At 40.4% G+C, this 279870-nt stretch overlaps 7 protein-coding genes and 3 long non-coding RNA genes across 20 annotated transcripts; 7 read left to right on the plus strand and 3 right to left on the minus strand.

The window, feature by feature from the left end:
- Window positions 1-6257: 6257 nt before the first annotated feature.
- LACTB (lactamase beta) lies at window positions 6258-14610 on the plus strand. The gene is made up of 6 exons (XM_057399415.1): window positions 6258-6512; window positions 6768-6834; window positions 8874-9064; window positions 9401-9746; window positions 11924-12089; window positions 13386-14610. The coding sequence occupies exons 1-6, from the start codon at window positions 6258-6260 to the stop codon at window positions 13927-13929; spliced, it is 1569 nt and encodes a 522-aa protein (XP_057255398.1). The 3' UTR covers window positions 13930-14610.
- Window positions 14611-18163: 3553 nt separating this feature from the next.
- RPS27L (ribosomal protein S27 like) lies at window positions 18164-21621 on the minus strand. Its single transcript, XM_057399624.1, has 4 exons — window positions 21495-21621; window positions 21214-21322; window positions 18768-18878; window positions 18164-18350 (listed from the first exon to the last, which is right to left on the minus strand). Exons 1-4 carry the CDS (start codon window positions 21498-21500, stop codon window positions 18322-18324), a joined length of 255 nt encoding a protein of 84 aa, XP_057255607.1. The 5' UTR covers window positions 21501-21621; the 3' UTR covers window positions 18164-18321.
- Window positions 21622-27374: 5753 nt separating this feature from the next.
- On the plus strand, window positions 27375-51705 carry RAB8B (RAB8B, member RAS oncogene family). Its single transcript, XM_057399610.1, has 8 exons — window positions 27375-27531; window positions 43524-43584; window positions 44726-44786; window positions 46184-46261; window positions 47357-47446; window positions 48230-48295; window positions 50332-50382; window positions 50870-51705. The coding sequence occupies exons 1-8, from the start codon at window positions 27408-27410 to the stop codon at window positions 50960-50962; spliced, it is 624 nt and encodes a 207-aa protein (XP_057255593.1). The 5' UTR covers window positions 27375-27407; the 3' UTR covers window positions 50963-51705.
- An 879-nt stretch (window positions 51706-52584) lies between these two features.
- Window positions 52585-55108, plus strand: LOC130594025 (uncharacterized). Its single transcript, XR_008970955.1, has 2 exons — window positions 52585-53392; window positions 53888-55108. It is a non-coding gene; the product is annotated as an uncharacterized LOC130594025 (long non-coding RNA).
- An 11752-nt stretch (window positions 55109-66860) lies between these two features.
- On the minus strand, window positions 66861-89638 carry CA12 (carbonic anhydrase 12). The gene is made up of 10 exons (XM_057399749.1): window positions 89387-89638; window positions 86222-86242; window positions 80883-81062; window positions 79480-79622; window positions 77968-78063; window positions 76310-76373; window positions 75674-75831; window positions 73938-74064; window positions 67907-67991; window positions 66861-66942 (listed from the first exon to the last, which is right to left on the minus strand). Exons 1-10 carry the CDS (start codon window positions 89574-89576, stop codon window positions 66861-66863), a joined length of 1146 nt encoding a protein of 381 aa, XP_057255732.1. The 5' UTR covers window positions 89577-89638.
- Window positions 67798-104324, plus strand: LOC130594082 (uncharacterized). 2 transcript variants are annotated; one of them, XR_008970973.1, is made up of 3 exons: window positions 67798-68445; window positions 96961-97085; window positions 102741-104324. It is a non-coding gene; the product is annotated as an uncharacterized LOC130594082 (long non-coding RNA). The 2 variants fall into 2 exon arrangements; XR_008970972.1 differs by lacking the exon at window positions 102741-104324 and adding an exon at window positions 101115-101329 and having other exon boundaries at window positions 67799-68445.
- Window positions 104325-105889: 1565 nt separating this feature from the next.
- Window positions 105890-148117, plus strand: USP3 (ubiquitin specific peptidase 3). Its single transcript, XM_057413975.1, has 16 exons — window positions 105890-105932; window positions 106341-106637; window positions 120233-120293; window positions 122583-122714; window positions 129612-129695; window positions 131304-131385; window positions 133466-133548; window positions 134568-134681; window positions 135376-135489; window positions 139606-139752; window positions 141397-141503; window positions 141664-141744; window positions 142664-142782; window positions 142946-143059; window positions 143173-143240; window positions 144788-148117. The coding sequence occupies exons 1-16, from the start codon at window positions 105890-105892 to the stop codon at window positions 144951-144953; spliced, it is 1812 nt and encodes a 603-aa protein (XP_057269958.1). The 3' UTR covers window positions 144954-148117.
- Window positions 148118-152998: 4881 nt separating this feature from the next.
- Window positions 152999-155806, plus strand: FBXL22 (F-box and leucine rich repeat protein 22). Its single transcript, XM_057399736.1, has 2 exons — window positions 152999-153655; window positions 155461-155806. Exons 1-2 carry the CDS (start codon window positions 153138-153140, stop codon window positions 155804-155806), a joined length of 864 nt encoding a protein of 287 aa, XP_057255719.1. The 5' UTR covers window positions 152999-153137.
- Window positions 155807-162820: 7014 nt separating this feature from the next.
- HERC1 (HECT and RLD domain containing E3 ubiquitin protein ligase family member 1) lies at window positions 162821-258812 on the minus strand. 10 transcript variants are annotated; one of them, XM_057399653.1, is made up of 78 exons: window positions 258743-258812; window positions 238376-239331; window positions 237043-237138; window positions 236550-236744; window positions 234724-235035; window positions 233938-234034; window positions 232229-232372; window positions 230639-230766; window positions 229263-229407; window positions 229004-229175; window positions 227805-227939; window positions 227189-227354; window positions 226490-226615; window positions 224977-225198; window positions 224364-224516; window positions 224057-224189; window positions 223455-223646; window positions 222793-223014; window positions 221728-221901; window positions 219909-220023; window positions 219702-219822; window positions 219085-219256; window positions 217094-217400; window positions 215574-215694; window positions 215250-215301; window positions 208979-209250; window positions 208474-208689; window positions 208267-208387; window positions 207110-207347; window positions 205897-206087; window positions 204345-204500; window positions 204013-204119; window positions 203661-203771; window positions 203403-203579; window positions 202278-202517; window positions 201995-202078; window positions 200394-200914; window positions 197556-198331; window positions 195783-195981; window positions 194683-194843; window positions 193691-193807; window positions 193285-193516; window positions 191996-192117; window positions 191499-191719; window positions 190080-190348; window positions 189528-189580; window positions 188160-188360; window positions 187359-187533; window positions 186214-186484; window positions 185172-185385; window positions 184166-184425; window positions 183477-183604; window positions 181638-181765; window positions 180572-180772; window positions 179449-179579; window positions 179041-179240; window positions 178442-178556; window positions 178050-178196; window positions 177438-177539; window positions 176311-176484; window positions 175702-175995; window positions 174905-174970; window positions 174667-174792; window positions 173952-174090; window positions 173121-173302; window positions 172221-172376; window positions 171588-171710; window positions 170905-171007; window positions 170027-170196; window positions 168656-168794; window positions 168203-168372; window positions 167697-167866; window positions 167411-167576; window positions 166800-166876; window positions 166125-166377; window positions 165754-165906; window positions 164452-164757; window positions 162821-163495 (listed from the first exon to the last, which is right to left on the minus strand). In XM_057399653.1, the coding sequence occupies exons 2-78, from the start codon at window positions 239303-239305 to the stop codon at window positions 163310-163312; spliced, it is 14640 nt and encodes a 4879-aa protein (XP_057255636.1). In that variant the 5' UTR covers window positions 239306-239331; window positions 258743-258812; the 3' UTR covers window positions 162821-163309. The 10 variants fall into 10 exon arrangements, with proteins under 10 accessions (XP_057255636.1, XP_057255645.1, XP_057255691.1 ...); XM_057399662.1 differs by lacking the exon at window positions 258743-258812 and adding an exon at window positions 257325-257342; XM_057399708.1 differs by lacking the exon at window positions 258743-258812 and adding an exon at window positions 247928-248196 and having other exon boundaries at window positions 217094-217376.
- Window positions 257749-261323, plus strand: LOC130594078 (uncharacterized). The gene is made up of 2 exons (XR_008970971.1): window positions 257749-257874; window positions 260909-261323. It is a non-coding gene; the product is annotated as an uncharacterized LOC130594078 (long non-coding RNA).
- Window positions 261324-279870: the final 18547 nt, after the last annotated feature.

The raw sequence follows: 279870 nt of genomic DNA on the forward strand, positions 1-279870 counted from the left end.
GAAGCAAAGGAATGGAGTTTGTAGTATGCATGGACTCACTCCCATAAGAATACCCAAGCCCAGTGCCAAATGCCTCCACCCAAATACCCGAGATGTTACTAATTTGATAAGAGGCCTTTTCCTGTTTTTCACTAGCCTGTACAGTTTCACAAGCTATCTGTGCTCAGTTCTCACAAGGAGCATTTTTAGTGGCTCTGAATGTGTCTGCAGAGCAAAATGAAGGTGTAATTGCAGCATAGGTAGGTGAGATCACACTAGAATAGCAGTGAATGTGTGGGAAACGGGGCTGGCACCCAGCATGTGCATGTAGCTGAGTATTTGGTGTGAACTGCAGAGAATCATTTGCTTGTGACAATAGTTATCAGTAAAAACATGTGTTAGGAGCTTCAAATAATGTTGAATGGTTTGGAAAAAAAGAATAGATACTGAGAAGGGTCTAGAGACTTGTTATCTAGAAGAGCAGATACAGACAGTAAATGCAAATCAGGGTTGTGTTTTTTACACAGAAATGTGCCTGGACATTCACATACAAAACCTGGGAAAACATTTTTCCTCCTGCTGCTGAATCTGTCAAAGCAAACATGCCTGTTTATTTTCTTCCTGGCTTGTAGACTCCTACAGTGGAGGTGGCCCTTGACCTCGGCACTTCAGGATGACTGAAAGCAGTTGCTTGGTCTGCTGCTCTCCAGAGTAAGTCAGCATGTCCGTGTTTCAGCTCGGATAGTTAATTTTCCTCCTGGTAGCTGTGGTTTAGCTTTAGTCTGAGCATAATGCTCATAACACACCAGTGTCAGACTGTCAAGAGTTCTCACTACCACACTGAGCTTTATATATGTGGGAGGAAGGGTGCAAAGAGAAGCAGTTGTCGCCCAGTTGTGAGGAGCTCTTCCTAAAGTACACCAGAAAGCTTTCCCATGTGCCTGCACTTCCAAATTCTATCTTTGGGCATATGAGCTTCAGAATGATACCTTATGGTTAATAGTTTTAATCTTTTAGGTGTTTTACACCTTCTGTGATTTGTTACTTTGCTTTGAAACAACATATATAAGTGTGAAATGATAGACTTGGAAACGTCAAAGACACTGGTGCTGTCTGGAACCTGTTGCATTGTGTGTAGTGCTTATGTGAGCCATCATTTTCCATGGTATATTGTACCTCTATCCACTGAGCGGGGAGAAAAGCTGGAGAGGGCAAAAATGTTACGCACAGCAACTGAATTTTAATGATAGATGTGAAGCCAATTTTCAGGGTAAAAATTGTCCAGTCCTCTGTCTGCTCAGTTTTTCTACAAGAAGAGATTGTTGCTTGGGGAATAACTTTAGGAAAAACAGGAAATAATTCTTTATGTGGTTTTTTTTTGTTGGTTATGGGCTTTGGGGTGTTTTGGGGGGGGGGAGGGGATTGGTGTGTGCTTTTTTTGCACTGATGTATTTCACAAATGTTCCTTCACTACTTACCTTCAGCTGGTGACAATTATCTTCCCTCTGAGTCCAAGAGGTTTAGAGTAGGCCCTGCATTAAAAGTATGAGGAAATCACCACTGAGAAACAAGTTTCAAAACTAATGTTTTTGCAGAGAAGAAAAAGCAATGTGTGCGCCCTTTGTCTGGTCTGTAACCACAGCATGGTCTTCCCAGCATTCTTTCCTCTGGCATGCAAAATATTTCCCAAACTCTCATCCTGTTGTTTCTAGGAACTGTGTCAGACTGCATGCAACTTGTAAAGCTAAGGCAGTAACAATGTGGCACTGTAAAACTCTTTCATATTCTAGTTTACTGGAAGTATACGATTCCCAGTGACATATCCTAAGTACACAGGAAAAGGGAGTGAATTCAGGAGAGTTTTGTCCCATTTATGGTGTGTTTGTTGCAGGGGGGAACTAACAGGTGACTAACTTGTGCTGCGCAAGCCTCCAGGTCTGCGCTGTTGCTTGGAGGACAGGACCAGGCTGCTAGTTGAGCTTGAGGACCACCACTGGTGCTCTGTCTGTTAACTGGTAATGGGGACACGGGCACGGTGTGACCACAACAGGATCAGCGTTTCCATGTAATGTAGAAAAAGTCCCATGATGTTTAACTAAATCCCTCAGGAAGTTTAACAGGTATCGGAATCATAATTCAAGCAGAGCTGATCTCAGTGTCTAAAGACCCACAGTTTTTAATGCTACTTTTTCTCCTGGTCCAGACATCTTACGTGTTTGCAGATTTATTCTTGATTAATGTTTCTCACCTAAGATGTTGGAGGGATGTTTAGGAGGGGAATGGTACATTTACTGTAATCACTCAGGTTGTATCTTATTTGATAAACAGATAATAATACTGAGAGCTGCTATATTGACCAAGGCCAAGCCAAAAGTGTACATGGGTGAGGAATCTGTCGTATCAACTCCATTCAGTGAGACTGTGATAACCGAGAGAGATTCCACTGCTGGAACCACCCTTTTTGCTAACAGCTGGCTGCACTGATGAGGTTTCCTACTGCCATCTACTGCTTGCTTCTGAAAAGAGAGAGAGAAAGCAGACCTTGGTTCATCTCCATCTCTAACATTCCCTTTGTCTTCTTTTCAAATTCAGAAAGAATTTGTGTTTTCAAAAATCTTTCCTCTACTGAAAGTAGAAACCTCGAGTGTGATCAAGGGAACCATTATCGCTTTATTCCGCATTTTCCATCAACAGGAGCTTCCCCTATGCCAATGTATGCAAACATAGTATTTTTTTAATCACTGCTTTCCTGTTTTTCTTCATTTTATCTAGTGCAAATATAAACAACAGACCTTTTTGACAACCTTATCTTTTAGCTCTTAATTATTTTACATTAGATTCAACATTTTTAGATCCAGAAGTCTTTGCAGAAGTTACAGTCTTTAATTATTGGAATTCAGTTGGAATAATTGGAGTCCTTTGGATTAATGGGACTTTTCATTGTTTCACAATAAATTCAAACAAATAAAACAAAGGAGTGTCCTTATACTGCTACTTCCTACATTTTTCTAAAGCCCCTTCCTACAAACCTAACCCCCAAGCTTCACTCTGGGTCTGTAGCAGTTACATAGGTAATTAGTAGGTATTTAATAGGATGAAAGAGCAGAGCTGGACTTGTGATTTCAGAACTCAGCAGCTTTTTATCAGGGGAATACTAACAGTTGTCATTTGTTTCCTATCATTCAAATCTCAGATGTTGTTTGCTAAAAACATTGCCCATCTTTTCAGTTTCAATGGAAATGTTAAATTTTCATGCATGTCGCCATAGATTTTGTCATTTCTCATGTCAGTGAGTCAGAAAAGCAGATTAGATGAGCATCTGAAAAATACTGAGATCAGAGACCAGGCCTACAAGCAGAAGCAACCATAATAACATCTGTTAAACCTTGCTGAGACATCAGGATCCACAGAAGGACTTGCAGAAATGGAGGAGGACTGTCAGAAGTGATGGCATTGTTTGTACAGAGTCAGGTTTTAGGAAATACTGATGAAGCCTCAAGATTTGCCTGATGTTCCCACATCCTGCTGACCACCAGCAGCAGAATGAGCATGTTGCACCTTTTGACAATGAGCTACACCACTGCAAATGAGTATAAAAGCTACTGACCACCTTGTCATTCCCCAGCTCACACAGTCACCCTGTTATGAAAAAGCCTGTGAACACAGTAGCCTACAAGAGCAAGATGACTAGGAAGATACATGAGGACTTTGTTTAAAGGTCTCGTGTTATTGAGTCTTATCTTACTCGAAGTTTACAAAGCCTTAAAGATTTTTTGATAATGAAACTCTCAGGCTGTCCCACGTTGAGGTGAGCACAGCCCTGCTTTGCTGAGAGACCCATTGTGTCATGCCATCCTTTATTGTCTGAATAGGGCATATCTCCCCACACAGGCTTTTCAAATCCAGTAAGAACAACTTGGCAAGGAGGCAGAGGAGAGGAAAAGTCAGCTGGTTCAGTGCTGAACCATGCCAAGTCTTTTCACCATGCCAGAAGGGTCTCCAGATGGACTTTATTGGCTGTGCTACTTAAGGAAGATGAATTACAGCTGAGAGTCTGTGCCTGTACCTCTGAGTGACTGATAAATGAGGATAGAGGAAAAAACATTGGGTTGTTTTGTTAAATTCAGAATTGTGCTTGCTCTCCTCATTTTCTGTTGCTGTCAGGTGGAGTAGAAAAATCTCCAAATCTTATAAGCCTGATAACTGAAAGTTAACACCACCAGCAGCTTAAAGGAAGTCATAACAGGTAACAGCAGGTGATGTTGTGCTGCTGGATTTTACACAAAGCTCTTCATTAAGGCAATCAGATAAAAATGCCAAGATGAGTTTCTGCCTTCAGCCTGTTCAAAAGTGTGATGTCAAAAAGTGTTCCTACCGAGCAGGTTAATGTAAGAATGCGGAGAATCCTGCTGCAAAACACTTCCAGAAGCTGTTTAACAGAGTGAAAATGAGTTATGAGAAATTAAATACAGCATCTTGTACCAGTTGGGTATGAAGTAGTACTGCAATAAGCAATGGAGTTTTATTGAGAAAATACTAATGAGAAATAAATGGTTGCAGTGAAAAGTGCACCATCTGGTCTGCATTTGACTTCATGTATGAAAGCTATTTGGCCTGGCCTCCTGCCAGATCCTGCAGGTTTTAAGGTCATGGGACATGAAGGAGACTGAACTTCCTATGTTAGCATCCCAGAGTTTTCTCCTAGCAGAGCATAGGCAGTGTTCTGAAAGGACAGGACAGAAGCAATGACTCTCCAATTTGGCTTACAGGTATGGCTCTTTTTTTTTTTTTTTTGCAATTTTAATCTGTTGTGTTCTCTCCCAACATCTATAACATTTATGGAGTGGCCATTATTAAAGGTTGTTAGCTGTTGTTCAGGAATCCTTCAACATGCGTACGTGGGGTTTAAAGTCATTGTCTAACTACCCCTGTGATTTGCAGGGTTTAAGGTCCTTAGAACAGTCCAGTCTGAGGCATTCCCTTGAGAGGGCTGACTATGAGCATCTCTCAGCTGTTTGGACTATGTTGTATTCTCCACGGTATGCCAAGGGCTCTGCTGGTTTTGGTATCACCTCTACAGTTTTCTGCTCATGGACCATGGTGTGCTTAGCTCAAATAAACTAGTCCTTCCCTGTCCTCCCCTCTTGCACTTGGACTATGGAACTAGGTAGTCTGAAGTCCAAAAGAAGAGCAGTAAGAGTGCTAGAAAAAGACTGAAGCAAACTGCTAATGAGGGCTTTTTTTAACCGTCTTTGGACCTAACATCATCTGCTCTTGCATCGTTGCAGTTAGTAACTTCACAGCAATGACATATAGGAAAGGGATAGTAATGAAAATACTTTAATCATAATGAAGAAATTTAATGCTCTAGTTAGCCGTTTGGACTAACAATGCTGCTGATGGTATTGAGGGCTTCTGGATTTGCCTTTGCATTAGGCATATGCGATCTCTTTAATTGTCATGAAGGGCTGATGTAAGGATCCCAAATCTGCAGACCCATCTGGTTGGCAAACTTCACAAGAGTCCTGGTTGTCGGACTTGGATTTGGTTGACATGCTACCTACCTGTCAATCTGAATCTTGTGATGCAGTGAAAATCCTTTCGTTCTGCCTTCTTGAGTAATGATATCACTGTCTGGTGCCTCTTCTGTCTCTCTAGCTTGCTGCTCAGTCAACAAATCATTAGAGAAGACCTACTGGAAACCAAGTACATGGAAGGTCTTGAGATAGTTTAAACACATCAGTTGGAGGCATCGTCATGGCTCTGCAGGCGCTGTCTAAAGAGAACAACTACATGGAAAAAACATTTCTGTGAGCGAACACTTGCTATGCCATCAGCGCTGCTCTGCGCAGAAACTTAACTCTAAACAAGCCTTGGGCATTTCCTCACTAATCAAATATGCGCACCTTGCAGTTATAAAAGGTTTTGTCTGGGTGTTAGCCTATCTTGCCCTGCTTTACCTCTGCCTGGCATATGTTTCACAGCAGGCTTTTTCATTTGATTCTGCAATCCTTTGCTATGGAGGGCAGAGTGAAGATTAGCTGTTATGTCATGGTTTGACCTATCCTTCGTCTTCTTTCTGCCCTGTTCCCATGCGTCAGTGCAATGACGGCCTTGGTTAAACCAGCTTGTTCAGCGAGAGCCCCGTTAGTGCGGGCGGCCCGGGCCCGATGCGCCGGGAGAGCCCGGCCGCTGCCCTCGCTCGATGCGCTCGGTGCTCGGCCGAGCGAGCTCTCGGGAGCGGCTGTGGCTGCCTGGCGGGCAGCGCTGGGGCGGCCATGAACGGGCTGGCGCGCGTCCTGTGGCGGGCCGCGGCCCCGGGGCGGCTGTCGCTGTCCCGGGCAGGGGGGGCCGGGGCCGGAGCCGGAGCGCGGCCCTGGGGCTGGGGGCTGGCGCTGGGGCTGGCGCTGGGGGTGAAGGTGCCGGCGGGCTGCGAGGCTGACGAGGCGGAGCCGAACCCGAACTCGCTGCCGTCCCCTCGGGGCTTCGGCGCTGCCATCGAGAGGGGCAGGGATCTGGTGCGGAGGATTAAGGTGCGGAGCGAGGGGGGCTGCGGGGACCCGAGGGTCGTGTCTGTTGCTGTGCGAGCCGGCTCTCACCCGTGAGGGGGGAGCTTTCGGAGGCGGTTCACACCAGTTCAGCCCAACTAGTGCTTAACTAAACGTCAGTTAAGGTAACAGTAACGTGCAGGTGTATTTGTGGGATTGCTTTTGTATTTGTAGGGATTGCGAGATGGTGTTTTTAACTGTAAAGGTTCCCCTTAATATCTTCTGTGCGTTTTTTGACAGGATGAAGCAGGAATCCCAGGTATACTAGTTGGAGTTTCAGTAGATGGACAGGAAGTCTGGTCAGAAGGTCAGTATATGGGAGTAGCAGTTGTGCATGCTGTTAGGAAGCAATGGAAGTTTTAGGAATGAGCAGTTCAGACAAAGGGTTTTAATGCACTTCATGTCCTATCTCTGAGCAGGGGGCAGAAACAGGAGCCTTGGGAGCATAAAGAGATAATTTTTTTAGTAAACTTCAGTAATTGCCAGGAGTTGGTAATTTATTAGCTTCCTGATTGTGCTAGTATATATCAAATGGTTCTGTTTAAGTACCTTTCTCTAGTTGTTTGTCAGATGAGTCTTTTCATATACTCCAGGCATAGAGCTGTACAGTGCTCTGGTAGAATTGTGAATAGGAGGTAATGAACTGTTCTCCCTGCAGGACCTTACTTAAAGTAATAATGACTTTCTGACAGCTGTTGTATTAACTTTTATATATGTATAAAACAGATTACAGGTTTTCATTTCTCTTTCATGCCTGAAGTGAGTTGGAGAGCTTCTAGTACCTTTTGTACTGTGGCCTAATAAGAAAATTATACTAGAAACTTAATCCCAAACTTTCTCAACTCAGGTGGCTTTTCTGGTCTCAAATTATGTGGCAATGATTACAGAAGTTTTCCTATTACTTCTGCACAATCCCTTCCTTGACATGCAGGAAAGTGCTGGAGAGAACTAGTGCCAGGTTTGTGGTTTATCACCACGACTGCCAGATCCAGTAGCAAGACAGCTACTTGTGGGAGGATAAGCCTTGGCAGAGCTTTCTGTACCCTGCTGCCTATGGATACAGAGAACAATGCTGCCTTGAGTAAGGCAGCTGGGAGGTGGGCAACATTGCTCTAACACAGCTCATTTTGTTGCCCTCCTTTCTTCATGGGGGAAAAACAGGAGGAGGTTTAAGGTGCATGTGTTCTGTGACCATGACACTGAACCTGCTTTCTTGCTAAACTGATGGGAGAAATTTCAGATTTGGAAGCTATTTTCACTGAGGCATGCAGTATCTGCATTCACAAGCACCATGCAAGCACTTGAGTGTCAGCTTTGCATAAAAGGGTCTCTTGCAATTGACATGTCATTTGTTTTATTTCTTGTATTTTGGCAAGGTGTTTTTTTGCATGAGTTGTTCATTATTACACTACACTTTGATGTAGACAGACACAGAATCAGAGAATCACAGAATGTTTTAGGTTGGAATGGACCTTAAACCTCCTCCGGCTCCAACCCCCTGCCATGGGCAGGCACACCTTACACTAGAGCAGGTTGCTCCAAGTCCCACCCAGCCTGGCCTTGAACACTGCCAAGGAGGGGGCATCCACATGAACTGCAGTATGAGCAGGCCTTGCTCATGTTGTTACTGCATTTCATTGCTTTTTATGCTGCAACATCCCTCGCACAGTTTCTTCAAACCTAGCTCAAACTGAAAACTAGTATGGGAGCTTATTAATTCCAGTTCTTGCTACTAGACTTGTGGGTTGGTTACACAGGAAAACACTGGTATGGAGACTCTTAAGCTGTCATGTAATTGAAGTCATGCTGAGTGATGTTGAAACAAAGTGCATTACATGACTGTTTTGTGAAGCTTTACAGCATAGGTAACTGCTGGGAGTTTGTGAGTGATTTCCTTTCTCAATATCCATATTGATAAAATAAGACCCTTTACTGTTTTAACCATTACATCAGAACAATAGGAGGAATATTTATGATTTTCAGTTATTGTACAGTCTATATTTTGGTCTCTAGTTTTTCTACATTGAATATTTGACCTCAGGGAGTATAAATTTTGGCTTGCTCTTCAATTTCATTTATCATTAGGTTGTTCTGTAATCTTAGATCAGTAATTTGGGATGCCCATTGGCCGATACAGTGGGTTTTGATTAACCTACTACATTAAGATGTTCCTACTACATTAAAATGTTGTTAATGTCATTGAAGCAGGAGCAGGGATAATCCAATTCATGTCCCAGTTTAGCTAGAGAAAAAACACGGTAAGAAGCCAGTAAATCTATTCATTACAAGCAATTAATTCAGCATGTCTCTGTGCAAAATATTTGCAGTGTTTTTATTTTCTTAAAGGTTTGGGTTATGCTGATGTAGAGAATCGTGTAGTATGTAAGCCAGAGACCATCATGCGGATTGCTAGCATTAGCAAGTGTCTTACAATGATGGCTGTTGCTAAACTGTGGGAAGAGGGGAAACTGGATTTAGATGCTCCAGTGCAGAAATACGTCCCTGAATTTCCAGAAAAAGTCTACGAGGGTGAAAAGGTATGTGACTGTTCATTGGTAACACTGGTTTGGGTTTCTGTTCCTGTCACTGCACAGCCATATGTGTACAGATGCCTGTATCTGGACCCATTCCCACAAAACAGATGTTTGCTGCTTGAAAAAACAATGCTGGAAATTGGGATCTTCAGTTCTATATGACGTGTAGTGTGTGCATATATATGTATCTATTTTAACTGGGTTTAATACATGATATTTGAAAGTCCTTCCACCTTTGTCTGTTGATCATCATGCTGAATTTTACTTTTCTGGTGATTTAGTGTGCATCATGCCTTTAATGAAGAGAGCTCACATTTAAATGCTGTCTTTTCTACCTAGGTCACTATTACTACAAGACTGTTAGTCTCGCACTTGAGTGGGATTCGTCATTATGAAAAAGATATTACAAAAGTAAAGGAAGAAAAGGAAAAGGCAAACAGAGCATTGAAACCAACAAAACCGTGTCAGGATAAAGAACAAAAAGAAAAAGAAGGCAAAGGGGTTGAAAGGACTGATTCTGTCAAACCAAGGAAAGAACACGAGGGTGAGGTAAAAAGCCGAAATTCAAAACCTGGCAGGAGAGACAGGGAATTTGAGCAAGAAGAGTATTATTTGAAGGAAAAATTTGAAAGTGTGATTGAATCACTGAAGATATTTAAAAATGATCCTTTATTCTTTAAACCAGGTGAGTTTCTATTAATTTAGACCAAAACGTGCTCAGGATTTTATCAATTCAACTTTAGGTAACACTGTTATAAAGATACCTTTACCAGTCTACTGACTTGAAGAATTACGCTTACATAGATTCAGATACCGGAGAGGGACTCTTCATCAGGGACTGTAGCAACAGGACAAGGGGTGATAGGTTTAAACTTCAACAGGGAATGTTCAGGTTATATATAAGAAAGAAGTTCTTTACTGTGAGGGTGGGGAGGCCCTGGCACAGGTTACCCAGAGAAGTGGTAAATTCTCCATCCCTGGCAGTGTTCAAGGCCAGGTTGGAGAGAGCCTTGGGCAACATGGTCTAGTGTGAGGTGTCCCTGCCCATGGCAGGGGGTTGGAACTGGATGATCTTAAGGTTCTTTCCAACCCTGACCATTCTAGGATTCTATGATAGAACCTTCTAATGGTGTATCTGCACCATAATCCAGCCAGTCATGTAGCCAAGACTTAAAAGGTATTACAAGAGGGTCCTAGATAAGAAGAGAAAGCGGGACCTCAGGTAGAGCTCCTGGGAGAAAAGTCTTATTTCTAAATAATGCAGTAAGTGCCATGAAACATACCAGTTATTGAATTTGTCAATTCTAAAGCAAACATTTTAGTGAGGTGTCCTGGGTTCAGCAGTAGCAGTCATGTTTTTTCCTTCATGGTAGCTGGTGCAGTGCTGTGTTTTGACTTCCAGCCTGAGAACAGTGTTGGTGAAGCCGATGTTTTCGGTTGTTGCTAAGTGATGTCTACCCTGACCAAGGACTTTGTGAGGCTCATGCTCTGCCAGGGAGGAGGGGAAGCTGTGAGGAAGCAGGGACGGGGTGCCTGACCCGGGCTAGCCGGGGAGGTATTCCATACCACAGCACATCATGGCCGGGGTGAGGGGTAACTGGGAGTTACCCGGAAGGACAGGGGCTTCCGGGTGGAATTCGCTTTCTTGGCCGGTGGTATCGTATTCTCTTCCCTTGTTATTTTCCCTTATCATTGTTTTAGCTGATAGTAGCGGTGGTGATTTGTTGCTGGACTGTTCTTGTCTCAACCCGCAGGAGTTGCACTCTCTCGATCCTCCTCCCCGTTCCTCTGGGAGCGGGGAAGGGGAGAGCCCCGGTGCGGGTGGGGGACACACACGGACCTCGATTGTTGTCAGCTCGGCACCACCCACTGGGAGTGAGTGAACAACTTACCTGACTGCGTTTAAACCACGACATGAGGCACTAATCCAGAGCTAAAAAATTCTACAGAAAGATCACAGAATCTCAGAATTGTTGAGGTTATTTATTGTTGGAACTAGTTCTAGAGAGAACTTTGAGGAGTTTCAGTTGTAAGTTCTAAAGGTTAAAAGGCAAAGGATATGCACTGCCAATAAACAGCAAATGTGCATTTAAGGGGAAGGGAGTATGAAGGGGGAGAAGTTAACCTTATAACCATCTTGGAGAGTTCTAGGAAACCCTTCAGGTAAGAGATCTGTCTGGACTGTAGGCAGTTTGGCAGCTTGGTGCCAAACATTTCTTAGTGCAAGAATGAAGTAAAAAACATTGTTTTGTAAATAAAATATATTATCTTAAATAATACACGTTAGTGTTCATATAATCTTACAGGATATTCTTGAACTAGAAAACCAGAACTAAAAACACTTGTTAAAAGTTATCAAAAGCTTTGAAAACCTTGAGCGAGTTCTACTCCTGTCTTTTCATCTCTAGGGTGTAGACATGCAAATAAGTCACAGTAGGTGAGCATCTTCTAAGAAGTAATTTTACGGTTTGCTCCAGCTTTCCAAATCCAGATGTCCTTATTAGCAGGGGCATGGTAAATCTTGTGGAAAGGATGTTAAATGTCAGTCTTCACATCTTGGCATGAAACCTGGCTGTACGTGCAGGTCCCTGGAGAGACTTTAGCTCTGTTCTCAGAGCTACCTGCACTTAGCAAGCATCTGTGTCTGCTGCTGTACAGAAATTCCTGAGAGCCAGTATCATAAACTTGTGATTCACATCCTATTAAAATGGGGGTGCAGGGGGACTCTGTCAGTTGATTATTCATTGCTATACATAGTTTTATTTGCACGTGATTACATACATTTTATCCTTCAGATTACATCTGAGCATCATGCATCTAACTTCTTTTTTTCACCCCCTTTCTCATTGTGTTTTTTTCAAGGTAGTCAGTTCTTGTATTCAACTTACGGCTTTACTCTGTTAAGTGCTGTTGTGGAGAGAGTTTCAGGACAAAAATTTACAGATTATATGTTAAAAATGTTTCGTGATTTGGATATGCTGTCAACTGTACTAGATGACAACGAAGCAATGATATATAACAGAGCAAGGTAAGCAAGGGTGAACCTCTTTTTTCCACAATTGTTGCTCTATCTTTATTAAACCAACTGAATTAAGAATGTGGGATTTATCCCTCCTCCCTGTTTTGTAAATGAAGTGGCTTATGTTATTTCAAAGTTAGTCATGTAACTGATTTTGTGTGACCATTATAGCATTGTTTCTGTAATTAGCAGGTACAATTACAGAATAGGAAATAGGTATTTCCTGTTAGAAGGGTGTATATGTGGGGAGTGGGAGGGGTGACTGTGAAGTCTGCATTCATTTTGGGTAAGTGGATAATAGAGTAAACTAGAGGAGTAACTAGGAGATTATGTTAGAATATGTAGTTACCTTGGGGTTTTTAATATACTGACTTTTTAAGAGTTCCATGGAATTGTAATGGTCTCACAGTAACATGAGGTTTTCGTAAAGCGTAGTATCAATTTTAACCAGAACTGAAGTTCTGATTAGCGCCGAACATGCTTTACCAATTGATCTGTTCTTATTAACTTAAACCACACAAAACCCCACCCAGATAAATTTATGTATCTGGATAATGCATATAGTGCATCCAATATAGTGGATAAGGGTAGAGTTTCTTGCCCTTCTCTCCAGTCATGTTTTATCAATCTGCCTGACCTGGCTCTGAAATGGATTTATTGAGTGACCTTTTAAATTTTGGTGGGGGAGAAAAACTCTGATTAAATCACAAAAGCAGGTTACAGAAAAAGTCTCATAAAAATGAGACTCAGACTTACTGAAAGTTTGTCTTCTAAAATGCTCTCAAAGAAATCAATCACAAATGGAAGCTACTGTCTTCAAGCAGTCACTTGAGACTTCGGCTCAGTGTCTGATAATCATTGGCTAGTGGTAGGATTCCTCTTTCTTAAAACACTTTAAATCCAGTATAGGGATTTAAGAAAAGTCTTGTGCTGGCTGACCTATAGATTTCTGTCGCACCTTTTATTTGTATATTGCCTTTAGGCTTAGTAAAATCAAAGAGTTAGTAGAAGGATTAGTACTTTTGACAGTAAGATTCTAACATAATAACTTTCTAACAAAAGCTTGACAGTACTTTATTGACAGTAAGCTTCTAACATAATAATAATGATGGTGATGATGTCACCTTAATTTTTATGTTCCCATCTGAATTTCTTGTTGCTTTTTCTGCAGGAAAAATGTATTAAGTTCTCAAGTTCCACAAGCACAAGCTGATACATGCGCAGTTTGCTCTTTTAAGGTAGAGCAGCTTAAAATAGCTGTGCATAGTGTCAGAGAATGACGAGTTGAATTTTCTTGAATTCCAGGTGTTACGTTTACAACAAAAAGGGACGGCTGGTGAATGCACCGTATGTGGACAACTCTTACAAGTGGGCTGGTGGTGGCTTTCTCTCATCAGTAGGTGACCTGCTGAAATTTGGGAATGCCTTGTTGTACAGTTATCAAGCCGGACAATTTAAAAACACTAAAGGCAGACTTCTTCCTGGGTACCTCAAACCAGAAACAGTCACAATGATGTGGACCCCAGTGCCAAAAACAGAAGTATCATGGGACAGGGATGGTAAATATGCAATGGCTTGGGCTGTAGTAGAGAAAAAACAGCAGTGTGGCTGTTGCAGACAGCAGAGACACTATGCATCTCATACGGGTGGTGCAGTGGGGGCAAGTAGCGTCCTCCTCATTCTTCCTGAAGAGCTGGACTCTGAAGCTACAGATACTGGGCTAGTGGCACCACCTAGAGGAGTAATTGTTACTATTATCTGTAATATGCAATCGGTTTCACTCAACAGCACGGCCTTAAAGATTGCAAGGGAATTTGATAAAGAAAAACGGGCACAGTATACAGGTTAAAAAAAGGAAAAAGGTAATGTGTAACTGGACTCACTGCACAGAAACGGGAAAAACAAACGGAGAAGGGTGTAATTTGACTCTAAGATCACTAAGAATACATGAAGCAAAAGCATCAACAGTTCGCTTAATTAACTTCTGCTAGTGGTGCTAAACTTATCTCTAGCTGGAATTAATCTCTCAGGGAAGTTCCTGACTTACAGAAAGGAGAATGTAACAGTCAGCTTTGACTTCTGTAGTATCTGTGTAAATCATCATCATGTTAGCAGGTTTTTTTCTCATCAGTCAAGCACTTGATCAAGATTAAAACCAACAGCACTGGTTTCTCACACTGAGAAGTACAATGACAGATGATCTACCTTAAATGTTAAACTTTTGAAAGATTTCGCGTCTTGATTTGAGCACACAAAGATGTAGTCTGTTCTTTCTCAATGTTCCAGTCTGCCAAAACTGGTCAGTATTACTTTTGAAAGAAAACTGGGTTTACTGTGGTTTTTTTTTTTTATTTTGTATTTGATCAAAAAGGAAAAAAAAAAACACAAACAACAACCCCCAAATCTTGAAGCTACCTCCAGAATGCAGATTTACACCAGAAGTGTGCTTCTGACAGAGCTTGTGCATTGCTTAGAATTAGGAAAGAATAAGGATAGAGTAATGTAAGTAAAAAAGTCTTTTTGGTATTTAGATGTCTTCTCTTCCACTTTCATTGGAGACGGGGAATGTGTGAAACTAGTTTAACATGAAATAAGGGTATTGTTTCCACAGTCAGAGGTACCTGAATAGCACAACATGGTGAGCTGTCAAACTCTCATTGTTTTTGAACAATACACATGCTGACTTGGGTAGCCAGAAATGACACTGTATTCTATAATGTAGATATTCCTTGAGATACAGGAATCGGGAACTCAACAAAATTTAAAGCCCATTCTTAGAATCACAGAATCAACCAGGTTGAAAAAGACCTTTAAAGTCATTGAGTCCAACCCCAGCACTGCCAAGGCCACCACTAAACCATGTCACTGAGTGCCTCATCTACACAGCTTTTTAACACTTCTAGGGAGAGTGATTCCTCCACTGCCCTGGGCAGCCTGTGCCAATGCCTGAGCACCCTCTTTATGAAGAAATTTTCCCTAATATCCAATCTAAACTTCCCCTGGCACAGCTGGAGGCTGTTTCCTGTTGTCCTATTGCTTGTTACTGGGGAGAAGAGACTGACGCCCACCTCACTACCACCTCCTTTCAGGTAGTTGTAGAGAGTGAAACTTTGAGAGGTTTTGTAGATGTGCCTCACTTTTGCACAAGGTTGAAGAAGAAATTGTGATGAAGTTCCAAAGAAGCATTTTCCAATCTTCAATTTTACTATAGGAATATAACAACATCTGATTATATTTTTATATATTCCAAAACAGCATGGAAAATTTCTACTATCTCAAGATTTGCCCCTACCCCACTTTCCCTGCAGTTACATCAGACAGTATTTCCAGGCTGAGACAGAACAAAATAGCCTTTGGGAAATGTTTGAATACTTTCTTCCCTGTGCTGTTCAGGAGCTCTGCTGCTCTGACTTTAATGAGCAAGGTGTCTTAGCTAACAGCCACCAGAAGCTAGCCTTACCTGCCTCTGTCCCAAGTTAGCACTTTTAATATTGACTTCATAGTTGCTATCTGCCCTATGATGAAACAACATGCTGTCATCTCTCTTCCCAGTATGCCTGTGATACCATTTATTACCCAAGACTGAAAAAACATGAAATTTAATCTTTTGAGGTGTCAGTGTTTTACCTACATTTTTAATTGAAGGTAGTAAGGCTGGTTTAGTACTCTTAAGTATTATCGTTCTTGTGCCTTAAAACAATAAAAGGTAAACTATTTGCTTGGGTTTTCTGGCCCACTCACCAAAACTTCACTTTTTTATTTGTTAATAATGAGTTGTCTTTATCTCTAGAATATCAGATCAGTAGGGACAACAGAGAGAACCTTTCTGAACAAACTTTCATTTGGTCAGGCAATAAATCAGCTGCTTTTTCACTGAAGTTACTGATACTGTTTGACAATTCCAATACAGAAGTACTGGAGGTGAGTACCTTCAATAGCAACTTTTTTTCCCAATCTTTAGTACCTTCTAGCTCGGTAAACCTGCAGTGGCAGAAGTCACTGCCCATTTTACATGGGGAACAAGAGTAAGTAGTTCTGAGTTGTTTTCATTTTGAAAGAATACATGAATAGAATGGACCAAATACAACGTTTTAAATGTAAAAAATCTGCAAAAGTAGTTTCTGTACTTGTTTTAGGATTTAGAACATCTTTTCTTGTATGATACATCTGTTTTGCAAATGTCATTTTGCATACTTGAGAGAAAACAAGTTTCCCTCACTGACCGTTGTGTTTGGGTATAGAGACTGAGAACCTAGAAAGCACAGGTTTACTGTTATACTTGTCTGCATATGACCAAACACTAATATATATATATATAGGTACGGGTTAGATATAAGGAAGTTCTTCACTATGAGGGTGGTGAGGCACTGGAACAGGTTGTCCAGAGAAGTAGTAAATGCCCCATCCCTGGCAGTGTTCAAGGCCAGGCTGGACAGAGCCTTGGGTGACATGGTCTAGTGTGAGGCATCCCTGCCCATGGCAGGGAGTTGGATGATCTTAAGGTCCTTTCCAACCCAAGCCATTTTATGTACAAAAGTGAATAAAGGTAAGAAGTGTCTAAGGCACTTCTAACACCAAGATATTAATGACAGTGCCTCACTCCCCTGATGGAATTTGTTTAGCCACCAACTTTTTAAATACATATCATGTTCTTCATATTGTAGCTTAAAAACCTTCTGGTTTTAAAAAACCTTCTGACACATACACAGTATTAGAGATGCTATGATGTCTGAATTTCATCTTCCAGTACCTGGAACAAAATGTGTCATGGACTTTTTCTGATTTGGTATTTACTCAATCATGAATTCTTACCTTTTGGATGTAGAGGAAGAGACGGCAGAGGTACAGGAGACTAAGATTCAATCTGGCCTTAGCATACATATTGAGGTCACAAGTGAATTAATATTACTGTTTTGATCTTTAGTCTGAAAGCAGTTATTTGATGGACTGGCATTAAGTGTGGGAAACTGGTCAGTTAAGAGCAGCTTTCATGACAAACTTGCACTTAAATTAACCTTTATTTAGAAAACACGGTATGGCACTAACATAAAACTCTGCTTTTCTTAAAAGGCATGTATATTAAATTGGTGCATCTGTTTCTGTATCAAACACCTATTTTTTTGCATCTGGTAATTATGTGTTCACTGCTGTTTGAATTAAATTAAATAAAACTTAATACAATGAATTGCAATACCAGGTTTAGGGTTTAGTTTTTTTTATTTACTAGAAACATATTTTTGTAAGTCATAAAAAGGATGCATGCTAAATAGAAATTCCCAAAAATAATTAGCTCACAAGACACTAGATACTTTGAAAGAGATGTTGAGCCATTATCTAGTAAAGTAAGATACATGTAAAACTTAGTTTGAATGTTTTCTCATGGTTTAAAAAAGAAAATGTGCCTTTTATCAGCCATTTAGAAAGTAATGGCTTTTAAAAACCTTGCTGCAAAAAGGTAATCATTTAATGTCAGTATTTAATACTAAAAGTGTACATGTGTTTGCTGTACTAGTTTGGGGTTTTTTTAATGATGATACCATTCACAGTTGTTAACGTACTTTGTGTCAGCAGTAACAACAATAAGTCATTATTGTTGGTTATACACCATATGCCTTCTCTATACTAAATGCTTTCCGTGTTTTGCAAAAGACTCCTTTTTTTCTCTTGTATAGAAATCTCTGCACAGAATACCAAATGCAGTTTCAAGACCAGATTAGAGGGAAGGGGAAAAAAATCCCCAAACAAAACAGAAAAGCAGCTGAACATAAGTAAGTTTGTATTTTCATTTATCACCACATTACTTATGTGGTGATAGAGGGACTAATGTAATGCTGAAAGCAAGCGAGCCATTTTAAATCTATCTAGCCTTTGCAACCCTTGCAGTAGTGAAGTATACAAAATGCACTCTTACAGCAGTTTTCTGTCACCATATGCATCACACTGCTGGAGTTGATAAATGAGGGCAAGGAAGCTGCAAGCCCGAGGTTTTCATATTAAATGACACCTCCCAATTAACAATATACTGTTTAAAAATAAAACTATAAAAATAGAGCTCAGTTGAATGCAAACCTGCAGGAAAAATATTGCACTTCAAATTATTTATTGAAAAAGAGATTGCAGCTCATTAGTCACTAGTGCATGTAATCTTTACAAAATCAATTGTAATTACATTGTATTAACAGGCATTTTTAAACTGGTAAGGCTTTCAGGAGCACAGATCCAAACCCACATGCTCAAGTGTTTAGTGTTGCTTTCTTCTAAATGAACAGCCTGTGAACAAATCAAATGAGTATAGGGATGAATAGTCCTTGCATTGTCAGGCTGCCTTGCAAAACTGCCCACCCAACCTAAGTAGGAAAATTCATGCGATAAATTTAAACCTCAGGTACCATAATAGGTGAAGATTTAGTACTTCAAGTCTTCTCTGACTCAACCAGGCAACACAGCCGTTGTATAATTCTTACTAAAATAAGGGCAAGGAATACTATTTCTTTTCTTCCAGATGCCTTTTAAAACTTCATTCTGCTGTTCCACCCCTTTAGTCATACAAACCCCAACTCTAAGCAATTTGCAAGATAAGTGTTCCAGTACCATTTTCAAAATCAAAGCTAAAATGTTTGCAAGCTCTAGATACATAAATGCATTTACATAAGTGGAAGTTTTAGGCTACTGAACATTGCCTCTTACCTTCTGTTAGTCTGGCTTTACCCCCAGTAGGCTGACACAGGACAGTTGAGCACCCTACGCACAGAACAACTGTCTGAGCATGGCTGAATACAGTGGTGATCTTGTAGCATCCTGGAAAACAGCACGATTAAAATTTCCATTGACCATTTCTAGCATGATTTTTTGTATGTGTAATTGAACCAGGTACTTGAAATACACTTGTCCAAAAAGGCATCTCTATTTCATTCCACAGCAAACCAAATAAAACAAAGCAAAACGTGGTTACCGTGATATGAACTAGTTGCTTTTACTGGCATGCGTATGAAAGCTAGTTAGTTAACTGAACCCAGGATGAAAATCAACATAGCCTGATAGCTGTAAAGCCCTAATTAGCCTGTGATATGTCTCCTGCAAAAGAGTCAAGGAGAACTAGACTAGCCTTCTCTGTTGATTAGAACCACCCATCTACCTAGGGAAATATTTAACTTGTAATAATAGAACATTGCTGTTGGCAAAGTCTGGTAGCTGTGAATATAAACACTGATGTTTGAATCCATGTTTGCTTTCTGTTAATAATCGGTGCCCATAAGGCATGTGCTTAGTTGCATTCTATAAAGCTAGCATCATATCCGAGTAAGACTTGCACAGAATAACTTCACTAATTCCAGATGCAAGAAGAGGCATCAGCAGCACTTTGTCTACAACTTCTAAATTATATGACTTATAAAAGAATGAAATCACTGTCACACATGGCTTAGACAAGCAAATTTCACTGCTTTCATTCTTTTCCCTAAAAAGTGTTTTTAATTACCCACAAGGAATTTTTGGAGGGAGAAAATTTGTAAAAGATTTTGTCTAGATGTGGATGTACAGAATAGACAGATAAAGGTGAGCACAGATTCCATTTTCAGCATGCTCGGACCCCAAAAATAAGATAGAATGTATGTTGTGAGGAAGGGCCTTAGAAAGCTCTTGGCGCCTCTTGCTTAAGGCTCCTGTCAATATCGAAGTTCTCCTGCTTTGCTCTGTATGCCCCTCAAACTCAGTAACCAATTAATCCAACAATAATGAAAATAAGCAATGACCTATGGGCCTGTGTTGACATTAACTGTATTGTAGTATGTGTGTGCATGCACACTGGTTTGAAGAAAGTTGAAAAAAAGAAGCAGTATCAGTAGCTTAGCCTTCAACCATGTTTTTTTAAAAGTAACCACACTGTACTTTCAATCTGTTTTAATGGATTCACATCACTTTTAGATGGAAAACAATGTCTCAGAGCTCCTTAGGAATCTAAGCTACTAAGAAAAGATAAGATAATTAGAAAACCTGACTACAGCAACAGTTCCCTTCTTCTAGTCGGGATGATCACTCCTGTAAGTAAGTCTATGCATTTTCTGACTGCTACAGTAGTAAACAGTAAATAAGTTAAGCACACTTGACAGTTTCTGTGCCTACACATGGATGTAGCTGTGCTGACAGAAGAAGGTGTTTGCTGGTAGAACATCCTCCATTGATTGTGCTGGAAAACCCCAGGTTTTAGTTTATAAAAGAGAAGATGGTTATACTGATGTTTCTGAGCCAAACTGGTGAAAATCTTTGCAAAGCAGAAGCAAACCCCTGTATGTGTGTGCTAGATGTCACCTTGCTTCTTGACAGCAGCATGTGATAAAGGCAGTTGTAGATGTTTCACTTTCTATGTAAAATTACAGTTGCCGGCATATATCCCTGTGAAAAGTTTTTCTGGGTGCTCTTCCAGAATCAATCAGCTTGCAGAAGGAGGAAAACAATGTTGTCTTCCATTTGAAACTTGAGCCACGGATGCTTTAAAGCAAGAAAAAAGACTACAAGAAACCTGGAGAGGGACTTTTTACAAGGACATTTAAGCACATGTCCTTGTAAAGGTCAAGGGGGAACGGTTTTAAACTGAGAGGGAAGAATTAGATTAAACATTAGGCAGACGTTCTTCCCTGCGAGGGTGCTGAGGGGCTGGCACAGGGTGCCCAGAGAAGCTGTGGCTGCCCCATCCCTGGCAGTGTTCAAGGCCAGGTTGGACACAGGGGCTTGGAGCAAGGTGCTTTAGTGGAAGGTGTCCCTGCCCGTGGCAGGGGGTCGGAGCTGGATGAGCTTTAAGGCCTGTTCCAACCCAAACCAGGCTGGGATTCTGTAATTTCATCTCCATACATGTAAATCTGAAGGGAGGTGCGTGTGTGTGTGTGTGCCTACTTGGTCGGAAACGCACCAGACCTCCGGAAAGAAAAATAAAAACCCTGTTGTTTACATTCACTTTTGAAAAAGGGTGAAAACACTCGTTGTTAAACAAACAGAGCAATATATGGACTGATTTTTTCTGTACAGAACAGATAAACGACATTTATATTGGAAAAAAGAAAATCAGACCTTTAATGGAGATGACCCGTGTACAGAATTAGTTCTGATCCTTTCTGTAAGATATAATTTAGATACTTACCTGGGCATTTTACATCCATGAAGTAGGAGTTGGGGCTCTGCACAAGCCGTTTCTTCTTGTGCTTTCTCCTCTCATCCTCCGCGGAGGGGTGCACCAGGTCCTTGGCCAGCTGGGGAGGGCAGAGCACAGAAGTGTTGGGCTCAACGCACAGGCTGGACGCCGCGAAGCCGCCTCCAGCCTGTGCCCGAGCACGGCCGCAGCACTGGGAGCAACGGCCCCGGCCCCGGCGGCCTCGGGGCGCGGTATCGCGGTGGCTCCGGCCGTGGCTCGGAACAACTTACGGGCATCTCGGCCTGCAGCGGCGCCGGACCCGGACCCGGACCCGCACCCCGACCCCGACCAGAGCTGCTCCTGCCGCTGCCGCCCCTGCTTCCGGCGGGCGGGGCCCCCCGGCTCTCCCGCAGGAGGAGGAGCGGGAGCAGGAGAGATTGCGGGGGGCGATGGGGCGAAGGGGTCCGCTGCGTCCTCTTGGGGATGTGGTGTGCGGGACTGCCACACTGCGAGCGGGTCACTGCCCTGCGTGTCACCCGTGTCCCTTTAGTTGACCAGGAAATCAGTGCAGCTTGTGTGCACGGTGCACTGGCTTCCTGCAGAGCACCTCTGTACGAGCGCCCGCTGCTTCCGCGCCGACAAAATGGCACAAAATCACAGGAAAAGACAGCGGGAGACCTTTTGGGATGGCCATGGCAGTTTGTGGTGGGGCAGTGCCGCAGTGCTCGCTCTACCTGCAAGTCAGAAACTGGTTAAGCACAGAGAATGATAGTCCTAATGTGCTTCCAGTTCTCTTTTCAAAAAGTCTGCTCATTTTCCCCTCTAACAAAGGTATAATTAGGAACAATTCCTTCCCCAAAGGCTGCTTACGCATTGAAACAGGCTGCCCAGGGCAGTGCTGGAGTCACCGTCCCTGGAAGTGTTCACAAACCTTGTAGACAAGGCTCTCAGTGACATGAGTTAGTAGTGGCCTTGGTGGTGCTGGGGAACGGTTGGACTTGATCTCAAAGGCCTTTTCCAACCTGGCTGATTCTGTAATTCTATGATTCTATGATCTAGAAGTCCCATCTACTTTTATATTAGATGCTGACTACATTGTCACTTGTGGTGTTTCGCAGTAAAAGACACGTTGGGTGAAGCTGTGCTCATGTGCAGGGGTGGGGGGTTTTTTCTCAGTTTGCCACCCCAATCGAAAAGCAAAATGCGTAAGAAATTCTCTACTTCCCATTTATGGGCTCCGGTCAACTTGGAGACCCTCATGGAAATCAAAATGTTGGAGATAGTGGGAAGGAAAAAAAACAACAGAATTTTCATCAATCTTTTTAGTAAGAGCCTGAGTGGTTTTTTTTTCCATAAGTCAAATTGTGAAAATAATCACAAATATCATCTGTAAAGACTCTCGGATCTCAAGTCCCAACATTTAAAGGTGTAATTCACTACAAGCCCGGTAAGTGGCACCAATAGGCCTGGGACGCATGAAAGTGGGCGGTATGGAAAGTCTTCTAAAATGTACAAGAGGCAGCGTGCTGAGCTCTCCTCCTCCTCCTCCTTTTTCTCCATCTGGGGGAGAGAACTGATGCGTTTAGCAGGCAGTATTTTAAAAGTCTGCCATGAGCACAGGTGGAGATGGAAGTTTATAGAAACATATCTTTGTGACAACAATACTCCCAAAGCTGGAATGGCCTCTGCAGTGCTGACACTGTACGTGACTTTCACAACGCTTTCTTCCCATCCCAAAACCCAAGAGCAGACCACCGTGTTGTAGTGCTCCAAGCCATTACATTGGTTTCCCTTTTCTCATCATCGCAACCATTGTCTTGTAACGTTGTAATGCTATGTTAGCATACCTTCCTTATGGGCTGGAGTGGTGATGACACACAAATAGTGGTATTTTGGAATTATTTTTTGTTATATCATGGGGAATTTAGTATGAAAGGCTCTGACTCATATTTTCCTCTGCATGCTGTCATGTGACGCGAGGAACACGAACCAGCTGTCAGTGCAGTCAGTTCTCGAGTTTTGGTTGTTCCTACTACCTTTCAGTCTTCTTCAAATGCATGTAATTTATCTGCGAGCAGAAGGAAAGGGGAATCATCTGTTTAAGCCTCTTAATTCAGAATCTGAAGGAGAAAAACATTTTTCCTTTAAGAAAATAACCTTTGCAATGTATGAAGCACCACCAACAAAAAAAGACAACTTCTAAAGTGCCGCCCTTCTTCCCCTCTTCCTCCCAGCTTTCTCTTCTTAACATCTTTCCTGCAAGGAGCCTCTGGTGCGTGAGGAAGACTTTAGAGTCACAGTTTACATTAAAAATTGGTTTCTGTGGAAGGAGGGGCACACAGGATGATCTGAAAACAGGATGTGTTTTGGACACATTCCTCTGGTTCTCTATTTTGGTTGTACTGGAGATTCATTTCCTTTTCATAACTGCTTGTAGTTCAGTGACCTGCTGGACGAGTCAGTTGTAATGCATTACCTTCAATCGTAATGACTGAAGCTTTTTTGAAGTATACTCTTTAGAAAACAGAAACACAGCAGAGTTTAAGTTGCAAGTTAAGGAGGAGAGAAATGCTGTCTCTACCACAGAGTATTGTCATTAAGACCTTTTAGATCTGCATGCACTAGCCAGCTCTAAGCTGCACTCAGAATAAGTAGGTTCACTTCAAGTGGTATGTTTGATGTGCAGCACAGTCTCCCTGTGGTTTTGCCTATACTGCAGCATTAAGTATTACAATTTTAATGGATTATAAATTAATGGTGTAAACCGTGGCATTAATGGTGTAAACCATTCATTTGGTTTAAATATGCTTATGCTGAGATAGTTTAGATGAGCTCTGGAACTTAAAGAAGGTCAACTTTTAGCACTACTACAGCAAACCTTGAAGTTAAGGGAACTTACAGATAGCAGCCTTCCAGTATCTGAAGGGGGTCTATAAGAATGCTGGGGAGGGACTCTTCATTAGGGACTGTAGTGACAGGACAAGGGGTAACAGGTTAAAACTTAAACAGGGGAAGTTTAGATTGGATATAAGGAGGAAGTTCTTTACTGTTAGGGTGGTGAGGCACTGGAATTGGTTGCCCAGGGAAGTTGTGAATGCTCCATCCCTGGCAGTGTTCAAGGTCAGGTGGGACAGAGCCTTGGGTGACATGGTTTAGTGTGAGGTGTCCCTGCCCATTGCAGGGGGGTTGGAACTGGATGATCTTAAGGTCCTTTCCAACCCTAACTATTCTATGATTCTCTAAGAGTCTTACGGTGCTTTTCCTTTCTGAACTGAACTAAACATATTTTAAGAAATTTTTCTTCACCTGATAATTACTTGATTTAACCGCTCCTATATAAAGTTCTACAGCATATACATCTGGAAAATTCAGACATTTAGATCACGAGAGTAAGGGAGAGTACTATTCTTTGTAAAGACCACAAGACTTGAACCTATGTGTTCATCTTTCCTAAACTGGGACTTAAAAGCGGGACATATGGACATACCAAATGCAGTAAGACAAAGTGTAGAATGAGCACAGAAGTATCCACCTGCAGTGAAAAACTTATTTACTGCAACTGGGGAATAAGTTAACATTATTTTTAAAGGGGTGTCACATGATGGTCATCAAACAGTAATAAATTGCAGAGGCATCTGCCAAAACCAGAGTTGTTATAGATATACATCAAAAATATTATGATATTAGTTAGCAGAGTCCAAAAGCTAAAGAGCAAAGCTCGTGATAATGATTTGCAGTGAGGTGGCATTTGGGACAAACATGCCTTATAAGATTAACTTTTGTAGGACTTGGACCTGTGGATTCCAGTTAACGTCAAAATAACACGGTTCTGGTTCTACCCACAGGTTTTAAACACGACTGTTTTTTTTGAAACCTTGTACTTAAGCAATTAAGATGTAGATTTTCCTACAATTTTGTATGCATTGAACAGAAGGGCTTGATCAAAGACATCTTTCCACACAGTTCTCTTTACTTAACCAGTCTCACCTTTGAACTGAGGGGAAAAGAGGTTTTTAAAAGCTCAAGGTAATGACATCTATCATCTGAGAGAGTGAAAATGAGAGTGGGAATGAAGTAGCAGTGGAATCTTTTGGTTTGTTTTTTTTCCTTAAAAATGTAGGTGTTGGTAAAATAGTCACAAGTTTTCATGATGAGGTATCATAGTGCCTTGGTTACTGAGCCTTAACAGCTTTGATAGTACTCCTCAGGGTTTTACTAGGATATTCAAAGTGTACATTGTACAATTCTGGGTTTTCCATGTTCTAAAAGATAAAAAAATGTAACTCTTAATTTTTATATCTTGTTTTTAAAGTTCATGGCTAAGTAAACATCTGTCCCTTGAATCTGGAAGACTGGCACTTTCCCAAACCCGGCGCAGTATTGCAAAGCCCTCATGTAATTGAAGAGGGAAGTAATTTGCATTATTTTTCTATAAAACTCCTCTTGTGTAACAGATGGTGATCGCAAACATATTGCTCCAGAGACATATGGAAGCCTGTTTGTTCCATAAAACTCAAGAGTGAATATTAACCCCAAAATTACTCTCTTCAATGCTGACATACGATTGTGGAGTAATCTTAAGTATGGGCGTTACAATATGTAGCAACTCATGTCTCTGAAAATACAGATACAGGGAAGTGTTTCAGAGATTAGTTTTTTATTTGCCATTTCCTATAATATGATGATCCATGCCAGTCTGAAAGAATTAACCGATTTGGTTTAACTGCTACAGTGCCAGGTTGCCATTATCGTGTATAAGATTTAGTCTTGTAATGAGTACCTTAACAACCCATCTTAACATCTGAACAGCCCCGCTGCTAATTATACAATACAAAAATGAACCAAGCAGCCACATTTCCAAAGCCTTGAGCTCAGCAGAGGTCTCAAAGTGTGTAAAAAAAAAAGAACTGGCAATTCCCCCTATCCTTGTTTTGTTGCCTTGATCCTGCTCTGTCAGATGATATTCTGGTCTCCAGAGGTCTCAAACAATGAAATTTGTACTTGAATCACAACACAGCCTCTGTCATGTAAAATTAGATCTTGATACAGTTAACTGAAAGCTTGGTTATCATTCATGATATTCGTCTTCTGCAGAGATTTACACCAGCTCCGTCATTGGATATTTGATGGTTTGTTATGACAAACATGTATTGGCCAGGAACACCACCAAACTGAGACCCTTAACAAGAAAGGTTTGGAATAACTGATAACTAGGAGCAGAATAGCTTTTGAGTTTTCAAGGTTTATAATGGCTAAAATATTTTCCTTTTTTTTTTTTTTTTTGTGATTCCTTGGAATACTTTGCACAAATACAGCTGTAGCCAGGCGCTGGAATAGTTTAGCCCTGTTTCACCCCATCAAATTGTAGGTTAATGACATAGACTGATTTTTTTGTGTGTTTGGAATGTGCAGGCTAACCATGTATGACAGCTTTGAACCTGCTTGGGTGAGCTCAGAGGAGGCCACGGAGGTGCTATGGGGGCTGGAGCAGCTCTGCTCTGCAGCCAGGCTGAGAGAGCTGGGCTGGGTCAGCCTGGAGAAGAGAAGGCTCCAGAAGGGGAGACCTTAGAGCAGCTCCAGTGGCTAAAGGGGCTGCAGGAAAGCTGGAGAGGGGCTTGGGACAAGGGCCTGTAGGGACAGGCCAAGGGGAATGGCTTGAACCTGCCAGAGGGGAGACTGAGATGAGCTCTTAGGCAGAAGCTCTTCCCTGTGAGGGTGCTGAGGCGCTGGCACAGGGTGCCCAGAGAAGCTGTGGCTGCCCCATCCCTGGCAGTGTTCAAGGCCAGGTTGGACACAGGGGCTTGGAGCAAGGTGCTTTAGTGGAAGGGGTCCCTGCCCGTGGCAGGGGTTGGAGCTGGGTGAGCTTTAAGGTCCCTTCCAACACAAGGCAGGCTGCGGTTCTGTGATTATTTGCTGTGTCACTTGAGCAGATAAATGTGTGACCGCTTACAAATCCAGCTGGGTTCCCCGGGAGGCCCGGCCAGCAACGGAAGAAGGAACGCGCTAAGGAAAGCAAAGCCACGCCTCCCGCAGCCGTGCCCTCTGCCCGCCGGGGCGGGCACTTCCGCAGCGCCGTGACGTGCGGCGGCGGTGCCGCGCTGAGTGGGCGCTGGGCTGGCGGGGCGGGGCGCGGCGCGGTGCCTCGCCTCTCCTCTCCTCGCTCGCGCGGTGCCCCCTCCCGCTGCGGCGCGGGCCGAGGCAAGATGGCGAAGACGTACGATTATCTGTTCAAGCTGCTGCTCATCGGCGACTCGGGCGTGGGCAAGACCTGCCTGCTCTTCCGCTTCAGCGAGGACGCCTTCAACACCACCTTCATCTCCACCATCGGTGAGGCGCCGCGGCTGCGCCGCCATCCCAGGGGCAAGGGGGGCTCCTGGCCGGGGCCCTCCCGCCGGGAGAGGAATGGCCGGGATGGCGGGACGGGGAGCGGAGCGGGCAGCGCCGCAGATGTCGCCGCCCGGTCCCGGGCCGCGCTTGGCGGCTTGTGCGTGGCCGCTGCGGGCCGTGTGCGGGAGGAAGCGCCGCCGCCGTGTCCCGGTCTGGCCGTGCTCGGGAGCGCCGCTCCCGCCGGCGCCGTGCGGCGGGCTGCGGTGCGGGACAGGGTTTGTCCCTCGAGGGCGCGGCCCCTGCCGGGGAGCCGCAGGGTGCGGACCGGGCCCGGCGGCAGCAACAGTTGGCCCAGGCTCGGCGGCTGAGCCACTGGGCCGCTCGCCTGTTGGTCGTGCTGTTCGTGGGAACGGTGTTTCCGTTGGGCGGCCTGGGCGATGGCGTGTGCGGGGCTGCAGCAGCGGCCAGCCCTGACCCACGTCCCGAACAACGCGCTAGGTGAGCTGCGGGGTGATCGTTGTGTCGGTTTTCTTGCGCTTTCGTTATGGGTCCTTTCCTAGATGTGCCTTCTCAGAAGGTGGCAGAAGGCTCGGGCAGCTCATGTTAGCTGTGGGTCGTGCGCAGCTGCGCAGTGACAGGGACCACACGGCTCTCGGCAGGTCGTTTAACCATCTCTTCTCAACTGTTATAAACTCATGCGTGTACGTGTAGCTCATGGGTTTGAGATCTGGAGTAGTTCTGTTCAAGCTCTTGAGTGAACTGGAGTTAGAAGCTCCTTAGTGACTAGATAGAGGAACCTCCTCGATGAAAGTTGAGTTTGGTCACAAGTTTGGTGGTGAAAAGGAGTTTCTAAAGCACAGCTGATTTCTGTTAATGATGGCAGGATGCTGTGTATTGAAACAGACTGCTGTGTCTTGTGTTTCTGTGAGATTTATGAGCTTTAAAGTGTTTTCCACTGAACTAAACACAAGCAAAATTTTGAAGTTCTTCACTGTCCCCGGCTTAGGCCACAACATTCACTGAGATAGTAATTCACTGAAACTGCCCTGTCCCTGGCAGTGTTCAAGGCCAGGTTGGACACAGGGGCTCGGAGCAACCTGCTCTAGTGGAAGCTGTCCCTGCCTGTGGCAGGGGTTGGAACTGGATGAGCTGTAAGGTCCCTTCTAACGCAGATCAGTCTGTGATTCTGTGTCTGGCAAGACTTGAGATTTATGGTTAGCCCCTTGTAGTTGAGGTCACTTAAAATAGAGTACACTATTTTCTGGATGAAGGGGTAAACTGCACTGGAGGTTGCTAGTGTTTAGGAAGACAAAAGTAATGCTGGCTTTGGAAAATAACACTGAAAAGATGAGTAGACTCTTTATTGGAAGGAAATTGGTTTAAAGATGGGGTGGAATAACATGTGACTTGTTTTATGTTGCCCAAATGCCATATTCTCTTTAAACACTTTATTATGCTGAACTTGGTGCACGGGGAGGAAACAAATTTTGATGGAGGCAAATGCTGTTGACTCCATGAGGTATGGCTGGCATTTCCAGCACTTTGAGAACAGATTTCCTGCATTGCAACAAAATATTTCTGAAGAATTAAAATGGCATGTTCCTCTTCTCTCTGCAACCATTTTCAAAGTGCTGTATCAGCAACGCTGGCTAATCAAAACCTGAATAACATTGCCCCTACAAAGTTATTCTGCTGTATGTGTGGTAGAATGAAAGACTTAATAAACATTAATAAATGCTGTATAGTTAAAGAAAAGAAATACCCTACATTGGTAGTGTGCTAAATATAAAATACCTCTTCATACTTTTGAGGAGATAGCGGACATAAATGGGTGTGTCTGACTCCCAGCCCTTTTCTTATGTTTCCTAAACTGCATAGCCCCTTGATATTTCTTGTTCTCACTGGTTCACTTTGAAGTCTTGAGGATTTTGAATGTGATGCTGGTTCTTTTCTTGCCTTACTCAGTAAGATTTTCTGCCATTTCCTTCCTTTACACTTGCTTTCACAAGGGTAGTATTTTCAACCCTGTTCAACCTGAAGAGGCTTACTAATAACTGAGGCATGTTTCTGATTCTATAGGCACTATTTGTGATTTTACAGTTCAGTTTTCCATCTTAGAATTTGTTTCTTCCAGTCCCTTTCATTTATCAGCAAAGAATCTACAAACAGTGAAGTTGACAATGCAGGAAATGGTGAAACTGTTCATAAAGTGCTGATGTGTGCTTCAATAAAAGTACTTGGGGGTTTTCAGTCTCTTTTGTATATTGCTTGTATTACTTTTAGGTCAGTCATGTAGATCTAATCTGTTCTCTCTCTGTGAGTGCATGGTGGCTGCTCAGTACTAGTCGGTTTTAGAATCGTCACTAATACAGTTGTGTTGTCACATCTGATGAGCAAGGGGGCATTCCACTTATAACAGTTCTGATTTTTTCCCTTGTCCGATAAAGCAAAACCAACCCTACTGTGGAAGGAGACAGAGGGATGCCATGCTTTCCCAAACAGGCCCACCTGCCAGTTGAAGTTTTAATGTCTCCAGATTAGCATTCCTAATTGAGTGCACTGAGTCTTCCTGAAGTATAAGCTGCCAGGCTGTTTTGTGTATACATTCTCCAAAAAGGGGATTTTGCAGTATGATGGTACTTCCTGTTACAATGTGTGTTCAGTCCACAATGATTTTACTTAGAACACATGATATTATGTGCCCTTAGTGGTACCCTCATCCTCTAGTCTGTTTCCTAACAAGATATCTGAGAAGGCATATATTTGAGATGTGTTAAAGTAAAATTTTATTCTTTAATTTTATGTATGCAAATGCAGCTTATGAGTGAAGTCATTTATAGGTTTTTCTTAAATACATGGGGTTAAGCCTCTATTTCAACTTTTTTCCTTTGCTTCTACATCCAGAAATTAAAACAGACTTTGTTGCCATGAGGTAGGGGTGCACATTATGTCTAAGCACCAGCTATCTTTCTTATACTTTCCTACTTCTGTTGTTGTTTAGTAGTTTAACTGGGGCTAAACCACAACACTGCAGTTACTAGAGCAATGGAAGCACTTCCCCCCCCCCCAAAAAAAAAAGGAAATTAGGAGGGGGATGTTGAGACATTGCTCTATTATAGAAATCAGTTAATTAATTGGAGTTACTCTGTCATCTTGCACGATATACTTGTGTTATACTTGGCAGATTTCTGCTGTCATGCAAAACATGCCTGTAAGGCTGCATCCTTGTGGATTGCTTGGAGGTTTGCCAATGGTCCCTTGACTTTTCTCCTGAAGACTTTTGGTCATGCTCTAATGATGGTTGTACTGATGCAGACAGTAAGGTCTTCCAGCCTGGTGTCTTGTGGGCAGCAGTTGCATGAGTAGCGGGAGAAAGGGCAGTGCATATGTGTTTATAACTTACTGTGCTTTTAATTCTGTTTTGGGTGACTCTTGGTACAAGAGTTTTTCTGTCTTTGTCTTGACTACCTGGTGCAACTCATACCTTCAGCAAACTTTGCTGCCCGTTGTGAGAAGTGAACCAGCAATCTTTCTCTCGGATGATCCCCTTGGTTATTCAAGGTGATGTGTTTTCAGTCTGAAAGCACAGATGGGATTTCATCAGCTCTAGGCAAGGCAGGTCTTGGCCTTCAGTAACTTGAAAGTTTTTACACGGAGCTCCGTATTTGTGCTTGGAAAACTTCTCACAGAGTGGGCAAGTCCTGATGCTGCTGTGGTCCCTTGTGGGGATCAGCTTTTCACTGCTAATGTAGGATAAAGCTTTTACAGCAGGAATGTGTTACGTAAGGTTATGTTGTTTAGTTTGCTTCCTGAGTGGAAACTTCTGCTTTTGCACAGTTGTACATGGAAAGGAAAATGCAGTTGAGTCAGCTCATTTTCACACTTCAACAGCTCCTAAAGCAAAACTTATCTCGGAGTATCTCATGTGCATTTTGCTAGTCATTTCAGTGGTGTACGAGAATAAGAAGCGTTAATTTAGCAGTCTCCAAGTACCGTAACTTGCTGTTCAAGTAGTGCTGTCTGGTAAAACTGGATTGGGTTTATCATTGCAAGTAAGAAGGTATATTCTTTGCATTCCTTTCAACTTTCTGTTTAAACTGGTTTCTATGAGAGCAAACTCTGATCTTCTAGCCGGCAGCATTTCTGACCTGGTACAACGGCTGCTGACTCTGACACAAAGTTTGTTGTATTTATTCTTTTGAATCCAAGATGATATCAGCGTTTGGCAGAAAGCTGCCCGCACGAGAGAGTCCTGGATCCCAGAGCTCAAACACTTTGTTGATTTTACAGAAGTAACTTTTCCTTAGCCTACATCTTGCAAAATAGGTCATGACTGGCAATCAAGCACGTGGATGCTGACCCCTGAACACTCTAAAGAAAATCCTTGACAAGCAAAATTATCAACTTCCCTTTTGGAGTGAAATTTCCATGCCTATAACATGTAATGGAAATTGGTTTGGTTTACTCAAGTTAAATTATGGCTCACTGAATGTTTCTATTCTTCTTCCCCATGGTTACTTGTTAGATAAGACAAAAGACAGGTTGTTGTGGTTTTTTCCACCTTCTCATTAAGCTTCAGCATTCCTTACTGTCCTTCAATCCATTTCTTCTGGCCTTCTCCAGATGACAGGAGCTGTAGAGGAAAACACACATCAATGACAGATGAGCAAAGGGAGGAGAGAGTCAGGAAGGCGTTGTCTTTATTAATGGTCATTATAATAAATGAATTGTAAGTGTTCTCTGCCATGCATAAAATGACTGAGGCTAGTTTGTGTCTCAGGTGGCACCATTATTCGTATCTGCAGAATGGAAGTGAATGTTCAAGGTTTGTAGGATCTGGGGCTTGGGTATTTATTCAGTCCAGTGTGAGAAGGACATCAAGGGTTTACATGGGAATAGGGGCAGCCAGCGTTATGGAGACAAATGTGAAGGTGGAAGAATGACTCCGCAGTCAGGGTGCGTGATGGGTGGTCAGCAAGATGTTACCGCATGTTGATCAGAAAGCGTTAGTTGGAGACATTGTAGCTTAAAAACATTAAAGTTTGTATCTCTTGTGACCTTAAACTTGATTCGAACACCTGGCTGGTAACAAAAGACATCTTAGACTTTGATTTTCGTCTGCCCATGAGGTTGTGTTACCTTCCTGTATTCAGCAACAGGCCAGCAACGTAAGTGAAGTTGTTTGGCTTTTCTTAAAAATGCTGTTGCAGCTGTGTTGCTGCGTGTTAGTCTGAAACGGTGTGACAGATGTCTGACTATGCCTATTCCTAGTTGGCAGATGGAGGTCTATCTCGGTTGTGTCTTACCTGGTTATTTGAGTGACAGGAGGGCAGCTCAGACCTGCTTTTGTGACTTGGATCGAATGCAAAGTTAAGAATGCAGGCTGACCCTGAATGAATGTAAGAACAAACATATTGATTGATACAGGCTTTGAGAGAGGTGCTGAACACTTGGCCTTTAGGAATTCATTATTTACTTTTTTTGGAAGGATCTACTAGTCCTTCTGCAGTAGCATATCCTTTTACTAGAAATGCATCTTGGACTGACTTATTTTGGCATTTAACTGAAATTCGTAACAGGTGATTAAGAATCCATTCGGTATTTATAGTGATGCTTTATTGCATGTTTTGTGATAGGAATCAGGTGTTTGTAATGCAAGGGATATGATACTACTGTTTATCTTTAATCGGATGTTATGGTAGTTTGAGTGCCCAGACCGTCAAGCTGACTGTAGCTATATAAAGTAGATCTGATCCTTTTCTAATGTGAATAAGCAATGAATAGTAGTAACTTCAACAGAGTCTCACTGTGTAAGACTCTTGTACAAGTAGAATTGATCCAGAAGCTTTTAGTTGCTGGACTTGCAACTCAAAACTTAAGTCAACAAAAGGGGTTGTGTTTTAGTGCCTCTTAAAGGGTGTTTGACCAGAAATTGCATGTAGTTTCAGTTTAATCTTGTGGTTTACTATAAACTTTCATCTTAAATGTAAACCATGACACTTCTGATTAAACTGTTCAAAGTTTTAAAGGCAACTGAAGCACTGCATGTTTCAGAAGACTTCTGATAGGGAGGACCAAGTTTAAGATGATCTGTATTAGCTTTGCAGCTACTGTGCAGACTGTACTGCTTTGGGCATCAGAGAAAAAAGCCTGATGCTGAATGTCAGTGGCATTCTCTTACGTGTATGACAGCATCTAAGAGCACTTAAAGCAGACTGTTCGCTAACAGGAGTCTGGCAACAAATCTGGAACTCGGGAAGAACAGGTTGAGTATCAGAAATTGGACAAAGCTAACGTGGCTGCCAGCCAGGGAACACGTACACTGCTTCCCCACCCCCAGTAAGATCCTCCTTTCCTTATCTGCTAGAGAGAAAGAGCTTCCCTTTACTGAAGCAGAATGTCTTGTCTGCATGGTGTGACTTCTGATGGGATTAAAGATGAAGTAAGGTATCTGTGTCAACCCAAGCGTGGAAGGAAGGAGGAAGATACAGTAAGTCAGAGGAACTGCTGACTGGAAGAACTTGTGGCTTAGCAGAAGTGACGAGAGAAGAGTACTTTGAATATGCAATGCAGGAAAAGGAGATGAAATGGCCATTAAAAGAACTTTGCATAATGTAGGAAAAGAAAACTGTTAATGTTTGCTAGAAAGACATAAGTATGGCCCTCGTTAATAAGTTATGTGGGTTTGCCTGTTAATTTAAGTGGTAAAATCTTTCAAAAAAGGCCTAATTTGTCATTTATATAAGAAGCTAAATAAAGCAGCCCTTCTTCCCTCGTGTCCTTTGCTTCTCAGACACCCCTCCCCCTTACCCCCATGTGAGAACATGGGTTTAAAGAACCTCTGATAAAATGATGTTCCCAAGGGCTGTTGAGAGTGCCATCTTTAAAAATAACTCTAGTGACTTCAAACTTTCAGCTTTGATTTTTGGCCTGATCTTCAGCATTTTCCAATGTTTTTAATTTTTTTTTCTCTTCTGCTTCTGATCCTGTCGTGATATCCCTGAATCTCTCAAGGAGGTGCTTGGCAGTCCAAGTTGTTGGCCCATAGCAGTGTTTAACCGTACATACTAACTGTATGTAGTCTTTCTTATCTGTCTTAAATCTGTAGCTGGAAGGATATGTGTACCTATCACGGGTACTGTTGGAATAGAAGATGCAAAGTGCATTGGTTGTACCATGCAAGGGTGTTTTACCTCCAAGTGATCAATGACTTACCAATTCTTCCCTTCCTTTATGAATTCTGGGACACACTGTATGCTTGCTTTTCAGGTAACATCTCTTCTCTTATAATCAGACAGTGGTATGGCCCACAAAAGTCACTCTGAGTAACCAGTTCAGTATAGACAACCCTAACCTTTTTGGCCTGTTCTCCTCATCTCAACTGAAGTGTAGTATATGAATAGAATAGGACAATATATGAATAGAATATTTACTGGGTTGCCCAGGGAAGTTGTGAATGCTCCATCCCTGGCAGTGTTCAAGGCCAGGTTGGACAGAGCCTTGGGTGACATGGTTTGGTGTGAGGTGTCCCTGCCCATGGCAGGGGGGTTGGAACTTGATGATCTTAAGGTCCTTTCCAACCCTAACTATTCTGTGATTCTGTAATAGTGAACAATGAACTTTAAATCATGGTGTCAAGTAGTCTTGATTATAGAAGATTTTTTTAAATGGCATTTCCTTGACATTTTGGGTGCTTAAGATGCTAGATTTTGGATGAAGTGGGCCTTTTTCTTTCTTTTTTTTTTTTTTTCTTCTTTCCCTGACAGCAATACTCCGTTAGCGTAACTTTGGTTAAAGACTGCATTTTCTGTGCTTTCTACATTTACAAGCATATCTGAATTGCAGGTTCCACTTTCTTTTTTTTTTTCCCCTCATTCCTATTAAATTATGCTTTTGGTAAGGACTCATCCCATGTCCTCTCTTCTGAAAGAATAATCCAATATTTGTATTCCTAAGGCATCTCCTAAATGTGAAAATCTGGTGTTCTTGCCCATTAAAACATGTGCCAAACTTGTTTTGTCTTGTGCAGTAGAAAGCCATGTGCTGCACATCCCAGAGACCTGAGGAAAAGAAGAACTTCAAAGTAGGTAACAGATCCTCCAATCTCACATTGCTGAATTACAGCTTCAGTGAGTGTGGGGCTGGCTCCCTGGGAGATGGCTGCAGCCATTTCTGTTCCATATCTAGCTGTAGTTGGAGGGTGAAACACAGAGCAATTCCTGTACTAGCATGGACCTGCAGCTAGTCAGGTGATATCCTGGTGTAGGATCCATACTGGAGCTGCTTGCAAGTTACTCATGGGCCACCTTGGTCTGTATTAACCAGGGCTTCAGTTTAATAATTGGTTCAATGGAGTCTGTGGTCTTCACTCAGAGGAGACCTGTGACTGTGTGTACCTGTCCTCTAAGTTGTGCCATCACGGATGATGATAAGCTGAAACATGGAACTCGCCCAGAGGAAACCTAACCTGATCAAAAGAGAAAAGGATTTGGTCATGACTCTTCAGTGGCAGCACCTACCCTAGTTTCAGTTAGCTGTGAAACCGTAGCCTCAGCTCAAGTCTGTGGCCAATTTTAACATTTGCTGCTCTCCATTTGCACATTGGCCTGCAAGGAATATGTTCTCGGAGCAGCTAAGTTAGTGCATTCCTCTTGGAGGCACTTGGTCTATAAATAGTCCTTACAATAAACAAACTTTGCTGTCTGTATTAGTAGTGTAGTTTAATCTCTTCCGAAATTATTTTAGAGGAAACTGAGTTACCACCAAGTGTAGCTTATTTCAAATTCAAATAGAACAAGAGGTAAACATAGATTTATTTCTGTGCACATTCAAAGAGCTGTAGTACTCGTGTTGTAAACCCTGTAAGACGTTCTGCAGGGACCCAGCTCTTTTTAAAGTTGGTCTATTGTGACAGTTGGTAATTTTACTCATGTCAAACAGTTGTAAGTTTCTATTCCTGTGTTGTTTTATAGTCTTAAGATTTGGATTGAGTATTTTTGGTATTTAAAGTCATGCAATTCAGAGGCTGCTCAAAGCAGTCTGTAAATTCTGAATTTAAGATGTGGGAGGATAATTTCACTTTGCAGGATGTTCTAGTGTTCACACTGAAGCACTGCAATGCACATTTGGGGTGGCAGAACTCATAGGAACGCTCTTAGGAGCAAGTGGCTGAAGAGTACTGGATTCAGATCTGATAACTAGATTACACAATAGGTTATTGAGCTGCCAGAAACCTGAATGTTTCAATGTGTAGGGTGGTCTAATTCTGATGACTGTAAGTTGTATTCTGAATCCCTTATTCTCTTGTAGATAAAAAGTAGCTTGTCTTAAGAAAGGAAGCTTAAAGTGGTAGCTGTACCGTGGGCGAGGGGACACATGCTGAAGGAAGTGGCAGTTTGCTTAGGATCATGAGCATTGAGCTGATCTTGGTAGTAAGTTTCAAGGTCTTACAAGCAGGAAACCACCTTATGTTACATATATCTTTATTGCCTTACCTATTTGACCTCTTTGGGTGTATTTAGTTTGCCAGTGTAGTGTATTTAAATTTTGAGAATGTTATTAATATCTTTCAAGGTGCAGGACACTCCTCTGGGAATCATTGTGTAGGACACTGGTATTAGGTTCTTTGTATTGGTGAACAGTAAGATGAAGAAAGAAAGGCTAGTTAACCTGAAGAAGCCTATTCAGTCCACTCTGAATTTAGAAACGTTTTGTGGATTCTTATGGGCTTTCCTGAAGGAATAGAATAGGGCTTTGTCCCTTCAAGTTGGGAAAGGATGACTAAAACTGGTTGCACTTGTGTGGACTCTAAAATAAATTTATTTTTCAACTTTCAAACACCATTGACCTTCACCTTGGTGCATTGCTTCGTGTTAATCTGCTGCATTTTTGAATGGTCCCAATAAAAGACTACTATGTCTTTAATTTGCATAGTGATACAAGACATTGCTGAGATCATCTGAAAATGCACTGCAGATGTTACTGGGGACTAAAGCCAAATGGTCAAGTTCAAAATGATTAGACTTTGTTCTTTTGCATGAGGCTGTATGACACACTCCTGTGTTGCAAGTGTTCCCCACCCTGCCTTTTACACTGTTCATGTTTCCTACTTGGTCATTTCTTACGTTTACTGAAATCCTTCAAGAAAGATCTAATATAAAAGCAGATTTCTGAGGGTTTATTCATCTGCTTTTACAGATGAGGCAATATACTGATGTAGTGCAAGAAAATATTCCCTTAAAAACTCTTCAGTTCTGTTCACGTGTCCACATGAAACTCAAATGTGTGATCAGTGCTGGTATCTGCATGCCTGTCACCTTGTGGGGAGCAATGTGTGTGAGTGAGGGCTTCAGTGTCCTCAGTACCAGTTGCTTACAACTCTTTGAAAGTATAATGAAAAGCAAATGCAGTGGCAGCAGCTGATTGCGAAGCATGTCTTGCTGCAGTGTGTGGGGCCGACAGGCTTGTGACAGCCCTCCCAAATTCAAACCCATCCTTTGGAGAGCCAGCGGAACAATACCAGCTGTTACAGCTGTGCTACAGAATTACTACTGCTCACTGGGTTCGATGTTCACCTGTGCAACTCAGTTGCTTGCTGTTCACAAGATGCAAAGCCGATGGGGGGGGAGCATTTTCCAAGTAATTCTCTCCCAGACTTCAGCCAACTGAAGGTGAAGCGTACCAATTTTCAGTCACTTCTTTGTTTTTTGAAGGTAGGTTACAAATCTGCTTGTCATTTCCAAGTTGCTTTTAATTGAGCCTTAACTCTGAGTGACTGCAGAAAAATATCTTCCTCTCCTTTTGTATATCTTGAAGGCTCTCATGTGTTGTGTCTTGCAGTAAAGAAGTTGTAAACTTTTCTCCCTCTCCAGTTTTGCCCATTCAAAAAAACAAAACCAAACAACCCCCCCAACTTCACATAAAAACGCAACGGGATAGAAGGACCAGTGCCGTGAAGGTGGAGAAGGCCCAGCTTGAAAGTTGATGTGTAAATTTCAGTTGTTCTGACACTGTATTGCTCAAAAGGGTAACGAGACTTTGAACCTTGACTCCTTTCCCCATCTTGTAATGAGTTCCTTTTTATTGTGATCTATGTCCAGTGGTGATAAGTGCCATAAAGTTTCTGTTTATCAGGGAATCCCACTGGAAAAAAGAAATTTCCATTCAATTTTCTTCTTCTGTTCTTCAAAAGAGTAAGGTGAGGTTTGATAAGTAGGAGGATAACTTCTTTGGGAGGGTGGGGGTTTGCTTTTTGCAGGTCATGCAAAACAGATCTCTCAGGTTTTAGTTTGATAAACAAGATCTGATCCTGTGGTGCCTCTTGTACATTCCTTGATAGATGGGTCTAAAACGAGACTCTTCCTAGCAAGCGAACCAGGTATTAATTTGTTTTCACGGCTTTGCCAGTTTTTAGTGTTTAATCACTTTTTAAAATCCCCTTGGCTGGTATATTTTAAAACCAAACAAAGAACAACTGAACCATTCAAAATGCTGGTACATGGAGTGCTACGTTTTGGTTTTTTTTTTAAATGAAGTATTGCTTTGCCAGAGGTGGAGAAATAATCTACTGTGGTTAGATACAGAGGCCAGTGTACTCTATCAGTCATTGACATTTATTTGCATCCTGAATGGTGTTGATTTCCTGGCTGATCTTTTGCTTCAGCTGCACCAGAGAAATGTTATTAATATACAGATTCTGTGAGCTCAGTGATGGGAAACCTGTTAAATCACCTGGAGTTAAAATCAGCAGGAGTTGTCACCTGATCATACAGCTTTCTCAAATGTAAGGTCCAGCTGCCGCAAACTGATGTTGAGCCCCATGAAAGATTAACTTAAAATCCTGGTTGACAACTGTGTAATTTAGCTAAATGTTAACAATTGCAATATTTGTTTGCCAGTAGCGACTAAGGGAATTTTTTCTTCTTTAGTTTTATGTGTTTCTTTTCTGTCTTTCACTGCTTGTATTATTGAAGAACATGGCCCTTCTAGTAGTACCTTTTTGCTGAGGAGGATGAAGGCCAGAGAAACCTTTACCTTCAGGAAGTATTTTCTGGAACTGTTGTTAACAGTTGATTTGTTCCAGACAATACTTTGGTTTGGTTTCTTTGTGCTGTAGCATCTTTTGCAACAGAAATGTTGTTTAAAAGGAGAAACAAGATCTGTAAGTCCAAACAGTGGACTATGTAGGAAAAAGTTGTAGTGGAGACCTGTCTGAAACCAGTACTGTAGCACTGAAAAACCTGAGGTACTAGCTCTGGTGACTACAGGGTTAAAATCCGAGATGAGGTGAGAACAAAAGAGTAACAGTGATGCCATGAGAGTAAGATACTGTTCTAAGAACTCAAGTAGCAAAATGAACTGTTTCAGCATCTCTGCTTGGTTTGTCCTTGCATTCCAGTGAGAATTGTGTCAGAGTAGTTTTCTGGAGGTCCGTAGTAGAAAACCATTGGTACTAAAGCTGGAAAAGGAACCTCTCAATATGTGCTGCTGGGCAGTCCTGTATATTTAGTGTTGTAAAGTACCTCTTTGGAACACTTCCCAATGTCTCTCTAAAATGATTGCATTACTGAGTAATTACAGGTTAAATCTGCCTAGGTTGGCTGGAATAAGAAGGAATGTCTAACTCAGGAGTGGAGTGGTGGAAGAAGAAGTAGTAGCAGCAGAAGAGCTCTTGCTGTACAAGATGAACATAACTTCTTGGCTTAAACTAAAAGAGGCCTAGGTGAGGCTGGTCTCCCTGGCTTCTAATATTTGGCTGTGTGGTGTTGGGCAGTTACAGACCCTAGCTGGCAAGTTTATTTAGCTTTGTGTAGCAATGCAAGGCAGATACGGCAACATGCAACTCATGGCTTTCTGTGTATATGGCTCTGTGGCACTAAGGACACTGACATCCTTAGTGTGCAGATTTCTCTGCTCGGTGTGTTCTTTGTCATTGTTGGAAGCTATGGCAGAAAATACTCTCAGGTGAGAGGGTGCATCCCTGGCCTATAGGATCTGCAAAGGATTTTGAAGAATAATCCCTCAGCTGCATTTACTGTGCTGCAAGGGGAATCCAGCAGTTACACTCCTAACCAAGGCACAAGTGAGGTCCCAGCTTGGACTTCATCCTTGCAGACTGTAAGCTTGTGGTTTTTGCAAGAGATGCTCTTGCATCTGTATCTAATACATAACAGACTTGCTAGATTGACACTGGTGTGTCAGACTTGTGTGGCAACTCCACTTTAGGGGTTGAGAATAATTACCCTGTTAGCGTTTGCATTCTGAGAATTAGTCTAGGTCTGTGCTTTCTAAAAGCTTCTGAAATTTAACTTAAGATGGACATCCAGATGTTTCTGGTCTGTTTCTCCCTGCTGGGGAGAACAACTTTGCACATTGCATTTTAAAGCTGTGAAAGCTGTGTGATCCTTTGCAGTGAAACCTTCTGATTCACAAATGACTCTTTATTAGCCCCAGCTATCTTTTTAAAGTTTTGTATTTTGCAGTGTGTGACTGCAAAATAAGAATTCATTGATAAAGGAAACTCTCTATCAGTAATTACTTTTGCAATGATGTAGTCATGGGAGTGTTTTACATGGTGTAATTAAAGTTAACTGTAGCAGGACATTGCTTGTACTGAGCCTGCAAGTGCACTTGGCAGGAAGTGGTAGCACATGTCACCAGGCTTGCTCTGCGAATGTTTGCAGCTCACCACTTCCTGTTACTGAAGTGAAAGAACAAAAGAAACACTCGTTTCTAGTTCATTTTAGCCTCTAAAAAGTTGCAGTTGCATTTGTTAAACTTTTTAGTATTGTAACAGGGGTATTTATGGCTTTCCTTTTTATAGTCTTCTTTGAGCTTTGAAATTCTTTTTTGAGAATTTCGGTGGAGGTTCCTACTAGAAATGTGAAGTTCCAAGAAGGTATCTTTTGATGCAGATCTGGAGGTTTAGCAGTAATCAAAGGGGTGGTTGTACAAATCATTTTAGTGCTGCAAGGGAAACGACTAACCACAAGAAACCAGCCTGTGCAAGGCATGGGTTGGTGCACATAGATACCTGACTGCAACTCCGAAAAACATTCCTACAGGAATCTTTCACTGTTGCTGCTGCTGTGTCTTAGCTTCAGCAGCTGACAGTGCATACAGAATTATCTTTAAACCACAGTAGTCTCTGAACCCCGTTTTCCCAATAGTTGTGGACTTAATTCCAAGGCTTCAAGCCTAGCCACAGAGGAGCTTTTAAAACAGATATAACTTGCTGTTGTCTGTGATGCAATACCCTTCCCAGAAGAACCTTTAATTTGTGCTTTATAGCCTTTGGGGCCAAAAGAAAATCTATTCAGAGCAAAGGTCGTTGGTGATTTCAGCAAGTGTTGCACCTAGTTAGGAGAAAAATCTTTACAATGAGGGAGACACGAAATCCTATTGAGTGTGAAATGGAAATGCTACCAAACTCCTGATACACATAATAGGGAGGGGTTTTAAAGTACACGTCATTCTTATGTCATTTTTAGAAGAATGTGAATTAATGAGAGGATCTTTTTGCCTGTAAATCTGCTCGTGAGTCCTGGGAAACTGCAATCGTAGCAGTAGTCATAGCAGTTTAAATTAATGCAGTTAATTTCATATGCTGTTAAAAGTGCTGAGGTGATATTTCTGTGTGTAATTTGTATTCTAACTAATGGGTTGAATGACGCACCCATAACGCATCAAGATTAAGTGGCTGAAACTTGGTATTTTCAGTGTTTTAAAATGTTAATATCACATGTGAGAATGAAACCCTAATAGTTAGTGAATGTCCATATTTCATATTCAAATGTTACTGTAGTATATTAATAAAGTCCCTTGGCTTCCTGTTTAAGTGATGGATGAATTCATAAAGCTAGAAATGGCATTTTCCCAACTGAGATACTCTTGATAATTGTCACTTAAATTACACATGAAGGAATAAAACCCCAACCCCTACCCCACCCACCCAAATCTTGCAAACTGTGACTAAATATCAAGTAACTATTTAACATTCAGTGAAGCAAAAAAACGGGCCATTAGTTTCAAGACAGATTAATTGGAGGGTACATCAGGGTGGCTGTCCTGGGACACACAAATCTGGCAGTCACGGTGGGACTTGAGCAGTCTCAGTTTGTTATAGTGTAGGTTATATGTCACTATATGTAGGTAACTGTGTTATAGTGTAGGTTAGAGACACTGAAGTTGAAACAGTCCAGGGTAAAGGCTAGTTTGTTCGGAAATCTTGGCTTTGCTTCATGGAGTCGTTTGGTCCCTCTAAACCTTAAAAGATATTAAGCCCTTCTGAATTATAATTTTTTTCCACCCATGGCTTAAAATCTGTCTTCAAAACCAGTCTTGGAACTGCTGGGTGCCATGTGGACGTGTAAGGGGTGGGGAGGAAGGAGAGAAGTGTTTCCTGGATACCTTTTGGAGCTTCCTAGGAAAGTTACTCCTAGACCGGTGTTCTTGAAAAAGTCCCATGTGTGGTGTGCTTCAGCAGCTATGTCTATAGCTTTTATCTCCTGGTGCTTTACCATTTACTGTGATGTCTGATTAGACTGTATGAAACACAAGTTTTCAGAAGTAGATGACAGCTTTGAAAAGGAACTAAGGGGTCATAGTACGTGTTTTTAACTTGGAGCCAGCTGAGGGAATTGACTTAAACTGCAGGGGCTTGTCAAAAGTGGAGAAAAATGTACATTCAAGCTCCTGACCTGATTTGATGTAAAATGGAAGAATTCTGATGTTAAATCTTCCTTTTTTAATTTTGACTAACCCTAATAGTGAGTCTGACTTTGGTCTATTTCATTGTTCAGATTAATTTATCCTTGACACTTCGGGTGCAGCTGCAAATCTTTGTGCATCCTCAGCCCTTCCCTGCTTTTGGAAGAAATGACAACCTCAGAATAATTCTTTTGCCCAAGTTTGCTCATACCAAATTGTCAAAACAAAACTGAACACTTCCTTTTCATTTATTGCAAAACTCAGACTATTGCTTTCTCTGGCAGGAATCGACTTTAAGATCAGAACTATAGAATTAGATGGAAAGAAAATCAAGCTACAGATATGGTAAGTATTGCCAAGTAATTTTAAGATTTTGGTGAGCACCGAGTTAATCCTTGATCAGGAATAAATACTTCATAGCTTTTGAGCCTGCTGCACTAAAGTTTTATACCTTTTATTCACTGATTGTCCATGAGGTTTATGCTTTCTTCTAGCTTGATCTTGGAGTGGTTCTGCTTCAGTAGCACAGGAAATAGCCTGTTCACATGCGAACGTTACAGCCACTTCCCATTTTGTCGAAACCTGTCCTCTTAAACGTTGTCTTAGCTATTCCCTGTGGAAAGGAAGCATTAACACAGTATGTGTAAACTAAAACACGCAACCTAACAAAACATAATCTTCTCTGCTACTTTGATAGCTAATTGTACTTAGAGGCACAGAGTAGTGATAATGCTCCTATTCCTTACATGGTGTGTTAGTAGACACCAAGCCTCCTGATAGCAGCAGAGTATTTCTGGAGTAGCATTATTACCTGTGCCAAACTCTTTAAAATGCTATTGGTGAATGTAGGGCTTCTCCTGATTTTTCAGGTTCTAACAAAGATGTAAGATTTGCATGCATGCCAGCATTCTTGTGACTAAGGAAGTGCCAGAAGTGGCTGGTGCAAGTTTGCCATCTGTAATACAAGTCAAAAAGCTGTTTTCTGTCAGGCCTTTGGGGTTCAGCTCCCCCTAGGTGTGACTAGTAGCCAAACACTCTGGTCCTCTTGTTCACTCACAGACACTGCTTTGAAGTCATCTAGGATAAAATGTCAGCACACTAAGGTATAGTGGCTGATTTTCATAGCTAACTGTATGTGAAAATGCACTATCCTAAAGTATTGTACTGCTGCATGTTTTAATTTTTGTTTAATGCAGGACTTGGGTGCATCAGAGCTGCCTTTTTGAATTATTGTAGGGGAGGCTGTGTAGTGCTGAGTTCTGATGCTTGCATGCATATTTAAATGCTTTTGTGCCATATTTATGGTGCTGCTATAACCACGGATGTATGTAGGATAGCTTGGGAATGAGAAAGATGTTGAGGGCTGAAAAAAACTGTGCAAACAGCTTCTTAATGGTATTTTTTTCTCAGTGAGTATCTTGTATTGTTAGGTACAGAAGAGTGTAAAGATCTCCTCAAACAAATGCTTGTTTTCACTGCATTTTAGGGATACAGCAGGCCAGGAGAGGTTCCGCACAATCACAACAGCTTACTACAGAGGAGCCATGGTGAGTCTTCTCAATTCAAAACAATTAGGCACAACTAGTGTAACTGGTTTGCTGTTCTGAAGGTTTTATCATGTAAGTCTTCAACTGGAGGATAGGATAATTGTGGCTTGAGATGCAAGGAATTAAGTTTGTGGTTTGGTTGAAGTTTTTTGTTTTGTGCTTCCTTTTGGTTTTCATTTTTTAAACCTGTTGGTACTTTGTCTAGTCCTGTTCTCGTGATGAAACTTGAAGTCCTACTGTCTCTTGAAACATAATTAAAACTTCTGCAGATTATAATAAAAGGTGAAGTTCCCAAGCTCTAATGGGACACGGCTTGTTTACTGCAGTCAACCCCTTCCAACATTTGAAATGTTTGAAAAATAGCTAATGGATTATTTTAATATTCAAAGTGCATTTCACTGAATTGATTTCCTTCAACCAGTAGAGAATACAACATCTGGGCTAGAAACGTAATCACGTACAAAAGCTACTGTTACTTTGTCCGCCATTGAGAATGACTTGGGGTCAAATAACTGACTTGGAGCCTGCACTCTTTGTGTTGCAACTGCTCGTAATGGTTCTTTTAATTAATGCTATGATTTGAGATACTTTGTGTTGGAACACTGTTAATTTCAACTTGCTGATTACTAGCTGCTGCTGCTACATATTTTCATCACTTTGTATGAACAGATCCATTCCATTCATGGGCTGGCTTTGGGTCCAGATAATGCCACTGTTAGGGAATACAGATGGGGAGAAACAGTAATGGTTGTGGCTCTGTGTTAGAGCTTTCTAGTACTTAAAAAGGTTATGGCAGTGACATGGTCTTCTCCCCACCTCCCAGTCCATGCAAGGACTTTTCTTTGTCCTATGAGGAATGGTCGGAAAGACAATAAGGAATGGAAATGAACCTGGCAATCTGACCTTAATGCAGCTGTTGCGTGTTTTCCCATGCTTTGCTCATTGTTGAGAGCCCACTCTAGTACATGTACATAACTGTCTGAAAGGGCTAAAGCTTCTGGGAGAGTACCTAGTGCCAGCTCTGCTGTAAGGATCTACTGGCCCCAGCAGACTGGATCACACAGGTTTGCCATCTTCAACTGCTTAAAGCTGCTGCTTCTAAACTTGACTAACCATAGAGTCGTGGTTACTGTTGTAGAATTTGTACGCTTTTCCTGACTCTAGGCTAATAATTTAGAAGTTCACATAGGTGGTGTGTTTTACCTCTGATGGTGGCGAAAGGTGACAAAGGGTAATATTTTGGGTAAATTCTCAGCAATGCCATAACGTTTTGAGAAAAGATTGTAGGTCTGTAAGTTCTGTTGAACTTCTTGCAAGTATAATCAAACCAACAGCATACATCAAAAGCCACCCAATAGTGCTAGCTCATCTAACTGGATTTTCTTAACGTTGTTTAGGGAATTATGCTGGTGTATGACATCACAAATGAAAAGTCTTTTGACAACATAAAAAACTGGATAAGAAACATAGAGGAGGTAGGTGCTTTGGGAAGTATTTCTTAACTCTTTCATCTTAGGATTTTCCTGGGACCAATAATAACCAAGTAATGATTCACTTTTGTTATAGTAGCTAAAACATATGGTCAAGTTAGATTGTACAGTGAATGCAACAGTGGTTATTAATGGGGAGATGATTTTCTTATTCAGCTAGAGGTAGAAGGTAGAAAACTTAAGTTCAAAAAGTAACCGTAAAGTGTTTCAAAGCTGCTTTTACTATGTGGCTCTCATTGGTCTTTTTTACTTATGGGTGTGTCTGAGGAATGGGAAGAAGCAAGATCTTAGGGTGTCTGCCTTTTGCTGAGGTGATGACAGATCTGTCTAATTTTGGTTGTTACTGTGCTGTGTGTTTGTCTGATTAGAGATTTTTGACCTTTTCATTTGGTCTTGGTTAAACTTCCTTCCTACTAACTTACTATAAATCATTTAGAGGGACATGCTGTCCAGTAGGAAGAGGACATTATGAAGTGAGAGGAGAAACCTTAATTTTAGTGAAGCTATAGTTAGGCAACATAATCTTGCTGGTTTAGGTTTTTTTCCTTAAACATAAAACCCATGGACTTTTCTTAAGTATTATTACTTGGCTCTTAAGCCGAATTCCTGTATATCAAATTATAGTTTGATACTATATTGATAGGGCTGGAAAAGTTCTCTTGCTGAAGTGATTATTAAAGTATTGTATTAACAATCTGTTTAAAAAGTGCAATTGTATTGCATAATTATTCTGCAACCAAATAGCTCAGATGTCCGTGCACTGCTTTGAAGTGAGTGCTGTTGTATTTCCAGAACAGCCAAATGCCTGTGCATGTGTGCAGCCTGGTACAGAGCTTGTGGCACTGTATTTGGTCTGTTTTAATACTCAGGCAAATTTAATCTAGGAGGATTTATTCCAACCAGTTTTATCATGTAAGTATTAATTTGGCTGGTTGAGAAGTCAGTCTCTTCCTCAGCAATGCCTTCACATTAGATAACTTCTGAAAAATAAAATAGTCACTGGTGCATGAGCATGGCACGTTGGTTTCTTTTAAGCAGTGATGTACTTTGTTTCTGAGAGATTATGGTTTCTTCTTTCAGCATGCCTCTTCAGATGTAGAAAGAATGATCCTGGGTAACAAATGTGATATGAATGAAAAAAGACAAGTGTCCAAGGAAAAAGGGGAGAAGGTGAGCTTTTGGTGACTTACCTGATCTAGAAGCCTCCTTTTCTTGGGACATTGGCTGCTGGATATTTTGGGACGTTTTAGGCATATGAGAGATAATGGGCCTCAAACCTCTTGTTCCAGAAACTTCTATATATTATGGGATGCCAGGTTTGGGAGGGTTTGTTTTTAAATAGCACTTGACAGTCTTAAAGTCTGAATAAACTTAATGATACTGTTGTCTTGAGAGGAAGATCCTGTGAAGGATGTTGACCTTTGCTATAGCATGAAGTATTCTAAATCTCAGTCTGAAGCTTTGTATATAGTCTAATCAATTCACCATGGTAATTACTTACTCCTGCTATTAAAATTTAAGTAATCAGCAGTTCTTCAGAACAAATGAACAAGTAAGAATACTATATAATCTATTATGTACACAGCTAAAGCAGTGTAGTTGCTAGTAATACTGCTTATGGGATGATTGTATGTAGTTATCTGGTCCATAAATCCACATTAATGAAGATTTTATCTTGATGGGGTTTTTTAGGTGCTAAATAAGTCTTTTTGTGAGCAGTTCATCTCTTTGTTGTTTTGAATTTACATGAGGGTATGGTCTGTTCTAATATTTCTGTCTAATTGTCCAGTAACTGTAATCTTTTTGCAAGAGAAAAGCAGAAATGGAGCTTGTTTGGTTTCGTTTTTTAAGCTTGCTGCTGTATACAGCATCTATTGTATTATGAACTCATATGAAACACTGGTTTTACAAAGGAACTTCAATAACACTGAAAGATTTTAACCTCTCTTCCAGTTAGCAATTGATTATGGAATCAAATTTTTGGAGACGAGTGCGAAATCCAGCATAAATGTGGAAGAGGTAAGAGATGGGTGTTACACTTGGGTGTGTTTGTTGAACTACTGCTATGGAGACATGTTTCATGATCTATTGGGCTTTCTGACCTGATCTGGGACCTAAAGTTCCTACTGTGCTCCAGGGTCAGCAGTCTTGTTATATTTAGAGTTGCTGTAAAATCCAGCATTTCTTGTTTTCTGGTAATGTCTGGAATTGGTTGTTAAGTGGGCGTTAACAGTGGTTTATTATCATGGTAGGAAACAGTCCCTTTAGACTTCTGTGCCTTGCTGCTAAATTTCAAGTAGGAAATTTCAAGGCTGGGAATGGATGTAATGGGTGTAATTGTAGAACAATGCTTTGTGAAGGAAATCGGATTCAAGATTTGAGAATAACTTGCTGTTGTGTCAACGAGCCTTCAAGTTACTACTAGATGTGTGCTGTGCAGATGAGACTGAAGTTAACCTGGAACATCAGCATAGACTGTCATAAGCTGATGTTAGAAGAGGAAGTCTCTAGACTTGAAACTTGTTTTCCTGCAAGTGAATTTTATTCTAAAAGCCTAAGACCCCTATTTATGAGCGCATAAGGAAATAAATTGGATGAAAGAGTGGCTCAGCTCCAGTCTGTCTTGCCATGAATCACTCTTGTCATGTCGGGGTGGGTGGGGGGAGGATCTTACTCCATGAAAAGCGTGAACAAGAATATAATGTGATATCAAAAATCAGCTATATCAGGATTCATTCATTCAGAAAAGGGGTAGACTTATTCTTAAATGTTGTTCCTATATCTAACAGTCTGAAAGCTTTTCCATGTGCATTGACTGGATATCTTTTAGAGGTCCTCCAAACGTACTTAGTACAGATCATGCAGCTAACAAATTAACTGGAAACTAAAGAGATTGTTACTTTAAAATAACATGAGCGGTGCCATGCCACTCAAGCATTTTTTCTAATTGCAGGATGATTGTTATACAATATATTTAGTTTTAACCTATTTGCATCTGGAAAAGTGCTTGACCTGATTTTCACAGTGTCATTGTGATTCTTACAACAGACAATAGAAGTGTGAACTTAACAGCTAATACCACTGTGCATAGCAATAGTCTCCTAATAAAAAGTACCAACAGTCATCTTCATTAGTTCCTTCAGATGATTGACTTGCTTTTTCGTGACATGTCTTGCAATTTCATTTTAACTCCTGTAGGTCACTAAATTAAGCATTACTTTGTGCTTACGCTGAACAACATGGCTATTTGTCACATGAATAATGAAGAAAGCATTTAAAAAATGCAGCTGATGCAGGCATTGAGCAAGTAATGATTTAGTCGTCATTCCACCAAATACTTAACGTGTGGGAAATGACACACTGTGATAATCTTGTGATCAGAAGGGAATTAATTTCTATTACTTTTTGTGATTTATTTGCATTAAATCAGTCTCTGTCTTTGGATATATTCTGAACACAGTGAAAGGGGAAATACTTAGTTTTTTACGTTCTGGAACTGTCCTTGGATTGTTGGTAACTCCAGATAGGGAAAATCAAGATTTTAGGTTGCTTCTGGAGAACTGGAGAATGTCAGAATTTTTTTGCTACAGAAGTTTCTTTGTTCCTTTGTACATTGAGGTCTGAGATGCTGAGTTTTGCCAGAGTGTGGTTTTATTTTTTGTTTGTGGGGTTTTGGTTGTTCTGGTTTGTTCTGATACGGGTATTGGAAGTGTAACTAACTTTATACGTACATAGTGTATGTAGCCTTGTCTTCAGCAGATCATGTTTTTTTAATGCCCAAGAGATACACAACGGGCAAGTCTGTTCACCTGCTGCAAAGATTTGAGGAATGGAGACTAAAAAGAAATAGTTTTTTCCTTCTAAAGCGTGCGGACTGCAATTTAAGTAAACACCTGTTAGTACACAGAGCGAGTGCCTTGCAACTCCAAGTGCTACCGGTGGCCTACAGCATACTGTATTGTTAATGTGTCTGGCTATTTCGGATCTATCTTGTCTTTCATGTCCTGTGAGTAACTCTTTTTTTCATTTTGTTTTTCATTTCTGCTCCCCACCAGGCATTTTTCACACTTGCACGGGACATTATGACAAAGCTCAACAGAAAAATGGTTTGTATTTCAAATTGCCATGCAAACTACTTAGGTTGCAGTGACTGCTATAATCATTGGCTGAATAGTAGCCCTACCACGATACTCCTGGGGATTACAGTGGGGATGATAGATCAAAATTGAGCAAGCAGTGCTTTATCACACTTTGTTACACATCAGTGTGTAACCTCTTTATTTTGCATTGACATTAACACTGGGCAGGCTGGAACTGATGTGTTCTTTTCAAATGTTGCCAGTGTGATCCTTGCTTTATTAAACATCAAATCATGTAGTCACTCCTTCAGCTAATCCTTGAGATCTGGATTGTTAAATGTTTCTTTTTAAAGAAGGCAGTTTTACTGAGTGATTAAGAGTGGATAATTGTGGGTTGCAACAAGCCTCTGCTTTGGTTGTTGCTTTGAAAGAAGGGAAAGTGGGGAGGGAGACTAGGAAAGCCAGACTTACTTTTTTCTGCATATCCTGATGTTGATGCTCTTGTGTCTTTCAGAATGACAACAGTTCATCAGGGGCAGGTGGGCCAGTAAAAATAACAGAAAATCGATCTAAGAAGAGCAGCTTCTTTCGATGCACGCTACTTTGATGAACTTCTAATGATAGACTGCAGCACACTTAGAACCTTTTCTGCTTCTTTGAAAGCACAGGGTCACAAAGCCTCAGAAATAATACCACCAAGCTGCTGCTGAGAGCTCCATTGAACGTAGACTGCGATACACAAAATACCAAGTGGATTTTGCTCACTAAGCCTATTGACCTGTCAGGCTCTTCTTTCTCAGATATGGAAGCTATGAAGTGGAGACACAAATGCAAGAGTTAATCTGTTTTCTTTTTTACTTTCTGTTTTATTGCCTGTTGCAAAAGCTGCTATGTTTCTTTTAACTTTGCACATCCATATTGGCCTCTTACTGCCTGTTACAGCACAATCTTACATTTGTATTTGCACAGTTTGACTTGTAAGATTCTTAACAGATTTGTGCAGGTTTTTCTCTTTTTAAACAAATTTATTTTCAAGCAGTAGAGCCAGGGGTAAAATTATCTCACTTCCATTATTTCCTATGCTGTATACCTGTGGCCATGACTGCAGTATGGATGTCAACACTCTAGTAATTAGAATTACCAGAACAATTGGCATTTAACAGTTTGTATGCATTTTGTCTTAGATGCACAAATCTGTTCATGCAGAAGCGATGACATTCTATTTTGAATGTAGTATGTTGCTTTTCTTTCTTTACCAGACTTAGCAAAGTTGTGTTCTGAATTGCCAGTCACTGTTTGATTCACAGATGCACCTTTCAGTTATTTGAATAAACACAGTGTCTTTCCTCACTTAGCTTCCCTTTGTTAGCTCAAACCATCTGCACCTTTTTTGTTTTTGATGAGGAAGTGCACTCTGGAGCTGAAATCATGGTCACTAATTAGCCTCATCACTATCACTTAAGTGGCTTGTGGAAGCTGAATGCATGAGTTTTGAGTAACCTCTGTGGATTCATTTGTTCAGAAATGACTGCTTCTAAAGGTGACTTCCATTTCTACTGTAATTCTAAGCATAGTTCGTTAATGTGTGTGAGCATCAACCCTTGATGCGGTGTCCAAAAACTAGCTTCCTGTGCAGTTACTAGAGTATATCAAGTTGTGGCACTAAGGAAATGGTCACATTAGGGCTGTAATGTACTCTTAGTTGTGCAGTTAATGGTGAATGTGTGAAGCCCTCCTTGGTCTGCTCAAGCAGTTATTTTTCTCATCAAAAACTGGTACAGTGACCTAGACTGTTAGAGGCAGAGTTCAAACATAGTTGCCTTTTTTTACTCAACTGAGCATTGTATAACCTAGTCTTTGTTCTACTACTTTTTTATTGTCTTCTGAAAAAAATTCCTCAATGAGCAATTAAAACAGGTGCTTTAGTTCTGTTGATGTGCCAAACTTGGACCATTGTAAGCTTTAACTACAAGTTTGTGTCCAGCATGTTTGTTACTAGGGGATAGGTGCATTCTGTCGTTGTCTAAGTTCATGTCTGATGTGCTTGCTTTTGCTTCACTTACATGGTCTGGGGTTGTAAACAGTGAGCTGGTTGTTAGCACAGATAACTGCTTCCTTTTGTGGTGTCAGGTACTGAACTTGTCATCTCTGGGTCTGTTGTAAATATCTTGAAAGTGAAATGGCCAATAGCGTTAAGACTTAAACCTTTTAAAATCAAAAGTCTTTACTATTAGTAGCTGGTTCCATAAAGTTTTAAGTGGTTATCGACCTGTCCCCGCGTGTGGTTTAATAGAAATAGTTATTGTAACTAGGTGGTGAATCTCATAAACTGCTGTTGCTGCACTAAACCAGAAAGATCTTCATGGCAACAAGGTTCAGTGAAAAAACAAAGCAACCCTAACTGCTGTGTTGTCTACCCTTGATGTTTTTCTTGGACGGGCTAAAGCAGTTATGTTTTCTGTATGGTTAAAAAAGTGCTTCTATACAGAAAGTGTTGTGACACCAATTATGAATGTTGTTTATTTTCAGTAATTTACCTCTGACTTATTTGGTGTCGTAATACTTTGATTTTTATCTCAGGGGTTGTCTGCAAACCAAAACTGACATGTTCTGTGTTTGGCACCGTTTACAGAATGCTTTGTATTGTTTTTCCTGTCTTCGCTGTGTGGTTAAAATGTTCATTCAATATTAGTCTCCATGAACTTCCCTTTGAAAGAGCCTGTAAGTAGTAGAGTCTATGAAATGCTTCTTGAAGCAGCAGCGAATTGGGGTATCTGCTTTGTTGGGGGGGGGGTGGGAGTGGGGAGAAAAAAACCTTGCTATTTTCTTACATTTAGCTGTGCTAAACTGTACATAAATGTGAGGTAAGACCATAGGAAACTCACTTTATGCATGATAAAATAATGCAGTAAATATTTCACGTTGCTTAATGTTCATGTAAAGTTCATCTTTTTCTATTTGTAGAAGAATTTAATGCAATTTTGTTGTCCCCTGCTGAAACTGAAGAATTCTAATTTCATGTGGTCTTATGGATAAGGTAAAATGCAGATTTCTCTCTCTGTTTTTGCTGTTTTGCCCTCACCCCTTTTCTCCAGCAGTATTAAATGGCTGAGTGGCTGCACTTTATCCGTGTGCTAACTTTTGGTCAGTAGACCTTTCTGTGTACAGTCTGACTTGTCAGACATTGAGAAACGTGCTGTATCCTAGCGTGCAGATCAGCTGTATGTTTTACTGGGAGTTTTTTTAGCTGTATTTTCCTTTAGACAGGCGGGTGATGATAAATGGTATGTTCTGCCTACGCATCAGATGCTGGGTACTACGGGCTTTTCTAATATCACTATGATTGTTTTGTGCAGCCTCTGTTGCTACTTCGCTCAAGACTATATAATCTCAACTTTGAAGGACTCTTAACTATACCTCAGTGTCCTGGGTTCAGCAGTAGCAGTCAAGTAGTTAGTATTCTAATGGCCATTAGAATGAAAGTCATATAATGATTATTCATTAAGCAGTAAATGTGTTTGTTTTGTTCCAGAAACTGCCATTAACCTTTCAGGAAAGGCAGACGTTTTGTGGTGGATTTCGCTAAAACAAAACTGCTGCTTGTGCTATGGAGTTGTAGGCACTCTTTCCTCCGCCCCATGTCTGTGCACTATTACCTTGACCAGTGTTTTTCTAAATGGTTTAAGGGAAAAAAAAAAAAAAAAAGAGAAAAATCACCAAACCAACTCCAAACTGCTCTCAGTGCTCTGCAGTTCTAGCTTTCAGTCTACGCTCAGCAAAATGTGCACAAGGAGGTTTTGTTGAGCGTGTACAGAATACCCGATTTACTTACTGCCTGGAAGTTCTATTATTGCTAAAGCTTAAACCACTCGCGAAACTTAACGCACTCACTTTTCTACTGGGGGGACAGTCTTAAAATGCTCATTGACTTTTCAGACCTGTAGTTCTTTTTACAGAAATTATTTCTTATCGTAAGTACCTTTCCCGTACGAGTCTGCTGAAGTCAAGTGAATTAAGTTGATCATTCTCACAAGTGAATAAAGGAGTCTTCAGTATACATATCACGTTAAAATATTGTGAATGGATAATGATTTGAAAGTACATGAATAATGTGTAAAATGCATAAATGTGTTATTTGTGAAAATGCATCTGTTATTTGGTTACCTGTTAATGTAACTGAAATTTTGCAATGTTAACCTTAAGGATTGGTCTGTAGGTGATAATAGGTCTTTTTTCTCCTCCATTCACTGAACTGCTTATGTCATTTTCATTCTTACAAATAAAACTTGTATTTCTTTCTTCCATAAAAGCAGGTTTTCCATTGATTTGATTTTTCTTGTTTCTGGTGAATTTAACTATTTTAGTGCATTCCTATGGCCTTACAGACGTTTTTGCAAATAAAACTTCAATTACAGTTATTTTAATGCTATATAGCTACTAAATTCAGAATAAAAACTATAGTCCTTGAGAAAATGCTTAATTTTGAAATAGAAGTGTTCTACTCTGTATGTTCAAACACATTTTATCTCTGATATAAAGGTGTAATGTGAAAAGCTCCTGCGGATAAAAGTGAACTTGTCATGTGGTTAACTTGTAAACCTGATCAGTAATTGTGTATTGATGTGTATAGACAAAAAACCAAACCCAACCCCTAAGAAAACCCCAAACCTTCACACTCCAGTGGTTTTATTATTCCATGTGAACTTTTTTACAACAATGTGTGTCTCAAATAAAAGTTACATAATGAAAAGTATTTGGAGTATTTTGCATGAAATATTCCACGTAGTTTTTATACTGTTGGCATTTCCCATCTGTTTTCCATACATCTGTTGTGGAAAGGTGTCCACCTGAGTTGCGTGTGTAAAGGTTTGCTTAGCTTCAGTGGAAAACCACAAAGGTTTTTGTAAGGCTTTGGTTGTTCCTAAACTTGACTGTTGTTTAGGTTGCTCCTGAAATACCCTCTCTTCCTGCAGTGATTGCTTAAAGCTAAGCATTATTTCAGTGACCTTCAGCTTCATAAGGAACCATTTCTCCAGACATCAAGTGTCATGAAATACCTTTCCAAAATAACTTCTGAGTAATGCCAGTAAAGGTAATAGAAGACACAACTCACTTAAGCTGTTGACATTTTCTTTTTCGTTGTTGTTTTAAATCAGCATTATGTGAAAGGACCTCAATAACCCGAGGCACAAATACCGTGAATTAATACAGCAAATATTGATTATCCAGCTTCATCACTGAATATTGCTGGATTGAACAGAAATATTTGTTGGCTATTTAATCAGCAATAGTGCTTCATTTTCCAATTCATGTGCTTTGGCAGTAACTCACAACTGATATGAAAGTTAGTGAATCTAAGGAAAGAATGGTTCTGTCTCCCCAAGACAAAAGCAGATTAATAATTGAGGCACCCAAGTGGGCACCTTAAGGAATGAACAGGAAATGCATGGATGACAAGTACTTTCTAAAGTCTGTGCTTTTTACCTGTTCATGTAATAAAACTTTCAGCTGTATTTCGCTGAAAGGATATATTGTGTCTTTACCTTAACTAACAAAAAGCTAGAGTCACATTCTTCTCATGTAACCCAACTTGATGTGTGCGTTTGGGTTTTGTTGTTTTGTTTCAGACTGCTTCTGGCAGACAAGCTTGCTGCTTCAGGACCAGCTGTTTAAACATTATCTTGCAGATCCCCTTGATCTTAACTGATTGTAGGTGCACAATGGTTCTAAAATCACTTCTGCAAGTCCTTCAGTTCCCACAGAAGTTAGTGGCATGTATCTACATCCCAATAACATTTTAAATACATTTGCATTCTCCATTTGTTAAAAGGAAATAGCAGGCATCCTTATGTTACTTTTTTAACAGTTCCTGGCTCTGTTTCTGCTTGTAGACTAACAATTGCTATAAGAGTGCACACTTGTAGACCAGAAGCGAGTTGTTGGTACCCATGTAGAATGTATCCAGCTTTTATAACCTGTTAAATTGCATTTTTCCTAAATCATCCTTTATCCAACTTGGTTGACCAAAGTAATTGATATAATTTAGGACTTCAAAGTGTTTTTTCTTTAGAAATATTCTAATCTTCAAGAGATAGACAAATGAAGCTTTTGTGTCACGTAATGTCATGTAATGTCGTTCTTGCCGGCTAGAGGTTTAAAGAAAGGGCAGGGAATGGAATGCAAAGCATACTGAAGAGGATTTTTAGTGCTCTAGAATGGTTTGTAGTTGCAACAAATATTTCTTACTGTCTTCAGCAGAGCACATGAGCAGTAAGCTTGCGGTGTGAAAACTGTTACATAAATTCAGTACATACTCAGTACTCTTTGTGAAGGTCTGAGCAGGACACAAGCATTTTCCTCATCTGAGGAATTAACATTTAATGAATTGTGGAAAGCATGTGTAGCTTGAACGGTGCTACTGAATACATTGTACAGATTGAAGGATTCTATAAGCATTCAGTAAGTGTTGAGAATTTCACCTCAATAGTCTCCAGTACCTTCCTTGCATAGGTGACTGAGATGCCTTAGTGCAGTTGTGACTTTTCCTTTTATGCCACTACCTTTGCAGAGCAGCATAAGGAGACGATGCTAGTGTGGACGTACTTGGGACAGGAAAGGGAAGGCTCCAGAACACACACTCACAGTTTGTGACACTTGCAGCAGTAGACTCCATCTATTTGCATGTTGTGTTGGATCACTGGCAATGTGCCCGTCCCTAAGGACAAGTGCAGTAATGGTAAATCAGCTCAGTGAAGCGCAAATTCTGATGTCGGCACTGCTTTTTTAAGCACTTGAGTGTTAAACTTTTGTCAAAAGCTGTTTGCAAATCTTTATTGTTACTTTACTGGGTTTCTGTTTTCTGCAGGCACCATGGCACTAACTCGCTCTGGTCTGCGTTCCAGGTGAAGAATGGAAGCCTGAGGAAGTTCTGTCCATGAGATGGATGTCTGATGGTGCCGAACAGCGCTTCTGAACTTCCCCACCGGGAACGCAATGGTTTTGTACCACGTTCATGCTGTGAACAAAGCACAGGGCCCAGGCACCCGCAGCTGTGCAGCGCACCACCGCTAAGCGTAGGCCGAGCACATCGCTCTGCGGCGCACGTCGCCGGACGGGCACCGCTCAGGGCCTGTTCCGGGCTGCGGCGGCGCCGCCATCGCCCCTCGCGTGCAGGTGCGCGAGACCACGCTCCCGGCCGCGCGCTGCCTCAGGGGACCGGCGCCGTCCGGCGGGGCGGCGGCTCCCTTCCCCTCACGACCCGGAGCCCGCCGCGGTGGCAGGTGGGTGCCGGGTGCGGGGAGACCTCCCGGGCGGCGGGGACAGGGGCAGAGGCGCCGGGCACCCTCCCGGGACCGGGCAGGACCGAGCCTGTCCCTCGCCTCAGCGCAGCGAAGGCCCGGGGCGGGGCGGGCGCCTCGCCATGACAGGGCCCGCCTTCCCGGGCGCGGTGCCTCGGCCCGCCGCTCTGCCTTCCTTCCTCGGCGGGCGCAGGCGGTGGAGGGGCGAGCCCGCAGCAGCAGTGAGGGGTGGGGAGACCCCAGCGGCTCCGAGTTACGCTCCCCCTCAGCCCGGGCCGCTGCAGCCCCGCGGGCAGCCGGCGCCAGGCCGCGGCCTCGCCTCGCCTAGCCGGGTCCTCCCTGCGCTTTCCCGAGATGGCGGCGGCCGCTCACCCGCGGTCCCTTTGCTCTCTGCCGCTCGTGTGCGGCCGCGCACTCGCGGTACCGCACGATCCGCGGGGATCCGCCGGGGCTTCCAGCGAGCTCTGCCGGGGATGGGCCCGGGCATGGGGGCCGGGCACAGGGGCCACAGAAAGCGGCCCTCGCTTGGTCTGGCCGTGGCCTCGCAGGCCCGGGCGGCGCCCGCTTCACACAGTCTGTAATTAGTTTCAAGCTACTGTTGTTTAAGTTTTGGCGCTTAGCGGGTATTCCCAGGAGGGGGACCTGCGTTAGGGAACAGACTTCGTCAGAAGTGGCCTTAGAAGCTGGTCCTACTTTTTTGTATTTTCTCACGCAGTGTAGTTAAGTTCTTCAGCAGTTGAGATTTGCATAAATGGGTGGAGTTATTTAACTTTTAAACCACCCCGGCCTCTTCAGAGATGGAATTTCTGGTTTAGTTTTTCTCAACATTAAAAAAGAGTTTCTTGACATGCGCAATGCACTCCTTCAGAACCTGTTTCTTCTGTGGTGGTTACGCTGCAGCTCTAACCAATTCATTTGCTTCCCCACTGGCTTTGATCCAAGAGCTTTCATGTGGCCGGTCTCCCTGCTGCTTTGTTCCCCTGTGTGCTTTGCTGCTGTGCAGATTGGTGGTAGCCATTAAGCATCAGTATGGAAAAACGCGCTCATCTTTGGAGTGGTGTTTTCTGTTCCGCTCCAGGGACCATTCCGATGTACCTGTGGCAGACTTTACCAGAAAGTCATGTGGTAATTCCCGTTCACTGGAGGTTCCCTAAGGATGGCATCATGCTGGACAAAGAGCTGGCAGTATTCGGTATCAGTAGTTCTCTAGCGGTAACATACTTTCTTAAAAGTTAGGTTTAATAATAGAAAGTAAAATGATTGCGGCCTTTAAACAAATAATAAAACTTGGGAATGTTAATTTTGAAATTAGAGTCTTTGATGCAAATTGGAGATCAAACACAGCTAATGTGGTTAACCCTCTTCATTAACCCTTGAACTTGCTTCCTTAGGAAGGGCCACCTCTTGGAAAGAAAGTGCATTTAAAACAAAGATTATATTTCATTTATCACTGCTCTTCATTAACAGTATTAGTTAGAGCAAGCTCCCTTTCAACCAGAGATTTGGGATTTTTCACAAGTTACGTTATTGCTGCCTGCGAGTTTTCTTCAGCTTGTGACACTGCAGCTCTTTATGTAAAGATCAAAGTGATTAAACAATAATAAACTTTCCAAACTGTGTCTTGCTTAGGGACATAGCATGAAATATTTAATTTCACCTTCTAAGGTTTTTTTTTTTTTTCCCTTTATTTAAATTCCACCCAGATGAGAACACAAAATTAATGGAGTCAGGTAAGTTTTCTGGGAAGTGGGTTGCAGTGTTGTATGGTAGCCTTTGATATCATGATATCAAAGTCTTGTGACTGCTATATAAAATGCCAGAGGAGTGACTGTGGTTGAGTGCAAAAGCAACAGCTTGTTTCACTGACCTGGAACTGCATGCATAGCATTCTGTGATACTTACCTTAGCCCGTAATTACCATTTTATGACTGAAATGTAATCTTTAATAGCCCAAACAGTAAATGTCTTTTATGGAAAGCTTCTTATAATTCAGGTAATAAGTGCAAAATGTTATTGAGGTAGTTTTTTTCCAGTTATCATTCAGAAGACAGATTGCTGATGTTAAGTAAAAGAAAAAAATACTATTTTAATTTTTCTATTCAGTTTCCAAACAACAAGTGAAAACGTTTGATGTGTGTTCCATAAATCTTTCCAAAATTTTCTTTCTTTGGGTAAAAGGTGAGGAACACCGATTTTGATTAGCATGTGCTTCTCCATAAGGTGAATTCAGTACCTGATTTCATTGGACTTTTGGTGCCTGGCAGATATGTGTGCCTGTATATGTGTGCATATATTGTGTGGAGACATGATTGTGTCTATAGCATGCAAAGAAGTATGAAGCCAGTCAGAGTGCCTTAAGCACTGAATCAGTGGTTTCCAACAAGTGAGCTCAGTCCTGCCTGCAGAGGTTCACCTACATCAAAAGTGAGGGTTAGAGTGCAAGCAGGAAGTTTTCTGCTACTTTTGAGATGTGCAGGGTCCTAACATTTAAATGGTAGTGAAGTCCCATATAAGACTTTGAGTAATAGAAATTACACTTTTTTCCTTTTAGGGAGCAGCTCAGTGTACCTCTTTTTAATTATGCAACTAATTCAGTGGGTGAACAGTAGCTTATCAGAAGTTTAGTGCAACCAGCTTAAAGACAAAATACAGTAACAGTATCAAAAGTTTAGTGCAACCAGCTTAAAGACAAAATACAGTAACAGCTAGTCCTAAAAAGGCATATTTTTTTCATATATTCTCTTTGAATTATTTGCATGCCTTTTCCTTCAGGGTTTTCATATAAAATTTTAGAATCAGAAGATACTGTAACATGTGTTTTCCTTATTTTACTCCCTTTTATGGACAGAATTATTTGCTGGTTTACTCCCATGACTGTATCTGTAGCTGAGATAGGCTGGAAAAATGATGATTTCAAATGTGAGTCTGTGGACTTCTACTGTGTTTGTCTCCATGATGGCTAAACCAAGTGACAGTTAACTTTTGCAAGTAATACCCCCACATATTTGCAAATGTGATTTCTTTTTTAAACCTTATTTTGAGAATCATACATGTTTTCATTGAAGTGGCCTCTGCAGGTGTTCTTAAATGTCTCATTACAAGAGGCCCATTTTTACTGTGTGTCAGCTGAAAACTATTCTTGCAGGCAGACATTTCAGCTTGAAGTGAAGTCAGATTTGAAAGAGGAAGGGTAGTCTGTTAAAATACATGTTTCCGTGCTTTGCTAAAGCTAAAATAGGCATATGTGTGATGGAGTGGTTCTTAGAAATAGAAAAATAATGTGATCTGGGCCAGCTGCATACGTTGAAGTTAGTGAATAAGATTATGTTGTTTGACCCAGTTCTTGGTCTAACCAGAAAGTTTTTTACTAGAATCCAGGAGTGGTTTGGCTTGGAAAGGACCTTAAGATCATCCAGTTCCAGCTCTCTACCATGGGCAGGGATGCCTCACAGTAGACCATGTTGCCCAGGGCTCTGTCCAACCTGGCCTTGAACACTGCCAGAGATGGAGCATTTACCACTTCTCTGGGCAACCTGTGCTAGTGCCTCACCACCCTCATAGTAAAGAACTTCTTCATTATCTCTAATCTCAACTTCCCTTGTTTAAGTTTGAGCCCATCACCCCTTGTCCTATTGCTACAGTCTGTGGTGAAGAGTCCCCCTCTGGCATCCTTTTATTCTTGAAATATGGTCCATACCTGTAGTAGCTTATTGTTCTGTGATCTCCCTGAAGAGTACTTTTTAATTGTTCTTGGTGAAGACTGCAGCAGTATGGAGCAATGCCAGCTTTCCTGTCTGTTGCTTGTCTTAATGGCTTTTGACCCTGTTGTAATAAACAGTTAATCTTATTTATTTTATTAGGAGGAGATTGTATTCTTTGCCCTGCCATAGAGCTGTAGATAAGCAAGAAGGCAGCAGAGTTAGAGATCACTGTGATGTTCTTCACAACGTATTTTCAGTCTCTCAGTGTGTGAAAAACAGTAATTCTCTGATGCTGTAATTCCCACCTGTCCCCCATTTTAGGGTGGGACACCCTGAAACTTGAGAGTGTGCATTTTGGTGGGGCTTTTTGAGTCACTAGAGACTTAATCTTTCTAGCAAAGCAAGAAGCTGTTCTTTGTGTGATGTACAGAAAGAAAGAACAAAAGGGGGCACAAGGGTGAAAGATGTCTGAAGATTACAGAATCTCCACTGTGCAACCTCCTTCACTTTTCTTGTGTAGCAATTCCTAAAGGAAAAGCCCTCCTGCATCGTCCTCTAAAGGCATAATGCTTCTTGTTGAGAAAATGTGAAAAAGTTGTTTTTCAATATATTCTTTCAAGAAAAGCCCAGAGGAAAAACTATAAAAAGCAGCAAACGTTCTGCTTTTGCCTTTGTTCTTCTAGTGGGTGAATTCCTAGAAGGAGTTATAAAATAAAGGCAGTTTGTACAGGAGGAGTAAAGTTTAGTTCTGTAAAACTAGCTTAGAAATGTTCTGTGCTGGCAGCTTTGAGGTGATCTGCTGGAAGTGTGAATCAGTGAACGTCTACACATAGGATCGTGGTGCCTGTGCAAATATGATGTGTTGTTATTAACTGAAGAGAAGGGGCTGCTGCCTCACTTGATTTTATCAGTGAAGAGTTTGATGCATTTAAAGTTGCTTGATTTTTATTTATAAATGACTGTGTGTTATCATCAGTTGATGATGACTCCTTAATAAGCTGAAGTGGTCATTGCTTTAAAAGCACTGGCTTTCCTGGGAAGATACTGGAGTCAGTAGTATGCGACTATTAAATTTATATCATAAACATTTCCAAAAACATTTTAATAAACTAACAATTGTAGGTACCGAGTTTGGTAGAAAAATAATCATTGAGTAATATTATTTGACTTTAAAATTCCATGTTCCATAGAGGTGTTCCAGCATTCATGTTTATTTTCACATTTCCTTTTGCTATTGTTTCCAAACTTGAATGGATGTGAGGGAGCAAAAGTGACTGCTTTCCTGACTTGATTGTTTCATCTCTCAGTCACTAGATGGTGCCATTTCACTTCTCTGGAAACTCTTACAAAGGTTAAGAGTTGTTGATCATGTTTCTAAAAGAAAGCAAAATAATTGGACTTTTGAGTCCTTTTTTGGAATTACTGCTTTTTTCCATGACCATGGAGTATGTGTATTTTGCTCAACTAAAACTGATGTATTAATGAGAATGTGCAAAATTTCCAAGTTCTTTCAAGTTGTCATAAACTTTTAGTTTGACATTTGTTTACATCTTTTTTACTGACTTCTATAATGATTTGATAAAAACACATTTTAAATGTAGAATTGTTTGAGGGTCTTTTTACCTTTTCTTCCATGAGGTCTAGGTAGGCACTTGCACCTAATGGGAATTATCATCTGGATTACTTCAGTTGAGGTGTAGTGGTTTTTATCCATGGAGATTTGCTTTATATTTCTTTATGACTTACTCAGATACATTTATGTATATTACTGTAGTCCCAGGATACCACAAAAATAACTTTGTGCAGTTTCATGTAACAGGCTACAAGTTGTCCGGGGAGCTTTTATTTCGTAATTTCATCCTAAAAATCTACGTGGTAATTTAATGCACTGTCACAAGTTGTGTACTGTAGTGGTAGGACAAGAGCTGATGGGTTTAAACTTCAGCTGGGGAAGTTGAGGTTAGATATAAGGAAGAAGTTCTTTACCAGGAGGGTGGTGAGCCACTGGCACAGGCTGCCCAGAGAAGTGGTAAGTGCTCCATTCCTGGCAGTGTTCAAGGCCAAGTTGAACAGAGCCTTGGGTGACATAGTCTGGTGTGAGGCATCCCTGCCCATAGCAGGGGGTTGGAACAGGATGATCTTAAGGTCCTTTCCAACCCAAACCATTCTATGAGTCAGTAATATTCCACCCAGCAGGTGTCCAATTCTGGATATCCAGCTGCGGGATATAATTAGTTTTCCCATGTATCATTGTAGTTTGCTGTGTTCCTTCAGATTGGTATCAATATTTGTTTACTTGATAACCTGGCTTCTGTCAGGCAGCTGTTTGAAGCAAACATCCTCATGGATACTACACCTCTGAGAACTTAATAGTTCAGTTGTAGCTTACTGCAATAAGACAAATGAATCAATATTAAATTTATATGTTTATCTATGGGTAACATTTCAAGTTCCAGGAGTAGGTTTTAAATGAGAATTAATGTATTGATCTTGCTACAGAATTAATGAAAACACCATTTTACTTCAACACTGTAAGCTTTGCAATAGCAAACCAGCTTCATTTTCTTCTACCATTTTAGCTGAAGTCAAAAAGCCTTTTTTTTTTTTTTTTTAAGGTATATTTAATATGGGTTTTTGGAAGTTAAAATTTGGAGTTTGTTTTCCTACACTGGGTATGATACTTGCAGAAGTTTTTGTATCTCAGTGTTTCCTGAGCGAATTTTGAAATACACTTAGTTATGCAAGATGTGGTTTTGTACAGTGTTCACTATGGAGAAAATGTAAACCTAAGGTATTGGTCGTGATCCCACTGTACACATCTTTTAGCAGAATAGTCATGTAACTGATCAACCAGCTTGGAAGAAATTGTACCAGGTTGAATTCAAACTTTGTTAGATAAACTATGATAGGATGTCCTGAAGTCAGTTCTCTCCTTTCTGAAGAAAGAAAGAAAACCTGGTAGCTGCTATTTTGACAACCTCTTCCTGAGAGGAAAAATTCTTTACTAAACCAGGAAGTAAGACAGTCAGTGAAGCACCTCTGTGAGGATATTCATATTTGCTTACAGGAAGTGAATACTTTTGAGTTTGGACTTGAGATTTATATAGTCACACTATAGGTGCATTGTAACACAAAGGAATGGGTTTCCTCCTATCACCAGGCAGTGGAAGGAGAGCTCTACATCCCCTGTGGCATCTGACTTTCACTTCTTTTCTGGCTTAAGTGATTGAGGCTTCATTTCTGCGATTTTAGCCTCAGAAATGGGTAATTTTATTTAAAAAGAAGGGAATTGTGATTTTCTTCAGTTTATTTTGGTAGAGTGTTAACTACTTGTGCTTGATTTTCCCAGACATCTGAAATGTTGGGCATGTAAGAATGACAACAGAAACAGCCTGGAAAGTATTAAAAAAGCATGGTACTTCAGTAGGTTTATGAAATGATGGTGGCTGAAGATCCCAGAAGACGTATTGGGTTTAGATTCTTTCAGCTCGGGGACCACTGGCTGTGCAAACTGGTAATACAGTATTAAGGAGAAACAAAAATCTCCATGTGCTTGTGTTTTCAAAGGAAGCATAAATTTCATTGGAGGGCTCCATGCAATTAGAGAGTATTACAAGCAGGAGCAGCAGGAATATGATTTGTGTGAATCCCTCTTCAGTTTATTCTTTTGCTTAAGAAAAAGATCTGAGGGAGAATTTTTTGTTTGATGTGTAATGTGTTTTCTTTGCTGGTAATGACAGACTTTTTCTCACAGTTAGCATCCAGTACTTGGCCGAGGTTTGTATGCTTCTTGTTACAGATACCCAGGATGTTGCATGCAAAAGAGAGTGATTGATCCATGTTTGCAGTCAGCTGAGCTGAATGAAAATGTTGCTCTTCTAGAAGAAATAAGAAAATCCAAAGAAACACCATAAAAATTTATTATCGTTTCTTGACTTTAAACACCTGCATTCAAAGAATAAGTGTTTCCCAGAGCACATAAATGATGCTTTTTAAGTAAATTTCAAACATTTCAACAAGATGATCTTTATGTGCTTGTTTGTGCAAGATAAAAATCGTGGCAATTGCAGTGTAATTAGTTGTAAGGTAAATCGCTTCTTCTGAATTTCTTGCTTCTAAATTTCATGTACAGTAAGTAGTAATAAGTTATTTCTCCTTTCACTCAAAAGCTTGCTTTTGACATGAAACAGTTTTCTCAGATGTGGAAGGGGGAGAATCTAAAACCTAAGTGTGCATCTACCATTGATAAAAGAGAAAACACATAAGTATCAACTTATTTATTTTAAATCACATATATGCTGGTGCTACTCAATGTAGAACAGATCTAAGTGTAAAATTTGGCTTAGAACTTCCCAGGTGGTGGTTAGCAGCATTCAGACCTGAAGTTATTTTAGGTATAATCCTGTGCTCAATTCCTTGCCTGTGTACTGAAGTACAAGCATGACAGATGCTCACTTCATATGTCAAATTCAAGAGGAATTCTGTATGCGTCTGAGGCTAGGTTGGCTAAACACTATTCTTCCTGAAGTCAATGACATTTCACATTGTCTTCAGTGGAAACAGAAGGTTTATGCTTTTCACTTTCAAAAATAAGACTCAAGAGCTTATGAGATTTGGAAAAATAATTTTGATTACTTTCTAACACTCAATTCAGAGAAATAAATCAGCAAAATTATCTACTGTATAATTGCAGTTGTAATATATATATTCTAAAGTCAGTAGATATTTCATGATTAAATGGCTTGTCTACTTAGAAGTGACAGCAGCTGCATTATCTCTGCATCATTCATACCCACACTATAAATAAGAGCAGAATAAGACATCAACATGCTTCTCTAATTCCAGTGGCTGACCTCCATAGCAGGTTTGTGAGCTGTAGAATAACTGGAAAGTGAGCTGTTCCTCTGGCAGTAGTGTTTTTTCAGCACTGAGTTCCTGGGTTTAAGTGCCATTAACAATCCATGTGGCTCTCATTGCATTTACACTTGTCTTTTCCTCTAGTATTTGTTACAAAGCCACCGGTGAATGTACTAACATCATTTGCTGTGATTTTAAAAACTGTATCCACTGAGTTCAAAGTCTGATCTCCAATACACGTTGTCCTTTATCTTGGTTTATATTCATGATGCTAAAGCCAGTACCTGATTCAGCAGGGAAGAGTGCTTGTAGCTGGGTAAGTGTCTTAAGATTTGAACACCTGTGAGAAAATCTGTGCTGAACAAACCATAACATTGAAGTTTAGGATTAACTGTGAAATCAGTTAGAAGAGCAGGACTCAGTAAGCAGCAAATGTAAAAAGTATGTTGTGAGGAATTCAGCTCAGGAGTATTCACTGATCCTGTCTCCCTGGAAAACAAGAGCTCAAGGGATACAGAAAACTTGTGGCCAGTACATTTTTAGAACACTCTTGGGTACTGTCATTAGCCAAGAACAAGAGAGATGTTCCAACACCACAAAATAAGTCAGTGCTATGAATGAAAAGGGTCTTCTGGGACAGAGCAAGGCATCAAAGTTTGGAGATATCTTCCTCCTTGTGTGTGCCTGGTTTGTAGATGACCCCTCTGTTGTCTTTGCCTTCCTTTTTGCAGCTAAAATAAAACAAATATATTCAATACTTGTAATTCCTGTGAAAGAAAAGCACCATTAGTTACTTAAAATGGCCCATCATAAGTGCATGAGATTTTTTTCTTCTGTACTGGTGCAAATGTAACTTGTTGTTACAAATATTTCAGGAGAATGCATTCTGTGAGGCAGAGTCAGTGCTGATCACAAAGGGATCAGGCTATAGGAATGTTTGTAATCTTAGTCTTTTTCCTCAGAGTTTGGCTTTGGTGGCACTCTGCTAAATGATCTCTTGTCAGTACAGATTTCTTCTCCTCAAATGATGTGACCTTTGGGAGAGGTGTTTTTTTTTCCTAAAACTCCATTCCCCTCTTGTTTCACTGACTGTTCTAGGAAGAAATGAAAGGATTCAAAAAGCAAGTAGAAGCAGCAGTGCTAGCAAAGAGAACAAGAAAAATAACAAATGGCAATTGAGAAACAGAAAAACAGGGTAAGTTTGTTACCGACCCAGCATGCTTGTTCTGCTCTGTCTGGAAGGGGAGTCTCATTTCCTAACTTGTGGGAGCAGTCAGTACTTAGACTGGAAAGTCATTTTGTGTTCTCCACAGTGCTCACATAGAGCACTGTTTCCTGACCTTGTATCTTTAAGGGTTTACATAAGCACTGTTCCAGTAATTATTATTTTGTGGAAAAAAGGCCTTATATGGTTGCTTTTCACAAAAAAAACAGTGTTCCTACAATGGCAGAATGGTGACCACTGTGGCATATAAAAATATTTTGATGGCAATCAAATAGAGTTACTCTGGAGTATCTGATACAGGAGAAATAAAAAACAAATCAAAGCTCGTAGGAAGGGATTGTATCTTATAAAACATCAACCTTTACCACTATAAAAAATGTGCAAGGTTTTGAACACACAAGCACTTCTTTGTGTCAGAAACAAAATTTGGTTTGATTCTGTTCCTGTGATGTGACAGCCAGACATCTTACCTTTTCCTCTTCAATAGGCATAAGACTACTGCAAGAATGATGAGCACTCCCAGAACACAGGCTATCACAACAGAAACAACAAAACCTAGGAAAGGAGGGAAAGCATACAAACCTGTTAACTTTATTCACTTGTGAGGTTAGTTTCTGATTTGTCATAACATTTGCATTCTGCATCTGCAACTTCCCTGCAGCCTGCTCATACCACTTTGCAATTATGGAATGGATAACTTTGCATAGATGCGTATTGGAAAGTTCTGAGCCCACAGCTGTATCCACAGTTCACAATGCTGTGAATTTAGATACCCACCAAAGGCACAAAGCCAGCATGCAGGCACAGGCATAGCAGATCAGAAACTCTGTGGATTTCACTGCTCTCATGTAGAAGAGAGCATAAGCAAAACTGAAGAACTAAATCTGAGCCACAGAGAATGTTAAATTTGATGCCTTTTGTTTTTTTTCAAGGCAGAACACTTGAATGTGGACAGCTGGAGAGTGATACGCTTTGCTGTTGAGAGCATTGCTTGAAGGCATCTAAGAAGGTAAGAATGAATTCAGCTATTAGCACAAAGAGCTGAGTGATCTTATGTCTGCCTTGACACTTTAAGGTTTATCATAGGAATGCTGTCTTTGATAATGACCTTCATACGTATTTTTGGCAATACTGATTTTGGCCTTCCCAAAGATCCTGAAGGTGAGCACTCTTTTCTTAACTGCCTTTTCATAATTCCTTCACCCGCTGTTTGTATATTTTATCAAATGCCTGTTTTTTTCTAAGCACCATCAGCTTCAGAGTGAAGCTGAGAGGTTTCATGTATACCATGTAAATATTTCCACTTACTAAATCAGCTGTTGAGGAAACAGAAATGTAATACCTGGAGTTTAACCTTATCCCATTTTACACATTAGATGCTTTATTAATTTTAAGTACAACTGCATAGAAGAAACTTGCAAACCGTACAGGTGAAGAAAAAACTGTGTTTTAAAGAAGGGTAGGTTCTTTAATAGTAAAGGTGGGGTCAAATGGGCAATGAAATAAATCACCAAATAGGTAATTGTAGAAAAAAGCTTTTAGTTTGAAGAGGAAGGATAGGGGGCATTTCTTTTTGATGAGAAGACCTTCTTGTAAAATGTAGTTAGATAGTATTTCAGCATGGTGCTGTAATCAAAACGAGACACCAGTTCCCATTTAACTTGTGGGCAGTGGAAGGTTTGAACATCCTAATAAATTTCAGCTGCACACATGTGAAGCTGATTTTATTGGAATAGACTGCTGACAGGCAAGAGACATTATAAACACATGTAAGTTTTGCTGAGTAATCCTTTAAGATTAGAGACATTTCAAAATGTGGTACTTGTTAATAGTGAGCGTGAATTTAGATTTTAGTCAACATCAAAGTGTGGATGTCCGGACGCTTCGGTTGCGTTTTTGACACACAGCCCAGCTCAGTGTCCCCATCTCGTGGCGGCTGTGCTGGGGTGAAGATGGCAGCTCTCAGTCTTAAAACTAAAAAGGCACGAAAGTTGTGCTGAGAACTTGCGTTAGCAGGGGCCTAGCATGTGCACGACAGGATTTCGTTCACAAATGTCTGGTTGCATGGTCCAAGCCATGATTCTAGGTATGGCCTCTCCTTCCCTTCTGCTCTGTTCCTGCCTGCAGTTGCATCAGCCTGTGCATTTTCAGCAGCAACCAGGTGCACTTTAATTGTGCTTTGACAGGACCCTTAGTTTTCTCATTTTTGTTCTTGTTTTGGTTGTTTCCCCTTGGGGCGAGGGGCTGCACCTGTGACGGAGCCTTTGTGACCCAGGCTGGTGGAATGTGAGATTACAGGGGTGATGAATACGTTTTTTGAAGTGGGTAGAGCATTTTTCTATGGTTCACTGATAGAGTCAATGAGCTTTTGTAATTAAATGTACTTAGATTGAATGAGGTTTCTAGTAAAGTAGCACTGAGCAATGCCTTTTGTAGCCACCAAGGCCAGTTCTTGGGTGAGAACAGCAGGATGGGCAATAACCCAGATAATACAACTCTGGTAAGGCATGCCAGCTTTAAAGATAACATTGAAAATGTCTTTGTAGCTGGTGTAACCTCTGCATGGGAGCCAAATAATGTGGCTTAGCAGAGGGAGAGCCAAATAGTATTCTTGGGTTTGGCACTGGTTGACAGCACCAGTTTTGAGAAAGTCACATCTGGGTCAAATTTTCCACCATAGATGGAAATAATAATGCTGATACTATTTCTGTGAAGTGTTTAGAGATTCCTGGATGAAAAGCACAGTATCTGATTTTCAGTTACTGGGATCATGGATTCTAACTCTCTACCTTTTAAGTATTGAGTGTGATTTATGGAGAGAGAGTAGTCAGGTGCTGAAAGGTCAGCATAAGAAACAGATGGAAAATGGCATTTCTCACTTCTGATTGACCAGAAAATCACTAGCTCATAGGTGTCATTAGCAATCAGCAACAGACCCTTGCCAAGTCCACCAGGTATTGATTCTTGATAAATTGAGAGGGTAAAAAGGTATAAGTTGGGTCTCTGGGACTTCATGGTGAACTGGTCTTAAACATAAGGGAGCTGCTCACCCCAGAACTTCTGTTACTTCCGTAAGTGTTTCTATAGCATCATTGCTATGCTGGATTGTTTGCGCATAGATTTAAGAAGGACCCTACAGAGGAAGCCTTGTAGTCTCAGAAACTCAGCAGCCATATTGCAGATCCCAGTTCTGCTGTTTAAAATCATTGTACATAATCTGACTTGAGCAGAGATTTGAAGGAGGTTACTAAAATTGCTGTTCTGGACCCAACTAATTGTCTAGGTGGCAGCCAGTATTTGAGATGGAGGGGCTTGAGGGAAAAGTTTTAACCCTATTCCTGGCTATATGCCATGGGGGAGAGGGGTATTTCTAGTTGTCCAGTTCACAAAAGCTGAAGGACTGACATACTCTGGTTCTTCCCCTTTTTCACTCTTTACCCAGCTTTTAGTTTATTCAGAATACCTTTTCTGCAACTAATACTTCCAGTTTGTCATGGAACTATTAAAGGTTGTTGATGATTTGGTAGACTTGCAGTTTTCTTATATATTTGGTTAGGATCAGCAACAAGAGAACTACTAGCGTAGTTCTCATTTAAAAATGACATTAAATTGAGGCATTGTTCTATAACCATTATTCTCTGCAAGTGGCAGCCTTGGGACTTGGTAAGAGGCATGAAGACAGAATAGAAAAGTAAAATTATGGCGTTATATAGTATACAATGAGAAATCAAGAAACAGAGCCAGCAAAATCCCAAGTGTGATGTGTATAGTCAGAGAATTAACTTCTGTCCAATGCAGTCATATTACAGTCAAGAAACAAGGTTTTCTCTTGTTACCAGCGTAATACAAACTTCTTGGGCTCCAAACATTAAACAAATTAAAATGAGAAAAGAGGTGGCTGATGAGAGTAACTTCTCTCAGCAGTAATTCAAGAGCAGAAATGATAGCTTTAAATAGGAGACAGATATAACTAAACTAAACTAGTTTAGACTTAAATATTTACCTATCTGCTGTTAGTAATGGGAAAGATGGTAAGATACCTTTGGAGGCAAGAACTAAATGGAGAAATTACAATGAAAGCAGAAAAATGCTTCAGCTGCTTGACTGGAAAGACCTAGTGTGGATGTTTACAAAGCACTGGAGTCTCAACAGGCTTGGGGCCCTTTTTTTGAGGTGTCTGGAATTAATTCATTCCTAGCTTCCAGAATGAGGATTACAGATGAAAACTGCTCTGCTATTTTGAGGGAAAGTTGGTTTTCTAGGCCTGTGTTTACAAACTGTGTACAGACAGGAGGGTCCTTGAGAACCTGAGCACTTTTCAAGATGCTCAGTAAAAACGAAGTCATATAGTGAGGACTTCACTCATAAAGCATAACATCTTCTGCTTCTGAATCTTATGTTAAAGGTGTGGTCTAGTGGAAGGTGTCCCTGCCCATGGCAGGGAACTAGATGAGCTTTAAGGTCCCTTCCAGCCCAAACTATTCTACGATTATGCTGTTTCTCTGCACCTCACAACTGGGAAGTATCCCATGTCTTCTTAAATTCTTAAATCATTGTTCCTGCTCCTTACTGCAAGTTAAAATAGTTGTTTTTCTATTCAGTAGCTTTCTGCTGAGTGTACAGAAGTGAGAAACTGAGGTATTTTGGATCCCTGAATTTGGATCCCTGAAAGGCAATATAACTGTGCATTGCCTTTAGCAGCACTGTAGCCTGCTCTTTATACATCTGGTCCATAATGCTTCTCCTGTGGACCCACCATGTTGTCTGCAGACAGAATGGTTTATAAAACAAAAGTCAGGAGATGCAGCAGTTAATGGGGTGTAGCCTTTGTCACTGGAGCTCTGGAGATAATGGAATATACAGAGATTATACAGAGATTTAATGCAGAGCTGGAGAATGGGAATTCATGGCTTGTGGTTCAAGCCACATAGTCAATCAGCTCTGAACTGTTAACTATTTTTCACTCCAGTAAAAAGACAGAGAAATGAAGATCTAAAACATTACAACTCAGTGAGAGAAGCACACTTAAGTATCAAGGGCAGTAGCATCATCGTACCTACTGATGTGCAGTAGTTCCGGAGAAGGCACTCAAAATAAACTTCATGGTAAAATTATGTTCCTCTTACGGGAATCTTGAAAAAATGTTTCCATGCGAACTGAAATGGCCCCAGCCACAGAATGAAATTGTCTCTGGGTTTTATCTCGAATTTGCTTCAGAGAGAGTTGCTTCAAATAACGGCCCAGTGCTTCTGAAGCCCCACACTGCTCTGCTTGGGAGTTCTGTAGCAGCTAATCAGGCAAAGAGACCAGGCAACTTTTGGTGACAGATCTAAATCATCTCTGATTTCAGAGAAGTGGTTTGTCTGGGATTTGTTTTGGCTGATCTCTAATTTTCACTTTTCTCCTTTATAGCTTTGTATTAGAAAAGATGTATTATGAAAGGGACTGTGTTTTCTGTTCTTTCATCTAAACAGTAAAGAACCTAGCAGGCAAAGTTGAGCTGATGTGCTAACACATTGTATTAATTTGGAAGTTTACTGCTTGGCCAATCATTTTTATAAAGTCTGCTTTTTCTTTTAAAAATCTTTTATTCTGTGTTTCAAATAGCTTAGTGGCTTGCCTAAATCCATGTGCCTTAGAGTATGTGCCAGCTTCACAACTGCTTAAGAGTATTTGTTTGCAAGGCAACACAGAAATTGGAACAATACATTTGGCACAGACAATATGCTCAGATGCCTTACTGTGGAGCACAGCTGAGCTTCTCGCCACAGATGCAGGATTTTTTGCACACACCCCGCCCCCCAGAAAAGCCCCTATGCATTGTCATTGTGTCACACTGCATAATTAAGCCTTTAAATCAGTTTTCCTTGTAAGATGGCAAATCTTTTTTCATTTGTAACACTAGAACATACAATCCAGTGTTACAAATTGTTTTAATTTGTCAAGTTTTAATTCCTCACTGGCCTCTTCTGATTCTGTGTGATTTCCCCAAAACATAGTCTCCCTGAAAGGCGAAGTTGTGATTCCCTTTGAATCTGCATAAAAACAATCCTGAAGTTGCTGAGAACCAGCAAATGTCACTGGTGAGACAAGGTCAGCTCAAGCACTTCCACTGACTGAAACAGCTCAGTGAAGTTCTGTCTCACTGAATGGAGAACTGTTCAGTGTTTGAAGTGACAGCAGATATTTCTGCTAAGTGTGACAAGGCCAAACAGGTCTTCGGTCTTTTATCTCCTCACCTTTGATCAGAAGGGTTGCAGGGCTTGCCTGATACCATTGGGGAAAAAAACCCTTTTTATATACTCTGAATACCTAATTCTTGTGCAGTCAGCCATGCAATATTGCAGTAAGAGAAGAAAAGTAAACCAAGTGAACTGTGGAGAAATGAGATTGCTGTGATTTTGTACTGATATGGTGCAACAGGACTGCCACTTCAGTGTTTCAGGTTTACACAAACTACTGTGCACTGTTTCTTTTCATAGAAGCATTCATACAACTCACCTTCATGGAATGAGATAAACACCAGTCTTTCTTGGAATTCCTGAACTTTCCGGAAGTTATCGACCATTTCCAGGGGTTCTGGGTCATCACTCTCTGTGCAGTACATGGCTGTTTCCAATGCCAGTAACTAAAAAGAGAAACACCCTGTTCAGCTCCCAGAATACAGAAAAAGCAATGCTAGTGTATGATCACTGAGAGTATGTGTTTGAAATCAAAGGGGTAATCAAAGGGAAGAGGATACAATAAGTAATACTTAAGCCATGTGTGGACTGTGAGGCCAAATACAGAATGATGTGTAAACAGTGTAATATCTCCAAACTCATACCTGGTAATCCTGCTTAGTAATTATCTGCCAGGAAAACTGCATGGGGGGAAACATGCAACAATGTTCTCCCTAGCACAGTCTAACTCCTTAGCAGTCCTAGAAGCTACTTTATGAAGGAATTCTCTACTTTGGTAAAGACATGACCTGGTAGAGTGGTGTCCTGGGTTCAGCAGTAGCAGTCATTTTTCTCCTTCTCAGTAGCTGGTGCAGTGCTGTGTTTTTGACTTGCAGCCTGGGAACGGCGCTGATAACACCGATGGTTTTGATTGTTGCTCAGTAATGTTTGCTCTCATCAAGGACTTTGTGAGTCTTATGCTCTGCCAGGGAGGAGGGGAAGCCGGGAGGAAGCAGAGACAAGACACCTGACCCAAACTAGCCAGAGGTATTCCATACCACAGCACGTCATGCCCAGTATATAAACTGGGGGCAGTTACCCAGAAGGACTAGATCACTGCTCGTGTCAGGCTGGTGGTATTGGGTGGCAGGTGGTAAGCGGTTATATTCTCTTCCCTTGTTATTTCCCTTATCATTATTATTATTGGTGGCAGCAGTAGTGGTTTGTGTTATACCTTAGTTACTGGACTACTCTTGTCTTAACCAGTGGGGAGTTACATTCTTTTAATTCTCCTCCCCATCTATCCAAGAATGGGGGTTGAGGAAGAAATGGGAGTGAGTGAGCAGCTGCATGGTTCTGAGTTACTGGCTGGGCTTAAACCACGACAAGTGGACATAGTTAGAATGGACTTTCGTAACAAGGAGCATGCATTAATTTAACCAGAAATTTTAATCATAACATGTTCTTCCTTTGTTTATTATGAGGGGAATCAGAAGATAATGATTGGCAATTTATAGTCTATGGAAGTGGCTACCTAAGAACAAAAGAAGTTAATCGGGAGAGCACAAAAAAGTAAGTTGGAGAAAAGTTAGGAGATTCAAAATTGACAAATGACTTATCACATGCCTTTGAGAAACTTAACATCTAGCCAGTCATGCCTATGTTAGTCAAGATAAAAGCAGCACTGAAATACCTTGTGAATAGGGTTCAGACTTGAAACCTGGATAAAAATCCGTAAGTGATTTACGGAAAGACTAAAAGCGGGGAATAAGGACATGGTGAAAACAAATTAATCTCACTTGACTGTGATTTTTTCAAGCTGATACTATACTATTGTATACTATATGCAGTTGTCTGTCCTTTTATTTATTCTGGTCAACTGAGAAGTGCTAACTGCGAACAGAACAGGATAGTGATTTATGTCAGTTCTGTGCTACTCTTCTTACTTAAAGGATTTTAGCAATGGACATATTTCAGTTTTACAGGAATGTAAGAGAAATCCAGGAAATGGGAATGTGTGTTGACTGTTGTTGGGCAGACACTGCTCAGGAGAACATGTGCTGGGTTTAAACTTGCCTGCTCATGTGAAATTTTAACGGGGTGTCGGAAAACTGTCCAGAGAACGCTAGGATAGCAGGGAGGAGTTGTCAGGGATCCTTCATAGCGATAGTACTCATCCAGTCTGTCAGGAAGCAGTTCTCGGATATTGAAACCAGGGACTTGGACCAGCTGATCTAAAATAGGGGATTCATGTTAAAAGCTGCATTGTTACTACACAGGTAGTGCACCAGTGAAGTGAATTTGCTTTTCAATAAGTAGGATACTTTCAGACATATCAGTAGGAAAAGAAAAATATATTTTAACAGAGATGATCCCAGTTTAAATCAGGATTACAGCTTTTTAGGTTTCCTCTGTACAAATCATGTCTTAGATTCCAAATCAGAATTCTGTAAGATAAAGAGTGGCCATTTTAACCAAATAACACCATGTGCAAGAAATAAGACCCAGTCAGAAACACGTGGTTGTTATGTGTATGTTAGCCCTACACTCTTCACAGAAATCCACTGTGTTTTTAAGTCTTTCACAGTCTGTGGCAGGTTGGCCTGGAATTTTGTTTTTCTGGGCTGCTTCTTCAGGTGGTTCAGTCCCTCTCAGGGTGACCTCTGATACTCTTGGCCATTCTAAATCCATTGCAGGCTATTAGCCACTCACCCTTGTATTTCACATTCCGGAAGTGCCTGAAGATCTTTTCATAGGATGGGTTGAAGGGTCCAATCTGTAATGAACAGACTATTAACAGCTGTGCAAATCACTGCAGGCTGAATATGAGTCTTTGCTTCTGCACACAGCAGGCAGCAGTATTTCACAGCCTCTATCGTAAGGCAGGTGTCTCAACTATCCAGGTACTCATAAACTAGAATGGCCTAAGTACTTTTCTTATGCAAAACATTAACACTACCCTCAGAACCCCAATAATTCTCTTACTCCAGAGAGCTATTAGAGCTTCTTTGTTATAATACTATCTTAGGTGCACTGTAGACCTCTTGTGTGTGCTTGAAAGGCCTTAGTGCCCTCGCCTGTTCAGCATGCAATGCAAATGAGGAGAAACCAGTTCCTCTGAGAACATTGCAGGCATAAGTTCTCAACTGACAGATTTCTTGGATCATCTAGTGGTTTCTAGTCAAAGCCACATTTTTCCACCCACAAACATTTTTTAGTCTGCTGCTCCTCATAGTGAGTAAGATAAAGAATGACACTGTTGGTTTTTGCAGGGCCACTGGCAAGGGCTGTAAGTCAACTACCAAACAAGACCACGCTTTTCAACTGCTACCAGCAGCTTTTCAGTCTAATAATCAATGCCTTTTTTTATTAATCCTTTAGAGCTGGTGCTTAGCAGTTTCTCTGATGACATAGTATACTGGTGTCCTTAGATCAACTGTAATGGACACCAGCTGTCTGAAAGCTTTTCAAAGATCTAATCTCCATTGTTCCCCTATTTGATTTTTAAACGCTATTACTTAGCAATAAGCAGAATCCCAGTATTATTCACTAGCATAATACACAATACTCTGACACTTTTCACAGCTGCAACTTCCAAATGAGCTGAAATTTAACAGAAAATAGGCCAAAGTCTTAGAGCTGCTAGGAGGTGAGCTTGGATAATAGTAAGAATTGGAGAATTAGAGCTTTGTCTGCTAACTAGACACTTTCATGGTTTTGATGAAAAGTATGAAATCTTAGTTCTTAGTTATCTTATTGAGAAGCTTTAATCCTCAAGAAAAAGAATTATATATGTACAAGCTTCTAAAAGTTTTTCTTTAAGATCATTATTCGCTTTAATTGGAGAAAATTAGAAAGCTGTCCTTCCATGATCTGAAAAAGGGCACTGCATGTTCTTGTTTACTGTAATATGTGATTCAAAGAATCTGGGAAGTTTGCAACCTGAAGACTGTGGTCAAATCCTAATTACATATAGTGGCCAAAGCCTGGGTTGTGTCTGCCTGTGTCTCTGCTGTCTTAAAACTGCTTTGTGCTACAATAGGCAACTTTTCAGTAATTGAAATCCACTGTTGTTTGACAAACTCTACTAATCCTTAATTTGTAAGTGAATGCAAAGATGGATTCAACATAGCTGAAGATAATTTACTGAAAAACATGAGGAAATATTCAGAATCCCTCTTTTCTTAAAATTTATTCCTGTTTATGTATGTGCTGCTGGAATCTGGCCCTTTTCTGAAAGCGAAAAGGAAGAGGCTTGATTTAGCTACAGCACTGTTAAATAATCTAGGAAATTTGTACATAAGAGGTCTCTGATGGTTTAATGATTGAAAGTATATTCTAAGCCAAATAAAAAAAGGTCCTGATCCTACCTCAAAAAGAATAGCCAAAACCGCCAGTCCGTCTGCTTTGTCCATTGCTGCTGTTACATCTGGATATTTCTCAGAGTTATAATGTACAATATGCAGCTACAAGGAAGGAGATGGTATGTTATGGTGACATCTGGGGCATGCTCACATTTCTGTTTCACAGCTAAAAAGGACCAGTGCAGCCATCTCAGGCTAAGACAATACAATGGGATCCTTCACTGCTTTCTTGGTGTCGCGGTAAGATCTTTTTAGAGAAAGGCAGAAGGTCCTGGAACTCCCACTCCCAGCCCTGCTGCAGCTGAGTTACACCCTCCCTCCTCTACATACTGGGCAGGGGGAGGAAGAGGATCAGTCACTTCAGTTTCAAGGCGTCTTGACTGCAGTACTAGGGAATTTTTCTGAACAAGTAACATCTTGGCACTCTTGGGGTTCTGCAGTGTTTAGAATGCAAAACCTGGGATTAAATGTAACTAGAGAAGAAATGGATTATTCAAAATAAGCAAATTATTCACTTGGAGTATTGTGTTCAGTTCTGGTGTCCTCAACATAAAAAGGACATGGGACTGTTGGAACAAGTCCAGAGGAGGCCACGAGGATGATGGGGGACTGGAGCACCTCCCATATGAAGACAGGCTGAGGAAGTGGGGGCTGTTCAGCCTGGAGAAGAGAAGGCTGCGTGGAGACCTCATAGCAGCCTTCCAGTATCTGAAGGGGGCCTACAGGGATGCTGGAGAGGGACTCTTCATTAGGGACTGTAGTGATAGGACAAGGGGTAACGGGTTAAAACTTAAACAGGGGAAGTTTAGATTGGATATAAGGAACAAGTTCTTTCGTGTTAGGGTGATGAGGCACTGGAATTGGTTGCCAAGGGAAGTTGCGAATGCTCCATCCCTGGCGGTGTTCATGGCCAGGTTGGACAGAGCCTTGGGTGGCCTGGTTTAGTGTGAGGTGTCCCTGCCCATGGCAGGGGGGTTGGAAGTAGATGATCTTAAGGTCCTTTCCAACCCTAACTATTCTGTGATTCTATGAAATTATTCTGATTTCTCTTTTAATAATTTTGGGGTAAATAGCTGATGGGTATGGCTTTTCAAAATCTCTTCACAAATCCATAATTTAGGATTGAAAAGATAACAAATAGTTCTTCACTGAATAGAAGGCAAGTAAAAGCAGAAGCAATGTCATGCAGCTAAAAGATACACATGGTTTATAGAGAAGAACCAAGGTGCTGAGTATCTAGCAATTTGCTTGAAATTACTCAAGTGACCCAGTGCTGGTCCTGAGTTCAGAACCTGAATTCTAACTCCCTGACTTTTGGCATATTCAGGAAAGTATGTCAGGGTCCATACTTTTTTGCAATGCAAAATGTGTTTTCTTTGTATATACCCAGGTCATAAATACTTGGATTAGAACCTTGCAGCCTTTTACAGTCATATGCCCAAGATATAGTTCCCACTTTGGGACAGTGGGACCTGCCCAGCTGCCTTTGTTTCTGTCCCTGTTCTGAGCCTGGCTTACCTCTGCTGCAAAGTGCTTCCCACTGACTGTGTGCTCTGAGCCTTCTGACTTGTTTCTGTTTCCCCAGTGGAGGTGAAGTTGAGATGCTGTATATTCAAACGGGAGGTTTCTGATGTACATAGTAGGCAACAGGTACATTTTCACTGTAAGCAGACCAAAACCAAATGGAAACAAATGATACCACAGCTTTCAAGCACAGGGCAAATGTATGTTTGTCTAAGTATATTACATATGGAACATGAACAAAGCAGATTCTTAACTCGTATCCATCTCAGTCTGTGGTAGGAGATAAACACTTCAAGTTGTCTTTAACCCTTTCTAGGTAATTCAGAAGAATTTATAACCTTTTTCTGTTTTCTTATAACTAGGAATCGAATGTGGTATCACCACAGTACTAAGCATCTTACTGATTTATTCTCCAGCCATAAGAGAATATAGCAGCAGATGTGGCAATGATCACTTAGAGGCTAATTTTTCATTACTCGGGGCAATTCAGGTTTGTATCTGATTGAGGTTACTAGCATGGGTCACATGTCCCCTGCTTTCTAGGAGGGCACTGACCTTAGAAGCGAATTCCCCTTTTTACTGAGGGGGGCGATGTATTTTAGTTTTGGCTTACATTAGGAAACTGTTGAACTTCTTAGGGGCAAGATCTAACAGTGTTAGTGATTTATGAGAGGGCTCTATGAGGAATATGCTTATACCTGTGTGACTGTGAGGGACAGCCTCTCAGTGTTCTTTTGTCTCCACTTGTTACCTGGCACAGCCGAAGTCCACAATGAGAATGTTTCCTTCTCTGCCTATTCCCTGTCACATCAGCCTAATGCATTCAGCTGTGACAGTCCAATCTTTTACTCAGGACTGAGAAAAGCTCTTAGGAAAAGATGGTTCACAAGGAAAGGGTGTTCCAGCCATTCCTAGTCTAGAGCAACCTAGTTTTGATGGAGAAATTGATCAAGAGGAAATCCAGTAAGTGTGCCCTAAGAGGTTGGCCCATACTGAAGAATGGGTTTATGGTGGTGTACAGAGCAGGTTTACCCCACTGAAGGAGTGAGAAAAAAAGCAATGTTTGTGTGCTGTATCTTTTAACCAAGTGTGCCAGAGAAGAGCAGAGGCAGAGGCCATTTTATAACACACGTTCTTTTGGTGCTTATGCAGTAGAGGAGGATACAAAGAAGGAGGGTCTTATAACTGTTCTTATTTCTATGTCTTCAAATGTTTCAGGAAAGAAGAAAAAAATGTTCTGTAGATGTAGGTATGCTGATGTAAAGCCTTCATCATTACAGCTTAATTTCATCTGATAATCAAAGTAGTTCACCCATGAAATAAAAAAAATCACAAGCTTCAGCAACAATTTTTCCCTCTTTCTTTCACAATCACATGCTGTCATTGAGCTTCCTTACCTGAATGACCATTATTGATCAATGTAAACTGGTCAGTGGAGGACACATTATAGCCTATGAATTCTAAAGGTAAGAGATTAGAATCATACTGGAGAATATCTTTGTGAAAATCTATCGGTGACTGGAATATTCCTCCACAAAATGGGTATTTCTTTGGCCAGGCCTTCTCTCCATCAGGACCTGTATAAATTAACAAAAAGACACATTTGTCAAGCCTTAACCATGCAATTAATATAAAAACTCCCCCATTTCAGCCTTCACCCAAAATTCGGAAAAGCAGCCTTTTCTGAATTGTTTAGGCACAAGCCTGACAAGTAGAGTTTGGATCTGTGACAGTATTTGTATTATTTACTGACATGAATTACTTTTCCCCGTGGAAGTAACAGGCATATGCAGCAATGCCAGCCTTTGAAAGAGCATTGCTGAAAGAAGTGACTTGATGTTGACAGAAGGAAGTTTCCATCTTTTTCATTGCACAGAAAACCAGACCAGAATGGACTTTTCCTTATCATACAAGCTGTCTGGCTCCATCTAGCAACACTGAATAACATGCAGTGAAAAGCTAACATGCAAAAATGAAAGGTGTTACAATAATTTGACCTGCAATAACTTGCTCGAGCTCTGGTGAAATCTTTCATCACAGTCCTTTGCCCTAGGTAGGATCTACAAAGAATAGATAATATCAAGAGGTTTTTAATTGTGCCTTATATTTACTTACACATTAATTGCTAGCGGCTGTTCATCAGTTCTAAGTTGAGACCATTTGGATTTAAATACAAAAAGAGATACTTGCAACTCATGATTCTTTCTAAAGCAGGAAGGTCTTTTGGGATCACCCAGCCTGATCTGTATAACACAGGCCATTGGACCCCCCTGGGTTAGTTTCTGCTTCACTGAGGTCATATTCTTCTGAGGGGAAAAGACATCTACTCTTCTTTAAGCATTGCAGGTAAAAGATATTTCATTAGTGCCCAGTGGATAATTACTTGCTTTTCACTGTGAGTTGTCTAGGTTTGACTTCATTTAGATAGTGATTGCTTTTAATCCTTTGCTTAGAAATTGAAGAGCCTCCTGTTAACATACTTTTGTTTCTCATTGAAGTACTTATAGAGGACATAGTTTCTCACTTCTCTTCAACTAAACAGATTGAGTTCCTTGAGTCTGGTTAGAAGGCTTCTTTTCCAAACCTATAATATTTCTTGTGGCTTCCTTGAAGTATGACATCTTGCATGAATCATGGCTGCTAGAATCTGTGTTAGATTGGGCCATCAGTAGCAAAGCAAGTTGAGATCTTTTCTGAAGGAAAATTACCAGTCAGGAGAATGTTGTTAGAGCTTCATTTTTTACATGAAAGACAGTTTCCAAGGATATAGATAGTGGAGGTGAATCTGACTTAGGGCATGTCACAGAATTGGCAAGTTAAGTTCAATGGCAGACTTACTTCCTTGTTAAAGCTGTTTAAAATTATTCAAGACATAGGTGAGTACTCAGACTCAGTTGGTGCTTTTCAGTGTAAACAGGCCTTGACACTTGGACTCCATTTTGCTGCCAATCACATTCATTTCTCTCCTCTTAGATCTTCATGGTGCTATCTTAAAGTTACGGAAATTCTTTTTAAAAGCTAATAAATGTTATGCTGCTGTTGTAGAAGATGGTGTTCTATCCTTTCCATATGTTTTGGCAAATAACAGATCCATTTAGAGGAGCATAAATTCTGTACTATGGGATATACATGCTTGAGAATATTTCCCAGGAAAATACGTATCAGGTTATACGAGAAAATGATGGTTTCTTGAGGTTGAAATGTGATGTATAAGACAATGACACCGAAATATAACATTTTCCAAGAAGCCAAGGCCACAGCAGGATCAGAAAAATTGATGAGAAGCCTTTGTTATAGAAAGACTTCAGAAATTTTAAAGTGCTTGAGGTTTCTGTGCACTGCTAAGATAGTGAGTTTGCAAGAAGATGTGTATTACATATCGTAGGTCTGGAGACTTGATAATTAAATAGGTAATTTTTAACTGATGCGTAAAATAGAAGTCTAGTCCCAGCCAGTGGAAACCCTGTCATGAAGTACCCCTCACTTTTGCTGAATTGAATGCCCTTAGGGGTTGGCAGCAGAGTGTGGGAACTTCCACACCGACATCAGCAGTCCAGAGGGGAAAATTCTGTCTTTTCTATGAAATGCTATAGTTACTGAAGTCTTTAGGTACCTTGATCCTTCCTATCAGTTACCCTTTCCTTGGCATAAATCTTCTGCTCCATTCACAGGCCTCTAGGCTACAGCAGTTTTTGCTTGTTTCTCACTCCTGCTCCATTGAAAAAAAAAACAAACAAACCCCAACAACCAATCCAAACAGAAAAAAAAACCTTTTTTGGTACAAACCAGTTTTTCTAGAAATTCTGCCTTTTGTCATGTAGTATTCCTAATTTCAGTGCCACAAAATTCCTGTCTCAAAGAGCTGAGCTCACTGCAGCTTGGATTTGCATATGTGAAATTGAGATTTCCATGGTAGATAAACCACACAGCTGGAAGGCATTTCTCAGCTGGCTCTGTTGAAAATGAATGATTGATTGTGAACCAGATTTTCCTTTTTCTGTGCCAGCACATTCAGATAAATCCAGTGGAAATCACATTGTGTTTACAAAGACTGTCTGATCACTGTGAATAAAGAATAGCATGTGAGTGTATTAAGACTGGCCTGTACTACAAGTCTCAAAAGGTATTAACATAAGAAGTACTGCAAAAATATCTTAGTAGTTAATTTCCTCCTTTTGTGATCACAGTTGTGACAAAGGGAAAGACCCAGGCAGCTCAGGTGATGTCTGCTGCTGAGGATCCCATGCCCCTGCCATGCTGTAAATAGCCCTGACCCTGGCTGTGCCCTCATGGCTGTTCTGTAAGAGATGTCTGTCAATAAATCAGTGGTAGTTTTTGGATAGTCTTGCTGCCCAGCTGCAGTAAACTGAGCAAAATACTCTCAGCGCCATGGCTGCGTGTACCCATTGTGTCACCTCCCTTCATAGCTTTTAGCTTCCCATGCCTAAGCCTGAAGCCAGCCCCACAGCCCTAGAGCTGCTGGGTGATGCAGGACAGATGTTCCTCTAAGAACAACAGTGGTGTCCGCTCCCTGGATGTGTACATTGGCTGATTTAAGAAGGAAGCAGGCCTATGAGACACCAGTGTTACCAGCAGACTTTGCTTAAGCAGAAGAATATTCATGTTGCTCATGCTTCTCACTTGAGTATCCGAGTTCTTTAAACTAATGTAGTAAAATGCATTGGGTCAGTAACACAGGGAACGAATGTCAGTGGTATTTTTGCAGCCAGGCAGAGCGCTCTGCCCTGTTCTCAGCCAGCTGGAAGCTGTATAGCTGCTGTTAGCCCAGGGCTGAGTTAGCAGAGAAGGCTGGGGGTCCATGTTCCCTGCCACAGTAACATGGCTGCATGTTCTTCATTTTGCTCAGAGCACAGGCAGAGCTCAGTTATATCATTCTGTGTACTCATAGCCACTGCGTGTATATCCTCCATGTGCTTGTCCAGAGGGAAGCTTGTGAAGTAGAAGGCTTGCCAAGGGCTGTAGCTGTGTCTGCTACTCCATTCAAGTGCTGCATGGGAAATTTTGGGCATGTTCTGGTATGTTCGCTAAAGCTGGCATTTCCTAAGGGGAAGTGGAGGGGTCTTAGCACAGGTTCTCAGCACCTCACTGAATTGGAGCATTTGGCAACAGTAAAACTAAAGAGTTTGCATGTTCAATTAGCCTGACATCTGGTACCAACAATTCTTGTGTTTGTGCTGTAGCACGAAGTTCTTCCCTCGTGTGCATGTTAGTAATTCCTTTGGCGCTATTACTTTGAACTTGGCTGTAAAGCTAGTTTTCTCCATTGTAGCTGCTTGTCCACTCTCAATGAGTGATTCTGGCTCTTTGATTTCATTCCAGCCCTCTTACATTACAGAACCAGAAAGCCAGAATCCAAAGAATTGAAGCCCACGTCTCCCATTCTCCCAATTCGCTTCAGGCCTGCACTTCCCAGCCACACAGCAGCATTGCCAAAAGCTGCATGCATGTGCTCTCCTGAGCTGTCGGGTGTCAGGACAATTCTTTTAGTTCTTTAACTAAGATAATATTTTTTCTGATGATACACTTCATACAGTTTGTCCGTTGTACAAAAGGTGAAGCAGCCCCTCAGAGGACACAGAGCAAGCCTGTGCCAGAGCAGGAACTGAGGAAGTTGGGCACTGAGAATAGCATACTCTGAAATAAACACTGGTACCCAAAGTCCTGGAAAGGGAGAAGTAACTAATTTAAAATAAGTGTTACCCTAGGAGGGAGGACAAAACTTCCACTTTGATGGTAGTAAAGCAAGTTTTGCTTTCCTTACTACCCAGCAGGGTTAGGTTCATCTGGTGGCTGCTGGCAGGGTGGAAAACCATGGCTTTTGTTATTCAGACTGTGTCAAGGTTTCTTTTTTCCTAATGAGAACGTGAAGTGTATGCATGCATACTGGCAGTTAGATTAATACCTATAGACAGGCAGCTGACAGTTTTCCTTTTGCTTATGTGAAGCAAGTCAGGTAAACTGGAGCACAGCCAAAGGGAGTAGTTATTAGCAGCAAGTTGAACCTCAGAGGTTCTTTGTGTTGTCTTGGAGCAGCACCAAAGGCTTAAGAACAAGAATTTTTTGCTGAGATTCTCAGTGCTGCCCACTTTTCTGTGGGCATGTGGCATGTAAAACACTACTCTGAATGAGGAATGGCCAGATGATTTGATCACTTGAAAGAAAATCTCTAAATAATTCTTCCTGAGCAGCCGTCAGACCCTTCTGGGTTAGTAGCTGACTGAAAGGACTATTGTACAATATAGCACTGCTTTCCTGAGCATGATTTATTCTACTTGTGAGTGCTGGGGTTTTCAGGGTGCTGAGTCTCCAGTAATGCAATACAGGTGATTTGCTGAACTCTGATGCTACTTAAAAATTAAGACCCATCTGGGTAGGGAGAGGTATGTTCTCTGCAGAACCAGGCTGAAATGTGCTGCCAGTCTGTGACTGCTGGGGATAGAGAGGCCTTTGGGGAGCTGCTGCAGTTGTGGAGCCAATCTTTTCCTGCTGCAGTTCCTGTTGCTTTGTAAGGCAATTCAGAACCCTCTAACTGACTCTCAATCATCCAGATACGAAACCTGATGGCCGAATAACAGATTTCAAGACTATGGGACAGATCCAAACCTGGGTGAAGGTAGTGAACCGAGTATGTTCTCACCAGAATACATTTGGCATGTTGTCATTAAAACACAGAGCAAAGCCATTACTTACTATGTACAAATTAGTTTGTACTTACCAATATAAGACCATTTTGACCCTGTTTAAAGACAAAGAAAATATTACTGTGAATATTTGAAATTGATCTTAGTCTACAGAGAAACAAATTGCCACTTAAACCCATGTACTGAATTTTGCAATACTTTGAACTGTCCCCAAATGTTGAGCAAAAACGCAGACACTTTCAAAGATCATGAACACTTCTCGCCCAAGTTATAATTATCGCTGTGTTCCTGCCCATAGGGGTGACTTTCTTGTGGTTACTTAGACGCTGGAGTGAAACTTTTGTTGGCTTTCTGGTGATGTGGGTTTTGGTGTTTTTTTTTGTGTGTGTGGAATAGCCACAGGCTGGGTATGTAGGCACATCCCTGGTATTTTTCCAGTCAGGAAACTTAAGAAATATAAATGGGGTGTAGCTATAATGAGCCCCCTCATGCCTAGTTGGGGAGTTTGAAAACCATCAGTGGGTTGCCAGTTGCTACAGCCATTTCTGTACAGGGGCTCTGGGACTGGCCAACTGAAACAGAAATAGATGGACTTGAAAGAAAGGGAATATGATCCATGAACCCATACAACTCAGAGAATCCTGGGAGGTGGAGTGACCAGTACCCATCCATGGTTTAAGGAAGTGAACTTGGGACGGTGTCTTTGCTTGTCTTTGGAAATGTCTTGACTTATTAAATGCTCCTTTTATTTTTTTCTGGTCCTGAAACCTACCTAGTCATTCAGCTTGCTGGGTAATTGCAGGTGCTTGTCCTGACAGACCTGCACAGTTTTGGCTGTCAGGATAATGGATATCTTTACTCTCTGCAAATTCTGTTTAATTTCTGCTTAGAAAACAGTCCTGAATTACAGGTCTTGCAAACACTCAGAGTGCCCATGTGTGCATGCAGGTAGGCAGGTATCTATCCTTACATGCACGTGTCTGCTCAGTACGTGATCCTTGGCTGCATTTCTTGTACTCTGGAGTGTGGTCACAGATACAGTTCTTCTCCAGAGAATGTTGTGTGAAATATTTGGGATTAATTCATAGGGATGTGCAAAATATCTGCTCTTAGCTCTTTTGTAGTGATATGTGCTGGGGACACTGAGCTCTCTGATTCCAGTTCATTAGGACCAGTGTGTCTTGTTCTTTTACACTGGAATTCTCAAAATGAGGTCTCTGTAATCATCCTGGCTCACATCCCCATGTTCCTCATGTAGAAGAATTCATGCACTGTCTTATATTTCAGGATGAGAAACCTCCTTCTCCTCTCCCCTTCTCTCTGATTTGTTTTTGGGGTGTTTGTGCCCACTGGTCAGAATGTTCTGTAGGTAAAACTTGCATGGAGAAAGCAACTGACCATCAGCAGGTTTTAGAAATTGCCACATCCTCAGCTGAACCAGGTTTGAAAAAATAGTGGCTTAACTACAGCAGCTACTCTCTGCTCATGATCCTGCTTCCCATTAAAATGTGTGTAAAGTGTCAAAACTATGATTTTTTTTATTCTACAGCAACCTTTAAACAGTCAATTTCAAATATTTTCAATATTTTGGCATTTATGGCAATTGAAATAAAAATGAAAGCTTCAAGTCTTCTGCCAAGTGAAATTTTCCTTAGCTTGAGAGCATTTTGATGCTCTGCAGTTCACTACCATTGAGACTTCACTGATGAGCACAGTAACAGCAACAAGTGTAGGTAGGGCTGAGGCTCATTTAATGCTTATTTCATCCCCCTTAGATCAGGAGATGAATAGATGAGCAGATGTCAGAATCTTCTTGATTTTGCCTGAATAAACATGTAGAGCTGCTATCCTCAGACTCTGAACAAGGTTGCATTACCCTTATTCTTCTTGATAATGAAATGAGGATGAGGCAGAGGCAGACTGTCACACAGGCTCACAGATTTGGAGGAGAGCCAATAGATGTCTGATTCACGTCTAGAAGGGATCACAACTATCAACAGCTCTGTACCTGTGAGCACTCTCCTGCCTCATGTTAGGGTGAGTGCTGGTGAGTAACACAGTTACATGTCTCTGCCTGGCAGAAGAGATTCCTGGAGACAGTGTATTTGTGTTCCACCGGTCAACCTGCAAGGAACCAGTGCACTTCCAATGTCACTGGGGAGCTGGGAAAGTGATGTTAGTTTAGTTGTGATAATCTATGTTAGTTGTTTTTCTGACTTGGGAAGATGTCAGGGACAGGCAAATGCTACAGCTCTTGCCATTTCTTGGTACTGGGGTTCTTAATTCTAAAATAGGGGTTCTCCAGCATTCCCCTCAACATGTATTGTAAGATGTATCTTTTCAACACATCTTTCCCTTCTGAGTCTTGAGTTGTCAGGGAAAGCCCCTGGAAAGCATGGAGCTTTATTTGTTATTCTGGAGAGCTCCAAGGTGTAGGAACCTCTGCCCTTCAGGTGGGAGATTCTGCTGGGGAATGTAGCCATTTTTCAGAGGATATATGCCCACAGTAAGAAGGGGTTCTTGAAAGTCTGAATCGCACCTCTCTTGTAGCTCATGTGAAAACCCTGGTGAAGTCTTGTCTTGGCAGAGCTCTGCATGAAGCTGACAGCTCTGGATTACACTTGAGCCTTCAGGATTTTTGTCACGTAAGTGCACATGCTGAGTAAGTCTTCTCACACAACCTTTTACAATGATTCTCCCTTATAGCCTGTTATCAAACTAGGTGGATTCTAATTAGCTTGAATGGATTTAAAACTATTATAATTGCTTGAATAAATGAACATTAGCTCTTAAAAAGAGAGCGAGGAATGCTAACTTTGTGAAACTGTTCTGTTAGATATAAGAGAATGAGGTCTACTATATGGGGTGCTTCACAGGGATTGCATTCTTTTCCCTCTGAGGGCAGAGGGAAAGGTGTGATACTTCCACTACTCTGAGAAGGGCCAGTCTGCTTCATTCTGTGAGAAACAGAAAGATCACAAAGCAAGGCACACTGAGCATGCAAGAGGTCTGTAACACAAACTACATCAGAGGACAAATTGCTTTTTCCTGTATATATCAGAATACCTGTTATGAGAAATTGAAACAAGGATACCAACTCCAAACAACTGCAGTCTACAACAGTATACAACTTTAAGCATGCTATTGAAATAGTAATAGTTAGTAGATGCCAGTTTTCTGCATACATTAGCTGCCCTAAGTTACAAGCGACAATAAAAAAGAAAGCTGAAAGACTTTACCATTCAACGGAGCTTGCATTGAGACTGGTGTCTTTAGGAAGAAAATAAGCACAGAAGCAACTGTGACTACACTGAAGCTCTTGGCTGACATCTCAAGGAAAGACTTATAATATTCTGACAGTTCACAAGTTCCTCTGCAGTCTGAAGAAACTCCCTTGTAGATATGTGGCAAGTAGCAGAATGCATACATACAGAGGTGCTGCTGAAGAAGAGCTTCTGCTCTTCTCTCCTCTTGTGTCTCCTCTTGCTTTTAGGACTGCCTTTTATAAAGCTCCTGAGACTCAACCCAAAACAAATGATGTAATCAGACCTCTCTGGGTCACAGCACCCTCTGAAAATTGATCATACCCTTCACTACTTCAGCTGTAGTGACCTCCTCACAGGGCAGACTAGCTCTTAGAGAGAGCATTTAAATGTGGAACTGCAAAAATTATTTAGCAGAGACACAAATGCTTAAAAAAGCTGTCTTCTTACAGGCCATACCACAGCAGAGGTTTTCCAGCCTATTTCAGAGTGTCTCCCTCAATTCCCATTTTTGGATCAGTGTCATTTAGCATAATGGGCTCTGTGAGGACTGGAGGGAAGAGACTTGGGGCTGTGTGTGGGATTAGTAATAACTGAGCAACCATGGACACTTCAGACAAAACCCATCCAACTTGTTGAGAAGGGGTATTTTTTTTTAAGCTCTTGGAACTGGGAGAACACGTGAAGCTGAGAGGAGGGAAAACTCATCACGAAACAGCCCAGAGTCTAATGTTGTGTTCAGGACATGCATGGAGAAGGGTAGAGGAGCACAGGGTATAAGTTAATGTCCTCTTCTGAAAGTGATTGAGGAAGAACTTCTAAAACTGAGTACACCATGGGTAGCTGAGGAGCAGAAGGTGGGACTGGAGAGCCTGTTAGGTTTAGATGAGTACTTTATTATTTATAATTGTTACTAACTGCTTACTGCATCTTGGTAACAGCTTTGAAGCATGCATTAATTTTGTTTGGTCAAGCTTTATTTTCAGCATCTTTATTTATCACCTGCTTTATTGTTGCTCCATGTTATCCGACTTGCTTATTTTTTCCTACCATAATTGATGAGGATAATAAAGGGAAGTTGACTGAAGCATGGCTCACTTCTGTACAGATCCCAGGCAGGGACCTGCTGTAGAGGTTGATTCTGGCCTACTGCTGCAACTCATCTGTAGCTCCATCCTCTCAAGTTAGGCTGCAGAGAGCAGCAGCAACTAATACATGTCTTGTAGCTTTTGGGAAGCAGCTGTGGTTGAGCACAGGTCCTCGCTCATACTTCTCCTTAGTATTTTGTAAACCTAGATTGTAATTCTGCTTGTTTCGGTTCAGCCAGATGTAATCTAGCATGAGCTATAGTGAAAATATTTTTAACATGGCTTTTTAATTGCCATTGTCTAAAAAACAAGGATGCTGTCTGCCACGTTTGTACAGAGAGGCATGCTGAGTGTGTGGAAGCATTTGATCTATCAGCACATGGTTGCTGCTGCATGCAGGATCTTCTGTAACCTGCTGAAGTTTTGGGAATAGAATTTTGTAGGTTGCTGTAGAAGAAATTGTTCTGTCAGCAGCCTTCACGTAACTGGCAACCTCTCTGACAAGCTGCTGAATTCCAGACAGTGCTTGTGCTTTCAAGGCTGGCTGGATAGAAAGCTGTTTGCTTGCAAAACGCAAGCCTCAGAAAAAGTCCAGTTCCCTGACACAGTTACCTGCCTGTATTCTGCACACACCACACAAGGGCTTGCCATTTTATTCTATCTTCAAAACATTTTAGGTTGCTAGCAGTTGGGTTTCATCTCAGCATCAGTCCAAGGCAGAGACAAAGCAAGGTTTTCATAGGGTTCATGAGAAGCAGTTGATTTGGATCCCCAGTGTGAAAGGTCAGGTTGAAATTTCGTGGTGTGGGATTTATCAATCATTAACTTGCACTGTCTCCTAACATACAGTTAGTAGTAGTCATAAGGCAGTAGGAACATACAGACTAATGTGATAGTCATCTTGAAAAGGGCATGGGACAAGTTTAATGCAACTCATTATGCTCAAAAATGTCTTTCCTGAATGTGGGTGTTAGCCACGTTAAAATACATGTTTATAATGTTGCATGAAGTAAGTAGAACTAAGAACAGATCATGTGGATAATGGAGAAAAAAACAAAACACAACCGCCCAGCAGGACCACAGGCTTCAGATGGCCTCCATGTTGCCTTGAGATTCCCTGTTGAATGGAAGTGCAATTGGACTGTAGTATAAGATGATTCCATGTGCTGTTTCTTCCTAGTTGTGATTTCACATTTTAAAGCTGAGGCAAAGGAATGCAAGGGATGTATAATAGATTGCCTAATGTCCCAATGTTGGGGAAAAATAGAGTTCCCAGAGTTTGAGGCCCTGACCCAGTTATCAGGCAGCACTCCCCACCTGATTCAATTAAGGATCAGGAATCCTTTATAAAAGCAAGAGCAAGTGCAGGGTGCTGTCTGGCCTGATTATAGATTTGCGTGCTGTTTGTTTCTGTTCCTGTTTTTTTCTACCTTGTTTTCTCCAGAGCAGATGACTGCAAAGCTTTCACTTTTGCTGGTCTCAGTTGAGACAGTGGTGGAGCTTGGCTGATTTATGCTACAAGAGTTCCCTGTAGCAAAGGTACCGAAATATTATCCCCATCCAACTGCAATGCAGCTAACCTGGAGTTTGCAGTACAGGCTGATTTTCTCCAGATTACACTGAAACTTAGGCTTCTGAGGCACCTCAACATGACAGACACAAAGTAGTAAACACTACCTCAGCCTCACAGTGTACAAACAGAACTGCTTTAAAAAAAGATCATTCCCTCTATTAAGGTACACTTCAAAGGGCAGAAGGTGCACTGCTACCAGCACAGTTATTTTCAGTCAAGTTACTCTGTACCAGTTTTTCCTCCCACTCTCAGTGTAGAATTGGGAACAGAAAAATAGGTGGGACATTGCTTCCCGGGGCATAGTGCTGTAGAAATTAGACAATGATAGGGTAAATGGTCATTAGGTAAGGAAAATTAGAGAATGACACACTTTCATGGAGACATTTATGATTAGACCTGGGCAGTGCTATAACCAAGTCCATAACCAAGACAACCCTCTATGACACCTGTTTCAAGAGCTCTGTGTTTCTTTTCAGGGCATATGAAGTGATCTCGCTGCAGACCACCTTTTTGAGTAACTTAGGTCAGCAAAATACTGATTTAGTTTGAAAATTTACTCGTTGTTTTCCATGGTACACCTGAACATGTGCTTTCGTTCAGGAGATACACAAGCTCCCTTGAATGTAGTACACTGGGGGTGCTATGACCACCAGCCAAGATGATCACTGCTGCTTTCTGCAGTGCTCAGGCTTAGCTATGCTAAATAGAGCACATAGCTACTTGAAAAGAGAATTTCAGCTGCTGCTGACCTTGTGGGCCTCGTGGATTTGCTTACCCTGCTGACCTAGGGGATGATAACCCCTATATCAGCATAGTTATTAACACCTGCAATTTTTCCACACTGTATGGAAAAAGCTAAATGAGCTCTGCAGTTGAGATTCCAGCTGCCAGGAATATTTCTGACATGCACATTTTTATATTTACTTACTAAATCAAACTGCCTTTGTCAAACAGACACATTCCACAGCGGTGGGCTCAGGAATTTTGGAAAAAGGAAATGAAGCTGATACTTCCAGCAATTCCAGGTTGCAAGAAATTATAAATACTCCCAAAAATGGTATACCCTTGTAGAAGAAATTTCTGCTGCAGGGCTATAATGAATAGCCCCAGTGAAGTCCAGTTCAAGGGTTCTTGCATGTTCTGAAGTGTATGCTAAATGGGCTGGGAACTGGCCGATTGAGCAGAGCAGCATTCCAGGATTTCCTCTGTGAGGAGGCCAGGCATTACTGTGTGTGGCCACCTGCACAAATTCACATCCATTTCTGCAACCTTTCTTTCTGTTCAAAGTAGTGAAACATGACTGCAAAGCAGCTTGGCCTTGGGTCCCAGCTGCTGGGAAAACTCAACTTGTGTTTAAACAGGAGACTAAACTGTGATGCTTAGAATAGGTTAAGCAGCACCAATGAAGGCAGTAGAGTGAATGCTGTATTTACAGTGGCTGTAACTATAACCAGTTAGAAATATTTCTAATCATGGCATGTGAGTCAGAAATCCAAATATATTGCCTCTTAATTTCAAGGCATGGTGTTCACTTTCTGAGAAAAAGATCATGCACTGGGTTGCATGTGGGAAATATATGTGATGAATAACAATCTGGGTATATACAAAGCTTAACATTAACCTTTTTGATGCTAATAGGTAACATGACTTAACAGAGCTTCTTAGTCACAGGGGTGAAGTAGGGATTATACATTATAAATTATGTTATAAAGCAGGTATGATGCTGCTTTATAATCAACTGTGGGTGTAGGGACTGGCCATGGTTGCAGTGTGCTCTGCAAGGGCATGGTTTATGCTATGTAACTTTTAAGGTATGAGAATAACCTCATAGGTGAGTGGAGCCCACTCAGGGCAGTGCCTGACACTGGTCCTGTGTGTGTCAGTCCCTGGGACAGCAGCATTCTGCAGTGGGGCTGTGGGAATTTTCCAAAAGATTGTGGAAAACCGCTGGCTCTCTGTTTGCAGTAAACAATATTGGGGATTATTTTTTGCTTGAAAAATAGGGAATAATTATAATAGCCTCTCTAGACTTCTGTAGTCAAGGTATTCCTTTTTGAATACACTATTGATTCCTAAACCCATTCAACCTTCTAGGAACTGTGAACTGCAGGGGTAGAGGTATCTGGCAGGAGGAGTATGAGCTCTGCAGACAGGCCATTAAGCCTGAGTCATTACTATTGAAATCTGTGTTTTAATATTCTGCTACACCCTGCAGTGTTGCCTTTTTAGGGTCTGGCAAAGAAAACAGGAAGATGAGAGATTTGCTGAAAGCCTGGATGTAGATGGGGAACACTAAGGTGGAACTGGTCAGCTTAAACCAAATGCAGGTCATCTGTAAAGCACAGGCATCTTGTTTTGGTCTTTGGCTCAGAGCACTGCCTCTTCTGAGATGCTGTACAGTGGTATTGGCTGAGGAATAATGATGGGGTATATAAAGTTGGGAGCGTTTTTCTTTGATTGTGTTCTGAAGCACACTAAAATGGGGTTTGTAAGGCAAGTAGAGGTGAAGCTTTAAATGCTAGCTCTCTTTACCTCTTGCGTTTATCTGAATAGTGGCATTACTCCTCTAGAGAAAGATCCCTCACCTTGTTTCATTACAATCTTTGGTTTCTCAGCCTGTCTTAGGTTCCACTGTATCAGGGGCTCAGGTCTTTCCGCACCATTAGAGTGGAGCTGAGGACCTAAGTCACTGAGTGGGGGAGTGGAGGAGAAGTGGCAACTGTATGAATGATGTGCAACAAGAATTGGTGTCTAAAATAGGCTCCAGAAAATTTCCGTGTCACCTGCCAGGATGGTGACCCCTGCCACCACAAGAAAAGCACAAATGGTATCCTGAGTTATAAAAGGTTACCTAGTGAAGCTGCATGAAATAATAAAAGAATCCCAAAGGCAAAACTTTTTCTGTGGTCACTGCTGTGACTAACATGGTTTCTCTTTACTCATTTAAAAACATGTTGAGGATATACTTGTGGGGGGGTGATGAGAAAGGATCCCTGTAAGGTGGCCACAGACCATAACAGAGTTCTAGCCAAGGTTTCCAGCAGACCTAAACTGTGAATTCATGGTGCTCTCAGGTGAGCTTTATATAACAACTAAATAATAGGTATACACTTGCAAGTCACTATATTTGTCCTGTCTGCACACACTGGAAAGCCCAAAAGTGGGGTTAAAAAAAGGCTCAAGCAAACAAGTCAAGAAGCAGAGTACAGCAAACAGGCATTCTGCTAAAGATGGAACACAGCTTTCTCCTCATTGCCTTGCACTCCTGGATCCTGACAGAAATACTCCTCAGAATAACAGGATCATTTTTGTTGCTGGCCTCTGTTCTGCTTTATTCACCACACACATTCATGATGTTGGCTTAAGAGCTTATTTGTGGGACACTGGAAAAGTAACCAGACAAAAGTCTTGCTATAGGGAAGAAAGGCATTCAGATACATCAGTTCTGGCCTCATCTAGAACTGTTGAAGCTGGTAGGGTAGAAGGGAGTGATCAGGACAGGGTACCAGAAGTCCCTGTGCTGGATTTCAGTTATTGTCTGTGTGACTGACTAACTTCTGCTTAATTTCTGTCTCTCTGCCTTTATAAATACCTGTAGATGCTGCATACTTTCCACATGGCAGCCAGCCAACCCCATAAAGCAGTATGAACCAGGGAGGCTTGAAAACACAGTGAAACTGCTTAGTATTCTGCTTCCACTGGTGCAGTTGTGCTCTTTGCTCTGAGCAGCTGATGCAGCTGCATAGAGGATGAACGCAAAGGCCCCTTGTCACCACCCCACTTGCTTCATCAACACAGGATGGCTGGCTAGAGTCAGACCAGAAGTCCTTTCGTGTCTGTGTGGCTGAGAAATGTTACGTGCTCATAAACTTCTATGCAACTGTAATTCTCCTTCTGTTACAAAACAAAACCAAATAGCAAAGCCAAGGCTGCTTATGATGGAACAAAAAAGAAAAGAAAAACAAAGCCAAAATCTCACTTTACAGCTCTTTTCCAAAATATCTTTAAGCTGTCTGGAGTGACTCACTAATGTCTGCTACACATTGGAAGATCTAAAGGTATATTTTAAAATAAAACTAAAGAGATGAGTTAACTCTTCTTCAGCCTCAGCTCCAGATGTATTTATGGCTTAGTGTTCTGAGTTAAGACTGTTTTAAATCAACAGGAGAGCCTATGCTTAACCAACTATGGGACGATTAAAATAGCTGTCTCCTCATGTTGGCCTTGCAGAATGAGCTCTGCTCTGAAGAAACGCAAGGCAAGCTGTGCTCCAAGCAGTATTTTATTAGCTTTGGAGGCATAAAAAAGCTTGCTTGGTTTGTCTTGCTGGTAAACACTTTGCCAGTCAGATGTTGGTTTTAAAAGCCAATGTGAAAGAAGTCAGTGTTGTAGTTTTCCAGAAATGTAAATCTCTTAATAGTGACTGTAAAAGCCAGGGAACTAGGGCTGGGGAAAGAGGGTGAGGGAAATGTGGGCTAGTTCTTCATAGGAAGGCATGAAAAAATGGTGTGTATGAAATGAAATGTTTTCTGCTTATATTTTAAAAATATCTTGTAAAATTCTGAAAAAATCTTAGCTGTCATCCAGGAATGCAGGGAGTCCACATCTTGTGGCCTGTACTCCTTTGGGAAGGCAGTGCTCCAGTGGTGCAGCTGCTGGTTTGGAACCTCCCCACAAGGGGATTTTTCATGCAGCCTCTGGGACATGGAGCTATGGGAGTTCTCCCACCAGCTTGTTAACTGCAGCAGTCTTGTGTCTAGAGCTGCAACATGATGTTTCATATAGAGCAATAAACACGTTATAATAGCAAATGATGAGGGTAAAAGGAGACCAGCATCACACAGCACTGTAAATTGTGAGCATTCCTGAAGAATATTCTTTTATTACAGAACCGTGAACTGCTGCAGACCATTTGCTTCCAGAGGTGCTGCTGGAAATGGGAATGACTTCTTCACTGACAGGCAACACATGAAAAGTTTTTCCACATTATCTGCATAGATCTGCCTAGATGATGGTAAGTCAAATGGATTTTTAATTTCACTTGTAATTTAAGCACTTCATTTCAGCCCTTAGTGATGCATCTGCACAATCCCTCATGACTTGCAACAAGCTAAGTAAATAGAACCTCAAACTGCTATAACCCTGCAATGTTTGTCAGTCTGAGAGCAGAATACTTTCTGAACAGTATAAGCAGCATGTGCCAACAACACATAGAAAAAACACACAGTGCACATACTTGTAGGAAGATATAAACTCTGTAGGTAGTGCTAGTTCTTAATTTTCTTGTACATAGGTATATTGTGTTTGCATATGGCTCATGGTTTTGCAGCACCAACAGTATCTGCTCATTTTCCCACATGGCAAGGTGAAAGAGAACTGGCCTTTTATCCTAGAAATGGCAAAATGCAGCATTGTCAAGGCAGATGAGAAGCTTTAATGACAAGTCAGGCTTGTTAGCCTCTGTTTCCTCAGAGAAGAACTGCAATGAGAAGCTTTACTTTCATGCAGGAATACTGATAGCTTAAGACCTGAACCTGGGAGCAAGGCTCATTATTACATGCCATGTTTATGAGTACCTAAATGCTCTGGCTATTTAGCTCAGCCTTTTGATCTACTACAGCTCTTACATCAAAAGAAAATTATCCTATGGTTGGCAAGCATGTCTTGGTTAATCTGTACTTCAGAGTTTTGTCCCTTACATACCTGGAAGATGTTGAGCCTGCCATTTTCCCTTGTTCTTGCATGAAGTGGCATTAAGTGAGACAAAGGAGAACTGGGTATCCTGAATTAAAAGCTCTTTTTGTGTTTTTAAACTACTCTACACACCACACAGTCATTTTTACAAAAGTCAATACTCATTATGCTCTAAATGCAGGCCTGGCAATCTCTACCTACTTCAAATACCATGCTTAAGATAGAGACAATACAGCAATGAAGTCTGTCTCACATTTCTAGGACATGGTGGAACATTCAAAGTGATCTTCTACTGAAACAATAATAATTTAATGAGAGAATCACTGTGATGAGATCTCTCTATAATTTTTCCAGCTGTTTGCTACTTTACAAAACTGTGCTAACGTGCAATAGGGGTAGATGGTGATCAGTTATCCTGTTAGTTAGCTTGTTTTATATTGCTTATATGTTTGAACCATGGTTCAAATGAAACATGGAATGATGTTGATAGGGATTTGTGAATCAGTGAAGACAGCAGAATGTAGTTATGCAGTTGCTGCTTAACTATCTTTCAGTGACTATTGATGGGGCAAGGAAGGACCACAAAATGCAGCAAGTCTTACCAAGCTTACTCATTTGCTGACTGGAATATCTATTCTGGTCCCTGCTGTTAGAGAACCCTTTTAACAAAAGGGAATCTTAGAAATGAAAGGGTTTACTGCAATTATGTGTTATCTTAGATTCTTTTAGACACACAGATCTCAGAACATAGAGAAATGCCTGTTAATGTGGTACACAGTGAATTGGGGATGGTTGCATTATAAGAGAATGGATGAGTTACTAAGCACTTCCCGTGGGAATGCCAATAAATCATTTTTCATGGTGCCCTATAAATTCCACAAATGCCCCACAGGCATTACAGAAACCAGCCTGGGTAAACTCTAGAGCCAGCAGGTAGAGAAGTAGTAATGTAGCCCTGTAGATGTTTTTAAATATCTGCATTGGTTATATTGGGTCTAATTGTGTGAGGCTCTAAGTGAAAGAAGTAACAGGCATTGCAGATTTGAAATTCTGTAAGGGGTCTTCAGGTAGTTTGCTTGAATATAAATTGTATCATGCTCCATATTAACTTCCTGATCCTCCCCATCTACAGAATGCCATGCATTTTAATGAGTAAATATATACTGAGTGTTGACCTCTACTGTGAAGCAAATCAGCATCGCAGAAAACTGAGCTACATCTCTGATCTTCAAAATTCAGGGCTACCCGTGTCAGCAGTTCATAGAAGCTCTTTGATTATGGCACATTTGTCTTTTGCTCTAATGAGTAAAGCATTTGGTGTTTCCAGCTTAGCAAGACTGCTTTGAAAGAAGTAGTAGTGCTCACAGGGTGTCCAGGTGGCTTCCTATTTCAGAACAAGCTCTCTGTATTTTACCATCTCAGTTTCAAATTCCAGCAAGAGTTGAAAAATCTCAGAGGGCCTTGTTGAGTCCTTGAATTAGCAGATGTTAAACAAAGGGAGTGGGGAAAGGAAATCTGAACCAGTGGTCGCCTTTCTCACAATTCTACTCAACATTGTGAATAACAGAGCCTGAAGAATAACATAATAACAAATACTGTAATCTAGTGACATGGCAAGAAAATTCCTGTTTCCCTGGTAATGAACTGATCTCCAAACAGGATAAAATGCACCCATTTGTGAGCTAACACTGGTCTCGTTCAACTCTGCTATCACTGTAGTGTGTATACTGTCTTTGTGTACAATGGCAGGTTTTTCCCCAGGACGCTTTGCTTTGGAGTCAGAACACTTCAGAATCAAAATGTTCTGGACATTAGCAGCTTTTGGGTTAATATTTACAGTACTTTGTGGTCAGTAAAGTAGAACCAAGATCCAGTATGTGTGTAGTACAGTACAGAATTCTTTGTACAAAACTAGAAGCAAATACGTGCCACAGAGTCAGGTGGGATGCCTTTGCAGCTTACACCAAACAAAGAAGCAAAACCAGGTTGTAGCGTATTTTGACTATCAACAGTCTTGTTTAATGTAAAGGGAAGAGTGATACTGTTTGTGTACAGTGGACAGATACATATGATACTTTCACTGTAGTAATATTCTACAGATATAATAGGTATATACATATAATAACAGATGTTAGAGGTGAAAAAAGTCATATTAATTCACCCAGTTTGTCCTGGGACTTTCCCATCATAACATTTTAAAATGTTTGGAATGGGATTTTAGAAATGGATTTAAACACTTGCAGTATTTTCTGTACATGTTCTTTTTACAGGAAAATTGATTTCACATTCTGATTCCTGAGTTTTATCTGAAATAGTAAAATTCTGTGCCATCTCATTCTCTTCTCAGCCCTCCCAGACTGTTAGAAGAGTAATTCTTCTTTTAATTTTTGTGACTAGATTCTTGTCTATTTTCCTTAAATTTGTTACCAAGCTAATCATAGCAGGGAAATGGAAACCCTGCATGTCATTTAAACATGCCGTGTTTGTGGCTTAGAAATGTCTGTGGTTTTGCCCCACGTGATGTTAAGAAATAGTGAGTTTTAAGATCTGTAATTACTCAAGTGCTTTGGAACAATTTTCCTTTCCTTGATGAAGCGGGTAGGCGGATAGGCTGGTCCCAGCTATCACATATTCCAGGCAATAGGTAGTACGAAGCCTTCTTTAAACAGGAGGCTTGGGAGTTCTTTGTGCTCTGAGACAGTATCTAAACTGAGCTGCCTAATTTAATTTTATTTTTTAATATAGTTCTTTTGTTTGCCAAAAATCAGTGAATAAGCCTTGTTCAGTTGTGATGAAGAGAAATTAGTAGTGTTGGCTGTAAGATGTTCTATTTTGAATAAGATAAGATAAAGCCTGCTGATCTTAAGAGTAGCTTAAACACAAGTACAGAATCATTATTATATTCTCAAGACTGCATTTGGAAATAATATAAAATTTACATACCTGAATACAGTCAAAGCTAAGTGCTGTGACATGAAATAATACTGCTGGATGTCACCCTGCTGCACTTGCATTATTGAACAGACTCCAGTTGACAGTGTAACAATTGATAAATCTGGTGGGAAAGCTGCCAGACGTGAGAACTTTGAGGCATTTGTTGAAAGTACGAATTAAAAATAACCTTTTGTCTGTACAGATAACACCCTAAGAAAACGATGTGGAAAATTTTAAAACCATTCAGTTTTATCATTTATTTTTCACATCTCACTTGGTTTGCTCAAAAAAAAACCCACAACCAGAAACCGCAGAATAGTCACATTCACCCTTATTTATACCTTGCATTGTGACCAAGCTGTGATAGTGCAGACAAGGCAAAGTTTGCATCAGAGTGTTGCCTTTGTCCTATAAGATGTTTCTGGAATCCTTGGAGAAGTGATGTAAAATTAGCAGAGGCCCTCAGAAATCACATCACTGGAAGATCATATGTAAAAGCAATCTTCTGTTCTGATGGTACCTGTGTCAGCCCAATACAATTGTACTGCCATAGTCAATGTTATTCTCTACAAGAAGCAACTCATTAAGAAATGAGGGATCCCTCCTTAGCACTGGGGAGAACCATTAATCCTGTGGAAGTGGAAGTTCAGGTAATTTCTTAGTGATGATGTAAGCAGGAGGGAATGGAGAGTATTCTGTCCTTTGGCACGACCTGGTTCCTTTGCACAATACCTGGTGTCACACCGCCCCCTCAAGGTGTGTGTGCAGAAGTGTCGTGGACATGCTTTGAAGAGTCATGCTTATTTACACAATCTTATATTCTAAATACTGTCAAAGATGCTTGCTCTGGGCATTTGCCTAGTTTTACACTTCTGTCTCTTCTGTCTTTCATCCTGGGCGTCTTGCCTTTTAGAGAAGAATCTTGAGCCTTGTAACGGAACTGCGCGACCTTAATTTTCAGGGGCTGTGCAGGAAATGGAAATAGATTTGTTAATGAGACAATGTGCTGCCGGAAATGGGCTTGTGGTATTTCATGTGCTGTAGCGAGCTTTCATACGTGCCACTAAGCTTCTGTCTGCCGCAGAGGTGGCATATAACCCACAGGGCTGCTAGGCCAGCCTCTGGTTGAGGTGTTATTATGCCAAGACCCTGTATTAAAACTTAACTGTATTATGATGCTTTCTGTTAATATTTTCCATGCCAGTTGTCTGCTTCAGAGTTGCATCTACACTGAATAGAGAATTCATTTCCTTATGGTGGGTTTCTGTGTAGTCTCCATTGCTCTTATCAACATATCTGAATGTTTCATTTTTACACCTTTGGGAGGTAAGAGGTGAAAGCCCAGTCTGTCAGCTTTCTACTACATCTGGATTGGCATGTAGTATTTTCAGAGTGTTTACTGCTTTTTGTGTTCAGTGCAAAAGGCTTGCTATTATCCTTTCTGAGTTGAGTGTTCAGTGCATCTGCCAATCTCATTCCACATATTCTGAGTTCACCACTTAGTAAAGAAGAAATGTGCTGTGGGAGGAGATATTCTAGTTCTTCAGGGTAGCATTCATTCCACTCCTGCAGCATCCTCCCTTCTTTATTCCATGCGTTCCAATTTGTACAGCAAATGAGGAAGTCACCTAAGGCAACAGTCTGCTTCACTTGATACACTGGGTGATGTTCATCTGGTGATTTTGAAGGAAGCCAAAGTCACATGAAAGATTTTGCTACTGCATTATTAGACCATGTCATAATACATACATAAGGGAGGCAAGTTGATGCTTTTCAGGTATGTAAGACTACAGATTTTATTTTTGAGAAATACAGCAGAACTAAAGAACCCTCCAGGCAAACTTCCCTGCTGTAAATTGTTAGTATATGTGCAAAATACCAATTGAGTGCCAAATTTTAACTCTCATAATCTCAGATAGAGCCTATATGGATGACTACAAACAGCCCACAAGAGGATGTTGTGTAGAATATCTCTGTTGTAGTAGAGATGATTATGCAGTATATTAAATAGAAATTTCTAATTTATAACGCTAATTCACAGGCTCCTGTTCAGCACTGATTGCACCCAGAATGAGCATGCTTGTAGGATTAATGTTAGTTATCATCTAAATCACTCTGCTCTGAGGAAGGATGGGAGCAAGAAATGGGACTCCAGTTCCAAATTAAGTGATTTGTACTCAAGAAATCTTACTGAAAAAGCAATCTGAAAGGGAAAATTATACCCAGAGCTTCTACTACAGTTTTCCTCTGCATTCAACACGTAGGCCTCACTGCAAGCCACGTAAAACTGCCTCTGTAGTGGTGCCTTTGAGATACAAGTGCTCATAGTGCATTATTAACTATTTTTCCGTAGGCAAAGAGGCTGCATTACAGATATCCTTTTTTACACTGTGTTTGTGCACCCTCACACATGTGATAACTGCTTTGCATCATGACTCCCTAACAGATTGAATCATCCTTACTTAAGTATTTATCTTGGCAACCAGAGGTAAAAAATGTAAAGGCTACCACATTTGCTGTGGGCATGGCAACTAAAATGAAGAAACATGCAAAAAAAGTGTCATTTGGGCAAAATAACACTGTTTAAAAAGTTTTGCTGAATGGTTGTCAACCTAACCATGAAAGGAGGAATAAAACTCTGTTATCATCTTGCAAAGGAATAAGGTATCACAGTGTGGATGGTTTTGACTTCTAAACATGCAACATCCGGGATGGTAAATGAAGGGCCTACCTTGGCAAGCTGACACCTTTTTATTTAGTAGTTTCTCACACCTAAATGCTGCCCAGTGTTGTAACTGGTGTCTGTCATTCTGGGAAATGCTGTACTTGGCAGAGTTGTGCAGTCACTCCCAACCTCCTTGCAATCCCAAGCACCTTTTGTTCTTTTGTTATGGGGATCTTAATAACTCCATAGCAGGAGTGAAAGAACATTTTTGTTTGTGTGTAATATTGCAAGTTCAGTAGTCCCAGCTTGAAATAAAGATGGTAGATGATGGTCAAAAGCCTCTTAAATTAAACCAAAGTCATGGGGTTTCTTTGTTTAGAAGTCTGCAAGTTTGCAGACTTCTGGACTAAAAAGGGGACCTCATAAGACAAAGCAGTACATAGGCTTTGTATTGCTAATGTCTGCAGATGTCTTTCTTCCATAAGCCACTATGTTCATTGCAGTTTTGCTGCAATGCATCATGCCTTTTCATCTTCCTCTTCCCTTAAAGACACTACTCCCACACCAGTAGTCCTCGTTCCTATCTGCTACCCTATTCAGACTGTTACTCTGTTAAGTCCATGAGGTGCTTGGGGAAACAAGATGGCATCACCCATTGACTCTTACCTCATAATTGGGTCTAGTCCTGTCTTGCCAGAAGATACTCTTACAACATGGCTATGCTTAGAAAAACTGGTCTAATAGTAGGTATCATAGCTCTAATGAGTTCAGAACATTGCTTTTGGTAGAGATGTAGTTTGTGCAGGCAGGGGTTCAATTCCAGTGATTGCTCTTTTGAGACAGATCCTGGTTTACTTAGGAAAATAATTGGTTTTCCTCTCCATGTATATTGTATCAACTGTAAAGTCATGAATGGGAGTGCTAAATTTAAAGTAGATAATTAGAAGGATTTAAACATGTTTATTTACCATATTTAACCAGCTCTTTACTTTTAAAAAACTAAATGTACTGCTAACATAATGCATACAGTGAGATAAGAACTGACTGTTTTGGTTAAATTCTGGTTGCAAAATGCTACTGCGAGAAGGCCAAGTGACGCTGGTAGGGAGGGGAGAATGAGAAGTACAGATCCAGTTGAGGTTTCTTTCTCATTGTTTGTGTGTAAGGATGGGTGGGGAATGACAAGAAAATTAAACATCTGCATTGGTTAGAAAAGACAGCAACTGCAGTCAAACTGCTGCTTTATTGTAATGTATGTCTTCTTTATACATTGTGGCAGAGTGAAGAAGAAACAAGGGAGCCCCATGTCTAATATATAAACCTGCTAACACAACCACGTTTTTGCTCCTTAAACTTGTACAAGTAATTCCTAGATGTATGTCAAAGTAGTGATGTTAAGACTTGTTTGTTCTTTTGTTTTAAAACAGTGAAAACATTTCATTGTTTTAAAATTCTGTCCTCCAAATTAATTTTTGCTCTATTTGCATATTTGTTAGAAAATGATACAAATACATACTTTGTGTAGAACCTGTAAAGTACATGCTGGGACTGTTACTTACGTGACAGATCAAATACAACAGGTTTGTAAGGAAGCTCCATGGTTTTGTGTCAGGATAACATTTGCAACCATTTAATTCACAGTTTTGTAATGATAAAGTGATTTTGCTTTTAACTACACAGCTGCACATACAAACTAACTCCAGTGAGTATAGTTGGTTTCTGGTGCTGTGGAGAATTGGATAGAAAATGTTCGGAATTTCCTCCCTTGTGTAAATAGTGCGAAAAAAGAACAGTGTTCTACCAAGGAGATTTGTCACACCGAGCCATCTTTCATATGAATATTTCAAGTAGCTCATCAGAAAATCCATATAGACTTGTCAGTTTCTAAAATAATCTTCTGTGAAATAGTGCTGTGCCATGTGAAGTACATTGAGATAGATGCTTTTTGTGTCAACGTGCTGGTCACAGGCAAAACCAGTGGCAAAACTGTATTTCTCACAGTAGTTGCAGTAAGGGAAAAGGCCTAACACTCCTAATATGCAGGAGTAGTCACAGTTCCTTAGGTTTAAAAAAATCCCCTCTTTTTCAGGTATTATCAGGAATTTCTGGTATTATGATCCCAACATTAAGCATGCACATTTCTGAGATATAGAATTGTAATTCTGTGTCGTCTGGAAAACCTGTAATACAACATCTGTCCTTGTACTGCCACTTCACACAAAGGTTATGGTCACAGGGTGGGAAGTCCAGTAACAGGCTGAATTTGAGGCCAGGTAACTCTTTAAAGGCAAAGGCATTTGCAAGTAACCATCAGAGACCCAAGGTTACTACGACATCCTGTTGTCTCTAGGAAGAAGTTAGACCACGGAGCTTTCTAAAACTGGGAGTGAACAAATGCCATAGACCGTGCCTCTTCAGGAACAGATTGCTTGAGTACAGCATCTGCCTCGCCACAAACACAGTTTATGTGGTCTCTCAGAGGCACAAAGCTGCCTGAGCTGCCGCCCGCGGTGGGACGGGACGGGATGGGACAGGACGTGCCTGCTCCGGGCAGCACCCGGCTCTGCGGTTCGTGCCCGCAGTTAACTGAGGCAGAGTTTGGGCCTGGCACTGCATTTCGCGGCAGTCCCCAGCACAACTACAGGCCGGGCACAGCAGTCCTGAGGAGGACGGGAGCATTGGGACACTCCCGGTGACCTGGCCGTGTGCGCTCGCAGCCAGACATCCACCCCCGTGTGCTGGGCTGCAACCCTAGAGCGTGACCGGCAGGTCGAGGAAGGGGATTCTCCCCCTCTGCTGCGCTCCGGGGAGACCCCCCCTGCAGTCCTGATCCAGCTCTGGGGCAGCAGCACAAGAGGGATGTGGAGCTGTTGGAGAGAGGCCAGAGGAGGCCATGGAGATGCTGCGAGGGCTGGAGCAGCTCTGCTCTGGAGCCAGGCTGAGAGCGCTGGGCTGGGTCGGGTCACCCCGCCGCAGGCCTCCTCTGGGCGGCCGCCCCTGAGGTGGCCCCGCGGCCCTCGCGCGGCGGGCGGGCGCTTCTCCGCTCGGCCGCTCCTTTGTTTCCTGTGGCCGGTGAGGACCTCGAGGGGGACCGCTGCCCGTCGGCGGGAGAGCGCCCTGCGGCCGGGGTGGGCCTGGGGCCTCGGGAGGGGGAGAGGCTCCTCGGCTCGCCGCGGGCCGCCCCGCGGGACCCCTCTGCCGGGCGGTGCGGGAGGACCGCGGCTGCGCCGCGCACCTCTCCTGCTCCTCGCGGAGCCGCCGCTACATGTCCCGGTGAGGGGGGTAGCCCGGGGGCATCAGCCCTGGTCCCTGTCCCAGCCTTGCTACGCAGTTTGGCCGTCGCGGGAGCGCGGCCGGCCGGCGTGAGCCGCAGACTTTGTCTCCGCCGGGGACCGGCGCCCCCCGCCCCGCCGGGCGCGGAGGAATGCGGGATCGTGGCTCCCGGCTCCTTTTGTCTGCCGGAGGAGCTGCGCGCTGAGCCCTGTCCTGGGGAAGCCTGGCTGCTGGGACGGGGAGGAGAGGAGCCGGTGGCTGCTGTGGGGTCCGTGTGTTTTGTAAATCGGTCTGAGATTACTTTGGTTTTTATAATGGGCATTTTTGAAAGGACTTTAGAGAGTGTAGTTGTGATTGGACTGCTGAGGCGGAAGGCGACGCTTGGGCCCCCCTTGGGGCCAAGGAGCAGCTCAGTGAAGGTGGTCTAGCTCACCCACTCTGCGCTCTGGCTCGGGAGGAGTGTAGGGGCCATCTGGTTTTGGTACTTTGCTCGCTGATTTAATACCAATGTAAATGACAGTCTTCGAAATGTAGTTTCAAATGTGTTCAGTAGTGCCCCTCATATGGTGCGTGGTCTGGTCTGTTAGAGGGCTTTCCCTTTAAAGGTGCTGTTCTTCTGTGCAGACAACCGCCGATGGTTGCTGTAATTTTTGTTGCGTCTTTTTGATGGCTGTAGCTTGTTATGAAAGTAGATGCAACTTAAGGAAGTAGTCCCCACTTACAGAAGCAGCGTGACTTGTGCCCTGGAGAGAAAGGCTCATTTGGAAATGAGTGATCAGGGAGCACTGAAACGCTGGATATTGTAAGGTGTTCCTTTTTTTAAAGGAAAGATGGTTGTCTTTTGTCTCGCGGTGTCCGTGCTTTTGTGTAGGAAGGCTGCTGCTTACTTGAGTCCTTCCCTGATTGCAGTTTCCTGGAGCCAAGGTGTGGTAGTGCTACTGCTTCCTTTGGCAAAACCAGTTATTTTACTCTGTAATGCTTTTGATTTTAGAGGGAGTACACTTTACAGTGGAATAATGTGGAGAAATTATTAGAAGGAAAGGAGCATTACAGGAAAATTTGTTGTCCCTAATGTTTCTTACTCAATTTCAAGAAGTCTTAACTCTTGTTATCTTCAGAATATCAGTGGTAAGCAAAGTTGTCAACCAGAAGCATATGGTAGCTGGGAACCACCCTTCAGGGAGCTTTAAAAAGATAAAGGTGCCAAAACAAAATATATGCTCTGGTATTATAACTTTCCAACTTCAAGAACTAGCCAGAATGCAGCTCCAGGACCCTGTTAGGGGTGCTGGCTCTCAGCAAGTTCAGCTAGTAGAGCGAATTTTTCTTTGTTGTTCAGAGCTGTTTCTCGCAAACCGACACTTATCAGAAGAGCCAATTGCTGGGCAGGCAACTGATTTATTACAGCTGGAGGCAGGACGACGGTGCTGGACACTTTGGGGAACTGCACAGATTGATCGCAGCACTGTGTCTAGGGGAGCGCAGCTGTCTGTCTGCTGTGCTTTTTAGGAAATCCAAGCTAATAAGTCAGACAGTACTCACATAACCGTTGAAATCTTAACAAGTAGCTAGAGAAGAAGGTAGGTACATTGAATTTAAAACGTTCCAATGAACAGCCAGCAATTTCTTGTTGATTTAAAGCAAATGAAAACTGTTCTTTTTAAAGATAAATTTTGCATTTCTACTAGTCTAGTAAGAGTGCATCCCTTTTCAGATCCAGCTAGCAGTATGTGAGTATTGTTACATGTACTCCCTAATGGTGTATAGACTACTGTCTCTTGTTGGTGTTCATTTTAATGAGACTGATTTTTTAAAGATAAGTGATAGTGTTTTCTTTCAATTCACAATAAATACCATTTCTTATTTACTGGTTTTGCTGTAACTCGGTAACGTAAAATTAAAAGGAGAAAATTTCCCATGTATGAATTAATATATCTTAAAATTTAATGCATTTCCTATTCCTTTTGGTCCTGTTTTCTAAGGTTCTAAGTTATTTTTCTTGTTGGTGTTGCCTCAGTTGGAGAAAAACATTTAGAAGGTAATTTTCTGTAGTCTGTAATTATAAGGCACCTCTTGTCAAGCACGTTGTCTTACAGTGACTCACAACTTGTCAGTCCTGCTCAGAGTTGCTGCTGACCTTTCCAGAAAAGGAGAGTAAGTGAAGATACTGATACAGGAAGCTTTCTGGCAGCCACCTGGTGTGCCAGTGAGAGCAAAACATCGCTGCAGAGTAGGGAGTTCTTAGTTCAGACTGCCAGGGGCTATTTTTGTCATTATCCTGCGATTTGAGGAGCTGGAGTTGTTACACTGCCTGAGTAATGCATGGTGGCTAAGTACCTTTTCCTTCTCTCCACAAAACCTCGTGGTTGTGCCAGTAACTTCACAAGGTATATATGGAGGCACTTCTGAATATTGTTAATTGATATTGAATATTGTGCCATTATAAAGTGGAGTGTTGTGTTTGATGCTGATACTTAGAAGCTAAGTTTACTGAAGCTCAGGAGCTGATTAGAGAAGCGTGTGCACCAGCCTGAATTGCTCTTTTGGCCTATGTAAGTTACCCTTGAAGCTACCTAGCAGAGTTGTTACAGAGGTCTGGTGATGAAGGAAGACTCTTTAAAAAAAAAAAGGCAGTAAGAGGAAGCAGTGAACAGTATGTTGATCCAACTGTGAATGGGTTTGCTTCAAATTAAAGAGTAATGGTGTGCTCATTTTTATGTGTCTCTAGAACTTCTGTTTCTGTTGTGTAGTTCAGAAGTCTGTGAGTTTAAGGACCCCTGTTTAGAAAATGGCATGCTTCCCTCTGGTTATTTTATGCGGTCAAGTGTGCTCTGTACAGTAAGCAAGGCAGAAACTAGCATGCATTTGTTTTGAGGAGATTTAAGACTATCAAAAGCGAGCGCAGAATGTCTTTTGGCAGATCCAGAGGCAGGCGGTGGTTGTTGTTACTGGGTATTTAAAAGGAGGGGAGACAAATGTATAAAGTAGAAGTTGTGCAGGAACTGAAAATGGTTTTTAATCAGTGCTGTCACATGAAACGCTGCATGCAGATGTCTGCGAACTCTGATTAGAGTGCAGTCTTCTCATGCACTCCAGTTTCTGAAAGTTCTGCTGAAGTTGGAAGCAGAGTAGTTGGAGGCACTGGGAAGACTGGAGTGTCACAGGCTGCATCAGTTGATGTGTGTGATGTGCCACACCTTCAGCACTGTTGTGCAAATCATGTAATTATGAAAAGCACCCTGGAACAGCTCAGATGTGGTATTTCTCAACAACTTGTCATAGTCTCGTCAAACCACAAGGAGCCAGGCCTCACCTCAGAGAGATTGCAATCTTCCAAGCACACCTGAGCAAGTCTGGAGAGTTTTCCCAGCTTTTTTAGTGCATGGTTAAGGATTCATTGGTTGTTCTCAATGGGTGCATTGATTGTTCGATGTAGAATTTGAATTTACTTTTTTAGAAGAACAGCTGCAGGCAGGTAGGATTGTGTCTGCTGAAAGGAGGATTTGGTGGTTTGGGTTTGTTTTTTTAAGGGGAATTAACTTCTGAGGTATATTTCAAGCTTGCTTTTCAGATCACTGTCAGTTGAATACTATTTCTTAAATAATGTAATGTTGTTAAATATTGAAGAGCAGCTCTGGCTGAGGATGGGTATTTCCTGCAGAAGCTAAATGTGTTTGGCTGGCATCTGTTTCTTGCATTCTAGCTGCTGTTGAGTAAGGTCTGTAACTTCACTGTTGGTCAGAAACATGTATCGTGGCATCTGCACATGACGTAGGGACCATAGGAAGTACAGAGGAGAGCTCGCACCAGGAAGCTGTCTGAGGCCTAGTGAACCATGATTATGGTAGAGATCCACATGCTGAATTAATGCCTTTTTTTCTGTGTTTAAAGTAATTTAGTAAATTACTTGGGAAACTCGGTTCAGAATAACCCTGAACATCACCAAATGCTTTATTTATATGCGAGAGCAAATGTTTTCAGCTGAGTAGGAGAACTTTGACGAACATGACTGTACTGATAAGACTGCTTTCGATGTTTTTTCACTTTTTGGTTGTGTTTTCTCAGTTAAATCAGTCACGCTGTTCTCTTTTCGCTGGGGTAGGGAACAGCTTCTGCCAAAATTTTTTGGCACTGGACTCTTGCAGTCAGTGCCAGAACAAACATACTGTAAAAGCTCAGGTACACAAACTTCGACCCTCTTTGCTTTCCCTTTAATCTCTCCTTGGTAGTTTCTTCATCTCTGTGACTGTTTGTCTCTCCATTTGCTTTCTCTTTTTTATTAATAGAGGTCCTAATTTTCTCTTGTATAGTTGATACGATAAGGAGGCATTGTGGAAGTGGGAAGCAAACACAAATGGTGTGTGAAAGAGGCTCATGTGTACATGGCAGACTCTTGATTTATCCAGATTAGTGCAAATCTCATTACAGCTGGTTTAAATGTAATCAGGCTGATTCTCACCTGCCTTTCCCAAGACCTTGAAGATGTGCAGGTGTTAAAGGCACTATTCTTTAGTTTACTGATTGCTGCAAGGTGCTGAGGCCCACAGAGCTAGACCAGTTATGTTTTTGTCACACCTGTGTTTGGGATTCCTAAAGTTTCAGACCCAGCTGGGAATGAAATTAAGCTTTGAGCCACTTCTCATTTGATCAGTGCTACTTGTGTCATTTAGTAACTGCTTCATTTTTTAACAAACACTCACTGCCTAGGTAAAATGTGGTTAAAGGCCATTAATTAAAATACTCCATGGAGGTTAGAAATCAGAAATCTACTTTTGAAAACTAGTTAAGGCTTTTCTGATTTGTATTTTGAGATGATTAAAGGAAACAGTTTTTATTGTAGAGTGAATTAGAATTATAGCTGGTAAAATATTTACTGCTTTACTGTGTCCTTGTTATGGTGGGGGTAGTGTAAGGTTTTGTATCCATAATGATTTGTTTCCTTAATTGTAAGAGGGTGTTTTAAACTGTACGTGACATTTAACCATTAAGCAGTCTGAACTGCCAGCTCACCTCCCAGTCCTGCAAGCAGACAGCTTTTCAGCTTCCAAGTGGCATGTTACAGTCAGGCTTGGGGTGGGTGTAGGAGGTCCTTACCAACACCAAACAGACAGATACTGATTTTTCAAGGTAGTTTATAGGTCCATCATTTAGGATTCTGTGCGAATGTGAGCGTCTGACTGTCCATGGCCAAATACAAGTGCATTTTCTCAAGATAGCCATGGCCCTTTTTGAAGGTTTTTTTTCCACCTTCGTTTCAGAAGTTTTTTCATTTGATAATGTTCTTGTCCACTGAACGCTTGATTTCTTTCTTCTTCTCAGGGATGCTTATTAATGTGTCTTTGCTAGTATTGGGGAAGTAGGAAGGAAATAGTGGGAACTGCAAATAGATGGATTAATTACTAGGTTATATAAAGAAAGCAAGAAGTCGTCTTGCTGTCTTTCCCCTCTTCTCTCTCGCATTTCTAGCTTGAATATTTTGACCTGCAACTGACCACTGACTCGTAAGGATTCCTTTCTTTAAGGGTTTAAAATCTACATTACACTGCTGGCTTTGCTGTGTTTTTTCTGGCTGCTGCTTGAAAATGAGTTTTTGCATGTCTCACTCTAACATAAAGATTCAGTAATGGATTTTTCTTGGCATGCTACCACTGTAATGAGGAACAATATCTGTTTTCTTCTGAGGGCTAAACCCATGTAATTTTTAAATATATAAACATGTGTATGGGTGTATTTAATTTTGGTTGTTAATCAGTTATCAAAGTGCCAAACAACTAGAAATTGGTTTTGGAATGTAAAGGAGAATTAATTTTTTTTAAAAATGCTTTTTGGCCATGATTGTTTAGTAAAATAATGCAAGTGCTCTTACTGTTGCTGTCCGGTAAGATGTGATTTATGTAGGATGTGCAGGAAGGTCAATGGCTGACATTTCTTAACCTGAAGTTTGAGTTGGTGTGTAGAAAGGCTAAATTACCAAAAAATATGGCAGTATTGTAGCCTGAAAGCTGACACCTGTGTGTGTGGTTGGAATGCTAAGTGACCACCTTCTTTACCGTAAAAAAGCAGCAGCACAGCATGCTCTGGTGTCTTTGTGTATGGCTGCTGTAGGTGATCTTTTTGCACCTTCTCCCCCACCCCCCGTCGTTCGTTTAACCACTTCCTAGGGAGCTAATGGGTCTGTTGACGCTGGTTGAAAGAAGTTTTTCTTACCTCCTTGTCTGCTTTTCCACTACTGGATTAAGAATATAGGCAAATAGAAAACACATGCATTTTCAACTTCAGAGTTTTCAGTGTGGAATTCTGGTTGCATAATCCAAATACCAAACTGTAAACCAGTGTGGCTGAGTGTAAGTGGGGAGGTGAATTACATGCAGATGAAGCTAATCACATTGTTCTCTGACAAACATTCTTCAGTGTTAGGAATGTGCTGGGGACTTCACTGACCTATTTGTTCTGTGAAAAACTGTTCACTTACCCGTGTTTTATATTCTTACTCAGTTGTTGTTCAGTATGTCTGAATTATATATGATTCTCTCTTGAAATAGAGGGGTTCATTGTAACCATCTGTGAAATTTCTTATGTGAGACTGTGCAGTACTTTTATTTAGCGACAAAGAGGAGGAAACCACATGTACCATTACGCAAGAGTGCATATATTAGTTGATTTCATAAGTTCGCTCACTATCACAAAATGACTTGTTTGTTTTCTCAATAAAAGCTGAATCTTTCTGGTTTTGGCTGAAAGATAATAGCAGAAGAAATAACTTGGTTTTTTTTTCTGTAGCTCTGAGTGAGGGTTGCTTGTTTGTTTCTTTAAATGTTCTTCAGAGTCTATTTGAATTCTCGTACATTTGAATGTGTTTTGAGTCAGGCTAAGACTGATACCGTTGAGACTTCTATTCATTGTGCGGCTCTTTGTTACGAGGGTATGAAACACCGAAAGAATGGTTAACATTTTTGCATTGTTAGTAATGCTTACTAGGAAACTTGCTTCCTTGTGAATTCTCTTGCTTTGATTTAAATGTAATTTAAATTTGATCTTTTCTTTTTCCTCTAGTGCATGGGTGTTAGCTGATTTTAAAACAACATTTGAAATAGTGTAATTAAACCCTGTTTCCCTTTCTGTCTGGTTTCATTTTGACTAGGATGCTGTTTTTCTAGAAGAGGCAATAGGATGTCTAACAAAAGAAGCTCATGTGAAATACTGTTAAATAGAATATTTAGTTTTCTAATATCAAACACTTTAGAACAAATATGGTCTATTTATGAACCTTTTGTAATGGGCTTTCCAGTAGGATAGAAAGGAGAGCTTTATGTGACATGAAGTTTGAAAACAAATTGGAATACTCTTTAAAACCTACAGAGTAAACCAGCTGGCTTGTACATAAGGTGAAGAACATGTTTCTAGTTTTCAAAGCCTGTAATGTTCTTTTTTTCCTGTGTTCTCTGTCTAGAATGGGGCTTTAGCCCACTTGAAGGTTTAAAAAAATTACTCTTGTAACATTTGCTTCCCTTTCCAGTCACCTGGTTTTCATTATAGTTACTCATCTGGAATTGACTAGCCTTAAGTTCCTAAAACGCAGAGCAGATCCTTTTACCACATGTGTATGCAGTTTAAACACACCACTCCCCACCCCTCCCTGCCCAAAATAAAACCCCAAACAAAAAAAAAACCAAACTAAACCAAGAAAACCCCAAGCAGTCAACAACCACAGATGTTTAACGCAGTATGTAAGTTCTGGAACCTACTCCTAGATCGTAAAATAATGTTAGCATTCTGCTTTGACTTAGTGCACTTCTGTGGATGTGAATGCTGGCTCTGGCTTGTGATTTTACCCACATGTTTAGTTGAGATGCTCATTTCAGTATTTTTGGTTCCTCCTGACTGTAAACAGACATTACAGTCAGTTAATACCAAAGCTTGCATGTATACTTGCGGCAACTGCCTTTTTTAAATACACAATTGAATGTGCAGTCAAAAACTGGGAACACGATCAGTTGTGTTATTAGTACATGAATGCTTAGTATTAAGTAACTTGTATGGCAGTTAGGAAATTTTACGTGCTGCCTGGGAAAGTACCGACTTACGTTAGAGGACGCCTATTATTTTTTTAGGCAAATAAAGTGGGTTTTTTTCAGTGCCAGAGTGTCCAATTATGCATATATCCGGATGTCCTGCAGTCTTGACTGCTCTATGATGAGGAAGACTTCTGATTTTTGGCCTGATAAGCTGTTATATTGTAGATGCTGGTTTAAAACTGAGTTTATGGGCCAGAAGGAGAGTGCACATGGTTCTGTAATGTTGTGATTTGGACAGTTCGTTTGAATTGGGAAATCCTTGGTTTCAGTCTCAATTCTGATGACTGAATGTTTCATCTGGTAGATTTTGAATATAGAATATCAATATTCATTGCTGTGGAGACTACAGCTTAGGTAAAAGCTGTAAATGCCAGGCTTGCTGGAAGTCACGCTCTATCTTGCGTTGTCTCACTGTTCCCCTGGATAACTACTTATTCATGGGAAGTGCCATATTTAACAGAAGGAATAGTCAGTCCTCCCTCAGCAGTAGTCTAGCTGGAAGGTCTTTCAAGGGTAGGAGGTGTGTGCATTAAATCTGAGGCATTCACATTATCTTGAACAAAAGGGGCTTGAACGGAGAAAACTCCTCAGCTGATTCATTCAGTCTTCAAATTGACTTTGTGTCTGCTATATGTGCTATGTGCTATATGTGCCCTGTACTATATGTGGCATGTATGTGTTTGTCAACACGTACTTCTGTTTGTGGGACAATTTGCTCAGCACAGTATCAGTGCTGTACACCAGTGCAGCCACAACTATGTAAATCTCACTCCTCGTGCAGACGCCAAGTACAGTTACAATGGCATTTTTCAGTTTAGCTCAGTATAGCTGGCCTGCTGTGTCAACAGGAATAGAACTGAAAAAATGGTCGCTTAGTCCAAAGATGTGTCTGTGCCGGTCATTATGTCATTGTAATTTAACCATATAATTACACAGGGAAGATAGTTGTGTTGGTACAGCTCCTTTTGAGAACAAAGTCCAGGTAATTTATAAAGGCTGTAAAGACTATTGGAACTACATTAATGACACTAACCTTGTTTCCATCCAGTGTGCTCTTAACAGAAAGACTGAAGTATTGCTGTTATTGTGCTGATATTTTGTGGTCTTTGGTGATGTAATAAAGGACTATTTTAAAACTTGGATGTAAGCACAGTTTTGTAGCAGCTATGGCCTTAGGTCACCCGTGCTGCTGTGACAGTTGTTGCCAGTTTGCATTGATTACACAGCTGCATACTGCCAGATCTCTGGTGGGCACTGGAGCTTGCAGGTTTCTTAACTTGGCTGCCTTACAGAGACTGCTTCCCGTTTGTCCCTTCTTCTTCCTGCTGCTTTTTTCTTCTGCCAGTATCTAAATTATGAAGTGTGCTATCTAAACAAAACTATTGGTTTCACAGGTTGTTTGTATACTGTTATGTAGCTGTAACTTTCCTGCAGTGGAAATCTGCAGCTTTGTTCTGTAGGGAATACAGTGTTTGCCAGGAACAGTCATACTTCACAAGACTGCGCTTGGAGTCAGTTTTCAATAAGAAAATAAAAGGTCAAGATTCAGAAATATTATTTGAGTGATCATGAGGGTGGGGTGGTTGGGGCCCCCGTGATGTTAGTGCCAAACTGATTAGCCATATCTTGCTCATTCTACTTGGCATAACTTGATGAACATCATCAGGATGATTTACAGAAAGTGGAAGCTGGAGGGACATCTCTGTATGATCCCATAGTTACGTGTGAGTCTGTACATAGAATCATAGAATAGTTATGGTTGAGTGTTTAATTGTTTGCTCTCTTGGGGATGGATTGGTACACCTCTTAATTTACAGAGAGCTTTGTAGGATGTATAACAAATGAGTGTTCAGATTTCACTTAGATAAATCATTCTGTAAAATACAGTATTTTCCCTTCATATTACATGATGCAAAATGATGTTTCTAAGTTTCTGAATGAGCTGATATTGATGTAAAATGGCAAATAACTTACTGCTTCAGATACCATTGCAGATTTGCTTTCCTTTTTTCTTATGACATGTTAGTATCATTTTTGCCTGACCAGCTATTCTAAAAATAAAGCAAACTGGCAGTTGGTAACTGTTGCAGTAGATACTTCAGTTCAAGCTGAGAAAGCAGCCTGTATACCACTAAATAAGGTGTAACAGACAGATTAATATTATTTTTTAATGTGGTTAAGAAGTCTGTTGAATGTAATCTTATTCCAAAGTAGGGGATACTAACGTAGTGCAACACTTCTCTTTTTATAATAACACTAACAAAAAACCAAACCCAAACCCCCCAAATCCCAGTTGGAATGTCAGTTATTGAGGGATGGCATAGGTACCTTTATAGATGGGTTTGAGAGTTTTTCCTCACGATTCAGTGTTAACTGTCTGACCTGAAAGTCCTCAACACTCAAATCTGTTTGAAGGGCCAGGTTCCAGTGCTGTGTATTGTGCTTTGAATTGAGAAGGGGTTTGGTATGGATCTGTCTCTTGTTTCTGGTCTACTTTTAAGCCTAGTGTTTTCATGTCAGTACCACATCTGAAAGGACTAACGTGCACTTTCTTTACAGGTGAAGCCAAACTGTCTACGTTTAATTTAGATTATAAGCAGTTCAGGGCAGTGACTGAATTTTGGCTGTACATTCCACGGTGCCTGTCCTTGTTAAAGTCCTGAGTAATGCCTGAAGTTCCTGGCCTAATTTAATGTATTAATAGTAAGGAACAGACAGTAACTGCTTCAAGACCTGAATTGAGGAATGCTTAGAGAGCTAAGCTTTGATGCAAGTATCTACTGAGCCAGCCTCAGAGAAATACAGAAAGCAATCTTCAGCAACCTTTAAAAAAAAAATCAATTGTGTAATCTCTTGGAACAGAGCAACTGCAGGTCAGAAATTTAATACTGGCTTCTGTGTTTAATCTTAGTGGGAGTCACTTCCGTGTTATTTGAGTTCTTTGTGGGAGGAGATGTTTGTGCAGAAGATAAACTACACATTGCTAATGTGATGCAATTGGAGCAAAGTTTTTCCTAAAAGTTAAAGCAAACAAATGAGCCATCTTTTCCTATTCCCTGATAGGAAAGATGGAAAATTTTAGTGGATGCTATTTTTTTTGGCATTGTGCAGAGCTGGTGGAATTGTTTGTTGCTTTGTGCAGACCTCTGCAGAATGAGCACTACTTGAGTATCATTTCACACTTGACAAGCAAGCAGTGCAGGTATTTAAAATGCTTGAATGTGAAATTGTAATAGCTTGGTACGTGGTGGAAAGGAAGAGTCTGCATTGTAATGCTTTGACCTCCTGGTTGTGAACCAGTTCTGCTCACAGATGATAACATAGTGAAAGCAAAAACATTATTTCAGAGTGGGAGATTTCTGCTGGGATTTTAATGCTAGAAAGACCATTTTGTGTTCCTGGCAAGGAAAGTGTAGAGTAGTGGTTTGTTCATGCAGCACTTAATCTGTGTTTAAGTGCATGAATGATTTTGGTTTCTGTTTCCTCTTTGTTAGTTTTTTTGTAATGCAGGAAAGTAAAATTGTATCAGGGTAGATGGGTGGTCTATATAGCCACCATAAGTGAAACATGGGCTATTTAGGGTCTTCCCCTCTTCTGTTTGCCAGTGCCAAATGTTGGTTTTCTCAATAGCATTTTGGTCAAATCAGACAAACTTCTTCCACTTTTCTAACTTGAAATGGAAGCCAGAACAGCTCTACCTAGCTGCCCTCCTGTCTGTCGCAAGAATATGGTCACAACAGTGGGAACTCACCAACTTTAGACGTAGGAACATTTGGGTTTGGAAAACCAAACCCAGAAAACTGAGACGTGAGAAAATGTGTTTCTCAAGTAAAATAATAATTGTAGCAGTTGAAGAAAACGGTTCTGGAGTCTTTAGTAAAGAGTTTCAAGTAATTTCTTCAAATAATATTTCTGTGGAATGTGCTTTTTTTTCAGTGAACATAGCAAAATTCTTAGCTTAAAACATTCCTTGGATTGGGCCTGTGAATTGGAGTACAACAACTCTATGTAATAATGAATTCAGATCCAAACCCCAGTTCCTCCAGAAGCAGTACTAGCTAGTTCTGATTTTCTGTCTTATTTTTTTAAAAAAGGCAAAATCTAATGGTGAAGTGTATTAGCTCTTCCAAGCAGCTAAGCCAGTCTCTTCTCTTTGCCCCTTCTTCCCCCTGGCCTCACAGACCCTCATGGTTCTGAGGTCTTATTTTAACTCTTTGACTCTCTGACTGCTCCAAGAAGCAGTTAGTTGTAGTGTCTAGGAAAAATAGGTGGCATCATACGCTCTGTATTTTTTTTTTTTTGATAATTGAAGTAATCTTTTCATGGTTTTCTGCCCTTGCAGAAGTGCATTTAGCATTTAATTTGTCTTTTCTCATATCAGTGGAGTATTTGAAAGTGCAATGCTATTTCTGTAAAATCTGTGTTAATGGATAGTTAACAATTTTACTTTGTTCAAATCTAAGCATTGTCTATCTCAGCATCCCTCATTCAATGACATCATCCAGATTGCAATTCCTCTTAAAATTTGAGGTTTCAATATCAATTTAGCTGTAGCTCCAAAATTGTGATTGTTTATGAAGACGCATATAATTTTTATTGACTTGACTAATGGGAATTTTGCTCTACTTGCCTGTTTTACTGTGTTTGGTCTACGTGGGGTATATTGAGATTTTTGTTTCTAATCTGAATTTGCAGACTTTGCTGCCAGGTTGGGATAGGAGCTGGCCTCTGGCTTGGGATGGTGTCTCATCATTTTTTAGTATCTGTTGGGTTTTTTTTTCACTTTAAGCCCTTTAGATTCAAAACAACCATATTGAAGTTTTCTAGTCTTAGGAGATAGCTAAAAACCATAGGTAACATCTTCTGATGTCTTGAGTGGATTGTGAAGCGCAGCACTGTGTTAGCATTATAGCCTCTCAGCTTCTTGTGCATGACTGAAAGGGCAAAATCTTTATGGATAAAGCCTTTACCAGCACTGCAGCGTAGGAATACGTATTGTATAAATGGTGTGTATTAGCATGCATTGCACAGTAATTTATTCTGTGTGCATCTCATCAGATTGACAGGCTTTCTAGCAATGCCTCTTTCAAATGCCTTCTTGTAGAACAAGTTTTATGAAAAGAAGTGCTGTGGCCTTATTAAAACATAAAGGGTTTTGTACTTTACCAGTGGTTTTGCTATTTGTGCTTCTGATATTTGTGTTGTATTTCAAACTCAAGCATAGCTCTCGTGGATGCAATGCTAACAAAATGACATTTTTTGCATGGAAAGTTAACAGGTAAATGTATCGCCTGCAACTAGAACCTGAGCCAGGAGAAGGCTCATGTGCTTTCCTGTCAATAGCTCTGCAGTCTGTTAGTTTAGTCCCTAATAGAGGTTAATGAACATGGCTGACTATTTTATATAACTGTGCTGCTAAGATGGAGTCAGCAAAGCTATTGATAGCACTCAGCATGCATTATACAACTGTAGTATTGGAGCCAATTCATTTGACACTCTTTTTTTTTTAATCTTTTACAGTGTGCCGGTCAAATAAAAGCCCGTGGGTCTGTCTGACATGCTCCAGTGTCCATTGTGGAAGGTGGGTACAAAGTGTTAGTGTGCAGATCTTTTAACCAGACCTTTATCTTTTTCCTTTGTTGTTTGACTCTGAGGGCCTTCATTCAGAATTTTCCTGAATGCCGTATAATTCCCTGAAATAAACCTTTTATGATCTCATGTAACGTTATGTTTATACTAATCACACTTCTTTGTTACCTTATGAGAGTCCAGTGGTGATAATCAACATGATTTTTTTCCCCAGAAGAAAAGTGGATGGTGAATGTGATTGTTCAGCTCAAAAAGCACCTGGAGAACTGCTACTGCAGTGTGTTATTGTCTAGCTCCATTCTGTAAAAGGTATTTCTATTGTAATAAGATAAAACCAGTGAGAATACTTGGAAGCCCACAAACGCAGAGCTGGCACATCTTATTTTTGGGAAAACAACAACTATCCAGCTTAGACAGAAAATGCCTTAAATGTACTGTAGTGTAGTTTTGGCACAAAGTTACTGCCATACCATAAATGGAGTAGCTACTCTCCAAGTTCCTTCAGAGTACTCTTGTGTTTTGTCTGTATTAGTTGAAGTACAATGGAAGAATTTGTAGAGAACTGATACAGTCAGTTCTGTTATTTCTGTGTCAGGATAATTGTAGAAAATTGGCTGCTACGTACCTGTGAATGAGAATGCAGCTAATGCTGATGTTCAGCCAGAAGCTGAGATGTGAACTTTTCGTCTGTGCTGGTGCGCTATTAATCTGGAAAAGCAGCATTAAGTTTAGAGAAGTTGTCTTTTAAAGGAGATTGAATAAACTCCAGGTTTTGTTTCTCTTATCACAACTCCCCCTTTCCTTGATCGCAACTTCCCCTCTTTTTTCATTTTTCCAGCACAGACAATGATTTTCTCTTAATTTCTTTTCTAAATCTGCACTTAGACCTAAGAGAGGGGATGCTGCTTCATGGTATGTGACGTATGAAGTGAATAGTTTGGAATGTTTTACTTTTTACTAACTAAAAAAGAAACAACATCACTGACCACTTACAACCTTTCTGCTGTGCAATTAGACTTTGAGTCAGTTATTGGTGCTGTTTGTTTTGGCTTTTCAAGCTGCTCCCGTCCTTACAATGGAAAATAAGGAATGACACGCACCTTGTAATGGGATCCCTTTTGATCGTGAAATCACATGGAATATTCTTCTGTTCAGATAATGTTTGAGATCAAAGGAAGAAGAATAGGGCTTTTTAGGTCTTCGCTTGAAGTACCTCCTCTGGGTTAGTTATTTGGGAGAGTTATCGACCATGTTACAGCAGCAGAGCATTTCTGGTGGGAGCATAGCTTTCTAAACCTGGCATTTGCACTGATAGGCAGAAAAGCCAACTCCTGCAGCGCAACTGTCTCATCTGGGTTATGACATAGAGGCTGTGGGATTCTGCCAGCACAGCAGTGTTGGTAGCCCTGTGGCTTCAGTGCCTTAATCAGCACAGGTGCATTAGCAGAGCTGTTTACACCTGCATGTGAGAACAAGTGTAGAACACAAAGACCTTCGTCTGGAGCATGTACAGAGTTCCTGTCCATTAGTATTACTGAGTTCAACAAGAAAGAAATGAGGGAGAAGAGAATTGCCTGAAGTATGGCCATGCACTCCTGTGTGTCTGTGATTTTTGGCTGATTCTTGGGGTTATTGCATCTCTATTTACACTTTTTTTATTAAAGATGCTTAATTTTCTGGATCTCAGTTTTTGAGCATGACAGTGCTCACTGTGTCAGCAGAAGAGTTGTAGGATTTTAGATTTCCTTTTCAGTTAATGTGACCTTTCAAATTCTTGAACTTCATAAAATACAGAATGCTCTAATATTAAATTGTGCTGTAGAATGGGAAAGCTTAAAATAGATGTGATTTCATACAGGGGTCAGCAGACTGTATAGGGATCTCAAGCATGATGAGTGCTGTGTGGAAAATAAAGTAGAACCATAAGAAAGGTAGATGGGAAAGCAATATGGAGAACTAACCGCATTAAAGCTATGGAAAAAGGGATTGTGAAGTTGCATCAGTTTGTTAAGGGTCCAGATCCCAGGGTTTGGTACAAGGATGCCAGACTGTGGTTGCTGTGAAGGAGCTGGAAAGATTAATTTTGACATTGTGGGAGAGTAAAGGGGTAAAAAGCTAGAAAATGTAACCAGAGTTTTCACACAGGTGAATTGCCTGTTTTAATGTCTGTGTAAATATTGGGTGTTTATTAGGCTGCTTATTTTCTCCTTATTTTCTATGAATGTCGGTTAAGTAACTGTTTAAAAGTACAAGACTTATGTTTGGTTTTCATTTATTTTAGATATGTGAATGGCCATGCAAAAAAGCATTATGAAGATGCACAGATTCCTATGACCCATCATAAGAAAACAGAAAAACAAGAGAAAGTTCAGCATACTGTGTGTATGGATTGCAGTAGTTACAGTACATACTGGTAAGGGTTTAAACACTGTGATTTGACAACATTTTTACATCCTGAAGGTGAAAACTGCTGTGAAGTATATGGCATTACACACATTTTTGAGCACTTCATTTCTTGATTTCCAGACCTGGTTGTTTAAAAACGGTTATGAAATAACCTTCTGCTTTTGCAAGTGTGTTGTAGCACTGGTTACAGCTAAACCCCTGCATTTCAAATGGTTTAGCAGAAGGTTTTTGAAATAAATGCTATTTATGTGGTTTGGAGTTGCTTCTGTTTGCTTTTGGGCATATTTAATTGCAAAAGCTGCTGCTTGGTTGTAGTTAACTCTTTCCATCAAATGGGTGAGCCTTTTATATATCCTTTATTTGTCAGAATGTCAGCAAGTAATACTCTGTAGTTCCTCCCCAAGAGATGTGACCTTGAGGTGTGTATGGGTGTGTTGTGTTTGTTGTTTTTTTTTTTTTCTGGTATTGTTTTCTGTCTTCACTCCAGAAAAAAAGGCTTCTTTCTATTGGAGATTTAATGCAACCTGTATGAGTTTAAGAAAGTGATGGATCGTGTTGGGAAGCAACATCAAATCTCTGGCAAGATTAAGTAGCAGAATCACAGAAGTGGTTCATTCTAGCAGTTTCTTAGATTGTGGTATGAGCACTATTTATGGAGATTTAATAGTTAGACTGGTAATATTCGGTTCCTTATCTTCCTTGTTCCTTGGAAAGCAAAGGCTGGAAGACTGTTGGAATCAATGCTTTTATGCATTCATCATCTTCCATCCTCTTCATCCCATAGCAAAACTGTTGACAGCTACTTCCCCATTTCCTGTTAGCTTCATGGTTTCCAATGTATGTCATTACTTGTGTGGTGTAGCAGTGCAGGATTGGAGCAGGGCGAACCTTGGTGGTAAGCGTGTTATGGTCTTGTACAATTACGGAGTGTGTAGCTCCGCTGATGGGTATCTTTTGTGTACTTCATCAGGAAAGAATCTGTTTGCTGAAGTTTGGGAATCTAGATTTATCAGGAATATTTCTTTAAAGTGTTTTTAGCCCCTTCAAGTAAAATCACAGTTAAGTGGTCTCACCTGAAGACATTTTGTTTGGAGCAACTCGGGAATTACTCAGATGGTGCACTCAGCTTTGTGATGTATGGGGATTTTGCTTCTATTTGTATTTTATTTAGATGACCATCACTTTTATCTGCTCCTATGTGAAAACATAAGATTCTTTCCAAGTGATGTATATGCGCAGTTTAACAGCATTGAAGCAGCTGTGGGAAGCTAATTCCACTTTCTAATGCTGTTAACAACTGAGTTCTGTGCTGTGGGTTTTTGTTTTGTTTGAAGTATGACCTATCTTCTAGTCACTCTGAAGGTAGTAATGTGTGGAGGAGTTTTAGCAGGGTATTTGAAGTCTTGATTGCATCTCCATTTACTATGACAAATAGTATGGCCAACTTGCTGAGGCTTGATGAGTTACACTAGCAGGTCAGAGTACCCAGCCAGTCGTATCCCAAACATGACACGGGTATTGCAGAATGACAGCCAAACTAAGAACTACAGGATCTGTTACTGAAAGAAACTATGCTTGTGAAGAAAGGTAGGCGCACATTTAGGAAGCCCACTGATGTTTCACGGCATATCTGTGGTAGGGCGGATGAGAAGTAGTTTAGCATGTGATGTCTTTTCTGCTGTAATCTAAGTAGAAGGCTGAGTCATCTATGGATGAACTGGAACTAATTGTAGAGAGCTTTGCCTTGGGGAATTCCTGTTGTGTATAATTCACTATCAAATTATAACTCTCCTGTGAAGCTGAACAGGTTTTAAAAGCAGTGTATGTTTGCTTACAATTAGGCTTTTTAAAATTATTTTTTATTTTTTTCCCTAGCTGGTCATCAGAAAAAGATACCTGGATTTGTCATTGCACCCAGTTTGTTCAGTGGAAGTGAGCTTGAATGCGTAAAGATGAAGCAGAAAGGATTCTGACCAACTTCTGCCCCTTTATTTCAGACAGTACAGTGTGGGCTGCTATCAAACAGTGCTTGCCAGTTAAAGCAAATAGTTGGGTGAATTCAGGTAGTGACTTGCTACTGTGGAGATTGAATTTTGAGATGTTACTTGGTAGCTGCTTCATTTTCTATAGGAATCCAGTAGGTGGTATGTTTATGCAATGACGTTTCTTTGGAGTAAACTTTTAAAAGATTAGTGTTTTATGCTAGCATTTACAATAATTTGGACATTCAAGTAAATACTATTCTAACACTTAATTGAATTTTACTTCTACTGTAAAAACAAGGGAGGTATTTTGATGTAGTGCTGGCTTTTACGCTTTTCTTTGCAGTTTTGTTAACCACACAGAGTTGAGTAGAATGCCCTTGTTAATTGCCCGTGTTCCTTAGCTTGCATGATAGTAGCAGTGAACAGGCCTTTTGGGCTGTTTTTTAAGCAGAAGGCATTTAATCCTTAGATTTTTATTTGGCCGTGTCATAAACTTTCATGCAGTCATGATAACACAGCCCGGGGTTTGCCTTAGCTGTTCTTGTCAGTCCAAGGGGAAGAAATACTATGTGACTGTTAAAGCTACTGAGGTTTATTGAATATTGTTTCTAGTTCGCATGCAATCTTGCTGTAAACCAAAGCCAGATAAAGCCATCTGCTGTAACTCTATTTCAGCCTGGAAGGCTAGGTGTGTAGGGCTAGGTGCATATGTTTTCTTTGAAGACAAGCTTTCAACATAGCTTTGCAAGGAAAATGTTTCGGTTCCGGTTAAGACGTGGTTAATTTCTGTATTGTTAATCTGAGATAAGGTATTTATTGTATTTATGAATTTGGTAATGTTTTGAAAAATAGAGTCATGCTTGAGATACCATTGAGTACTGGGAAACTAGGGATTTGCTTTCCAGAGTGTTTTGGTCTTTCTTCTGTGTCCTTATTTGCCTGTTGAGTCTTTAGAGTGGCAAAGTTGAGAGAAGGTTAATCTCTATTGTAAGAATACAACTCTCTTCTTGATTCTTTGATTACTTTTGAGACAGTAGATGCAATACTCAATCTTCAGCCTGAATTATGTTTGGTACCCTAAGCACTGACAAAGAGACTCTCAAATTCCACTTTTTGGAGATAATCAGCCTTTCAGTTAGTTCTAAGCACAAAGAGTTTACAAGAAGTACAAATCTGTTTTATCTTCAAGCTATCCTATGGTGCTTTCTCCTGCTGTGTTAGTGGTGGTTTTTCAGTGTGCAAGAGGTAAAACTATATGTGTAAGAAATCTGCTTTCAGAAATACCTTTACTGAAAGAGAACTCTTGTGAATTGGTTTTCTCTGTGCTAGTGCACAGACAGCTGGTTAGCACAGAAGAAGAAAGGCTGCCTTCTTTATGTATTTGCATAATATGTTTCCTGTGTTCATTTAATCCCAGACCCAATTTGCAGGTCAGATTTCTGACCCATTAACCCCCTTGTTATCTCTTAAAGGGACATGGTTGTGCTTGTGTGTGTGTTCCTGTGTTTGTCCATCCATGTCCTGTGTCGTGTCATACCCCCCCCCCCCCCAAGCTGATATAAAAATAACTAAGTGCCAAGGACTTAAAAGGATTTCTTTATTAGTCGTTGTTTGTGATGGTGGTTCTATGTAGAAAACATTTACTGGGCTAGTGCATGGGCATCTGAAAACTAAATTGCTTGGAACCATTATTTTGTGTTTTATAGTCAGTGGAAATTAAAGAACATAAAAAGCCTTTTATCAAGACAGTAAACTTGAGTTAGTTCACTCATATATAGTGTTAGCACAATGAAGGAAACTTGGATTTTCTTATTTTTTCCTGTTCTGTAATTCTTCAAATCCGATGAGGACTTTAAAACATAGCATGGAGTTCTGTAGCCTACTGAAACAGCCAGCACCAGCACTAAGCTGAAGTGTTCCCCAGAGCAACGCATACATTCATTGGCTTGCTGCCATTTTAGCAGCAAAGGAGGCCAGAAAAGACCAGGCCTTGGAGGTAGCAGAGGTGCTAAAAATAGAAGATGTATAGAAAAGAAAATATTGTGTTAACCCATACCAGGGACCCTTCCTGAAACAGAGGATTTGTTCCATACAGTTGCTGTTAAAAGCGTATTGTAGAACTGCTGTATGCAAAAAGGTGTTTTGTTAATTTGTGATAATCTTGAGGATCACAAATAAACATGTTTTGAATGTCAGCTTCACATACAGGAGGTCATCTCTCAGCAGTTTACCTTTAAGGTGTGTGGGCTTTGCAAATTTTAAGCTATTGAAGCATAAACTACTTCCTGAGCTGATTACTTCTGTTACCCAGAAGAGATTGGTTGTAGTGCTGTTATTACTAGTAGTAGTGGTGACTCCTCAGTGTTGCAAGGGAAGTGGTTTAAAAAAACCTGCCCATTAAAAAGAAAAATAGGAAAATGTTGTCTTATTTAAAATGAGTCTTTAAATCACTTTTCCGCTGTTCCAAGGACCCTGACATTTAATGATTTGTTTGGTTTTATTCCCCCATCTTGGGGAAAGTGGTAACTCGCAATTGTATGTACATGTGAAACTGGTATGTGAGATCAGACTAAAACCGATGTTAGCATGATCTTTAGGACATGGGAGCAAGTATTAAATAATCTTTCAGGAATGAGTTGGTTTAGAGGCTTTTGGTGAACTTGCATCTGCTTTCATTTCCTCTTTATAAGCGTTTATAAATGTAATTGTGCTGGTATACCTGGGGTTGTGGGCAGGCTTGGTATTAAAGTGGGGTTGGACTACTGTATGTACCTGCACCATATTTACCTCTCAGCAGAGCTGGCCTGGACAGTTTGCTCTGATGATTGTCCTTGAGGTGTGGTGTCCTGTGAGAGTGGCAAAAGCAGGAACACTTCATTAGGTAATTGTAGGTGGCTGATAAAGCTGAACAGGACTACTTAAAGCATGGCTGAAAAATAAGTACATTTACAGACTTGTTCGTTCTTCCAGACTTACTAGGTCTGTGGCAATCTTTAACAAAATAATAATATAATCTGATACTGGCAGTAGCTGTCTGAATAATTTCGAGATGTTATGTAAGGGCTGCGGTCAGTGTTTGGAAATCTGGAGAGCTGTATTAATTTCTCCTCTTGGAGGCAAAAATCAGTAGTGATCCTGGACACATTGGTCTGACAGACTCCTTTCGGTGGCAAGGGCCTTTTCCCAGGAATTCAGTGTTTGAATTAACAGTAGCATTAATGCCTTTGAAATGTATTGCAGGTTTGTGCAACAAAGCATGTTGTAAATACCAGTTGTGCCTGAAGTCGATAGCTTCATTAACTTCCAAAGCATGGATCTGCTCCAGCAGAAGAGTAACTTGAGATGATGCGGATGTATTCCACATTTGAACCTGTCCTGTGCCAAAGGGAAAGGGGAGAAATTAGCTGCAGTTCTGTTATTAAATATATCCAGAGTGAGTTAATTTTCTTCACAGGAAGTGTTAAGTTACCTGCCACAATTTTAAGCTGCAGTTTGATCAGGCAAGAAATGCAAGGGATTTAGAATACAGCAAGGCAGCAGAAGTTAATGCCACCTTGCAGCAGTGTTTTCCTTGTGACAGTTTTCTTTACTACTGTCCACAAGCTGTCATGCACCGTGGATTTACATGTACTCTGGAAAATAGTGAAAAAAGGTGTGGTTTTTTTTTCAGCATTCCCTTAAAGATCCTACTCCCCCCTTTAGCAATAATCTGCTTTTGTGCACTGTATGAGGCCTTACAAGCCCACAGTTTTAATATTAAATCATAATGAACATCTTTGTTTCTTAGGAAACGCAAGATGTTCGTAGAACATTGTTGGATTGTAGACTTTTGTAATCCTTGGTTCTGCTGAGAGGACGTTTTGATTTGGCTTTACATTTGCTTTGATGCTTTGGGGGAATCAGCTTTGTTTTTCAGCTCAGTTACTTCCTTTTGCACTTACCCTGAAAAAGCTCAATGTACTACCTTAAGTTGCAGGAGAGTTTCTGTATATATAAAGACTGTGTGAGAGATTGAGCGATATTTGTGGTTAAAGCATGAGGTGCGAATTGCCACAGACTCCGGTGTGAGTTTTGACAAACCGCGTAATCTTTTAGTTCATCTTCCCTGGTCTTATTTCTGTAGCAGAAACTTACATTATGTATGTATCTGTTCAGCACCTCAAGCTTTAATGATAGCTTTGTGGTATTATAATAAATAGATTTATGCTCTGCGTTAATAAAACCTTTGCTGTCAGCTGATCTATTCTGATAAATCTTCCATAGATTGTATCCTGACGCTGCTTTTGGTTACACCCTGTGTTTGAATTTTTGCTGAACTGCAGTTCTGCATTGTGACAAGCAGTACATGATGCTTCTGATTTCTGATAAAGAATTGAGCTAGAAGAAAAAGCATCTCATAAGACAGTGCCTGTACTTTACCTTGCTATAGGGTACTTTTCAGAGGGAACCAAGCTGAGTAGGTGTTGTGCTCCCCTCTTCCACAGAATCACTTCAGTGCTTCCTGCACAAAGGCTTGCATGGCTGTTCTGGAGTACTTCACTGAAGCAGCCTTCCAGTATCTGAAGGTGGCTTATAAGGATGCTGGAGAGGGACTCTTCATTAGGGACTGTAGTGACAGAACAAGGGGTAATGGGTTAAAACTTAAACAGGGGAAGTTTCGATTGGATATAAGGAAGAAGTTCTTTCCTGTTAGGGTGGTGAGGCACTGGAATGGGTTGCCCAGGGAAGCTGTGAATGCTCCATCCCTGGTGGTGTTCAAGGCCAGGTTGGACAGAGTCTTGGGTGGCATGGTTTAGTGGGAGGTGTCCCTGCCCATGGCAGGGGGGTTGGAACTGGATGATCTTAAGGTCCTTCCAGCTTTAACTATTCTACGATTCTCTGAAATCCTTTACATGTTCTGATAAAAGTTTTTATTGCAGTTACCGCTGTGATGATTTTGTAGTCAATGACACCAAGCTGGGTCTGGTACAGAAGGTCAGAGAGCACCTACAGAACTTGGAAAAGTAAGTAGTTTGTTTACATCCAGACTGCATTCAGTGGCCTTGTAATATCGCATCATTTAAGTGGTATTTCTGGTTTATGGGTATGTATGTTATTTAATACAGATATTCTGGTCTTTCTGTGTATGTATGTATGTTTAAATATCCTTTTCATCCCTGAACAAATGGGTTTGTTCTTGTTGCTTCTTTTTCTTATACAGTAAATCTTACAGAAGCAGTGTATGGTGATGCAGAAATTTAGATTTGTTGCTAACTAGCCAATAGTTACTGACTTTCTCCATCTAAAAGGGAGAGAATTTCCAGGACAGAATCATAGTTTTTTTTCAAAATGAGTAAGTTTTTGGAGCAGAGAAATGGAAGCAAATATCCAGGTACAAGCAGTCTTCCTATTAATTGTGTAATTTTGTTTCCAAACCAAAAAGTGAAGAAGGCTTATGAACTTGAAATCGTGCAGAAGAGATGTGTTTTTCCTCTGCCTTTATCTGGTGCTGTTCCACTGAAAAGCAGGTATTACAATATGTGGGGCAGATGCTGTGGCCAGTGCTAGGCTAGATAGCAAGTAGTCTTTTCATAGTTTGGTTGGAAATCTTATGTAAGACTAGGGAGAAGTACATGTGCATGCAGTGCTTGCAAATAGGTTTGAATGCCCCAGAGTTCAAACAGGACTCCTGTGAAGAAATTGCTGTGATTTTGGGGGAAATTTCTGGATCCTCCTTGAGTTAAGCATGCCACTTACTCTCTAGGTAATGTTAATACCTACTCTGCAGGTAATATTTTCATTGTTTTCCATTCTCTTTTTACTGGGCCTCTCAGGTACATGTAAGGAGGTATAAAGATGTTTTAAGTGTAATGAGAAGTGCTCAGTAGTATTTTGGAAATGTAACTGGGATATACATGGTGCTGTGGAGGCTTTTGTTGGGTGTAACAACGTGGAGGATGTTGAATGTTTGGAGGGCTTTTTAATTAACAAAAAGAAACAAAACCCAAACCTGAAATCTGGACCAAGTTTAGGATTTTGCTGTTGGATTAGAGAGCAGCCACAAAGGGGTAGAATTGAGGGGGCAGTAATTTCCAGTGATGCGGAAAAGAATTACTAATTGTAAATTTGTATTAACGTTACAGAAACATCACGTATTTCTACTGAAGTAAGAGAAGTCAGCTATAAAACCGAAGTGCTAGCACTTGGGATATTTCTGATTTTTTGTAACTTTTTCCTGATCTTTCGAAGTTTCGATTCTTCTGATAAAAGTATTTTCTGGAAAATTCTGTATTAAGTATTCCTTTGATTAAGGAAAAGTATTCATGTTTTAGAGGAAAAATAGCATGCTAATAAGGCCGCTCTTGAGGGTTCCTACTGTAGCATGCATAACTTAAGGCAATTAACTTGGACATTGGTGTTGAAAACAGGATGTGCGTCTGTACTCCGAGGGAGATGCAGTCTGTTTTACAGCTGTGAAAAACATGTTGCAATCAGGAAACTCTTTGCTGTCTTAATGACAGCTAATGGCAGATGTAATCACTGTGTTAAGCATTATGATGATTATCTGTTGTCTTTTTCACACCGTATTTGGTTTTTATAGTAAGTAACCTCTTTTAATTACTTTCCACCAGTTCAGCCTTTACATCAGACAGACATAGGAAAAGAAAACTCTTGGAAAACTCATCTCTGAACAGCAAGTTATTAAAAGTAAATGTAAGTATGACAGGTTGGTTACAGTGAGTGTAAGAGGTTTATTTTTAAACCTGTTGAGGCTAATAGTTAGCCTGGACTTGAAATCGATACGATCAGTTACCTGAATTCTGCTTGTGAACTTTATCTTTCTCATTTCCTGACCATGCTGCTAGGAGAGCCCCTTCTCACAAAAGGACATTTGATAGTTTGCTGCATTTATGTTGACCTATACTTTGAACTTCTCTGTGCTTAAGGAGTGTTTCATGTCAGGGTGGAGCTTCAGGGCAGTTTGAACTTGGTGAGATCATTGAAATCGGAAGGGGCTAGACATAAGACTTTCCTGAGCAGACAAGGGGCTGCTTCTTTACCTTCTGCACTGTTAAAAAAAATAACAATCAGGTGCAGTTTTTTGAGGGGATAGGAGAGTAGATGTTGGGGGGAAAGTGAGAAATAAACCCCAATGGTTTTTTTTTAGGAGCTTCTTAAAACTTGCTTTCAAAAGGAACTGTGGACTATTCTGAAAGCTTTTCACTCTCGTCTTCCTGCTCTAACTCCAGATCTGCAGAATACCACCCAGGGGAGAATGAACCACCCTTGCTAGGTAGCTGAAGGGCTGCACAGTTTCTTCCAGACAAAGAATGTCCCCAACTAAATGTCTGTTATCCACAGGCTGGGATGAGGGAGTGTCAAGTCTTCATGATTTCCCTCAGACTGTAGGAGGGGAAGAGGGGAGATCCTGTGTGTAACTGCTTCCTTTCACCCCCCAGCTGGGAGGAGTGGTAGGACAGCAACATAGTTACAAAGGGTAAAGCTGTAATAATGGCTGTCTTCAGCTATGAGAAACGGGTACCTAATTACAAAGAAAAGTTCTTGAGAGGAGTATAAATGGAAAGAAGAGTGGTGGGAACAAAGCAGTCGCTGGTTTTCGAAGCTGGGGGAGAGAGAGATTAGTCACTTTAAAATGCACTTCCTCCAGTCAATTTGGGGTGCTGTGACTGTGCTGTGTATGCTTTCTGTACTGCCCCAATCTTAGGGTGATTGAGGAAGCCCAGGAAAAATAGTGGAGTGTTTTTGCTATGACAACACACAGCATCACTGTGTAGAAAACTCAAAGCCAGTAAAAGCCAGAAGGAAAATTCTAGCAACATTTGCGTAAGAAGACAGAACTAGAACGCATGAACTTAATGTTGCTTTTAATTCCTCTTAGTCTGTGCTGTTTTCTTAGTTTTATTATTACTTGAATATTACCCACTGCAGCAGAGAATCTTCTTATTGTTGGCACCCTGGATCCTTCTGTAGACAAAACTTTGCCCAAAACTTTGAACTTCCAATGTAATAATTTTGTAGACAACAAAATGCATCCAAGTGTTGTGCATTCTAGAAATCATAAGTGCAATGCTGTCCAGATATCTCTTCCCTCTCCTCCCAGCCCACCCTGAAGATTATTTGGCAAAAAGGAAGCTCATCTGAGCGTAATGTTGCTCTAACCTATTGAAACTCCTAGGCTGTAAATGGTGTGTCTTTTGCTTCTCTTTAACACCTTGCTGTTTTCCTTGAGCAGTCTAACTTGACTGTTTCTTTCCCAAATAAATTCTGTTGCTTGTCTTTCCCAAACCCTTCTGGCCATGACAAAACTCAACCAAGACAGCTGGTGACTTAAAAACATCCTGCAGGCTGCCATACTGTGCATATTAGGCATGAGATCAGGTGGATAAGGACTGGTATTTTCATTTTGCAAAGGCACTTCTGGGAAATTGCTGTCCAGTTCTCACTGAACATTACTGGAGTGTAAATGTGTAACATACACAAATACTTACCATAAAAAGTCTCTTTTGTCCTAATCTTGATTTATTTGCGTAAGAAAAGATGCAGTATAGTTTTGTGTTGACAGGAGTGAGTAAGGAACAGGTTTCACATCAAGATGGAGCTTCAAGGCTGTTTGAGCTGGTGAGGTGATTGCTTTGGCTTTGAAACTGAACTTCTCAAACAGTGTAGTTTATTATTGTTGAAATCTGTGCTGATGTAACAGCAATAGTTCTGTGAGGAGAAAGTGAGGGAGCAGTGCTAAGTCTTTCTTTAACTTCACTGTTCTCCTTTCCAGGGAAGCACCACTGCCCTTTGTGCCACAGGCCTTCGGAACCTGGGGAATACGTGTTTCATGAACGCAATCCTTCAGTCACTCAGGTACCTGCAAAGCTTTCACCACACCTCTGTGAGAGTGCTTGTGTGCTGCAGCATTGAGCCAGTGAATTTGGCACGTTACCACTGTATGAAAGTGTACCTGGATTTGCAGGAGCGGGTGGGTGCAGGTACCATAAAACTGTGTTTTGCAGTGTGAAGGGGTTCCAGAGGAAGCCTGCCATATCCTCAGTGGAAAAAGAGGCTGCTGTTTAATTGCTGAGGCTGATGAAACATGTTGATGGTTATGGTCACTGAAAGCAGAGACAGTGCTTTGAGGGACAGGGTCTTCATGGAAGTGTGCAGGAGAACAGTTTCTGCAGTGCTGAGATGTGAGACTTCATTTTGCTGTTGGCAAGACCACTGCTGCTCTTTAGTTGTCCTTTTGCACTTCTGAGTTTGCCTACTTCACTGGGAGGCTACTGGTCGGGCTGTAGCAAGACTAGTTGGTCTCAGTTTTCTTTTCCATCATTCAGGATTCCTTCTTGGGAGTTGGAACCATAGAATCATAGAATCGTTAGGGCTGGAAAGGATCATCCAGTTCCAACCCCCCTGCCATGGGCAGGGGCACCTAACAACAAACCCTGAGAGACACCACTCGTTACTTACTGATCTTCAGTTGGACATTGAGCCATTAACCACAGTGTGTTCAATGTGTTCAGGCACTTGCTTCTTATGTTATGTTATGGGGACTGGTGGCAGAGATTAAAAGTGGTAGGTGGAGGTAGACACAGACTCAGAAGATGCAGTCTGGTTTGTTAGGGGAAACCTTCTGATACCTCAGTCTGTCGTGGTATCTCTTAGTCAAAGCAGAGCCAAAATGTAATTATTTCAGGTAGTTGGGACAATAATGGTATTTATAGAAGCTGAATATTAGCTTCTTGTATTTCTTGAATTGATTGCATTGTCTTTACCATTGCACGAGGTTGTGTTTATGCATTTCAAAGAACAGACTCCAGAATCCTTAATATTCTCTTTATTCTCTGCCCTTTAAGGGTTTAATTAATTTTTTTCTTTTTCTGTAGTAACATTCAACAGTTTTGCTGTTACTTCAAAGAGTTGCCTGCTGTGGAGCTGAGGAATGGGAAGACTGCAGGCAGACGAACTTACCACACCAGGAGCCAGGGGGATAACAATGTGTAAGCTTCACGTTCCTTTTAGCACGGAGCTTGAATGGAAAACAGCAAATGCTTGGGCAGCAGAGTCACTATAGGCTTTCAGTGTTGCAGAGTCATAGAAAAATGATTCATGGGGGAACAGAGTCACAGAAAAACAGTTGACTGTGCCAACAAAGAAACCTGTATCACTTGCAGTTTGCTTTTATGTAAGTCTGCTGCTGCCGAGGGCAACAGTCTGAGGCATCAGAAAGCAATGGTGCGTAACTGCATTTAAAGTACAGTTAAGAAGCGCTAGTTATACGTACTCCAGGCATGATGTTACTTAATTCCAGCTAAAATAGTCATGGGGATGTGTCTGCATGTGAACATACTACCAAAAAAATAAATACAATAAAATGAAAATCAGAGTAAGTGATTCACAAGCGTAGCTTTTTTGAGCATGTGTTGAAGGGACAACGTTAGCAGTCTCCAGTAAAATGGCAAAAGGTGGATAGATTTCCAGGTGAGTCCTCAAGATGTGAAATGTAATTTTCCTGACCTGTGTCTCTCCTCAACTTTATGGGTAGGATTTTAGACGTAGTATTTTTGAAGTACCTGAAAGTATATTTACCCAATCGTTACAATCTTAACCAAAGTAATGTAGTGTTGAGCTAGTACACCTTTAAGCATTGTAACAGAAACGCATATTAATCACAAGCTTTTACTTTCTTTCAAGTTCATTGGTGGAAGAATTCAGAAAGACGCTCTGTGCTTTATGGCAAGGAAGCCAAACTGCATTTAGTCCAGAATCTTTATTCTACGTTGTTTGGAAAATCATGCCAAATTTTAGGTAAGTTTTGTAAAGAGCAGCAATGTTCTTGATTGCATCCTTGCATTGCTGGTGTCCTACTCTAAAATGTGCTGAGTCTGCAGGATGCACTTTGCAGCTTTCCCGTAGGCCCACAAACATGCTTTGAAAAGGATCTTCATTTTGATCTACAGTTTTGTGCTTTTTCCCCCCTGCCCTTCTACCACATGCTACATTGTTGGAGAGGACAAACTTCTCAAGTACTGAAATAATAGTAGTTGTACCTTGGAGCCACTGCTTCAAAGGGCAGAGAAATCAACATAATGACTTGCCAAGTGGATGGTGCTGACAGAATGCAGGCTTGGTTGCAGTAAGAAGGTGGTGTAGTGTCATGCCCAGGACATGTAGTTATATTTAGTTACAGCACTTACAGGCCTAGATATAAACATACTGGCTGAAACTTCCTTGATTCTCTCAAAATATTGTAGTCACCAGCTGGACATGAAATAAGGGCTATAAGAGAAAAAAAGTCCTATGGATAATAGACGTTTTGTGCCCTTACTGACAAACAAGACGATAAAAAGAAAGGGAACAAGGCGGTTACCCAAGTAAATCGAAGTATCGTTCCTCTCCAAGGTCTCCCTGTCCTGGCCCCTGAACCTCTTTCAAAGGAGCACTGAAACCTGTTAGGATATATTGTGATGAAGGTAAGTTGCTCCGTGTTCTCAGGTAGTAAAGATGTTCTGTTATCTGTTACATCTCCAGCAGTGCTGAAAAGATGCTGTGAAAACATCTGCTCATTAAGTAACCCAAATAACACAAACCTATTCATCCTCTCTTCCACACGGCCAAATGTGTTTCACTTGGCTTACGAGAATCAAGGAAGTTTAATACCAGTAGTTGTAAGTAGCGACCAAAACATTACAGGCAAATGAACATCATCCATAATGTCCTTGACCAGTCTCCCTATTACAGTCTTCACTGTAATTCTTGTTAGACTAAATGAGAAACCAGTTCATTAAAGTTCCTCGAGCAAATTTTCAGCACTGTGGGTTCTGTCACAGCTTTTAAAATAAAAAATTGGGGTTTTCCCCTTCCCTTTTTATTCCCAGTTATCTCGGAGCGCATCCATGATTAATTGTTAAGAGAACTCATTTAATCACGTGGAAAATAGACTCTGCTGCTCAATAGATCCCTGTTCCCACATGATCCAGGGAGAAAATTTGAATTTGTTGAGTGCTTAATTTTACCTTGTAAAGCTAATGATGTTACAGTATATAAATAGTTCTACTGTGAGTGCCTCATGTGAGACTGGGAGGAGAAGATGGTGGCCAGAGCGAGTACTGTGTTAACAGCAAACCAGCCATGTTGGCTTGTATTTATGAAGCCTGAAGTGATGGGTCAGGAGGAGGAAACATGGCTGGAAATGTCGTTTAATTGTGTTAGCCTGAGGAGTTTTCAGTTATTAAAGGCAGGTCACACCTGCCTCCAAGGACTGCAAGTGCTGCTCTTCTTTCAGCTTGTAGAAATGGCCCTCTGCCTTGTGTTGCACACAGGGAGCAGTGTATGAGGTATAGTTATGGTAAGCACAGTTTGAGTGCCTCTGAGCTCTAATGCTGCTGTGGAAGTCCTGCTCCTTCACTGTTGGCCAGAGTCTCCTGCTGTCATCTGCTGCATGCCAAGATAGTTCTGTAGGCTCTTGCAGAGCTGCAAGATGTGTATTTTGCAGATTTACTGCTGTATAAACAGTATGCTCTATTTTCATAGTAACTCTTCCTGTTTATATCCTATCATGTTACTACTAGGAAAAGGAATGTCAGAGGTGGGCTTAAATTGAGTTGCTTCAGGTGGATGGAGATCAGTTTTATTGCACAAGCTGACTGTCAGAGAAACGATGCTTTTTGCTGAAGGGCTTTTAAGATCATAGTTTATTTTAAACAGTGCCTTGTCCCTATCTTCATGTTCTTTTAAAGATCTGTATCTATACTTAGGCTTTTTAACAAATCCAAAGAATTTTTTCATCTACAATTAACATACTTGTATGCAAGTATAAACTCATGCACCAGGAGTACAGCCAACAACATGGAATGATTCCAGAGGTTAATTCATTAAATTTGTTGCAGAGCCAGCGTGCCATGTACTTCAGAGCTCTTTTATGAAGAGTTTAATGTTGAGAAGGTATCTGAAGCAAAGACTTCCCATGAATTTAATCTTCAGCTGTTGTGATTGTTTCTGTGCTTATTAAATAGAAGATACCTGTCTTATATTGAGTAAATAATCCTGTGTTACCTCAGCAACTTCAAAATGATCTTACAGGGTGCGCAGTTAACATGCAGCTTTGAAGTTGAATTCTGTTTTACTACTTTGTTTCATAATACTGTATAATTATTGTGTGACTGGGAGACTAAGTCAGTCCTGGGTTTGGCTGTTCAGGACTCTGGCCTGTTGAAGCACAGCAGTGTTTCTGTCTAAAAGGTAGGTAGTGCTGCTGGTATTTTTCAGGTTTCTGTCAGACCTACATACAAACTCAATGCGTTCTTTTAATGCTGCTGGCTTGGAAGAAAACGTTAATTTGACAAGAGGAAAAGGCTTCATTTCATTTTTATTTTGTTACCTCTTAGCAATACTGTTGCAGGACTTAGCTGTGTTCTTCCCTATGCATGTCAGCCTCAGGTTGCATACTTCTGTTGCACTGAGTCTATTCTCATTTCTGTCCAAGCACTGTGCCATAAGTGTTATGGACACTTTGCATTAAAAAAGTTTCTGATGCTCTTTCCCAGGCATTCCTAGGTGACAGTTATTGCCAGTACTGAAATGGAGTAGTGAGGAGGGAAAGGGGTAGGAGAAGCATGGTAAAACAGCTTAAAAGATTGGATAATGGGAAGTGGGGAAAGCCAGCTCTACTATGCAGGGATTTTTTTTGAAACTAGGCCTACAACGACTTGCACATCTTTACATCGGTGTTTCGTAAACCTTCCACTGTTTCACTGTGTATGCTTTTCTGCTTCAGCTCAGTATACATCTTAGAGCTGTTGGTTGGTAAATTTGATGCATGATTTAGCTTAAATAACTTTGAAGGCATATTTTACCCTGACAGGTTCTCTGTTCCCTTTGATTAGGTTAGATAGTGGTGAAATAATAATGGTGACTCTTTGAGCAGCATTGCTGCTGATAGTATGACACATCTGAGAGTGAATGCCTATCCCACCTGATCCAAATGCTCAAGAGGTGCTCTGGGTACCCCCCCCCCCCCCCCCCCCCCCCCCCCCCAACAAATAGTGTGTGGGTTATGCAGGGGAGGTGCAGTTCTGAGCACAATTGTAGATCTCACCCTAGAAGAGGAAAGAAAACTCTCCTCCTAATTATTTCATACTTCAGTTGTTGCTGAGAGATGCCTGTGGAAAACAAACCCAAAGATTAAATTCTAGGCTTCGATGGGGAGGGAACAAACAGGCAAGTAAGCATCTGGAGCTGCAGAGAGAGTGGGATCAGTAACTGAGTGCAAACCACTCTGCAATACTGACTCTCAGTCCCAGGTGAAAATTATGTTCTGTGGTGTCTTTGCTTTGAATCTTGCCAGGTTGGAGATTTCAATCTATTAACCATACTTCATAGAAGTTTCAAAATAGGGATGAATACTGTGCTGTCTGAATTGTGATTGCAGAGGTTACTCATCAAATATAGTCAATAACAAAAGGAGAAATGCTTTATGTGAGTGAGGGGGAGGTTCCTACTGTGTACTTCTAACTCACATGTACATGCGACTTCGGATGTTACTAGTGCAGGCTGAGTTTGGTGGGGCCAGTTAATATGGCAGCTACATTAAGCAAACGTGAGCAGTTGTTACATCTCTGCTGTTCCCTGTTGTTTTCTAACCAGTCTCTTGCTAGCTAAAATGTATATTCTTAAATGCTTCTCCATCCTCCCAAAGAGGCACGCAGAGGGTAAGTGAGCTGCAAAGGACCAAAACTGTGTCATGTAGACGTTGCTGTACCTTTCCAAAGGCTTCCTGGAGAACTGTTCTTGGTACAAAATAAGTCTGTCTGTATAAAGTCTGGTCGGTATTATCAAACCAGCAAAGGCTCTTGTTGGTGACCCTGATGTTCTCACTAAAGCAACTTTCTGATTGTGGTGCTGTTGTTTCCTTTTTCTCTTAAGAGGATACCAGCAACAGGATGCCCACGAGTTCATGCGTTACCTTTTGGACCATCTACACCTGGAACTTCAGGGTGGCTTCAATGGCGTCTCACGTTCAGTAATTCTGCAAGAGAACTCCAGCCTGGCTGCCAGCAACAAATGTTGCATGTAAGAAGTGTTACGGTTTTTCTGATCTTCCAAACCATAATGCCTTTGTATGGTCTGTGTGCAGAGGAGCTCAGATCTCAAATTCGGGCTTCCTTGATAAGTTTTCTTCAGTGTCTGTCATATTACCAGTTATGAAGCTGCAGCTTCTAAAGGATTAGCGTCCTAATCACTTTCCAAGGGAAGTGTCTTAGAGCAGCTTTTGCCAGGTGTGAGTGATCATACAGGCTAAGCTGTAAACACCTTTTAATTCATTAGCAATGGTAATTTGGATTTTCAGGTTACTGTGTCTTAAAACAGAGGTAATCCATGTGTTTCACTCTTTCTGTGCTTCTCAAAATCTTGTTTGTTAATTCTGTCCCAGGTGTGTGTTCTCTCAGATTAAAACTGTCATAGAGAGAAGACCGTTTGTTTCAGGGAGGAACATAAAGTCAGTTCAGCCTGCACACTAGGTCCCTAAATCCTTGGGTTCCCTGTGTAAAAGCTGAGTGAGTTTCCCCTCCCTACACCAATCAGGACACAGTAAGCCGCTCTGAGATGCAGGATTTTATAGATGCTTCATTAGGAAAAGCCTAGAGTACAGCTTGTGCTCTTCACCACACGCATGTTGCTGTGCTGATGTTTGAAAATCCTACAAAGTAATCTTAAGATGTTCTTAGTATTGAAGTGTATTTGGAAACAAAACCAATTGTTTTGTCAAAATTAACCCAAGGAGAATGTAAGCTTTGTTCAAGTACCTACTGTAAGTTTGTCTTGAGAACATCTGTTGAAATGCATGGTGGGGTGGAGTTAGCTGCCTTCTGTGGAGGGCAAATGAAGGTCATGTACGCTTAAATGCCTACAGTAAAGTAATAAATCCACTGTGAATCCTCTCCCTGATTTGTTTGGGTAGCCAGGTCCTTCAGCTCAACTGCAGCATTTGAATTAACTGTAAAGGAGTACCAGGCGTGCAGATAAGGACCGTGCGTTGTAGCAAGCTTGTGTCAGAGCTGCAAGTGCAAACTAGCATGTTTAGGAGATGGGTAATATGTAACTTAAAACTTACTTGTTTTAATTGGACTGTGAGAAGCCAGTCAGTTACGTAACCTGCTAAAAATATTAAGAGAGTAGTGAAAGCATAGAGAACAATGTTGGTGATGATGCATGATGTGTATCATTTGTTAATGCCCCTTAAGCTGTCTGTGGGAGTGAAGTGCAGAAATACACTTCAGGAAATCAAAGTTACTTGTAACAAAGGGTGTAGAATTAAAACTAAAACATTTTTGGCCTACCTAAGAGGGAAGACTCTTGTTCCATAAACAGCCATAGTGAGTGTCCCCCTGCGAGCAGCTCTCCTCTGTAGGAATGCAGTTGACCCAGGTACCTCAAACACTGAAATTTTAAGCATGTGCTTAGCATGAGCATGAGCAGCTCACACTTTTGTTAGGTACCAGGTAAAGCAAAAGCATTGATGCAGCTAAATACTTGCACAGTGCAGCTGTGGGGTGAATGAAATGCCGAGTGGATGAACTCAGTCTCTTTGTTATACACATGGAAAAAATGGCTCTGCCTAGCGGTGGCGAGTTGTAAGAGTAAATGTGAAGCAGGTACTGGAACTGAAGCTCAGACATTCTGACTGACTTCCTCTCCCTGATGTGGTTTGTCTAGAAATGGAGCATCTACTGTTGTCACAGCGATTTTTGGAGGCATTCTTCAAAATGAAGTCAACTGCCTAATCTGTGGGACTGAATCTAGAAAGTTTGATCCATTCCTAGGTAAGGTGCCTCTTGCTTTCAGAATTCTGGTTGACTTGAAGCAGAAAAACAAATCTGAAGTTTCATGTATTTAGATACATTTCACATATTTAGTCACATGACTGAACCAGAATTTGGTCTGAAACAAGTAGGCTCTAATGTTTAATCTTTGTTTTTCTAGACCTTTCGCTAGATATTCCAAGTCAGTTCAGAAATAAACGTACTAAAAATCAAGAAGGCGGACCAATGTGCACACTACGAGGTAAGAGTGCTTGGATGATGAAATCAGGACTAAAGAGTATCTGCTCTTCAGAGCACGTGTTCCCAAGGAGCCAGGCTTTCACTGGGGGTGGGACTTGGTGGCACGTGCCACCTTGTTTTATGAGATGCTGTGGCAGAAGGTGGGAAGAGAACTTTCCATGCAGGTTCTACCCCAGTCACTGTGTACTGACGTGTGACTGTGATGAACTGGGGATGAGAAGTGCTTCAGGAGGTCAGCTGAGCGTCAAGGAGGCTTCCAGCAGAGGGGGGTTATGTGGCCAAGAGTGTTTCTAAGTCCTATATTCAAGTCCTCCCTCATCTGCCTTGTCGCCTACTGGCGCTTGCTATGGCTCTGTGCTTAGAAGTACGTGCACTTGAGAGTCATCGTAAGGATGACCCTTGGCTGTTGTGCTTGTTAAACAATATAATCCCCAAAAGCTGGGCAGTAGTGCTGTTACTGACCTTGGTTTCAAAGATGTTAATTTCTACAGATGTGTGAATATATGTGCTGCAGATCGTGGCGTATTAATCAAAACCCTGTGATTTTCTGTTCACTCTGTACCTAAACCCAAATCACCTTTACAGTTGAGTACTTGTTGTTAGAAAGTCATTTATTGTGCTGAATGTTGGATGGAATCTTTTTTGAAAGAGAGAGGTTTTGTGGATGCCTTTTTTACTTGAACTGCTTATAGCTGTTTTCAGGACAGGGAATGCAGCATGTTACAACATGTTAATGTATTAAAGCATTATTGCACAGCTTTTTGCTACACAGACATATAATCACTAGAATGACTGCAGCAGACAGGCACACCTTTTCTGTATTGCTCTAATTGTATTTCACATTACAAAAATCACGTGATGTCATCTTGAATCATGTTTCTGATTTCTGTGGGTGTTTTGTGAATCTTGTTTGGTTTTAGATTGTCTTCGCAGTTTTACAGACCTGGAAGAACTTGATGAGACAGAGCTGTACATGTGTCACAAATGCAAAAAGAAACAGAAGTCCACCAAAAAATTCTGGATTCAGAAACTACCAAAGGTTTGTATAAGTATGAAAAGTAACAGTGTGACGGGATGTCAAAGGTAATAAAAACTCAGCTGTTAGTATTACTAATGCCTAACCCTCTCGCGGGCTAGTGCAGATGTTGAGCGCCGAGTTCAACTTCTTCCTCTAACGTGTCCTTTTTTCTTTGATCCTGTAGGTGCTATGCTTACACTTGAAAAGATTTCACTGGACAGCGTATCTGAGAAACAAGGTTGATACATATGTTGAGTTTCCCTTACGAGGCCTAGACATGAAATGCTACTTGTTAGAGGTACGAAAACTCACTGATACTTTTTGTTGAAAGTTGTTACACAGCACATCTGTATTACAAATTATAGGAGGTGCTAGTGAGATTTGAAGAGCTTTCTGTCTTTTTAACCACAGCCTGAAAACAGTGGTCCAGAAAGCTGCCTGTATGACCTTGTGGCTGTTGTTGTGCATCATGGTTCAGGGTGAGTACATGGAGTAAGCCTGCTTCTTGGCCAGACATTCTCCCCACTTGAAGTACACACAGTTAGTGAAGGTTTTTCTGTCCCTGGTGAAGGTCTGCATTTTTACTGGTGGAAAAAGCAGTAATTTATAGACTTACATGGCCCTAAGGTGAACTAACTTCAGCGAGGTCTATGTAACTATTCCCATGAATGCCCACAGGCAGTCTTGGGGGGAATGACTAGAAGTGTGAGACAGCATGAAAACAGTCCAATTCCTCTAGGAGTGGAAAGCCCTAAACCAACAGAGGGAAGCAAGGGGCCTTCCAGAACTTAGTACCTCATTTTGAAATTCTTAGTACAAAGCAGAAATACCTTTTCCTCTTCTGTTCACTTTGGAACAACTGTAGCCTTAATGATTGGCACAGTGAAAGTGATTATCCTGTATGACTTCTGCCCTACAGGAGTGTACACCAACAGGCATGTCCCTTGGCTGGCTAGTGAAGTTACTTGGTGTGGTTGGTTTGGGTTTTCTTTTCCTTCTCCCAGCCCTGGGCAGATCTGCTGAGATTGACAGTAATAGAGACAAGAGAACTGTTTATCCTGACAGAAATGTGTTCTTTTTGTTCCGGAAGTGATTTAGGGGTGTGAGCGGTGAAAGGAGTTCTCTTAAGGAAACTAAACTCCATTATTCAAAACCTTGCTGATACCTGAATTTAATTCAAAGGTACTAACCCAAAAGTTCTGCCCAGGAAGCCCTTCCTTCTGCTTCTCTAGAGGAATGATCTCAACTCTTAGGAAGTTTTGACTACTAAAGGCAGCCTCTGTAGCACCATTGTGCCATCTGACTGGTGCTTCCAAGTCCTAGGAGAAGTACATGGACAGTAAAGAAGAGTGGGGTGTGATAAGAATGGAATTGGAATGAGTAACATTGAGCATGTGTTATAACCTGTAAGCCAGTGAAAGCAGGCCTTATGCTGGGGTGGCAGGGTAAGGAAAATTGGTGGGTTTGTAGCTCTGGTATGTTAAATTCAAACTGTTAAAGATGAACTTGAGAAACTTCCTCTTGGTATTCTGGGACTAGTTTTGCTTCAAGGGTTTTAGATTATATTAGATATTAGACTATGTGAGTCTCTCTAGACCTAAATGGGGATGATTTCTGAAAGTCGAGCATAGTGGAATGTGTATAGCTAAATGCTTGAATAGTAACAGATTATAGACATGATGTTCATGTAGGCAAACATGGATGTTTAAGAAGTCTTAGGTGAAACATGGATGTTTAAGAAGCCTTGCTTGCATGAAAACTATGGGATGCTAGTAAGTTGTTTTAACCCCCCCCTTTCAGCTCATCCCAGTGAGTGATTGTTTTACTTACCATAACACTTTACTTTGGAGAACTTTGAGCCCCACAGATTAAGAAGGGAAGAATCTCCCCAGCTGTTGCAGAGGGCTGCCAGTTTCTTTCTCCCTCTGGTTGGTGGGAGGCTCTTACCCCAACAGCAGATGCACAGAGGATGAGGTGGTGTGTCTCCTCCTGACTGTCCTTTCTTTCCCCGCTCCCGTGCTGGCAGCGTTGGCTCTGGACACTACACCGCGTACGCAGCCCACGAAGGCCGTTGGTTCCATTTCAACGACAGTACTGTAACCTTGACCGATGAGGAGACTGTGGTAAAAGCCAAGGCCTACATCCTCTTCTATGTGGAACGCCAAGCCAAATCTGGATCAGATAAACTTTAATACCTCCTTTTAATTCTTACTTATCAAGTCCACAGGACAAAACATTTCCATTTCTCCATAAATACTTGATCCAAGACTATTAATTTCATTGTGCACTTTCCAATTTCCTCTCGTGGGTTTTAGTTTCGTTGTGTCAATGGTAGCATTCGACTTACTGAACTTGGACACAGACTAACTTTTTTTGTAGTTATACCAGAAAACCTCAGCAGATTTTGATTTGCTGCTTTAGTTGCGATAACTCAGTTTTTATATCTATAGTTCCATGAAATAGTTATTTGACTTTTTTATATTAATGTTTTCAGTCCTCACTTTCTAAAGGCACATTTACATCAGAGAAGCTTTCTGTCCTCCTTGCAAGCAAGATCAATGTGCTTCTGATTACGAAGAGTAATACAACTTCATGCTGTTCTTACAGCTGTTATGTAGATATGATTTAATCTCTTTAAATCAAAGAATTGTTTGCACGAATTATCTTCCCTCGTGCAAGAAACTAAATAGTGACCTCTGAACAATCTCTTGTCTGCTGAAGAGAGGAGATGTGGCACAGGAGGTAGACCAGGTAATTGCTGCTATATTGGTGTGTGTTCAGGCTGCTGACTTTCAGGAATCATTGTAAATAAACAGTTGGTTCAATGGTATCAATACTGCAGTTTAATTCAAGTATTCCTCACATATGCTCTGCCCTCCCCCCTTTCAAATTCTAAAAAGTTATCTTAAAAACATATATACATGTCTAAATTGTGTTGATTTACGTTGTTTTCCCCAAACCTGAATGCCTTTGCCATCTCTTGGTTTAGACTGTCACCCTGGAATTTGATCATAAAAACTTACTTGCTTGAAAACTGGGAGTACAGCCCTTGCATTTGGGCTTTGTGAGAACAGTCTTAGGTCTACACATATAGCTCCTGTTTACAGAATGCCTGCAGTTCACTTAAAACTGAAAGGAAGCTGATGGTGTTGTAGATGCTCTGTGTGTCAGTTGTTTTGTCAGTTCAGATGCAAACTAGGGAGGATGCTCAGTGTCACAGCCTGGCTGTTGCCTGCCCAATGGGAGATGGTGAGACAAGACTGCTGGTTGACTACAGCTGTAGTGGTTACATACTTGTCCCAGTATGGGATCTTTATTTAGTCTCTAGATCAAGACTGGAACTGTGACACAGTCTAAAACCTGGCTATATATGTTCCTTGCCATGGGTTACCTGCTAGCTGTACACTGACATGTAGAAAGAGAAATCACCATCAGATGGTTTTTTTAAAATGCCATTCTTTTGTAGCTTTGTCATAGCATCTTAAACCAGGAAAGAGAGAAATTGGCGTGATATAAAACTGCAGACAGCATTCCACATTGCTAATGGTGTATGAAGATGTAAGCTGTATCCTAGTTAAAACCTGCAGTGATTATTATTTGATACATCGTGACATATGTAAGGATGTCTTCTGTAGCTCAACAATAAATAGAACTATTTGTTGCTTTCAGTTGCAGGTAGTTTGTCACCTGTTTTCCATTCCTTGCAGCCAGAGCCTTTCATCTCACCGGAATAGGTAGCTGTCATACAGGCAGAATTTGACAGATCTCACTGGTGTGTGGGGTAAGCCAAGTATCCTACCCATACCCTTACCCTGGAGGGCCTTACTGCTCACAGTTAGCTGGGGAATTAATTAAGTAGGTTCCATCTGTAGCTGTGTTTGTCTGTGTGCTACTTGGACTTGTTTCCTTTAGAAGTTTAGTTTTGAGAATACAAAGCTTAAACCACACAGCTAGCTGTGGGCCAGCGGCAGTTTAGCGTACAGGCAGTGTTCTCACAAACCAGTGATGTAAATGTGCCTTTCTGTACTTTTAGAAAGTTAAATTTGTAATCTTCAGCAACATTCACTTATTTTAAGGAGCTTCTACTTCTCCAGTTCTTTTTTGGGTCAGGTTATGTTCTCACTTCCATGTTTCCTTTCAGTACCGTTTGCTCTGTAGCGTCAAGGTCATGGGCAGTGCTCTCTGCCCAGCATGGTCCCTTTGGGAACACAGCACGATCCTGTCAGGCTTGTTCTGCAGCAGGTGGTGGTGAGGACTCAGCCGTATCCTTTGCTGGAACAAGCACACTGTAAGCCCTTTCCTAATGTAACTTTCTCCCATCGCAAACCCAGACGGACAATATGAACAGTTTGTTGTGGCAACACAAGTATTTCTCTTCCTGGTGGAGAACTTTGCTTATCCACTGTATTCTATTCAGTGTGGTGTCAGAAAACAAAAAAGGAAAAAAAAAAGGCAACTGAGCACTGAACCAGTAACATGTCCTGCACCTGGCCTCCTGTCACGTTTTTAACCTTACTTGTATATCCTGTATTTATCTACTAGCTTGGGGAAGGGGGATACCTCGTTTCATTTAAGCCAAATGTTTCTTTTCTACTTACTGCTGATTATAGTATACACTAACCGGCAAGGAGTTTTTTTTCTTGCCTGCGACGGCGCTGCAAGCCACAACTGCTCCCTGCAGTGCAAAGGCTTGCATATTTCTCACCAAAATCTGTCTGAGCGAAGCTTGTCCTCTTGTTAGTAATAGTTTAGCCACGTATACAACTGGAGACAAAAGTTATGTAAAACAAACCTGCAAAATGTCCAGCTCATGGAATGCTTCTGCTTTAGTGTTTTGTAGAGTGAGCTGTTGAGTGCAGCATTGTGTGAAACTCTTAAGGCACTTGCAAGCAGAGCTCCTTCTCACTGTACAGGCGGAAGGGCTTCCCAGGTGCGAACAGATGTCAGCCTGAGGAGAGTTAGTTTAAAACTTTCAGCCAGGCAAGGACAATGGATGTGAAAGTGGTCTCCTGCCTTTCATACAAGGGTTTTACTAAATGGAAAGCGTAACACGTGGCGGTCAAAGGTTTCCCCAGCAATGTTTCAGTACTGATGTGTCTGTGTCTTACTGATGAGGGAATCGGCACCTTGAAAAGTGATTCCAATGTGCTTTAGGATATCCTCGAGTACTGTAGTGCCATAGTTGTAATTGTTTACCATTAAAATCTAGTGTGTAATTTTCAGTGAGGATTACTGACTGTGCTCATCTTGTGTGTTTCTGGAGCATTTCCAGGTTGAATGTGAATTATATCTCATTCACACAGTGTGTTTATGGAAAATGTGCCATTAAAGTGTCTCCTTTCCTTAGACAGTGAAACTCCTCTTGTCCTTCTACAGGCTTGTAGAATATCATTAGTGCAAATCTTCTGAAACACAGGGGCTGGAGTTATTTTACCTTGTTCTTGCAAAATAAAGCAAATTGAAGCATTCTCAGTAGTTAACACCTCTACCAAGGCTCAGTATCTAAACTCAAAGGAGGATCTGCTGTTCAGTGTTACCCAGTGGTGAGCCTTGTCATCCAACAGCTGTTTGGTTGTATGTCAGACTATGGGCTCTGTCCTCTGTGTGGTAAGTGGCCATCCTAGCAGTGGTAACCTTCTCATTCAAGTTTGCTGGGGTTGGGTTTTTTAAAATACACACACACACACAGATAAGACATATATATATATATATATATACACACATGTATATATGAATATGTATACACACATACATAATAATCCTGGGTGTATGATAACTCTGAGCACCTCAGCTAGCTAAACCTGCTCAAAACTGAAGGTAAGTTCTGCAAAGGATGAAGGGCAGAGTCTGAGCAGGAAGAACAGCAACCGCCAGCCCCCACACCACGTACACTGGTGCTGCTTCCCGGAATCACGGCCGCAGAGGTCTGTGGGTAGGCGCAGCACTCGCACACAGGTAAGAAGTAGTGGTTGCACACCGCAAACTGATCTTAGATGCTGTTTTCCAGAGTTGCATTTCTTACCGCATTCTCAGGGCAAGGCGGAGAGGATGAGTTCTGTTCCCTTTTGCCCTGTCACATGCTGACACAAACCCCATTAAAACACATGGGTACCTAAATTCTCCCAGCTATAACTTGAAAAACTGCAGTGCTGTTCTGCTGTTGTTATCTGCTGCTGAGTTAGTGTGTTCCCTTGTATTAACACCAGATGTCAGATGAGCATAAACTACCTAAATCTCACATGGAGATCATAGGGCTGTTGGTCACTGCTGGTTTTAATTATAAGCTGCCATTCACTGTAGCTTTTCTCTCCTTTCTGCTACAGTCTCTCCTGCTACTGAAAAGAAAACATTTGAATCCTAAACCCAATCTTACACAGCCTTCCACCACCACCACATGCAAGACTATAGCAACAGAACTAAAACTGCAAACCCAAAAATGACACAATAAACACTATAATCCTTGAGCTCATAGAAGGGATTTATTAAAAGCAAAAGCCCACACACACAGCTAAACGCAGACCAGCTCTGTCCACACAGGGCTGCCTGTGTCATCACTTCCCTTGTGCACAAGGTGGGTAAATGAGTACCTCTGTGCATGCAGCTGCATGTGTGCACGTGCATGTCTGTGTATCTGTGTCTGCTGTCTAGGTCTCTGTCCGTATGTGTCCGTGTCTGTGTATCTGGCTTTGTGTCTTAGTGTTGGTCCATCCACGTGTCCATCTTTGTCTTTATGTCCGTCTGTTAGTGTTTCCACTTGTATGTCTGTCCTGCTGGCTGGCTGGCTGTCCTTCCGGGTCCTTGTGTCCATTTGTCCATCTTTGTGCCTGCTTGTCCATGCTTCAGTTTGTGTTCATCTGTCCATCTTTGTGACTGTCCATCCATGTGTCCCTTTGTCTTTCATTTGTCTGTCTGTATCTGTTTGTCCATCCGTTTTTCTGTTAATATGTCATTGTCTGATCGTCCTTGTGTTTGTGTGTCTGTCCATCTTTGTGTCCATTTGTCCTTCCATTTGTCTGTCCATCCTTGCGTCTCTTACTCCATCAGTCTCTTTGTGTTCATTTGTCCATTGTTGTGTCCGTTTGTCCTTCTTTTTGTCTGTCTCTCCATCTTTATGTCTGTTTGTTCTTCCTTTCATCTGTCCCTTTGTCCTTGTTTGTCTGTCATGCCAGTTGTTCATCTTTGTGTCTGCCCTTCCTTTTATTTATCTTTGTGTCCGTTTGTCCTTCCCGTTTGTCCATCTTTGTACCTTTTTGTCCTTCTGTTTGTCCATCTGTGTGTCCATTTGTTTTTCCGTGTCCCTGTGTCTGCCTGTCCTCCCTTTTGTCTGTCCATCTTTGTGTCCATTTCTCCTTCTTTTTGTGTCCATCTGTCCTTCCATTTGTTTGTCTGTGTGTCCGTTTGTCCTTCCTTTTGGCTGTTCTTTGTGTCTCCTTCCTTTTGTCCGTCTTTGTTTCCGTTTGTCCCTCCTTATATCCGTCTTTCCATTCCGTTTGTCCTTTTTGTCTGTCTGTCCTTTCATCTGTCCATCTTTGTGTCCCTCTGTCCTTCCATCTGTCTTTCCTTTTGTCCCTGTCCTCCTTTGTGTCCATTTGTCCTTTTGTCTGTCCATCTTTGTGTCCCTCTGTCCTTCCTTTTGTCTGTCTTTCCTTGTGTCCGTTTGTCCTTTTGTCTGTCCATCTTTGTCATTCTGCCCTACCCCTTGTCTGTGTGTCCATTTGTTCTGTCCATCTTTGTGTCTGCCTCTCCTCCCTTTGTCTGTTCGTCTTTGTGTGTCCTCTATGTCCATTTGTCCCTTCTTTTCTCCGTCTGTCCTTCCTTTTGTCCGTCTGCCCTTTTGTCTGTACATCTTTGTGTCCATTTGCTCTTCCTTTTGTCCGTCTGTCCTTTTGTCTGTGTATCTTTGTCTATTTGTCCTTCCTTTTGTCTTTGTGTCCATCTGTCCTTTTTGTCTGTGTCCTTCTTTGTGTCACTTTGTCCTTCCTGTCAGTCTGTTCTTTGTTTTGTCTGTATGTCCTTTGTGTCTGTCTTTCCATTTGTCCATCTGCCCTTTTGTGTGTCTTTTTGTTCTTCCTTTTGTCCATCTGTCCTACCCCTTGTCCATCTTTGTGTCCATTTGTTCTTCTGTTTGTCCTTGTGTCTGCCTGTCCTTCCTTTTGTCCGTCCTTCCGTCTTTATGTCCTTTTCTCTTTACGCTTGTTCATCTTCGTGTCTGTTTGTCCTCCCTTTTGTCTCTCTCCTCCTTTGTGTCCATTTTTCCTTTTTTTTTCTGTCCGTCCTCCCTTTTGTCCACCTTTTGGTCCATTTTTTCTTCCTTTTGTCCATCTGTCCATCTTTTTGTCTGTCCGTCTTTGTGTCCATTTGTCCTTCATTGTGTCTGCGTCCTTTTTTTCTGTCCATTTTTCCTTTTGTCTGTTTCTGTGTCTGTACTTCCTTTTCTCCATTTGTTGTTGCTTTTGTCCATCGTCCTCCTTTATGTCTGTCCGTCCTTTTTGTCTGTGTCCATTTGTCCCTCCTTTTGTCCTTGTGTCCGTTTGCCTTTCCTCTTGTCCATCTGTCCTTCCTTTTGTCTGTGTCCATCTGTGTTTGTGTCTGCCTGTGTTTGTGTTCATCTGTCCTTTTTGTCTGTCCATTTATCCTTCTGTTTATCTTTGTGTCTGATTGTTCTTCCTGTTGTCTTTTTGTCTGCCCTTGTTTGTGTCCGTCCTTTTGTCCTTCTGTCTTTGTGTCTGTCTGTCCTTCCTTTTATCTGTCTTTGGGTCCTTCTGTCTGTCCATCTTTCTGTCTGTTTGTCCTTTTTTCCATCTATCCATCCTTTGTCCATCTGTCCTTCCTTTTGTCTGTGTGTCTTTGTGTCTTTTTTTTTTGTCCATCCTTCTGGGGATCTTGTCTTTGTCCATTTTTTCTTCCTTCTGTCCACCTGTCCTTCCTTCTGTGTGTCCATCTTTTTTGTGTCCATTTGTCCTTCCTTTTGTCCTTCTGTCCATCTTTGTGTCTGTTTGCTTGTGTGTCTTTGCGTCTGTCCTTCCTTTTGTATGTCCTTTGTGTCCATTTGTCCTTTTTTGTCTGTCCTTTTGTCCATCTGTCCTTCCTTTTGTCCTTCTGTCCGTCTTTGTGTGTCTGTCATTCCTTTTGTCTGTGTCCATCTGTCCTTTCTTTCAGTCTGTCTTTCCTTTTGTCCATCCTTCTGTCCATTTGTTCTTCCTTGTCTGTTTGTCCTTCCTTGTCCATTTGCCCTTCTGTCTGGGTGTCTTCTTTCCTTTTTGTCTGTGACCCCACTTGTCCTTCCTTTTTCCCGTATGTCCATCTTTGTGTCTGTTTATCCTTCCTTTTGTCCATCTTGTTTTTTTCTGTGTGCCCGGTTTTGGGTCTATCATTCCTTTTGTCCATCTTTGGGTCCATTTGTCCCTCTCTATGTCCCCTTTTGCCTGCCTTTTGTCTTTGGGTCCATCTGTCCTTTGTGTCTGTTTACCCTTGCTTTTGTCTGTCCTTCCTTTCGTCTGGCTGTCTGTTTTTGTGTCTGTCCTTGCTTTGTCTGTGTGTCCGTTTGTCCTTCCATTTGCTTGTCTTTGTGTGTGTGTTTGTGTGGAGGTCTCTGCACGTGTATGTTTTTATGTCTGTGGGTATGTGTCTGGGTACTCATCTCCAGATGTGTCTGTACACAGGCCTATGGGGGGGTATCTGTACCTGGCTGTGGCTGCATGTCTGTGCTCAGCTGTGTGTGTGCTTTTCTCTGTGCATGTGTCTGTGTGCATGTGTATCTTCGTGCATGCCTGCATAGGTCTGCCTCCGTGTGTGTACATGCGTCTGTACATTTGTGGATATGTGTGTGTTTGTGCACAGCTGAGTGTGAGCCTATGTGGGTGTGTGTATGTATCTGCATGTGAGTTGGTGTGTGCACGTGTTTGTGTGTTCATGTGTCTCTGTGTGAGCACGTCAGTCTGTGTGCATGCGTTTGTGTGTGCGCCTGCATACCCCTGACTACATCTGTGACTGTGTCTGCATGAGTGTACGTGTTTACCTGTGCATGGCTGTGTGTGTACGTGTATCTGCACATCTGTCTGTGAGTGCGTGTGTCTGTGCTTATCAGTGTCTGTGTGGGTGTGTCTGGGTGAAGGGTGCTACTGTACCTGAGCAGGAACCAGAAGTGCAACCTTGGAGAAACCACTGAACAAATAAAGGTTAAACCGGTCATGTGCTGCAACCCCCCCATTTCCACTCCAAAAGCCCAATACCATCAGTCACTGCCCAGTGCTGGAGCTTTGCTGGACTCCAGGGGGCCTGGAAAGGAAAACCAAAATCCCTTTTAAGGAAGCATTCCCATCCTGTGCTGCTCCACACGCCCCCGCCGGTCCCTCGCACAACCCAACAAGTGTTTCATGCATTCATCTGTCCCTATTCTGAGCTGCTGCACCAGCTGTTTGCCAAAAATAAACACCATTCCACAACCATATATGTATGTGCAACAGCCTTCTGGTGCCTGTGAGCCCCTCCAGCACTGCCTGCTGGTAATTCCACAGGGCCAGGGACTGTTCTGCCTACCACAGGGGCTCCGTCAGGCTATGCATATAACCCAGCTCAATCGGGAGTGCCTTTTACATCTGTTTTCTTTTCTGGACAAAAACAGTAGGAAAAGTTTAGCAAAAACATGTCACAAGCTGCTAGAAGTGTTCCAGGATCCGTTACTGTGGTCTCTCTTGAACTTTCATTCTCCAGTGGAACTAAAGAAGGATAATTTCCTCCTGGGACCTGCTTTAAAATACTTATCCATCTGCTGGTATTCAGAGAGAGTCAAGGTGTGTAACATTGAGGACTGGATGAAAAACAGCTTCCAGAAAGACTTCTGTAACAGGCATGAGAACACTGTCACTGACTTTTTACTAGAAGTTTGCAACAGGTACGTTCTTTGGGTGTGAGACGCTACGTGTACTGTAAAGGGTAACTTGGAATGAGAGAACGGTTTACTCCATACATCCTGCCTGAAATGGAGAGCGCTTTGACTTTGCAGTTGTACTACAGCGCTCAGTTGGTTTTACAGTGGCAGCAGTGGGTACTTCACGCTGACTTTCCTGAAGCCCGTTTTTGCCTTTTTTGGGGGGGGAAGAATGAATAATTAATACAGGAATACAGGAAAGTGCAATGCTGCTAAACCGATGCTTAACTGAAGGTGCCATTCTGGCAATGCAAAGCACTGGGGGGGGGGTGAGGGGGGGGAAGGGATGTAGAGGAAAGATGTGATTTCAAAAAGCTGTCATAACAAGCCCAAGTTTGTCAAACAAACACCACATTTGATTCATTCTTAGCAATAAGCAGGTACTGCTTTTACTCTGAAGTTTAACTCCCTCCCAGCTTTGTGTAAACTACAGGAAAGGAAACAAATACCGCTACGGGAGCAGCTCTGGGCGCAACGCTGCTTCCAACAGCTTCACTGCGAACGAACAGCTGTAAGGAAAACAAAGTTCAGCTCCCCCGGGAGGAGCAAAGCGGGTAGCGCCAGTCCCGGCTGGCTGCGGGCCTGGCTCAGGGCTGGAAGGGGCAGTCGGAGCCTGCCCTGCAGCGTGTGCTAACGGCCGCGCCCTGGGCCCTGTGCTGCGGGCAGAGTCCGGTTTGGAAGTGAAACCCCACCAAGGTGCGGGACAAGGACGGGCACTGTCCTGGGGGGAGGGGGAGGGTGAGGGAGCCGTCTCCCAGCTGGAGCCTTAAGCTGCGAATACAATTTCAGAAGTAACCGTTCTACAACAGCTGCTCCGCACTGCGGATCTTTTGCAAAGTATCACGGGGAAGGAAGGAAGCACGTGTGTGCCTACAGAGAAGGGCGCAGGACAGACCATCCTCTCACCATGGCATTACAGTGCCTACCAGAAAGCCACACTTCACTGTTATTTCCATTCTTTCTGCCATCACGAACTGGGATGCAGACAGAGGACACATGACCACAGCTCTGCTGAAATGGTTTAAGTGCCTTTCTCCTCTGCAGAACCCGTAACCCCAAACCAGCTGCTGGGCAAAACTCAAAGCCAAGCCCGCAGGGCAGTAACCAACCTTAGAGGCCAGCAGATGCCCTTCAGCCCTGTGTGGATTCCTGCACACAAGTTAGACTGAACTCAAAAAGGACAGTTTATACTGACACCCCCCCCCTCCATTTTAGCCTTCCTAAGACCAGTGCCTTTTAGCAGCAGCCCACTGCGAGCATTTCCATCCAGACAAAACTGTGAGCATGTTTTGCAAAGAGAAACGCAAATTAAACAGAGATCCTGATTTCCCCTCGGAGTTCACAGTACTTTTTCTACCCTGGTGAGGAAGCCACGAGAGGGGCAGGTCGGAGCCTTTCCTGACCCTGCCTGCTTTAACACACCTGTGTTTTCGAGCTGCTCCTAAGTGGAAAAGTAAAAACAAAGCTCATGCCACTGACATGATCCCAGTTTACTGCCTCTGCTCAAAAGGAAAAGTGAAGCAGCAGCAGGGGGAGGGGGTAGGGTGTAGAGGAAGAGGAGCATGCTGTGTACCAGCTTTAAGGACAAGACAGCATGGCTGCAGTGACAGTAAACAGCTGCCTGTGCCCCCACCTACTCTTGCATTCTTAAGCCCTCCTAATGGAAGAGGAGGCATTTCCCTTTCACCCTTATTCTTGACAATCCCAGCTTCTCAAGCTCTAGTATTTGTTTTTCCCCTTGTCTCACCTGTTAACACTCCTGTTCTCAGGTGTCCAAACCTGCTGTCTCTGACCCTCTCGGGATGTGGCCATGTTACAGATGACTGCATCCTGCTGCTTCTCAAGAACTGCCCAAACCTCAGGATACTCAAACTGGAAAACTGTGTGCGGATCACTGACCAGACCCTGGAAGCTGTAACCCTCTATGGGAGCTCGCTGCAAACGCTCCACGTGGATTTCTGCCGGAACATAACACAAACTGGTCTAGAGAGAGTCAGGGAAAAGTGCCCTTCCGTAACGCTGAGAGCAGAGAGGAGCGCTAACATGATTCCAGACAATAAGCCAGGGAAAAAGCTGATGCTTGAAAAAGCATCAAGAAAATTGGTTCAGCTTTAAATGCACAAACTGTGTAACGTGCCCTCAGCCAGTGTGGGTGTCGGAGCCACTGCTGCCCTCCTCTAGGGCAGCAGTGCTACACTGACCTCTGGCTACACTGACCTTCCTGCACTCTGCCCGAGTGCCAACAAAGCTGTCCTAGGAAAAGGCATCCATCTCCACCTGGACAGCCTCAAGAAGAAAACCTGTTTTGCTTTCTCATATTCTCTGGAACTGGAACCCCCTGCATTACTGCCTCAAAATGCTAGCCCTAATTAAGGCCCAAACCTGCGATTTTGATACCCTCTTGTCACAAATGAGGGGAATGCACCTCACTCCGAGAGCAGCAGTGGTATGTTTTATGAGTTAAAACAATAATGGGAGATAAATGGAACATTACAAAGTTTAACAGTGGTTTGACAAGGTTCAGTAAGTTCAGTATCAAAGGTCACCTTATTAATCACTGCATGGAAGAAATATACAAAGGAAATATACAAACTCAAAGGAATTTGAATTGAGTTGGAATGAGTGAGACAAAGCCTGGAGACACAAAGAGTAAGGAGGACACTCCTGCTAAGTCCCAAGGTTGAGAGTGAACCTTCTTGGTTTCTGAGCTCCTCAGGTAATAGGAAAGTGCATAAAGCTGCTGCACAACCTACACAGGTATCAGGGGAGGAGTGATTAACCAATTCCTGTTAAAAGATACACCCATATGCTCATCCACCCGTGCACGGTGAGAACCACACCAGCCAAGATCTAGCAAAAGCGGAACAGCTGACAACCATCACTTCCTCAGTGATCAATGGCTGTAGCTGATGTGCCAGGCTTGTTTATTAAATGAAGGCTGCATGGCAATGTACACAAAAAAGGTTGAGCCTTCGCGTTATGGACTTTGACCAGATAAGCCAGGTTACTGTTTGGAAGTTGACATCAATGGAAGTATGATACAAACAAAATGCTAGCTCACAGAACTTACCTCCAGGACAAGACAGTGACTTCCAGACTGTAGCTCTAAATGCCAATTGAAAAACACACTGCAGTACAGAGCTGTATAAACACCTGTTTCTCACTGCAAAGTACAAAACCAACATCCATCTTCATCCCAAACCACAGGGCTGTTCCTTTCCTGAGTGCTGCCCTGCTGCATGGAAGTGAAACATTTTTCATCAAGGGTTCCTATGGTGTTTCCTACAAAATCTGACACCAAAGGCTGACAGTTTTATTCTGCTGTATAAAACCTGTCTTGAAATCACACATTGGGATTTGGTCGGGGTAGTGAGTGCTGGGATCAGGAACACTGTTCCAAGACTTGAGGCACATACAGATTTGCTCAAGACAAATGTTACTGTGTCAGCTGTAGTGCAGGTACCTGTCAGCAGTTCTGCCTGTTGAGTCTGGCTCAGTAATCATACAGAACAATCAGTGTGATCACCTAGCATCAATTACTCAGGGGTTTTGCTTCAACTCCAGCATGCTATTTTCCAAAGCAGCCTGTCTCCTCCCCTGTGCTTTATTGCGCAGGCACATCCTCCAATTCCACTTTCCATTATTGTCCATTTTGCTGACTGATTCTGCCATGAATTCAGAATTCCAGCTCCTGGAGAGCACACCATAATCTAGAATCCTGCCCATTTTTGCTGACTCTGCAGCTCACCTTGTATTTACCTGAAATTTCTCTCCCATTCAACACAAGCCAATGAAGAGCTTTACACTTACAAAGAATGACAGAGGGGTAACTCAGGCCACAGGTAACTTGGTTGCCCTGGAGGACCAGGTGTCAGTTCTGCTTAGACATCAAACAGAAGGCTGCACACAGACTATGGAAACTAACAGTTCCAGCTGAAATCACAATGAAGTCAACAGCAGTTAAGATTTCATTTTAAACTCAAGCCTTACATAGAGTAGAAATACCTGAGTGTGTGTCTCCTGAAAATTAAAGCACATTTAGAAACACTAACTTTTGGAAATACTGTTCAGCCCCATGGAGAGAGTCAGCCTTCTGTTCCAACTGACAACAATCACCCAAAACTTGGTCACTACAGCAACCTCTGTGCACATACCACAGGCAAGCCTCTTTCTCCTTGACAGGGCAGGCTCTGCAGTTGCTGATAATCTTCCTGCACTGGTCAGAACACAGATGAAATATACTAGTTACAGACATGTAACCTGGAGCTTTTATCGCTGGAATTCAAGCATATCCAGACTATCAAGGCTTAAACAACCTGATCTCTGTTGCATTTTAACAGTCGTATCTACACACAGAGCTCTGCAGACTTACTACGTGTCTGCATCTTTTATGTAACTGGAAGACCACAGGAGCCAGCTTTTCCTCTAAGGAATGGAATTTGTAACCTCTTAAATTCCTACTTAACAACTTATTAAAGGTTGCCACAAATATCTAACCTGATACATGTTTTTCTTCAGAATTAGAGAACAGCATGACTGTAGCACCTCTCTGCTAAACCAAAAAGAATGTGTGACAAATGACTGTTGAATTAAAGCAGACATTTCTCCTGCCCCGGCATCTAAACTGTGGAATCGAGTTGTGAAGTTGGGCCTCAATTACTCAGGAATACCTGGCCTGATTTCCCAACTTCTCATGTGTTCTTTTCCCCATGCTGTCTCTCTTTTCATTAAAGCTACGTGCAGCTTGAGGTGTCACGATGGAGAACTTGGCTCTGATGCCTGAGGTAGTCTTGAAAGAAAGATTTCAACTGACTCACTGTCTTTCATTCATGTTTGAACAGAAGCAGAGGAAACGTTATCAAAATTCCACCTGAAGCCAGTTTTCTTACTGCAGGAGTAGTACCGTACAACTGGATTTCCAATCAGTTTCTCTAGAAAGGTAAATTTAACACAATCTCAGCAGAAATATTTTAATAGACTGCATCCTGGGCTCTTGTTCTTCCCCCTGCAGGAACTGATGAGCTAGCCGGGAACTCCTGAAAGCATTCTTTATGTGGTGCATCAAAAATAGAAAGAGAACTTTACAGCTCTCAGCAGAAGTCAATGTACTTACTTCTTGCCATGCTGGTTAACTGATCCACAGATATCCTTTGGTACTCTCTAATTTGGCTGAGCTAAGAAATAAATCACAGCATTACAGACTCAGTTAAACACAGCTGAAATTCTACAGAAATACTTGATGGGTATGAGTAACCACAAGAAACTCACCCAGAAGACAAAAAAAACCAATCATTTCATCACAGCAGCATGCCACTGGAATACTCTGTTATTCCATTAACTCATTCCTAAAATCTAATTAAGCACGTAACAGAACAAAACTGGAAGCCCAGACAGGAAGGACAAACAGCATTCCTAAACTAGCAATTACAACTTGGAAAAGAGATTGCTGGACTGAACAAACTTACTGTGATGTGGAAATTGGGATGGTGACACAATTCTTACCTTGAATACACAACTGGTGAAAACCCCCAGTTTCAAATACTGCTGACAAGCCAAAACAAGGCAGGAATTCTGTACAGTCACATCCGTAACCAAAGACCTTCTCCTGATGCCAGCTCACCAAGCACTGATGAAAGATGCATCTCTGTAGACCTGACACCCAAAAGATTTTCAAGTAGCTACAAGAAGTGAGAGCGGGCATGCATCTGCCTCTATCTTACTTCTGCCTTTTTGCCAGTTTTCTATCAGGACTGTTTGGGGAGGGGGGGGCAGTGGTAGTGTGGGTTTTTTACTTGGCAGAGCTACAGAGGGCCTTAGAACACTCTCCTACTTGGTTTCTTTGCCTATTTGTGTACAAATGCTCAAAGTCATATATTACTTTGCCCATCCTCTCCTTGAATGGGGATATTGGTTCATGACAAGGTGAAAATCTGAACACACTTGTGTTGATATATTTTCTCAGCACCCATAATAATGTTATTGCTTAGCAACCCAATTTGAAAAGTGAGGATATAATGAGTACATTTTATTTAGGGTATTATGTAAGGATGGATGCATGTTAGTAATTTTTTCTGTTCCAAGACATTTGAGTTTTGTCAGAGTTCTCTACTGAAACCCTTTTTACTCTTCACAGACCCCAGCTCTAACTTCCCAGGTGTGGAGGGAGGACACTTGTTATTTATCATTTTCTGACAGTACTAAGAGAAAGGTGATGTAAACCGAGATGCCTATTTGGAAGCTGCAGCAGGTTATCAGATGCAAGTGGCAAACAAGGCTTCCTGAAGTTTTGTGCCTCCAAAGCTTGTGCCTTTTCCTACATGATAGGGTAAAAGCAACAGCCAGCAGACCCTTCAGATTTCCACGGTAACAACATATCTGAGCTTGGCAATAAGGTAAAAAGAAATTCAACAAAGGCCTGTAGCACAGTCAAATTCCTTACTTACCAACTGAGGCTTTTTTTTTTTGCCATTGCACTTCATCACACAGTCAAAACGGCTAAAGGACAGATCTAAATCAAGCTTCCAGAACTGACCTGACTGCCTGTTCACCTCTTTCGTGGAGAGTACATACTCCTGTTGAAGAACACATTCTGCTCTTCCCAGTCCCCTCTAAGCACAACACATTCCACCTCCACCAGCTGAACCAACACTACCACCACCAGCTCCAGCAAGAGTGAGGCTTCAAACTCATGTAACTTGCCTACCTCTAGTCACAGGGCCTGGCTGTTCTTCTCTGTTGTAGTGTGCCTACCTGTTTCAAAGGGCTACCCAGCTGTCTGATAGCCCAAAAGGCTACAGAGGTACTTCCTAGGTAGGAAAGAAAAAAAGCAGGAAAAAATGATTGGAAATACCAGGGGTAGTAGAGAAGAAATTACCTTATCCCTGGGCAAAACCAGGATAAGCAATAGAAATTATGGGCTTTGAGAAACAACAGCCTTATATGTTATTTCTGTAGCTAAAGCTTTTTCTTTCGTTATGTTTATAATTTAACACTTTAAGCTTACTGTGCCTCCATCTCTCATTATGTGCAGTGGGTCTAGATAAACACATTGCCACACACACCTTGCAAATGCCACACATCTGTTAGCACTGACACTCCCTGCTCCAGTCATACACAGATGTCCCACCCAATGCTGAAAGACTGAGCTGCACATTTATTTTCTTTAACTATCTGCATATACGACCTACTTGTACTACAGAATGCAGAACTACACTGGCAATCTTTATTCCCCTTTCTGCATAGTGAGAGGGTTCCCTACATAAAATACTCTCAAACTGACGTAAGTTAGAACTTTCTCTGATGGTCTTCAGTAGCAGGACATAATCAGCGCTGCACATTCTTTACCTTGGTATGCAATTATGTCTAAGAAGCATTATGCAGGAAAGCTGAACATGATTCCAGTCTCTCTCAGATGCCTGAGCAACAAAAAAATGTCAATCAGCAGGTTGAAAGGAATGTATATACAATGGAATTACTGGGGGGAAAAGCAGTAGGATAATATAAAAGCAATTCAGCACTCGATAGTTTTAATGATGCTAAAATAGACTATTCAAAGGACAAGCACAACCTATTAAAAAAGTCTTAACTGAAGCAATCAAACACAACCCTTTAACCAACATTTACCAATATAACATCCTCTTTCCCTTCACTGGAAACTTCCTCCAAAAATGTCCGTGTTATCCAAGCAGCCAACTGCACAGCCCACACAAACCTATCTTCTTAGACGCAGCTCTGTTATTTTCTGTGCCCAATTGGAACAGGCTGACAAATTAGTAGCAGGAATTCAGAGGCATAAATGAAGTCTATGTAGAACTTTACAAAGCAGTTTCCCCTTTTATTTGTAATCATCTATTCTTTACTTATTGCACTTATACATTTAGACCAAGAAATGGATATACTCCCCCACAACAGTGCTGGGACACAAAGTCTCAGTCCAATTTAGAACAGTAGAGCATAAAGAGGCAGGAAGGTAAGTCTGCGTGAAGTGAGAGCCCTGAGTCCCTCCTTTTTCCAAACCCCCCTAGGATGCTTCATAAGCCAACAACTAGCCCTAACTGAAAGAAGTTCACCAGATAAAATCCAGACCTCCACATTTTTACATCTCCTCGACCCAGCCCTCTGAACACTCTCAGCTGGCAGCAATACACCAGGTCAGCCTTGGACAACTGGGAAATCTCCCTATCCATCTCTGCTAACGTACAAGACCACAGGAGGGAAAACAGCAGGATTTTCTACCCTCTTTTCCAGACTCACGTGGCCAAGTCTGGTCCCAGGTGAGACTAAGTTACTGAATGTTCTCTCTAGCCCTCAGGACCCATAGCATCCTTACTGAGGAGGCTCAGTGAGGATGGGAGTGGGAATTAGGGCAGGAGCAGCAGTGACTCACCGGGAGACAGACTGGACCCTTTTCCTCAGCCCAGGTAAATCCTGCTCCTGAACACCAAGCAGCACCTATAGCTTGATACAGTTTTGATACAGATGCTGAAGAAAAACAGAGATCTGTTCTTCAGCACTTCCTTAAGACACAGAACAACAAGGTCTTTGTACAGTACATCACTGGCCCAACCAAATATGAACATCACAGTGTAAGCCACACTCTGCTGATCACAGTACAATCACAGCAGCAACCAAACAAGACCAAACACATAACATTTACTGAAGCAAAGGCATAATCAGGAACATGTACAGAATCTACAGCCTTGACTACTACCCTGCCACTTCCATTTTGATTGTTTTGCACTCTGATCAGGAATCAATGACATCAATCTGTACATTACAAAAGACGTTTGGTTTTGGTTGGTTTGACGAGATGTCAAGGTTACTGAGCGAGGTGGCAGTATGTCGTGACTGGCAACAACTACTACTGTGGAGGAGAAAAATGTTTAAGTGAACATCAAGAAGGAACGTTGTACCTGGTTCCTTCTTGAAGTACAAGGAATAAATGGTACGCCTGAAAAAGCCAGTACCTCAGACAGACACAGAATGCAGAGCACATCAGATGTGTTGAAGGTAAACATTTTAAGATGCTTCAAATGTCACACCCTGTCTAAACACTGGAACACAAAATTTTCCTGAGCCAAAGTACAGAAGTATGAAGACTGAGTAAACCAACCACAGTTCACAAACGCATCCAAGCAACCGATTCTTCAATTTGCTTTATTTTTCTCTGCGTAAGGAACCCTGCACAGGCAATTCAAATTAAAACAAAATAAATATGTGAATATTCATGTAAAACTGTCCTTGCTAATGAACAATTATACACAATGTACAACTCTTCATGTTTACTGGGAGGGCTTACAAATGTACTATTCCCAACAAAAATGCACCAAAATGTCTCCATGCAAACTTATCAAAAGTGACCAAAAAAGGAGGAAAAAAACTTACCCATCATCCTTTTTTTGTTTTCTTTTTCCTTTTTTCCTTTTTTTTTACAATCACAAAAAAATAAAAACATCTAAATTTTTGTTACATTTAGAGTAACTAAAATGTGGCCACTGTCTATTAACATCTGGTTTTATGCTCCTAAAACATCTATGGTTACTGTAAAATTATGTCAACAATGAATTGGACTTAGGGCACTATTTGTAGTAAAAGGAAGATGATTTTGTTCACAGAATGTCAATAATCTGTGTCTGAGCCCTCTGCATTGTCCACATTCCGTGAGAGCATATAATTGTCCATATCTATAGACCTGCAATTATTGATTGCATAGCGCAAACGCTCTGCCATGATTAGTTGACTGGAGTAAGGTGGGAGCCTCAGTTGAAAGAAACAAGTCTGTGAGGTAGGCAAGCTGTCGTAAGGCTGTGGAAATGGATAAAAGGTGGGACACTGTTAAGTTGTGAATGAAGCAAAACCCGCAACATTATCCATATTCCATTGCTCCCTCCCTTCCGTGCCTCTGTCAGTCAGCATTTTCACATTCTATCTTGAAATTCCTTATAAGCAACAGACTGGCCTCCCTTGTTTACATCAGCTGTTTCATCCTTAAAGAGGTGCAAAATGACTGCTGTATCACCTGCTCTGTGAGTAGTTCAACCCAGCAATGAAATGGAAAAGCTGATCACACTATTAGTTAGCAGCTTATTGGAAGATACCAAGCAACATTAGCAGCTTATTGGAAGATACCAAGTACACACCACAGTGGGCCTTAAAATTAGGCAACTGGAGTGATACCTAACCAAAGGTGACAGTCAAAACCCTGCTATCTTAGATTTTGCGAAGTTTTTGACTCATGCAGTTCACAGAGAACATGCTTCCACTGCACAAAACCCAAAAGTAATGCCAAATGAATGCATCCTGTACATAGAGCAACACTCTGTAAACTCATCACAGTGGTTTTAAGCCATTCGCTGGTGGTCATATGTTGCGACTTACACATATTTAAAACTTTTTAAAAAAGTGTAAAAATTATCAAATAAAAAAAGGTATTGGAACAGAAAATTACACTGAACAAGTTACAATAGGAGAAGGTTTGTTTCTTGGCAAGAAGTTATTTTGACCTCCCATTATATAACTATAGTAAATGCACCAAATGAGTTACGATGCAATTCATGCAGTATACGACCTTCCACACAATTAAAATGTTTGCTTTTAACAGCTCAGAGCATTTCCAATCCCATACTTTCCCTGTAAATTTACAATTATGGAAACCTGTCTCCTATTGCTAAAGGACAGATTATACCAGACAGGAATAAAAACCAGACAGACAGACAAACAAACAACATCAACAAAAACAGCACCTGAAAGCAGCATCTTACCCTATCAACCTTCATTATTTGGAATCGCTGAGATATATCAGCTGTGTTGGCTGGCAATCGAGATCTTCCTGACACAAACCGCATGAAAAGGACTCTCTCCTCATTTGAAAACTCTTCAAGAGTGTGCCAGAACCACAGAACAAGCTGATGCTGCTCATCGACTTCTCGGTAACGCACAACTTTCTTCAGAACTTCAACTGATATTTCTGGCATTCCACAGACCATTTGCTCCAACTGCTTGGCGGTCAGAAGAGACAACAAAGGAACTGGAACAATCCAAGACATTCCTTCTCTTACAGCAGCCACCTGTTGCCCAAAAGAGAAGACGCATTTGCAGTGCCACTTCCTTACCTCTGCCACTTATGGTGCCATTTAAATGCAAAAGCAATGTATCAGCGGAGGAATGGGATAGAGAATTACAGAATATCTGCCAAATACAACCTCTCATGCACGCGTCCCCTGTAAGAGCTGTATCCCCTCTCAAAATCCTATAGAATATTACAGGCATTTTTGATTGCAACTGCATATTAAAAAATGTGGTTTGATGCAAACCAGAAGAACTTAAAAAAGTGCAAGTTAGCAGCACAAATGACGATGGCTAAACTGAAAAACTGTGTAGCTATCATACATCTGAGCTGGACCAAAGTCATACTTATAAGAAGTCCATACTTGTTCTAGAAGACTTAGGATTTGGTACCTCTGATGAGAAAGTTACTTTTTTTAATGCAGACAATATCACACATGCATCTGCATCTTGAGAAAAAAGGACAATAATCTTCCTAGCATGTAATTAGTAAACTGCATTCACAAGCTTCACTATACAACTGACAAAATACACAAAGCATGCCGACAAGCAATTAACACTTCTCAAAAGATAGCATTAAATAGTTGTAGCTTCTGTACTAAAGCACATGAGAAATAGCTTGAAGTTAAACAAAACAGTTACTTCAGCCCATCTGTGCTGTCATCCTGCCTAATGACAGCGTACAGCATACACAACTGCAGGTTCATTTCTCAAGTGGAGCTGACAGTTGGCAGTGGGGCTACTCTCATGGAAGACAGGTCCTGATTTCTAATGCTCTTCTCTCAACTGAGCAATTACTAAGAAAAATAGGACTAATTGAAAACAAAACCCCAAAGCAGTTCGGGGGCTTGTGTGTGTGTAAGCCACAGGGACCCAAGTGAGATGTGGAAAGTCAAGACTGTCTTATGCCCCAATAAACTGGAATGGAAGCTTGCATAAATAAATCAAAAACTCTATTTGCATTAACAATGAGGATAAGGTTGCCATGAGAGTCTTACCTGACGGTCCATTTCATGGAGTCTGTACTCAATTGCCCTCTCCACATACTCTTTCCTGTTTGAAAAGGTAAGTGGGATACTGTTCCCTCCAGGGATTATGGGAACCATTTTACCATCAGCACTTTGGCCAACAAAAGAATCTAAAGGAATCATCTGCAAAACAGGAAAAGTATGTTCAGTGTAAGTCACCACTAGTGATCTGAAGTTAGTATTTTACTATCTGTCACCTAGAACTGTAACAACTGTAGGATTCCAAAAGCATAGGAAGTCCCTGTTATTCCAATTACAGGGATAAACACCTAAATTAAAGTCAATCTGATAAAGTAATCGCTTTCAGAATAAACCTAAAAACTCTAACTTTCATATCTTACCTCATGGAAATTTTCTTCAGTAATCCCACTGTCTTCAATGTGAAGAATGCTGTTGAGGGTCTGCACATAGAGCAGATCTACCTCCTCCAAATCCTCCAAGATGAGTGGGATACAACAAAGTTGCTTCCAGACCATTGGAGCCAAATGAAGATCTAATGGCTTTTTTGTACGAATAGCTACACCCATGAGAATGCCCAAGAACTTAAACTGCATTAGATGTTCATCTAAACATGCTGAAGGGTTAAAGAGAAACCTGAAAGAACAAAGAAGCAGTTAAAATGCTCTAGTATCACTTCCATGCTACTTCATTAGAAGTAAAAGACAGAACATTTCTAAGCAGAGTGTAGTAACTGTCAACATTATTATCAGCAAGGAGTGTCCAGATCAGAAGATTACTGTTATCTGTTACTATTAAAATAGTGGAAGCTGAGATAGGCAGAACTAATCCTGACCCCAAAGGCTGACAATCTTGATGTTCTGCATTGCATCAGCAATCCAGGAAGCTCATGTTAAAACCATGCCCTCTCTTCCACAATCGAGTAACATCACAACCCGAAGGAAAAAATATACTAGAGACAATTGTGAAGTCTCATCATTTGGTATAAAACAGTTAATGGAACATTTTACTTTTCACCCACTAATATCTGCAATAAAAGCAAATCCTGGACAGCTTACCTATCTCTATTGTAGCCTACTTCAGCTGTAGCATTTGGGGAAGGAATAAGCAGGTCTACTATTCCAGTTTCCAGTTCCTTAAAAATCAACAACAAACAAGCCTTCTTAGAAACAGGGATAACAAACCTCTTACAGAAATATATATTTAATATATAAAAGAATATATATATAGAAATGTGCACTTTTTGCTACTGATCTTTCCAGCACTGAATCTGAGAAGTGACATGTATCTTTGGGTACGTGAGGAAGCCTCAGGTGCTTCTGTACTGTATGCATGGAATGTCCTGTAATCATGGAACACAGTACAACACCTCCTGCAAAAGGTACTGTCTGGACAGAATGGAGGGATTCAGATGCTTTCAAAACATGTACGGGCCATATCAAAACTCCAAGGGGTCTACTGTAGTGTGGCCTTATGGCATCTCCTTGCCATAATCTAGAAGATTTATTTACTCCTGGAGACATTCCTAAGTAGGCAGCTCTAGCTTTGTTGCCCAAGACTGAAGAACAAGTATCTGCTATGCCGCAAAAAGGCAATTAGAGAAATACGAAAAGACACCAGAGAGAACAAACATCTACCCAGACATTTTGAACTAACAGACTTTTCATACCTGACACATCTCTGTAATAGTGTCATCAAACACTCCACCTGCATCATCAGCTCCTTCTCCAACCAGTTTCACTTTCCAGGCACGGGAAGGTAGGCGAAGGTCTGATGCGTTCAGCTTTACCACTTGCCTTGCTATCTGTACAAAAATGGGCTTGCATTTCCGACCTCTTTCAACAAAACCAAAATCAAACCAACAGACAAAGACACAAAAAAGAAAAGTTATGGAAAACGTATGAGTGCAAATATTCATCTGAGGTGCAACGCAACGCCTGTTAAACAATACTGACCTGGTTGATATCCTTTTCACAGTAATCTGTGGCCCATAGTTTTTGCCCTGAACCATAGTTTTTCCTATGGAGCGCACCATGGGGAGCGTGTAAACGCGTGGTGCCAGCAAGGGTCTTAGCTGTCCTTGAACTATTCCCCATGTTCCAGCATTGTAATGAGATGTACTGTTCTGCAATAAAGCAATGTGAGGATAAACATATTAATAGAGGATATTAATTCTGTTCTTTACAGCGTAAAACCCTTCATAGTGATAACTAGCACTTCAGTGTTTCAGGAAACAGATGGGTCAGCATTTTGTGGGTTTTGCTTTGAGGCCAGGAAGCTTCTGGAAACCGAAACAATCCTTTGACTAGGTTTGCTTTAATCTAGAGTTGTATCTTTTCTGATTAATTATAGAAAACTCACAGAACCTGTTACTAAGATCCATCTTGATCTGGTCAGAAACTCTCTAGCAATGTGACATAACACAGCACAGCTAATCTGTTTTTTTCCAAATGGAATTTACCTGGTTATTGGGACTGAGGTTAAGTAATCTCCATGAAGAGTACATGAGGTCAGAAAAATGGTACAGCAGTCTGAGCCTTGCTCTTACTGTATGAATGCTCACTTCTTTCAGTGCCCCATACTGTGGTGGAATGGCATCAGGTAAACCAAGCTGTAAAGGCACTGAAACACCTACCACAGAAACAGAAAAAAAGCATTATTTCATAAAGAGTACCTGTACTTCTTTGGCCTGGGGTGGAGTTGATTATCTTTGCAGTACCTTATGTGGTACTTAGCTGCCTACCGGAATAAACCACGACACCAGCAAAATTAAGAGACTAAAATGATTTAAAAACCTGCATGGATATAAAATAAACTAAATTTTGTCCCAGCGTTCCAAAGTTCTTGTTACACCCATTCCCCAGGAAACACTAAGGCTGATTCAAATGCCCTACAAACAGGGCCTGTTCTTTACCTGGAGCTCTTGGTGGAACTGGTGGAGCTGTCCAGGCAGCGCTGTGGCAACGTCCTGCTGAAATCTGTCTAATGTTCTTCCCTTGCAGGACTGTTACGAGGGTTGGTTCTCTGACATGGTTGGTATGGCCCAATCCAAGCTGACAATTTATAACAGATGTAAAAGGGACAAAGAAGAATCAACAACTGTGATGATATTTCTAAAACTCTCTGAGCAAAAATTCAGAGCAAATTGTAAAAAATGGTATTTATCTACAGTGTATACTGGGACAAAAAATATTTACCATGTTAGCATTTGCCTTTTAGTTTCAACAGACTATTGCATCTGTACTCAAGGGGAGTGGCAGACCTAGGTGTCTAAGAAACCTTAAAACATGTAGAAATTGTTTGTAGACTGAGGAACTAATCTGTTTTGCAGGTCACCTATGTTGCACAGTCTTTCTCATGCATAAGAAAACAACGCTCATATGTCTATTGTGTAAATCCCTACAGTAGTTCATGAAAACAACATCTGTGTAAAGAGAAAGCTTACTGAAGCTGTTCTGATTTTTGACAGGTACATATCATACTCTTAAAGTGAAAATTTCGTATTGTAAATGTTTTTTCTCTTCCAGAAACACACAGTAAACACCCTACGAAAACAAAATCAAACCAAACTGAAAACCAAGCAAAGACCACAGAGATTCCTCTCAGAAAGTATTCTAAACAACTTGATCAACAATCCTTCTCAAAATCTCAATTCTGAAATACCCGAGGATGAACTTGGCCCAATCTTCTTGACATGCCAAGAGCTAACATATCACGAGGTCAAGAGGGTCTTTGCTATACTTGTAACAGGCAGAACTGTCTAAAAGCTGAGGTGCTTTTGAAAATGAGCTATACATGCGTGAGGACTTGTTAAGAGCAGCGATAAAATTAGGGTCCCAAAGGAAAGAGAGGACTTATTGACAACATTTTTTCTGACTTGAAAAAATGAGTCTCTAAATAAAGTTAATTTGTATTTTCTTTATGAAAATCAATAAAATAGTTCACAAATCTGATTGACACCAATCATGCATTTTATAATGCTGAAAAAACCTGGTAAGAGTTTAAGAATTGGGTAAAAATTTGTATTTTTTTTATAGAAAGCATTAACGAGAATAACTTGGGTAGAATGTTTTCAGCGCTGCCATGTAATAGCATAGGAAATAATATAATGGAAATGCCCAAAATATTCTTGTGGCTGGGGGGGGGGGGAGGTGAGGAGAGGGGGGAGGAAGGAGAACAAAAATAAAAGCCTTCTTTCCCCCACAAATAAAGACATTCTGAGGACATCTGTAAAGTAAAATTCTAGCCTTACAAAGGTGAGAAATAAACAGAAAATAGTACACACCTGTCCTTCAGAGTTGCTACCCCAAGCATACACATCCCCTGTAGATGACAGGGCTAGGGTATGCTCTGCTCCTACAGCTATGTCTTCAATGAAGATTCCTGACAGTACAGGAACTTGCTGGGGTCTGTTGTGATTTCGAGCGCGACCTTCTGGCAAACCTATCAGGCGATCTGGAATTGCAAGCACATTTATGTCTATAAATGTAAAGAACATTAAAAAGTGAAATTCACTTGCAGGTAGAAGTCAGGGACAAAAAGCAATTTTAAATACCCTTGGAGCTGGGACACAAGAGTAATTAGGGAGAAATCTAACATATTTCCTACAAAACAGTGCTCCCTACAGCGCTAATATTGCTAAAAGTGTTATTTTCACTTTAAGTCTGAAACTCAATCAATCTCTATTAAAACCTAAATATCTAAATATTGATCACATAACACAATATATGTTTTATAACACATATGTATTAACTGACTTGAGAAATTTGAACATGTTTAATTCAGTGCAGTTGGAAATTCTTCTGTCCAGGTTTTTAAACGGCTTGTGTAGGCATATGTTGTATTACACAAAGTAAAACTTTAAGTAACCGAATGTTTTTGGACACATGAAATTCAGTGAAGTTCTAGGAAAACATTCTTCAAAAAGTAAATCAGTAAATGGAAAGGCTGTCCTGAGATCAAACTAGATCAAACCAGAGCTACAAATCTGGATTTTAGGCATGTATTAAAATGGCAATGTTGAAGTTCCAAAATTCAGGCTAGGCCAGCACAAACTGAACAAGTAGCATTAGGTTAGTCTTAAAAATGTGTCTTAATATTCTTCTTTTTCACTTGCAATACACACAAACTACAGATAGAGATCTAAACACCAGATTGTCCTACCTTGTCCAAAAGTATATACATGCCCATCTTTTGTCAGCGCAACAGAGAACTGGGTTCCACAGGCAACTTTTTTAATTCCAATTCCACAAAGAATATCCACTTTCTAAGGGGTAAGTGAAAGGAAAAAGAGCTATTGGATTATGAGGATATAACTCAAAAGCAACCATGAATTTCATCTGCAACTCCTGCTTCCAAAAAGAAATTTTGTAATTCCTACTCAGCAATGCATACATTGTAGGATTACTCTAATTAATGCTTGTAAATCAATACAGAAACTGAGACAAAGTCTTCTTTTTTATGGAACTAAACCCTTATTCTACATACAATGATTCAACACACCAATTTTTTACCGAAAGTGAGCAAGGAGTGGCATGGGAGGAAGTAGGTGAGTTTGTAAACAACCTTCCCCCCCCCAAGTTCCAAAATAAGAAAGCTCTCTTCTTTAGGTTAATCCTAAGATTTTCCCTATCTGTATTGCCACTGAGATAAGGGCACTATTATTCTTTCAAGTGTCAGGCTCAGCATAACACACCGGAATCATTTATACCAGGGTGTATTACAGCAGTACAGTATAGTATATGGAATTCATAGTTTAACCTCTGAAAATTACGCTCTGATCACTAGCAATACATGTAACATCACTAAAAATTTATACAAAGAGTAATTTCTCTTGGAATTCTAACCTGTGGTGAGGACTTGGCAGTGGAATTCCCCAAACCAAGTTTACCATAATCTCCATCTCCAAAAGCCCAAACCATTGAGCCATCTGTTGACACAGCTACAGTATGATTGAGTCCACAGGCCACCTGGTTGAGAGAAACAGACTATTAGCACAGTTTTTGCTAACTTACTACTAACACCCCAGCTACATTTAAGAAAAGAAATATCAAGTTCTTAAAATTAAGTATCCATTTAAAGCCACTAAAGCTTCCACTGCTTATCACAGTGTTTTCAAGACATTTAGGACCACAGTAGTATTTCTAAGGCATTTGCCTCCTCTGAGCTCTTAGAGCCAAAGAACAGTATTATGCTACACATGCTCACTGTTTAAGATAGAAAATAGCTAACGAATTCATGCTTAAAAATGCCTAAACCTTGACATTTTAAAATGTTAAAAAACATGGGCAAGTTTTGCAAAAAAAGGATCAAGACAGTCAGGGAAGTCATTATTTAAAAAATGATGCCTAGTTAAGTTCTGCCATCATAATCAAACTGAAAGCCATGGTTAAAAAGAAACAAAAACCAGAACACTTAAATATGTTGAAAACATAAATGTCAGCTGTAAATATACACTGCTAGCTGTAGATAAACCATACCTGTCCAATCTGGTAACCTTCCAGCGCTGTCACTCTTTCTGGAAGTTTCTTGTTGGAAGTATTTCCAAGTCCTAATCGACCATAATCACCATTTCCAAATGTAAAAAGTTTGCCATCTGCTGTCACCACAGCTGAGTGTTTGAAGCCACATGACATCTGGAAAGAAAATAAACATGATTTTAGATGCACTTTAGATTTATTTTTTTGGGGGGGGATTATATTGGCTATTGTATGGAAATCTGTAATGCTTTTTCCTCCCCTAAACAATATTCACTTTACAAAGAGCTAAAATAGAGGTATTTTAGTATTCATGATTTCTCCAACAACCTAGCTCTTATTCTTCTCAATGGTAACACTGAGGAGGGCAACTGGATACCTGCAGAAGAAAGGCTTTCAGGTGTTTTACTAGTTATTTTTACCAAATACTCTTTTCTGCCAGCAGAATGCTCTTGTGCTCTATTTTCTATTTCTATAAAGAAACTTCCAAGTCAAAATCAAATATGTTTTGGTGCACTGTTATAATCCACCTTTAGTACTTAGGAGGAGGTCTCCATTAGGGTTAGGGTTAGGTCACCTAAAAAGGACTAAGGGTAACTTCTAAATCATGTCTGTATTTTGACAATCTTTTGGTCATCCCTCTTTCCCATGTTTTTTCTCATTTTCAGTCTTCTCCAGTAACAACTGTCACTTAACATCACACATCAACAGTGAGCTTTGTGATGTTAACATCCTTCAGCTGGAAATGATCGGCTGGATTCATCATGCTCAGAGGAGTGAAAAGTTACTGGTTTTTATTCAGTACCTGAATTCAAACTGTCAAGACTTACAATAGTTCTGGAACATTCTTAGCACTAGGTTTCCAGGCCTGCAGCTTGTAGGAGACAACAAATAATTTGGTACCTGCACCACTTCTTCTCCTTGCAAAGCCTCAATCTGTCTAGGCCTGCGCTGTCTGTCACTGTTCCCATGTCCCAGTTTGCCGTAGTCTCCATCACCCCAGCTAAAGACCTCGCCACTTTCTGTTAAAGCCATGGAATGTCCATCAGATCCACAGGAGGTCACCAGCTGTGTTACAACAAAGCCTGTTAGAGCAAAATGAGAAAACGAAGATTTGAATAAATTGTAACAACTCTTAATATGCATTTATCTGAGCGCTCCTAGTGGTAGCCAGTTAAGTCTGGGGAAAGGAACCAAGCACAATCACAGACTGCTTGCTGAAAACAAAAATAAACTGCTATAACAAATCCATAATTTTCTCGTGTACAAACTGCGCTTCTGGCTTGCCATTAGTTTTAAAATGCAATGCTCCTATCTTGAGCAAACACTTGACCCTGAAGCCTTCTTAGAAGCAAGTAATTTTAACATAGAATAATAGAATTACAGACTGGTTTGGGTTAGAAGGGACCTTAAAGCTCATCCAGTCCCAACCCTCTGCCATGGGCAGAGACACCTTCCACTAGACCAGGTTGCTCCAAGTCCTGTCCAACCCGGCCTTGAACGCTGCCAGGGATGGGGCAGCCACAGCTCCTCTGGGCACCCTGTGCCAGTGTCTCACCATATTACTACTTAAATCTTACAAAATTTACATTTGGTTCATTTCTTCAATTTTTTAATTAGATTACAATATTTTATGTGTAAATCTGCAAAACTAGCATCAGTGCAAATAATTACATTAAGTACCCAAATGCTTAGTTGTGTTGTAGAGACTCATTTCAAAGCCAGTAATTTTACCTTGCAGTGCTGAAATGACTGTTAACACATGAAGATCATCAGAATTTCCTTGTCCCAGACGCCCATAGCTCCCTTCTCCACAAGCCAACACCGTGCCATTAGCTTGAATGACGAAAGTACAATTCTGACCACAAACAACCTAATTTAGAAAGACACAAAGTTTTAATGATTTTTGGATGCAACAACATTGCAATAACTGTGTTACAATATTTTTTCTTTGCAATTATATCAAGACAACAGACTTTTATCACACTGCAAATATCTTTATGATAATCCTGTTAACAGAAGACTTCACTCACCCCACGTTTAACAGTTTTGCTACCAAACCACACTGTAATAAAAACTACTTCAGTGATATTTGCTCTTAGTTTTGGCAAACGTTTATCCTGAGAACTAAGAGAAATCACAATGTCTTCCCGCCTGAGATTTAGTTTTGATCTATCCATCCTGCATGTCAACGTTATTTTGGAAAACAAAATTGGCACATGTATTATGTTAAAGCTGTACAGGTATTTTCAACTCATGCTCATATCAAGCAATTTTGTTTTATCAGATTTCAGTGGCCTCTTCATGTGACTTTATCAAATAATTCAAGACTTCCTCTTTAGTGAAAACACGTGTTTTGGGGGTACTTTACAGTAAATTCAAAGAAGAAATTGAACAGACCTAAGCGCAAGACTTTTGTCAAACTGTACAAACAACACATGGTGATCACCTGCTGAGCCTGAGAGAATGAAGGTGCTGCTACTGGAATCATGACATTTCTACCAGCTTCTGCTAACTGTCCATGTCTTCCTGCTCCCCAGAGATACACGTCGCATTTACCTCCCAGGTGCCAATCCTATGGCATAACATGAAAGCAGGCTTTAGAACAACAGTACTTCCAATAGCTTATAAAGTTAAAAAAAAAAGGAGGGGGGGAGAAAAAAAAAACCCACATCAATTATACTGACCTCCGGCCTTGACGTTGCCCAAGACATTATCTGTTCATCCATACCATTGATCCATTTACTGTTATCCTACACAACAAAAGCCACAGTTACTGCATTCAGTTCGAAAGATGCACAGTTTTTCTGTGATGTAATACATATTTTCCTTTCTGAGAACAATACTGACATTCAAATAAATCTAAATGGTACAGCAATAAGAATGAGTATGTGCAGACTCAAACGCTTTATTTTCATCCGCAGGCCAAGCGTATTTCCTTACTACACCTATCTAGCAATCACACTGTTATCCGTAACTTGCGATCCAAATAAAAAGGGAAACCAAACAAAATTAATGATGAAGTAATCTTTCCCTATTTACTTTTTTTTATTTTGGCTTAAAATGTGATAAGCTTGCTGATAAAAGAAGTCTTAATCTGAAATTTCTATTTCGGTTTACATATTGTAACTGTCGTAAAGAGACAATCAACAGGAGCAAAATAATCTGGTGTAGAAACATGCCAAAATGTTACTCTAAAAATACCATTGTAAAGCTCTACACTTCTTGTTTTTATCACATAGGGAAATTATTATCACAGTTTTGGGTTGTTTTGGTTTGGCTGTTAACATGCAAATGAGTTGTGCTCGTTCCACACAAAAAGAGCAACCTTTACAGTATATTCTAATCAGGTAATGAAAAAACAAACTCACACTTACTGCTGGTGTTTATGTTAATGAATATAAATCTTTGCAGTTCAGAGATGTCAACTGCAGCAACCCATATGCTCAAAACCACCACACTGAGACAATACAGCACATTTTACCATTAGGAGAGTAAGCTCATCCTCTGGAACAGGTTCCAGGTCCGGAACAGTAAAGGATTCTGGGAACTGTGCTCCCTTGGCCAGGGCTTCAGCAGCTTTGATGGTAGTAGAGAAACACTCCAGCCAGGCCCATTCTGTAGGGTTCCAGGCTGCAGGATCAGGGAGGCAGCTCTGGTGATGAGGTGGTACTGGGGGGTTGCACAAGAGCTGATCCAGGTGAAGGCCCACAGCAAGTGACGCCAAGCACTGCATGTAAGGACTATGAACAAGCTGGTCTCCACAAACCACATGGGGCTAAAGGTGAGGAGAGTGAGAGACAGATTGAAAGAGCAAAGTTAGAAATACACCTTCTCCAATTCAGAAACAGGAGTGCTTCAAAGCTAGTCCTGGAGAAAAATACTTTCCCTCATGCTTTATCAAAGTTTGTCTAACACTTTAAATATTCCCAAAATAGGAGCAAAGCAGCTTTGAGAATACTGAAAGGCACTGGCACATAGGATGTAGGAAAGTCTTCTGGGTTCTCTGTGGTAAAAGACTGAAACTAGTTGAGATTCAAACAGTGACCATGTGTCAGACAAATCTGTAAATGTTCACATTAGCTCTTCTTACCTTTTCATAAGCATACTGCTCCTGAAGCATTATTGGCAAACGTTCCAGGAAAGCTCGCATGCAAGGAGCCATATTTAATCCTAGAACTCCTTGCTGTTTCAGTGCAGTCCTACATGTTGCAAGGATGTGATTGGAAGATATCCACTCTGATGTACAGTTCACTACCAGCACGTCCTGTTTAACAGCAGTCACAAGACACACCAGAAATTAAAAATTCATAGAACAGGATTATTCAGCTCCACCAATTTATCACTAATCATATTAAACTCCATAGGGGCCAGGAAACACACAAGCTTTAACATTTTAGTCTCTTGTTGAAAAATGAGTGAATAATCTGATGACAAATGTTAAGGAGCAGCCATCTCTATTTGCCCCTTGCTCACATTCCCATGGCAACACTGCGATTATCACTCCAAGGAAAAATACAAACATGGTAATGGTGACAAGCAGAGTTCATTTCAGTGAATGCTGTAACTTTAGTTTAGGATCTGCCTTGTAATACAACCTACAATATTCAGTCTGAATTCAGAAAATACTTTCTAGGAATCCCAGAATACTTGGAGCCACACGCAACATAACTCTGGTAAGAGGAGTCATGACTTGTGTCATGTTTATCTTCATTCATTTATCTTTTAGGATAATAAACTGTTAGGGAACTTCTGTTCAGATCCCAGCAGTCAGTGACACAGCAAACATGGAAGTAAATTCTGCTGCTCCTGAAAAGCTTCTGAGGATAAGGCTGCTTTAGCTTAAGTCAGATCACTGGAAGATTATTTGCTGGGGAAAAGGAAACATTGCTTCATGCTGCATAAAGGAAAGAAGAAAAAAAATATCTATTCTGCCAATTTTTGTTGCCTATTTACGGCTGCTGCCATTAAACAGAGAAGCTGATTTAACTGGTGTGCAGCATCCTTTATAACCACCACTCAGATGGATTGCACCCTGCCTCCCCACATTAAACACGGGAGACTGTTAAACAAACCCTGTCTTCCCAGGGTCAGGTGAGAGCTGAAAGCTGAAACAATGAGCCTTAAAAATCCAACGGAGTTCAGAGTTTGAACCCAAAAGGAGAGGGATGGTCAAGACAGACAAATCTGAAAGAACATTAAGACACAGGGTCACCTCACCTTTGATCTGTTAGAGCAAGCAGCTACTCCAACTTCAGGTATCCATACTGCAGTCTGAATAGCTCCAGAACCTATCACGACACTCTGCAATACTGAACCATCCTAAGAAAAGAAATGGTTTGAGTCAGTGTGTATACACAGCTACTTTTCTGTTTAAATGCATACAGGCATATTCCAAAGGGATTATATTCTCCTAAACTATTCAATAACTATTTAAAAACTGAAATGTTTATACTAAAAGCAAAAAAAATACCTAGCATTTTATCATATTAAGGAAAAAACATAACTAAGGATTTAGAAGTGCTCGATAATCCACATTATCTGACTTTTGGAAAAGTTCAAGAGAATATTGTTCCCAACTACGTAGCTAGTTTCTGTAAAACCCACCTAACATATCCAAGCCTATAGAATGAATCAATAGTAGAACTGAATAGCAGAAATGAAACACAAAATGCTTCAATGTTAAGTACTATTTCAATATTTTATAATAGTATACCATTCTTTCATACAATGCTTTTTCTAATGTTTCTAACATACGGGGAGGAGGGAAGGGAGAAAGCTTTAGATACCCATACTAAGGAAGGAATCAGGGCACATTAAAGATGATCTTACCCGTAAAGACCAAATATTCATGAGCCCACCGAGTCCACCAGAGACCAATGCCAGTCCATCAGGACTGAATGCAACAGTCCGAACAGGAGTAATATGTCCTCTCAGTTGAAATACACACTTGACTTCTACTGCTTTCATGTAGCCGTCCTGCAAATTATTTCAGAGTTATGGAACACTGAACTATTTACAGAAATCAGAATAGCATCACAGCTTCTATATTGTGGAATAAACACTGATCATTCTTAGGGATGAGGGATAACAAAAAATGCAACACAGCCCTTTTTTAGCAAATGTCCCAGGCCATGTTGCTATTTTGGGTACCTCGCTCGCATTCTTCTCCTCCCCCAGTTTTGGAATGAGCAAAGAGAATTTCTTAAATTTACTCCTTTTACCTTGGCACTTGTTTCTTGGTCCCACCATCCTTCTGAGCAAGTTGAGCTGGACTGCAGTGCGATTACAATGTCCTGGGGAACGGTCCAGACACACACCAAACCATTGTGGCATCCTCTAAAGGAAGTCAGGATAAATCATAAATGTATTAGCTGACAAAGTATCAGTGGTGTGGTATCAACTTAAAATATCAGTAGTCTTCACCACCTTCCTGTTAAACTATATTGTACCAAGTAATCTGATTTCCCAATGTATAAATGGATTTTTAATTATTCTCCCCTCTCCTTCCTCTCTCCTCTTCCCCCCACTTTTCAATTTTTACTAACAACGTATCCTCAGAAAAAAATATTTGTATGAAGCAAAAAAAATTCAAGCAGGACCACCACACACAGGTCCTGTGGGATGGAGAATACAGTCGGTAACATGGCCAGCACCACTCTTTCCATTCGAATTCTGAAGCCTCATGGGTCTCATGGCAACTGGGTTAATCAATGAACATTTTTTAAATAAAAAGACAAACCTTTTCTTTATTCTGGTGCTAAAGACTGGTAGAAAAGACCTGCAAAACTGCTATAGAAGCAATGAAAAATAAATTACATACGTAGCTAGTAAAAGCTGCAACTTGGGTCCTTTCCCCGGAAGAGCACACCAGGCAATGCCATTCACAAGGGCTGGATGGGTCAGTGAATGCAGGCGTCTCCAACATCCTCCCATATATCCCCAGAGTTTCACTGTTTCTTCTTTGGCACATGTCAGAAGAATCTTACCAGTTGGATCCCACTTCATACTAACAATCATATCCTATTGGATTAAAAAATAAATTCGAAGTCAGCATGAAGTAACATGGTAAGAACAGAGAGAATTTAACTCTCAGAGCTAATATAATATTTAATAGGCATGTGTTCTTAACCTGCACTCGTTTTTATAAGCAGCTCTGAAGCAGAAAAAAGGGCTTATACAGATCTTTACCTACAGAAATCACCATTAGTTTTTACAAGATGAACTCTACCTTATGTGCGTCGACTAAAACGATTCCTCCTTTTTCAAGTGGCTCCTTTGTACCTATGAGCAATTTTCCATCTGAATAGCCAACTGCAAATGGTCTGTCTTCACTGAACCAGGCAAGGCATGTGACAGACACTACATAAACAGACAATGCAAAAATTAAATCAACTAAATTCAACCTCACCCCAGCCAAAGAGGTTTGGCAGTGCAATCCTCTAAAACAGGAAGTGCACATTATTTCCACCACACCCCCCCCCCCCCCCCCCCCCCCAGCTACTTAACATATCTTTGGCCTGAAAATTTTCTTGAATTTGTATAATAAAGATAAAACTGAGTGCCACTGGAATGACAAGTGTTGAGCTTATTCTGTAAGAGGGGTTGGGGTGGCCTTGGGTGATATGGTTTAGTGTGAGGTGCCCCTGCCCATGGCAGGGGGGTTGGAACTTGATGATCTTAAGGTCCTTTCCAACCCTAACTATTCTATGATTCTATTCTATGATTCTAGAGTTTTTTAAAATTCTTTTAATGAAAATAATTGCATTTATATTCCTGACATGGTGAAAAGAAATATGCTACGGAAAAGAAAAAAAGGTAGATTGAATCCTATACACGTACCTGAGATAGGGATGCTTCTAAGAAAAGCAACTTGAGCCTTTCTTAGGATGCAGATATTGCCTCACTAGATTCTACCAAAAAAATGTGCAAATTCCCTGAAGAAGCAATATGCTGCTTTACATGATGCTACCAAAAATGTGCTACTTGATGTCCCCTAGGACTGGTACTATATAGGAAAACCAGCAATAATTCAGTAATTCAAATGACACTGGCTACAAGTTATCTGTAGATACAGCAGATGCTGCAGGGAATCTACACTGATTTTCTACAATGGCAAAGAATGTCAGGATTTCACTGAGTTGCTAGAAACTCTTTGTCCCTGCTGCAGGGGAATCAGGGTGTAGATGGAGATCCCACAGACTTTTCTCCTCCCACCAACACAAGGGAATGATGCAAATAACGTACCAGAAGTCATGTCCCATGTACAGTATTAATAAAAAAAAAAGGGGGGGGAGGGTAGGGAAAGGATTCATAATTCAAATTTCTACTTAAATACTGACACAGGCACCTACCATCCTTTCTGTAGCAGTGTTCCAGTTCTAGCCGGTGCATGGCTGAAATATCTACAACTTCAATAAGACCAAGAGATCCATCCATACGACCAATTAATAATAGTTCTGGAGCATCACCTGTCCATGTTGCAGCTGGCCCTTCTTCTGGCCAAGCTAGAGCAGATACCCAGTGAGGCTGAAGATCTAGTAATCCTTTTCCTCCTAGGAGTCCAAAAAGTCTTTTAAAACTACTTCATCTTTGTAAAGAAAACAACAAAACTACTTTCCATGGGAAAGTATCAGGAGTTCCTGTTTAGAGGCAGGTAAGTATACTACAAATTCATGGGAGTTACAAGACTATGAAGCAGTATGAATCAAAAGCTTTTCCTGGACAAGGTTGAGAATCCTCTATCACAATGCAATCTTATAAATTTGGCTAATTTAATAATATTACAATTGATGTTCCTCATAAAATATAAGATCACAATCCTCTGAATATTAGAAATTTTACTGAAGTTATTCATTGCCAATTTATGTACGTTTCTTCTTGTATCCTTTTGCTTACATAGCTGCTTTTTCTCCCCAAGACTCTCCTAGAGTTTATCTTCCTAATGCATTTATTTATAAGCTTCTTCCTCTGAGACACTTTTGTTCAAATATGTAAACCAAGCTCACTCGTTCTGTCCCATTAGAAGGCATTCCAGCTAGCTGATCACTTTAGCAATCCTTCCCTCCATTTCAATTTTTTCATTCTCCCTGCTGCATGTAGAAAGGTAAATCTTGCAGAGTACAGAAGACAGTATTTACAGACAAAAACAGCTAAGAGTGATCAAGCCCCACACCTAAATACTTCTGATTCAACAAGGACTCACATGCTGCTCAGTTTTCTTGTGAACTAATTTTAAATCACATCCATATGTGGTTGGTACCCACCTGTAATTAAAACTGTTTACAAGACACTATGGAAGATGGTAGGCATTTAAATTGGAGAGCACACACACTTTAATACTTGAGTAAACAAGCAATCAATAACATAGCACCTTCCCTAGAAATAGTCTGCATTATAACGTTTTCACAGGTAGCATACCATTGACTTGCCAGATGTTCACCATCTTTTCCGTAGCTCCAGCCAGATACTTGCCACTGATGCTCCAACAGACAAGAGAGAAACTAAGGTCACTGGGTGACCCCAGACTTTCCTCTGAATCCCCTTCTCTGTAATAGGATAAAATAATGCCATTTTGAAAGGGCATTTCCTTTAAGCAGACATGAAAACATAGAATGCATTAAATACCCGAGTTAAAATCTGAAGTTCTCCTGCCATCATTGTGGATTTACATAATAAATGTTTCTGCTCATAGATCCATATTCTCTTTAAAACCACTTCAAATTACAGAATGACATAATAGTTATTTCCACAGTGAGGAATTTGAAGTTAGAAAAACAATCAGAAATTAGGAAAACAACTTTCATTAGTTTCACCTATTTGTAACTGAAATTTAACAACTTTGGTGGAGAAAAACTTTCAGGGAAGTCATCAAGTGAAGCAGAATAGCTTGGACAAAAGAAATAGAAGAGGTACACTTTGAGCTCCAGGTTAAACTCCTCCTCTCACAATGTGGTTACACTTTTGCTAACTGTAACAGAACCACTGGTACGTTTTACTACCCTTAATGTCATTCAGGAGGGGCACAGTTTTCACCGATTTAAGCAGCAGGAAAAGAGAGGCTATAATATGCCAGGATGCATATTGTAGGCCAAAGACTGTACCACCCCCATATTTCTGAAGACACAGGAGCCATGTCGGGAGAGCGTTCCTGCTTAAGCAGGAGACATTTAATTTGCGAATAAAACACATAATGAGACATTGTAACTATTAGAAAAAACATTAACTTACTAATGTAACACGTGTAACAATATTAACAGGTAGCAATACTATATAGGGGAATCGTAACCTAAGTTCAATCATGTTCCTCCATATTCTCACAGAAAGAGGAGAGCATTCTACTTAAAACAAGGGATAATGCCTTTTCATCTCTAAGCTCTGAGTCTACCTTAAAAGAAGAACTGGCACTTAGCCACTGCAATAAATAACAGAAATAGAATTGTGTTGCATTTGTATTTACAATCATTATTGATACTGTTAGCAATGAAGCCCATGCAAGTACTTAATTCAGAATCTACAGCACACTTTTCTGCCATATGACTAACAGAAGATCTCCGTTAAAGGAAGATGCTGCTCTTATTGCTATCTTCTTAAGTCAGGTTATGTCATTCCATTTATTCCTTTTGAGGCAGCATCTAACAATAGGAAGCAAACAAGAACTAGAATGATCAGTAAGAAATCATCATGAAACAGCCTCCTAACTCACTATTGTTTCATCATTCTCCTGAGTTAAACTCACTTAGGCTGTACTAAAGAATTAGGTTATATTCTTTCCTTTTGATTTCTTTTTTGGACGTAGTTACAATGATACAAAAGTACTCAGCTCCTGAATCCCACAAGTCACAGATTTTTTGACACCTGACCCAAATGACCACACCTGTAGTTATGTGTTGGAACTGTCCTCTGGAACCCACTGAAGGGATATTCACGTTTTTTTATCCCACTGAAGGGATAGCCCCATTTCTTTTGTATGACAGTCCATTATAGTTTTTATTTCACCTATTTCTCTTATATGAATTAACAGTATTTTTAAACAGCTTTAACATGATCTCTTTATATTAAATCTTATCAGCTTGATATTTAAGTTCTGTTTTCAGTTTTAAGGTATTTAACTTACTTTGCATGCCATAAACACAGAACAGTCCCACAGAAAAAATGTGAGCATGTTAGTGCAGAGATACTGCAGGGTTGGCTCTTTGCATTATCTTGCACAATTACGGTTTAAATGAAATATCTGACTATTGTAAAGAATCAACTTACAGCTTGTTGAGCACACACGTCTGCTGCAATGAGTACTGCTTCTTTGTAACATTCCATACTCTTATGGTGCCATCGTTTCCACTAGTTGCCAAAAGTCCCTTTTTATTGCACCAAACACATGTCATGACCTACAAAACCAAAGTCATCATGGCAAAACTGGAATTTAAATCTAAAGCTTCAGTATGTTTGTTCACTAATATTAAGCAAACATCAACCAATGGACAGAGCATTAGCTACATTACTGAAATATGTTGTAATAATCAAACAAAATGCATTTTCTACTCCAACAGCATTGTGTACAGTAATTAGAATGTGCTTTATGAGGAATCTATCCTTTGTTCAGACCCAGGCTCCACAGGCCACTGCTGCAGAGAATATCGGACAAAGATGTTCACTACTATGATAGAAAAATGAACGCAAACTAAGATCTAGCCTAAGAAAAGATTTAGAGTGATTCTGCTGACTTCATGTACGTTAAGAACACTTCACGTTCCCTTTAATGGAACCTTCAAAGAAGCTAAGCAATTCCCTACATCAGAGGTAAGCAATAACTTACTTTATCACTGAAAAATTATTTCTTTGGGAAATCAGAAATATAGTGCATCTGTAAATTAGTAGTATTTGACTTTTTCAGTATTCTGCAAAAGAGACTATTAACATCCATGCAAGTGGGAAGAAATGATGCTTACCCTGTTCTGATGAGCCTCTAACTTTATGAAGGAACATTTTCGTAAGTCTCCCCCCATATCAGCGAGGGTTTGAGGAATAGTTTGATTATCTCGATCGTGTGCTGCAAGAGTTCTCACCAGCTGCTGTGCAGCCCACTGCCTATGCTGTGAAGATAACCTTGAAGAGAGGCAGCAAGCTGCTAGTGCATTAGCCAGCTCCAGAGGGCCTACAGCAGAAGGATCATAGGAAGGATGGGCATACAAATGGGCAATTAAACCTGCTTAAACAAAACAATGATACGATGCCTAGATGAGTACCAAACAAGTACACAAATGAACACAACATTAGCCATAATTTCCAGAACAAGATAGAGATTAACCAACATTTTACAAGAAGGTTGCAATTGTGTTAACTATGAGAAAAAACACTCTTCTGACATCAAGAGAAAAATAACCCCCTTTAAAATGTCACAACTCCCCCTTAAGAATATTATTGCAAATAGCCTTAATCCCATCATATGGAAAACAGTTGTTCAAAGAGCAAGGGCTTTCTGAACAAGAAAACACCTCCTCTGACAAAGCTGCTGTCACTGCTATGTCCTTCTCTCCCCTTATCACAGCATCAACCTGGTGTTGAGGCACAGCGGTTGCTTTTTGGTTCCCTGACCTCTCATAGCAGAAGCAGCACAACTTCCTGTGTCACAGACAGCACAGTACTTTGGTGGCACTAATCCACTGTTACTCCCCTTTATTTCATTATGTGGCACAACCGAGGCTGAATGTCTTGGCTATATGGCTTTGAGTACAGACACATACACACACAGAGCAGAAAATGTAATGATGTAATAAGATCATATTTCTAAGTAAAATTTGTTTACTAAACTATAAGATGACTTCAATTAAAACAAGTTTTGTACATTTTTGAGAGCATATTTAGTAATACATTATTTTAGCAAGTCTCTCCTTAAATATAAATTGATATTTGAAGATTTAATCATTAACACTCAAAACCAAAGCTGTATCATACCTTTCTTTTCAATTTCTGCTTTATCATAGTTTGGCCTCAGTTTGGCCCCTTTGTCTGCCAACAATGCTACAAGTGCCTGAGTAACCACAAAATTCGGTGATGTGACCAGTTTGTTCTCTTCTGCAATTCCTCTTAGAAAACTTGGCAAAAACTTTCTCTGAATTGGATCATCGACTGTTGTCAAGTTTACACCAGTGGCTGCAGAAATCAAATTCTAAAAATAAATCATTAAAGACAATAAAAACCAGAAAGATCAAGTTTAGAAAACAGTTTTGGTCAAACAAATCATAGAGAGTTTTAAAGATTTTCAGGTTTGTTTGGTTGTTTGCTCTTTGCAGAAATTCTCTACTCCCAACCACTTTCATTTTAACAGGCAAAGATCACATACAGTATGTAATCTAAATCCCTGGGGAATATCTGGTCTTAATGGAAGCAACTATTCAGATCCAGGGATTAAAAAAAAAAAAAAAGGAAAAAGAAGGCATCAAGTAACCAAGAATCCCAGGCAAGAACTAAGGGGCTTATAAAAGAACTTCTTATAAAGTTATGCACCTGGTGGTAGGATAAAAAGTAGTAACACAGAATATAATACATCATCCCATCCCACAATCGTATTTCGCCATAATTCTATTTCATAATCAGAAGAACAATTAATTACTGATACATATGAAATCCTGCTGCATGTCCCCAGCTGTAAGCATCTCTTTCTAAATATAAGCAATCCGTGTTCCACACAGAGTTGACTCAATTTAAAAATCCAAAACTTTAACAGAAAAACTGTATCAATACAACAAGCACATGTGCTTGCCTCCACCTGAAAAGAGTGCTCAGCAAAAAAATGTAAAGTTACTTGATTTTTACCAACAGTAAAACATACCCTTTTAGTGCAAAGTCCTGAACGACATTTGTGAGGAGATCCTCAAACTGAGGGAGTCTCATCACAGTTCAGAAGATAAAAGCACAAATTATCAACATGTACAAGATGGATTGCTTCATTTCATGTATCAATAGTTGAATATTTATGTTGAAATAACAGTCCTACCTGTGTACATAACTGTACCAGCAGTTTTGCAGCACTAGGAGTGTTTGACGCCAAACAGCCTACCGCTGTACTCAGATAGGCAAGACAAGATATAGGCTTGCTTGTTTTGCTGTGTATTCCCCTGGATCGCTCTGCTGAAGTGGCTGCAGTGGCTGGACTCGTGGAGAGGCCTGCTCTGCCTGCTGCAGCCAGGCACATCAAACGAACCAGCGTCCTGATATCTGTTAAGCCCAAGGACTCGAGACCAGCTGCCAGGCTACAGCTGGAACCACTGTCAAAAATGAACATAAATGCTCTTGGTTTTCTTAGTATATTCTAAACCAAAGTTTTGTTCACTTAAAACTATTACTGCACCATTTAGTGAACACTGCCTGTTTGACTAGCTGGACGGGCTGGAGAGAGAAATGAAGCTGCAGTCCCTCCCCTCCTTTTCTTTCAAGCTGAAGACAAAAACACATTACAGACTCACCCAAGCAAAATACCATGAGTTTACTGGGAAACATTCATAGGGAAACTCTTCTTTCCTCTATTGTTTACCTCAAAGTTCTAATACTTAGAATCATAGAATGCTTTGGATTGGAAGGGACCTTAAAGCTCACCCAGCTACAACCCCCTGCCATGGGCAGGCACACCCTTCCCTAGAGCAGGTTGCTCCAAACCCTGTCCAACCTGGCCTTGAACACTGCCAGGGATGGGGCAGCCACATCCCTATCTGTGCCAGGGCCTCACCACCCTCACAGGGAAGAACTTGTTCCTAATCTCATCTAAATCTCTACTCTGTTGGTTTAAAACCATTTCCTCTTGTCCTATCACTATACACCCTTGCCCTGAACAAAATGCTACTTGCTGTGAACAAAGGCAACTTGGAACAAAACCTCACTGTGAAAACGCAGTATCTTTATGTTCTGGATGGCTGATACTACTGCAGTTCACTTTCTATATAAAATGTTGACTTTTTTTCCCCACAGAGTTTGAAAATAGAGTTCAAAAGAACAAAATCAACCAAACTTGTTCACTTAATAGTCTATAAACACAAAAAATGAGAATCGCTTTCCCAGATAGCTTAAAACTGCGTCCCTATCAAACATAACTTGGTAACTGGTTCCAAAAGGAAAGGTAAAAATGTTGCCAAGGATGCCACAAACCTGACAGACAAGAGTGAGAGTGCTCTCATAACCATAGTTCTTGCAAGGAGGACTTGGGCAGCAGCTGTCACTCTTCTCAGAGCCATAACACGGTCATGTGGATTTACGAGGGCAGCTGCTTGTTCTCCTAAGGTTATCCTGCCAGAAGAACTTTTTTCTATAGAGCCATGACAACCTTGGAAATAATGATGATTTGCATCAGTGTTTAAAGATAAAACATTATAATAATAATGTAATAAGTAATAGTCACAGAAGCGAATTTGGCCTAAGTTTGCAAATAAATCCTCAATTTTTTGAAGTTTCATACATACAGAACTATAGTGCTAATGACCGAGAGGAAAATACACTCCTGAAATACACTCCATAAATCAATTACTCCATATTTTCAAAAACAGGTGAGCACAACTTAACAATATTCAACATTAATTCTCCTGTTTCCCTTTTCCATTAGAGGGGCCTACCAACTTAAATACTGATCTTGCATTTCAACAGGCTGGTCAGTAAGCTCCAACTTAAATCCACGAATCCATCTTTGGGCTCTGCAAAACATGCTACGGGCATCCACTGAAGGACTATGGTCACAGTTTTATTATTAAATCAAAGTTTCAAGCTTTCTGGCAGTGTAAATGCCTCACACTCCTCTCCCTAACTCCCCTGTAATAAAAAGACAATTCAGAACCTGTCTTCACTTCCTCAGGGCAGGAGGCAGGAAAGACTGTTGAAACATTTCTGCATTGCCCCTGCAAAATCACACCAAAGGGGAGGCATTTGTTTTTTGAATGAAACTAATTTCAAAATTACCTATTTGCATCAATGTTTCTTCCATACTGTTGGTGGCTGTCACCATTGCAACTGAAGCACCCAGAGGATCACTGTCAGGGAACTGTACAGGTTCAGGTACAATACGTCGATCATTTAACCCAAGAGGTCCTGCCAATAATTCAAACTCCTCTTCTCCTGTTAGCTTTTCATCCTCATCTACATCTAACATATCCCAGTCTTCTAGAATTTGAGAAATATAATTAGACTTGGTTATAAAAGCTGAAATGTTAAATATTTTCAATTAATTAAAAAAACAATAACAGGGTTTAAAATGTAGATTGCAATCTGCAACATACTCATCTTAAAAACTCATCTTCTGGTGTTAACAGACACAACATAGTAAATCAGAAAATAATAATCCCACTCTTGCCCCTGTTCATTACATTTGATCTTCTACTGCAGAGAAGTTTCATGGAAGATTCTCTGAAGTGTCAAACCAGTTGGGTTATTAAAAACACAGAAATAAGAGGTCATCACATCCAGTGCAAGACAACTCAAAAACCTGGAGTATAATGAAAAGCACAGACATACAGCTGTGCTTTTATTTATAACAGGTGCACATTCCAAAAGACTGAACAGTAAGTACAGATGCTAGAAATTTCTGGACTGCATATTTATCAAAAAAGTATGCTCAACTTCTTAGTTTGTATTTGTGCACCCAGGCTTTCTCAACCATTTAGACAAGAAGTCAACTTGTATTTACAGATCCTTCCTGCTCTACCTCACTTCCCATACAGTATCTGAACACTTTTTACCTACTGGAAGACGGACTTGCTGCTAAGTTCTGGTGCACTCTTTCAGTCTTGGATCACATGGTAAATCATACAATTGCCATTATACAAGCTACAGAAAGACCCAGAGTCAAAGAATCATCTGAGAAAGGTTTTCTACAGTCACTAGAAATAATCTATTTAAAGTGAAAGGCATCATCAGGACACTCCCACTTAGTACAATGGTCAAAAAAGCAGCCTAATGGCAGACTTCTGAGATTCTAACTTCTGTTAATTCACTTCTCCTATAAATGCAGCCAAAGAAGTGTATCTGAACACAAGGATTTGCATGTGCAATTCTGGTATAACATCTACCCACAAGACCTCTTCACCCCGTGTTAGGTATTTGCCATTTCAGCTACTTAAGGTGAAGACATGGGAAAAAATGTCACTGATATTTTCTTTCATATGAACTAAAAAGGAAAAAAGTTTTAAAATAGTACACCTAATCTGAAGAATACTCTAAATTATACTTTCCTGTACCATTTCATGACAAGTTTATTTACATGGAAGTACTTTTATAGAAAAATAAGACAAGTGTGAAGCATTTAATATCTTCAGCAACTTAAAAGCATACCTTCATAGACACTGTCTTGTTTACCTATTAAATCAGGAGCCTGGCCTTTGTACCTAGAAGAAATAACAAAGAAAATAAATGAATGGCTCTCATTTTACATATACACACAGTAATTTTCAATTTGGTTTACTAATAAATTACTTGACTTTTAGGTGAATATACATATGTGACTTCTGGAAATGGCTATTAAAACAGAGAAATAAATAAAGGAGCTTCGGGGGGGGGGGGGGGGGGGGGAGAACTTTAAAGTACTAATATGAGAAAGGCCAAAGGCCAATATAACATTGAAAAAGGAAGTTCCCAAAAGTCAGTAAGAATAGGCAACATACCAAGAAATAATTCTTTGCTTTTCATGAAAAAACAGAAATATCAAGACAACCTTTTTTCTAAAGATTGAACACAAAGAAGGATTGTAAGCCTCAGTTAAAATAAACAAACGCTGCTGGGAATTTTGACTTCTCCAAACAAATTGTTGGAATGCGATGATAGTAAGTACTTCTAACTCGCTTCCCTTCTTTACACAGAGTAGTCCACTACCTTGTACTACTGTACCTTTCTGAAGTTGACGTTTTGGATTTACTCTTCAGGGCTAAGTATTTCTCTCTGCAGATGCCGCACAGTAAGTAGTAAGGATTCCCACTACCACATTCACCACCAAACCACCCATCCACGTAAGAACCATTGCTGCGATAGCCCTGGCGGTTTGCACTGCGACCACAGCCTGGGTGGTTTCTCTTCATGTGCTGATTGAAGCCAACCACGCTGGATTCACACAGCTCACAAACAACTACTTCTTCTCGGTCTTCAGATTCACAAACATGCTGCACAGGAAGATTTTCACATGTTATTTGTACAGAATAAATATCTTCACACAGACATAAAACAAGGCAATATTCTCTGGTGGATGTTCCCGTCCATTTCTGTTACACACAAGGAGTGATATTTCTATGGTTAACTTGCACAAAAGCAAAGCAGAAATAGACAATAAGAAAGAGCAGACCCCCTCAGAATGGGAAAAACATTCCATAGTATAGTTTCAGGTAATGAGATTTTCCTATTTCATTTCAGATCTGACCCAAAATTCCTGGCAGTATAACTCTGCTAGTTCACATTCTGTGCTGTCTTTAAGTTACCCGTTTCTCCTCAGAACTAGACAGAAACTAGATGCAACAAAGAAAAAAATCCTTTCTTACCCCGACAATTGGACTTTCTATTTACTGAGCAACAAAAAATATTTTTTGTGACAATAATTTCTGAGGTTTTGTCAGAATATAAAGTTCATTTTTCTATAATGTTTCTGTCCTAATATCAGTAATATCATGGTAATATCCCAGTGAAACAAGCTCTCTGATCAATTCTATCTGCCCACTGAAACTTGCTTCCATATGAGAATCAGGTAACAACTAGGAAACAAAACTTAGTCTTGTGTATTGCTTGTCTAATTTGACATGGATAATATAAAGATTAATAAACTGCTGTTACTCTATTTCTTTTCCACCTGAAACATATTTTTAGAGAATGAAATCTCTAAATTAAGAAAAACTGATTTAAGTGCAAATTATGTTGCTACGGATCAGATATTATTTCAAACAGAACAAGCATTTACAACTGTGTTATCTTACACAGCTAAGCAATCTGAAGCCTCAACCTGTTTTCTAAGTGAGATCATCAAAACAACAACTATACTATTTGCATATTTGTTACATACTACTTGTTCTCAACTTTCAGAGGAGGGAGAAGAAAAACTGTACATGTAAAGTGCAAAGCAAGAAACACAAGTAAACACTATTCTTAATCTAAAATTGAAGCAACAGAATACAAGAAGATTTGATACACGGATGGCATTTAGTAAGATATTTTCAAACAGCCTACAAGCATATGCATGTTACTTTCAATTTAAAAACATGAACATGCAAAAAGCAGTAAGTTAAAGCAGTAAGTTAAAGCAGCCCCCGCTGCAGTCACACACACCCAGGTAGGCCAATCCAATACCTCTGGGATCCACATTCCCAGAATATCATTATCACTAGCCAGGTCTTGCCCAAACATAGCTTCCATTGCTTCATCATCAAGGTCAATTTCCAGCTCCTCATCCAAGTTGAAGTCATAAAGTGCCCCAGGATCTTGCTGCAAAGATATCCCTTCTCTTCGACTCTGGTTCCTGTGGGCCTGTACAGAGCGGTATAATCCCGCTCAAGTAACAAAAACAAACACAGAAAAAATTAAAAAAAGACCAAGAAAGCCATCCTTTTACCTCGCATATAATAAAGATTACTATTATTTTTTACTTCCTTTTGCTTTGTTTTTAACTCTTCTGCTAAATATAATCGACTTACTACCACATAAAACAAAACCACAGATACACATATATGAAGGAGAGTTTTATGACTTTGATGCTAGGTACCAATCCCCCTCCTCTTCCTTTACTGGACCAGCAAGGACCTTAGCAAGTCTTGCAGGATACTTACCAGCCCGCGCTAGCAATGTTCGTGCAGCTAGATCAAATTTGTGTCTTCTCGTTACAGCTGACCGACTCCTAGGAGGAGGTCCACTTGCAGAAGCTGCATTATCCACATGATCCATATCAGGGCTAAAAGAATTGGTAATTTACACGTAAATTAAACCAAATTTTAAGCAGCCACACATAGTAAAGTAAGGAAAAAAATAATAAAATCATATTTATTGCTTTTTTCTTATTTCATGGAAAGAAAAAAAGGAATTTGGAATTCAAGCATTTTCAGTTCCACTACAGCACATATTTACTGTGTATCACAGGCTTTTGACTGGTACCGTGAGATTCACCTCAAACAACTTAAATGCTGCAATCTCAACACTGATGCTTCCACAGTGCCTAAGCATTGCAGAAATTTTGGGAGAGCACTCATTTTATGCTACCAATGTTAGCTACAGCTCAAACTAGGTTTCTTCTTTTTGAAAGAAAAAAAATTCAACATTTCTGTTACCGCTGCCTCAGTCATTCCACTCATGCCCAAAATCTTTTCCAAAACATGAAGTTACTCAGTAACACTTGTTGCTTTATTTATAGAAACTGAAATCTATCAGATCTCCATGAAATGGCAGTTTACATGGAACGAAGCAACTGAGAAAATTTTACAATGCATTATCTCAGTAGGATCAAAGGATCTGAACACAGAAGTGTTCTTAAAATTACATCTTGTAATTGTCCCCTCACTGTTAACAAAAGAGCTGGTAGGATTCCTACGTGTCACTTAAAAAAAGAACTATCGCTTTTAAGATTAAAAACTAAACAGAAGAGAAACAGAGATCTTTCCTCCTTGTTTAATATACCATTTAGATCTAAGGTTATGAAGGCGACTGAGAGCATGAACTTCAACTCAGTTTCATCCTCTCTGGGCAAACCAAGAATCATTTTTTACAAGAAAAATGTAGAAAATACATGTTCATGTTCAAATGCATTTTCATGAAAAAATAAGTACCATTCCAATGAAATTTTGTGTTATTGCTAGGTCTTTTAGGTAAAACATGAGCAATGTTTTTTCATTCCTCCTTTTTTTTTTTTTTTGAAGGAAGGATGCTAAGTTACATTCTTCCCCAATTCTGTGCACAACCAGTACTGGAAAATAAAAGCACCACATACACCTAATTTATGTCTTCACTTTCACTCATGTTGCTTCAAAAGTGGCATTACAAAGTCATGTTCTGTCAGCAACAATGAACTTACGAGCTTTTCAGCTGCAGCAACAGATGACTTAAGGAAAAGAAAACTACATTTTACCTTTCACTAAAGCCTTCCTCCATTTCAGTGGCATCAGCAGAAGGAATATCACCTGGTGACTGCAAATAACAATGATCACTACATTTTCCACTGCTTCCAGAGACTATTGTTCCATGTCGTGAATCTGCAGTCCCTTCTGACTGGGGCTCTTCATCGTCTTCATTTCCAGGGTGTTCTATCATCCACATGGCCAGCACTGTGATATTCTGTGCATCTGCTTCTCCTCTGGCACCTGCCAGCAGAAAAATCACAACTCAGAAATGTATTCTATCATTCATTGTGAAAAAAATAGATATTTTTTTCCATTATTATAGAACTTAAAAATTAAATACTCCACTGGGAAAAATTGTTCCATATTTACCTATTTTTTTTTTCAATTTAAAGGGATATTATATTTAGAAATTACCTGTAGCTTCCATGGCTTTTGCTATTTGCCTGAGGGAGAACCCCATTTCTAACAGTGGAACAGCAATAGCAGGAGGAGGAGGGGATGTCGAAAGTCGGCTGCTTGGATCAGACAAGGCTTAAAAGACAGAAAACATTAAATGTAAAGTGCATAAATTTTTCTCGTGTTATTTTACTAGATATGCTGATATATTAGCTCCAAATAAGGGAATAATGGCCTTAACAACTTTTTCTCTACTACTTTCTACAAACTATTTTCTGTAATGAAACCAGTGTTTATTCTTACTGACATACATTATTTAAGCTTCTGTTTAAAGAAGTAGGATACTGATGATATTCAAAGAACTATTTATTTGAAGATATTTCTAAGAAGTTTATTACCATTTAAAACTGTATAAAATTATTTATTTTATTTATATTTAGGTAAATAAAATTATCCTTGACTGAACCATCGAGATTCCCAAATATTATGAGATCACTTTCTTTTTCAGGTACACAGAGAGACCTCAACCAAGTTATCACAATACTCATTTGTGCTCTTTAGAAACTCAAGACTGTAATGTAACAATTTTCTCAGCCTCCTAGCTATGCCAATCTATACTGGTGTACGTATCATAAAATGTACCAATTCTTGTTTCCCATGTGGTACATAATCTAACAAAAGCTAGAAAATTAGTGCACTGAGCAGTGGCACACAAGCAAGGAAACAAGCCCAAACCAGACTAACGTTCTGAAGTAATTACCAGTTATATCACCATTCTCGTTTTATACATGTAATCCACTCCACAGCTTTTAAAAGCTGATTTCATTTGCTTGATCAAGTCTGCAGATAGGCAAATCTACAGCTTTTTGTACCAAGATAGTAATCTAAAGGTTTCTGAAAATGCTTTGCGTGTTAGATCGCATTAAAAAGAAATCTTGCTGGCTTTCAATGTCTTAAAACACTACACTGAACTTCTGTGAGGTTACTACCTGTAGTAACTACAAGTTTACCTGTACGATTGGCAGGCCTTGCAGACTGGGAATCAGGAGAAGTCAGACTTTGTCTCCTTCCGACTTCATCTGAAGGAGATGTTGGTAAAGATGATATTGGAGGAGTCTGAGCACGTCGTGCTGGAAGTACAGTTGTAGTAGGATAACTGGAGAACATTTGCCTTTAAAAAAGAACAATATACATTTATATTACAAAGAGCTACGATGTAAAAGGTCTGACACAAGAAATATATCAAATAAGAGTGCACCTGGTAAAGCATACTTTACAGCAATTGATTTTTGTAAGGATAAGGCAGAAAGCATGCATTGAGATGGGCAGAAAACCCTGTCTAAATAGCTTGTTCCTACCCACGTTTGCCTGGAAAGTTAAATTCTAAGCGTGCACTTAAATGCATCCCTTATAGACCAAGAGCTGTCCTAGGAATGAAAGAGAATTAAACACTCTTCCCATTTCCCCACTTTGCTCAGAACTCACCTTGAGTAATACATCAGGTGATTATTTTACTTTCACTGTCCTGGTAATAAGATATTGTTCTGACTTTCGTCAAATTTTATCTGCAAAACCTCTAAGAACAGAGGTCAGATACATCAACAAAATTAATAAACTTAGGACAGGACTCTATTCAGTGTAAAGCAGATTTCCTTCTACATCACAAACAGCCTCTACAGATTAATGAGGTTTATCTTCCATTTCAGTATGTGAAGGTAGGATGAAACAAGGTCTTAGCCTGCAGGATGTTAACTACAAACTAAGATCTACTTCAATTTGAGAATTAACAACTATCTGTTAAAAATACAGAACTTTATCATTTAGACTATCCCAAGAAGCCATGAGAACTGAAGGACAATGTAAAGAATTTCTCCTTTCTTGAAGAATTCAGATGTTATACACAGTTTATGTTAAAAGCTTATTATCAGCTTTTTATTTCTAGTAATACATGTGCTACAAGGCAAAGTACCAAATTAAACCCTGTCCTCTGCAGAGGCAGTTCTTGACAGGCAATACAAATGTTAACATTTTCAAAAGACACCTATATAAACCACACAACTGGTTCCCCATACCCACAGTATCATACATACTGCAAATAAAGATATCTTACCTAAGAAGACTGAGAGGCATAACACCAGGTGATTCTGAAGCTGGAACTGTTTCAGTATCAGTTACTGGAGTAGTAGCAGTGGTAGTATCCTCCAGAGAGCTGCTCATGAAAGATGTCGTGCTCGAAGCAGAAGGGCTGGTTGTAACTGGTGTTTGGGCTTGCTGAGACTGATCACCTTCTTCTACCTGTTGATCTACTTCTGCAACAGAGAAAAGGACATTACAGGATCAGTAATATCACTGTGTAGAGCAAAACAGTAGATGTGGCTAAACTTTTATTTAAAATCCCCCCCAGAGCAAGGGGGAATTTTAAAAATGCACACCACACAAATACTGCAGCCAATAGGTCATGGACTTCTGCAGAGAAATCAGTCTGTCAGCTCTTGCTCTTGTCCTACAAGGCAAACAGTAAACAAGGCTTTCCAGATGATATCAAAAGAAGTGTGACTAGCAAGTCGAAGGAAGTGATCCTGCCCCTCTGCTCTCATGAGACCCCACTTGGGAGTACTGTGTGTGCAGTTCTGGTGTCCTCAACATAAGGACATGGAGCAACAGGTCCATAGGAGGCCATGAGGATAATCAGGGGGTGGAGAACCCCCTGTATGAAGATAGGCTGAGAAAGTTGGGGCTGTTCAGCCTGGAGAAGGCTGCATGGAGACCTCGGAGCAGCTTCCAGTATCTGAAGGAGCCTACGAGGATGCTGGAGAGGGACTCTTCACCAGCGACTGCAGCGATAGGACAAGGGGTAATGGTTTTAAACTTACAACAGGGGAAGTTCAGGTTAGATAGAAGGAAGAAGTTCTCTGCTGTGAGGTTGGTGAGGTGCTGACACAGGTTGGCCAGAGAAGTAGTAAATGCTCCATCACTGGCAGTGTTCAGTGCTAGGTTGCACAGAGCCTTGGGTGACATGGTCTATGGTGAGGCATCAGGGGGTTGGAACTATACGATCTTAAGGTCCTTTACAACCCAAACCATTCTATGATTCTATGCCAGATCTTATGATATTTAGATTTATGATTGTAACAGCTAGGATTAATGTCTTAGGCAAAAGCAAAGGAAATTTCAGATATGGAAACAGAGTTGATTAACTATAAAGCTGTTTTGAATTCAGCTAAGTAACTGATTTTTTAAGGTAGGGTTGTTTTTTTTTTTGGTTGGTTTGTAAGTGCTTAAGACAGTAAAGAATCAGATACCACAGTATCTTTACTATTTCAGATATTTTTTTCTTTGTCTAAACTGATTAAAATGGCTTCCCTGAGGATGCAGGCTGTAATACACAAATTTTTAAGAAGAAAAGGAATTACACACATTTTCTCTTTAGCTTCTATTAGTACGTTGCCAAATATCTCAGGAAAAAACAAAACCAACCAAACCAACCCCAACCCCACAACAGACAAGTATCTCAGAAAAAAAAACCAAGGGAAAAAAAAACCAAACCAAACCACCTTCCACAAACATCCACCCCACAGCCCCCCAGAGAAAACCCAAACAAACCTACAATTTCTAAGAAAAAGCTTTTTCTTAGAAACACAGGTTACTTACACCCTGACCCTGCTCAGCATCATCTGTTGCTGTGACTGCATACAATCACAGTTAACATAATTACATCACACGCAAATCCTTCTGACAACTATATACAGAAGTGCTCCTTTTTAAAAAGTATTAAATGCAAATGAGAAAATCTTGTATTTCTGTTATTTGTATTATCATTACTATTAATTTTAATAGAAATAAAAATAATAAAGCATATACCCCCAAAGTTTTTAAAACATACCTTGTTTGAGTCTGCCACCAAACTGATCCTCCAGCAGCCCATGAACCACTAACTTGTAGATCATAGCTTGTGCTCGTTCTAGATCTGCCAGTCCTAGAGCCCTCTTTATTGGAGAGCGCATGACTGCGCGTTTCACCATGTGGCGCATGAGGAACTGCAGGGCAGCACGCATCTCAACATCCTCATGAACAACCGGAGAACTTGCACAGTCAGAGTTGTGACCATTTTCTGCCAGGACTTTTGGTATTAACAATAGTTCAGCATATTTACTACAACTAAGAAGAACGCTAAGTGACTTCATGGCACCAAGATAAAGATAAGATAGCTGCACTGCTCTGATTTCCGACTGCACAATATCATGATTTCTTGGAGTATGTTCGTGATTCTTTTTTCTTCCCTCAGGAGGTTGGTGTTGGGATTCCATACCTAGTGTTGATGGTTCTAAGGAAAAAGAAGCAATTTCATTTTCTGACTTAGAGCTCGTAGCACTATGTCCTTTGTTATCATCAGCACTTTGTCCTAATCGTGGATCTGATCCAATATCACCCTCGGTTTTCTGGTCCATTTCCCCTTTATCTTCCGATTCATGCCTGTGTTTTTTCTCATGCCTCTTGGTGCTCTGCTTTCCTGTATCTTCATGAATACCAGTCAGGTAAGTCAGATCCAGCAACACCGTAGCTGTCAGCCCACGAAATCTTGCAACATCAAAAGGCAGCGGTTCACAGGGCTCCAGATTATACAATGGAGTATCACTAGGCGACCAAAAAGTTGGGAAGCTTTAATAAAGATCAGAATGACACAGGAAAAAGCAAGTGAGGGAGAGACAGGAGGAAAGTACAGGAAATAATGTAGGCAAAGTAAGATGTAAAATATATTTAGTAAAATAAACCACCTCTAAAAATTAAACGGAAACAGGGGAAAATGAGGTTATGATCAGAAAAACAGGGAGATATGGTATCAGAGTAAAGGCAAGAACGGATGCGCAGGGTTTCAACAGCAAGCATTAAACCCCAGAAGCACCACAGAAGCTATCAATGCTGTGCTGACAGAGGCTTCTGTAATTATTTACAAACAAGTAACAGCCTCTTACTATGAAGAACCACCCTGAGCCAAATTTTATCATCATACCTGAGCTGAATTTGTGAACAGGTATAAAAGCTTAGAAAGAAAACACTCCAAAACTTTTTTCACATTTAGGAAAAGCTTTGATTTGACTCCATATTCCTGTTTAAACTATTCATCACAAGGAGCACACTACTGATAGCTTCTGATAATTTCGTCTCTGGTTATGCCAGGGCAGATTACATGGAGACGACAGTGACTTCTTGAAAACAGGTCAGAAAACCCAAGAGACAAACATAATACATGTTGTCCATCTATACTCAGTGATATTTTGTTAACATTTAGCACTGTTACACTTGACTAATTTTCACTACACGTAGGATAAAAATTCAACAGCCTAAACTTCCACATATCTTGTATTTTCTACACATCTACCACATAAAGGACTTCTAAATCTTCCTTTTATTATCCCAAAATGTTTTCCCCTCTCATGTAAACTTCTACCTAAAATGAAAGCAAGCTTGATCCCTGTTTTGATTAAGAAGGCACATTCTGAACTTAATTCAGTGCATTGCCAAGAGCCTGCCTATGTTCAAGTGCTTCACTCACCTAATATTCCAAATTATTTGAAGACGCTTACTTTAAGGCTATACTGTCACATGGGCATACATGAACATTTGTATCTGGAGCTAAATTCAACAATCAACTGCACTTCATACATTGTTAAAGTGATGACAGCCTTTGCAGAAAGACAAACTAGGCATCATGCAACAGTTCTGAGAGGTGAACTGACCTCAGCTGCGTCAGAATATAATTGTAACTGGTGGCAAAAAAAATGCTTATTGCTCAATTTCTCCAGAAGATGACACTTCAACTATAGCCAGAAGGAGCTTAAGAAAATTACTGAATCAAATCTGTTCCACATAAAACGGGCAATTCCTGTGAGAGCACCAGGGAGCCCAGAGAAGTCACTAGCTTCATTTCAGTTTCCCTCCCAGCGCCTTCCCTTTGAAGGCACATCTGCAAGATCGGTGGAAAAAGGAATATCTCCTTCCAGCCTCCTCCCCAGTTTTCACCATCATCGGCAGAACAACCTCAGTGTTAACACCTAATACAGGGGCACTCTTTCAGCTCTCTAAGGCAGGTCACAGAATGATGAAGCTGCATTGTATTTGAATACCATCATCCAACCCACCATAAAGAATAGAATCCTCCCGTTTTCTGACTTTAACTACCCCACAAGCCCCACAGAACAATTTCCAGTTCCCTAAGAAGGGAATGACAACGCAGTAGACTTCAGTTCTCAACTCTGATAAATCAAATCAGGGCTCTCTTTACAATCATGTTTGCCATTTGCACTAACCCCCAGTAAAAATCTGTTATTCAGAGACATAATCAAGACGCTGCAGTAAATTAAGACAGGAATAATGTTTTAGTTAGCCAATACATATCAATTCTAAACCAAGCAATCCTCATTTCAAATCTAGGAAAACTGGCAAGTCTAGTCACATGCCAACTCTGAAATCTAGAGGCCAAAACTAAGAAGTCTAATGATGCTTTAATCAGTGCAAACCTATCGACTTAATTTTTTATACACAAGACATTTTATTACTAAATACTATAAAAGCTTAAATATTATATTTGTTTTAAAAGCTAAATTTTGCAGTCTAAGCTTGAAATAAATGATCAGCATGACTCTAGTGTAAAATGTTACTTCTGAAGATTTTGAAGCACAGAACACCCCTAGACTGTGAAAAGTGTAGGAAATGAGCATACCTGATAGTAATCTCTGCTTCATCCCACTGGACCTTGGCAGATGTACTGCCTTCCTTCACTACTCCAAGCAAGGTGGCATGACGTCCAGTTTGCTTGTGTACACATCGACCTCCAACTCTAAGACCAGCATCAACTCCACCAATTACTGCTAGAACAGGCCACACTTCCACACAGAGCATCTTTAGCTGCAGTTCTGAAAGGTCAGCCAGACCATGCCTACTGTGTTTGCTTTTCTCCTCCTCTTTATTTTCCTTCTCCTCTCTCGCCTCACTCTCTTCTCGACTTTGAATTGAACGACTCTTCTTCAGCTTTTGGCCTGCTTCTTTAAGACATGTTTTGATTTTATTCAGTCTTTCCATCATTTTTTTATTGATGCAGTGTGTCCAACGGTCTGTGCGATGAAGGATACGAATGAGTTGGATAGTGGCTTCTGCCAGCACTGCAGCAACAGGACTACAGATGGGGTCACCAGGCAGCAAATCTCTAGGTGTTCCACGCATCTGCATATCACAGATCTTCACCTACATGTTTAAGGAGAACAGTTTTAAAAGTTATCTTCACAATGTTCCTGGAGAAGCTCATTTTATTTAAATACAGGAGTCTCCTACTGAAGAGAAAAAATTACTATCACTGCCTTTTTTTGCTTAGGATCCCTAGGAAATCCACCTCAACACTGATCAAAACCTGCATCCCTTCAAACTCAAGGATGCTGAAATTACAACAGTTCATGGTTTCTCATTTAATACTACCAGGAATCCCTAATACTGCATTCTCACTGGGAATGCAATACTGTGTGCAGAATACTGTCTGTAAATCAATTGTAAATAAAATACATTTTAAATTTACAGTAGATTGCACAAGAGAGGAATTTATGAGAAGTCTAGGTAGCGTGCAAGTAAGACAGTGCACATCATAAACCAAAATGAATAATCAGTGATGCTCTTGCCACTCGCTAGCTACCGTCCCTACCCTGCAAAAACCCCAACATCCATAAACCTGACACCCAGAAGAACAGATGGAAAAGGATAAACTTATGACCTCTTATTAAGTGCTAACCCCAGTAAGGCAGCTAAGCCCCACAGAGCAGCTTGATCACCCCCCTCAACAGGATGAAGAGAATCAGAAGGGCAAAAGTGAGAAAACCCGTGGGTTGAGGTCAGGAAGTTTCATAAATAAAACAAGACAAAATAAAACAAAACAAAGAAAAACAAGTGCTGCAAAATGCAATCCCTTACCACCAGGTAATGCCCAGAGAGTCCCTGAGCAAGAGAAACCCCTGGCAAATTTCCCAGCAGTTTTACTGCTGTGTGTGATTTTATATTGTATGGAATATTCCTTTGGTCTGTTTAAGTGAGATGATGGCCTGCACTCCCTCCCAGCCTCCTGGCCACCCCAACCTGCCTGCTAGGAGGGACATGGTGAGAAACTGAGAAAGCCTTGACGCTATGCAAGCACTGCTCAGTAACAGCTAAACCACTGTGAATTATCAACACAGCTTTGGTCATAAACCCAAAACCTTGCATCATATGGGCTGTTATGAAGAATATTGACTCGATCCTAGCACAAACCAGTACACCTATGCAGATGAACATTAAAGTTACCTTCTCTCCTGGATTACTGCTGTAGAACATAACACAAGGGTATAACTCTGCTGCATCCACATCTTCAAAAGCTAGTTTTGGCTCCTAGTTAAAAAACAAAAAATCCCTTAAATTTCAAACACCTTAACAAGCAAATACATGAAACGTGACAAAGTTATACTTGTATTATAGTCTTTGTAAGTACTGAAACAGTAAATTAACTATCACACTTCGCTTTATATAAAATATCCATGCCAAATCACTGTTCAAAAAAAAAAACAACAAAACATTTTATGTTAAATACCTCTCCATTTTTACCAAAGGAAATAGTTCTTGCTTCCATATCTAATACGCATGTGATGAAATCTCCTTGGGTAAAGCTCGACAGAGTCAAAGTTTGTTCTCCATTGTGATAAAGGTTACCACTATAGGCTCTATACAGCCACATATCTGAGGTAGTGCGATGGTTAAAATCATGTACTGGCCAGCGAGAAACTCCTACACATGTTCCTTCATTGCCTCGATTCTCCTTCACAATGTAGAACTACCAGGCAAAACAAAACAAGCGGGGAAAAAAGTCAAGAACAGATGTTTTTATACAACAGAGCAATAAAAATTTACTGTACACAGATTTATGTACACTACTTCTACTCAGAAGCTTCTAAATAAGTAAAAACTAATAAGCTAAAATTATGCCCTAAAATGACATCTTGGTGTTTAAGGTCAGTCATTTAAACACAAATTACTAGTAATCAAGTAAATGCATAAACAAATTGGGTTTTTTTCTGGACTCAAAACATACACACTCAGAAGCTGAGTTACAAGTGCTAAAAGTCATATTCCAGAAACAAATAAGCTGTACTCCTTACATTAACAGTGAGTGATATACACAGATTCAAGTTAAAACAGAACTAAAAATGTTATGCTCAAAGATGGTACTTACAAGGACTACAACAGTATACATATCTATATTCTTGAAAAAAATCACTCCAGAAGAAGAATTAACAGACAGGCTGATGTGTCTTTTTACAAGAAAACAAACTGTTTTGTGAAGTTTTCTGGACAAAAAAGTCAAAATCTACGTATTTCAGTGGATAACTTTTGCAAGAGAATGCACATTTGTGCTGACTGTGGATCTTAGGGACAAGCAACACTACCTCTACAAATGCACAAAGCACTTTCACAGTACAATCTGTGTACTGAAATACCTGAATGCTCTAAAGCAGCCACAAACTCTTCACTTTGGGTTAAAAATTGGAATCCTAGAATGATTCAGGCTGGAAAAGACCCTTAAAACATTGACTCCAACCAGAAACCTAACACTGCCAAAATGTCATTTACTCAAGAATGCTGCCATAAGGGAAAAAAAACCAGGCAGCTTTTGTTCATAAATCACAGTGTATTTCCAAAATAAAAGTATGCAACCTACCTTCCACTGATAACACCCGGAAGTAACTCCAGTGGATGCTAAACCATATCCTTTACCTCCACTTCCATGAGTTAGAACCTGCCCATTTTCCACTATGCAGCACTGAGCTTTCTCAGGGTCAAATGACACTTCTTGTATGGGAAGATTCTCATCTTCATCTTCTGACTCCCCTTGCTTCTACCAGAAACAGGACAAAATATCTGTGGTAAATGTAACTCGGTTACATTTAGTCAAGAGAGAAGGTAAAAGCATCGTTACCTGTAGCTTTATTTCTTGTTCTTTCTCCTTTATTTGAATTGCATGTTTAGCTTGAGCTATTGGAGTCTCCCACATGCAGTCAGACAGAAGTGAGAACAACCTTTCAACAACCTGGTATATTAGAATACAATTCAGATCATTTCAAATCCAAGACAAGGACAACAAAAACAATTACATTGTTTTACTTTGCTTTCTAGGTATAAATTTCAAAATATTCAGTGCTCTTAGATACGTAAATATCCACACTGAGCCTCACTTTATCTGAATTCTGAGCAAACCTATGAAACACTCAGAAGTTTACAGAGACTTTTTGAAGAAATAGGTGTAAAAGCTTATAACAAAATATAAAGACCTGAGCCATTTGATCATCTTCAACACCAGATTCACAAGCAGGTAATACAGCTTCTAATACATGAAGTGCAAGAAGTCTAGTCCTCAAATTGCCAACCAATGGAACTCCTAAAGATGGAACAAGATGTTAATAATCTGAAAGTGACTTCTGCATCAGGCACACACGATGCCAGCGGCATGCCACCAGTGCACAAGTCTCAAGTGTAACCTGCATACATCTACTGAAGTTGGTCTTAGTTACTCACTGTGTAACGTGTTCTAACAGGACTTATATTTAGGAACTGCACTACAGAAATGCAAGCAACCATTAAGCACACTTTAGAAAGATCATACCTGAGGAACACTTCTGAGAAGCAATGTTAAGAAGTACTTCTGTCCACTTTGGAGATGCCATTTTTGACTGAATTGCTTTTGAAGACACAACTCTACGCAGGAAAACAAGAAAGTCTCCCAAATGTAATTCTGCTGCATGTTGCTTTCGGAGGGCAGCTGGGAAGTTAAATTAAAAGTTTTAATTTACAATCTTATTATGACAACCTTAGAAGCAGTCCTTGTTACTGGCAACAAACTGTTCTCTAAGTAAAAATACAACGATCAGTTATGACAGGATGGCTGGCTGTTAAAACTTGTTTAGATGACAGGAGCCCTCCAAGCTGCTCTTTCACTTCTGCTCCTCAGCAAGACAGTAGAGAGTAAGACTAAAAGCTCATGGGTAAAAATAAGGGCCAGAAGATTACTGATCAGTTACCAACATGGGCAAAACAGACTCCACTTAGAAAAGAAATTAATCTTCCCATGAAAAATAGAGTAGGAAAAAATTAAAACACCTTCTCACACAGCTGCTGTGTGGCACATCATACACTTTCCTAGGTGTGTTACCACAGAGGCACCACCAGTGTCAACAACTGGCTCAGATTTGGGCAGAAGCAGGTCTGCTTTGCAGATGGCTGAAGCTCCAAACATGAGGGCAAGCTCATGATTTCTTCTTGCAGAAGCCACTCCTGCAGCTCCCTCCCACTACCCAAATCTTGCCACATAAATCTAACACACACAATTATTTATACATGTCCCTCTAATATAAAATGTAACCACTGGTCTCTAAGTGTGTTTTTGCTTTATGGGGATTTCTGATACTAAACACTATACCACCTCACACCCCTGATTCATATTTCAAGGCAGTTTTAACCAGGAAATGCTTGCAGAAAGACCTTAGATTCTAACTTCTAATTAATTATCTTATGAATTCATCAGCCATTGGATTATTTATAAGGTAAGACAATCATAAGCGCTATCAAAAACGTATGTACACCTAAAAACCAAGCTACAACTAAAAATTTCTTCAAACACGTATTTCCACAGAAACTCAAAATGCTCATTAAGGGACTAAATTATATAAAGATATTAAGATTTCAGAAAACCTTTTGTTAGATTAAGATGACAGGGTAGGGTTAACCTTTTGCTATCCACTAAGACCACAAAAACTGCATAATACAAAGCAAATGCAACCAATGCCTTAACTAATCTATATTTATTTGCAGTTTGAAATTTAGATAATTCCTATGAACTCATTTATGGAAAGCACCACTACCAGTGACTCATTTTTCAAGGAAACCTGTATTCTCCTCCTAACTGCAAACCAGATGAAGTAATTCTTATTCTCAGCCTGTTCCTAACTGTAAATTACTTAATGCGTTGTGTCTATGTAAATCTGAACTGAGCAAGAAGTTATTTGATGAATTGACTTAATCTAGCTTACAGAGTTAAGAATGACCCAACAATAGTCAAAATACAGTAAAGTGGGTGAGTGCCTCAGCATTCTGTGGTTTCTTTCATTATTATTTTCTAGTATTTCAAAATTTTAACAGCAATGATGCCAGATAATTACCTCTGAAGTCCCTCTTCTCGTTTTCCCCACTGGAATCTGCCTTTTTTGATTCTCCATCTTCCTCACCTTCCTCTTCTCCAAAGGAAGCCATAAGCATCACACCAGCTTGTGATAACAAGTTCTTCAGCTGACTGCATAATAAATCCAGCAAAGACTGGACCACTTTTGGACTCAGTTTGTCAGCATAGGTTCTATACACACCCACAAAAAACAGAAAGGTAAAATGAAGAGTATTTCAGAGCTGACCCAAGGAACAAGAACATAAATACAAAACTGCAAATGCAGAGCCAGTGACAACTGGGTCTACCACAGCACTAACTCTAATTCATTCTATTGCAGCAGGCTACTTTCCCTCATCCTCCACCATATGCTTGGCACGTTATTCTTATTTGAACCCTGGTTTTAAGACACTTTAAAACTGTCTAATCTTCAGAATCAAGGGACACATTTCCAGTACATCCTAGGGGAAAAAACAGTTTACTCAGTTAACCATGATCCCATTGCAGCTTCCAGAGATGGGGTTAGGGTTTGTGGGTTTAGGTTGGTTTGGTTTTTTTTGTGTATGTTACTGGGGGTTTTTTACATAACATATTTAGCAGGTAAACACAATGTGTTGTATGAACACTGAAATGAAGATGCACATACAGGATATCAAATAATACTCTTCTTCCAAGTAGAAATTACTTTCTCTACTGTTTTTTTCTTCACTAAGTTAAACTAAATATTTAAGTGTTGACAGGAATTTGAATGTTGTTCTGTGGGTCTGGCAGATGCCAGTATTCCTCAGAAGAATACTGTGTATTCTGAAAAGAGGCACAATGTACTGCTCTAAAGAACTCCCACCACCCCATCAGCATCGCTTTTACACAAATGACTTTTATACGGCAATGTGAAGAATCATCGTATCAACTGACTAGATACAGATACAGAGCAAAATGAGCAAAATGGGGAATATGAGAATACAGTGTTTATAGTCCATAAGGTTCCAACTATTTTGGTCCAAAACTCCTCACTTTTTAAAAGTATTTATCAGTTTTATGTGCACCTTTCTTACAAAGAATGTGACTACTCTTTTCTTCCCCCACTTCACCTATATACCTCTGAACATTTATTGTCCTAAAGAAAGCTCACACAAAAGAAAAGTTATTTTTAAAGGACACTGAAAAGCTGAACAATGAAGTTTTCCAAATGAAAGGAAGCATGTGACACTTACCCCGTGGTGATAGCGAGGATCTGAAGCAGTCTTGTACTGGCTACTTTCAAAGCTGTGCTGAGCTGAGAAATGCCAGTTTTGGGCAGCAGCTGCAGTGGTTGCCCTAGCATGGTGTCTGTGCCACACAACTGTGATAGCACATTCAGCAGACCAGTGGAAATGGCCAAGGAGACATCAACAGGCTGATAGTGGACGCTTAGAGCAAAGACTGTTACCAATAGAAGACGCTGCTGTGCTTCTAAGATTAAAATAAAGTTGTCTTAATTAATAAGCTGTTTAGAGTAATACCAGGACAGAGCAACAGCAGATTATTTTTTAATAAATTTTAATGAAATAAATTATCAAGGAAAAGGCTAGCATTCTTTGTCCGTCACTGTAAGGTAGTCTTTCTGATGTACCCTTTAAGTCAATGCAACCTCTATGTCAAGGTTGTCCAAGGAAGAATATGATGTAGAACTGGTTTGTGATGTAAATGTTCTGAGGGTATATCTCAAACCAGAATCTTCTCTCTAGGATAATAATAACTGGGTGAAATGCTTCATTTTTCACTTCTACTTAAAGCGTATTCTCATGAAATTTCTTAGTGAAACAACAAAAAAAATTCAGATAAGAATGCCCATAAGGCTCTACCAACAATTACAGAACTCTCTTCTGTACAGAAGCTCTCAGCCAGTACATGTACAAAGGCACAAAGAGGGGCAGAGTTCCAGTTACCCCTTAAGGACAGAAAAGCACACTGCAATATTTGGGTATAGAAGGACAGGGAAAAGAGCTTTCGAAACAGACAAAATGCCCTGCTCTTTGGTTTCGGATTTAAAGAGAGTTTACTTGAAGGAAAAAAGACTGGAGAGTTGATCTCCTCAGAAAACTGCTTATCCCTGAAAAACCTAAAAATCACTTGGAAGCACCGAAGACACAGGTGACTATAGAAGACTGAGGCACATGGAACAGAAAGGCTGACAACACTTAAAAGTCTTAAAATAAAAAGGCCTAACACTTGAAGAAAATTACAACAGAGCAAAGTTAAAAAGCTTCTCTCTCCCAGGAAAAGTTGTCAGTCAGACACATCAGTGAGTTCTGGGCACTAATATCAAAGTCTGCTTTGTTAAACTGTTGTACTGTATATTAAATAATTTGCAAAACTGGTTTTTACTTACCTATGTGATGCTTATTAGCTTGCAGAGCTCTTTCTAACGTAGCAGATAACTGCTGGTAAATTTTGTGCACAGCCACCTGGATTTCAATTTGAATACTTCTTTTGGCTGCTCTGATACCATCCTGGCTCAAACAAGGAAATTAGAATAAGAATTGATACATTATAATCACACAGTTATTGAAATAGCAGAAATTACTGAAGTACTTACCTGGTAGTGATGCAATCTTACACTCTCTCCTCTGGCGCCTGCATGTCCTACAGTGCCCAAACCAAAGCAGCCAGCAAGAAACTGTAGTCTAACAGAAGTAAGCAATGAAGAAGACTGAAATCCTGGTACTTGACGACTTCCCATTAAAGGCACGCTGCCTTTTTCTTCCATCCCTGACAGAAGCACTAAAATTTGATGAAGTGCCTCCAGACGAAGCTAAAAATAAAGGCAGGCAAAAGACAGTATTAAGTAAATAGCAAATATCCTTAGAAATTAGATCATCTCCAGCTGTAAGGGAGAATGAATTGAGGCAGCTGTTTTCTCACTGACTTATTTTTTTTAGTTTCATTTCAGAGTTTATTTACATTAAGTTCCCAGTTCCAGTTATTTTAACTAAAAAGAGAGAGTATCCTTAAATATACAGAATTTGGACTATGATTTTAAAGAAGCCATAAAATGAGCATAATCTATGAAGAATAAGAAAAGATGTTAAACTGAAACTTACCTCAGCCCTCAACTGCTGCTGCTCCATTGCAATTACTGATGCTTGTGGACTGGTGGACATACTTTCCTCTGGTTCCTTAAATCCTGGCGAGTTTCCCACATCGCCACTTACAAAGCTGACAACATTTTCAATCAAAGTATGTACTCCAAGGGATCTTGAGAGATCAAAATCGGACTCGACAAATGAGTAGGAGGATGTGTATAACCAGTCTCTGCTGTGTTTTAGTCGAACCCATGAGTCACTTAAAGGTTCCACTTGACTGTGTATTGCTCCTAAAGATACACGTAATGAAGGCTCATAAATTCCAAATCACCAGGTAACACATTTTGACAGCAGACTGAACTGCTACAGGTGGGAAATGAATATTCATATTAATTATACCATGCATTAAGCAACTCAGAGCAAACCACTTGATTTACAGCAATTTCCCTGCAGGAAAGGCTGTATTTAATTATGTTAAGCAGTATTGCAATGCGCTGCCAAGTGAGAAAACAAAAAGATAAAAGCCACTCAAACTGCTCAGCTTAAAGCTAGAACATTGAATAAAAATGCTTTGCAGCTAAATGACAAAAGAGTAAAGAAAAAAAAAAGATCTGCTACAACAGAAACTGTGCACTTGGGCTATTTATTTTAAAGTCTAACCGTAAACCAAGAGGATGCTTTGGTTTTAATCAAGCCACTATAGATTCAATGGTTTTGAAAAAGTATGTTATTCTGGATGAAGTATTTACATAATTCATGGTGGCAGAAGGGAACAGAGAATTTTTATTTTAAGCTAACAGAGAACATTTACTTTATTACTCAAGATAAGTAGATACATGTATCATTAATACCACCTGCAGCATGTATTAGATCTATAGCTGTCACCTGGCAATTTCACAGGTCTATTTCCAAGTATTATTACATCTACGTGTCATTATGCTACCTGAAATGTTACCATCACTAATAAATATACTGCTTCAAATGAGCATCAGTCATCAATCTGCAGCACTGGAACTTACTTATCACCATGTATTTGATCTCATTTCCAGAAGAGTTTTGCTACAACTCTCTCCCTGGCACAAACGAGTGCAATGCCACTAAAGTCATACCTTCATCAGCAGTTAAATGTACGTATCAACACAGGAGTTGGTATTTTATTACTTTTGTAAATGCTGTTAGCTGATTTGAAGCTATGCAAGGCATTGCATGAAGGCAGACCCGGCTCAAGAGAACCTTCCAGCTGCACAGACAGGTAATTCTACAGACCTATGTGGAAACCTATTGCATGTTTAAATTCCCTCTGAAATTTAGTCAGAATTATCTTTAAATAAGCTACATAAAATTTTAAAATATTCATCTCTCTTGTGCACATGCCAATTGGAGAATTACAACCTCTTCACCATACTTGTACAAAACGACATTTACACCTCAGTTTTTAACACCTGTCTGCAGGGCATCGACCTCAAACATTATTTATCATCTCTGTTTCCAGGAAAAAGTCACTCAACTTCAGAAGAATTCATCTGCTGAGAGCTTGCTTTCATCACTGAGGTTGAGTTCCAGTGGTACTAGCTTCAGGACCAACTTTAAACACTGCCTACCTGCAGCAGCCCTGTAAGCAGCTGCGCATGGGAACAAGGATAGGCAGACACATCAGGTTTTGAACTTAGGACAACACTCCTTGCAACCATTCCTCACCATTCCTTTCCTAAGGTAAAGGCAAAATGGTAATCTGCCAACCAACCTGCAGGTCACAATTTGCACTTTCACCCAACTTACAAATTCAGAATGCAGTGAAAGTTTGCTTTTCCTTTGTAAATTAGGTAGTTAATCCCCACAGCCAAAAAAACTGTCAAGTGTGTGAACTATGAAAATCTGTTCACATCCCATTTCCTTTCCTGTAAACCATATTTGTGTGCATTTGTATGGTATTCCTCACACTGGCTACTAAAAGGATTGCAATGGCTTCAGAAAACCATCACAGTACTTAGGTCATGTTAGGATTTTGACAGAAATATACACACACAGGTTTATTCTGGATAATGCAACAATTAAGATTAAACACTACTTTTCAAAGTGCGGTCTCATTTCCTAATTTCTGCTGGTTTATGCAGCACAGCAATATATTACCTGGTTTACAGAGAACACCCTGCACTGTGATGTTTTACTATGAAAGAATTTCAAGAAGTACTGTTACTCAATTTTACAGTTTATACATGGTGACAATACTAAAAACAAAGGTAAAGACAGATACCACCTTACTCTAATTTTAATATTAATTCTAATGTTTGCTTTAAAGCTATTAAAAACTATGTTATAGACTAAAGTAGGAGGTGAGAAACATAAGGTAAATAGGACAGAGTAGAATAAGCGGGTGGTAAAATACCCACTTTAATGTAAATGGAGTTTCCTGGCATATGCATGGTGAACAGAGCCCAAAGGAAGGACAAATGAAGCCTCAAATTACCTATAGGAAGCATAGCTAAATCACTACCAAGCCTCCTCATCAAAACCCTCCTTAAGCCCTACAGTCTTTCAACAGCAGGAGAGTTTAAAGCATCTCAGTTACAGAACATCAGAAGAAAATTTAGTTTTGACAGTCAAATCTTATAAGTAAAAAAACCCACACCATATTAAATAAAAACCTACTTTTTTCATGTTTAAAAAAAAGATGAGATCTCAGCTAATCATTTCAATATGAAATGCAAGATTGTAAGTACAATTTAAAATTGTTTCAAATTAGCAGAAAAGTCCAACAATTCTGAAATATGCAAACCAAGAGAAGTTATAACTAAATGTATAGAGTTTAAAAAGAAACACATCAGAAGTCAAAGGACTAAACTTCAGAATTAAAAACAATTAAGAATTAAGGCACAGAAATCTGAAAGGATTTTTTTCCCTTGAAGATGTTAAATACCAATAGAAGAATCAGAAGTATGATTGTATATTAAAGTTTAGCATGATTCTGTATAATATCAATTACACAGAACTGATTGCAGCTTAGCACTTCCATAAGCCTCTAAAATCACATGAACAGTTGCACATAAGAATAAACTTGAAGCTTACAGTGAAAAAACAGAAAAGAAAGGAAAACAAGTGTACTTGTCCTTATAAGCCCGCTTGTAACAATGAGTTTTCTAAATGAATGTGGCACAGCTGCAACGCACACTTGAGAAAACATAAAATATGTAGGGAAGCTATAGAGACAAAAATATAAACATGCCATCAGTTACTTGCTTGAAGCTCTTCTTTTTTCTGGGGCTCAACTGGCCAAAAAGGAGTAAATACACTACACCACACAAGAATCAGAAGACAAAAGCAGACATTTGAAACAGAAGGCAACATAGTCATAAAATCTCTTTTTCAGAATGACTTAGACTTAAAAGATCAGACTCATCTCAATCCATACAACCATATCAAGCAGCAAAGTTCTGGGGAAAAAATATTAACTCTTGAATTAGTACAGCCGAGATAACAGACTTCCAAATTCTCCACCTTTTTTTCAGAAAAGAAAAAAATATATTCGTATATATCCCTCTTAACACAGTCCTATGCATCCACCAAGACATGTCTATGTCCCTTACTCAAACACCATCTTTCAATTTCAAAATGCAGAACTCATTTTATTACAGGTACACAAAATAATTCCAATTTAATTTGGATTTCATTCAAGTTGCTGCTTTTTTCAGAGTTGCACAGTTGTGTTAGTGAAGTACTACAGTACACACAAGCACGATGAAATTCACTGATTTAACTTTAATGACACGCCAAGACAGGAGAACTCTGTAACTATGCTTATGGCTGCACTGCTAAATACACATTTTTTACTGTTAAGTCTCTAATGCAGCGTACAGTAGCCCGCAGGTACCGTACAGGACAGATACAACATTTTGAGGCACACTCTCTAGATTTGCAAATTTGAAGAAGATTAATCTAAGCAACAAAAAATACCCCCAAATGGCTTAGATATGAGGGGAAAATAACAATGTGCTCATCACCCCTTATGGCAAAAGTTTGCTAATTCATGAATAACTAAATAACAGCAAGGAACAAGTTACTCAAAGGATCCTCAAGTTGAAGTAGGAATACCAGAGTCATACTTTTGATCAGATACAATAAACAAAGGAAAATGCAATTAATGAATGGACTGAGTGGTTAAGATGTTAATCGAGTAAAAAGATAAAGCTTTCCTTCCATGCTCATCTGCAAGACCACAGGAACAGCTTATAGTAATACTAGTCTTTCTACTGCTAGTTTTCTATATTGCCATTTATGAATAGGAAAAATGTCCATACCATAAAAATTAGACTATAACCACTAGTGAGATTCATTTATTAAGGAAATGTGATCTGAATTTTGAATAATGAATTGCTGCATTCAACAAACAAATTCTAAAAGAAGCCAATCCATTGCAGAGGGAACCTCTTGCCTGTTACAAAGGAACCACTCACCAATACCCTATACACACTATACTATTTTGACAAATCTGCAAGGATCAAATACTCTGCGAAGAGTTCAGCTGAGGACAAATTAACCCTACAGAACCTCAGGATAGCTTCAGAAGATAACTAGGATTCACAAAATGATACATTTCACAACAAATCAAAGACCTTAAATAGCACCAAGCTGAACAGCTCATCCACTTGATAACATAGATCTTTATAGATCTTTTCCTGACCTTGACGTAAGTATCAGGAATGCTTACCTATAAAAGCACCATGCTTTCACTGGCTGAGTCTGGTACAAAGTGTCAGCCAAAACTTTCCGATATATCACATGGCACAAGCAGAACAGTTTGCATTATTATACGCTAACTTGCAGTTGCCAAAACCAGACCAAAAAAAATCTGCAAGTACTATGGGGACACCAAATAAGACCCCTAGTACCAGAAAACAGGTATCTGTACATGTCTCAGTGTTCAGTTTGCAAATGAGCTACACGAGTTTCTTTATAGGTTCTGGACAGGACAACTTCATTTACTTGTTTCTCCTCAGTGTTACACATCTAGTGCAGAATCTTTCTATGTACTATGAAGCTTCTATGGGTTAGTTGGTTGATAAAGTCTGTTCTTGCATTATTCTTGATTTCCTGGAGCCCGTGACCAAAACAACCTTAAAATTCTAACCAACAGCTCTTTGATCTAACACACGATGATTTCCTGAATTACTTTTAGGATATAGAGGAAAACACAGATAGCTCTGTGTCAGATTAATATCAAAGCTAAAAATGGTGGCTTCAAAGAATACACTGCAGACCAGAGTGCTGACAGAGGCTATCCCATCTTGTAACACTGTGAACACCAACACACATCCTGCTGTTAGAGAACGAACAGCTCTAGTATATTTCTTTACTTGTGCATGGACAAGGAATTTCTTTCCACATCATTAACAAATTGAAGTGTAATGGGTGCTGCCACTGATGGTTTGCTTTATAATTCCAAAAGACTTTAGAAAAAAGAAAGCAGCTTCTCAGTACTCTGCTTAAGGATGAAGGCTATTAAACTAGAACTCTTAGGTGACCTAACAGTATCAAGGCTTCTTGCAATTACAGCATACCACAACTCAACCTAATGCCTCTTACCAAGATTTTTACAGATACAATAGATACAAGTCATGATTCTAGCAAAGACTCTGCATCATCCAGCATGAAGTGACACTTTTCGGTCTCTGTGTGAACAAACATTCTTTGCCCCCTACACTGCCTTCTGTGAAGAAGTTCATTGAGATGCCCCATAATGCAGCAAAACAGAAAGCAGTACAAAAGCTAAAAATCTGATTTGTATTGCAGCAATGGAAGAAGCACTTGCTTGGTTCTGTGGATGTGCTGCTGCTGAAGGGATGCAAAAACAGAAGAAGTGTTCACTGGATATGAGTTTTCTATGTTCAAGTACATTTTACGCTAAAAATGTTCATTGTTAATACAAGGGTAGAGTGTTCCACTTGAACTTCCCTGGCAATTTGTCCTTCCTGAAGTCATGTAAGTGGAAACAGAATGAAAAGTTCCACATTCTTCACTTAACTTCACCTCACAGAAATCCTCACTTGCTTCAAAAGAGCACTGGAATTCTAGAAACTAGAATAAATAGTTACAACCTAGGAAATACTATAACCAAAGCAACAGAATTTAGTACAAAAAGCAGTAGGTACTAGTTATATAAAATGTTCTTTTTAAACAGTTTTAACATCCTGATTGCCATTATTTACTGTATTTCACTGCAAACATATTTTACCTTAAAAAATACTAACATATTTATCAGGTCAATAATCACTAGGTAAACATTAGAACTTACCCCTCTTTCTGTGTGATGATGCCAAATCCAAATCAACATTTCGTCTTCCACTCTAGATTAAAAAATGAATAAAAGGCTTATTTCTTTAGGTGAACATACGTGGTGCACAGTATTTGAGCATTTAAAATGCATCCCTTGCCCATGAAAATGAGAAAGTTATCATTTCCACTGGTTTTATTACCACTACTACTTTCTCTCAAAAACTGGTGTTATTAGAAGAGAAGCTAAAGTGCTTAAACAGAGAACTAAACAAATGTGTATGATGTACTTCCCATCTAAATGTTATATTGACAATCTCCAAGTACATAATGTTAGTTTACTTACCAGTGAATAACCTTCCTCATCTGATTCTGGCTGAGACAAATCAGATTCACTTCTTGACTTAATCAGTCTGTAGCTTGAGTTTGCATGGATCGAGCGACTTTCAGCAGTAAGACTTTCACTTCTGCTTTATGTACACACACATGCACACACACAGAGAAAGAGAATACCAGTATTAGGCAAAAGGGAGAGCTGACAGTCAAATTCAGCAGGTACCACAGTTTTATCTGGGAGCAGACTATCACAGAACATCACAAGACCACACCAAAGATGAGAAAAGTGGTCTGATGGCTTCAGTTATTATGCTTATAAAATGCATTAGTAAACTGTTAATCTCTTAACATCCTTACAAGTCAACTGAACAAATGACAACGTCAAATGACTGATCATTCAAGTGCTTTGCTAAGTGCTACATACAGTATACAGAAACACTTCTGAGATGAGAGGGTAAGAAAACAGAGACAAAGTAAGCGGGTGAAAAAGCACTAAACTTGTTAAAAACCCACCCCTAAAACACATCCTAAAGTTGATATGCTGGAAATGAAAGCCACCCTGACAACAGAGACAACCACCCCTAAAACACATCCTAAAGTTGATATGCTGGAAATGAAAGCCACCCTGACAACAGAGACAACCACCCATGCTTTAGGGGTTAAATTTCCAAAAAGAAGCAAAAATAATACAAGTACTGAATATCTACAATCTCCCTCTGAACTCCACCTTAATATCTTGATTTAATGTATCAGAGCAGGGTTTCTGTACACTAGAATTTTAAGTAGACTCAGGAGTTAACTAGTAGCACCAGGTACACAATTCGTCTATTATATCCTAATACACAAAGACCTCTAGAATAAAGGTTTAAATGGGTCCAGTTTAGAATAAAACTGTGTTATCAAGAGTATCTCCGGTTAAGAAAACTAAAATACATTATGTAGTACTTGTACTATTTAAATTATATACTTCTCCAATTCAATGAACTGTCTGGCTTGATTTTGTTATTTTCCTATACCTAACAACAGTGTCAATATCAATACACACCAATATGTTAGGAATATTCATGAAAATTATCACAAATGACATGTTTCGTAACAGGCTTTGAAACTATTGCTTTTAAACATATCCTACAAATGTCTTTCAGACACTATTATATAGGGCATTGCTAAAGTTCAAGAAAATACAAATATGGAAATTAAAAATGCAAACACACAATCTTACAAAAAAATAAGGAATTTTTCCAGTTACCTCAGATTACCTGTATACCTGATGATCTGGACTTCAGTACTAAAGCCCAGCTTCAAAAAGTCAGTATGGTCCACACAGACTAAAACTCTTACTAAGATTTAGTTAATGTAGACAAAGTAAACTGAGCAAAATCGCTATTCTCAACAAAAGCACACCATTGCTCTAGGCAAAAAACTCCTTTAAAAATGTCTGAGAATCCTCAGAGGAAAACCCAGCTTATTTAACCAATGATAAAGGAAGCAGAGAAGAGTTAAGTATTCTAAGCATTCATGAAACCCCACCTTGTCATGAGTCCGACCCCCTCAGAAGCAGTAGAGGGAGGCTGCTGTAACTGTCCATCCTCCCTTCGTTTCTGGATCTCCTCAATAACAGGGCTCACTCCTAAGATTAACAAGGCACATCTGTGGATCACAGAGTTGCATGCAGCAGTATACACATCTTGACCTTCTGTCAGATCAGTGCTGATTCTCCGTTCCTGCTGAGACTGAGGAGGTGGATCATCAAGCCTAGTCCCTGTCCCAGTGTTCATTCTATCTCGATCCCGACTCCGAGCTACTTCACGGGCTGATAGGAAACATTGAAATATTTCTGTAACATGCAACACAAAAAGAAGGTCTTAACTTCTAGATATTAATTTTCTAGAAGCTATACAGAATGAAACATTCATCTACATCTTGGTCCCAAAACTGCCCCACTATAAAGAAAAATGAGTATTTTTCCAACAGCAAAAGAATACATTATTAATACAAAGAAGTCATGCAAACAGATTAAATGAAGCATTTACACAATGTTAAGTTTAAATGAAGAGGACAAAGCAGTTTGACAGAACACTAAATGCTCTTTCAGTGTCTTACTGCAACCCAACTCCTGTTCTGACAGCATCAAAGAGATTATTTCATATTTGCCTTTAAGCAGACATATATAAAGTAACCCTTCTGCACATGTGTATTCCAGACAACAGCATATCTCTAATTCAATACTGAAACAGGTTCAGGCTTTTATAAGCTTTGTTCAGTACAATGAATATCCCACCAAAATTCTTAGCCTTCACTTTGCTTAATTCTGCTGCTGTCTACCATGTCAGATTCTTTTAAAGACGCTGTGTGACATTATTGTCCAAAGACCAAAAACTCTCCTGACTTAATAATTTTAATTTGAAAGATTCAGATCCCCTTTGGAAGGGCAAAGGTAAACTTAAATATTTCCTGCTTATAAGTCAGAAGCAGCAAGGCATCAAGGACACAAACAGAACCCTGCATGACAGGATGAGCTTTCCCTTAGGACCTCCAGTAAAAGAGCCATTATCTTCCTACTTATGTGTGCATGGAAGACTACTGTCTGGATGTTTCTGGATACATTTCCTTTATTGTGCCCAGAAACCATATCCAAGCACGATTTGAGAATACTGAACATTTGCCCAGGATAACTGCAGAGCAAGCAGCAAAAGCATATTGCATCTACTGAACATGTGTGCAGCTTCTAAACCCTCACATACTACAGTAATTTTCAAACACTAACATGACTTCAGTCTCTGAGAACACCAGGGTAACAACAGGAAAAACAACCGTGTGTGGCTGGATGTTGCTTCACTAAAATTGGAAAACTTAAGGATTAAGTGTCCCACTGACTGATTACAAGCCCAAGTCAGTCTAACAGCAGTTTGCAAAGTTCACCTTTTTCAAGCTAGCTTCTGAATTAAGTTTTTTCAGAAAACTCATGAGACAGCATTGCAAATAACGTTACACATACCAAATTTTCACCAGAACATCCACTGTTTCAATAGATTTAGGAAGACATATTCAAAGATACAAGTGAATTCCAACTCAGTCAGCCCATTGTTACCAACAGCGCTTTTGTTTCCAAACTTCAGAAAGATATAAAACTTCAAAGCTTACTACATACAAGAACAACCCATACAAATAGCAAAAATTTTGTATCTGAATACTGATACAAGCTCAGGGATCTACTGAACAGACACTTCTAGAAAACAATACGACACTTACTAGTCTTGTAGACAGTGCTGGTATATGGCAGATGCCCTGAGAATTGCCCATAAAGGCAGTCCACTTGCCTAGCATTCACAATCCTTTGTATCAAGAGATGACTCTCACCCAATAAAGGCACTACACCATTTTTTAAAGCCCAAATTCTCTGTTTATGCAGACAAATCTTTTATCATCTTTCAAATACTTTCTCTGTTTTATCTTGGAGAGGGAAGTATACTGTCCTTCCAAAGCAGATCACATTATTGGCACATGTGACTAGTACTTACTACCAGCTGTCATAACTTCATGTTCTCTTTCCTCCTCTTCATCTTCCTGTTCTGGGTGTCCTTCTTCTCTGTCACGTTCTGCCTGCTCCTCCATTTCTGCTTCCTCATCAATTGTACGAGTAAAAGGATGCTCTTGAGTATCAACATCAGCAGATTCTTGGTTATCTAGCATCTTGATTAAAGAAAATAAAGTGAAATTAATTCTCACCAATATAAAAGATTAACATACAAGAAAGGACAGTCATTTAATAAGCTTTTATCCTATCAAAAATATAGCTTTGATACTGTGTGAAATAAACAAAGCTGTTTACATTCAAGGCTTTAAATACAGAAATAGCAAAATTTATTTTTTTTAGTAACTGTTACTCAGATTAACTGAAGAAAAATGCCTCTTTGCAATGCTTACTAAGCTCTGTTGTCAAACCTTGACACTTCAGCATCAAAGCCTTTAGCAACCATATGCTGCTGTTTCAGAAGCAGACTAGTAGCATCCTAGTGCCTTTCATTTCAGTTGAAAACTCCCACAGGTGAGGCAACATATATGAAACTACCATCATATAATATTTTCTTCATATGCAGTAAAGCCTGAAGAACTGAAGAGAGATTTACAGTCTTACCCATCTGTCTCTTGAGGATGATCTGGTCTGAATAAGTTCCATGTTCTTGCAGGCAAGCAAGCGACTCCGAACTTTATATACACAGCGGTATACTTCTGCCAAGGCTTTGCCAGGCTGGTACCTACAAAAGAGACACCCAAACTGTAAAACGTCATGTAACCCTTCTTTTAAAGATGGAACTTTTAAACGCAGCTGTAAATTACTTGCCTGCTCTCACCACAAGCTTGACTAAGTAGACTTGTATGTTTCAGGAGAGCTGCAAGAACAAATCTAGACACCGTATCGAGGAGCGATTCATTACTTAAAGTTGCAGTATCCCAATCTGAAAATAGAAAGTAATCCATCAAAACTGACTACCCTTTCCAACAACCAAATATATTTTTAATCATAAAAAAACTGACGAAAAATCTTCATCCACTTAAATCTTTATATTTAGAAGTAGTTTTAATGCTTAAGAAATATGTTTAGCATCAGTAACTCATAAATATGCTGCTTCGGACAAAGGTGTTTTAGTTTTCTCAAGATACTTCACTCAGACTCAGCCAAGAGCATGCACACAAACTGACACCAGACATAGAGCTGAACTCGCTTTCAAACTCTCTTGGAATTTCTCTTTCAAGCAAGGACATACAATTGGAGCTTTTTACTAAGAAACTGATTTACCTGGAACTTGTTTAGAAACACACCATATTTGAGACTTTCTGCTCTTTTACACATGATTAAAACCACATTCAGAAATTATTTTGCAGGCTCACTTAAGATAAAAAGGCCCTACCTCTGGCAGGAGAGCCAACCATTAACACAAGCACAAGCTTAAGCACAAGCTTCACTATTAATATTAACAAGAAACATTTTCAGGTCTCAAAATTAAAGTTTGTCCAGTGTTTTCAGAAACTGACTTTTTCACTTCAAAATATTTCCCCCCCATTTAAAAAAGAAAATACAAAAAAATACATTGTTTTACTATAAAATAAGTAAACTGCCAAGCAAACCTCCACAAGGCATCATCATTTTTCATGGTGAAAAACCCCAGTATTACTGTCCCACCTCCATAAAATATATTTGTAACAATTTGTTCTCAGTCAAATGTTATCCATGAATCCTTGAAAACTGCTTTAAAAATCAGAAAAACTTACCTGGCCGCATAGAGTTTAGTCTAAAATACAAGTTCCACTACTTTGCATTCGATGCTATGCTAACTGTCACGATACAACCTTCAGTCAGCTTGCTTTGTGGACAGAGCAGAACCCCATCAACTTCTATAACACGCAAGCCCAGAACCAAAATCATCCACACTAGCCCAGTCACTTCAGATTTTGCAGACAACCAGCACTGTTTACTGGAATTCCTGTTTCTGTGGAATTCTGCAACAGAACTCTGTGTTGCTTTCAACAGGCACATGATACCATCTGCTGTCTTCTTCATCTGGCCTAGTTTGGTCAGAGCTACAGAAAACTCTCTGGATTCAGCCGTGTTACAGTACAACTGCAATACTTAGTGGATCTCATTAACTGCAGACCCAGGAAGCCTGCGCAGGAACCCAACTTTAAGGCCATAAGCATGAAGAACCATTAATGCTGTGAGGCCAGCCTCCCATGGACTTGAAAAATAACTTACCCTTCATCCCATTCCTAACATATTTTGCAAGTCACTTTGCCTTTCCCCATCTCCTCCCCATCGATTTTTCCTTCTAATTCCAAGTTTCACCCTGTTCTACTAGGAAAAGAAAACACCAGTAACTGAGTAAGCAAATAAGAGTGTCTGTTTTCCAGATGGGAGGGAAAAAGAACATTGAAACATATGCTTGCCAAACACTGTCAAAATGTCAATGTCAAAAATTAGTAACAGTAAAAGCAAAAGAAAAATCACAGAACATGACAACAAAGCAAGTTTATCATGTCACAAAACTAAAAATCATTGCCGAAGTATGGGATTCTGCTAAGATGCAGCTAAAGCACACAATATGCCTTTCTCATACACACACACACACGTATATATATATATATATATATATTCAACTTCTTACCTTTACTAACAGCATAGTCTTGCATACTGATCCAGAGACTCCTTGCTGGCTCTTTTGTACAACCCAAGGCCAAATCAACATAGACTGTAATCTCAGGTCTCAGCTTATAATCAAATGGCTTCTGCTCCTCATTTCCAGATAGGGCCACTTCTAATAACGAGCTCATGCATTTATCTAACAGAAGGGAAATACCTAAGAAATTAAACTCTGCAGATTTTTATAGTCACATGCATCTATCTAAAAGTTCTTAAAACACCTTTTACTCTCCACTTTGTTAAAAAAAGAACGTAAGATCTTGTCATCTGCCTAAAAACTCAGATAAGGAATAAAGTGACTTAAGAGTTACAATTTACATAAAATCTATATAAATTTAGAAGCATTATCCAATTCTGCTTCAATAGAATAATTCTGTATCAATTCTACCTGATCTATATAGCCAAACACTCGCAGTTATTTTATGGACCCATTTCAAAATACTGTGTCTCGTACGTAAGTCTTGAAGTAGTCTACTCAGAATCAGAGGAAGGAGGAGATAGGAACTAAGACAAACAGGACACAGAGAAGCAGAAGCAAGTTCATTGTTCAGACAGGAAGGGATGACTAGAAATACTAATGCTCAGTCCTGTGACCACTTCTGGTAGATCAGAAGAATTTAAGTTTGTTATTAATAATATTATTTCTAATGAATAAAAATTCTACTATGCAAGTAGAATACATTTCAAAATGACTTTTTTAATAATTCCATTGAACAATGGAGCCCCTGGTGTGTCTGTTAAATTCTGGGCACCTAAGAGCAAAACATTAGTAGTTAACTCAGTGAAGCCTGTGTTGTTTCTTTCACTGAGAAACTGCAGATTTTACTTTTCTTCTGTATGCATTTCCATGACCCTTTTTAAACTACAGCATATAAACACCCATTTTCCAACTTTTTATATCACTACCTAAACAGACAAGAATGCTGAAAGACAAACTCTAAGTCCACAGGCTTCTTAAGAAATCATCAGAAATTTTAAAACTGAACATAACTATTCACACTGACAATTAAACATCTGTATTTATCATTACCTAAATGAGGAATATCCATTTCCACTCCATCACTGAAAAGTGGAGTTTTCAACCAATAGGCTGTATCTTGTTCCTCGGGGGACACAGGAGGTCCCTGCAGCATGCCACCAAGACACCGGCCAATAAGCAAAGCTACAGTTCTCTCTAGATCAACAAGCCATACCCAAGACTGGGCAGGTTGTGGTAAGGGCACCCCAGCAGGATCAATTAGTTCAGGTCCACCTACAGGTATTAGCAATAAAGTCACGAATTAGACACTGTTGCCCAGACATTGAAAAGAATTCTGCTCAAACACCTATTTTGTGCAATATATATTTATCTGCATTCTGGTAAAAAGTACAGATAAATTATATGATGGGAAACAGCACTCAATTGAACCACAATACTTTGCCAAAAATATCAGTGAGAAATATAATGAATGGCAAATAAGTACAGCCATTCATTTCAGTCACTTCACCTCTGGTTTTATATTTCTATTTCACTGGCACCAGAAAAATCTGGTGGCACATGTTTAGAAAGTTAGCAGGTAAGTCGTGATTGTAAGTTATAATTCTACTACAGGATGAAATGGAAAGCAAATGGAAAAATCCGGACTTGAAACTAAATAGATCATGACTAATTTATCTATTAGCTACATCAGGAGAAGTTCAGATTACACTTACCGTGAAGTGGCCACTGTAATTCTTGATCTTCCAGAAGGGCTGCAGCAGGTAACAGTCGATTGAGACGATCTAAAGGTGGCAACAGATCTAGCAGGTAACTCAACAGAGGACGAGCTACTGATACTGGCAGTAACAGTAATGAGTTGACAATCTGAGAGAGCATACTACCAGCAGCTGATACATAAATTACATCTACAGAGAAAGAAATAAATACTCTGAATTACAGTTACATATTCCAAGCACTATTTAACAAGTCAGAAAGAACTGTGGTGAACTGGGGTTTGTTTAATAATTATTAATCCATCCCAAATTTTACTTCCATATATTTTTAGCAATCCCCCCCCAAAAAAGTACTTTTAAAAAGAAATCTAGAACTAATGACACTGAATAATGAAACAATGTCCTCTCCATTCTGTACTTTTCCTGCAAAATATTCTATCAAAATCATGAAACAGATGCTATCCTTGGGGAGACAATCTCCTCCTTTGGGGAAGCTTGGCAGACCGTAGGGAAAATAAGGTATTTTATTATTCAATCTAAACAAACAAGAATTGCCCTAAGCTTACAGAGCCAGCATTACTGATTATTCCATGAATATTTACCTCTCAGTTTTTCCCCCACACTACCATTCCAAGAGCTTTCCTTAAGCAGTGTTGCAGAACGGGAATAGATATCTGTAGCATGAGGCAATAAAAGCTGAAGGTGCTTGTGAAGCAGGGCCACACTGCTGGAATTCTAGAAGGAAACAAACAAACATAAGAAATCTGTAAATGTATTTAAAGAACCCGTTATTTCAATCAGTTTAGCTCTCAAATATTCAGAAGATTTTCAACAGAAACCTTACAACATTCTGGTGCTCAGGCACAAATTTATTTTTCTCCCCAAAATGATAAAAATGAGGGCACACACCTCACTAACACTGTTGATATGGCAATAAGCCAGCAACTGTTTCTGCAGTGAGCATAAGAGCTCATGAAGATGAGCAGGTTGGCTGTTTTCCGATGATGATGTACCAAGTAAAAATTTATCACTGTTTTTTTCCAGTTCTCCAAAGGCTTGGTCCTATTATGACAAAAAGGGGGGGGGGGGGAGGAGAGAACAACTAAGTCTGTCCTCAGATTCTACAATACTATCGCCTTAAAAAGCAGCCCTGGTGGCTGAGATGATACTGACAAAAAGCATACCATACAATCTACGTACTTGATGTGTTACATTCTATCTTCCAAAACATTTTTGAGGCCAAAGCAAGAGCAATAAAATACTTTTGTCTGCTATAAACCCATCTACATTTATATAAGCTAAGTTAAACAATAAATACCACTATAATAATATTAGAACAATAACGTTAAGACATGATTTAAATTATTTTAGTCCACTTCAGGACAAATACATGTGGCACTGCTACTTTAAATAAAAGAGTGCCATTTTCTGAAAGCTGGGAAAAGCTTCTATACCTTTTAAGTTTTCAAAATTCATTACCATAAGAAACAACAACAACAAACCACCCAAAGCCTATACATACTGTATAGAATCCCAGATTTCTTAGAAGAGTCTTCATTAAGATTTCAGCTAGATGGGTATCCGGATGACTGCTCTGGACAGCGTATGTTTGATCAGACAGGTTTCCATAGCTTATACATAATGAGGAAGTGTCTGTGGCATCAGATGGTGAGCTATAGCCAAGTAGAGAAGCTACATGGGTGTGATCCTGCAAGCTTGTCAGGATAATATCCAATTGCATTCTCTAAAGAAAAACATTTAGACACCAGAAACACTCTTTGTTAATGAAGATAAAATAATGAGCTATGAAGAAAAAAAGCATCATGCGTAAAAAATGCAATAAATATATTTTAATGAGACATTCAAATAAGATGAAGGAGTTCAAGGAAAAAAAAAAAAAATCCTAACAGTTTTTCCTACAGATCTGTAGCATCAGAGAACAGCTAAATATACCTAATTAGATGACAACACCTACACTAAAAATTTGAGATTAAGAGAGATTAGACGCTGGACAAAATGCTTTCCCCAGTTTATTCTGATAATAGTTACTATAACAATATATTACAGTTGTCTGATTACATGGAGCTAGGAGAGGGTAATTATTCTAATCTACACATAGGAAAAAGGAAAAGGGCAAAAAGCAGGACAAGCATATATTAGACAAAAGGAGTTGGCAGATGCAGAGCAATGACCTCCAATTTCAGTAGTGTTCCCCACTACTGCTGGTTATGAATCCTGAAAATCCTGAAAATCCTGAACTTGCTCTTTGTCAGGGGTTTTAGTTTGTACTTGTACTAATCTACAGGAAGCTTTAGAAAATCAGAAGATCCTTCTTCATAGTGTCAGTGTAAACTGGTCTATTCCATACTGAATAAAATACATCATTGGACCAGCATCCTATGTGTACAGAACTAAGCTATAGTTTTTCTCATTTTTTAATCTGATACTACTGCTGAAGCTTCAGTTCCTACTGCTCTCAAGTACAGGAACAGATGTTCCTTGAATTCCTTTCCTTCCATCTGCTGGATACTGGGCAAGTCTCCGAACTTTATTAATTCCTATTCCTTAATTCCAAATTGCATTAATTCCTATTTTTTCCATTCAACAAACAGAAAAAAAGGTACATCCCAGTCATCTTTGCAAAGGAGGGTGAAATCCATGTAAGAAAAGCATTATACAAGTACTCTTCCCAGAAAATAATTAATTTTCTGTTACCAATACTTTTTAAATCAGGGTACTATTCAAAAATATCTAATCTTTAAACTTGTCTAGCTACTCTACTACAACAATTTTTAACCTTTCTGTAGTCAGCCTTCACTTCAGAAAACATGTACTGCTCCCTGCCTCATTAGATTCTCATTTAGCCAGGCTACCTACAGATTCTGTTAAGCTGGGCTTTGCACTGCATGTCACCAATAACATGCTTGCACTCTGCAAAGGAGGCTCACCTCACTGTTCAAAATGTTTTAGACAGGAAAAAAAGTAATGAAATACACAGCTGCTTTCAACGCACAGCATATCTGTCTTGACCTTACCTGTCCTTTTGATAAGCTTTCCCATCTATCAGGACCTTGGGGTAGAAGAGAATGTAGCAATTCCATCCTCTCTCGCAATGGAGGAAGTAGCATAGTTGCTCCTACTGAGAGAGTCTCAATTACGACCTAAAATCAAAGTAGCAGAAAATACTTATTCAGTGTGCGTTGAGAAACACACACCTTCAACTCAACTGTACCTTTAAAAAAGATAGTATACCACACATGATATATCCAAATGTCCACTTAATTTACCATCAGTATTCTAATGCACAATAGCACGTTAATCTTTTGTCCTGTGGTGCAAAGATATCTGGTACACTGAAGGAGTGAAATGGGACAAACAGCTTGTCAAAGCAATAAAAAGTTCTTTGTAAGTTGCTATTTCCTGTAAGAGTGCCACCTTAGGAGAAGCTACTCAAGTTAATTCCTCAATCCACATTAACTATTAAAAGCAATAATAATTGTTACAAAAAATTGTTACAAAAGCAGCTTTTTGAAATTCTTGTGTCACTCTCCTCTGCCTCCAGATCATAACAACGTAGTGATGGTGATGAAAATTGTTTAACTTTCATGAGTAAAACTGGAAAGTCAGAATTGTGTTCAGAGTGCCAAGTTCAGAAAGTTGGATAAAATTACACAAAGAGAGATAGAAAAGAAAGGAGGAGAATTTTCACATGTGCCGAAAAAAGCATAGCTTACCTCCTGAATTTCATCAGGGACAGAGGAGTCCATCAGTCTAAATAACAGATTTCGAAGAGGACCAGCTTGCCGGCCAAGAATGCTTGTAGCTACCCCTCCAGCCAGTGCAAGTGCAAGATGATTAGAAAGCAACTTCAAACACAGTTTAAGAAAATTGTGATGTTCCCTGTAAAAAGAAATATATCCCTGTTAATATCTCCCATTCTTAGCCTTACTCCCTTTCACTTACTCAGGCTCTAAGCTTTTAACTCTCATTTGATTCTGCATACCAGAAAGGTAAGTAAATTCCAACTGGGACATTAAAGAAACTCCCCTGAAAACCTACTGCCAATGTGTTTATAGGAACAAAAAAATCAAAACTAGAATACAGAAAAGTGTCTTTGTGAACAACGGTTCCAAGAGGAATTCAGTTCACAAAAATAGTCCCATGAATTAGGAGGCAAATCATCCCCAAATACACCAAAAAAGATATTCCTCACAAAAGGGGGGGGGGGGGAGGGGAAGGGAAGTAGTAATAAATGCAATCTTTTCTCGGAAGACTTAGGACTAAGCCATGCAACACTGCTGTAAAGAAAAAAATCTGTAAGTATCTGTAACATGCATATGCAGTATATACCTTGATGAAGGAAAAGGAAGCGGGGGAATTTCACTGTTAATTTTGTCACAGTAGTGCTCAAGAAAAGAACGAAGATGCGAAAAGGTACTTTCTTCAAGGTCTACGCAATAAGGTCTGTGCCATGCCACAACTTGCCTGGAATCAAACATCAAAGTTAATTAACTACTGAAAATATCCTAAGTGCTTCAGTAAATTAACAGTGTCAGCAGGTTAAGTATACGCTTGACTGAACTCATTTTTGTTAGGACAAAGCACTATGATTGAGGCAGACCAACTTCCTGATCCTTGAAGGTATTTTCTGTTCTGTTTTCTGTAAAGTCCTTTATAAATCAAACACCCTTCATTTATGAACAAAACCACAAGGTCATAAATATAATGCCATATGTATTTAACCTAATTTGTGCAGAAGCTGACCAGTACTCACAAAGCTGCTTTTAGTACAAATGCTAAGAAAAAAAGAGACTTTGATACAGCGCTGTATTTGCGTCCACTATCTTCTTAACTGATATTTTGTAAATTAGCTCCCTTTAAAAAGTGGCACTTGAAATTCTTCCTGAATTATCTTCCAAATACTAACTTTTTCTAATCCTTTGTGTTAAGCCATATATAAATCTGAAGTTTAGCAGTTCACCTTAATCACTTGCTCATGTCTTTGGTTTAACAAAGTATTATTTCAGTTATTAATATTACCAAGCTATTCATTTCGGTACAGGTTTTTAGTTTAGGTTAACACATAACCATCATTCAGACATTTAAGATTAGAAAATTACTATATGGATTTAAACAAACTTCTCCATTTCCCAAAGTGTTCTGCTTAGTCTGCTCCTTGATACCCTAAAGGAAACTGCCTAAGCCATAAAATAGTACTGACCTGTCAGAAGCAAAACTAAAAAATCCCAACTTGTTTTTCCTCCCACTGCCTAACTTTGTCAACTTTTACTACAGAGAGGTAATTTTTGTCTAACAAAATCTTCATAAAGGAAGAACTAACACCTTGGCGCTGTTCTGTTTTCGCTTGTCATCTGTAACAATTTAAAATGCAGGGAAGGGGGAAAAGAGGAGCGAGAGGGGACTCTCCAGTCCAAAACACAACAAGCAGAACACTGAAAATACAGGACATGGCGAGCACCTTCTGTAAAGAGTTAAAAGTATCCCAAAGTGGACTTGTACAAACATTTGTCCCCAAACGCCATTGTTACCTGTCCCTTGGCAAAGCTGTCCAGGCAAGGCTATGGGATGTTCCTGCTGAAATCTGTTGAATTGCAACTCCATCTAACCCACTTACTTTCTTCGGTTTAGTAATCGGACCAGTAGAGTTCCCCTGACCACACTGTCCCATTGAATTGTTACCCCAAGCATAAACTTCATTATCTAAAAAAATAAAGAAGTTAGAAAATACAGATACAATTGCTTTTGATCAAGAGGAAGATATGTATTTTAACATCTTATTCTTTTTACCATGCGAAAGTGCCAAACAGTGACTGTCACCAATCGATATATCAACTATTCTTGTGGCAGCCAGTTCTTCAATAAGCTTGGGTCGGAGAGCAGTTGCCTCTGAGGAGCCACAGCCAAGGCACGCACCACAGCCCCATGCATAAACCTAGAGCAAACACACCACAGAATAGCAGCAGGTCAAGTCTGTATTACTGGTGACCATGAACAAACAAAACACCAGATAACCATTTGCACAAGATTTGCAATTGAGCTCTCAACAAAACGCGCACAGTACTTTGATGTATCTAACATATATTTCATATAATCCCTATTTCTTCCCCCTACCCACTCAGATCACTGGCCAAAGAGCCCATCAATAAGGAGGCTGTTGCAAGAAAAGAAACTGCTACAGTAAATACCAACATTCTTAATCCATACTTTAAAACCTCATTGCCTTTGAATCACAGGGGGGTGACGGTGAGCCACCTGTACAGAAATGCTTGTTGTATCACATGTATAGACATAATGCCAGTAAGAGCCCTCATTTACACCTAAACATTTATCTCCAAGCTCTCTAGAGATTTGGGGCTGTTCAGCCTGGAGAAGAGAAGGCTGCGTGGAGACCTCATAGCAGCCTTCCAGTGTCTGAAGGGGGCCTATAGGGATGCTGGGGAGGGACTCTTCATTAGGGACTGTAGTGACAGGACAAGGGGTAACAGGTTAAAACTTAAACAGGGGAAGTTTAGATTGGATATAAGGAACAAGTTCTTTCCTGTTAGGGTGGTGAGGCACTGGAATGGGTTGCCCAGGGAAGTTGTGAATGCTCCATCCCTGGCAGTGTTCAAGGCCAGGTTGGACAGAGCCTTGGGTGGCATGGTTTAGTTTGAGGTGTCCCTGCCCACAGCAGGGGGGTTGGAAGTAGATGATCCTAAGGTCCTTTCCAACCCTAACTATTCTATGATTTTTCAGATTTGAAACAGAACTTTCAGTTAACACCTGTATTCTGAAGTACACACGCATTAAAAAAAAATATTAGATCACTTCACCACTCAGTCTGGTTAATGCCTTAAAATTTACAAGCATTTCACTGCTCTTTACTTCTAGAACCCACTTGGGTTCCTGAATTCAATTTGATTTTGCACCAGCTACATTTATTAACCTAAAAATACTTCATTTTCTGTGGCTAAGCAAGGCTCTTGAGCACGGTACTTTCACATACTTCAGCACATTTTGAACTACTCCAGCACATTGGCATCTCAGTACTTCAGTCATTATCTAAACCAGAACTTTACTGATAATTTAAGTACTAGCTTGATACTTTCTTGGCATTCAAAATAATAAACCCACACCATCTCCCCCAGCTCTCATCACTGGAGTGAAAACTTGGGTTTGCCTACCTGCCCTGTTGACGTCAAGGCAAGTGAAGACTGGCTTCCAGCACAAACTTTTCGAATAAACATTCCTTGCAAGGCTTCTATCACTTTAGGTTTATATACTCTATTTGTGTCACCATGACCAAGTTTGCCTACAAAAAGGAGGACACACAAGTGGAAGGGATTTTCAGTACATAAATTATGACGATTACAGGTACCCACGAAGATTCTTTCTGGATTTCCAAAAACATCCTAATGTATTTTTAAAATCAAAACATACTATAATTTTTATAAAACCTCATATATTGTAATTGCAGGAATTACAGACTTATTGAAACATATATTTATTATAGTTACTTAAATTTTGAAATATTAATTCCATATATCTGCAATATTCATCACCTGCTGGTTAATTACTAAAGCATTCCAGAGCACTAAATCTTTTCATATTTGGCAAAAAAGATTAATTTATAAAGTGGCTTGAAAAAAAACCCCAGATTTTCTGGATTTTTTTTCCCCAATAGCTGTGTGCATTTGTGTAACCATTAACATTGTAATTTCCTTATTCCTCCTTTAAGTTTCTCTGAAAACAGCTATTCACCTCCACAACTTCACTATTTTCAATCAATGACCTGAAAAGGAAGGACTGCCACTAGACCATGTCAGCGTACAGACAGAAAAACAAGCTCCAAAAGGAAGGACAAACACCAAATCAAATGTGAAATCTATTACAATGACCAATAATTCCTACAAAGGTTATGCTTTATTTCTTGTTGGTTTAGCTTTCCTATAAAGGAACCGCAAGCCTCATGATTCCATAACAGTATTTTAGTAGCACATTAATAATATCCAAAAGACAAATTGATTGAACTTTACTGAAACAGAAGAGCAAACTCCAATGCTCTGTGAAGGTTAAGATGCCTGTCCTGCTAAGATCTCTGTTTTCAACTGAAATTAGAGAAAGAAGGGACAGAGAAATGGGAACAATTCTATCTGTGCATGTCAGAGCCAGCTTTCGAAGGAAATTCAAATTCCTACCAATCTCATTAACCACCAACTTCATGATGAAATTTCTGTAGTCTGCATTCTCTTCTCTTCTCACACTAGACTAGGGAGCAATAATATAGCAATTTTAATCTGAGTTGTAATTTTTCTTCTAGCAGCATCACCAAATTTAGCTAAATAAAGCAATAACAGAAAATTAATGATCCTGTGTTTGACAAAGCAGCTACAGGCAATGAAGGTTAGAAACCCTTCATTTCTGAGATGGGAGATATCTCTTCAAGAGGCAATTTAAATGCAACTGTTTCTAGTGCATAAATAAAGTTACTGCTGTATTAAATGAGTTTATTTGAAAAAAAAAAAAAAAAAAAAAGAAATCACTTTTCCCAGAACTGTTTATGCATTCATTGAGCTTTCTGCTCTGTGAAAACCCTCTTCCTCCTGATAATCCTTTTTGGAGTCTATACTCTTGCAGATAAACTGTATTTAGATTTTACTTTGCTTTTACCTTTCCTTGAACAGCTAACAAATGATCAAAAAAGACAAAAACAAACTGCAAGGAGGTAGATGGAATAAGACAAAAATTACTACCAAAATGTTAGGTTTTCCTACCATTGTCTCCTCCTCCAAATGACCATACTGTTCTCCCATCTTTGGAGAGAGCTATTGTGTGTGAACTGCCACAGGAAACCTCTCCTACATTGCTAATATCTTTTACTAAAGTCGGAATGTTGCGGCTGTTGCTGTCACCATGACCTGAGGAGAAAAGAAAGATATTTTCTGTGAGGATTTAAACTCTATTTATGGGTTTGAATTTCAGTAAGATTTGCAAAACCCACACACATTATAATAGCCACAAATAACAATTTCTGTCTACTCTCTGCAAAGATCTGTAGTAAGGTTTAGAAGACATTCACAGTCAGTTTAACAAACGTTTCATTATTGTAAGGCATAGTCCAGAACACTTATTCATACCTTCCTGCCACTAAAACAATAGAACTATTTTCTGCCTAGTTTAAAAGAAATAAAAAGAATTACTAGTAAAATTGCTTTTAATACTAACTGATCAGGCAGCTATACCGCCTAATACTGGGCAGCAGACAGACTGAACAGCATGGGACACTCTCACTACAGTCAATACAAGCACAGACAAATAAAACCAGCAAACTAGTTGGTCACAATTCTAACTGGTCCCTTCTGTAGAAGCCCAATTCATTACAGCATCATCTATTTCTTAATAACCATGAGTTACATGTTCTGCAGATACAGAAGAAAAATTGGGGAACACAGGGAAAATAATTACTACATGGTATTCATAACAGATTAAATGTGAACAAATTACTATAACCTAATTAAATGCTACTTGTTAGCAGTGCACTGAAACTCAGCACTGAAAACTGCAAACTCCCCAAAGCACATGAAAACCCTCCATTAACCTAAAACTCAGTGAGCAAGTTTCCACAATTCCCCCCCAAACTGTAGGTTAAACTTCTAACCCAGTGTTCTGTTCTTAACAGCAGGGAAAGCCTCACCACTTCTTTCTACTCGTTACCTTGAAAAGATGTAGAACATCATCCACATCTTCTGCCCCTGTCCATTACCTGCTTTTACCCCTCCCTCTACTTGGCAATCATGACATTCAAAGCAAAGACAGCAAAAAGGAACTGACAGCAGGAAGGAACTAAAGTCCAACTTGAGACAATTTTCCATGCAAGATCTGTTGGTTCAACTGAACCTGCCGGAGAAGGGTAGGCTTGTAATAGGCATACCAGCTGTACAGCAAAGATGGTGAAATGGACAAGTGAACTTTAAGCCAACAGAAATACTGTGGGTTTTGTTTTAGTTAAATGTAACTTTTTAGACATATTAAAAGGACATAAAGCCTTTCTGGATCTTAATGTCAAGTATCCTTACGAATATCACAGTAGAATCAGATCCTTGATACTATTAGCCAGTTATTCATGACTGTTCCAAGAACCATCCTACCATCACTAGATCATGTTTATCTAGCATGCCAGTGCATTGCCTACTCTTTACATTCAGATGGGAGTAGCAATCACATACAGTCTTATGAATGAAGGCAACTTGTGCCACAAATAAAAATCTAGTAAAGTAGAATCTTTGTAATATTAACTGCATTCAAGTATTTTAAGAGTACCTGCACTAGTTTTAATACAGTCACCTATATGCACACACCTGTGTACAAATGTGCATTTAGAAGAGAATTTTCTTTCTATAAAAGAACAAGGCAAATACATGTGCACTGTCATTACCAGACACAGGAATTCCTTCAAAAGCATCCCATGAAACTTAAAAATTACCTAGTCTTCCAAAGTCTCCTTCTCCCCATGTATACAGCTCTCCATCTTCTGTAACAGCAGCGCTATGTCTGTACCCAGCTGACACACACACAACAACCTACATGACATCCAAAAATGAAAAGGAAGTTTTGACAGAAATTGAAGAGCAAGTCTGAATACTTACGAAAGTCGAGTTTTAAAAGCAGGCTATGTAAAATCTACTTATTTGCTCATGTGGAACAAGTACACACGCAAATTAATTTCTGCAATCTTTTCCATTTAGTATTTGCTAAGTGAAATCAGTACACAAAGAAACAAGGTTATATATAAAACTGGTCACAATTTATTTATCAAGGAAACTTAACAGAATGCTATCCTAATCTTACTGCAGCAAAACGAAGTATCAGCAAATGTTTAGAACACTGACCAAAGCAGACAGATATGGAAGAGAAGGCCTTGCAGAATAATACAAAGCCACTTCTCAAATTAAGATGCTGTAAAGTTGAATATGAAAAGTCCTAAAGTTACAACTAACAAAAGCAGCCTCTCCTGGCATGTCACTACAGTTCAGCAAAAGCACGTGAGCCAGTTTTACTCTTAAGACTATGAGAAGGTTAAGTGACAATGCCATTGTCCAAACCACATGCCTAAAGGCAACTGTTTTAGTGCACTGCTGAAAGCAGACCCAGCTTCAAAGAGGAGTTAGAAACAACACAGAACTTTTACTTAACATTTCATATGTTTCAACTTTGACACAACATCACAACGAACACAATAAAGCCAGGCGCTCTACTATTTAAAACATACCTTTCCTTGCAGAGGACCCTGAATAAGTTTGGGATATTTCTGAGTTGAACTATTTCCATGTCCCAGTTTTCCATAGTCACCATCACCCCAGCTGAAGACTTCCCCTTCTGTGGTAAACGCTAAAGTGTGACCATCTGATCCTTTGGAAGATGACACTTTTTTAATAGACCTATGAGGCTCAAAAGTCAATTTTTTCAATGTCGACTGATTATTGGAGTCACCCAGTCCCAGTCTCCCATAGCTGCCTTTACCACAGGCTCTAACAGAACCATCCGTAGAAATAACAAAGGTACAATATTGTCCAGCTTCAATCTATAAACAGAAAGGTTAAAGAAGTAAAAAAGAAAGATTAGATAAATGTAGAATTCTCATATGGATCCAGAAATCTGGATTTTTAAACAGAATGACAGGCTGCTTCACATAACCCTTTCATATAACATAATGTAAAAATTAAGGCAAATTCAGTCCTCAGCAAGAAGCAAAATTGAATCTCTTGAAAAATATGAGTAAATCTAATCAGTATTTACAGTCTTTTCTTCAAGAAAAGAATCTGGTTGATTTGTATTTCTTCTAAAGACTACAGAACTCAAGTTGCCTTCAGATCTCCAAGTTGCATGGATGGAGATAGACAATCTTTGAAGATACCTTAACTTCTTAAGATTAAAAGGACAAAGCGACAGCTTCATAAAGCACTGCAGGTTTTGCTTAATTCTAACCAGGCTCAAGTGGTAAGATTACCTAAATCCACTACTGTTTTTGAGACTATCTATTTTAATTACATAAACACCAAGAAATAAAAACAAAAGTTTTTCTGAAGGTAAGAACTGTCTCTACTGGAAAGTCAGCACAGAGCTGGAGAATGACCTAACAGCAAGCCAACTAATCCTGCAATAACCTGCCATAGGACTCAATGCACTGTAAGTGCAAAGCAGGTTCAAATCTGAAGCATAAATACACTGCATACCCACATCACAAACTGGCCTGAAGGAGGCACTAGGCTGCACTGTGACAGCCCTATTTACTGGGAATTACCTTCTTCATACAGACAAATCCTACAAGATTGCTGATGAAGGTTAAAGAAAAAATTCTTTATCCCCATGGGAAATGACATGAATTTGTTGCATGAGTGTATGCAGTAGTATTTAAAGTGTAACCCACTGAGATGGCTCATTCCACCCTTGTATATTAGGGGGTTGTGTTAAAGTTTTCTGAATACATAAACATACTTTATGATGCCCACAGTCCACTGCCATATAACATAGACAGTAACATCAACAGAAACAATTTCAGAGTATGCACCTAAATTGTCTGGGGCCAAAAAAATGCTTTTACTTAAGTCAACACTGCAAAGCCAGGATAGCAACAGAAAAGCAAACTGTTATATTCTGTGCCACGCATCACTAAAAGCACTCAGTTGCAACTGCAGAATGTGTGACTGCGAGCAGAAAGAGCACCCTGTATTTGGATTTTCAGAAAGCTAATTAAGGTTGCTGTGCCAGCAGTTAGCCAAAAAAAAAGCCCACAAAAAATAGAGGCAAACAAATTTGTCTCTGCAAATGCTTTTCATAGCAAGTTAAGGTAATTCAATTGTTCTTTTTATATGATATTGATTTCTGTGTGCCAATAAAAACAAAACAGAGTGGTTTTTCCAGCCATCAATAAAAATAATGAGATTCTTTCAATAAAATAACTTGTGTGATGAGTGCAGAGTATTATACCTTCATTACAACTTGACACTCAGAAATAAAGTAACTAGTTTCCAATTTTATGCTACAACTATGAAGCTGTTAAATGTTACATAGTATACCACTATAGGTGTCACTCACTGTCTGTGCATCAGAAAAACTTGGAGCAAGCTTGGGCTGAAGTATTTTCTCTTGAGTTCCTTCTACCAGTTGATGACTGCTGTTGCTACCCCAAACATACACTTCGCAGGTCTCAGATACAATGGGAGCATCCCCTGTTTGAATGCTGTCAGGGCTGGCACATGTCCTTGAATAGTCTGATGCCATTCGACAAACCTATTAAAAAAGAGATTTATTACATAGCAGCATTTTCATTTCTTTCCATATAGTCACAATGTTTAATGCAACTTTAATTTCCCCTCAATGATTCTTTGCCTAAAGCATAAATCGTTCATCACCATATCATTAGGTTGCCCAAACTACTTTGTTTCTCTACATCTTAATTATTCACCATTTTTTGTCCTCCTCTTCTACTCCAGAATAACTCAGCAGAGACTAGACCATACCCACACGCACACACCAATCAGAGGTGTAACTACAGTTACCTGAAGTCAGGGTTCATTTCAAGACATACCTCTTCAAACAAACACAGTGCAGCCTCGTAAAGGGAACATAAGCCATCAGATGTCCTAGTTGGCTCTCTCCATTGACTTCGATCAGCAGAGGATCCCTACAATTTTTAAATGTTGTTATTATGATAAAAAAAAAATGGATACAGCAACTGTGCACCTGTAGAAAATACATCAGGGATTTGTTCCGATAGCTGTGCAAAATTAAAGCTTTTCCTATAAGCATAAGTACACTACCTTTCTCCCCTGAGCTGCAATATCTGCATATACTCTGGGATAACAAAAATGTCACCAGTGCTAGTTAAACATTCTTATTTAGTCATTTCTGTGAAAATACCTGAGTTTAATTTCTCCTAAACATTTTTCTGCAGTGCACATCATTGGTATTTAAAGAAATTATTATTGAAAAATGACTAATAATCATTTTTGTGTTTACGTAATTTCCATGTTTTAGTGTCTAAATGTATACCTAGTCCAGAACCAACACCAAATAAAATTGCCCATAAGGACTTTCAATCCACTTCAGATCCTGCCGCTGCCATGCTCTTCTCATGGTCCCTATTCTTTATATTTTTTAGGTTTTTCTATTTATGTTTATTGGCCAACATAAGCCTGAGCGAAAAGAATTACGTCAGAGGAAAATGTCATTCCTGGTTTCAGTCTGAGCACAAGGCAGAAGCCTGCCACAGCTCCTGATTGCATACTGTGCACTAACTTCATAGCTTTCAAAAGAATATCCATCCAAGACTAGAAGTAAGCACTCAATATACAAACAGTGTGCCATACTTCCAAACAATTCAACTCATTTGCTGATTGTATTCATTTCTGAGCAGTAGCAAAACCACTAAACATCTCAACTCTTACTGATCATTCAAACACATAAAGGAGAAGTCCAGGCTAACTGCAGAACAAGAACATGCAGCAGAAGTAGCTTTGACTAGGAAACAAGGCAGCCTGCAAAACTTGGATTTCTAAGCAAATTCAGCCTATAATGGTTCCATATTTTCTCACTTTTTTGCTATGAACTTATACGTAAAGTGGATCAAGTACATCCTTGATTCTTTTCCTGAAGTTAAAGCATAACACCATAAGTGACAACATAATGACTGCGTTTGTGTTTCATCTTTACCTACAAGGAAATGGGAGGGCAGTGAAGGGAAGTGAGGGCAGTGAGTAACCCAGGAAATACTGTAAGAAAACATTTTACAGAAGAAACCCCCTTTTTAACATTTTAAGCAAGCTGTTCAGCAAACCAGCATTCAGTGTTGAGAAACTATTTAAAGTTAAGAATGAAACTACATTTTCAACATAGAAAAAAAACAAAGCTGGTATACCCACCAAAGATCGTCGCATCTGTGTTAATATGCTCATAAAGCAGTCAAAGCTGATCATCCCTTCTGGACTTTGTAGCAACTTTGTTTTCTCCATGGTGTTTACTACAGCTGAAGCACCTAAAGCCATTTCTATCCATTCAAGAAGGTATCGCAAGGCACCTCGTTGGGCAGCCAAACCAAGAAGCAATTCAGAAGCTAATCTACGACCTAAAGTGTCTGCCCCAGAGTTTGGAATTGTTACTCCTTTAAGAAATGTTGTTACTTGTGATAAACAGTCCAACCCCATTGGTGGAATCTTGCTTTCATTTGCTAAAGATAAAGGTGGCAAAGAGCTTACAACTTCTATTGCAGTATGGATAACATCATTGCAAAGACTGAGGCCAGGTCCTGACGCTGGCATCATCCAACTTTGTCTTAGCAGTGCAAATAACAAGCTTAATCCAGTCCGAACCCCCATTTCTATGAGTGCATCTGTACTTGACCTTGGACGTTCACTGACAGAATGCACATCTGTGGATCCAGAACTGCTCTCTGGTGAATGCTGCTGTTGTTTCACCTTACCCTTATCATGATATTTATTAGAAAGTGCATAGAAGACACGCTGCAACACAAGAAGACGTTTTCGAAGTGCTCCAGCAAATGGAGAGTCTGAGCATACCATCTTCGCCAGTGCCAGCTGGCTGCTAAGAAGGGCATCCAAGTAGTGGTCCTGTTCATCACTAGATAGTGATTCCCGCTCAAAATCTGGTAACTGAGGTCCTTTGAGGCACAGAACCTGCTGGGGCAATGGCACTACTTCTTTATTGCTGACTAACTTAGCGTACAAGATAGAAACTCCCTCCCTTGTTGCAATAGATTCACTGTCTTCTGTGATCCAGGAGCTGTTTAGATGTTCAAGCCATTTCAGCTTCACAGGCGGGACCATAGCTGCCATGTTGGTTTACTCCTTTGCCATCAGTCCTAGAGATAAAAAACAACCTGTAAGTGGGTGTACAATATTATCTACAGAACTTGTTACTCACAGTATGACAGATCCTAACAACCCTTTTATAAAGTAAGTAGCCTTGTGTTTCCCCGATGCGCAGCCACTACAAACCTCTCAACCATACTACTCAAACATGCAAGTGGAGACATTAAAAAAACAACAAAAAAAAAGATGCTGTAATAAACTACTTCCAAAAAATTGAGGTAGTGCAAGCTTACAAAAGAACTGTATGTTAGGAAGACAAAATTTGGAGGTAAAACAGGGGAAAGTTAGGTTTTAGTTAAGTTTTGAGAGAGCTTCTCCATCTTGAAACCAACAATGTAGTATTGTGACTAATAAGCTAGTAAAACAATGACAACACGAAGTGCAGGGGCACCTCTATCACTGTAGATCAGCATGTTACATGTGAAGAACTGTATGCTTGAAATTCCAGGTAAAACATGCAAGCTTTTGCAATTATGGCATAAAAAGTTCTCCAGTAAGTAGAGAATCTATTATTTGGTAGTAGAAGAACCTAGTAAATCACAGAAGGATGAGTCATCATGAAAGAAAATACAATGCTAAGGAGCACTTCCAACAGTGTGACAAGCACTTCCATAACGGTTGGGAAGGTTAGGGAAAGGAAGCATTTTTACAGAGTTTTGTAAAATGCTGATCAACCAGGTTAAGCAGATGAATTTCTATCATGAACTCATAAAAAACTGACACTGGACCATGCAGAGAAAAAGGTTATTCCTCTCATCTACCCTAACAGAGAAACTAGCCTCAAAGTCGGACTACAAGTGTGACTTGTCAGTACAGCAAATCAAAATAAACACATACAGAATAAAAACTAAATAAAATGAAATCTGATCTATAAAATACAGCAGAGAAAAAAGGTGGGGTAGTGGCTAAATAAGAAAAATGGGAATATTCACATAAGAACATGGGTATGAAACAATCACAAATGCATTTAAACTGAGAAACTCAGAGGTTTGTTCCCAATTTAATTCTGTAATAAGTTTCTAATGGAAATAGCAAACCCTTCTGAGAAGGAATACAGTAACTTCTGATATATAAGACAGAGAATTTTTCCAGCCTCGTGTAGTCATTCTTCTAAGAAAATATTTATCTCAGGTTAACAAAAAGATCTTCCCTGAAGAGTCTTATCACAAAAATAAATCCTAACTAATCTGCAGCAAGACCACAAAATGAAATTTCTTCCAATTCTGCAATACTTGAGAATAGTCAAGTATTTACTAGTTATTTAAGAAGCGCCCACTGCTGTCTCAGTGACTGCTCTGTCACACACAGATGAGGATTTATTGGGAAGACCGTTCCAAATCAACCCAGCAATGCACGGCATTCCTTCTGTGTCATGACTTCTTCTAAGTACTGTGGAATTGCATTTTAACCTAATGAGGTAGCTACTCCGAAAAAAATGTTAACTGCTGAACAGTCACATCTCTCCTGTAATGACAAGAATTTCCATAGACCAAACACCAAGGAAACAGATCTGACAGCATTCTCCCAAGAATAAAGTAATGACTAGAACTCCTGTACTTTACATATTGTCCAAAGCTCAGAAATGGAAGATGTTAGTATACTTCAAAAAATTATTCTAACCAAAACCAGCAGCATATGCACTGGCTCCCAAAGACAGCCAAGTCTGGTGTTTACACCGTCTGCAAATGTTGGCCTATATGAGACTAAGCTTAGATAGAAGCAAAGCTTGCATTAGGATAGCTACTTAGAAGGGCTTATTAGCTCAAGCACAGAACCAGTGTTGACACAGTCATACTCTTTTTACATGATCCAAGCTAGTTCACATACCTTAGAATCACAGAATCAACCAGGCTGGAAAAGACCTTTAAGCTCATCAAGTCCAACCATTCCCCCAGCACTGCCAAGTTCATCACTAAACTACATCACTGAGGGCCTCATCTACACGAATTTTAAATACTTCCAGGGACAGTGACTTCATCACTGCCTTGGGCAGCCTGTTCTGATGCCTGAGCACCCTGTGGGGAAGAAATTTTCCCTACTATCCAGTCTAAACCTCCCCTGGCACAGCATGAGGCTGTTTACTCTTGTCCTATCAATTGTTACTCCAGAGCAGATACGAGCCCCCTCCTGGCTCCATCCTCCTTTCAGGTAGTTGTAGAGAGCAAAAACCCTGAGCCTTCTCTTCTCCAGACTAGCCCCCTCTCCACAGGTCCCTCAGCTGTTCCTCTTCACACTTGTGCTCCAGGCCCTTCACCAGCTCCATCAACCTAGTCTGACCCCACGCCAGCACCTCAATGTCTCTCTTGCAGTGAGGGGCCCAGAACTGAACACAGGATTCAAGGTGCAGCCCCACCAGTGCCCAGCACAGGGGGATTATCACTGTCCTGATCCTGCTGGCCACACTACTGCTGATACAGACTACAGATAACCTTGTTGCTGTATGCATCATAAAACTTTTCAATCCACTTCTCAGTTTTTCCTTTCATCTTGGAATTTCAGGCCAGTCTGCCAATACCCAAAGACTAAAAAAAAGGAATGCAATACAGTTTTAGAATAACTATCTTTTGGGATACTTAAAAGTATCCCAAAAAATTTACAGCTACTCAAAAATGAACTGAGGCCTTCACTGCTAGATCCCATTCATAGCTCTGGATCAGAATCCTGGCATGAGTCAGGAAATCTACAGAAGAGTATATACAGATTCCGCAATGAGTATTTCATATTTATACATGTCCCATGGATTTCAAAGACTCTCTAATCTCTTACTTGCAACCAAGCAGCATATTTCAGTTCTTTGTAACTGGATTTAAGATACTTATTTACCAACTTACATTTCTCCATTCCAATCTCAATCTCTCAATCAAATAATTTCTTGCTCTTATTTTGCTTAATATTTTTACCTTCATAAACACAGTATTTTCAGTAAAACACTCTTGAATTCAAGAGCAAAAACACAAACCACATGAACTTCATGCATGTGAAATAACAATGAAGTCATTAAAATCAACATCTCTTAGTTAACTTTTATACAGTGTTCAAGTACTGCAAAAGTAACAGTATTAATAACATGACAAAAAAAAAAACTAATTCAAAAAACAAACACTGAGTTTGAAAACTATGTTACAAGAATGCAGGCTGAGCACAACCAGCTGAGGCCAGGCTTCTACTGAGGCTAAATCCGAGACATTTTTGTTTTAAATTAATAAATAAAAAGAACACTGTGCTCCCAAAGAGACACTTGAGTTAGTAACTTTAATACCAGTAGGATTCAGTACTCCAGTTTCTCCAAGAGGATTCTTCATGTCAATTGTACGTTTTTGTCAAGCTAACATAGCTTAACATGCAAGAAGGCTTTTGAGAAGCAAAAGAGTGTTTTCAAACTGCTATTTTTTAAAGAAGTGCTGTTTAAAGTATCCCACAAATGCTCTACCTCCTATTGTACAAACCATATCTGTTTGACTCCCGTTGTATAATCATAAATCATGGGTTACATAGGTTCTGAATGATCAGTTTCTCTTCTTTGACCCTTCAAGTTCTATTGTATTACTATTTCACTAAAAAATGATATAGCATTCTGAGGGAGAGGGTTTTGTTCTTGGGTACTCTGAGCCTTACTTCATCTAGCTTAAAACTGTATCGCGAAGGTGGGGGGTGGGGAAGAGGGAATCTCTCTGCCATCTAGTGACAGGATGTGCTTACTACAGCAGTAATGCTTGTAGTGAACTGGTAATACATAACGCAACTCGTTCTCTCTTCCTCTTGACATTTCACGCTTAAAAAAAAATAAAAACAAAAATCAGAGAACTACAGTAGAACTTTTCCTCCAGTTTAGCTGCAGAATGTGCTGTTAAGCAGCTGCTTTTATAGACATATTTTCTCTAAAATAGATCAGCACCTTCACCAAAAGCCTTATTTGAGCCTCAGTGAGCCTTGCCCAAGTAACTTGAGTTGTATTTCAGCAGACAAATCCCTTACACATGTCTTCCACAGAAAAACTGGAGCCACAACTGTGAACAACCGTTCAGAGGCAATGTGCATTCTTTGTATTTCAGTCCACACACGCCTTCTGTTTACTCACACTACAAAACACACCAACAGCTCAGACTCCCAAATCAGTCTGCGATTCTGTGCATACATGAGAACCTAGCTACACTAATAATCTCCCTGGAAAAAGACTCATACATTTGCTTTGTGTTATGTTTACAGCAGCTATTCCTCCTTCTGAGAATATAAAACTTGCTCATGTACCTCCAAGTTACAAATACTGCTGCTTTTCCTGAAAACTGACATATTAACCTTCCCCTAGTATGCATTCCCAACAATAAAGACCATCTCTGCATGGCGCACAAGCACAGCAACTACATGTCACTGAAGTTAACCAGAAGCTAGACAGCAATGGCCAGCATGGTTCATAGGTAGGGTTCATTTCCTCCAGCTCATTGCCTGAGGACCACAAATACGAAGTTTGTAACTGCCTTGGAGCACGGGCAAGGTCATTTCATTTCAAATACAGGCAAAAAAAAAGATAACACACATGCCTTTGAAAGACCATGTGAATATCCTCAGTGATATTTTACTACATCTAACCACTCCAAGGTCAATTGACAATGTGGAAGGTACCAATTGTGCAGCATGGCCCCCATGGAGTACCACCAACTTCCTGAACAAGCTGATCATACAGCCAAGCACAAGGAGAAAAGGCAGAAACATGTGACAAGAAGCGGAGAAAGGAAGTACTTGCTGCAGCAGCAGCACAAACCTAAACCAGGCTGAATGTATAGCAATAGCTTTAGAATATTTCAACACTGGAACACTTAAAATGGTTTTAATCCAAAGTTCCACTCTCCAAGTTCCCAGAACTCTCTGGGATTTACAGAACAACCCTTCATGGATCAAAAATCTAGGAACATTTCCAGACGTTTTTAATTTAGAGTTATTAGACAAAGTTTTGCTATTTTCTTTATATAAGTGTGTCTGTCCAGCACCAGGTGGAGAAAAATCTGGTCGCACTGACAAAACACAAAGGACAAAAGCCCAGCTCTCCTTCCTTTAGTCCTTGTTTTCCTCACCCCCTCAGAAAAAAGAGAAAGAAGTCACTAGTGAGAATTTGCAGCACAGATCATTTGTCATATCTTTTGGAACCACAGTTCCTGTTGGGCAAACAGCCATTTTGGGGGAGTAAATGCCTACATATATTTTACTGTTGCTGATCAGTAAGTGAACTAAAATGGACTTAAAACTCATAGCTGAACAAGCATTAAAAGAAAGCATGACCAATTTTAATATCTATTTCAAAAGCTTACTCTAGGGAACAGTTAGGACAAAATGAAGGTATGACACTCTAAAAAAAACAAGTTCTATGTATCCTGGATGTAAAATTGTTCTCGTAATAGCAGTGGCAGCAACTAGAGCTGCAGCAGAATAAATGTGAAGGTAACTAAGACTGCCTTCAGCCTTTGTTTCCCAACTCAGAATTCAAGGCTCTTTGTGATAAAGTTAGGAACCAATGCGGAAAACCTCTGCCTAGGAGCTGACTCAGAGAAACAAATAATTTAGGAACACATTTAAGTGGAAACACTAAGCACAGCCGATGAAACTGTGTTACACCAGGAGTAAACAAAAAGCATGAGAGAAAGTAAAGCAACGATACAAGCATGAGACTACATTCAGCAAAACCCAGGGCAAGGCCAAAGGTCAACTGCATTCCTTACAAACATTTTTTAGTACAAAAGAATTTGGGTATTTCTTACCCAACTTAATGCCTGCCAAGAAAGTGCTTTTCATTAACAAGAGCAAGGAAGAAGATTCAAAAACCTACCACTTGGCAAACTATTGGCAGTTGTAGAAAAAACGAACTGCTGCTGAACAGAACGTGAAGAAAAGGGATTTGTCCATCACCCTCTTGGAAATTACTGTTAAAACTTGGCAGGGGAAATGATGCTTAATAGGACTGTAACAGTGCTGCAGACTCCACAACTGAACTGAAGAAAAGGCTCAGATTCACCAAATATTCTGGAATATTTGCAAGCTGTAGGACAAAGCTGTTGGTTACTTTTCATTTCAACTGGGACATTAACTGCCTTCGCTACAGCTGGGACACTAACTGCTGCTATTTCCCTTACATCATATGAAAGGGAATGAGAAGGAAAGAACCATAAGATGAAACCTGCAAAACCAAAACCATCGTGTTCAAGGGGAGCTAAGAGTAGAACATTTAAATAGCAAAATATGCTTAAGAGAGCTCTCTTCTAATGCAGTAAGAAAGATAGACATTACCTGCAGTATAGACAAAGGTTGGGTTTTCTGTTTCCTTTTATCATTTCACCACTTAAAGTGCACTCAAAGACAAACCTGCAATTTCCAAAGCTACTCGTCACTGCACAGCGAATGACCATCCCCCTGCATTTCAGATTCCATGTTTTCCAGCACGCAAGTACAAACCAGCTATCTCTTCTGGTCTGCTTCTGGATTTCCTGAGAATGTAAACAAACTAACACCAAACATACAAATTACCTAGTGCTATTATCACTCAAACTGTAAGCTCAGGAGGAAGTCTTCACATCTTGTAATAATTACTAAGCATTAAAAGAGGGTAATAGGCTGCATTTCAAATTCAAATACATCAACTTCCAAGCAATTCTAAGCACTATGAAATTATAATACTTAAATGGTTGACACACATTTCCCACATGGCCAAGAACTGAGAGAATGAAAGTCTACATCAACTTCCGTTTCCCCTTTTTCTATATACATCTGATCCTCTACTTACATGACAATTTAAAAGAGGTTATGGATTACTGTTAGATCAATCTAGGGGAAAAAAGCGAACACAAACCCAAGAGCTTGCAAGTGTTTGTCAGCAAGACAGAGTACATGCTAACAACAAGTAATAATTTAAGGTATTCCCTTCTGAGTTGAAATACAGAGAAAAGAAAAAAGTTGTTGTATTTCAAGGTGATTAATACAGTCTTTAGAGGCCTAGCAAATATTTTTAAAGAATGTAAAGTACTCTGTGTTATTAAAGAGTTTGGTTTTTCTTAACTAGGAATTAATTCAGCCTGAAACCATCAGCTACTTCTTACAGACGACTTAAGACATTCATTTTTGAGATGTAAGCTTGCCTAAAATAACTAATAAACCACACATATTAAAATCTGAAAGGCCCGCTGCAAGTAATCATTAAGTACAACAGACTGTTGAACTAACAAGCTTTCAATTAATACTAAGTTTATATGCCTAATGAAATAGGCCAAACAGCAAATGCTTTTACTGAGGAAAACTGCGTATTTTCTAAGGAAGTAAGAACCATCCCTGGATCTTAAATAAAAGACCGGAGATGCATATAACTGAATTTACAAGTTATTTTCACAAAATGGAAGTGAATGATGAAGTGATAAAACTATAAATACTACTCCTCTCTTCTCCCTGTCCCAATAGCACTTTAAACACTCAGAAAGAGGAACGTGATGTTGAAATTAAGCACAACTTGTTTATTTTATATATGCAATACCAAGCCACTGACTGTATGAGCAATACCCTGATGCAAAACTGACTGGGAGATACAGCAAAATCAGTATTCCACTGTGTTTCAGTACTTTCCTTATATATACACTAAACAAATTTTTTGGTATTTACTATAAATATCTCAGTATTTCATGCATATGAATCTCAAGCACAAGTAACTTCTGTGTAACAATTTTTTATTTTCAAAAGTGGAGTAATTCTTTCAAAATATCACAGTTGACATCAAAGTGAAATTATAGATAAAATTAGGGAAAATGTATTTTTGTGTTTGTATCATGTGCCATAAAAAAAGTAAAATGGGACTGTGAGATAACAGCTAAGTGTTTCCAGCAACTTACCACAACTGTCTATGGAAACTGTAGATTTTTCTAGAAAGGAAACAAAGCAAACACTAAAGAGTTCTCATAAATCTATTCGGCACTCTTAGATGTGAAGACTGTCAAATCCCCAAGAACTAATTTTCTTCATATTTTTATTACAGCTTCTAGAAACCAAGAAGTTTTACATCTTCTCACTTTGAGGTAAGTGGGACAGCTTTAATCAACTTCAAATACAAGAACAGCTCATTAGATGGGAAAAACCACTGCAGAACAGGTTAGTCACAGAAATTCTCAGCTTCAAGACAGTCAAATGGACTTCAGAATTTGGAAAGCGCAGTAAATAATTCTACATTCCAAGGGGTGGAAATAACAACAACAACAATAATAATAATAAAAATACTTTCATATGGGGTTGAAAGTCAAAGCATATAAGGTCATAAAGATCCTGGAAAGACCAGCCCTGGACAGAATGTATACACAACTTCCCAGAAGAAATTTCCACATTCTTCCCTTCCTAGGTCAGCTAGGAAATTATGGGAGATATTTGAATTTGTTCCCAAGAACTGCCTCCACACAGCTGATAAATTCATCCTAATGTAAGTAGACAGGAAGCCTCCCTCTAGGGATTAGATCTGGGGGATAGGGGAGGTGGGAGATCACTGAGAAGGTCCTGTGAACAGATCTATGAGAAAGGTGGCTGCAATAAATTAAAGAAAGGTGGAAATCGGACAGAAGCACACACCATAGCTTCTTTGTGAGGGAGGAAGAGGTAGACATGGAACAGCTCTAAGCAACTCGAAAGAGGCAGCTTTAAATTCCTGCAAGAACAGATTCGAGTGTGAGGCTCAATTTAAGAAAAAAAGAGGGCTTTTTGTTCTGTTTAAAAGAAGGTTGCACAAAATATCATTAAAAAGTGGCAGACAGGAATATTATCTTACTATTTTGAAAAGTTGAGAGTGTAGCAGCACAACTTCTCCACAAAATGTGGGTTTTCCAGAACACAGCATACACATTCAATTTATCAACAGACAGAAACCACCTAAGTGTGTGGAATGAAGGAGTTGATTTTAGGGTGCTTTTCTGTTTGTTTTAAGCAGCACTATCTCCAATACAGCAGTGCTATCTCATTGCCAAATGTGGGTAATCACTGGTATTCCATCAAGAATTTCAATAAAGCTAAAAGCCCACAGATAAGAAGGAAGAAGGCATAACTGCTGCCCAGTCTGCTAAAGGAAAAACAGAACAATCAGAAATCTTCAAGCTAAATCCTCAAGAACAGTGATTTCTCATTACTTGTATATACCTGAATCCTCCTGCTTAATTGTTATTTTACAACTTTTTTCTTTCCTCCCTGTGTGTAACGCCCAGACAAGTAAACACTGTAATACAGGGATAAAAAACAAACGTCATCTCCCATAAAGTGTTGTCAAATGGATGCAGTGAAGAAGGGGAAGATACTTTAATCCAGTCTCTAGGCATCATTCGCCACACTCCAAGGAGATTTTCAAACTTTAGAAAAATCATTCTTCCACTAACAGAATTACAAATTTCAAACTTTTCTTTACAAGTACTGGAAACACCACACCTTGTACAAGATCTTTAACACAAGTATCTCATCACAACTTATATGGAAGAGGGAGGTTCAACCATCAGGTCATTATCACAAACTCCTACAATTATGATGTATAAAAAACACAAAAGTCTCTTAAGACTTGGAAAATGCTGTCAAATTCTTCTGCTCAGATAAAGCATGGCATGTCAGCCAGGGAAATAAGAGGAGAGACTCATATGTTGTAGGAAGCAATATGATACCAGTAAGCACACTGTTTCTGCAGAGAAAACCCATACGCAGTATCACTGGTAATTATAAAAACATTTGAGCAACTCTCAGAATATTAGGAGAATGAAATTTAACATTCTATCCAAATTCTACTTCAGGTGATCTCATTTCTCCCTACAGTGCCAACTGAATAAAACTCTGGATTATTCACTTCCCATATTAATTACGTATTAAGTATAAAGAAAATAAAAACATCCTCAGCAGTCTACTTCAAAAGCTAGCAGACATGTGGGAAGAGCTAGAATATTACTTTGGTACTTATACAGCCTTAAGTTACAATATCCTGTAGCAAAACCAGGATTCATTTAAGGAAAAGTGAAAATACATATTAGAAAGGTAATGAAAACTCCCCACACCCCCTTCCCGTATCGAAGGATGATCCAGAAACATCTGAATTCTGGAAACATAAAGGCAGCACAACTTGATGAAACACAATCTGAAAATCAAAACGCATAAAATGAGATACAGTATCTTGGTATGAAGAAAATACATTTCCTTGAATCAACATGCTCACTGAAGTTATTAACAAGGTCTGCATTTAACAAAGCCACATATTACCGAATTCTTATCTTAGTCTGACCTAAGCAGCAATCAAGCACAAAACCAATTATTCTGACAGAAGCCAAGTGCTCAGACTCTTAAAACAGCTACAAAAGCTGTTGAAACCTGTATTTTCTGTAAAGCTGTTGAAAAACTGCACCTATAAAGCTGCAAACATTACATGTCCTAAAAATCAGAAGTCTTCTCAGAGGAAATATAAATGACACAAGCACTCATTCACTCCCTTCCTCTCTGCAATTAGCAATTTCAGCAACCTTTCAGCAGATATTGACTACATTTAACTGTTTTTATGGGAGCCTCATTACAAAAGCTCGTAACACAAGAAGCTGGCTGTCTGTACAGTCAAATCAAAGGCAGGAAACACCAAAACTAAAGAACATGCAAGGAACTCGTGCACTTTGCACACCTGAATTCTATTTACTGCCACACCATAAGCTTATAATACCTTTCCCCAGTGGACAGACATTTCTAAACAGAATGCAAGAAAAGTATAACTTCAACAAATTTGCCAAATATGCAGATGTGTGTATTTCTAAAGGACAGAGTTCTCAAGCATGTGTTCACTGACAATGATCTTTCTCAAGTTCACAGGAGCTTTATTTACTACTTTCAACATGAGTGGTCCTAGAGTAAACTGCACTAGAGGTACTTCAAGCATGGTATCACCTGGGTGCTTTCTGAAAAGGACTCCAACATTGAACAGTGAAGCAGAGGGCAGCCAGAGCGCACTCCAGCTCTGGTACTGCTACGGGTAGTTAAATCTGCTTTTGAAACAGTGAGAACTCATTTCTGTGGGTGAGCCAGAAAAATCAAATGTTTTTTGGCTTACATAAAACTCAAGAAAGATTTCGCAAACAGAATCATCAGGTCATTCTACAGCTCACTGAGAATTCAGTTCATTCACTGCAAGTGAGACTGACTACTCAAAAGCTTCTTTTTTCTGGGATGTTATTTAAGTTTGTAAGAAAGCAGCAGTTCCGTATACACAGCTGATCATGGGTCTGAAACAGTTAATTTATTTGAAGTATGACTGAAAACCTGATGCAGTATGTGTCTATTTACTGCTTCACTGTGATGATAACAGTACAAATCCATTACACAAATGGAATCCCTTCAAAGTTGCAGCAATTCAGCTTCGTAGCACAGCACGTGGAACCCTTATAAATTATTTTGTTAATTCAAATAAAGGTTATATTCATACTAGTAAACCAAAGTCTTTATCCTGTATCTAAGTTTACTAAATTATTATCTCAATATTCTGTCCAACACAACTATGACACACACAAAATGTGGTTATTTTCTTTGTCCTCTGCAGTATCAACTGAAACCAAAGCCCTTCTCCACAGAAGCCCTGCAGAACTCTAATCACCTATATCATATTCCTTTGCCTTTTTCCTAGTTCCTCTATTGCTATGTGATTACCTATATTGATGTAATGACCTACTTGCAGCATCAGTATATGCATCTGTATGTTCATCTGCATGACTCCAGAGCTAAATGTGGAATTCAAGATCCAGATTTACCTTGACTATGTGTGACAGAATTACTGTTTCCTGGTTTTGCTGAGTTCCAGCCCTAACAGCTCCTAGCATCCCATGCAACTATGTGTTACCTGAACTTTTGATTATTCCAGTCCTTCATATTTCTTACAAAGCAGACACAAGGTCCCAGAAAGAATCATGCTTCCCACACTACCAACTGTTAGAATGCAGCAGCTTTTGCAATCCTTATTAAAGTTTTACAATCTGAAAGTGCAACTAAAAGAAAACTGATTTTGCTTTCATTTTCTCACAGAGGGTCGTATGTAGAATTTAGCAGCAGGTATCAGGGCTCCAAACAACATTTACAGCCTTTTTCTTGAGAGGTTAATTTAGAAATCAGGGATATATACAATTAATTAAAATCCAGCCTTGTCACAGGCTAACAATGGAAAACATGCGAACAATGCAAAACCTGCAAGCTGTTCTGTATTACTCATGGCCAGGGCAAACTAGGGCAGCTAAAAGCAATGGTAATAGGACACAATGTTGCCTGAAAGAGTTATTTGTTCAATATTTTACTCATGCCAAAAAGCACTGTAGATCACTGTGCAAGAGAATGTTCCTCAAACATTGTTTTCAGCCAATACACTCAGAATATACACAGTGTCATGGCAGATGTGAGGTGAATGTGACTACACAAAACAGTCATGGAGAAGCAAAAAGATAAATTAGAAAACACTGACACTTCAGAGAAATTACTAAAAATTAATACAGAACTGAAACTAAAGAGACAAAAAAGAGGCATCAGAAGCAGAAAAAAAGAAACTAAAAAAGAAGAGGTGCTGGATAATAGGAGATGGACAGTAAAATAATGCAGAATAAATAAGCCATGGTGTCCTGCCGATCTGGAACAGCAAGGCAACAACCAAAGGAGCTACACCAGCAAGAGCAAGCAAGAACAGCAGATATAGCACATAGTTCTTCACTCATGAAAAACATGTTGCATCAAAAGGAGCGTGACCAGCAGGTTGAAGGAGGTGATCCTGCACCTCTACTCTGCTCTTGTGAGAGCTCACCTGGAGTACTGTGTGCAGTTCCAGTGTCCTCAACATAAAAAGGACATGGAACTGTTGGAACAAGTCCAGAGAAGGGACACGAGGATGATCAGGGGACTGGAGCACCTCCCGTATGAAGATAGCCAGGGAAAGTTGGGGCTGTTCAGCCTGGAGAAGAGAAGGCTGTGTGGAGACCTCATAGCAGCTTTCCAGTATCTGAAGGGGGCCTATAGGGATGCTGGGGAGGGACTCTTCATTAGAGACTGTAGTGACAGGACAAGGGGTAACAGGTTAAAACTTAAACAGGGGAAGTTTAGATTGGATATAAGGAAGAAGTTCTTTCCTGTTAGGGTGGTGAGGCACTGGAACGGGTTGCTCAGCGAGGTTGTGAATGCTCCATCCCTGGCAGTGCTCAAGACCAGGTTGGACGAGGCCTTGGGTGATATGGTTTAGCGTGAGGTGTCCCTGCCCACGGCAGGGGGGTTGGAACTAGATGAGCTTAAGGTCCTTTCCAACCCTATCTATTCTATGATTCTATGATTAAGATGAAATACACAATAATATTAACTGATTAGGTAAACATCTGTCTCCACAGGTTACAACATTCCACTATCTTTCTTCCTTGTATTAGCCTTCTGCTCAGCATATGGAAACCAAATTATGCATATCCTAATTCAGATCAAAGCCGCAATCAACTATCAACTTTTTTCCTCAAACATTAAATTCCATCTAGCTTTATAATATTTGTTAATCCGTGTTGAGGTTCTACCAATATTCTTCCAAATTTAGTCTTCCTACATGATTTTAGGTTCCTTTAGGATTTTTTATTCATTATCAGGTCTACTACTGAAGCCGATGTAACTCCATGCTTTCAGCTGGTCATAACTGGTCACTCAAAAAACGTCTTGGGAGACAGACAGAAGGAGGGCAAAGTTATTTTTGAGAAGCAATCAAATCTATTTGCTCTTTTGTCCTTACATGTATAAAAAAGAAGTATAAAATCCTTATCACTATGAATGTAAACTCTTATACCCCTGGGTGCTGTACAAAACTTAACTAGGCAGAAGAAAAATACAAGTTTAGCACTTCTATTCAGCAGAGGAATCAATTTAATCCATTAGTTCTTCAGATGCATAAAAGTACACTGAAACAAAAGCTGAGAATTCAGAAGACAGTCCACATAAATAATCATCAAAAGCAGTCACCTAAAAAGGAGCCAAGAAGCAGACATCTCCATGCATCAAAACCATTCCAGCCGTTTGAAGAAAGAAAGATGCCTGAGCTTGCATTGAAAAAGGGCTGAAAACCCTGGTGAAGTCTTATCACTACCACTCTCCCGCAAATATACTTCTGCTAACTTGTACTAAGTCGGGATATTTCAAACCATCGTTAAGACACAGCAACAAGCATTTTCTTGTGAAAACTAGAGCAATAATTAAAATGTACTTACTAGCAATCATGATTTTAAATTGAGAAACTCAGCAATGCATAGGAGACTGCAAAATCCTTTTCCTGACTCAAAGTACTTTCAGTATAACCAACTGAAAATGAAACTTCTTGTATAAACTCATGCATTTGTAAGGAAATGTTTGAGGACGAAGCTTCTGTATCATGCAGTGCTGACAGCAAAAAAAAAAAATCATTGCTACTAAGGGAGACTCACAAATTGTAGGCTCTTCTTTAAACAGTAAATTAATTCTAGCTTCCCGCAGAGAACATGATTGCTTGAGCCACCTGACCATACTCCCAACTAGCCTGATGACATCAGGTCAAACACACCAGGCAGTCAAGGCCAGTTCCCAGGCCACAATTACTCTTGCTGGTGACTAGCAAATTCCATAGCCACTGGCTTCCAGGCTAGGTTTTTTTTTTCAACTTCAGAAATGACAAGGTTACTATGAAGCTACTATGATGCACAGAAAGCAGTTGTAGCACTCTGCCAGTAACTTCAGCAGCCCTAGGAAAGCAGAGATTCATTTTCTGAGGGCTACTTGAGATTTTTTTAAAGAGAAAATACCTTCTAGATCTGACTGTTCCATATGACTGTCAACTACTACAGGGAGACAAAAAAGGAAAACCTGCCAGCACTTTTAGCCTGAGTACTTGTGAGAACAAAACATAACCAGCACAGTACTCAGCATTCAAGATGACGACTTTGACACCAGGGAGTCAAATCAGCCACAGACAAATGTACCCTACATCTAACTAAAATATATTGGTGGAAGATAGTACTATTTCAAATTATATAAACAGAGAAAGATTGAGTATCTCTACAGTATCTAAATGAAGACTGATGCATTCAGAGGATAATGGCTTCATAACAACCTACAACCAGAACTCAAATGCCTGCTCCACCAAGTCTTCGTGAAATACATATGATTTTTCTCCATTACTTATTTCTAAAATGGGGAAAAAAGTGCTTCTTTACCCCATGATAACTACAATAATTACATTGTATTCCAAAACTAGAAAGATTGAAATACTAAAAGTTAAGTCTTAAACAAAAGCATTTAAATATACATGCTTTTAATTTTACTACCAAAATGCAAAGCCTAATTTCATGTGCAGTTTTCCCACGCGTAAAATGGTCCCCTTCCAGTCATCACTGATACTTTGAAACATGCAGAGCACTCCTTCACTGTTTTCATCAGAAAAGGAACACTATGACTATCTGAATTTGGTAAATTAAAGACAGAAACCAACTGAGATTTTTAGTTAGGCCACTTGAATCCTTTCCTAATAACTAAGATCCATTCCATTCCATTCTGAAATAACAGAAGAAAAAGCTTTTAGTGGTAAACTATCTTTCAGTTCAACGATTAAATGAATTAACAAAATGCTGTGTTATACTCTCCTGTGCCAAGCAGTCCTTCAGCAAAAATAGCTGAAAGCCTTTACATCCCTATTATTCTTATTTAACAATTAGATATCGATACATCGTTTACACAGCTTACAGAAGAGAATTTCAACTCCCCCATTTCCCCTTCAGCTTATATACTCCCACCCACAAAAACATGGTTATCCTTCATGTTCAGACAATAAACAAAACACACACAACACATTTAAATAAGAACACATGAGCAGAGAGGAAAGCTTCAAACATATACAAGTTCATTTATACTGAGACAAGGAGCCCCAAAATGTTTCAATCTGAGAGACAACTACTGTGTATAAAGCCACTCAATAAATTCCTTCTAAGTGCAAGGATACAGGAGACTGGCAATGGCCTTCTGTCCTGTAGTCCATTAACACTGCACAGCTGTTAATCTTTCACACAAAATTAATAGACTCCTCTTAGAATATTGGGAAGCAGCAGCAGGATGACCAGGTATACAAACTACCTTTCAGATTAAACGTCTGCTGTATTTTTTCCCATAATTATGCAAGACTCAACCCTGAGATCAGAGTTCTCTGCAGTCCCACATCCCTATGTGATGGAGAAGATGTGGTTTATATGGAGCCTGAACAGGAGCACTGAATTCAGTATGTTTGAATTTCAATACATTCAAACAATTCCAGTATATATATGTCATATATATATTTCATATATATTTTTCATATATATTTCATACATATATGTCAGTATATTTAGAGCTTTAGCATTTCCTTATGAAGTGACACCATAGAACACTGTTAATCTACAAATCTGATCAAGTTCATGACACTATGCATGTGTGTACACGTGTACATATTTGTACGTAGTGCTTATGCATATATAGACAGCACATGGTCCCAGCTACAGCAAATGAAACAGTTCATGAAGCAACAGTCAGCTTAGATATGTGACATGAAGAACAAGTCTAAAACAACAGACAAAGGTTCTTCACCAATTGCATATAAGCCTCTCCTATGTACACTGTGAAGGGAAGACAGCATAACAATAGGGTTCTGCCCTAAGAAAAGCAGCTTGTATACAGTAAGTTCTAAAATAAATTAACTGTATGCAGTTGCAAAAAAAAAAAACCAAAAAAAAAAGCCAAAACAAAACCCCACATTAAACTATTACCTGCTAGGACATCACTTCATTATACAAAATCATAGAATCCTAGAACAGTTTGGGTTGGAAAGGACCTTAAAGCTCATCCAGTTCTAACCCCCTGCCACTGGCAGCGACACCTTCCACTAAAGCAGCTTGCTCCAAGCCCCTCTGTCCAACCTGGCCTTGAACACTGCCAGGGATGGGGCAGCCACAGCTTCCCTGGGCACCCTGTGCCAGCACCTCAGTACCATCACAGGGAAGAATTTCTTCCTAGTATCCAATCTAAGTCTTCTCTCTGACAGTTTAAAGCTATTCCCCCTTGTCCTGTCACTATGTGCCCTTGTAAAAAATCCCTCTTCAGATTTCTTACAGACTCCTTTTAGGTATTAGAATAAATCGTGAAAATAAATCATCTCTAAGTAAAAGCATACATTTTATTTTTCAGTGCTGCTAGTAAAAGCCAGCAAGGGAGCCATGGGGAAACGATGCAATTCACATGACAGGTCTGGAGATACACGGGACACCCACAGTCGTTCAGTCAATACACGCAGTTGATAGAGCTTAACATGGCAAATTTCAGACAGAATTTTGTGACACCGGCCGGATCAACACAGCCAGAGATGCGTTGGGCGCTCGGGGAAAGAACATACAGCCATGCCACAACCGCGCTCAGAAGGCTCATGGGGAAAAGCTCAAGCTCCGAGTATCTCAGAGGAAGCACAAGGCAGATTTCACATAGCTTATGCTCCTTGAAAGAGGCACGAAAAGCCCCCTCCTTCGCACCCTACAAAGGAAGCAGAGCTGAGCCGCCCGCGGTCCCCCCACCCTCAGCAAGAGGACGCTGACATCTGACCGGTCCCACCTGCAGCCCCGTTTTCCCCATCCTCGCCCGCACCTTCCCCCCTTCCCCACGCTCCTGTCTGCAGCCGCGGCCTCGCCTGGTGGCTGCCGCCGGCAGCCCGGCGCGGCACAGGGGTGCAAGCGCCGCGCTCCCCAGGGCAGGGGCCGTGCGCGGGTGTGGCGGGGCCGAAGCTGCACACACACACGCGCACACACACACACACACGCACCCCCCCACACACACACCCCCTGCGAGGCGGCGGTTTGCCGAGGTGGGGAGGGGCGCTGAGGGACCCCCTCCCCCGCCGGGCTCGCACAGGCCTCCCGCCCCTGTCCCCACCGGGGGCGCGCCGCCTCAGCGCCCCCCGCAGCCGAGCGCTCACCGGGCAGCGGCGGGGGGCGGCGGAGCTCGGTGCGGGTGTTCCGCGAGGCCGGGGGGGGCAGGCGCAGGTCCCCGCCGGAGCCGCGTCCTCTCCTGCGGCAGCAGCAGCGGCTTGTCAAAGAGAAAACATGACGCGGGCGGGGAGCGGTGGAGGCGGGTGGCGAGATCTCGCGGGGCTACCGCGAGGCTCTCGCGAGGCACCGGCCACGCCCCGCCTCCGCGCGCTGCGCCGCCAGCGAGTGCCTGCCGCGGGAAACCCGGGCGCGTGGCCGGCGGCTCCGCACTCCTCTGCCCGCGGGAGCCCGGCGGAGCGGGGCGAGGCCATGGGGGATGCGGTGGCATGATCCAGGGAGAACCACCGCACGCGGCAGGCGGGGGCAGCGGGACCGGGCGGGTTTTCCTCGCCTGGCTGCAGGGTACATACAGCGCAGTGAAAGTTCACCTGAATTCAAAGAGGGACTTACAGGAACACGAGGAAAAGACTTCATCACCAGTTACTGAAGACAACTCATCTGGTTGAAAACTGCCCGCAGGCCACCGAGGGTCATACAGTATGTGGGGACACTTCACTTGCTCCTGCCTTTTCTTTCCCTTGGCAGCTGCTGCGGGCTTTCCTCAGACACATGGTACCTATGTTCCCATCCTTATGTACTTTGTTGTCCTAAAGCGCATCTGTGCCGTGTCTTTCCTCAGTATAAGCCCCCCTCTCAACCCAAAGCACATCACCTTTCTTAGCAGTTTGTTCTGAGTTACAAAGTGGTTTGGGGATTTACCAAGAGTAGAGCTTTGCTCCCTGGAGGGGCTGTTGCACTGCGTGTCACAAATTCCAACCAAAATTAGATCAAATGACACAGGCAGCTTTGGAGGCAGATCCCAGGTATTCACAGCTCTTTATTCTACACCCCCCCACCCCACCCCCCCCCAAAAGGCTACTCATGGATTCATGATGCTTTGCAGCAAAAAGAACAAAACAAACACTTTGCTTTGGAAATAGACTCAACCAAGCTTAAAACCAGAGCAAAAGCTCTGTTAGCAACTTGCCCATAGGATTACAGAATCACTAACTGGTTTGGGTTGGAAGGGACCTTAAACATCATCTAGTTTCAACCCCCTACCACGGGCAAGGACATGAAATGTCAACGACAGAACAATGCTCAAGACAACCCATTTTTCTTCAAGAAGTCTGAAGTTTAGCTTTGTACCCCTAACTGCATGGTCTACTCTTTTGTCTAAAGCCATAGTCAAACTCTGCTGTTAATCTGCAGCTTCTCTGCAACCTGTGCAAAACACCAAATAACCAAAAATGGAATATAATATAAAAACATTTTAAAGCATTCTGTTAAGTCTGTAAAATATTGCAGCTAAAAGATGCTGTGTAAAAAATATACTTAAAAAAATTCAACAGATGCATCAAGATACCTTCAATTCAGCAATGTCCAGCAAATGTGCTATTCTGTAGAACAGAAAGCAGGCTGAAGAGACACACTAAGCAGTGCCCCACACCCACATTCTTATGTTAACCGTAGCATGGAGACAAACCTTATCATTGACTGCAGGTTTTTATGGCTTGCAGACTCCACCAGCAACCCAGTGTCATAGACTTCTCAAAGAATTTCTTAGCTTTGCAAATGGATACTAAGTTCAGGAAGCTGCAAAGTTTTCTTGTTTTGTTTGTCAAGCCTTGACGTGGCCCATCAATCACCTAGCAATGCTGAGCGTCTAGAACACCTATATGCCTATATCCCCACAGAGACCCAGAATTTAAGGTACACTGGAGCCATTATGCAGCCACTCTCCAGAATGGCACCCGAGGAGCCAAGAACAGAAGAATCAAGGAAGCAAATTAATAGTAGTCTTCCAAATTAAACATCTTTCTCTCATTTTACAATACATACCTTTTTAAACATACATGAGGACTATAATACAGATTGTTGCCTTGAAAATCTTTGTCACGGAATTTCCCATCATTCCTGTTGCAAAATAGCACACTGGCAACTAAAGGCAGGGGCAACAAAAACCCAGTTTGACGTACCCAACCGTCTATGTTTTCAGCCCATAGAATGCTACCAAAGGACCATTGCAATTTATCTTTCTGAATTTTCACATGAAGCTTATTTATTAGATAGCAACTGTTAACATGCGATATTAATCACAAGCTTTTCTAAGTCTCAAGCAGCACCTAAAAGTCAAGTGGGGAAGCCCCAGTTGCTCTGGGAGTCTAGGCAGGCTCTTTTAGAGTCTGCCCATTGGGGGCTTAACTGCCTGAGCTACTGCCTGCTAGCACTCAGGGCCTTCCTGACTCAAAGAAAGCCCAGGATGCAAGGGATGCGGGATGAGGAGGTCTATCTCATCTCCTACTAAGCAGGCAAGTATTGTCAAAATTCCTGAGAAGACAAATGAAGCCAACAGCATTCTAGTTTACAGCAGTACCAGCAGGTCTAAAAATAAGCATATAAATAAAGGAAATAAGATCTAAATTTGCTCTAACATCGCCTATGGCTGTCAGTAGAAATCAGCCATGGCATTTGAGAGTCAAACTATCATTAAATGAAAACACAGCACTTCTATCCTCTGGAAATTGCAGAGGCCCCTGAAAGTCTTTTGGGCACCCTGAGGACACATTTGAGGAAAGATTAGCCCTCCAGTCATCTACAGCTACATATTAACAGGGGGAAAATAACAAAACATTTGAGAAGAGTTTTATGGGAGAACCCCAGGCACAGGCTAGGAAACCCAGAGTTACAGCTTCTCAGTGAGCAACAGCACTCATCCTCTCTGTCTCCCTCACAGCAAATGTAAGCGAAGTCTTCAAAGTCAACAAATTCCTACAGGTAATGCTCCTTGACTGCAGTATATTCATGTTCAACTTCTATTTCCAAGACAGTCTCCATCTTAGCTTCAAAGCACAGTGGGAGGCTGGGAGAAAGCCCATATGACAGTGCAGGTTTCAAGGGAATGGAAGCTGTAGATACCACCTCCCTCAGCTCTGTGCTCCCACCTCTCTTAAAACAGAAATAATCCATCCTGATGGCTGCAGATGTCTCAAGCCCCACCCCCTGGGTTCCCTCCTTCCCAGCCTCCCTTGGACTACGGCAGATTTCTTCCAGCATTCAGCTCTACAAGACCTGTTTTACGACAATGATTTCCTATTATTTTATGAGTTGTTGCATTATTTAAATGTATTGTTATGCAATCCCATCAAATGTATGTTTAATTTTAGGCAATGAGGAGAAAGGTATATAATGAAAGAACAATGTGCACTTTAACATCAAGTCTTCCTTTTTCTAAAACTGTAATTATACTTTATTTTTAGTAACCACATGTAACTCTTTACCCTCTTCTGATCCTGATATGACACCAGGATATTGTATCAGGTGTCTATGACCAATTCCACTCATTATTTGGTGGGTTTTTTGGTAATGCAGTGCCTAGGACAGGACCCACCATTCAGCATTAAATGATGCTATTTTTCTAGGACTACTTCTGCACAGTACAGGATAATTTTGGATCCTTACAGAAAAATAGGATTCCTATATGAAATATCTCAATTAACAGTTTTCCATTTACTGGCATTTCTTCCTGCAGATTCTGCGAACATTGGCATGCCTTGCTGTTGTCATGGCAATGAAAGGACTCTATATGTTTTTGGATGCGACTCAAAACATCTTATATAGAAATGGGACAACAATTAGAATAATGGACATTGGATGGTCTTGTGACACCAATTAATGAATGCTCAACAGGAAATAAAGAGCCCAAAAGATACTGAACATAAGCTCCTTGATTGGATACAAGACACAAAATTGCTACTTGAGACCCCATCTTGCAATTAGGGTAAAGCTTTGTCACTCTTGAGCAGTATTAAAATCACAGTGATCTGCCTGTGCTCTTGCTTAGCTAGACCAGGATCCAGATTTGCCCAAATAAAGACTGCTCTTAAAGTTCACAAATACAGAAGTCTTGTACTGTATACCCATCCCAGTAAAGGTCTTGAAACAATCGTTTCTCTGTGAGGGCTCATTCAAAGGCAAGATTTCTCTTGGCCAGTGAGCTCACAATTTATATCAGGCAACAGAAAAAGAAAAACATTTTAGAGGAGCAAGTTTACAATTTAAAAGACAAGGAGAGGAGCTTCTGTCAGGCACTGGTCAAGTATGGAAGATGCAGTTGCAAAGAAACATAACTAAAGCCAGCCTACCCCAATCTATAAAGCATTTGGAAAACTTGATTGCTAGGCTAGAAATACCATTCACCTATGCCTTCTATATGTTACTCATCACAACACCAGCTCTTTTCCTGTAGATCCAAGGTATATGAGGGAAACTGTTATTAGAACATTTTGCCTGTGCAGGGATGCCAAATATGGAGACACTGAAATATATGCATCTGTGTCAGTCACTAATTTCATCTTCTGACTCATGTTCTGGAGTGACAGTTATTCTGCATGGCACTTCCTGTTCATACCAAGCTGAGCTACACTAGCTGTTATTTATTAGAAAGCAACCTAAAGCCACATCCAAACAGCCAGCTGGCTCCTACCCCAGTACAAATCATCACTTGCCGCATGATCAGCACTTTCAGAGCTCAGGACTGCAGGTGGCTGTGTCACTTCCCTCCTTCTGCTGGATCCCAGCACACCACACACTTCCTTCCAGAGTAGGGACCTGTCTGAAGTAACCTCACATTTAAGATCCAATTCAAACCACCACCATCTCTCGCTTTCTTTAGCTAGCTGATAACTTCCAAAAACTGATACTGGTCAGTCTGGGTGAAAGCTTCCTCCAGCTCAGAAATGGCCAGGCCAAAACAGCAAACATGCCAGAGACAAATAAGAAAAAAACACCCCATGGGAAACAGGAAGAGTTTGTACTGGAAGACAATGAATGAGAATATAAAGGGGAAAATAAAAGAATTTTACATGAACAGCTAACAACTAAACTCATACACAAGACTAATTCCAAACTAATACACGAATGGGCACAGGACTTTTTTAGCATATGTATCAAGAATGTTATTAGCACTTCAGAAGGATTAGCAATTCACCTTAGCTCAATATGATAGCATCCACTGCACAGCCAATATGCAGCTTAAATGTTGTGTCATCACTACACGCATCAAGATACTAGAAGAGTTAAACAATAAATGACCAACAGGCAAAGTACCATTAGAATTGCCACTGCCCAGCTTCACAATACCTTTCAAGCCATACTTGTAAATTTAGGTCCCCTGTTTTAAGAACCACTGTTGTGCAATTCTGCAGTTGCATCCCCACTTCATACCCCTTTAGCAATACAGTTAGGAAAGTACTTGTCACAGTTGCTTCCCCCTGTCCCCTGTCACCTTTCCTATGCAGTGAGCAAGGCAAACCAAGACCTCTGGATAAAAACACAGACAAGAGATAACACAGAGATCCAACATCACCTTTGTGCTTACTACTGGAACGCGCAGATGAAAACAGACTGAGACTAGTTGTCCCTTTGCATTCAAAGTGGAGAGGTTATCCACTATTGTGGCCCTGAAGCAACAGAAGCAAACAGACTAGTTAGTCTTGGCAGGACATGGGGGGTGTACTGGAGGGCTGCCCAATATAGTACACAAGAGATGGGTGCCTGTACACATTAACTTAATGCACAATAAACTCACTGCTGTTCCAAAAAAGGAGTAGCCACAGTATTTCATGAGTTAATATTTACAAAGGGTTGCATCATATGAAACTGGACTCAGCAGCAAAATAACACTTGAGCTGTTTTTAGCAAGCACTAGTATTCTGTCTTGCTTCAAGGAAAGTCTAGAGGTGAAAAATTTAAGGAGTAAAGATTAAAATTAACGTTTATGTAGTCATAAGCACAGCACTGATCCAGTCTCCATTTTCATGAGGAAAAAAGAAAAAGTAATATTTCAGTTACTTATCCAGAGGGCTTTGGTTAAGCAGAAAGGTTCATTTTTTTTTCTTTTATTGAGGCCATCTGACCTTGAGTAAGTCTCCTTCCAATGTACTGCTCTCTGAAACAGGCATAATGCCAGTAGTTATATGTATAGTTTGCTTTCAAGTTACTGTAATCTTTCTGCACAAATGCAGATACCGTAACTGTTCCACACAAGATCCTATGCATGATTTCTTTCAACAAGAGGCATTTGGTTTTGTAAGTCAGAATATATCATTAATTTTATTAAAGCTATTAATAACCATTAAGCCTAAGAAAAGCAGCACTTTACAGTTGCGATTGCTTTTTCTTCGCAGAATACAGATGCATAGAGCCAGTACTGCTATCCTCAACACTAACAGCATTCAAAGGCCACAGGTACAATACCTAGGTCATCATGCCACATTAGACCTGAAGGCCTGAAAGATACTGTAAAACATCTTACATCTTGCCCGTACAGCATATTCCAATGCATTGTTCAACAATCTTAACAACTTCTTCCATTTTCTGCAGATCATTCCTCAGATAAAAAAAAAAAAAGAAAAAAAATCCCCCAATTTTTTTTTCCTAAGGGGAAAAAAAACCCAAACATACAACTCTATTGTCATCCCAGAATTTCTCTTTCTGAACTTCAGCTACAAGATGTGAGTTTATAAATCTTTTCCAACCGACAGCTATGTCACTTCCTTGCTCATGCTCCATTCACTAGTATTTTCCCCTTTTTCCTGTTAGTTATTCACCCAGTCCCCTAATTTCATTTTTTTAAAGTGATTGTTCTTTGGCTTCTGTCAGTTCATTGATATTTTTCTAGTCTTTAACTGGAAGTAAATATTCTAACTGTTGTCTGAAAGCTGTACAATGAGGAATTATCCTTCTGCTTTCATGAATCAATGAGTACTCTGTAAGGCTAAAAGCATTGTTTTCCCCCCATTGTTGTCACATTTCCTCTCATTCCATTTGTTCTTGGGTTCCACTTTTCCCAAAAAGCACCACAACAGAAATAATATCCTCCTGGACCTTTCACTGGGAGATCTTAAAGTGTTTCTCAAAAGGAATCATCTTTCACTTGGATGAGTAAAACACAAGTTATAAATAGGATAATTCTCGCACCCCAGTATACGTAGCACAGATTGTGTTCCAGCTCAGCATGTTACCCAATATTCTGCTTTTTAAAGAAAGCCTCCACTCATATTGATCTTTTTAGAAAGAGACTGGTAAAGTTCAAACATTGCTTTTTTGTGTCCCACACAGCTTCTTGGGCTGCTATCACTACAATATGGGGTGTTTACAAATTCTAAAAACTCAGCAAAAAACACCCAAAACTCTCCTTTCAACTGCTTTCTTAGAATATTCATTATAACTTCTCACATTTCCCTAGAAAATGTGGTTCCTCTAGTGTTCCAACAGCTCAACACACTGCTTTGATGTTTTCCCTAAGAAATGTTCAACTGGTTCGACATCAGTTTTCATTTAAGTCACCAGATGTACTCCCATTCACATTCAGCCTAGAAGAACCTACTTGTGCCTCACTAAACCTGCAGGTTTCATCAGTAACATAAATATTCACAAAATCCCAAGTGTGAAATTCTACCAGAGGAAGACAGTTTGCAGTAAACACAACAGAACCTCAGATCTATGCTACCTACTTCTGACCCGAGTACCATTATCTTGAGACACACACACAGAGCACAAGAGACTCCCTAATACACCATGACATCCTTCAGTACAGTCTCCTCTTAAATTCTCAGTACTCTTTCTGGATCTCTCCCTCATATTCTATTTCTTTTAAACCATCATTAGAGAAACCTTACCAGCTCTTAATGTCTGTGTGCTAAGCAAAAAGCAGTCTCCAATTCCTGTGAACAGTTCAGTGTGTTATGAACTAAGTACAGCACCCTCCAAACTTCAATAAGGAAGTTTTAATAAACACGTAAATTAACTCCTGGTGTTAGCAAGAAGGTCCAGCATTGCCCAACTGCCCATGATCTAATTAAATAAGGTCTTAGAGAAGTTACAGAATCCTGGGTCTCAATCCAAGTTTTTCAGTCCTTTAAAAACAGAAGGCATACAATTAGTTGCAATAGTTGGATACAGCCTTGAAATATCCTTTAATGCTAATTGATAAATAACCATAACATCCTGTCATTTGTCCAGAGGAAATGCAAGTGAGGTAGTGCAAGCACAGAACAGCTATATTCAGTACTGTATTGATGTGATTTTTTGTTTTTCTTCAACTAATTAACACTGTATTCATTAAATATGTCACTGAACTCTTTCCCAGTTTAGCAGCATGAGAGTCTGGGTTTGCCCCCAGCAGAGATGTGTCTACCCCTCATGCAGTGTTTTCAACTCTAAACAATGGAAATGACAAAGAACAATGATCCATTCAGGTACTGAAGTGCATGGGAGAATCCATAATGTTCATCTTAAATAAACTGGTTCAATAATGTAATATTCAAAATAAACATTTTCCTTTTTCCTTCTAAATGAATTGGCTAACAGGTATATTTAAATTGTTCACAATATCTTGTGATACAGCAGTTTTGAATGTTGTTTTTACAAAAGCTTTCTGTGTTAGATCGCTTCATTTTATTACTCTGAAGACTTACCTTAATTTCTAAGATACAGCCCTATTTATGCTTCACATAACCAAGCACAAACTGTTACTGAGTAGTTTCTAGCATGGCAAAGGTGAATCAAATACAACACCTTAATATAGCACTGATTGAAAATTCCCTTCCCATTTAAATAACTGGAGTGACAGAAAAAGAAACATTAAAAAGGTGAAAGTAATACCAAAAGGGGCAGAAAAAATCTGAAAGGAGCCTTTCCTGAGTGAGCTTAGAAATTCAATACCTCAGTTATCTGGTTGCAGCTGAAGCACTCAGTAAGTCCATATTCTCTGCTCTCACATGTAGAGTTTATCATATTTATGTACAGATACCTGGTGTGCCAGCCTTTGAAGAGCGGCTGAGGCTTTAAAGTCCTTTTTGATCATGCTCTCACACACATATTTCAGCGTGAGGTTATACAGTGTTGGATACTGGTGCCAGGATCAAAGTCCAAGCTACGGAATTAAACATACTAGCGGGACAAGTACAGGATGGTTAGCTTCAGCATGGTGACATGTGAATGACAGACATCTCTTTTCTGTTGGTACAGGGTGCCACAGAAATAAAAATTCCTATTGTATTAGAAGGTACCACCCAGGAATATGCCTCAGGATAGCAGATGAGCCCACACCCACTGCCACCACCTACACCTTCCTAAACCTTTCTCCCCCACCATGCAATTCAGTACTCTTCCCCACCTCTCCCAGCTTCTCCTCAGTGCCATTCCCCTGTTCCCCTCATCCACAACACTTTCTCCCCTCTTAAAGTACACTGTCCGATTTCCTCTTGTATCAATCAACATCTGAACCAGCTCATCTGCACTGCACTGCAAGGCCAGCAAGCCTGCAAATACCCTTTATTCCAGCTGGCCCCTACTCAGTGTACACAATACAATTGGTCTAGCAGCCACTGCTTTCACTGTGGGGCACATCTGATGTTTGGGCCTGTGATCCAGCTGCCTGAAAATGTAGCAGGTCCGAGTTTGATGCTAGTTAATGTTAACCTCAAGCAGGGGAGAGGCTCCAGCATCACCTGGGTACAATGGAGAAGATGAGGTAAGCACAGGAATGAGTCAACTTGGTATTTTATTTTGTTTGCAATATTTTGTCTGCAGTATTTTCAATGCTTGAAGTATAACCTGCCCAACATCATTCACAAGCCTTCTGTAGGATATCACTGTACAGAACAGAGAGCAAACTAGGACAAGATATAAAGAAGAAACATGTAACGCATGATACTGTAATACATGATACTGTAACAGTGACCAACTTCTATAATTCCACTTGCATGAAGCGTGAAACAAATAGTGTTCACCTGTGTCATGCCTGTCTAAAAGCAAAGAGGAAGCTCCCTAACATAATATATATATCAACCAGGGTATTATCTGATTACTGTTTTTCCATTATTGGTAAGTCTTGGGGTAGAACCACTGTGACACAGTGATGCTCTCTAGGAACCCTCTGCCAGCACATGCTCTTGCAATCACTCAGCCCTTTGCATTTATTTCATGGTCCTAACCCCTACTAGGAAATTACTGAGATGAAGCTGTGCCAGAGTTTGGCACTAGAGAACAGATTAGGCCATCATACATACGGAACAGGGAGACAATAAGGCAAAACAACAGTGAAGTAATAGGGAGGGCAAGAGGGATGATAACTGCCTGTCCATCTTTCCAGGCACTGACATTGGACAGCTGAAGTTTTAAATCAGTGCTCATTCCATTCCTGGCTACTCTAACATGCCCCAGGATCAAGACCCATGCCCAAACTGGAGCAAAGCTGACAGAAAGTCTACAGCAATAAAAAGAGCACAGACCTGAAGCAGGCTACTGAGAAGGAATTTCAGGCTTTGCAAAGAAGGCAAGGGATTCTTAGATCTAAATGGAGAGAGAGCAGCACAGGTCAAAGATCCTTTAGAAGAGCATCTGGAATAGATGCATCCTTCAAAGAGCTCAAGGTCAGGCTTCTAATTCATTCTAAATGTTCTTCTCTATTTGAAAACAATGGTTGTTACAGCATGAGGAATTGGGCTGTGCTGCACAATAGTTTCACATACAAATGTGACATGGGAGCATGACTACAGGACAATATAGGGCAGGAAACAAAAGAAAGACATTGCATCCCATTGAAGCAGCAGGGCATATCTCTGGCAAGCCAAAAGCAATTACTGAAATGGGAACCTGGCCAGCCTCCTACAGCCAACAGCTATCCTTACAAAAGAGCTATCAGGCCTCTGGACTGCAGCTTTATTTTGTTTCAGAGATGGGGCACCTCCAAATGCACAATGTCACTTAACATTTTAGGATACTGAATTAGAGAACAAAAAAAAACACCTAGCAAATTAGCAGCAGCTTTTCAAGCAGTGAATTCTGTTTTTTGGCTACAAAGTGATCAGATGCTTAACTTCTCTGAAGTTACAGCTCAGTAAGAAGAAGATTTTACACCTGTATTTAAAAATAAGCATGCATGTCTTTCCACAAAGATCAGTGCTTTTTGTGAGCAAGACCCTAGATGACAAAAAAAAAAGTCAAGTTGATCAGTTTCTTGCTGATCCTTAGAGAATACTTCAGATACTGTGGTTACAATCATGGAATGAGATTTTTAATAGAATACTGTAACAAATTTGCTTTTATGTTTTTATTAGCTGAGACACTGGAAGACCAGATAAATTTTATCTCAGTTCTGCTGATTTTTAACATTTGGATCAAAAGAGATCGTAACTAACATTTTGTAGCTCTACACTTATTCTGTCTGAAGTAATTGCCCTTAAATTCAGTCCATTTACATTTTCACTGAAAAAAAAAACCCAGCAGTAAATCTTGTGTCACTTCCAAGGTACTTCAGAATTAGCATGTGGTCAGGTATAAACCTGGCATGATCTGTAGTGCCTAAGAAGAGTTTAAGTAACAAGACTATTTCAACAGAGCACATGAAAGTTCCAGTAATCATTAGAAAGAAAAACATGGAATGAGACAAACTCTTTACTTCACACAGAATTAATTTGCTAAGACATTAATATGACCTTTCTTTACGCTGGCAATAGTTGTACATAGCTATTAAGTACAGGATAAGTCTACTGTGCGTGAACTTTATGGATGCTTGATTAAAAAGTAGCTGCGTAACAAAATTGAATTTGAAATTTTGCAACCTTTCATAATTTTACATTTTTTGTAAATTTGGGGTTTTCATAAACATTTTTTAGAAAACTTACATGTAATTTTTTGTTCCCTAGGGAGTTGATAAGCAAAGCTGCTACAAACACAGAAATGCAGAAGGCCAGGGGAAAAAAAAAAACCAAACCTGTTCGAAAGAGCATTTAAACATTCTTAGTTCTCCTTTAATACTTAATAAAACTTAAAAAGCTGATGATAAATGAACATAACGTTGATTCAACATGCTGGAAGTTCATTTTAATCAATTGCAAGACATTTTCTATTGCATCTGAGAAGTTGTACTCTACATTGTGACGAAGTAGCGCAAATTGGATACATGTTTTGCCCAGATACCACGCAGAAGCCTGAATCACCCGTCACTCTTGAGGAACAAGTACTTTAACATTCATTGTAACAAAATGAGCATGTGTGCATACGCAGTTTGAAACTCGAGTTCCTCCTCATCTTATTGTTGCTTTTTCCTTCAAACTGAGCAATACACACGATTTGGTTCTCAAGCAGGTAAGAGGCATAAAATTTTAGAAAAGTTTCTTCTAGTGTTAGCAGCCACTACAGTACAAATTATCTTAAGAATTCAGAAACAAGTTTCCCAAACAAAAGTCTTCTCACCCAGACACCCTGAGGAAAGCAGAGCTGACTTATGACAGGCATGACCAATTCAAAGTGAAACCTTTTCTAATACTATGCATTTCACAAGGACCAAACCACACTGTGTTTGTCAGGTACTACAAGGTCACAAGTGTAAGCAAGTAGACCACTAAGAAAATACACCTTCTTACTATTACTGTATCCAAATACACTGAGTTGTACTAATATGAAACCTCTGATAACAAACAACCTTTTAATAACTCTGATTCAGACCATTATCCTTATATATATGCTGATCTGTTAACTAAATTCTTTAAGAATGTGTGAAGTGTGTACTAGGTGGCTGTAAAATGCTACCAGCACAAAGAATTCTAGTCTAAAAGCACTTAGTCCCAATGTGCACAATGAAAGTAACTATGTCAGGGTGTCTATTATAGTCCTAAGTTAATTCTCCATTTATTTGCTGACACTGGTTCTGTGAACCCAAATTACAGAACATACTTAGCATCCCCTCACCTACAAATGATACAAAATATACACTGTAGGCAATGTAGTATCAGACTTGGAGGTGGGGAAAAAAAAAAGAACAACCCTAAACCAATATAATAACCCCACCAACATAAAGCCAGGACACTGATTTCTGCTGTTCACAGGATTTTCTGCCTTGTGTTCCACTGTTAATTCCAGATTTATCTACACTTATCAGAAAAAAAAAAAAAACAAACAAAAAAAACCAACAAAAAATAACACCAACCAACACAAACCAACCAACACCCTCCAACAAGTTCAAAGCCTATGCAAATTCAGAAATACCAAACACATTCACAGCATGCTGGCTGGCTATCATTCACGTGATTTCCTCAAGTCTTGGCTTGTGGCTTAGTCCTGTTCAGTGCTTCTAAGTACAGAGAAAATTGTAAAGAACACAGAATTTACAAAGTTGATAATTTTAATCAGAAACAAAGCCAAGACTGTCACACAGTCATCTCTAAATCAGATAGGCCTTACCTCATCCCAATACCAAATACCAAGGTTTGTTGGGTTTTATAATAGAAGGTTTTGATATCCAGTCTTACTTTCCAATCAAAGACAAATTTTTTTGTTATCACCCCAATATTTTTTTGCATTACTGCTATTCACTTAGACCATTCCTATATGGCCACACTCAGCATCTTTTACAAGAAATTGCATTCAAATCAGAACAAACCACTCCTGACTGTCATATACTTGTCAGGTCAGTCAGGACTCTCTACCTTGCCACAACCAGGGCACTGGATACAGTCACATCACACTGCTTGCCTTTTCTGGACCTGAGCTTTACCGCAGAGAGCATACACTGCAGAATGCAGCTATTTTTGTCCCTCTTAACTTACTCCGATTACATGCTCTTTCCTCAGCACAGTCTCAGGATGACTATATGCTGCATATCTTCTGTCATTTGGCCTGTTATGGCCCCAAGCCTAGATATATTTTTCTTAATTGCTACACATCATCTTTGGCAGGCTTAATTAGCTTCCAAGTAGACTGAGAAAGACACCGACAGTACATAAGGCCAAGAAAGAGAACATATTAGCTATCTGTTCATAATACTTACTATGCAATGGCTTAATTAAACTCCCTGACAAAAATAACAAAATTTAAAAACAGTTAACTGCTTTATTAGTCTTATATTTAGGTGCTGAGATTCAATAGGGAACGCATCTCTTACAGTCCACTGTCAGGTCTTACAACATGTATAATACTTAGCATAACATGCTTTGCCATGTGAGGTTCATTTACTTGAGTTGCTATTATCAGCATTAGTCATGAGCAGTGGAGAGGGTTGGAATCTCATTGATTTAGAGTCATTTAGGGCCATCTATTCTATCAGCTTTCCAGGAAAGCCTCACTAAGCTCATTTTATGCCCAAGTAGGAGACATGAACAAAGATATTAGGCTATCTGCTTTGGGAGGTGCTTTTTGGTCCCATATAACAAAAGTTTTTCTTCAGGAAAGAATCTAATTCTTTTCATGCATGCTCCCTGATATCTGGGTGCAGCCTTCTCTCTCTGTGCTTGCAGAGTCAAGAACATGGCTCACATCCTGCTGGGCACTGCTCAGCAAGTATCTGACTTTAGCCACCCTTCTGGAGCCCAAAGGGTTCCTTCAAAGATAGTCAGTCCTGTTACCTGGTTGAACTGAAAGCCCCACAGCTGGAAGCCTCCTGTCAGAGGACAATGCAGTTTTGAGTGATAAGATTTTAGTAACCCAGCGTGTTTCTCCTAGGCTAAATTTTGCAGAGTGGTGACAGAAGGACAAGGAATCACATCTATTACAGCCTCCGAAGAGTATACTTGTCAGCTGCTCCCCCTTAAATATACTATCCATTATATACCCTTTCAGGGCACAAAGAAGTCTGCCTCCTTAATGAGCGTCACTCAAACCAAAGCATAAAGTTGCTTCAGCTGTTTGGAATGAACCACTTACCCAAGATTCATACAGCAGCTCCCAAGCAACCCTCAGCAACCCCCAGAACACATCCCTCTGCTTTTCAGCATGTTTTCTAAAAAGCTCCAATGTCAGCAAAACACACTACTCAGGGCAGGTCAATCATCATGGTTGCTAAAATTCACCTGCTGGGGATGGACTGTCTATCTCTCTCAAATTAATACTGTTCTGCATAGGGTCCTTCAAAGTTCCTGCAGAACATGTGCTGCAAAGTTTATTCAAGATGAGGCTTCACCTTATACATGAGCAGTAACAACAGTGCCAAAGGGAGAGACAGACACGTTAGATCACAGCAGGTCAGAAGTATTTTAATTAACATTGCAGAAATTTCTTGAAGCTGAGGCAAGACAGATTGCCAGTGCAGATTCTGTAACGAAGAGCTTGCATTGCCTGTCCAACAGGCACTGAAGTCATGTCCTGGACTTGCAGAGAGCATTGCCATTTTTGTCACAACCATATTCTGTTTTATCTCAGGTTGAAGTTGTCAAGAGACTTTTATTGCCCTCTTTTGTTAATAGGAGAGTTTTCTAGCAGCAAATAGACTCAGTAGCGTGCATACACCCTGCTTGGTCCAACTTTAAGACAGGACATCAATTACTTGCAGAGACAGTTCTAAACCAAGACAGGCAGGCTTGCCATGACATCCAGTGGCGAAACAGCCTGTATTACCCTACGTGTTTCTTCAGCCCATGTAGCGTCCTGTTACCTGACTTTCTCAAAAGTGGAACCCATCTGAATAGTGCAGTAGGATTTGCTTCACTCAGCGGAGCCAAAACCATTAAACATTATAAACATATCTCAGTAACATTTGTACCGGTCTGTAGTCTCTTGAATTCAGAGCAAAGAGAATGAACATCTGGGCTTCTCCCAGTGTGGCTTTTTGAAGAATAAACAGCCAGTGCTGCTTGAAATGAAAAATCTGAGTGCAAGTACAGTTTGGGTGGGGAGAACAAGGCAAGAAAGCTGCCATGGAAAGACGAGAGCCCAAACTTCAAAAGCAAGACAGTAAGAAAGGAACCCATATGATCTTGAAAACATACTCCCTGTTTGATAATTTAGAGAAGTGCACTAGGTTGTTTATCTTCCTTCTATTCCCTAGAGATTTTGTTCGGAGGTCTTTTCCTTCCAGCTATTCTTACAGATCATTGCAGCTTCTCAAGTAATTCAGGGCCTGCCTTCCCTGACCCATCTGCCCCAAACCACCCTTCAGTAACATATTCCTAAGTAGCACATATCCATTGAACTTGTCTCCATGGCACTTACACTGCAAAACCAAACTTTTCATTTGCATGAAAACTGCACCTCTTTTTCCACACTGTTTTATGAAAAGTGTAAGCTGGCAGATTTTCCTCATGAGCATGTGGATCTTGTTGATAAAGCTATCTCCAGCACTTAGTCTGTGCCACAGTACACAGCCTGTGTCACCGCAGGTGCATCCCACCCATGTTTAGGAGGCTGTGAGAACTCTTCTACTAAAACCAAACAGCAACTTCGAGATGTGCTCACATTCAAAATGCCTGGTACAACTCTACAATTATTTTTTTTATAATTATACAACCCTATAATTTTTTTTATTTTTCAACAAACTGCCTGCCCTCTAAAGTGCATTACAAACCCATGAAACAGACACTTAAGAATCTTGCAGTCCCTGTTGTGTGGTTCAAGGTGAAGGTGTAGTTTTGTAGAAAAATAAAATTCCATGATTCTTAATGAGTCCCTGCTGACTCGCAGATGAATGATAAATTACTACTACACATACACACCACCTTTCAAATGCTTTGACTTGTAAAGGTCACATACATACTAGCCAAAGAGAAAAAGCTAAGAGAATTCTAGCTGACAACACTTTCCTAAGAGGGCTCCAGACTGAAATGAGCCTGCCATGGCAGTAGCTGCCAACTGAGGCTCTCAGATCACTTTTACATTAACAGTTCTTATCAAGAGTCAGCAAGCATGAAGAAAATGCAAAAGTAAACTCTTTCTCTCCCAATCATTCCCACCTCTGCTAAAGGGCAAAGACAAACTCTCCTAGCAACAGAACTCAGTGGTTAAATGAACAGACTGTAGCATGCCACTTTGGTCACAAGCTGTCTGCTTTGCCACAAAAAAAAAAAAAAAACAGAAGAAGGATGATGAGGGCTGGGCAAACCCTTCAGTTATTACCTTGGAGGTATTTAAGATTTCCACCTTCCACCGTGAGCTGCGGGAGCTGGCAGAAAGCACCTATACTCTCCCTGTGTTACCTGAACAAAGCTAGGCATTCCCTGAAGCAGTGCAATGAATGCGGAATTACCCCAGAAAGACACAAAGATAGGCTGAGAGAAAACAGGCGTATCTGAAACCTGACTCTTCTTCAAGGCTCCTCTCCTTCAGTGCTGTAATGGACTGTGGGAAAGTGTCTACTTCTGTTCAGAGCCAGCCCTTAACTGTCCTCTAGAATCAGGCACCAACCTTCTCCTTTGAGGAAGGTCGACTTTCATTCAACACAGCTACAAGAGGTGCTGCTGCTTCATTATTGTATATGGGACTTAGAGGTTGCTCAGACCAAAGAGTTATCATTGTTTTCTGCCCCAGTGATTACGGCTGTGAAAAGGCAAGAACTCTGGTAGCCAGAAGCCACACAAGAACTATTTATGTATTTTAGCTTAAAATGCCTTGTAAGCACATACCATTGCAGGCTAAATAGCCTCAGCTTTCAAAGCAAGAGAAGGTTGTATCAGTTGATTGAGGACATTGAGAGCCAGGAAATCAGTTCTGCAATGGAGGTATTAGCTAACAAGGAAGAAAAACTACAGGAAGCAAATAAACAGTTACTGCTCCAGAGAGCAGAAGCTGAAGATGGACCTGGCTTGACCTCACTTGCATGCAACTATGAAACACCTCTGCATGCAGAAAACAGATCCCCCTTCTGTGAGCAGCAGCATTACAGGTTCCTCTAACTGTGCTGACTGTGGTCTGAAAAAAGCTGTATCTATCAACTATGGCAAAACAGAGTATTTGTTGCTCCATGTGCATGACTATTCTGATCTCTCTGTAAGCAACACCAGGATAGACTCAAAAAAAAAATCATAAACTCTTACATGCTCTAGAAAACCCAAAACTAAAAATCTACATAATTTTAGACAGCTTGACTGCTAACTGATTAATTGTTTCATTTATCATGGTCCCATTTACAATGTAATTATAGTGATTTTATGTGAATGACTTCAGAAAATCATATGTTCTGTATAATATCTCTCTTCCAGCATCATGCATGTCAAACAGAATAGCTCTATGAACTCAGTCTTCAAGATAAAAGACAGAATCATCAATAAATTTAAGCTAGTATTGGCATAACAGTACAGCCCTGAGCCCCAGTCACAAGTCTGCTAAATGGCAGGGTCTACTTCTGAAACTGTATTTCTCCCCACAAAATAACCAAACATCAAGAAAGCATCTGGAGCTCCTAATTCATCTATTTGCCCCATAACAGTATAAAGACAGGTACAGATACATGCTGTGCAGGGGACGGTGAGTATTTAAATACTGACTTTTACTACCACTAGCTTACAGAGTGCTCCTGTGCCAGACTGAGAAAAGCCCTTCTTCTGCTCTGATCCAGGTGCAAACGCAGGAAAATGGAGTACTCTAGATGACAAGAATAACATTACATATTCCTAACTTATGATCTCAGGCTTTGAGCCATTCACATTTCAAACTCGGACTTCACTTGCTGGAGACTTGAGGACTTAACTTTGTGTGCTGCGGCTTTTAAAGGCCCAGCAGCAGCTGAGACACAACTAAGGCTCAGCACTGAAAGCAAAACTCCATCCTTACATTGTGTTCTATTACTTGAATTGCATGACTAGGACTAAACTTAATTTAGCATTTCCTATCTTTTGTCAGCTGAATTAGGCTCTAAGCTAAATATCAGAAAGACTTTTCCATGTTTCAAACAATGAAATTCCTATTTCATACCAATACAACGTATTTTTGTAGACAGAGTAGAAAGATTTAATACAGATGAATTACTTAAAAGCTTTTTTACCAAAAAACTGTTATATTAAGACAATTTACACACACTACTACAGGATACCTCAGTAATTTCTAACATAGTATGTAGCTCATGAGGCTCACCCTTGGAAAAACAAGTATATTAGAACCTATTGATACAACACAGTTTTTCTTGATTCTGCTGAGCAGACACCTCCCACCCTAAAAAGGCCTGTGACTGAGCACAGTTCTAAACCAGAAAGGAAAATGTTACACCTCTGAGAGTGATGGTCACACACTGCAGCAAGCTGCTATAAAAAGCCAATGCTCAGTGACAGTCTCTCCACCTAACCCGTCAAAAACAACAGTGAACTACACACCGGCAACAAGTCTGAGGAAAACCCTGAGAAGACAAGTCTCTGGCATGCAGAGCTGCAGAAAAGAGCCCAAGGTCTGTGCTATCAGGCCTCTGAAAAACCGAATAGCCTCATGTTTCTGACATGGGGTATGCTGTGCTTGGGGCAGTCACAGGCTTCCTGTGAAAACACCACCCTAGACCTACAACCTCATAAGTTGTTCCTGCCCACCTTGTAACACAGCCAAAGCCCATTCTCCACCCCACCAGGGCTCCCCAAGGGTTTTCCTCCCATGACCCTTCCCTCAGCAACATCCATCACACTGAGGAGGGCTGCAGATTCTCGACTGAAACCTCCATGTTCCCAGCTCATCACAAGCTCTGCCCCCAGACCAAACGTCTGCCCCTCAGCCTCAGCAGCACACACGGTCTCCCCAGCTGCGGTACAGCTCTGGCCATCCCCCATAAGCATTCCAAGTCTCTCTGCCTCAGCTGGGTGAGGCCGGCTCTAACATCACTTCATCAGGCTCTTGATGGTCCACAGCTGATGGTACCCTGCCACCCTTGCACAACAATAATGCCTATCACTGCTTTGAACTCCTCTCACCTGCTGCAAATAACACACTGCGTACCACTCGAGTACAATAGTTTAACATGAAGACAGAGCAGGATTAAGTGAAAACCACAGTGAATATCAGACAGTTCAAGAGTCACCCTATATTAAAGGGAGAAGTAAAAGAAATGCCCCTGGGTCCTCATCAATTCTCAACTGAATACTGTTAAATACCCACCTCCTTTTATGCTGGCACACACAGCTTCCCTTATCTACATACAAACATGGACAGGAACAATACCTCTTGTTACAAGAAAAGAAATCACCAGATGCACTATAAATGCAACCAGACAGCAGAGGCCCGAGATTAACACCAGAAAAAGTGCACAGAAAGTTCATGGCGTCAGAAGGAGCCCGGCTTACCTCACTCCCTGAGGCGATGGGGCAGCGGGGAGCAGCGCAGGGCCCTCGATCCTGAAGCAGCAGCACGATCCATCACGGTCCAGTAGGCCCTTGCTCTTGCTTCAGCATGTAGCTACAGCAACCCCGCCAGCCCTCTCCCGCTACAAGGCTGGGGCTGAGCTGCCGGGTCCCCCTCACGCAGCCATTTCGCGGCTGCTGTCTCCGGGCGCCCGCCCTCAGCCCGAGCCGCAGCTGAGCGGAGCCTCCCGCCACCGCTGAGGCGGCCGGCACGCGCGCGGCACGAGGGCGGCCCCTCACGGCAGCGCCTCCATCTTCATTCTCCTCAACGGCCGAACCCCGCGGCGGCGGCGGCGGCTCGGAGCCCGGGTCGGGCAGCACGGCCACCCCCTGAGGCACGGAGGGAAGGAGGAAGGGACGGAGGAGGAGGGCGGCGGCTGCCGCAGCCGGTGGCGGAGCCCGGCGTCCCTGCTGCCCGCCGGCCCTGAGGGGAGCGCACGAGCCGAGGGGCGCCGCGCGCGGGAGGAAGGAAAGAGACGGACTCGTGCTCCGCAAAGCTTTATTAACACGTGGAGCCCCGCGGCGGGCAGCACCTGCGGGCGGGGATCCGCGCTCCTCAGCGGCAACACGGGCGTGTCGGCCCCGAACACCAGTAACAACAGCCCCCGTGCACTGCGGAAACAACGCTCGGGTTTAAGCTGTCCCATACCTCCAGGCGCCTCGCTGCTCAAAATGCACACAAAGGAGACTTTTCAAGCAAATTCTGTGACAGAAACCGGTTTATTGAAGCGCACTACATCTCCCCTCCCACCACCACAGTCCTTTCTATGCTCAGGTTCCCCCCCCTTAATAAAAGAACTTGCCAAGTGCCCCCCAAAAAACACCAATGGTAAAGAATGAAAGTGACCCCTGTGCCGAGGTGGTGTTCCCCAGAGCAGCGAGCAGAGCTGCCTCCATTTCTGCCCCGATGGAACAGGGATAAGCACAGAAAACACCACATTTGGAAAAACACCATGAAACTTCTTAACAAATAACCCTGAGAACAAGAGGTTATACACACATGCTGCTGTCTGGAACAGCCAGGGAAGAGTCTGGCTTGACACCAGCACTGCTCTTTGCAGCCTTTGTGCAATGAACATCACATCACTCGGAGCCATGCGGAGCTACGAGACGACCGAGTGCTGCAGAGAGAGGCCAAGCCTGCAGCTCCCCCATGGCTGAGCCAGCGCTCGCGTCCTGAGCTGACCTGGGCAGCAAAGTGACTGAGGAGCAAACACCGTGAGCTGCCTGCGATGTCTTCGTCAAAACACCCTTTTTTACATGTTTTATTAACACACGGTTAATAACTGGACTTCACCCTGCCTTGCGCTCCCCTGCCTGCCCTGCCACTGCCTCCCATCTTCACAGAAACATAGACTCACAGAGTGGTTTGTGTTGAAGGGACCTTAAAGCTCACCCAGCTCCAACCCCTGCCACGGGCAGGGACACCTTCCACTAGAGCAGCTTGCTCCAAGCCCCTGTGTCCAACCTGGCCTTGAACACTGCCAGGGATGGGGCAGCCACAGCTTCTCTGGGCACCCTGTGCCAGCGCCTCAGCACCCTCCCAGGGAAGAGCTTCTGCCTAAGAGCTCATCTCAGTCTCCCCTCTGGCAGGTTAAAGCCATTCCCCTTGGCCTGTCCCTGCAGAAAGCCCCTCTCCAAGCTTCTTGTTGCCCCTTTAGGCACTGGATCTGCTCTAAGGTCTCCCCAGAGCCTTCTCCAGACAGAACTAGCCCAGCTTTCTCAGCCTGTCTTCATTTTGCTCAATAGTTGCTGGGGTTTTCCTCATCTCCGTGACAGCACAATTCAGATGCAACAACAAACCAACAGCTATTTTAACCAGGGCTTACTTTTCAGAAATGTGATTTCCATACACAACCTGCAATCTCTAATGTGGAAAATGAAGGTGTTTTGAAACTCCAGAAAAATGCCACTCACTCCAAGTTTGGTTGGTTTTCCATAGCCCAGGGAGTGAACTAATGATAACGCATGGGACAGGGGAGCAGGAAGCAAAATTTGGTAGGTGAGCTGAACAGCTTTTTATACAAATACACATATTTAGTTTTACTTAGGAAAGATTCCCTCCAGACACTGAAACAATAGTTTTTCCCATTACTGCTCCCTTAGTATGTACATTACAACAGCACTTTTTGAGGATTCTGCCCCAGAAATTACACAGAAAGCTCAGGAATACACCTTCTAACTGAATGTGAAGAGAAGCCTATGCCCTGCTCCTTATCCCTTGACCAGGCAAATGTCACAGGCTATGGCAGCACAAGATACGAAATAAAAGGAAATTAAATAAATAGTATCAAAATTCAATGCCATATTTGCCAAAACATTAATTCTCCTGCTTCCACAATTCCTATAGCGACATCCTCTTTCCCTTCCTTCAACCTTCCCAGTCCAGGTTCACCTCCACTCC

The sequence above is a fragment of the Pezoporus wallicus genome, unplaced genomic scaffold (assembly GCF_028554395.1).
Source record: "Pezoporus wallicus isolate ANWC-B61680 ecotype Strahan unplaced genomic scaffold, APGP_CSIRO_Pwel_v1 contig_3952, whole genome shotgun sequence".
Classification (NCBI taxonomy): Eukaryota; Metazoa; Chordata; class Aves; order Psittaciformes; family Psittacidae; genus Pezoporus; species Pezoporus wallicus.

Excerpts from the sequence above, each read along its gene's own strand:
- LACTB (XM_057399415.1), top strand. The coding sequence starts at position 6,258 with ATGAACGGGCTGGCGCGCGTCCTGTGGCGGGCCGCGGCCCCGGGGCGG. Across the intron at positions 9,065-9,400 it reads AAGTCTACGAGGGTGAAAAG|GTCACTATTACTACAAGACT; the intron begins GTATGTGACTGT and ends TTTTCTACCTAG. Across the intron at positions 12,090-13,385 it reads ATGATATATAACAGAGCAAG|GTGTTACGTTTACAACAAAA; the intron begins GTAAGCAAGGGT and ends CTTGAATTCCAG.
- RPS27L (XM_057399624.1), bottom strand. Across the intron at positions 18,879-21,213 it reads CATGGATGTAAAATGCCCAG|GATGCTACAAGATCACCACT; the intron begins GTAAGTATCTAA and ends GCTGTTTTCCAG. Across the intron at positions 18,351-18,767 it reads TAAAGCCAGACTAACAGAAG|GCTGTTCATTTAGAAGAAAG; the intron begins GTAAGAGGCAAT and ends ATTTGTTCACAG.
- RAB8B (XM_057399610.1), top strand. The coding sequence starts at position 27,408 with ATGGCGAAGACGTACGATTATCTGTTCAAGCTGCTGCTCATCGGCGAC. Across the intron at positions 27,532-43,523 it reads CACCTTCATCTCCACCATCG|GAATCGACTTTAAGATCAGA; the intron begins GTGAGGCGCCGC and ends TTTCTCTGGCAG. Across the intron at positions 44,787-46,183 it reads CTTACTACAGAGGAGCCATG|GGAATTATGCTGGTGTATGA; the intron begins GTGAGTCTTCTC and ends AACGTTGTTTAG.
- CA12 (XM_057399749.1), bottom strand. The coding sequence starts at position 89,576 with ATGTATGCATTCTGCTACTTGCCACATATCTACAAGGGAGTTTCTTCA. Across the intron at positions 78,064-79,479 it reads GGAAGCACTTTGCAGCAGAG|CTGCATATTGTACATTATAA; the intron begins GTAAGCCAGGCT and ends CCTTCCTTGTAG. Across the intron at positions 67,992-73,937 it reads GTTTATCTCATTCCATGAAG|GTTTTGTTGTTTCTGTTGTG; the intron begins GTGAGTTGTATG and ends CTCCTTTCCTAG.
- USP3 (XM_057413975.1), top strand. The coding sequence starts at position 105,890 with ATGGGACAGGACGTGCCTGCTCCGGGCAGCACCCGGCTCTGCG. Across the intron at positions 134,682-135,375 it reads AGCCAGGGGGATAACAATGT|TTCATTGGTGGAAGAATTCA; the intron begins GTAAGCTTCACG and ends CTTTCTTTCAAG. Across the intron at positions 143,060-143,172 it reads TGAAATGCTACTTGTTAGAG|CCTGAAAACAGTGGTCCAGA; the intron begins GTACGAAAACTC and ends TTTTAACCACAG.
- FBXL22 (XM_057399736.1), top strand. The coding sequence starts at position 153,138 with ATGCATTCATCTGTCCCTATTCTGAGCTGCTGCACCAGCTGTTTGCCA. Across the intron at positions 153,656-155,460 it reads TTACTAGAAGTTTGCAACAG|GTGTCCAAACCTGCTGTCTC; the intron begins GTACGTTCTTTG and ends TCCTGTTCTCAG.
- HERC1 (XM_057399653.1), bottom strand. The coding sequence starts at position 239,305 with ATGGCAGCTATGGTCCCGCCTGTGAAGCTGAAATGGCTTGAACATCTA. Across the intron at positions 168,373-168,655 it reads AGTTCCACCAAGAGCTCCAG|GTGTTTCAGTGCCTTTACAG; the intron begins GTAAAGAACAGG and ends TTTCTGTGGTAG. Across the intron at positions 166,877-167,410 it reads CTATTACAGAGATGTGTCAG|GAACTGGAAACTGGAATAGT; the intron begins GTATGAAAAGTC and ends TTGATTTTTAAG.